General features: G+C 43.3%; 6 protein-coding genes, 2 long non-coding RNA genes and 1 pseudogene across 23 annotated transcripts; 4 read left to right on the top strand and 5 right to left on the bottom strand.

Moving 5' to 3' along the window:
• The first annotated feature begins 23,460 nt into the window (after positions 1-23,460).
• On the top strand, positions 23,461-41,536 carry LOC147341976 (phospholipase A and acyltransferase 3-like). Of its 2 annotated transcripts, none has more exons than XM_086384475.1 (4): positions 23,461-23,586; positions 27,397-27,499; positions 32,632-32,900; positions 40,614-41,536. In XM_086384475.1, the coding sequence occupies exons 1-4, from the start codon at positions 23,578-23,580 to the stop codon at positions 40,710-40,712; spliced, it is 480 nt and encodes a 159-aa protein (XP_086240601.1). In that variant the 5' UTR covers positions 23,461-23,577; the 3' UTR covers positions 40,713-41,536. The 2 variants fall into 2 exon arrangements, with proteins under 2 accessions (XP_086240601.1, XP_086240602.1); XM_086384476.1 differs by lacking the exon at positions 40,614-41,536 and adding an exon at positions 33,386-33,461.
• Positions 41,537-78,666: 37,130 nt separating this feature from the next.
• On the top strand, positions 78,667-92,964 carry LOC147341975 (phospholipase A and acyltransferase 3-like). Of its 4 annotated transcripts, none has more exons than XM_086384470.1 (5): positions 78,669-78,877; positions 82,386-82,488; positions 87,477-87,896; positions 92,227-92,334; positions 92,730-92,964. In XM_086384470.1, the coding sequence occupies exons 2-5, from the start codon at positions 82,465-82,467 to the stop codon at positions 92,901-92,903; spliced, it is 726 nt and encodes a 241-aa protein (XP_086240596.1). In that variant the 5' UTR covers positions 78,669-78,877; positions 82,386-82,464; the 3' UTR covers positions 92,904-92,964. The 4 variants fall into 4 exon arrangements, with proteins under 4 accessions (XP_086240597.1, XP_086240596.1, XP_086240598.1 ...); XM_086384472.1 differs by having other exon boundaries at positions 78,672-78,877; positions 87,628-87,896; XM_086384471.1 differs by lacking the exon at positions 82,386-82,488 and having other exon boundaries at positions 78,667-78,877.
• A 144-nt stretch (positions 92,965-93,108) lies between these two features.
• LOC147341974 (uncharacterized) lies at positions 93,109-93,726 on the bottom strand. Its single transcript, XR_015157827.1, has 2 exons — positions 93,570-93,726; positions 93,109-93,267 (listed from the first exon to the last, which is right to left on the bottom strand). It is a non-coding gene; the product is annotated as an uncharacterized LOC147341974 (long non-coding RNA).
• Positions 93,727-117,630: 23,904 nt separating this feature from the next.
• LOC147341973 (uncharacterized) lies at positions 117,631-120,532 on the bottom strand. Its single transcript, XR_015157826.1, has 2 exons — positions 118,433-120,532; positions 117,631-118,137 (listed from the first exon to the last, which is right to left on the bottom strand). It is a non-coding gene; the product is annotated as an uncharacterized LOC147341973 (long non-coding RNA).
• A 3,628-nt stretch (positions 120,533-124,160) lies between these two features.
• Positions 124,161-153,784, bottom strand: LOC147341972 (phospholipase A and acyltransferase 3). 6 transcript variants are annotated; one of them, XM_086384464.1, is made up of 5 exons: positions 153,648-153,784; positions 153,098-153,175; positions 134,235-134,337; positions 131,414-131,682; positions 124,161-124,433 (listed from the first exon to the last, which is right to left on the bottom strand). In XM_086384464.1, the coding sequence occupies exons 2-5, from the start codon at positions 153,110-153,112 to the stop codon at positions 124,332-124,334; spliced, it is 489 nt and encodes a 162-aa protein (XP_086240590.1). In that variant the 5' UTR covers positions 153,113-153,175; positions 153,648-153,784; the 3' UTR covers positions 124,161-124,331. The 6 variants fall into 6 exon arrangements, with proteins under 6 accessions (XP_086240590.1, XP_086240592.1, XP_086240593.1 ...); XM_086384466.1 differs by having other exon boundaries at positions 153,613-153,709; XM_086384467.1 differs by lacking the exon at positions 153,648-153,784 and adding an exon at positions 153,553-153,589.
• An 8,676-nt stretch (positions 153,785-162,460) lies between these two features.
• ATL3 (atlastin GTPase 3) lies at positions 162,461-204,438 on the bottom strand. 2 transcript variants are annotated; one of them, XM_086384462.1, is made up of 13 exons: positions 203,769-204,438; positions 191,011-191,225; positions 190,728-190,871; positions 181,725-181,829; positions 181,117-181,167; positions 178,299-178,355; positions 177,380-177,472; positions 176,282-176,420; positions 166,083-166,210; positions 165,425-165,481; positions 164,270-164,341; positions 163,456-163,887; positions 162,461-162,697 (listed from the first exon to the last, which is right to left on the bottom strand). In XM_086384462.1, exons 1-13 carry the CDS (start codon positions 203,812-203,814, stop codon positions 162,611-162,613), a joined length of 1,626 nt encoding a protein of 541 aa, XP_086240588.1. In that variant the 5' UTR covers positions 203,815-204,438; the 3' UTR covers positions 162,461-162,610. The 2 variants fall into 2 exon arrangements, with proteins under 2 accessions (XP_086240588.1, XP_086240589.1); XM_086384463.1 differs by having other exon boundaries at positions 204,104-204,438.
• Positions 204,439-210,623: 6,185 nt separating this feature from the next.
• On the top strand, positions 210,624-276,612 carry RTN3 (reticulon 3). Its single transcript, XM_086384461.1, has 7 exons — positions 210,624-210,905; positions 269,007-269,214; positions 271,016-271,154; positions 272,008-272,077; positions 272,533-272,579; positions 273,350-273,408; positions 274,461-276,612. Exons 1-7 carry the CDS (start codon positions 210,761-210,763, stop codon positions 274,504-274,506), a joined length of 714 nt encoding a protein of 237 aa, XP_086240587.1. The 5' UTR covers positions 210,624-210,760; the 3' UTR covers positions 274,507-276,612.
• LOC147341970 (reticulon-3 pseudogene) lies at positions 229,377-240,822 on the top strand (annotated as a pseudogene). Its single transcript, XR_015157822.1, has one exon. The product of XR_015157822.1 is annotated as a reticulon-3 pseudogene (transcript).
• Position 276,613: 1 nt separating the features above from the next.
• Positions 276,614-285,408, bottom strand: ZFTA (zinc finger translocation associated). Of its 5 annotated transcripts, XR_015157824.1 has the most exons (6): positions 285,053-285,337; positions 282,417-282,914; positions 281,494-281,895; positions 280,568-281,122; positions 277,663-280,402; positions 276,614-276,801 (listed from the first exon to the last, which is right to left on the bottom strand). XR_015157824.1 is itself a non-coding variant. In XM_086384457.1 (5 exons), exons 1-5 carry the CDS (start codon positions 285,201-285,203, stop codon positions 279,945-279,947), a joined length of 2,064 nt encoding a protein of 687 aa, XP_086240583.1. In that variant the 5' UTR covers positions 285,204-285,408; the 3' UTR covers positions 276,614-279,944. The 5 variants fall into 5 exon arrangements, 4 of the variants coding, with proteins under 4 accessions (XP_086240583.1, XP_086240585.1, XP_086240584.1 ...); XM_086384457.1 differs by having other exon boundaries at positions 276,614-280,402; positions 285,053-285,408; XM_086384459.1 differs by having other exon boundaries at positions 276,614-280,402; positions 281,028-281,122.
• Positions 285,409-286,703: the final 1,295 nt, after the last annotated feature.

Here is a 286,703-nt window from a genome sequence, read left to right as displayed (position 1 = left end):
GCTGAAGTTGAAACTCCAATATTTTGGCAACCTAATGTGAGGAACCAACTCATTGGAAAAGACCTTGATGCTGAGAAAGATTGAAGGCGGGAGGAGAAGGGCATGACAGAGGATGAGATGGTTGGATGGCATCACTGACTCGTGGACATGAGTTTGAGTAGGGTCCGGGAGTTGGTGATGGACAGGGAAGGCTGGCATGCAACAGTCCATGGGGTCACGTAGAGTCGGACATGACTGACCGACTGAACCGAACTGAATGATAAAATCGACTCAAGATAGACTCATAGAGAAAAAGAAAAACATTTTAATGCATACACAGAGCCTCATGGAAACGGTCCCTCAGAAGTAGCCAAAGCAGGCAGCTTTTAGACATTTTAGACAAAGAAACAATACATTTGTGAGAAATTGACAGGACAAAGAAACTACTGTGTTCTGAGTATTGGGTGGTTTGTGTTGTTGTTATTGTTGCTGTTTGTTTGTTTGGCTGCCCTGTGTCTTTGTTGCAGCACAAGGGCTCCTGGATGTAGTGCACAGATTTCTCTAGCTGAAGGCTTGCTCTGGTTGCAGGCTTCCTTCCGTTGCACTGCACAGGTTTAGTTGCTCTGAGGCATGTGGGATCTTAGTATCCTGACCAGGGATCGAACCCAAATCCCCCACATTGGAAGACGGATTCTTAACCACTGGACCACCAGAGAAGTCCCCAAAACTTAGGTATTATGTGTTCATTAGTGAGGAATCTAAGCAGAGTTTGCGCTTGTGGTGGTAAAACTAAAGAAGTAACGAGGCGTTTATCCAGGCTTCTTCCCCCGGATTCCCCATCCCTGGCAATAAGGATGTCCTTCTACGTCCAGATGCAGTGAGGGCACCTTTCACATGAGGGGTGTATTTCCTGCTTTCAGGGGATCATAAAGGAGAGTCAGAGCATCCCTCTTGCCTTGGCCATTTCTTAACTTTAATTCAAAATAAGCAATGTTCCATTGTAATATATTTGGGAGTAGTCCACCCCAAGTCCCAACAGCACTGGTCAGAAAACGGTTCTAGATAAAGACATGGATACTCAAAAAAACAAAAGGATGCAGTAGCTATGTGAGGATGATCCCTAAAGACCAGTGTACTCAGCCCAGCTCCACTGAGTTCACTGACACAGTAACATGGACAGGGGTGGGCCAGCTGGTAAGATTGGAAGCTGGGCTTCTATACCCAACAGAGACTTGGAGACAGTGGCCCCATCCTTCCTGGGGATGACGTTCAAAGGGATGGCTTCAGGTCCTGGCAGCATTGAGCTTTTTCAGGCAGGCATCTGAGGGGTCATCCTGCAGACATGGCCTCATGTTGCCAGAAGCCCTGCTGGAGTTTGACGGTCCCTTGGTGCAAAAGTCTGGATGCGTTTGTTCTGTGGCTCGAGTTCCACTGTTCTCACAGGCCCACAGTCTTACCTAGAGAGAAAGAGAGAGAGGAGAATCTTTCTAGAGAAACAGTGTGATGAAAAGGAAGGGGTGAGGGAGAGAAAGAAAGGCAAGTTAGTGAGTTACCTTCAGTGGAAAGAGTTCAGAAATAGAGGTGCCAGGGCCAGGGAAAATGAACAGATGAACATACACACCCCCGAGCGCTTCCTGCAATCTTGAGGGCCTCTTCTCTCCCCAGTAGAGAGCGTGCGCTCCTGCAGTGCTGTGAGGTACTTGGACAACAACTGAGTCATTTTTTCTAATAAACATTCACTTACCGTTGCTGTTGTTCAGTATCTAAGTACTGTCCAACTCTTTGTGACCCCATGGATGGCAGCATGCCAGGCTTCCTTGTCCTTCACCACCTCCTGCAGTTTGTCCAGATTCATGTCCATTGAATCAGTGATGCTATCTAAACATCTCATTCTCTGCCACCCTCTTCTCCTTTTGCCCTCAATCTTCCCCAGCATTAGTCTTTTCCAATGAATTGGCTCTTCGCATCAGGTGGCCAAAGTATTGGAGCTTCTGCTTCAGCATCAGCCCTTCCAATGAATATTCATTGGAATGTTCATTGATTTCCTTTAGGATTGACTGGTTTGATCCCCTTTGCAGTCCAAGGGACCTTCAAGTGTCTTCTCCAGCACCACAGTTAGAAAGCATCAATTCTTCGGCACTCAGCCTTCTTTATGGTCTGACTCTCACATCCGTACCTGACTACTGGAAAAACCATAGCCTTGACCATATGGACCTTGATCGGCAAAGTGATGTCTTTGCTTATTAATATATATATTGTCTAGGTTGGTCATAGCTTTCCACCCAAGGAGCAAGTGACTTTTAATTTCATGGATGCAGTCACAGTCTGCAGGGATTTTGGAGCCCAAGAAAATAAAACCTTCTGCTGCTTCCACTTTTTCACCTTCTGTTTGCCATGAGGTGATGAGACTGGATGCCATAATCTTAGTTTATGATTCTGCAATCCTACACCTAGTGCTTACCCAAAAGAAATTAAAATCCATGTTCATGCACACAAACAAACCTATATGGGAATATCTAGAGTGGCTGTAATAATTATTGTCAAATATCAAAAACTACACAAATGTCCTTCAGCTGGTGAATAAAGAAAGGCTGGCCCATGCATGCAGCAGGATACCACTCAGCAGAAACAAGGAACAAAGCATGTCACATGCTACAACAAAAATGAACGTCAGACACATTCTGCTAAGTTAAAGAACCCAGACACAAAAAGCAAGCTTCTATATGATTCCATTTGTACGACATTCTAGAAAAGGCAAAGCTATAGGGAGAGAAAAGAGATCACAGGAGCTGAGGTGTGGAGCTGGGGTGAGGGGCTGGCTGATGACAAATGGGCCTGGGGAGCTTTAGGGGCGAGTGAATCTCCTGTGATCTGTGTTCTCCTGACGGTCACATGGATACATGAGAGTGTGAACAGTCAAAGAACTATATACAAAAATGGTCAATTTACTCTAACATTTATACTTATTTTGAATATAAACATATATATATATATATATAAACACATATGCCTACATGTGTATACGCTCACGTGCTGTCCATCTGTTTTAATGGTTGAATAACACGCCATTAAATGCAGGTGTCTATTTTATTTGGCCAGTTCCTTTAGTGGTTTCCAGGGATTGGACATTCCCTTTAATGCTGCGATGCTATGGAAGGCAGTAAGGAGTTGGTCCAGGACTTGGCCAAGCCTGCCCCAGTGCCTTCCCACGCAGGCTTTCACTCCATCCCTACAGAGCCTAGAGGTAGGGATTATTATCTGCTCTGCAGAGGGTGCAGCTGAACTTAGCAGGGGGGGTGGGGGAAGTCACACGTGCAAGTTGCACAGTCAGGGAGCAGGAGACCGAGGACCCCAACTGCTTCTGACCAGTTGGGAGGCCCATGCTTCTTTCCTTACACTGTGCACCCAGTTGTTAACTATTGAAAGGAAGTAACTGTGTCTTATTTCTGTTCATCACTCCAAAACAACTAATATATAGGAGACTGGACCCAAGATGTGATGCTTTCCAAGAACCAGGGGTTGCCTTGAACTGAACCCCTCTCCAATGGAATAAAGTCAACAGTCTGCCCATGAACTCACTTCTAATGAAGATGAGCCCTTGGTACACTGTGAGGGTGGGAGCATGATGAATTCAGCAAATGGCCCTTGAGTGCCTGTTGTGCCAGGCACTGAAGGGAGAACCAGTGCATGATGGTGCAACTGTTCCCCTTCTCCATCTCAACCCTGGGACTTAAACAGAGAACCCATCCTTGCTTGAGGGAGACAGATGGCTCACACAGCCCCTGTTTACAGAGAAGGCCCAGCGTTCACAGCCAGAGGCAGAAATCTCAGTCAGGTCTCCAAGTCTCAGTTTTGGCTTGGCCTGAGACAGGAAAACCAGAGACAGGCAGAGGGGAGCCCTGGCAGGGAACATTCTAGAACCTGACCCTCAAGGAGCCCCAGTCAAGCCTGCAGGCTCCCTCTGTAAATCAACTGCAGTCAACAGTTGGGAGCCCTTCTTGCACTGGTGAGAAGTCCCTCTCTTTACTGGGATGACTGGGCTGGAAAGGTGCTCTTTAGAGGACAAAGGCGAGATGGAGAGGGGTCCAGAAGGCAGTGTGGGTGGACATGCAGCAGGGGAGTGAGTCCGAGTGATGTACACAGGTTGGGTGTGAGTGCACTGTATGTGCAGAGTGTGTGTGTGTCAGAGAATGAGTCTTGACTCCCAGGAGGTCTGAAATGCCTCCTAAAGGGCCTCCTGCCTCCTACCCAGGCATGGTCAGTTTTCACAAGCATTCCCTTGTGTGTGGTCAGAAAGAATCTGTATTTCACAGTTCACTCTATGTGCTCATTGAATCAGCTTGTCAGTATCTTTTGCGAAGTTTCTGTATCTTAACTGATTTTTGTGTCCCCTTGATTTATCAGATCCTGATAGAGGAATAGGTAGATCTCCCACTATGGTGAACTAGTCATTTTCTCCTTACAACAGACCAAAAATTTTAATATCTCTTTTAGGACTTTTACTAGATGCAAACAATTTTAGAATTATTAATATCATACCTTCCTAGGGAATTGAAAGTTTTTTCGGAATCTTTGTGGAGCGTTTCTTGACACCAGCAGTTAATTCTCTGAGTTTCGAGACAGCAACTGGGTGCTCCATGAATCGGTTCGATTTTGACACTAAACACAGACTTCACAGCCTAAGTGCTCAGTCCCCTAAGACTGTCTTCCTTCACATCAGATGTCTTTCACCACTCACCTGTATTTTTGTCAAAACCCCTCCTACATTTCAGCAGTTTTCCAGAAAGGCTCACAGAACTCAGAAAAGCAGCTTAAATGTTTACCAATTTATTAGGATGAATACAATTCAGTTCAGTTCAGTTCAGTCGCTCAGTTGTGTCCGACTCTTTGCAACCCCATGGACTGCAGCACGCCAGGGCTCCCTGTCCATCTACAACTCCTGGAGTTCACCCAGACTCAAGTTCATCGAGTCAGTGATGCCATCCAGCCATCTCATGCTCGGTCATCCCCTTCTCCTCCTGCCCCCAATCCCTCCTAGAATCAGAGTCTTTTCCAATGAGTCAACTCTTCGCATAAGGGGGCCAAAGTACTGAAGTTTCAGCTTTAGCATCATTCCTTCCAAAGAACACCCAGGGCTGATCTCCTTCAGAATGGACTGGTTGGATCTTCTTGCAGTCTAAGGGACTCTCAAGAGTCTTCTCCAACACCACAGTTCAAAAGCATCAATTCTTCGGCACTCAGGTTCTTCACAGTCCAACTCTCACATCCATACGTGACCACAGGAAAACCATAGCCTTGACTAGATGGACCTTTGTTGGCAACGTAATGACTCTGCTTTTGAATATGCTATCTAGGTTGGTCATAACTTTCCTTCCAAGGAGTAAGCGTCTTTTAATTTCATGGCTGCAGTCACCATCTGCAGTGATTTTGGAGCCCAGAAAAAAAGTCTGACACTGTTTCCACTTTTTCCCCATCTATTTCCCATGAAGTGATGGGACCAGATGCCACGCTCTTCATTTTCTGAATGTTGAGCTTTAAGCCAACTTTTTCACTCTCCACTTTCACTTTCATCAAGCAACCAAATGGAAGAGAGGTGGAGGGCAAGGCGTGGGGGCAGAAGATGCAAGGAGCTTCCCTCTCCTCTTCAGGTAGCCACTCTACGGATACCTTGGTATGTTCACCACCAGGAAGTTCATCAAGTCTCCTCGCTGAACAGTTTTTATAGAGCTTACCTTTAGCACCCACTCCCACATTCCCTTCTTAGAGATCAGTAGCCTGAAATTTCCAACTCTCTGATCACTGGGTCTTTCTGATGACCAGCCCCATCCTAAGGCTATCTTAGGGTCTAAGTCAGCCCATTGGCACAAACTCAGGTTGATCAAAGGGGTTCCTTAGAAATAGCAAAAGATAAAGCCTATCAACAAGGAAATTCTGAGGGTTTTAAGCGCTCTGTCCAAGAACCAAGGACAAAGACCAAATGTATTTCTTATTATGCCACACTTTTCATCCTTTCTGTCTAATAGTCATTTTTGGTTTAAAGCTTATATTTTCTGATATCAATATACCTATGCCAGCTTTCAGTTAATTAATATCAACTAATTAACCAGTTTTTAGCTAGTAATTGCCTAGTATATCTTCTATTAAAAATATTACTATAAAATTTATTGAAATAATTTGGAAAGTTTTCTTGTGTTTAAATTTTCAAGTTTCAACTATTTATAAGTATATAGCATGTAAATGTTTTAATATACAAAGGTAGCAGTAAAATTGCCACCCATACACCTAAGGCATGGGTTAAAATCTGATTTTTGGTCATTTTGCTTTATCTGCATCTATTTTTTATGCCATGTGTTTTACATAAGCCTCATAACTTTATCACACTTAATAAGATACATGATTCCTTAATATTCTTCATTATCCAATTCACATTCAAATTTCCCCAGGAAACCCAAATTGCTTTTAGAGTCCTTTCTCACATTTACTTACTTTGTCTCCAACATGTCTTTCAGTCTAGGACACTTTATACACACCCTCAATATTTTTCCTTGATAACATTAATGTTTTATTTTTGTTTGTTTGTTTTATTTTTTAACTTTACAATATTGTATTGATTTTGCCATATATCGAAAAGAATCCACCACAGGTATACATGTGTTCCCCATCCTGAACCCTCCTCCCTCCTTCCTCCCCATACCATCCCTCTGGGTTGTCCCAGTGCACCAGCCCCAAGCATCCAGTATCGTGCATCAAACTTGGACTGGCGACTCGTTTCATATATGATATTATACATATTTCAATGCCATTCTCCCAAATCATCCCACCCTCTCCCTAGCATTAATGTTTTCAAGATGTCAAATAACTTGTCACGTAACCTTCAGTCTTTATGTCCTTATATTTCAATTGTATCTGCTGTAAACAGTATTCCCTGGATTCATTTTCTAATCCAGTATAATGTTTGTCTTTTACTTGGCAAGTTTAGTTCATTTATATTTATGGTCACTATCAACATATTTGGAATGAGTTCTTCCATCTTATCTGATTATTTCCACAAATCTCACTTTTTATAGGTAATGTTTCATTATTTTTTAATTGAACAGGGGGCTTCTGTTTTGCTTTCTTGTGTTTAGTCTACCTCATTCCTTTTTATTCCATAATTAATTTGGAGATCTATACTCCATGGGTCCATATCATATTCTCCCGAGTGTGAGAGAAGAGCCTTCAAGAGACTCCCCTTTAATTTTGGCCTGTGTCCCTTGAGCTTGGCACACTTGAAAACAGGCATGAGATGTTATATCAATAGAGCTAAGATAAAACGAAAAGAAACTAACTGGGAGAAAACTATGCTTATGTCAACACTGGGGAAAGAATGAGCATAAGTTTTTCCTAGACCAGGTATGGTCCAAGCAGGAGCAAACTAGAAAGGAGCCATTTATAAGTCCTGTCCGGGATTTCACACACAGATGGTCCCCAGACAACCAAGGCTGCCAAGGGAAACATTGGCAACCAGATGGAGGAGATGACTTGCCTTGTGGAGGGAAGGACAATTGGCCCCAGAAGGGTGCTTCCGAGAGCCCACAAAAGCCCCTTGCAGGAATCTGGTCACTTTGAACATCTGCCAAGCCCAACTAGTAACAGAGCCAAACCTCAAGGGACCAATCACGAATGGTCACACCTCCTTCCCTAACCCCTCCCCAGAGGCCTCAGCAGCAGGCAGGTCAGGGATAAGACCATCCACACCCACGCTCCATGAGGTCTGAGGCAGCCTTTGTACCACGTGACCTGCTCCACTGGGCAGAGCTGATTGGTCTAGTGGGCCACCTGACCCAATGGCTGTCAACCAATCAGTAGACAGCTCAGTGTGGTGAGGGAGCCAATCTGACTCTCTCTCAGGAGCTTGTGCTAGGAGGCCTTGGAGGCCACAGGGAGGGATGAAGATGAGCGGATATGGGAAGAGAAGCCACAGGAGTGAGTGTGGGATCAGAGACTTGGGGGCCGTGACAAGCCCCAAGAGGAGAGGATGCAGGATCATTGCGGAGTGGAAGTAATAAGGCAGAGAAAAGCTGTGGAGATCAGGGGAGATTTTAAACAAGATTGGCCAGAGCATATAATTTTCATTATGGCTGTGGTTGGGTTTGGTTTGAGCCCCACTGACATCTACAGACTCCAGCTGCTGACTCCTGGAAGCCGGCCTGGGTCTAGTTCCAGGTCAAGGGTCCTGGTTTCCCTTGATTCGTGTTCTTGCATATCAGCCAGGTTTGTCTATCTCTCTTGCTGCTGACCTGTTCCTACACAACTGGAAACACCCATTACGTGAGATAACCAGAGCTGGAGTTTGTTTCGTGCAGGTAAACTAAAAAGCCTCTTGATGAAAGTGACAGTGGAGAGTGAAAAAGTCGGCTTAAAGCTCAACATTCAGAAAACGAAGATCATGACATCTGGTCCCATCACTTCCTGGGAAATACATGGGGAAACAGTGGAAACAGTGTCAGACTTTATTTTGGGGGGCTCCAAAGTCACTGCAGATGGTGACTGCAGCCATGAAATTAAAAGACGCTTACTCCTTGGAAGGAAAGTTATGACCAACCTAGATAGCATATTCAAAAGCAGAGTCATTACGTTGCCAACAAAGGTCCATCTAGTCAAGGCTATGGTTTTTCCTGTGGTCATGTATGGATGTGAGAGTTGGACTGTGAAGAAGGCTGAGCACTGAAGAATTGATGCTTTTGAACTGTGGTGTTGGAGAAGACTCTTGAGAGTCCCTTAGACTGCAAGGAGATCCAACCAGTCCATTCTGAAGGAGATCAGCCCTGGGTGTTCTTTGGAAGGAATGATGCTAAAGCTGAAACTCCAGTACTTTGGCCACCTTATGCGAAGAGTTGACTCATTAGAAAAGACTTGGACGCTGGGAGGTATTGGGGGCAGGAGGAGAAGGGGACGACCGAGGATGAGATGGCTGGATGGCATCACTGACTCGATGAACTTGAGTCTGGGTGAACTCCAGGAGTTGGTGATAGACAGGGAGGCCTGGAATGCTGCGATTCATGGGGTCGCAAAGAGTCAGACACGACTGAGTGACTGAACTAAACTGAACTGAACTGAAAGAACACAGTCCACAAATAGAAAATGAGAGAGAATCACCAAAGAGCCAGAGCACAGCCTGGCATCAGCAGGAGCAGAGCCTCGCTGCAACCTCAACAGACTCCAGCCAGGCAGTTATTGATGCATGTCCCCCAATAAAATCCTCCCTTACTGGGTTTTGTTTTTATTATTGTAAGAAAAAATGAAATCCACAAACCAAACCAGAAACTGATAGCCTATGGTGTTTGGTGTCGAATTTGTGGTCTCCAAAGGAGAAGATTTAACTCCAGGACCAAAGATGCAGTCTCCATCATTCAGAGTTTTGTGCAGCAAAGATTTTTATTTAAAGTAAAAGGATAGAGAAAGCTTCTGACATAGATATCAGAAGGGGGTATAAAGAGTGCCCACCTCACTAGTTTAAGCAAGGCATTATATACTTTTCAACTGGCTGCTGAGAATAGATAAAAAGAATGCCTCAAGACTGAGAAAGTTTTATCCAGACCCTCTTCCACAGCATACATCTTGAGATCACAGTGGCCCAAGACTAGTCTGGTAAAATGGATTTCAAGCACTCTGTCCCTGGCAGAGATGTGTTATGGCTGTGTAGGCAGTGAGGAAACAGGTTCCCAGGCAACATTTGTTACAGTTATAATGACTAACAGAGACACAGAGTCTGAGAAAAGCATACCCAGCAGTAAGATATATTATGCTTAAAAGGCCAGTTTTCAAAGGAAATAGACTGTTGCAAAGTTAACACAGAGCTTTTCAAATTAGCCCATCCTTGGAAAGATATATCATAGCTTTCAGAGCCTAAGAGACTAAGGCAAAAGGATATGAAAAAGAAAGAAAGTTTACGTCCTCCTAAAAGGGGCCTTGGACTCCCTATCAACCTGCCTGTTAACTCTCTCAAAACTGTATAGCAAAACAAGACTCCCCTCAATGTATAATGTCACTGCTGACAAGACACTCCCTTCAGGTCATTGACTTTGCTTCTGGTTTCTTGAGAACATGACTCCAGTGAATAGGGCTATCAGGCCCACTCCTGAGATGGTAGCTGCTGTGACAGCATCTCTGCCCTGCAAGAGAGAGGAGAGTGAGTCAGACTCTGTGTCAGTAAGCTGAGTACACACTGTACATTCAACAAGGATGTCCATCTCAGGGAGCTTCATGTGCCTCATAGCCTCCTTGACAAACTCAGGAGTCAACAAATATTGACAGGGAAATGCAGAGAGGAGGGCAGCATGAGGAAGGAATTTGTGAATGGGGCAGCTGGCCAATGACATACACAGACCTGAAGAGGGAAATTCCCTTCAGCCTGCGGGTTTTTAAAGCAGACAGATCCCCAGAGGGTAACTGTGGAAAGGACAGGGAGATGAAGCCAGATGGTTGAAATCCTGGCTGATGAACAGTGAGCTCTTGAGATACATATAAAGTTGAAGAGGAATTGCTATTGAACCTCAATGAACTCTGACCTGGGTCCTAGCAGAGCCCTCACTTGTCCTCATCTTGGCTGTATCCCCAGCGCCCAGACCTGCCAGGCGCCAAGTGCTCTCTGCACATTCTTCAATAAATGGTTCAACTATGAAAAAGAGTGGTGATGTTATACTTTAAATTATTAAGATATCTTACTTATATTGCTTGTAGTAGGGAAAAAAACCAGCAAAAGTAAGAGTAAGTTTCAGGGTAAAAACAGAACATGTATCAAATTTCACTCCTTCCTGAACTCCAAATAAAAATAAAGTAAGACATTAGTTTTAGGCATAATTCTACTAGGACTCAGAGAAGACGAAAGGCTAAGGCAGCTGTGGAAAAAGCCGAATATTAATCCTAAATAGAGTAAGTCCCTTACATACTAACCTGGTCAGTTCTGAGAGCACGTTCTTAACACTAATTTGTTCATAGGTTCAACAAAGTTAGCTTAGGTACTCAAGTAACACAATCAACTATACAGTACTGTAGTGTAAAAGATTTATAATACTTTTCACACAAAAAATACATAAAACAAAAACAAAGAATAAAGAACACATTTTTTTTACTTCAACTTAAATTCTTCATTAGCACACTCAAAGATACTTATTGAAAGTGAAAGCATTAGCTGCTCAGTTGTGTCTGATTCTTTGCAACCTCATGGACTGCAGCCTGCCAGGCTCCTCTGTCCATGGAATTCTCCAGGCAAGAATACTGGAGTAGGTTGCCACTCCATTCTCAAAGGAGACTTCCTAACCCAGGGATTGAACCCCAGTGTCATGCATTGAACGCAGATTCTTTACCATCTGAGCCATCCTTTTAATAAGGTTCTCATACATTACAAAAAAAAAAGATTTATTCATTGATTTTTGGCTGCACTGGGTCTTCATTGCTGTGTTCAGACTTTCTTGAGTTGCAGGAAGTGGGGACTCCTCTTTGTCGTGGAGCATAGGCTCTAGAACTTGGGCTCAGTAGTTTCAGGCTCAGTAGAGGTGGCACAAGGGCTTAGTTATCTCACCTTATGTGGGATCCTCTTGACCAGGGATCAAACCTATGTCCCCCGCATTGGCAGGTGAATTCTTTACCGCTGAGACCACCAGGGATGGCCATCTCATATTTTTAATCTTACAGTATCAGATCAGATCAGTTGCTCAGTCGTGTCCGACTCTTTGTGACCCCATGAATAGCAGCAAGCCAGGCCTCCCTGTCCATCACCAACTCCCGGGTTCACTCAAACTCATGTCCATCGAGTCAGTGATGCCATCCAGCCATCTCATCCTCTGTTGTCCCCTTCTCCTCCTGCCCCCAATCTCTCCCAGCATCAGAGTCTTTTCCAATGAGTCAACTCTTCGCATGAGGTGGCCAAAGTACTGGAGTTTCAGCTTTAGCATCATTCCCTCCAAAGAAATCCCAGGGCTGATCTCCTTCAGAATGGACTGGTTGGATCTCCTTGCAGTCCAAGGGACTCTCAAGAGTCTTCTCCAACACCACAGTTCAAAAGCATCAATTCTTCAGTGCTCAGCCTTCTTCACAGTCCAACTCTCACATCCATACATGACCACAGGAAAAACCATACCCTTGACTAGATGGACCTGTGTTGGCAAAGTAATGTCTCTGCTTTTGAATATGCTATCTAGGTTGGTCATAACTTTCCTTCCAAGGAGTAAGTGTCTTTTAATTTCATGGCTGCAGTCCCCATCTGCAGTGATTTTGGAGCCCAGAAAAATAAAGTCTGACACTGTTTCCATTGTTTCCCCATCTATTTCCTGTAAAGTGATGGGACCGGATGCCATGATCTTCGTTTTCTGAATGTTGAGCTTTAAGCCAACTTTTTCACTCTCCACTTTCACCTTCATCAAGAGGATTTTTAGTTCCTCTTCATTTTCTGCCATAAGGGTGGTGTCATCTGCATATCTGAGATTATTGATATTTCTCCCGGAAATCTTGATTCCAGCTTGTGTTTCTTCCAGTCCAGCGTTTCTCATGATGTACTCTGCATATAAGTTAAATAAATAGGGTGACAATATACAGCCTTGATGTACTCCTTTTCCTATTTGGAACCAGTCTGTTGTTCCATGTCCAGTTCTAACTGTTGCTTCCTGACCTGCATACAAATTTCTCAAGAGGCAGATCAGGTGGTCTGGTATTCCCATCTCTTTCTGAATTTTCCACAGTTTATTGTGATCCACACAGTCAAAGGCTTTGGCATAATCAATCAAGCAGAAGTAGATGTTTTTCTGGACCTCTCTTGCTTTTTCCATGATCCAGCAGATGTTGGCAATTTGATCTCTGGTTCCTCTGCCTTTTCTAAAACCAGCTTGAACATCTGGAAGTTCATGGTTCACATATTGCTGAAGCCTGCTTGGAGAATTTAAGCATTACTTTACTACCGTGTGAGATGAGTGCAATTGTGCGGTAGTTTGAGCATTCTTTGGCATTGCCTTTCTTTGGGATTGGAATGAAAACTGAACTTTTCCAGTTCTGTGGCCACTGCTGAGTTTTCCAAATTTGCTGACATATTGGGTGCAGCATTTTCACATCATCATCTTTCAGGATTTGGAATAGCTCAACTGGAATTCCATCACCTCCACTAGCTTTGTTCGTAGTGATGCTTTCTAAGGCCAACTGACTTCACATTCCAGGATGTCTGGCTCTAGGTCAGTGATCACACCGTCATGATTATCTTGGTCTTGAAGATCTTTTTTGTACAGTTCTTCTGTGTATTCTTGCCATCTCTTCTTAATATCTTCTGCTTCTGTTAGGTCCATACCATCTCTGTCCTTTATCGAGCCCATCTTTGCATGAAATGTTCCTTTGGTATCCCTGATTTTCTTGAACAGATCTCTAGTCTTTCCCATTCTGTTGTTTTCCTCTATTTTTTTGCATTGATCACTGAAGAAGGCTTTCTTATCTCTCCTTGCTATTCTTTGGAACTCTGCATTCAAATGCTTATATCTTTCCTTTTCCCCTTTGCTTTTCGCTTCTCTTCTTTTCACAGCTATTTGTAAGGCCTCCCCAGATAGCCATTTTGCTTTTTTGCATTTCTTTTTATTGGGGATGACCTTGATCCCTGTGTCCTGTACAATATCACAAACCTCATTCCATAGCTCATCAGGCACTCTCTCAGATCTAGGCCCTTAAATCTATTTCTCACTTCCACTGTATAATCATAAGGGATTTGATTTAGATCATACCTGAATGGTCTAGTGGTTTTCCCTACTTTCTTCAATTTAAGTCTGAATTTGGCAATAAGGAGTTCATGGTCTGAGCCACAGTCAGCTCCTGGTCTTGTTTTTGCTGACTGTATAGAGCTCCTCCATCTTTGGCTGCAAAGAATATAATCAATCTGATTTCAGTGTTGACCATCTGGTGATATCCATGTATAGAGTCTTCTCTTGTGTTGTTGGAAGAGGGTGCTTGTTATGACCAGTGCATTTTCTTGGCAAAACTCTATTAGTCTTTGCCCTGCTTCATTCCGTATTCCAAGGCCAAATTGGCCTGTTACTTCAGGTATTTCTTGACTTCCTACTTTTGCATTCCAGTTTCCTATAATGAAAAGGACATCTTTTTTGGATGTTAGTTCTAAAAGTCTTGTAGGTCTTCATAGAACCGTTCAACTTCAGATTCTTCAGCGTTTGCCTTGGAAACGAACAGAGTTCATTCTGTCCTTTTTAAGATTGCATCCAAGTACTGCATTTCGGACTCTTTTGTTGACCATGATGGCTACTCCATTTCTTCTGAGGGATTCCTGCCTGCATTAGTAGATATAATGGTCATCTGAGTTAAATTCACCCATTCCAGTCCATTTCAGTTCGCTGATTCCTAGAATGTCAACATTCACTCTTGCCATCTCTTGTTTGACTACTTCCAATTTGCCTTGATTCATGGACCTGACATTCCAGGTTCCTATGCAATATTGCTCTTTACAGCATCAGACCTTGCTTCTATCACCAGTCACATCCACAGCTAGGTATTCTTTTTGCTTTGGCTCCATCCCTTCATTCTTTCTGGGGTTATTTCTCCACTGATCCCCAGTAGCATATTGGGCACCTACTGACCTGGGGAGTTTCTATATAGTACGTTGAAAAGTACAGTAGTGAAGAACAACAGCTGGCATCCAGGGGCTGGTGTCACGTGAACAAGCAAGAAGAGTTACTGACTGGAGGAGGGAGAGGAGGTGGAGATGGAGGAACTGAAGGATCGTCAGCAATAGGAGATGGAGGGCACGCTTCAATGTCACTCAGTCCTGACTTTGCTGGGACACAAGTTGGCATCTTTGAAAGTTCAAAACTTGAATGTTTGTATGTCAGGGGCTAACTGTGTACATCACTTCATGGGAAATACATGGGGAAACAGTGGAAACAGTGTCAGACTTTATTTTGGGGGGCTCCAAAATCACTGCAGATGGTGATTGCAGCCATGAAATTAAAAGACACTTACTCCTTGGAAGGAAAGTTATGACCAACCTAGATACCATATTCAAAAGCAGAGACATTACATTGCCAACAAGGGTCCAGATGTCTAGTCAAGGCTATGATTTTTCCAGTGGTCATGTATGGATGTGAGAGTTGGACTGTGAAGAAAGCTGAGTGCCAAAGAATTGATGCTTTTGAACTGTGGTGTTGGAGAAGACTCTTGAGAGTCCCTTGGACTGCAAGGAGATCCAACCAGTCCATTCTAAAGGAGATCAGCCCTGGTTGTACTTTGATAGGAATGATGCTAAAGCTGAAACTCCAGTACTTTGGCCACCTCATGCGAAGAGCTGACTCATTGGAAAAGACTCTGATGCTGGGAGGGGTTGGGGGAAGGAGGAGAAGGGGACAACTGAGGATGAGATGGCTGGATGGCATCACGGAGTCGATGGACATGAGTTTGAGTGAACCCCGGGAGTTGGTGATTGACAGGGAGGCCTGCGGAGCTGCGATTCATGGGGTTGGCAAGAGTCGGACACGACTGAGTGACTGAAATGAACTGAACTGAATTGTGTACAACAGAATCCCTAAAAAAGATCACATATTGACATCACCAGGTATTTCTGGAAGTGGGTGAAAGAGAGAGAGAGCTGAGGTCCCTCCTTAACCACAATGAAAATCAGAAGATTTGGGGGTCTGAAAACAGAAGCACATGTGAGGGTGTGGGTATCATACCTCTAAAAAGGAATTGTGAGGCCATAAATATGCGAAATGGAGACTCGTGGCCTTCCCATCCCCTCTGCTCCCAGTACTTTACCCTTTAAATAAGAGTCAGGAAAACTCTTCCAGGGAATCGCACTGGCCCAAGTGGAAACATGAAAGGTACCAATATGAGGGTTCCCAGTCTACTCTGAAGTGAACCTCAAAGTCAACAAGCCACTGCCCTCTGAGCTCACTCCTCAACCCCCCTATTCTTAATCATGAGCCCACAGTCCAGATGTACCAGACATATAGCTGCTGCTGCTGCTACTGCTAAGTCACTTAGTCATGTCCGACTCTGTGCAACCCCATAGACGGCAGCCCACCAGGCTTCCCCGTCCCTGGGATTCTCCAGGCAAGAACACTGGAGGGGGTTGCCATTTCCTTCTCCAAGGCATGAAAGTGAAAATGAAACTGAAGTCACTCAGTCATGTCCAACACTTTGTGACCCTATGGACTGCAGCCTAGCCAGCTATTCTATTCATCAGGTTTTGCAGGCAAGAGTACTGGAGTAGGGTGCCGTTGTCTTCTCCAAGACATCTAGAAGGACCTCTGAAATAGAAGACAGAGAGCAAAACAAAAAGGAAACAGCAACCTGGAGAAAGAAAAGAAAACATATTTTTAAAAACTGTCTTTAGAGAATAGAATGTTTACAGTAAAGTAGAGGGATTTCCTGGTGGCTGAGTGGTGAAGAATCCACCTGGCAATTCAGGATCTCCAGGTTGGGAAAATTCCCTGCAGAAGGCACTCCACGATTCTTCTCCCACGGACAGAGGCACTGGTGGGCTATAGCCCATGGGGCAGCAAAAGAATCAAATATGACTTAGAGACTAAACAACAACAACAATAAAGAAGAACACAGTGCTATTAAAAATAACGGAATGTTGAGAGAAAAAAAGCAATTCTCAGAAAGTAAAAATATGATGCAAATTACAAACTCAATAGACATTTTAGAGATAAAGTTGGGAAATCTCTCAGAAGGAACAGCAGAAAAGATGAAGCTATAGAAAACAGCTTCCAAAGGTAAAAATGAAGGAAAATCCAGTCAGTATAACATTTGAATAATAAACTTTGCAGAAAGAGGGACTAGAGGAAACTCAGAGGCGGGGAAGCAAGAGTGAAATAACTCATGAAAATTTACTAGGACCAAAGGATATATGTTTTCAGATTGAAATGGTGCTTTGAGGATAAAAGCAGACCTATGTCAAGGCACATTAGTGTGAGATTTTAAAACACTGGGTAAAGACAAGACATTACATCTTCTAGAGCAGGAGAGAAAAACAGGAAACCGAGAAAAGATCAGGAATCAGAATTACTTTAGCTTTCATCGTAGCAATGCTGGAAGCAAGAAGACAATGGAAGAATGCCTTCAAAATCTTGAAGTAAAACAATTTCTAAACTAGAATTACATACCTATGTGCTTACCTGCTCAGTCGTGTCCGACTCTTTGTGACCCTATGGACGATAGCCCACCAGGCTCCTCTGTCCATGGAGAATCTCCAAGCAAGAATACTAGAGTGGGTTGCCAGGCCCTCCTCCTCCAGGGCATCTTCCCAACCCAGGGATTGAACCCAGGTTTCCCACATTGCAGGCAGACTCTTTCCTGTCTGAGCCACCAGGGAAGCCCAAGAATACTGCAGTAGATAGTCTATCCCTTTTCCAGGGGATCTTCCTGACCCAGGAATCAAACCAAGGTCTCCTGCAATTCAGGAGGATTCTTTACCAGTTGATCTACCAGAGAAGCCCTGGAATTCTATACCTATACACACTATTAAATCAAGTGGGAGGGTAGATTGAAAAATAATTCAGACATGCAGGATATCAAACAAATTCTTCCATGCATCCTTTTTTAGGAAGCTGCTGAAGGAGTTTCCACCACAAGAACTGTGTAAACCAAGACAGGGCTTCCCAGGTGACTCATTGGTAAAGCATCCACCTGCCAAAGCAGGAGACATGGGTTTGGTCCCTGGATTGGGAAGATCCTCTAGAGAAGGAAATGGAACCCCCTCCAGTATTCTTGCCTGGAAAGTCCCATGGGCAGAGGAGTCTGGAGGGCTAAAGTCCAAGGTGTCAGAAAAGAGTCAGACACAATTTAGCTATTGAACACTAACAACAAACCAAGAAAGAGGACATGAGATATGGAAGATGGTGCTCTGGTGCAAGAGACAAGAGAGGGAAATCTTTCTAGAATAACAGCAAGAGGAACTCCCAGAACAATAACTGTACCCAGTGTAAAGAGTAACTGGTAGGCAGAAAAATAGCCCCCACAGATGTCTAGGTCTTAGTTCCATGATATGTCCTCATTCCTAATATTGGTAAATACATTATGCTACATGGAGAGAGAGAATTAAGATTGCAGATAGAATTAAGGTTGCTAATCAGTTTACCTTAGAGTAGGAAGATTATTCTGGATTTCCAGGTAAGCCCAATGTAATCACAAAGTTTCTGATGGAAGGGGGAAGGAGTAGAGTCAGCATAGTGATGCAATTGAGAGAGATTCAACCAGCCATTTCTAACTTTGAAGACGAAAGGGAGCCACAAGCCAAGAAATGCAGGCAGCCTCTTGAAGCTGGAAAAGACTAGAAAACAGGTTGTCTGTGAGAGCCTCTATAAAATAACACAGCCTTGCTGACACCTAGATTCTACCCCGTGAGACCTGTTTCAGACTTCTGACCTCCAGAACTATAAGACCATACATTTGTGTTGTGTTAAGCCACTGAATTTCTGGCCATTTGTTACAGCAGCCACAGGAACTCATACAACAACCAATTCAAGTTCAAGCCTGGCATGTAGAGCTAACTGTTGTCACCATTATCCTCTATATCTTAAGGCAACTTCTGGGGCATGTGGCCTACGTGAGTGAGAGAAGCAGCAGAGAAATAAGAAACTAAGAAACCATGGAGCTAGGGACACACTGAGGACCCACCTGGTGGCTGCAGGAGACCCCGTAGTACAGCTCATTAACAAAATGGTCACAGTTGTTGCTGATCAGACTGTAGCAGAACTCCTGGCCCACCAACTCCTCCGCCCACTGGACGATTTTCCTGGGAGGGAATGGGTTGTACTTGTCACCATGCTTGTTGTTGACCCTGTACAAATCTCTCCCAGCCATGTCACACAGCCGCTCCTTCTTTACTATGGCCCTGTCGGCCACTGAAGACATGATACTGGACCCACCAGCTCCCGAGATTCCGCCTGTGGATTCAGGATGAGGAACACGATTGGTCCTGGGCTGGCCCCCAGCCCAGCACCCACCACATCCAAAAGGGGATGAGCAGATGAGTCAGGGTCAGAGCTGTGTGGCTTTGGATAAGACCCTTGTGGTCTCTGGTCCCTGGTCTCCTTATCTGAAATGAGGAATGAAGTTCCATAATTTGTTGGGATTTTTTTAACCTACAGCAGCTGGCCTTGCACACCCTGTGACACCCCAGTGGCCCTCTTGATTGTGCAAATACAGGCTCTGAGCACACCCACCTCCCTGGGAGAATAGAGTGTGAATTTGTTGTGATCCTGCCAAGACTCCACTTCCCTGACACACACAAAGCTGATTACTGCACAAAACGTGGATGGATTTGGGGAACAGATCCATTCTTGATGTGTAGAGGTATCTCGTGGCTTTAATTCGTATTTCCCTAGCAGCTAAAGATGTTGAGCATCTTTTCATGTGCTAATTTTCCATCTGTGTGTTCTCTCAGAAGTGCTGTCCCCTTCTCTACTTCCTGAAATTTTGTAAAAATTGGGACTGTTTCCTTAAACTGTTCATGAAATTTGCTGGGGAAGCTATCTAGACCTGGATATTTCCTTTGGAAGATTTTTTAATTAAAAAAACACTGATGTATAGAACAGTCTTATGGACTCTATGGGAGAGGGAGAGGGTGGGAAGATTTGGGAGAATGGCATTGAAACATATAAAATATCATGTATGAAACGAGATGCCAGTCCAGGTTCGATGCACGATACTGGATGCTTGGGGCTAGTGCACTGGGATGACCCAGAGGGATGGTATGGGGAGGGAGGAGGGAGGAGGGTTCAGGATGGGGAACACATGTATACCTGTGGCGGATTCATTTTGATATTTGGCAAAACTAATACAATTATGTAAAGTTTAAAAATAAAATAAAATTTAAAAAAAATTCAATTCCTTTAATAGGACATAGAAATAGACTGTGTATCTATTTTATCTTGGGTTGCTTTTGATAGTTTCTGTTTTTCAAGAAATTGGTCCATTTAATGCAGATTCCATATATATATACATGACTATGCAATATTTGTTTTGCTCTTTCTGACTACTTTACTCTGTAAAACAGGTTCTAGGTTCATCCACCTCACTACAACAGATTCAAATTCATTCCTTTTTATGGCTGATTAATATTCCATTGTACTGATGTACACTATCTTCTTTATCCATTCATCTATCGATGAATATCTAGGTTGCTTCCATGTCCTGGCTATTATAAATAGTGCTGCAACGCACACTGGGGTACATGTGTCTTTTTGAATTGTGCTTTTCTCAGAGCATATGCCCAGTAGTGGGGTTGTTGGTCATATGGTAATTTTATTCCTAATTTGTTAAGGAATCTTCATACTGTTCTCCATAGTGGCTGTACCAATTTACATTTAATCTTAGTCATCAAATGTAATACATACACTCAGTGCATAAGATTTTCTTATCTTTTCAATGTCTGTGGGGTCTTTAGTGAAAATCCTTCTTTCATTTCTGATGATGGTAATTTGAATCTTTTCCCCTTTTTTTCTTTGTCAGTCTCACTAGAGTTTTACCAATTTAATGGTATTTTCAGAAAAACAGCTTTGACCCTATTGATTTTCTCTACTGGTTCCTGTTTCCAACTTTATAGATGTCTGCCCTTATCTTTTCTATTTCCTTCTTTTTACTTGCTTTGGTTTATTTTGCTCTCTTTTTCTAATTTCTTCAGTTGAAAGCTCAGAGTACTGATTTTAAACTTTTCTTCTTTTCTACTATAAGCATTTAAGATAATACATTTTTTCTCAGCACTTTATCTATAGCACACAAATTTTGATATTTTGTGTTTGCTTTTTTGTTCATTTTACAATGTTTGCTAACATCCATTGAGACTTCCTGCCTGAGGAGTCTGGCAGGCTATAGGTCATGGGATCATAAAGAGTCGGACATGACTGAGAGTCAGACAGGACTGACATTTAGACAGAAAATCCTTCCTTGCTTTCAGGGACCAGATGGACCACGTTCTTGTCTAATAGCCACTTTGAAAACATCTCAGCCAGATCTCCAGGTAGAGCGTTTGGCCTGCCTGCTCTAGAAAAACCAGATGTACATGAACCTAAGCCATCCATCTCTCAGAGAGTGGCTTCTTTGGGGAGAAGGGGTGATGCTTAGTCTTTATCACGTGATGGGCAACCAGGACGGTGCAAGCACTTGTCTTGGGCACCAGCCCCCACCCCTGCTGAGACATGGGAAAGGAGGGAGGGTCCTGGGACTGTGTTGGCTGAGTCCGTGTTCACTCAGGTGTACCTTCACATGCCCGGGGCTGTGCGGATGTGTTTCTGCACGTGTGTACTCAAGACACAGCATGCACAGCATTTTCCCAACATGTCCCAGCACCAGGCCCACCCAGGGCAATGCTGGGCAGTCAGTCTGTGGACAGACCCCCAAGCCCACCACCCTGTGCTCATGGTGTCCATGGCCTCCTTCAGCCCCATCTTTAGGTCCCCTCCTGCCCTCAGGATGCCCGTCTCTCATACCTGATGTCTTGAGAGATGCAAGTTGGAGAGATCTTAATGTGAGCCAACGTGCAGTTCAGGGACCAGAACCTTGTGGGATCACACAGCAGTCAGCAATGGGGTGGACACCTGCCACGTGGCCCTTCCACCCACACAACCTGACAAGAAGCATCATCCCATTGTGGAGGCACAGGAACCAGGGTTCCCAGAGGGTGATGCCCTGCTTAAGGTCACTTGTGCCAAGAGCCCAAGCCGGGCCTTTGTCCACATCACCCACTAGGCACCCCACAGTCCTGCCTGATTCCCTTTCCTCACCCCATTCCTCATGGTCTGTGTTCCACCCCAGGCCACCCCAGCTGCAAAAACGGATCATTTTTCTGTTCCCGCTACATTCCTGATCTGGGGAATGATGTTCCCTGTTCCAACCCCTCTTCCAGGTTTCCTAGTCCCCAGAGAGGGCCATCCGAAGTCCCCCAGCTCCCTTACACATCCTTTCCTTCTTCCCCACACTCACACCCACCCCTGCCACCTGCATCCAACCACAAAGTCCAGTCAGTGCCCACCCTGGAAGTTTATCCTGAATTCACTGCCTTGCCCATCTTCCATCCACTGACTTGGTCCAGGCCAGCCCCTACCCTGCCTCTGTGACCCCCTCTACCCTCTGACTGCCCCCAAGACCTCCTATCTCCATCATTCAATCCCCAAATGTCCCCAGTTGTCTAAGACCACAGCTGGGATGGTAACAACAGCTAACAACAGCTAACAATAGCAGATACTAACAAAGGCAGTCAGCTGTGTCTCTACTTAGAAAGGAAATGGACAGGATGAAGGTGCAGAGCACCACAGAGCAAAGCCACACAGGCCCGCCCTTCTGAGAAATATGATACCTTTTCCAGGAATTGACTGAGTTTCAGTAACTCAGGGGCTCTCTACATATCCACAAGCCTGCTTTGCATCCTCCTCCCATTCCCAGTGAGTCAATCGCCCCTGATTTTCCATCCAGATGCTGTCTGATTGTTGGAGAACTGGTTCCTGTCTGTTTGTAGCCTTGAAATAAGTTGGTTTTCACCCAGATGAGAAGCAAGTGAGTGCATCCCATATGTTGATTGGATAGTCAGTAGCCATCCCTCCCCGTGATGCACGTATATACCACAGTCATTCACCTTCTCCCAGGCTCACAATCCTGCTGTTCATCAGGCAGCAGGCAACCCTCCAGCTCCAGTTGATGCACCGTGAGTAGTCTGAAGCTGCTCTGGAAGCCCCTTTCTCTTTGCCCACGATTGGTTTGGAAGGGGAAGCATGACTCAGTTCTGGCCAGTGAAGAGGAAGAGCAGGCCAGCCAGGGGGTTATAGGAAAGACTATTCCCTGGAGGAAAAGAAAAAAAAAAAAGACAAGTGATGGGAAAGATCTTCCTTTAGTGCATTTGGACATCGCCAGGAAAAAATGTGCCCCTTGAGGCTGCTGCAGCCATGGTGACCACCAGGGTGTCACTGGGGACACAGCACCAGCATGATGGAAAAGCCTAGGTCCTTAGTGGCCTCGATGAGCTACTGAAATGGATCTGAGTCACCAGCTTCTGTCTTCCTATTACAGAGTCAGTGACTGCCCAGGCTGTCAAAACCTGTTTTAGTTAAGTTCTGCTTCTTGCAGCCAAATGCATCCTACAGGGGCATCGAGGTCCTGGGTCCCACATGCCACGAGGCACCCACCTCCTGAAGGCTTGTCCCGTGGAGTGCAACACCCCATCTGGCCCACCCCATGGCTTCTGCCCCAGTGTTTCCTAGAGTCGTTACAATGGCCTAGAAGGTGTACTAGGGGGTTGGCACCTCTGAGCCTCTAAATGCCTCTCTTCCTGGAGTAGGAACAGTCGTCCAGGATTTTGTTGAAAGAGACCTTGGGTTTCTCAAGCAAGGCCAGATGATAGCACCAGCCTCCTACTCTACTTCCAGGGGGCTTTAAAGTCCCAGTGACTTTATGTTTTGAGCTAGGTAATCATTGACCTTTCCACTTACAGCAAATCATAGTCTCCCTTTAAAAAAAAAAGAAAAAAAGTTTACAGCTTTGTAGTTTTTAAGAAGAGAAGAAAAGCGAAAGCGAAATTCTTAGCTTTAACACAAAAGCTGGTGTGAGAGCAGAAAGATTGCAGTACTGCTCTGGCTTGTGATGGCTTCGGTAAGTCCCCTGAAATTCCCCACCACTGACTCTAAATGAGAGGGCAGCTCCCCTCCTGTAAAGGCCGGATCTTACTCTTCCTAGAGCCTGTCTGGAGATGGCTTTCATAGGAAAATATATTGGTTGTTTAAAACTCCCTTTTCCTGCTGGAACCGCGAGGTCTTGGGGCAGAGTGAGCTTCCTGTCTGCACCCAGTGCAGTGGGGGGTAGGGACTTCCATGGGGAGGAGTGGTGGGTGCTCTGGGGGCCGCAGGGAGGAAGCTGGCGTGGCAGCAGAGGGGGCAACCCTGGGACAAGGGAGATGAATGCGGCCCACCTGCTCTGCCTCCTCCATCACCCAAGGCATCAGTCCTGCTGCAGAGAATGCACTTGCATTTCAGCGTTCTGTTACTGAAAAGCTCTCTCCCAAGCAGCCAGTGTTTCTGAATGAGAGAAGTTTCCGTGGGAGGGCAGGCTCCTTACCTAGGGTGCAGCTGGAAAGGAACAAGCCAGATTCCTGCCATCACTGAAAATCAACCAATTCTGGGAAGAGGTGTCATATTTCTAAAGAAAGGAGGGATCAAGCCTCGCTCTGAGCTACTTCATGCCTGGTTCCTGCCCCATTTCCTTTCCAAGTAGAGACACAGCTGATGTTCTGCCTTTTCCCTGTCTGCTGTTGCCAGTACCCTGGCCATGGTCTTAGACATCTGGGATTACTTAGGGATGGAGTGAACAGTCCATCTATATGTTCTCCAGATGGAGACAGGAAGTGGGGTGGGGGTGGGGGGTTCAGGGGTCAGAGGGAGTCACAGGGGCTGCCCCGGACCAAGTCAGTGGACGGGAGATGAGGAGACAGTGAATTCAGGGACAATTTTTAGGGTCAGCCTTCTCAGTTGGACATGAACTTAAGAAAGAAAGGGGAGGTGAGACGAGTCCAAGTTTCTCTGTAGATAATTTTGCTGCTGGGTGTATACACACACACACACACACACATATATCTATATATTTACAAGCTTGTTTCTCTGTATAGCTCTCCTTTCACTGGCATTTCCTGGGACACAGTGAACTCCTTGAGTCTGTGCACCTACTGGCAGCTTATTACTTGACCCCATAGTACTCATGTCCAAAATGTCTTTTTCTAATCTATAAACTCCTTGAGGGTTGGGTCTCTGCCTTGCCTTTAAGTCCTGGATTATTCATGGAAAAACTCATTTAAATTCCCCTTTGGGGAGCCCTGTGCTCAGTCGCTCAGTCGTGTCTGACTCTTTGCAACCCCATGAAAGGTAGCCTGCCAGACTCCTCTGTCCATAGGATTCTGCAGGCAAAAATACTGGAGTGAGTTGCCATTTCCTTCTCCACTGAGATCCCTGACAACCTCCTAACTCTCACCCAACAATTAATGTACTTTTTTTTTCTTCTATTCTGGAAAACAAATGAGGTTCATAAATTGTGACCATTGTCCAGTGTTCTGAAATTGGTTCTCAGTAAGGTCTGGGTGACTTCTTCTAGGAAGATAAATTATAGTTACTGCAATAAGATAGCATGACTTGTCTGTAAAATTGCAGCAAAAAAAGATATTTTTCCTGCCACATGGGATACTTCTTGGCAGTTTTAGTGCTTCTATAAATAGAAATGAACTGCCCTTGACCCTGCTTCACAGCCACTAGAGACTGGTGATGAGCTATTCCCACTGCCCATCATTGCTATCCTAGGGGAGGCCATACATGGGGGAGTCCACACTCCCTACTCATCTTTGATGGAGTCTCTCAGTCAGGCCAGAGTTTGGAGGTGGGATGTGGGCAGGCCCCTATGGGTCTGTCCCCTAAGAGCAAGGGGTGAGTGGAAAAGGACAGAGGGCTGGAACAACCTCTGAGGAGCTCTGTCTCCAGGTGTCCCAAAGGGATTTATGGTTGGTTTAGATGAGGGAAGTCCAGATCGGAGTGCCCCTACCTGCAGCTCTTAGCACAGTGTCTGGTATTGGGACCTCAGTACATTGAATGACAATGATCTTGAAAATCTCCTGACTGTTCTCAGGCTCTGGGCCACTGCTCCCATCACAGGGCGGGGCTCTGATGAGTGTTTCAGCATCCTTCCCACCTTCCCCTGCAAACGCACGCAAACCCTCACTCCCACACATGCCCACTGTGATGTAATGAGAAATGTATATTTAGTCTTGGTCCTGGGTTCCTGCCACAGAGCTTCTAAAACCCGAGTAATTTCCTGAGCAGTAGGGTACAGAGGCAGAGAAGACAATGGTAACCCACTCCAATACTCTTGCTTGGAAAATCCCATGGATGGAGGAGCCTGGTAGGCTTCAGTCCATGGGGTCGCTGAGTCAGACATGACTGAGCGACTTCACTTTCACTTTTCACCTTCATGCATTGGAGAAGGAAATGGCAACCCACTCCAGTGTTCTTGCCTGGAGAATCCCTGGGATGGCGGAGCCTGGTAGGCTGCCGTCTAAGGGGTCGCACAGAGTCAAACACGACTGACGTGACTTAGCAGCAGCAGCAGGGGAGAGAGGAATCCGTTTCATCATTCAGAAGAAGCCCCTTTCAACTGACCAAGTGATCAAAGAGCTGGAAGTAGCATTAATCACCAATGGGCAATGATCTCATCAATGGAGCCTACATAATAAAGCCTCCATAAAACTGCTAAGCTGGGGTGTTGGTGAGAGCGTGGAGGTGCTGGAGAGCAGAGTTCCTTGGAGTGGGCAAGGATGCTCTGAATCCCCCTCAGCCCCACAGCTTGCCCTCTGCATTCCTGAGTTGCATATTTTCTAGTAAACGGGTCATCTAGCAAGTAAACTGTTTTCCTGAGTTCTATGAGCTGTTCCACCAAACCACTGAGCCCAAGGGAGGGGACTGTGGGAACCATCAATTTACAGCCAGTTATTGAGAGCGCAGGAAACAACTTCAACTTGCACCTGGCATCTGAAGCTCAGTCTCCTGGGACTAAGCCTGTAGGGTCTGCGCTGACTCCGAGCCGTGAGTGTCAGAACTGAGTTAAACAGTGGGACACCCAGTCAGTGTGCACCGAGGATTGAACTGCTTAGTGTGGGAAACCCACACATCCGGTGTCAGAAGTACAGGAGTGAGCACAGTGCAGAGAGAGTTTTCCTTTGCTTGTCACACGCTCATGCACGCACTCTCACCTTTAGGAGGAGCAGCCAGGGGGACATTACTGCCAGAGGCAGACTCCACCTGTCTGCCAGGCTCTGGGTCAGGTAGGGGGAGTGTCTGTGGAATACCATTGCCCCTAGATTTGGCAGCCTCTGCAGGGCCCCCAGGTGGGCAGCTCTAGTCAGATAACCTGTGTGCTTGCCCGACAGTCACTGTGGTGGTCAAGACGATGGCCTGGGAATCAGGCGGCCTAGAGCTGAGTCCTGCTCACATCACTCAGGGGATGGGTGGTTTTACAAAATCTCCTCTCCATCTCTGAGCCTTGATTTCCTCTTTCATCACACGGGGTTCACAACAGTGCCCACCTCATAGGTGGGTTGTGTGAATTTATTGACTATTCCTGTAAAACTGGTCAACAGAGTCTTTGGCTCAGAGTAAGCATTCAGTAAATAATATACTAGAAAGAGAAACAATAATGTAGAAGTCCCAGCGAGGTGTGCACTTTGCAAGTAGTAATGACAGGTGGGCAGGCCCATAGTGCCTGGCAGACATGTGAAGTGGGCCGGGCACCGGCATGGCCGGCGGGCTCAGGAGGAAGTCCTGGAGAGCTGTGAGATGAAGGCCGCTGAGCTGCTCCCTCTGGGCTGAGCCCCACCCTTGGTTCCCAGCTTTCCCATCACCTCTAACGGCCTTCTTCTTGGTTTTGCAGCCTGAACCCCAGCCCGGAGACCTGATTGAAATCTTCCGCCCTTTCTACAGACACTGGGCTGTCTACGTTGGCGGTGGATATGTGGTCCACCTGGCACCCTCAAGTAAGGGCACCCAGGGCCTCCACCGTGCTGAGGCTGGAAGCAGAGGGGATGGAGGAGCTGTGGGTAACAGGGGACCCCAATATTCCTCTTGCTCCCCAACTGGCAGTTGGTTCCTGAGTGCTACAAGAAGATATCTAGGTGTAGGGCCATGGTTTTCAAACTCTGCTCCTTGGAACCCAAGGGGTGTGCAGAGAGATTGAGGTGGGATTTCAAGGGGGCAGTTCTACTATAATGCATTGTATATATTATGACCTTGTATAAAATATATTCAACTTTTAACTTTAATCTTCATTAAATAAATCACTTGGAAAGAGCACAGGTGCTTGGGCAGCAGAGGTGACTGTGGATCCAGTTTCATTCTCCACCCTCAGTTTTCTCATCTGTAAACTGAGGTTGAGAATTCTTAACTTGGGGTTTTGTTCTGAGGATTCCCCCACTCCCTTTTCCTAAATTACTTAAATGTGGACAAACCTAAATGCAGTAAAATGCACAATATAGTCAAGTGTATAGTCAATGAATTTTTAAAAATATATCCATCCATGTGACGATGAACAGATCAAAGCCTAGAACATCTCCACGGCCCTTAAAAGCCCCTCATAGCTCTTCAGGACCCTCTCTCCCTCCTGAGAGGCAGCCACTCCCCTAGATCCTCCTGCTTTTTTTGCCTGTTCTAGAACTTCAGGGCAACTCTTGTGTCCAGCTCTTTCACTGGCCCCATGAAGTCACCCATGCTGTTCTTACTTCTCCATTGCTGTGTATCCTCAGACAATGGGAATCCCTCAATTTGTTAACCACTCTTCTGCTGATTGGCATTGGATGTTTCAGTTGTAGGCTGCTCTGCGTGTGGATGCTGTGGACATTCTTGGGTGTGTCTTCTGCTGACCTAGGATGGTAGCAAAATCAGTGACCTCATGCGGCATTTACAGAGAAATCAAAGTAACCAGGGTAGAATCACTGTCCCACCCTGATCAACCAAACCACCAATCTCGACATCCACAGAATCTGCCTTTGCCCTTATTTATAAAGACAGCCCCTGGGGTGGACTAGCGCCCTGGACTCCTCCTCTTACTTTCATAAGCATTTTGCCCTCAAATTCCCTCCTGCCTTCTGTGTTGTTCCTCTTGCCTTTGAAACTACTGGAGTATCTCCCACTGGTAAACGAAGACCCCCTTGACCACACATTCTAACTAACTTCCCATGGGGTAGATCTCTTGTCTGCCATGGCCATTGCTGGCTCCTCACTTCCCATCCTCTCTTCTGTTCTGAGGGGTATTTACGCCCCTCCTGGAACAGCTCTTATCAAGGCTTCATCAATATCCTGGTTCCACGTCTTCTTGCTTCTCTGCAGCATTTAGTACGAGTGACCTCTTTCTATGCTCCCTGGCACTGCCTTTCTTCCTTTCCCTCTAGGCCCTTCCTTGTGGCCTCCTGTGGGAGGGGCATGGGGTGGGTTCCTCCTCCTCTCCCTTATCTCTCATTTTTACTCCTCCCTCATCTGTGCCCTGGATTCTAATACCTTCTATTTGTTGATGTCTCCCTAACACCACAACCTTAACTTAGGCTTCATCCTGCTCAGCTTCAGACTTGTATAACCTCTTGACTACTTGGCATCTTCACTTAGGTGTCTAACTGGCATGTTGAACTTGACACACCTCAGATGGAGGGCTCCAGACGACAACATCATTCAGTTACTTAGACCAAAAGTCTACACATCATTCTTGATCCTTTTCACCCTGTATCTAATCCATCAAGAAATCCTATTGGCTTTATCTCCAAAGCAGACCCTCAATCTGATCACTTCTCAGCATCTCCACTGATGTGCCTGGGGTAAGATACCATGCTCTCTCACCTGATGCTACTGCAGTTCTGCTTGGTCTCTCTGCTTCTTGTCCACGATTGTCAGTCCTTCCTTCACTGGGCAGCCAGCATGATCATTGTAAAATATAAATCTGATTATGTCACTCCTCTCCCTAAAATTTCAACTGGCATTTCTGTCACGTATAGAAAAAATTTCAAATCTGTGCTGTGGCCTCTGAGCCTAGCATGGTCCGGCCCAGGCTGCTTATCTGATCTTCCTCTTCTTCTTCTCTCCTCTTGGGTCTCCAGACTTCACTGGCTTTCTGGCAGCCTTCCTTCCTGAGGTCCTTGCTTTTGCTCTCCCTTCTGCTTGTGATGCTCTTTCCTGGCTCTCACCAAGGCTGCCTCCCTTTCATCATTCAAGTCTCAACTCACATGGCCATTCCTGGGCATGGCCCTCCCCAGCCTGAGCGAGGGCAGCCTCCCCTGGTCATCCTCTCCTGTGTGACTTCACTTAATCTTCCCCACAGCCTTTTCAAAACCTGAAAGTGTTTTCTTTGTTCTATTTGTTCACTGTCAGTGTCCTTTCACTAGAGTGTATACTAGTTGAGGGCAGGTACGCTGTCAAGTTCATGGAAGGCTTCAGCACCTTGGACAAGACCTGGCACATAGTAGGGCCTCAGTATTGACTGACTGTGCTGAGTGGGTGTAACTGCTGGACAGGAGACAGGAAAGGCATGACAGGGATCTGGGTAGACAGTGTGATACCCGTCACTGGGTGAGAAATGCTCCTTAAAGGGAAAAGATGCTTCTATCTACATCTTCTCATTGGAGCTTCACAGGAATCTTGTGAAATAGGTGAGGCAGCGGGATTGTCCTCATACTGCTGAGCAAATGGTGGAAGTCAGAGCTGGAAGGAAACTTAGAGAACAGCCCAGTACTAATGAGAGCCAACACTTGCTGGGCACTAACCCTATGCCAGGCACTGGTGGAGGCACCTTACCTAATCTGTTTCTTAAATCCTTGCAGCTCCTTGTCCACAGCTGTAGGCACAGGTGGGACTTAATTGGACCTGTTCAACAAGGAACTGGGGACTCAGAGAAGTTAAGCAACTTGTCCACAGTCATATAGCAGAGTGTCGTAGTGGTGGGACTCAAACCCTGACTCTTACTCTGTCTCCTGCCTTTAAACCTGATGCTCTGCTATGAAGTCTGAGGTTCCCTAAATTTCATTCATTGATTATTTGCCATATGCATGTGACCTTTCTCCAATTGTTTAATTGGTATTTTCTTTAATGTTGTTGTTCACTTGCTCAGTCGTGTCCGACTCATTGTGACCCCATGGACTGCAGCATATAAGACTTTCCTGTCCTTCACCATCTCCCAGAGTTTGCTCAAACTCATGTCCATTGAGTCACTGATACCATCCATCTATCTCATCCTCTGTCATCCCCTTCTCCTGCCTTCAGTCTTCCCCAGCATCAGGGTCTTTTCCAATGAGTCAGATCTTTGAGCCAGGGGGCCAAAATGTTGGAGCTTCAGCTTTAACATCAGTCCTTCCAGTGAATATTCAGGATTGATTTCCTTTAGGATTGACTGGTTTCATCTCCTTGCAGCCCAAGGAACTCTCAAGAGTCTTCTCCAACACCAAGTGCAAAAGCATCAATTCTTTAGCACTCAGCCTTTTTTATTGTCCAGCTCTCACATCCATACATGACTACATGGACCTTTGTCAGTGAAGTAATGTCTCTGCTTTTTAAGATGCTGTCTAGGTTTGTCATAGCTTTTCTTCCAAAGAGCAACCGTCCTTTAATTTCATGGCTGCAGTCACCATCCACAGTGATTTTCGAGCCCAAGAAAATAGTCTCTCATGACTAACTTTAAAAAGGAAAATAATTCTTTTAAAAGGAGCCTTAAATTCATAAATTGATGTGTGTTCATTAATCCATCTTAGCTTGTATTTGTGGATTCCCAGCACTGGCTCAGCTAAGTAACGTGATGTGTCTAGACCATGCAGTGATGGAACCAGAATCAGCACCCATTGCTTCTGCCTCTGAGCCTGCGCACAATCTCACCAGGGTGGCACCCAGCATGTGGAGTGTAAGGAAGCCCTCACTGTTGGGTGTTGACTCTGAACTTGCACCTCTGGAGCAGGAATCTCCTGAAATTCTGTGCCCCAGGCACCTTGCTTGCCTCTCCCCAGTCCCAGGATCTTATCTGCCCGCCAAAGGGCTGAAGGTGGATGGGTCTCCAGAGCTCCCCTGACCCAGTTCCCACGCTGACCCTTTCAATAGACTCGGGGCTCAAACACAGCATCTTCTTCTATTTACCTCACTGAATCTATTAAGCACCTCCTGCCCTACTAGGAGAAAATCTGAATTCCTTGATTTTCTAAACCTCAGAGTTGTTCTCAGGGCAGAGGGGTTCAGCCCTCTCTGGAAAGCTGAGCAGAACAGGACCTGGACTCTGATCAGACCCTCTGGCCATTGCTTGTTGCTGTCACATGGCGTCACAGTGCAACATGGGTCCTGCCACATGTAATGGGATGCTTCCCCTCCTGGGAGAGACCAGGGGTTCCCAATCATGGCAGGGCCACAGAGGCTTTCTGAGGAAATGAGTCTCAGCTGTGATGTTCCCTGGGGTACACCTCTTTAATGCAAGCCCAGTTTTCAGTCTTCATACCCTCCCTACATGATATAAGCTGGTGAACTCAACAGGAATCTCTGTGCAGGCACCAGCTTTTGCTCCACACCATCCTGGCCCCTGTATTGACCCCAAATCCCTTTCTTCAAGGCAGCTTTATTTCTGGAAATCTGTTGCACCTTCCAGCCCCTCAGCATTGACCAGGGCTGTGCGAATGTACCCCTCCTTGACCTCCCTGGTGTCACTCCCCTGGGAGCAGCTGCGGGGTTTTGGTCCCTTTATTCCCAGAAGGATGGAATCCCCTTCTGCAAAACCATTCAAGTTTTCTGCAGTAATCAGCTTTGTGTGTGTCAGAAAAGTGGAGCCTTTGCAGGGTCACAAACAATTCACACTCTCTTCCCCCAGGGAAGTGGGTGTGCTCAGGGCCCATACTGCACAATCAAGAGGGCCACTGAAGTGTCACAGGGTGTACAAGGCCAGCTTCTCTATGTTAAAAAAAAAAATCACAGCAAATCATAGGATTTTACTCCTCCTTATTTCAGATAAGAAAACCAGGGACCAGAGACCACAAGGGTTTTATCCAAGGCCACACAGCTCTGACCCTGACTCATCTGCTCATCCCATTGTGGATGTGGTGGATGCTAGGCTCCCACCAGCCCAAGACCAATCGTGTTCCTCATCCTGAATCCACAGGTGAAATCGCGGGAGCTGGTGGGGCCAGTATCATGTCTGCAGTGGCCGACAGGGCCATAGTAAAGAAGGAACGGCTGTGTGACGTGGTTGGGAGAGATCCGTACAGGGTCAACAACAAGCACGATGACAAGTACAACCCATTCCCTCCCAGCAAAATCGTCCAGTGGGCAGAGGAGCTGGTGGGCCGGGAGTTGTACTACAGTCTGACCAGTAAGAACTGCGAGCATTTCGTCAATGAGCTGCGCTACGGGGTCTCCCGCAGCGACCAGGTGGGTCCTCAGTGTGTCCCTAGCTCCATGGTCTCTTAGTTTCTTATTTCTCTGCTGCTTCTCTCACTCAGGTAGGCCACATGCCCCAGAAGTTGCCTTAAGATATAGAGGATAATGGTGACAACAGTTAATTCTACATGCCAGGATCGAACTTGAATTGGTTGCTGTATGAGTTCCTGTGGCTGCTGTAACAAATGGCCAGAAATTCAGTGGCTTAACACAACACAAATGTATTGTCTTATAGTTCTGGAGGTCAGAAGTCTGAAACAGGTCTCACGGGGCTAACATCAAGGTGTAAGCAAGGCTGTGTTATTTTATAGAGGCTCTCACAGACAACCTGTTTTCTAGTCTTTTCCAGCTTCAAGAGGCTGCCTGCATTTCTTGGCTTGTGGCTCCCTTTCGTCTTCAAAGTTAGAAATGGCTGGTTGAGTCTCTCTCAATTGCATTACTATGATACTGACTCTACTCCTTCCCCCTTCCATCAGAAACTTTGTGATTACATCGGGCTTATCTGGAAATCCAGAATAATCTTCCTATTCTAAGGTAAATTGATTAGCAACCTTAATTCTATCTGCAATATTAATTCTCTCTCTCCATGTAGCATAATGTATTTACAAGTATTCGGAATGAGGACATATTATGGAATTAAGACCTAGACATCTTTGGGGGCTATTTTTCTGCCTACCAGTTACTCTTTACACTGGGTACGGTTATTGTCCAGGGAGCTCCTCTTGCTGTTATTCTAGAAAGATTTCCCTCTCTTGTCTCCTGCAGCAGAGCACCATCTTCCATTTCTCATGTCCTTTTTCTTGGTTTGTTGTTATTGTTGAATAGCTAAATTGTGTCTGACTCTTTTCTGACACCATGGACTTTAGCCCTCCAGGCTCTTCTGTCCATGGGACTTTCCAGGCAAGAATACTGGAGGGGGTTCCATTTCCTTCTCCAGAGGATCTTCCCAATCCAGGGACCAAACCCATGTCTCCTGCTTTGGCAGGTGGATGCTTTACCAATGAGTCACCTGGGAAGCCCTGTCTTGCTTTACACATTTCTTGTGGTGGAAACTCCTTCAGCAGCTTCCTAAAAAAGGATGCATGGAAGGAGAATTTTTTTGAGATCCTGTGTGTCTGAATTATTTTTCAATTTACCCTCCCACTTGATTTAATAGTGTGTATAGGTATAGAATTCCAGGGCTTCTCTGGTAGCTCAACTGGTAGAGAATCCTCCTGAAATGCAGGAGACCCTGGTTTGATTCCTGGGTCAGGAAGATCCCCTGGAAAAGGGATAGACTATCTACTGCAGTATTCTTGGGCTTCCCTGGTGGCTCAGACAGGAAAAAATCTGCCTGCAATGTGGGAAACCTGGGTTCAATCCCTGGGTTGGGAAGACCCCCTGGAGGAGGAGGGCCTGGCAACCCACTCTAGTATTCTTGCTTGGAGATTCTCCATGGACAGAGGAGCCTGGTGGGCTATCGTCCATAGGGTCACAAAGAGTTGGACACGACTGAGCAACTAATCACATAGGTATATAATTCTAGGTTAGAAATTGTTTTACTTTAAGATTTTGAAGGCATTCTTCCATTGTCTTCTTGATTCCAGCATTGCTATGATGAAAGCTAAAGTAATTCTGATTCCTGATCATTTCTCAGTTTCCTGTTTTTCTCTCCTGCTCTAGAAGATGTAATGTCTTGTCTTTACCCAGTGTTCTAAAATCTCACACTAAGGTGCCTTGGCATAGGTCCTCTTTTATCCTCAAAGCACCATTTCAATCTGAAAACATATATCCTTTTGGTCCTAGTAAATTTTCATGAGTTATTTCACTCTTGCTTCCCCGCCTCTGAGTTTCCGCTAGTCCCTCTTTTTGGAAAGTTTATTATTCAAAGGTTATACTGACTGGATTATTCCTTCATTTTTACCTTGGAAGCTGTTTTCTATACCTTCATCTTTTCTGCTGTTCCTTCTGAGAGATTTCCCCAAATTTATTTCTAAAATGTCTATTGAGTTTGTAATTTCCATCATATTTTTATTTTCTGAGAATTGCTTTTATTCTCTAAATATTCCATTATTTTTAATAGCACTGTGTTCTTCTTTATTGTTGATGTTGTTTAGTCACTAAGTCATATTTTATTCTTTTGCAGCCCCATGGGCCATAGTCCACCAGGTGCCTCTGTCCATGGGATTTCCCAGGCAAGAATCCTGGAGTGCCTCCTCCAGGGGATCTTCCCAACCTTCGGTTCAGTTCAGTCGCTTAGTCATGTCCGACTCTTTGCGACCCCATGAATCTCAGCACGCCAGACCTCCCTGTCCATCACCAACTCCCGGAGTTCACTCAAATTCATGTCCATCGAGTCGGTGATGCCATCCAGCCATCTCATCCTCTGTTGTCCCTTTCTTCTCTTGCCCCCAATTGCTCCCAGCATCAGGGTCTTTTCCAATGAGTCAGCTCTTCACATCAGATGCCCAAAGTATTGGAGTTTCAGCTTTATCATCAGTCCTTCCAATGAACACCTAGGACTGATCTCCTTTAGGATGGACTTGTTGGATCTCCTTGCAGTCCAAGGCACTCGCAAGAGTCTTCTCCAACACCACAGTTCAAAAGCATCAATTCTTTGGCGCTCAGCTTTCTTCACAGTCCATGTCTCACATGCATATATGATGACTGGAAAAAACCATAGCCTTGACTAGACGGACCTTTGTTGGCAAAGTAATATCTCTGCTTTTTAATAGGTATCTAGGTTGGTCATAACTTTCCTTCCAAGGAGTAAGCGTCTTTTAATTTCATGGCTGCGATCACCATCTGCAGTGATTTTGGAGCCCAAAAAAATAAAGTCTGACGCTGTTTCCACTGTTTCCCCATCTATTTCTAATGAAGTGATGGGACCAGATGCCACAATCTTCATTTTCTGAATGTTGAGTTTTAAGCCAACTTTTTCACTCTCCTCTTTCACTTTCATCAAGAGGCTTTTTAGTTCTCTTCACTTTCTGCCATAAGGGTGGTCTCATCTGCATATCTGAGGTTATTGATATTTCTCCCGGCAATCTTGATTCCAGCTTGTGCTTCTTCCAGCCCAATGTTTGTCATGATGTACTCTGCATATAAGTTAAATAAGCAGGTGACAGTACACAGCTTTGACGTACTCCTTTTCCTATTTGGAACAAGTCTGTTGTTCCATGTCCAGTTCTAACTGCTGCTTCCTGACCTACATATAGGTTTCTCAAGAGGCAGATCAGGTGGTCTGGTATTCCCATCTCTTTCAGAATTTTCCACAGTTTATTGTGATCCACACAGTCAAAGGCTTTGGCATAGTCAATCAAGCAGAAATAGATGTTTTTCTGGAACTCTCTTGCTTTTTCAATGCTCCAGCAGATGTTGGCAGTTTGATCTCTGGTTCCTCTGGCTTTTCTAAAGCCAGCTTGAACATCTGGAAGTTCACAGTTCACATATTGCTGAAGCCTAGCTGGAGAATTTTGAGCATTACTTTACTAGCGTGTGAGATGAGTGCAATTGTGTGGTAGTTTGAGCATTCTTTAGTATTGCCTTTCTTTGGGATTGGAATGAAAACTGACCTTTTGCAGTCCTGTGGCCACTGCTGAGTTTTCCAAATTTGCTGGCACATTGAGTGCAGCACTTTCACAGCCTCATCTTTCAGGATTTGAAATAGCTCAACTGGAATTCCATCACCTCCACTAGCTTTGTTCATAGTGATGGTTTCTAAGGCCCACTTGACTTCACATTCCAGGATGTCTGGATCTAGGTCACTTTCACACCATCATGATTATCTGGGTCGCGAAGATCTTTTTTGTTGCCCTGCTTCATTCTGTACTCCAAGGCCAAATACAGTTCTGTGTATTCCTGCCACCTCTTCTTAATATCTTCTGCTTCTGTTAGGTCCATACCATTTCTGTCCTTTATCGAGCCCATCTTTGCATGAAATGTTCCCTTGGTATCTCTAATTTTCTTGAAGAGATCTCTCGTCTTTCCCATTATGTTGTTTTCCTCTATTTCTTTGCATTGATTGCTGAGAAAGGCTTTCTTATCTCTCTTTGCTATTCTTTGGAACTCTGCATTCAGATGTTTATATCTTTCCTTTTCTCCTTTGCTTTTCACTTGTCTTCTTTTTACAACTATTTGTAAGGCCTCTCAGACAGCCATCTTTCTTTTTTGCATTTCTTTTCCATGGGGATGGTCTTGATCCCTGTCTCCTGTACAATGTCACAAACCTCCATCCATAGTTCATCAGGGACTCTATCTATCAGATCTAGTCCCTTAAATCTATTTCTCGCTTCCACTGTATAATCATAAGGGATTTGGTTTAGGTCATACTTGAATGGTCTAGTGGTTTTCCCCACTGTCTTCTATTTGATTCTAAATTTGGCAAAGAGGAGTCATGATCTGAGCCACAGTCAGCTCCCAGTCTTGTTTTTGCTGACTGTATAGAGCTTCTCCATCTTTGGCTGCAAAGAATATAATCAATCTGATTTCGGTGTTGACCATCTGGTGATGTCCATGTGTAGAGTCTTCTCTTGTGTTGTTGGAAGAGGGTGTTTGCTTTGACCAGTGCGTTCTCTTAGCAAAACTCTATTAACCTTTGCCCTGCTTCATTCCATACTCCGAGGCCAAATTTGCCTGTTACTCCAGCTGTTTCATGACTTCCTACTTTTGCATTCCCGTCATCTATAATGAAAAGGACATCTTTTTTGGGTGTTAGTTCTAAAAGGTCTTGTAGGTTTTCATAGAACCGTTCAACTTCAGCTTCTTCAACGTTACTGGTTGGGGCATAGGCTTGAATTACTGTGATATTGAATGGTTCGCCTTGGAAACAAACAGAGATCATTCTGTCGTTTTTGAGATTGCATCCAAGTACTGCATTTCAGAATCTTTGGTTGACCATGATGGCTACTCCATTTCTCCTAAGGGATTCCTGCCCACAGTAGTAGATATAATGGTCATCTGAGTTAAACTCACCCATTCCAGTCCATTTTAGTTCACTGATTCCTAGAATGTCGACATTCACTCTTGCCATCTCCTGTTTGGCCACTTCCAATTTGCCTTGATTCACGGACCTGACATTCCAGGTTCCTGTGCAATATTGCTCTTTACAGCATCGAATCTTACTTCTATCACCAGTCACATCCACAACTGGGTATTGTTTTTGCTTTGGCTCCATCCCTTCATTCTTTCTGGAGTTATTTCTCCACTGATCTCCAGTAGCATATTGGGCATCTACCGACCCAGGGAGTCCCCCTTTCAGTATCCTATCATTTTGCCTTTCATACTGTTCATATTTCCCAACCTAGGGATCCTGAATTGCCAGGTGGATTCTTTACCACTGAGCCACCAGGAAGTCCCTCTTCTTTACTGTATACATTCCATTGTCTAAAGACAGTTTTTTTTAAGATGTTATCTTTTCTTTCTCCAGATTGCATTTTCCTTCTTGTTTTGCTCTCTGTCTTCTATTTCAGTGGTCCTGCTAGATGTCTGGTACATCTGGATTGTGGGCTCATGATTAAGAGTAGGGGACTTGCGGAGTGAGATCAGAGGGCACAGTGGCTTGTTGACTTTGACTTTCACTTCAGAGTAGACTGGGAACCCTCATATTGGTACCTTTCATTGTTTTCACTTGGGCCAGTCCGATTCCCCAGAAAAGTTTTCCTGACTCTTATGTAGAGGGTAAAGTACTGGGAGCAGAGGGGATGGGAAGTCCAAGAGTCTCCATTTAGCACATTTATGGCCTCTCAATCCCTTTTTGGAGGTATGACACCCACACCCTCACATGTGCTTCTGTTTTCAGACCCCCAAATCTTCTGATTTTCATTGTGGTTAAGGAGGGGCCTCAGTTCTCTCTCTCTTTCATCCACTTCCAGAAGTACCTGGTGATGTCAATATGTGATCTTCTTCAGGGATTCTGTTGTATACAGTTAGCCCCTGACATATAAACATTCAAGTTTTGAACTTTCAAAGATGCTAACTTGTGTTCCAGCAAAGTCAGGAATGAGTGACATTGAAGCTTGCCCTCCATCTCCTATTCCTGACAGTTCAACCATCTCCACCTCCTCTCCCTCCTCCAGTCAGTAACTCTTCTTGTTGTTCACGTGACACCAGCCCCTGGATGCCAGCTGTCGTTCTTCACTACTGTCCTTTTCAACGTACTATACTGTAAGATTAAAAATATATCAGAGGTTTTGCCATATTGTAAAGTTAAAAAATAAAATAAAAAATATATATCAGAGGGACATCCCTGGTGATTCCAGTGGTAAAGAATTCACCTGCAAATGTAGGGGACACAGGTTTGATCCCTGGTCCAGGAGGATCCCCTGTGCCACAACTGCTGAGCCCAAAACTACTGAGCCCAAGTTTAGAGTCTATGCTCCACAACAGAAAGGAGTCCCCACTTCCTGCAACTCAAGAAAGTCTGAACACAGCAATGAAGACCAGTGCAGCCAAAAATAAATGAATAAATATTGTTTTTAAATGTATGAGAACTCTATTTAAAGGATGGCTCAGATGGTAAAGAATCTGCTTTCAATGCAGGACACTGGGGTTCGATTCCTAGGTTAGGAAGTCTCCCTTGAGAAGGGAGTGGCAATCTACTCCAGTATTCTTGCCTGGAGAATTCCATGGACACAGGAGCCTGGCAGGCTGCAGTCCACGAGGTTGCAAAGAAACAGACACAACTGAGCAGCTAAAGCTTGCACTTTCAATAAGTATCTTTGAGTGTGATAATAAAGAATTTAAAGTAAAATTTTTGAAGTAAAAAAAAATGTGTTCTTTATTCTTTGTTTTTGTTTTTTATGTATTTTTTGTGTGAAAAGTATTATAAATCTTTTACAGTACAGTACTGTATAGTTCATTGTGTTACTTGGGTACCTAAGCTAACTTTGTTGAACTTATAAACAAATTGGACTTAAGAATGTGCTCTCAGAACTGACCAGGTTAGTGTGTAGGGGACTTATTGTATTTAGGATTAATATTCAGCTTTTTCCACAGCTGCCTTAGCTTTTAGTGTTCTCTGAGTCCTAGTGGAATTGTGCCTAAAATTAATGTCTTACTTTATTTTTATTTGGAGTTCAGGAAGGAGTGAAATTTGATACATGTTCTGTTTTTACCCTGAAACTTTCTCTTGTTTTTCCTGTTTTTTTTTCTACTACAGGCAATATAAGTAAGGTATCTTAATAATTTAAAGTATAACATCACCATTCTTTTTCATAGTTGAGTCATTTATTGAAGAACGTGCAAAGAGCACTTGGCGTCTGGCAGGTCTGGGCACTGGGGATACACCAAAGATGAAGACAAGGGAGGGCTCTGTTAGGACCCAGGTCAGAGTTCATTGAGGAGGATTCAATAGCAATTCCTCTTCAACTTTATACGTATCTCAAGAGCTCCCTGTTGATCAGCCAGGATTTCAACCATCTGGCTTCATCTCACTGTCCTTTCCACAGTCACCCTCTGGGGATCTGTCTGCTTTAAAAACCCACAGGCTGAAGGGAATTTCCTTCTTCAGGCCTGTGTATGTCATTGGCCAGCTGCCCCATTCACAAATTCCTTCCTCAAGCTGCCCTCCTCTCTGCACTTCCCTGCCAATACTTGTTGACTCCTGAGTTTGTCAAGGAGGCTATGAGGCACATGAAGCTCCCTGAGCTGGACATCCTTGTTGAATGTACAGTCTGTACTCAGCTTACTGACACAGAGTCTGACTCACTCTCCTGTCTCTTGCAGGTCAGAGATGCTGTCACAGCAGCTACCATCTCTGGAGTGGGCCTGATAGCCCTATCCGCTGGAGTCATGTTCTCAAGAAACAAGAAGCAAAGTCAGTGACCTGAAGGGAGTGTCTTGTCAGCAGTGACATTATACATTGAGGGGAGTCTTGTTTCCCTAGACAGTTTTGAGAGAGTTAACAGGCAGGTTCATAGGGAGTTCAAGGCCCCTTTAAGGAGGAAGTAAACTTTCTTTCTTTTTCATATTCTTTTGCCTTAGTCTCGTAGGCTCAGTAAGCTATGATATATCTTTCCAAGGATGGGCTAATTTGAAAAGCTCTGTGTTAATTTTGCAACAGTCTATTTCATTTGAAAACTGGCCTTTTAAGCATAATATATCTTACTGCTGGGTATGCTTTTCTCAGACTCTATGTTAGTCATTATGTCACTATGTTAGTCATTATAACTGTAACAAATGTTGCCTGGGAGCCTGTTTCCTCACTGCTTACACAGCCATAACACATCTCTCTCAGGGACAGAGTACTTGAAACCCGTTATTCCAGACTAGTTTTGGGCCAACGCTATCTCAAGATGTATGCTCTGGAGAGGGTCTGGATAAAACTTTCTCAGTCTTGAGGCATTCTTTTTATCTAGTCTCAGCAACCAGTTGAAAAGTATATAATGCCCTGCTTAAACTACTGAGGTGGGTGCTCTTTCTACCCCCTTTTGATACCTATGTCAGAAGCTTTCTCTGTCCTTTTACATTAAACAAAAATATTTGCTGCACAAAGCTCTGAGTGACTGAGACTGCATCTTTGGTCCCAGAGTTAAATCTCCTTTGGAGACCACAAATTCGACACCAAACACCATAAGCTATCAGATTCTGGTTTGGTTTGTGGATTTCATTTTTTCTTACAATAATAAAAGTTCAGTTCAGTTCAATCACTCAGTCGTGTCCGACTCTTTGTGACCCCATGAATCACAGCACGCCAGGCCTCCCTGTCCATCACCAACTCCTGGAGTTCACTCAGACTCACATCCATCGAGTCAGTGATGCCATCCAGCCATCTCATCCTCTGTCATCCCCTTCTCCTCCTGCCCCCAATCCCTCCCAGCATCAGAGTCTTTTTCAATGAGTCAACTCTTCGCGTGAGGTGGCCAAAGTACTGGAGTTTCAGCTTCAGCATCATTCTTTCCACAGAAATACCAGGGCTGATCTCCTTCAGAATGGACTGGTTGATCTCCTTGCAGTCCAAGGGACTCTCAAGAGTCTTCTCCAACACCACAGGTCCGTGTGAGATGAGTGCAATTGTGCAGTAGTTTGAGCATTCTTTGGCATTGCCTTTCTTTGGGATTGGAATGAAAACTGAACTTTTCCAGTTCTGTGGCCACTGCTGAGTTTTCCAAATTTGCTGGCACATTGAGTGCAGCACTTTCACAGCATCATCTTTCAGGATTTGAAATAGCTCAACTGGAATTCCATCACCTCCACTAGCTTTGTTCGTAGTGATGCTTTCTAAGGCCCACTTGACTTCACATTCCAGGATGTCTGGCTCTAGGTCAGTGATCACACCATCATGATTATCTTGGTCTTGAAGATCTTTTTTGTACAGTTCTTCTGTGTATTCTTGCCACCTCTTCTTAATATCTTCTGCTTCTGTTAGGTCCATACCATTTCTGTCCTTTATCGAGCCCATCTTTGCATGAAATGTTCCCTTGGTATCTCTAATTTTCTTGAAGAGATCTCTAGTCTTTCCCTACCAGGGTCCAGCCCCGGTGGATCCAGGGAATTCGAAGGGGAGACAGCATCGGCGATCAGGATACGACAGAATTAAAGATATAAAGAGTGGTTAAATAAGGATAGCTCAGTGAGAAAATTCAGTGGAGAAAAGAGGCTGAATAACTTGGTTTATGTGGAAAGCTAATAAAATTCCAAAATAAGGAATTTACATCACCTACCTAGGCCGCAGGCATCCTCTTGTTCTCCCGAAGGAGAGGAGATACTAAGGCCTCCCCGGTCAGATCTTAGAAGCCCAGGCAAAATTAGTAGGCTTGACAAGCCTCCATGCCCCAGATGGGAATTCAGCAAGAAGGTGAGAGAAAGAACGACATGGGGAGACCAAGTTTTGGTGAACAAGGCCCACACTTTATTTTCCAAAGTAGTTTTTATACCTTAAGTTGTGCATGGAGGATAATGGGGGAAGGGGTAGAGTTAGCAGTAAGCCAGGCTTTCTTCCTGAAAACTTATCATATGCAAAAGTTTAGGTGAATTACATCATCTTCTGGCCAAGAGGCCTGTTAACATTTTAAGATCCTTTCTTCAGAAAACTTATTTTTCTCTAAAGGTGATTATTCTAAAGTCAGGTGCCACCCTCCAAAAGCATTAGATAGAGTTGCATTCCTATAGGGCAAAGGTGTGGTGGGCTATAACAAGAAAAGAATTAACTCAAGGGTCCAAGGTTACAAACATTAAAGGTACTACTTACATTCCTATACACCAATTATATTCATCAATACACTCACAGAGACACAGTAAGTAATGGATATGGAAACTTAGCAGCAAACATTGACCCAACAAGTGAAAAACCCTTCACCAATACAATTTCTAATCAATCTTTTAACTGCTCAAAGGAATCTGTATTTAGACAGTTTAGAACATCTCATGCGTCTCATGGTTGGGAGGCTGTGAACAATCACATGTGGCCGGAATACCTTCAGAGGAGTTTGTAGGTTGAAACACTCTTGTCATGCCCAGAAACTTTATCAACTAGAGCTGTAAGTTAACTCCTTTTCAGAGAGAGGTGGTGGGGGACAGCCCCCCGTAAAGTCACAGGTGTAGGTGAGAGCACAAAGCAGTAAAGTAGGCAGGCTCTGGTTTTCGGGGTAGATGTTCGAGAATTTCCAGGGGGACTCCTGAGGCTCGATCCCGCCTTTGCATGTGCCCAGCCTCCTTCCTCATGACCTTTGCCACGGGCGGAGTTCCTCATGCTGGCTCCCGGCATTTCCCATTCTGTTGTTTTCCTCTATTTCTTTGCATTGATGGCTAAGGAAGGCTTTCTTATCTCTTTTTTCTATTCTTTGAAATTCTGCAAATAATAAACAAAACCCAATAAGGGAGGATTTTATTGGGGGACATGCATCGAGAACTGCCTGGCATGAAGTCTGTTGAGGTTGCAGTGAGGCTCTGTTCCTGCTGATGCCAGGCTGTGCTCTGGCTCTTTGGTGATTTTCTCTCACTTTCGATTTGTGGGCTGTGTTCTTTACCTGTAGGAAACAAAGTCCAGCTCTGGATATTTCAAGTAATGGGTGTTTCCAGTTGTGTAGGAACAGGTCAGCAGCAAGACAGACAGACAAACCTGACTGATATGCAAGAACAGGAACCAAGGGAAACCAGACTCTTGACCTGGAACTAGACCCAGGCCAGCTTCCAGGAGTCAGCAGCTGGAGTCTGTAGATGTCCAATGGGGCTCAAACCAAACCAAACCACAGCCATAATGAAAATTATACGCTGTGGCCAATCTTGTTTAAAACCTCCCCTGCTCTCCACAGCTTTTCTCTGCCTTATCACTTCAACCCTCTAGTGATCCTGCATCCTCTCTTCTTGGGGCTTTCATGGCCCCCAAGTCTCTGATCCCACACCCACTCCTGTGGCTTCTCTTCCCACATCCGTTTAGCTCCATCCCTACCCTGGCCCGAGAGGAGCTCCTAGCACAAGCTCCTGAGAAAGAATCTGATTGGCTCACTCACCACACTGAGCTGTCTACCAATTGGTTGACTGCCATTGGGTCAGGTGGCCCCACTAGACCGATCAGCTCTGCCCAGTGGAGCCAGGTCACATGGTACAAGGCTGTCTCAGACCTTATGGAGTATGGTTGTGGATGGTCCTATACCTGACCTGCCTGCTGCTGAGGCCTCTGGAGAGGGCTTAGTGAAGGAGGTACGACCATTCCTGGTTGGACCTTTGAGATTTTCTGCTATCACTCACTGGGCTTGGCAAATGCTCAAAGTGACCATTTTCCTGAAAAGAGCTTTCATGCGTTCCTCAGAAGCACCCTGATGGGGCCAATTTGTCCTTCAGTCCACAGAACAAGTCTTCTCCTCCATCTAGTTGCCAGTGTTTCCTTGATCAGCTCTGCTTGTATAGGGACCATCTGTCTGTGGAATCCTGGACAGAACTTATAAATGGCCCCTTGCCAGCTCCCTCCTGCTTGGACCATATCTGGCCTAGGATAAGCTTGTGCCTTTTTATGCCCCAGTGTTGATAAAGAATAATTTTCACCCAGTGTAGTTTTTCTTTTTCTTTTTTAGTTCAGCCCTATTGATGTAACATGTCATGCCAGCTCTCAAGCTCCCCAAACCCAAGAGACACAGGCCAAACATAAAAGAGTGGGTATCTTAGAGCCCCTTCTCTCACATGGGGCAGAATGTGATGTGGACACATAGATATAAACCTCCAAACTAGCTATGTAGGAAAAGAGGAATGAGGAAAACTAAACACAAGAAAGCAAGTCAGAATGGCTGTGATCCAAAAATCTACAAGCAATAAATGCTGGAGAGGGTGTGGAGAAAAGGGAACCCTCTTATACTGTTGGTGGGAATGCAAACTAGTACAGCCACTATGGAGAACAGTGTGGAGATTCCTTAAAAAACTGGAAATAGAACTGCCTTATGATCCAGCAATCCCACTGCTGGGCATACACACTGAGGAAACCAGAATTGAAAGAGACACGTGTACCCCAATGTTCATCGCAGCACTGTTTATTATAGCCAGGACATGGAAGCAACCTAGATGTCCATCAACAGGTGAATGGATAAGAAAGCTGTGGTACATATACACAATGGAGTATTACTCAGCCATTAAAAAGAATACATTTGAATTAGTTCTGATGAGGTGGATTAAACTGGAGCCTATTATACAGAGTAAAGTAAGCCAGAAAGAAAATCACCAATACAGTATACTAACGCATATATATGGAATTTAGAAAGATGGTAACAATAACCCTGTGTACGAGACAGCAAAAGAGACACTGATGTATAGATCAGTCTTATGGACTCTGTTGGAGAGGGAGAGGGTGGGAAGATTTGGGATAATGGCATTTAAACATGTATAATATCATGTATGAAATGAGTTGCCAGTCCAGGTTCGATGCACGATACTGGATGCTTGGGGCTTATGCACTAGGACGACCCAGAGGGATGGTATGGGGAGGGAGGAGGGAGGAGGGTTCAGGATGGGGAGCACATGTAGACCTGTGGAGGATTCATTTTGATGTTTGGCAAAACTAATACAATATTGTAAAGTTTAAAAATAAAATAAAATAAAATAAAAAAAGAAAGCAAATCAAAACACCCAGTTCAATTTAAAAATAAATAAAACACAAAAACTGTGGTGGGTAGAAATAACCAGATAAGATGGAAGAACCAATTCCAAATGTATTAGTCATGACCATAAATAGAAATGGATTAAACTTGACAAACTTGCAAAGTAAAAGCAAACATTACACTGGATTAGAAAACTAATGCAGGGAACACTGTTTACAGCAGATAAAATGAAATATAAGAAGGCAAATTAAAATGATGGACATTTTACATGGCAACTCATCTGACGTCTTTAAAATGTTAATCTTATCAAGAAGAAAAATTGAGGGTGTGTATAAATTGTCCTACACTGAAAAACATGTTGGAGGCAAAACAATTAAATATGAAAAATGATGATAAAACAATCTGGAATAACTGGGGAAATTTAAATATGGAATGAGTATTTTACAGTATTAAAAATTATGAATTTTATTAAATGTGATAGGCATGAAATTTTATGTAAAGCACATGATCCAGTTTAAAAATAGATGCAGATAAAGCAAATTATGACAAAAAATAAATTTTTAATCCATGCACTGGATATATGAATAGTCATTGTACTAGTCTTTCTAGTATTTTGTGTATATTAAAATTTTCACATAAAACATCTTAAAATTTTCGAAATTTGTACTTGAAAATTTATATAAAACTTTCAAAATGGCTTCAATAAATTATATAATTATTTTTAATTACAAGATACGCTAGGCCAGTACTAACTAAAAATTGGTTGATTAGTAATACTAATTAGCTAAAAACTTGTATAGCACTTTCATATCTTATATATCAGCTTTAAAGCAAAAATGATTACTAGACAGAAAGAGGATAAAAAGTGTGGCATAATAAGAAATACACTTGGTCCTTGTCCTTGGTTCTGGGCCAGAGCTCCTAAAACCCTCAGAATTTCCCGAGTGATAGGCTTGTCTTTTGCTATTTCTAAGGAACCCCTTTGATCAACCTGAGTTTGTGCTAATGGGGTGACTTAGACCCTAAGATAGCCTTACGATGGGGTTGGTCATCGGAAAGACCCAGTGATTAGAGGGTTGGAAATTTCAGGCTACAAATCTCTAAGAAGGGAACGTGGGAGGGGGTGCTGAAGATTAAGCTCTATAAAAACTGTTCAGCGAGGAGACTTGAACTTCCTGGTGGTGAACATACCAAGGTATCTGGAGAGTGGCTGCCTGAAGAGGACAGGGAAGCTGCTCGCCTCCTCTGCCCCCACGCCTTTTTCTATGCATCTTTCCACTTAGTGGTTCCTGAGTTGTATCCATTACAATAAATCACTAAACATAATTAAAGTGCTTTCCTGAGTTCTGTGAGCTTCTCTAGTAAATTATTGAACCATCGGAGGGGTTGTGGGAACCTGTGATTTTTAATCCATTGTCAGAAATACATGTGGCCTGGGACTTGCAAGTGGTGAACAGCATCTGAAGGTGAAGGAGGGAAGTTAGGGTGCTGAGTACTGACACTGTGAGGTCTGTGGTTAGTGTCAAAATCGAACTGACTTGTTGAGCAACCAGTTGGTGTCTGGAATTCAGAGAATTAGTGGCTGGTGTTAAAAAATACTCCACAACAATTCTGATAAAAGTTGCAACTCGGTAGGAAAGTACGATAATTCTAAAATTGTTTGCATCTCATAAAAGTCCTCAAATAGGTATTGAAATGTTAGCCTGTTGCAAGGGGAAAATAACATATTCACCATGACAGTGGGAGGTCTACAGACACCTCTTTCAGGAACTGATAAATTAAGGGTACACAAAAATCAGTAAAGATAAAGGAGCTTTGAAGAAGTTACCTACACGCTGGTTTAATGAACACATACAGTACAATTGTGCAATACAGATTCTTTTTGACCACACACAAAGGAATGCTTATGAAACTGACCATGTCCTTGACCTTGAAGCAAGTCTGAACAAATTTCAAGGGACCGGTAAGACAAAGATCATTTTTTCTAACCCTAAGGCAATTAAGTTAGATATCAATAACAAAGAGATAGCTAGAAAAATCCTATACTTTAAGACATTTCAGAACACATTGTTCGATAAATTATGAGTCAGAGAAGGAAACACGATGGAAACTAGACAATATTTAGAACTAGATGATAACAAAAATATTAAGATATCAGTACTTGGGTTATTGCACTAAGGAGATACCTAGAAAGGAATTTATACCATGAATTCTAACATTAAGAAAGAAAAAGGTGCAAATTAATGAGTTAATCAATGCAAAGAAATAGAGGGAAACAATAGAACAGGAAAGACTAGAGATCTCTTCAAGAAAATTAGAGATACCAAGGAAACATTTCATGCAAAGATGAGCTCAATAAAGGACAGAAATGGTATGGACCTAACAGAAGCAGAAGATATTAAGAAAAGGTGGCAAGAATACACAGAAGAACTGTACAAAAAAGATCTTCACAATCCAGATAATCACGATGGTGTGATCATTGACCTAGAGCCAGACATCCTGAAATGTGAAGTCAAGTGGGCCTTAGGAAGCATCACTACAAACAAAGCTAGTAGAGGTGAAAGATTCCAGTTGAGCTATTTCAAATCCTGAAAGATGATGCTGTGAAAGTGCTGCACTCAATATGCCAGCAAATTTGGAAAACTCAGCAGTGGCCACAGGACTGGAAAAGGTCAGTTTTCATTCCAATCCCAAAGAAAGGCAATGCCAAAGAATGCTCAAACTACTGCACAATTGCATTCATCTCACATTCTAGTAAAGTAATGCTCAAACTTCTCCAAGCCAGGCTTCAGCAATATGTGAACCATGAACTTCCAGATGTTCAAGTTGAAAGTTAGAGAAGGCAGAGGAACCAGAGATCAAATTGCCAACATCCGTTGGATCATAGAAAAAACAAGAGAATAACAGAAAAATATCTATTTCTGCTTTACTGACTATGTCAAAGCCTTTGACTGTGTGGATCACAATAAACTGTGGAAAATTCTGAAAGAGATGGGAATACCAGACCACCTGACCTGCCTCTTGAGAAATCTGTATGCAGGTCAGGAAGCAACAGTTAGAACTGGATACAGAACAACAGACTTGTTCCAAATAGGAAAAGGAGTACGTCAAGGCTGTATACTGTCACCCTGCTTATTTAACTTATTTTCAGAGTACATCATGAGAAATGCTGGACTGGAGGAAGTATAAGCTGGAATCAAGATTGCCGGGAGAAACATCAATAACCTCAGATATGCAGATGACACCACCCTTATGGCAGAAAGTGAAGAACTAAAGAGCCTCTTGATGAAAGTGAAAGAAGAGAGTGAAAAAGTTGGCTTAAAGCTCAACATTCAGAAAACTAAGATCATGGCATCCAGTCCCATCACTTCATGGGAAATAGATGGGGAAACAGTGGAAACAGTGGCTGACTGTATCTTTCTGGGCTGCAAAATCACTGCAGATGATGACTGCAGCCATGAAATTAAAAGACACTTACTCCTTGGAAGGAAAGTTATGACCAACCTAGACAGCATATTAAAAAGCAGAGACATTACTTTGTCAACAACGGTCCGTCTAGTCAAGGCTATGGTTTTTCCAGTGGTCATGTATGGATGTGAGAGTTGGATTATAAAGAAAACTGAGCACTGAAGAATTGATGCTTTTGAACTGTGGTGTTGGAGAAGACTCTTGCGAGTCCCTTGGACTGCAAGGAGATCAAACCAGTCAATCCTAAAGGAAATCAGTCCTGGGTGTTCTTTGGAAGAACTGATGCTGAAGCTGCTGAAGCTGAAACTCCAATACTTTGTCCACCTGATGCAAAGAGCTGACTCATTGGAAAAGACTCTGATGCTGGGAGGGATTGGGGGCAGGAGGAGAAGGGGATGACAGGATGAAATGGCTGGATGGCATCACTGACTCGATGGACATGGGTTTGGGTGGACTCTGGGAGTTGGTGATGGACAAGGAGGCCTGGCGTGCTGTGGTTCATGGGGTGGCAAAGAGTCAGACACGACTGAGTGACTGAACTGAATGAATTAATCATCCAATTTAAGAAGATATTAACAGAAAGAATCATATAGATGGCCAATGAAGTAAAGGGAGGTGAAAGTCGTTCAGTCATGTCCAACTCTTTGAGACCCTATGGACTACACAGTCCAAGGAATTCTGCAGGCCAGAATACTGGAGTGGATAGCTTTTCCCTTCTCCAGGGGATCTTCCCAACCCAGGGATCTAACCCAGGTCTCCCTCATTGCAGGCAGATTCTTTACCAGCTGAGCCACAAGGGAAGCCCACATGGCCAATAGGTAAATGAAGAAATGTTTAACAGCAATAATCATCATGGAAATGCAAATCAAATCGACAACGAGATAACAGTTCATGGCTATTAACATAAAGGCAAGAAATAACAAATGTTGGTGAGAATGTGGAGAAAAGACAAACCCTGTCCCCTGTTGGTGGGAATGTATATTGGTGGAACCACTATTGAAAACAGTAAGAAGGTTCTTCAAAAAATTAAAAATATTTTGATATTTGGCAAAACTAATACAATTATGTAAAGTTTAAAAATAAAATAAAATTGAAAAAAAAAAAAAAAAAAAAGAAGTACCTGGCAGGCAAAAAAAAATAAAAGATATTCTCAGAAAAAAAAAAAAAAAAAAATTAAAAATAGAACTACCATATGATCCAGCAATCCCCCTTCCAGATATTTATCCAAAGAAAAGAAAAAATTAATTTGAAAATATATGTGCACTCCCATGTTTGTCACAGCATTATTCACAACATCCAAGACACGGAAACAACCCAAGTATCCATCAATCAATAAATGGATGAAGAAATTGTGGTATACAAAATGTTTTTGGTGGTTAAAAAAATGTTTTTTTAATTTTAAAAAGGTGTTGATTCACTGCAAACTAAAAAATGAAAAAATTTGTGGTATATATATATGGAACAGGACAGTATTCAGTCATAAGAAAGAAGAAATCTTGCCGTTTGTAACAGTATAAATTGACCTTGAGGGCATTATGCTAAGTGAATAAGTCATATAAATGCAAATACTGTATGACCTTACTTATATACTGGATCTTTAAGAAGACTCATGCTTATTGACACAAAGAACAGATGGTGGTTGGCAGAGGTGAGGCTTGGGGGTGGGCAAAATGGATGAAAGAGATCAAAAGGTACAAACTTACAGTTATATATAAATAAGTTATGAGGATGTAATGTTCCACATGGTGACTATAGCTAAAATACTGCATTGCATATTTGAAAGTTTCTAGGAGTAGATCTTAAAAGTGCTCATCAAAAGAAAAAGAAAAGTTTGTAACTATGTATGATGACAGATGTTAACCAGATTTGTTGTAGCAATGATTTGCAATATATCCAAATATCAAGTCATTATGTTGTGCTCCTGAAACTAAGATAAAATAAGACAATGTTGTATGTTATTTATACCTTTAAAAGACTGGAAAAAAAAAAGAAGCTAGAAAGAAGCAGAAAGGAAAAAATAGGAAGAAAGTAAAAAGATATGAACCAAGAGAAATGAATCAAAATAAGCAACAAAAGAGAATGCACAAGTTAATGTTTTAGAAAATGGAGATATAACTACAGATGCTAAGATCAAACAACAAGAAATCAATAAATAACTTGAAGAGAATAAATTAGTAAATTTGGATGTAATTAATATATTCTAAGGAAAACATGTAATCAAAATTGAATCCAGGATGAATCAAAAAACTCTAAGCAGCACTATTACCATTAAAGGAATTAAAAACAAACTCTGTTGGTGGTGATTTCCTTGTTGGTCTGCAGCTCTGGCTCAGAGGGGCACAGGTACAAGCTGAGACCTGAGGGTCCAGGTTGGGTGGGGAGAATTCCTATGGGCAGTCCTGAGAAGGCAGGAATGGTGGGCTCAGGGAGCCCAGCCCCACCTCCTCGGTCACGCTGTCTGTATCAGTGGGACCAGGAGCGTGGTTCACAACGTTGGGCCCGGGTGGGCTGTCAGAAGGCATCCTTGTCCCCACTCATCTGCCATCGCAGCAGCCCCTCTGCTCTCCCTCCATCCCTTTATCCTCCTCCACGTGGTCCTTCTCCCTTCTGGCTCAAAAATATCCACATTCCCTGAGTGCTCACCACAGCCTGCAGTGTGAGAAAGGCTTTTATTTAGCTTTTGAAACAACCCTGTGATGTACGAATGTGTGCGTGCACGCTCAGTTGCTCAGTCGTGATATCTCTTTGCAACCTGAGGGATTGTAGCCCACCAGACTCCTCTGTACATGGGATTCTCCAGGCAAGAATACTGGAATGGGTATACATTTCCTCCTCCAAGGGATCTTCCCAACCCAGGGATTGCACCCACGTCTCTTGTGTCTCCTGCATTGCAGGCAGATTCTTTACCGCCGAGCCATCAGGGAAGCTGAAGAATTGGTGCTTTTGAACTGTGGTGTTGGAGAAGACTCTTGAGAGTCCGTTGAACTGCAAGGAGCTCAAACCAGTCAATCCTAAAGGAAATCAGTCCTGAATATTCAATGGAAGGACTGATGTTGAAGCTGAAACTCCAATACTTTGGCCACCTGATGTAAAAATCTGACTCACTGGAAAAGACCCTGATGCTGGGAAAGATTGAAGGCGAGAGGAGAGGGGGACGACAGAGGATGAGATGGTTGCATGGCATCACCGACACGATGGACGTGAGTTTGAGTAGGCTCCAGGGAAGCCTGGGGTGCTGCAATCCATGGGGTCACAGAGTCAGACACAACTGAGCGACTGAACTGAACTGAAGTGAACTGATGGACGTTACTATACCGGTTTGTTTGCATGCATGAACGTATTTTTTCATTTCTTTTGGGTAAACACAAGTAGGGTTGTGGACTTACCGGTAAGTGAATAGTTAATCTTAAGAAACTGCCTACTCACCCCCCTCAAAAAAAGAAAACAAAATGCTATTGTTCAAGTTCCCCTCAGCAACCTAGGAGAGGGCGCCCTCTACTGGGGAAAGGAAGAAGCCCATCGCGGAGATGCAGAGTCTGGGAGGCAGAAAAAGGAAAATAAACCCAGGAGAGACTCGAGGTTGGGGGATTCTCGGGGGTAGAGATAGAGGAGACAACGTGCTTTTCTCATGGGAAAGAATCAGTTCTTGACGACGTATACCCATGCCTATATTAACCTTGTTACCTCCACCTTCCCCTTCTCGTTGGGATCGGCAACCCTGGCAAGACTTAAGCGCTGCCCCTCCTGGTACTGACTCAGCAGTCTCTTTCTCTACCTCCATCCCTGCTCCTATAGCTGGAGCGAGCTGGGGCAGGGACTTTTTTTAAATGGCTTTTTGAAAGAAAATAAAACAGGTGAGCTAAAGGGGAAACACACACGAGTGAATTTAGAAGTTGGTCATTCGATAACTCGGCTGTTCAGAGACGGACATTCGTCCGCCGCCTTCCTGTGAGCTCCGCTGTGCCCTGAGTGTCCAGCGGCCCCTCCCTGACAGTTCCAGGCGCATCACCAGGCGGTCATTCCAACTTTCCAACAGGCATATGCATATCCTGCCACCGCAGCTGAGCCTTTAATGCCAACAGGATATTCTCAAGAGGACTTTAGAAGTATATGTAAATGTCTGATTTTCATACTTGCTCTTCACATTGTGTGCAGTCAGACAATAGTTACTTAAGAAACATGGGGAATGCAGAAATGCCTGCAGGGCAGCAGGAAGTATGCTGCACTTTTTCTGCAATTTAAGTTGGATATTTCCTTTCATGCCTGAAACAATTTGTAAAGCTTTTTTGTACTAGAAAATGCAGGCATGTTTCACCAAAGTAGACGTACTGTGATTTGAAATCCAATAAATGAAGGCAACGCGTGGCCTTCCAATAAAAATATATTTGAAGACTGAAAAAAACTGGGTGAGGCAAGCAGCCAGCCTTTAGAGGTGAATCAGAGAATTTAAAGTTGGGAGAATGTGGACAACACCAGGTCCAGTGCTTTCCATTGACATGTGATAAAAGCAGGTGAGGGCTTCCCTGGTGCTGATTGGTAAAGAATTTGCCTACCAATGCAGGAGACATGGGTTCAATCCCTAGTCTGGGTAGATCCCACATGCTGTGGAACAAATAAGCCCGGGCACCACAACTACTGAGTCTGTGCTATAAAGCCCAGGAGCTGCAGCTACTCGCCCGCGTCCTGCAACCAAAAAAAGCCACCACGATGAGAACCGTGTGCACCACAACTAGAGAGTAATCCCCACTTTCCGCAACCAAAAAAAGGCCTGTGTAGCAACGAAGACCCAGCACAGCCAAAACTAAATAAATACATTTAAAAAAATAAATAAATAAAAGCAGTGAGAAGAGGAGGACTTATATGGAACCACAGAGCAAATGAGCCAGGAACCTCAACTGACAGTGGCTGGCATGGAGAGAGAGGCATAAACAAGACAAAATAGCAGTCCGTTGCTGCTGCTAAGTCACTTCAGTGGAGTCCAACTCTGTGCGACCCCATACGGCAGCCCATCAGGCTCCCCTGTCCCTGGGATTCTCCAAGCAAGAACACTGGAGTGGGTTGCCATTTCCTTCTCCAATGCATGAAAGTGAAGAGTGAAAGTGAAGTCGCTCAGTTGTGTCCGACTCTTAGTGAACCCATGGACTGCAGCCTACCAGGCTCCTGCGTCCATGGGATTTTCCAGGCAAGAGTACTGGAGTGGGGTGCCATTGCCTTCTCCGATAGCAGTCCGTAACAGAGTTAAATTGTCTTTTTTTTTTTTTTCACTGCATCACGTCTTAGTTGCAGCATACAAAATCTTCTGTTGCAGCCCATGGACTCTCTTGTTGGGCTTCCCTTGTGTGCTCGGCTGGTAAAGAATCTGCCTGCAATGTGGGAGACCTGGGTTCGATCCCTGGGTTGGGAAGATTCCCTGGAGAATGGAAAGGCTACCCACTCCAGTATTATGGCCTGGAGAATTCCTGTACAGTCCTGGGATCACAAAAGTGATCCAGTCCTGTACAGTCTATGGGATCACAAAAGTCGGACACAACTGAGTGACTTTCACTTTCACTATGGACTCTCCAGTTGCAGCATGTGGACTCCAGAGGGCATGGGCTCAGTAGTTGCCCCACTTAGATTTACTTGCCCCGAGGCATGTGGGATCTTAGTTCCCTAACTAGGGACTGAACATGTGCCCCCTGCTTTGGAAGGCAAATTTTTCACCACTGGACCACCAGGGAAGCCCTCAACTGTGTCTTTAATAGAATCATGCTAGTCTGCATTTCCCCAAATAAAATCTTCCTGTGCTTTTATTGAGTTCCATTAAAATAAGCCTAAATGATCACAAAACAGGGAAATCAATAAACTAAACTCCATGCCTGCTAGCTAAGCAAGATTTCCCTATAGTAACTGGCTGCCTTCATGACAACTCCTCAAACTTATTGCTTTTCCCTCTTGCTTCTGCAGGATCGCAGTGAGGCAGGGACCAGGCCCACTTGTACAATGACACCTGCGATCACACCTACACTCATGAGCACATCAGTGACCTGCAGCAAGAAGAGAAGCGGGGTAACACTCAATACCAGGGGTCTGACCACAGATACATAGAACACCAAGAACCTTCAGCTCAGGGAAGACCATCTGATCTGGTCCTCTTCAAAGCAATTCCAGCAGGAATAAATACAGCCATGAAAGGGGACATCCGGAGAAAGCCGGACACCCAGGAAGGAGGGCAGAAACTGGCTGGCCAGAGGGGAAAGAGTAAGTGCGAGGAGGAGATGAGATATGAAATTCAGGGAAGGGAGGGATCAAAGGAGGGAAACTCAATGGCCCTGTGGGTGTAATACCCCCGGAGGGCGTGGGTGCCCAGATGACGTAGGTCAGGGCTGACCAACTGGGAGCCTGGGAGCCAGTGTAAAGGGGAGGAAACCACCCCGTGCCCTCTTGCTGCCCAGAGTTTGTGGGCAGGAAGCTCGCCTGGACCACCCTGTGTCCCAGGTGCCCAGCCACCTCCAGGCCCATAGCAGGCTCGTGACTGACCTGCTGAACAAGTGACTGAACTCGGGGTAGCACTGAGGTTCTGCTTTTATGAGATAATATTGTCTCACTTGTGTGCTGTTGGGGAGAGGAAATTTCCCCTCTCTGCCTCTTGTGTTATTGTGGCTGAACTAAAGATAAAACTAATGATAAAATCAAAAAACAGTGGAAACCATGACAGACTTTATTTGCTTGGGCGCCAAAATCACTGCAGGTAGTGACTGCAGCCATGAAATTAAAAGACGCTTGCTCCATGGAAGAAAAGCTATGACCAACATAGAAAACATATTACAAAGCAGACACATTACTTTGCGGACAAAGCTCTGTCTACTCAAGGCTATGGTTTTACCAGTAGTCATGTATGGATGTGAGTGTTGGACTACAAAGAAAGCTGAGCACTGAAGAATTGATGCTTTTGAACTGTGGTACTGGAGAAGAGTCTTAAGAGTCCCTTGGACTACAAGGAGATCAAATCAGTCAATCCTAAAGGAAATCAGTCCTGAATGTTCCTTGGAAGGACTGATGCTGAAGCTGAAACTCCAATACTTTGGCCACCTGATATGAAGAACCAGCTCATTGGAAAAGACTCTGATGCTGAGAAAGATTGAAGGTGGGAAGAGAAGGGCATGACAGAGGATGAGATGGTTGGATGGCATCACTGACTCGTGGACATGAGTTTGAGTAGGGTCCGGGAGTTGGTGATGGACAGGGAAGGCTGGCATGCTACAGTCCATGAGGTCGCGAAGAGTCGGACATGACTGAGTGACTGAACTGAACTGAATGATAAAATCGACTCAAGATAGACTCATAGAAAAAAAGAAAAACATTTTAATGCATACACAGAGCCTCGTGGAAACGGTCCCTAAGAAGTAGCCAAAGCAGACAGCTTTTAGACATTTTAGACAAAGAAACAATACATTTGTGAGAAACTGACAGGGCAAAGAAACTACTGTGTTCTGAGTATTGGGTGGTTTGTGTTGTCGTTATTGTTGCCGTTTGTTTGTTTGGCTGCCCTTCGTCTTTGTTGCAGCACAAGGGCTCCTGGTTGTAGTGCACAGGTTTCTCTAGCTGAAGGCTTGCTCTGGTTGCAGGCTTCTGTCCATTGCACTGCGCAGGTTTAGTTGCCCTGAGGCATGTGGGATCTTAGTATCCTGACAAGGGATCGAACCCGAATCCCCTGCATTGGAAGATGGATTCTTTTTTTTTTAACTTTACATAATTGTATTAGTTTTGCCAAATATCAAAATGAATCCGTCACAGGTATACATGTGTTCCCCATCCTGAACTGGACCACCAGGGAAGTCCCCAAACTTAGGTATTATGTGTTCAATTAGTGAGGAATCTAAGCAGAGTTTGCGCTTGGGGTGGTAAACTAAAGAAGTAACGAGGCGTTTATCCAGGCTTCTTTCCCCGGATTCCCTGTCCCTGGCAATAAGGATGTCCTTCTACGTCCAGGGGCAGCGGGGGCACCTTTCACGAGGGGTGTATTTCCTGCTTTCAGGGCATCAGAAAGGAGAGTCAGAGCATCCCTCTTGCCTTGGCCATTTCATAACTTTAATTCAAAATAAGCAATGTTCCATTGTAATATATTTGGGAGTAGTCCACCCCAAGTCCCAACAGCACTGGTCAGAAAATGAATCTAGATAAAGACATGGATACTCAGAAAAACAAAAGGATGCAGTAGCTATGTGAGGATGACCCCGGAGACCAGTGTACTCAGCCCAGCTCCGCTGTACTCACGGACAGTGACATGGACGGGTTGGGCCAGCTGGTAAGATTGGAAGCTGGGCTTCTATACCCAACAGAGACTTGGAGACAGTGGCCCCATCCTTCCTGGGGATGACGTTCAAAGAGATGGCTTCAGGTCCTGGCAGTATTGAGCTTTTTCAGGCAGGCATCTGAGGGGTCATCCTGCAGATATGGCCTTATGTTGCCAGAAGCCCTGCTGGAGTTTGACGATCCCTTGGTGCAAAAGTCTGGATGCGTTTCTTCTGTGACTCGAGTTCCACGGCTCTCACAGGCCCACGTTCTCACCTACAGAGAATGAGACAGAGGAGAGTCTTTCTAGAGAAACAGGTGATGAGAAGGAAGAGGTGAGGGAGAGAAAGAAAGGCAAGTTAGTGAGTTACCTTCAGTGGGAAGAGTTCAGAAATAGAGATGCCAGGGCCAGGGAAAATGAACAGATGAAGGGACTACACACACCCTCAAGCGCCTCCTGCATTCTCGAGGGCCTCTTCTTTCCCCAATAGAGGGCGTGTGCTCCTGCAGTGCTGTGAGGTACTTGGACAACAACTGGGTCATTTCTTATAATAAACATTCACTTACCATTGTTGTTGTTCAGTATCTAAGTACTGTCCAACTCTTTGTGACCCCATGGACAGCAGCATGCCAGGCTTCCTTGTCCTTCACCACCTCCTGCAGTTTGGCCAAATTCATGTCCATTGAGTTGGTGATGCTATGTAAACATCTCATTCTCTGCCACCCTCTTCTCCTTTTGCCCTCAATCTTCCCCAACATCAGAGTCTTTTCCAATGAGGTGGCTATTCGCATCAGGTGGCCAAAGTATTGGAGCTTCTGCTTCAGCATCAGCCCTTCCAATGAATATTCATTGGAATGTTCATTGATTTCCTTTAGGATTGACTAGTTTGATCTCCTTTGCAGTCCAAGGGACTCTCAAGTGTCTTCTCCAGCACCACAGTTAGAAAGCATCAATTCTTCAGCACTCAGCCTTCTTTATGCTCTGACTCTCACATCTGCACATGACTACTGGAAAAACCATAGCCTTGACTATATGGACCTTGGTCGGCAAAGTGATGTCTTTGCTTTTTAATATATATATTGTCTAGGTTGGTCATAGCTTTCCGTCCAAGGAGCAAGCGACTTTTAATTTCATGGATGCAGTCACAGTCCGCAGGGATTTTGGAGCCCAAGAAAATAAAATCTGCCACTGCTTCCACTTTTTCACCCTCTGTTTGCCATGAAGTGATGGGACTTCACTAATCTTAGTTTATGATTCTGCAATCCTACACCTAGTGCTTACCCAAAAGAAATTAGAATCCACGTTCATGCACACAAACAAACCTGTATGGGAATATCTAGAGTGGCTGTAATAATTATTGTCAAATATCAAAAACTACACAAATGTCCTTCAGCTGGTGAATAAAGAAAGGCTGGCCCATGCATGCAGCAGGATACCACTCAGCAGTAACAAGGAACAAAGCACGTCACGTGCTACAACAAAAATGAACGTCAGACACATTCTGCTAAGTTAAAGAACCCAGACACAAAAAGCAAGCTTCTATATGATTCCATTTGTATGACATTCTAGAAAAGGCAAAGCTATAGGGAGAGAAAAGAGATCGCAGGAGCTGAGGTGTGGAGCTGGGGTGAGGGGCTGGCTGAAGACAAAGGGGCCTGGGGAGCTTTAGGGGCGAGTGACTCTCCTGTGATCTGCGTTCTCCTGATGGTCACATGGATATGTGAGAGTGTCAACAGGCAAAGAACTATATACAAAAAGGGTCAATTTATAACTACTAAATGTTTTTCAATAAGTCTAAATTTATACTTATTTTGAATATAAACATATATATATAAACACATATGCCTACATGTGTACACACACACAAGTGCTGTCCATCTGTTTTAATGGTTGAATAACACGCCATTAAATGCAGACATCTATTTTATTTGGCCAGTTTCTTGCTATTGAGTGGTTCCCAGGGTTTGGACATTCTCTTTAATGCTGCGATGCTATGGAAGGCAGTAAGGAGTTGGTCCAGGACTTGGCCAAGCCTGCCCCAGTGCCTCCCCACGCAGGCTTTCACTCCATCCCTACACAGCCCGCAGGTAAGGATTATTATCTGCTCTGCACGAAGTGCAGCTGAACTTAGCAGGGGGGTGGGGGAAGTCACATGTGCAAGTTGCACATTCAGGGAGCAGGAGACTGAGGATCCCCAACTGCTTCTGTCCAGTTGGGAGGCCCACGCTCCTTTCCTTACACTGTGCAGCCAGTTGTAAACTATTGAAAGGAAGTAACTGTGTCTTATTTCTGTTCGTCACTCCAAAACAACTAATATAAAGGAGACTGGACCCAAGATGAGATGCTTCCCAAGAACCGGGGTTGGCTTGAACTGAACCCCACTCTCTAATGGAATAAAGTCAACAGTCTGCCCATGAACTCACTTCTAATGACGACGAGCCCTTGGTACACTGTGGGGGTGGGGAGCATGATGAAGTCAGCAAATGGCCCTTGAGTGCCTGTTGTGCCAGGCACTGAAGGGAGAACCAGTGCATGATGGTGCAACTGTTCCCCCTCTCCACCTCAACCCTGGGGCTTAAACAGAGAACCTGTCCTTGCTTGAGGGAGCCAGATGGCTCACACAGACCCTGCTCATACAGAAGGCCCAGTGTTCATAGCCAGAGGCAGAAATCTCAGTCAGGTCTCCAAGTCTCGGTTTTCGCTTGGCCTGAGACAGGAAAACCAGAGACAGGCAGAGGGGAGCCCTGGCAGGGAACATTCTAGAACCTGACCCTCAAGGAGCTCCAGTCCAGCCTGCAGGCTCCCTCTGTTCATTACCTGCAGTCAACAGTTGGGAGCCCTTCTTGCACTGGTGAGAAGTCCCTCCCTTTACTGGGGTGACTGGGCTGGAAAGCTCTTTGGGGGACAAAGAAGAGAAAGTGAGGGCGTCCAGAAGGCAGTGTGGGTGGACATGCAGCAGGGGAGTGAGTCCGAGTGATGTACACAGGTTGGGTGTGAGCGCACTGTATGTGCAGAGTGTGTGTGTGTCAGAGAGTGAGTCCTGACTCCCAGGAGGTCTGAAATGCCTCCTAAAGGGCCGTCTGCCTCCTACCCTGGCATGGTCAGTTTTCATAAGCATTCCCTTGTGTGCAGTCAGAAAGAATCTGTATTTCCTAGTTCACTCTACGTGCTCATTGAATCAGCTTGTCAGTATGTTTTGCGAAGTTTCTGTATCTTAACTGATTTTTGTGTCCCCTTGATTTATCAGATCCTGATAGAGGCATAGGTAGATCTCCCACTCTGGTGAACTGGTCATTTTCTCCTTACAACAGACCAAAATTTTTAATATCTCTTTTAGGATTTTTATTAGATGCAAACAATTTTAGAAGTATTAATATCATACCTTCCTAGGGAATTGAAAGTGTTTTCAGGATCTTTGTGGAACGTTTCTCGACACCAGCAGTTAATTCTGAGTTTCCAGACACCAACTGGGTGCTCACTGAATCGGTTCGATTTTGACACTAAACACAGACTTCATAGCCTAAGTGCTCAGTCCCCTAAGACTGTCTTCCTTCACATCAGATGTCCTTCACCACTCACCTGTACTTTTGTCAAAACCCCTCCTACATTTCAGCAGTTTTCCAGAAAGGCTCACAGAACTCAGAAAAGCAGCTTAAATGTTTACCAATTTATTAGGATGGATACAATTCAGAAGCAACCAAATGGAAGAGAGGTGGAGGGCAAGGCGTGGGGGCAGAAGATGCAAGGAGCTTCCCTCTCCTCTTCAGGCAGCCACTCTCTGGACACCTTGGTGTGTTCACCACCAGGAAGTTCATCAAGTCTCCTCGCTGAACAGTTTTTATAGAGCTTAATCTTCAGCAACCCCTCCCACGTTCCCTTCTTAGAGATCAGCAGCCTGAAATTTCCAACCCTCTAATCACTGGGTCTTTCTGATGACCAGCCCCATCCTAAGGTTATCTTAGGGTCTAAGTCACCCCATTAGCACAAACTCAGGTTGATCAAAGGGGTTCCTCAGAAATAGCAAAAGATAAAGCCTATCAACAAGGAAATTCTGAGGGTTTTAGGAGCTCTGGCCCAGAACCAAGGACAAGGACCAAGTGTATTTCTTATTATGCCACACTTTTCACACTTTCTGTCTACTACTCATTTTTGGTTTAAAGCTTATATTTTCTGATATCAATATAGCTATGCCAGCTTTCAGTTAATTAATATCAATGAATTAACCAGTTTTTAGTTAGTAGTTGCCTAGTATATCTTCTTTTATTAAAAATATTACTATAAAATTTATTAAAATAATTTTGAAAGTTTTATTTTGTTTAAATTTTCAAGTTTCAGCTATTTATAAAGTATTTACTATGTAAATGTTTTAGTATACAAAAGTAGCAGTAAAATGGCCACCCATATACCTAAGGCGTGGGTCAAAAGCTGATTTTTGGTCATTTTGCTTTATCTGCATCTATTTTTTATGCCATGTGTTTTACGTAAACCTCATACCTTTATCACACTTAATAAGATTCATGATTCCTTAATATTCATTATCCAGTTCACATTCAAATTTCCCCAGGAAACCCAAATTGCTTTTAGAGTCCTTTCTCATATTTAGTTACTTTGTCCTCAACATGTCTTTCAGTCTAGGACACTTTATACACACCCTCAATTTTTTTCCTTGATAACATTAATGTTTCAGGATGTCAAATGATGTGTCACATAAACTGTCCATCTTATTAACTTCAGTCTTTATGTCCTTATATTTCAATTGTATCTGCTGTAGACAGTATTCCCTGGATTCATTTTCTAATCCAGTATGTTTGTCTTTTACTTGGCAAGTTTATATTTATGGTCACTATCAATATATTTGGAATGAGTTCTTCCATCTTATCTGATTATTTCCACAAATCTCACTTTTTATAGGTAATGTTTCATTATTTTTTAATTGAACAGGCTGCTTTTGTTTTGCTTTCTTGTGTTTAGTCTACCTCATTCCTTTTTATTCCATAATTAATTTGTAGATCAATACTCCATGGGTCCACATCACATTCTGCCCATGGTGAGAGAAGGGCCTTCAAGAGACTCCCCTTTAATTTTGGCCTGTGTCCCTTGAGCTTGGCACACTTGAAAACAGGCATGAGATGTTATATCAATAGAGCTAAGATAAAACGAAAAGAAACTAACTGGGAGAAAACTATGCTTATGTCAACACTGGGGAAAGAATGAGCATAAGCTTTTCCTAGACCAGGTATGGTCCAAGCAGGAGCAAACTAGAAAGGAGCCATTTATAAGTCCTGTCCAGGATTCCACACACACATGGTCCCCAGACAACCAAGGCTGCCAAGGGAAACACTGGCAACCAGATGGAGGAGATGACTTGCCTTGTGGAGGGAAGAACAATTGGCCCCAGAAGGGTGCTTCCCAGGAGCCCACAAAAGCCCGTTTCAGGAAAATGGTCACTTTGAACATCTGCCAAGCCCAGCTAGTAACAGAGGCAAACCTCAAGGAACCAATCACGAATGGTCATACGTCCTTCCCTAACCCCTCCCCAGAGGCCTCAGCAGCAAGCAGGTCAAGGATAAGACCATCCACACCCACACTCCGTAAGGTCTGAGGCAGCCTTTGTACCACGTGACCTGGCTCCGCTGGGCAGAGCTGATTGGTCTAGTGGGCCACATGACCCAATGGCTGTCAGCCAATCAGTAGACAGCTCAGTGTGGTGAGGGAGCCAATCAGGTTCTCTCTCAGGAGCTTCTGTTAGGAGGCCTCGAAGGCCACAGGGAGGGATGAAGCTGAGCGCATATGGGAAAAGAAGCCACAGGAGTGAGTGTGGGTTCAGAGACTTGGGCATCATAACAAGCCCCAAGAGGAGAGGATGCAGGATCATTGAGGGGTGGAAGTGATCAGGCAGAGAAAACTGTGGAGAGCAAGGAGGTTTTAAACAAGATTGGGCAGAGCATATAATTTTCATTATGGCTGTGGTTTGGTTTGGTTTCAGTCCCACCTGACATACAGACTCCAGCTGCTGACTCCTGGAAGCCAGCCTGGGTCTAGTTCCAGGTCAAGGGTCCTGGTTTCCCTTGATTCCTGTTCTTGCATATCACTCACGTTTGTCTGTCTCTCTTGCTGCTGACCTGTTCCTACACAACTGGAAACACCCATTACTTGAGATAACCAGAGCTGGACTTTGTTTCCTGCAGGCAAAGAACACCGCCCACAAATCGAAAAGTAAGAGAAAATCACCAAAGAGCCAGAGTACAGCCTGCAGCAGGAACAGAGCCTCGCTGCAACCTCAACAGACTCCAGCCAGGCAGTTCTCGATGCATGTCCCCCAATAAAATCCTCCCTTATTGGGTTTTGTTTTTATTATTGTAAGAAAAAATGAAATCCACAAACCAAACCAGAAACTGATAGCTTATGGTGTTTGGTGTCAAATTTGTGGTCTCCAAAGGAGAAGATTTAACTCCAGGACCAAAGATGCAGTCTCACTCACTCAGAGTTTTGTGCAGCAAAGATTTTTATTTAAAGTAAAAGGATAGAGAAAGCTTCTGACATAGATATCAGAAGGGGGTAGAAAGAGTGCCCACCTACCTCACTAGTTTAAGCAAGGCATTATATACTTTTCAACTGGCTGCTGAGAATAGATAAAAGAATGCCTCAAGACTGAGAAAGTTTTATCCAGACCCTCTCCCCCAGCATACATCTTGAGATAACATTGGCCCAAGACTAGTCTGGTAGAATGGGTTTCAAGCACTCTGACCCTGGGAGAGATGTGTTATGGCTGTGTAAGCGGTGAGGAAACAGGCTCCCAGGCAACATTTGTTACAGTTATAATGACTAACATAGAGACCTAGAGTCTGAGAAAAGCATATCCAGGAGTAAGATACATTATGCTTAAAGGGCCAGTTTTCAAATGAAATAGACTGTTGCAAAATTAACACAGAGCTTTTAAAATTAGCCCGTCCTTGGAAAGATATATCATAGCTTACAGAGCCTAAGAGACTAAGGCAAAAGAATATGAAAAAAAAAGGAAGTTTACTTCCTCCTTAAAGGGGCCTTGGACTCCCTATCAACTTGCCTGTTAACTCTCTCAAAACTGTATAGCAAAACAAGACTCCCCTCAATGTATAATGTCACTGCTGACAAGACACTCCCTTCAGGTCATTGATTTTGCTTCTTGTTTATTGAGAACATGATTCCAGCGGATAGGGCTATCAGGCCCACTCCAGAGATGGTAGCTGCTGTGACAGCATCTCTGCCCTGCAAGAGAGAGGAGAGTGAGTCAGACTCTGTGTCAGTAAGCTGAGTACACACTGTACATTCAACAAGGATGTCCAGCTCAGGGAGCTTCATGTGCCTCATAGCCTCCTTGACAAACTCAGGAGTCAACAAATATTGGCAGGGAAATGCAGAGAGGAGGGCAGCATGAGGAAGGAATTGGTGAATGGGGCAGCTGGCCAATGACATACACAGGCCTGAAGAGGGAAATTTCCCTTCAGCCTGCTGGTTTTTAAAGCAGACAGATCCCCAGAGGGTGCCTGTGGAAAGGACAGGGAGATGAAGTCAGATGGTTGAAATCCTGGCTGATCAACAGGGAGCTCTTGAGGTACGTATAAAGTTGAAGAGGAATTGCTATTGAACCTTAGTGAACTCTGACCTGAATCCTAGCAGAGCCCTCCCTTGTCTTCATCTTTGCTGTATCCCCAGCGCCCAGACCTGCCAGGCGCCAAGTGCTCTCTGCACGTTCTTCAATAAATGACTCAACTATGAAAAAGAGTGGTAATGTTATACTTTAAATTATTAAGATATCTTACTTATATTGCTTGTAGTAGAAAAAAAACAAAAGAAGAGTAAGTTTCAGGGTAAAAACAGAACATGTATCAAATTTCACTCCTTCCTGAACTCCAAATAAAAATAAAGTAAGACATTAGTTTTAGGCATAATTCCACTAAGACTCAGAGAACACTAAAGGCTAAGGCAGCTGTGGAAAAAGCTGAATATTAATCCTAAATACAGTAAGTCCCTTACATACTAACCTGATCAGTTCTGAGAGGACGTTCTTAAGTCCAATTTCTTCGTAGGTTCAACAAAGTTAGCTTAGGTACCCAAGTAACACAATCAACTATACAGTACTGTACTGTAAAAGATTTATAGTACTTTTCACACAAAAAAATACATAAAAAACAAAAACAAAACTGTACAAATTAATAAAGGTCAAAGAGTAACACAGTTTTTGCTTTTACCTTATTATCAGACAGGAAAAAACTTGACTTCTCAAGCTAGGGGCCACAAAGCATTTGGATCTAGTGATCTAGCCTTTTGGGTGCAGGAAATTACAGCTCCAAGGCCTTTAAAACATCTCTTAATTCCAGGGAATAAAATGTCAGGGCTGAGTTACGAGCAGTTATTTAGGCTCTTCAACATTTAAGAGACCACACCTTCAATCTTTTGACTGACTCCAGATATATTGTAGGGTTGTTTCCTCATATAGAGACTGCTAATATTCCAGAAAATAAAACTACTATTTTATCCTTGTTATCTGATTTACAGAAAGAGATTAAACACACACACACACAAATATTTTGTGGGACATATTGGAGCCCATTCCGGCTTGCCCGGCCCTTTACATGAAAGAAATGCTTTGGCAGATACATTGACTAAACTAATCACTTTAAACTTACATAAAAAGATTGATAAGGCCAAAAATTCTCACAAAATTCACCATCAAAATGCAGCTGGTTTAAGGTATGAATTTCATATCCCGGCCAGATATGTTGCTAACTTGTGGGAGAGGGTATGCTTGTATTCTTCCTCAGGACACAGATTCTCCGATTTGAATTCCGGACACACTAATTCGTCATGTCACAGCCCCCCAGAGACCAGATCTGCGGTGCGCGCACTCGTTCGCCCCACCCGGCAGCCAGCTCTTGCCTCTGCGCCTCCAGCCGTACCCTGCACCCTCCTTGCCCGGCAACATAGAACAAAGAAGTTTGTGTGGCGAGTGAGGGCCAGAGAGGAAAGCGAGCCCGCGGAGTGCTGTCCAGACCAGCGCGGCCCGCCAGCCAGAGGGGAACGCCCCGAGCCCAGGCATCGGCTAGCCCGAGTCCGCGAACCCTGCCCCTCCGCCCGCCATAGGCATGGCGGCCCACAGCCTGGGGCTCGAGTTCTGCCTCCTGCTGCTGGGGACACTGCTACCCCCCACCGGCAGAGGCCTGCAGCTATTCCCCGGTGCACCCACAACAGACGTTTTGCAATGCAGACATAGTGATCAGGGCTAAAGCAGTCAGTAAAAAAGAGGTGGAACTAATATAGTAACTTGTGAACAATGTATGCTCTCATCTTGTTTAAACCCTCAATATAATGTTTGCTCCTTTGTGGTGTTACAACGTCCACCTTATCTTATGATGTAACCACTTATTGGTATGATAATTATGGACTTGCTGTATTACAACAACTGTAGGATTTAATGCGATCGCTATGGTTTGTGGGTTTACTTATTTTAGGAATATCAGCTTTAATAGCAGCAATTACTTCTGTTACTGTGGCAGCAATATCATTGACTCAACAAGTGCATACTGCCCAATATGTTGATACCATGTCTAAAAATGTTTCTCTAAATCTAGCAACATAGGAAGCTATAGATAGAAAGTTGGAGATGAGGGTAGATGCCTTGGAGGAGGCAATAATGCATATTGGGACTCAGTTACAGGCTTTAAAAGTGAAAATGGCTCTGTCATGCCATGCTGATTATCGGTGGATATGCGTGACATCTTTGAAGGTAAATGAGACAGATTATGAATGGGAGAAAATTAAAAATCATATTTCAGGTGTTTGGAACAGCTCTGACATTGGCCTGGACTTAGGGAAACTTCATAATCAAATACAGACCTTGGAACACTCTCGACTGGATTTTACCGCCGCTGGAGCAGCTAATGATTTTTCTCACACTTTCTCTAACTTCATTTCAGGCAAAAACATTCTGTCTAATATCTTTAGTTATGCTGCTGTTGGTGCTCTAATTTTGCTTCTCATAATCATTCTTCCTTGTATTGTCAGGATTCTTCAGCAGAACATTCAGAAGCTCGCAACTGAGCTGCATCTGGCTATTTTAAGAAATAAGAAAGCGGGAGGTGCCGGGAGCCAGCATCTGTGAGGAACTCTGCCGGTGGCAAAGGTCATGAGGAAAGAGGCTCGGCATACGCAAAGGCGGGATCGAGCCTCAGGAGTCCACCTGGAAATTCTCGAGCATCTACCCCCAAAGCGAGAGTCTGCCTACTTTACTGCTTTGTGCTCTCACCTACACCTCTGACTTTACAGGGGGCTGTCCCCCACCACCTGTCTCTGAAAAAGAGTTAACTTACAGCTCCAGTTAATAAAGTTCCTGGACGTGACAAGAGTGTTTCAACTCACAAAATCCTTTGGAAGTTCTCTAGCCTGCCTGAACAGGTTCTTCCAGCCACATGTGATTGTTCACGGCCTCCCAACCATGAGAGACATGAGATGTTCTAAACTGTCTAAATACAGATTCCTTTGAGCAGTTAAAAGATTGATTAGAAATTGTATTGGTGAAGGGTTTTTCACTTGTTGGGCCAATGTTTGCTGCTAAGTTTCCATATCCCTTATCTACTGTGTCCCTGGGAGTGTATTGATTAATATAATTGGTGAACAGGAATGTAAGTAATAGCTTTAATATTTTTAACCTTGGACCCTTGAGTTAATTCTTTTCTTGTTATAGCCCTCCACACTTTTGCCCTATAGAAATGCAACTTTATCTAATGCTTTTGGTGGGTGGCACCTGACTTTAGAATAATCACCTTTAGAGAAAAATAAGTTTTCTGAAGAAAGGGTCATAAAATGTTAACAGGCCTCCTGGCCAGAAGATGATGTAAATCACCTAAACTTTTGCATATGATAAGTTTGAAAGCCTGGCTTCTATAGGGATCAAGGACTGCTGTCCTTGCATGACTCTACCCCTTCCCCCATTATCCTCTATGCACAACTTAAGGTATAAAAACTACTTTGGAAAATAAACTGTGGGTCTTGTTCACTGAAGCTTGGTCTCCCCATGTCGTTCTTTCTCTCACCTTCTGGCTGAATTCCCATGAAGAACGTGGAGGCTCATCAAGCGTAATTTTGCCTGGGCTTCTAAGATCTGAACAGGGAGGCCTTAGTGTCTCCTCTCCTTCGGGAGAACAGGAGGACGCCTGTGGCCTACGTAGGTGATGCAAACTCCTTGAATTGGAGTTTTATTGGCTTTCCACGTAAAACAAGTTATTCAGCCTCTTTTCTTCAATGAATTTCTTCGCTGAGCTATCCTTATTTAACCACTCTTTATTTTTTTTTAATTTTATTTTATTTTTAAACTTTACAATATTGTATTAGTTTTGCCAAATATCAAAATGAATCTGCCACGGGTATACCTGTGTTCCCCCACTCTTTATATCTTTAATTCTATCGTATCCTGATTGCCAAAGCCGTCTCCCCTTCAAATTCCCTGGATCCACCGGGGCTGGAACCTGGCAAAAGAACACATTTTTTTTACTTCAACTTAAATTCTTTATTATCATACTCAAAGATACTTATTGAAAGTGAAAGCATTAGCTGCTCAGTTGTGTCTGATTCTTTGCAACCTCATGACTGCAGCCTGCCAGGCTTCTCTGTCCATGGAATTCTCCAGGCAAGAATACTGGAGTAGGTTGCCACTCCCTTCTCAAGGGAGACTTCCTAACTCAGGCATTGAACCCCAGTGTCCTGCATTGAACGCAGATTCTTCACAATCTGAGCCATCCTTTTAATAGCTTTCTCATACATTTTTTAAAAAAAGATTTATTCATTGATTTTTGGCTGCAGTGGGTCTTCATGGCTGTGTTCAGACTTTCTGGAGTTGCAGGAAGTGGGGACTCCTCTTTGTTGTGGAGCATAGTCTCTAGAACTTGGGCTCAGTAGTTTTTGGCTCAGTAGTTGTGGCACACGGGTTTACTTACCTCACCTCACATGGGATCCTCCGGACCAGGGATCGAACCTGTGTCCACTGCATTGGCAGGTGAATTCTTTACCACTGGGACTACCAGGGATGTCCCTCTGATATATTTTTAATCTTACAGTATATTACGATGAAAAGTACAGTAGAGAAGAACAACAGCTGGCATTCAAGGGCTGGTGTCACATGAATAAGCAAGAAGAGTTACTGACTGGAGAGGAGGGAGAGGAGGTGGAGATGGTGGAACTGAAGGATCATCAGCAATAGGAGATGGAGGGTACGCTTCAATGTCACTCATTCCTGACTTTGCTGGGACACAAATTCGCATCTTTGAAAGTTCAAAACTTGAATGTTTATACCTCAGGGGCTAACCGTGTACATCACTTCATGGGAAATAGATAGGGAAACAGTGGAAATAGTGTCAGATTTTATTTCTGGGGGCTCCAAAATCACTGCAGATGGTGATTGCAGCCATGAAATTAAAAGACATTTGCTCCTTGGAAGGAAAGTTGTGACCAACCTAGATAGCATATTCAAAAGCAGAGACATCACTTTGCTAACAAAGGTCCGTCTAATCAAGGCTATGGTTTTTCCAGTAGTCATGTATGGATGAGAGAGTTGGACTGTGAAAAAGCTGAGTACTGAAGAATTGATGCTTTTGAACTGTGGTGTTGGAGAAGACTCTTGAGAGCCCCTTGGACTACAAGGAGATCCAACCAGTCCATTCTGAAGGAGATAAGCCCTGGGTGTTCTTTGGAAGGAATGATGCTAAAGCAGAAACTCCAGTACTTTGGCCACCTCATGCGAAGAGTTGACTCATTGGAAAAGACTCTGATGCTGGGAGGGACTGCGGGCAGGAGGAAAAGGGGACGACCGAGGATGAGATGGCTGGATGGCATCATCATGGACGTGAGTTTGAGTAAACCCCGGGAGTTGGTGATGGACAGGGAGGCCTGAGGTGCTGCGATTCATGGGGTCGCCAAGAGTCGGAAACAACTGAGTGACTGAAGTGAACTGAACCAAACTGTGTACAACAGAATCCCTAAAAAAGATCACATGTTGACATCACCAAGTACTTCTGGAAGTGGGTGAAAGAGAGAGAGAGCTGAGGCCCTTCCTTAACCACAATTAAAATCAGAAGATTTGGGGGTCTGAAAACAGAAGCACATGTGAGGGTGTGGGTATCATACCTCCAAAAAGGGATTGAGAGGCCATAAATATGCTAAATGGAGACTCTTGGACTTCCCGTCCCTTCTGCTCCCAGTACCTCACCCTCTACATAAGAATCAGGAAAACTTTTCTGGGGAATCGGACTGGCCCAAGTGAAAACAATGAAAGGTACCAATATGACGGTTCCCAGTCTACTGTGAAGTGAACCTCAAAGTCAACAAGACACTGCCCTCTCTGAGCTCACTCCTCAAGCCCCCTATTCTTAATCATGAGCCCACAATCCAGATGTACCAGACATATAGCTGCTGCTGCTGCTACTGCTAAGTCACTTCAGAAGTGTCCAACTCTGTGCAACCCGATAGACAGCAGCCCACCAGGCTCCCCTGTCCCTGGGATTCTCCTGGCAAGAACACTGGAGGAGGTTGCCATTTCCTTCTCCAAGGCATGAAAGTGAAAATGAAACTGAAGTCGCTCAGTCGAGTCCAACACTTTGTGACTCCATGGACTGCAGCCACCAGGCTGCTCCAACCATGGTATTTTCGAGGCAAGAGTACTGGAGTGGGGTGCGATTGCCTTCTCCAAGACATCTAACAGGACCTCTGAAATAGAAGACAGAGGGCAAAACAAAAAGGAAACAGCAACCTGGAGAAAGAAAAGATAACATATTTTTTAAAACTGTCTTTAGAGAAGAGAATGTATACAGTAAAGAAGAGGGATTTCCTGGTGGCTCAGTGCTGAAGAATCCACCTGGCAATTCAGGATCCCTAGGTTGGGACGATCCCCTGGAGAAGGCACTCCAGGATTCTTCTCCCATGGAGAGAGGCACTGGTGGGCTATGGCCCTTGGAGCTGCAAAAGAATCAAATATGACTTAGAGACTAAACAACATCAACAATAAAGAAGAACACAGTGCTATTAAAAATAACAGAATGTTGAAAGAGAAAAAAGCAATTCTCAGAAAATAAAAATATGATGGAAATTACAAACTCAATAGACATTTTAGAGATAAAGGTGGAGAAATCTCTCAGAAGGAACAGCAGAAAAGATGTAGCTATAGAAAACAGCTTCTAAAGGTAAAAATGAAGGAAAATCTGGTCAGTATAACTTTCGAATAATAAACTTTCCAGAAAGAGGGACTAGAGGAAACACAGAGGAGGGGAAGCAAGAGTGAAAATTTACTAGGACCAAAGGATATATGTTTTCAGATTGAAATGGTGTTTTGAGGATAAAAGCAGACCTATGCCAAGACACATTAGTGTGAGATTTTAGAACACTGGGTAAAGACAAGACATTACATCTTCTAGAGCAGGAGAGAAAAACAGGAAACCGAGAAAAGATCAGGAATCAGAATTACTTTAGATTTCTACATAGCAATGCTGGAAGCAAGAAGACAATGGAAGAATGCCTTCAAAATCTTAAAGTAAAACAATTTCTAACCTAGAATTACATACCTATGTGCTTAGTTGCTCAGTCGTGTCCGAATCTTTGTGACCCTATGGACGATAGCCCACCAGGCTCCTCTGTCCATGGAGAATCTCCAAGCAAGAATACTAGAGTGGGTTGCCATGCCCTCCTCTTCCAGGGGATCTTCCCAACCCGGGGACTGAACCCAGGTTTCCCACATTGCAGGCAGGGAAGCCCAAGAATACTGCAGTAGATAGTCTATCCCTTTTCCAGGGGATCTTCCTGACCCAGAAATCAAACCAGAGTCTCCTGCATTTCAGGATGATTCTTTACCAGTTGAGCTACCAGAGAAGCCCTGGAATTCTATACCTATACACACTATTAAATCAAGTGGGAGGGTAAATTGAAAAATAATTCAGACATACAGGATCTCAAAAAAAATTCTTCCATGCATCCTTTTTTAGGAAGCTGCTGAAGGAGTTTCCACCACAAGAACTGTGTAAAGCAAGACAGGGCTTCCCAGGTGACTCATTGGTAAAGCATCCACCTGCCAAAGCAGGAGACATGGGTTTGGCCCCTGGATTGGGAAGATCCTCTGGAGAAGGAAATGGAACCCCCTCCAGTATTCTTGCCTGGGAAATCCCATGGGCAGAGGAGCCTAGAGGGCTAAAGTCCTTGGTGTCGGAAAAGAGTCAGACACAATTTAGCTATTCAACACTAAAAACAAACCAAGAAAGAGGACATGAGAAATGGAAGATGGTGCTCTGGTGCAGGAGATAATAGACGGAAACCTTTCTATAATAACAGCAAGAGGATCTCCCAGGACAATAACTGTACCCAGTGTAAAGAGTAACTGGTAGGCAGAAAAATAGCCCCCACAGATGTCTAGGTCTTAATTCCATAATATGTCCTCATTCTGAATACTTGTAAATACATTATGCTACATAGAGAGAGAGAGTTAAGATTGCAGATAAAATTAAGGTTGCTAATCAGTTTACCTTAGGGTAGAAAGATTATTCTGGATTTCCAGGTAAGCCCAATGTAATCACAAAGTTTCTGATGGAAATGGGAAGGAGTAGAGTCAGCATCATAGTGATGCAATTGAGAGAGACTCAACCAGCCATTTCTAACTTTGAAGACGAAAGGGAGCCAAAAGCCAAGAAATGCAGGCAGCCCCTTGAAGCTGGAAAAGACTACAAAACAGGTTCTTTGTGAGATCCTCTAGAAAATAACACAGCCTTGCTGACACCTTGATTTTAGCCTCGTGAGACCTATTTCAGATTTCTGACCTCCAGTACTATAAGACATTACATTTGTGTTGTGTTAAGCGACTGAATTTCTGGCCATTTGTTACGGCAGCCACAGGAACTCATACAGCAAGCAATTCAAGTTCGATCCTGGCATGTAGAGTTAACTGTTGTCACCATTATCCTATATATCTTAATGCAACTTCTGGGGGATGCGTCCTACCTGAGTAAGAGAAACAGCAGCGAAATGAAAAAATAAGAGACCATGGAGCTAGGGACACACTGAGGACCCACCTGGTCGCTGCGGGAGACCCCGTAGCGCAGCTCATTGACGAAATGCTCGCAGTTGGTGTGGAGCAGATGGTAGCAAAACTCGCGACCCACCAGCTTCTCCGCCAGCTGAACGACTTTGCTGGGAGGGAATGGGTTGTACTTGTCATCGTGCTTGTTGTTGACCCTATACGGATCTTTGCCAACCACATCACACAGCCGCTCCTTCTTTACTCTGGCCCTGTCGGCCAAGGAAGACATGATACTGGACCAACCAGTTCCAGAGATTTTGCCTGTGGATTCAGGATGAGGAACACGATTGGTCCTGGGCCAGCCCCCAGCCTAGCGTCCACCACATCCACAAGGGGATGAGCAGATGAGTCAGGGTCAGAGCTGTGTGGCTTTGGATAAGACCCTTGTGGTCTCTGGTCCCTGGTCTCCTTATCTGAAAGGAGGAATGAAGTTCCATAATTTGTTGGGATTTTTTTAATCTACAGAAGCTGGCCTTGCACACCCTGTGACACCCCAGTGGCCCTCTTGATTGTGCAAATACAGGCTCTGAGCACACCCACCTCCCTGGGAGAATAGAGTGTGAATTTGTTGTGATCCTGCCAAGACTCCACTTCCCTGACACACACAAAGCTGATTGCTGCAGAAAAGGTGGATGGATTTGGGGAACAGATCCCATTCTTGATGTGTAGAGGTAGCTCGTGGCTTTAATTTGTATTTCCCTAGCAGCTAAAGATGTTGAGCATCTTTTCATGTGCTAATTTTCCATCTGTGTGTTCTCTCAGAAGTACTGTCCCCTTCTCTATTTCCTGGAATTTTGTAAAAATTGGGACTGTTTCTTTAAACTGTTTATGAAATTTACTGGGGAAGCTATCTAGACCTGGATATTTCCATTTGGAAGATTTTTTAATTAAAAATTCAATTCCTTTAATAGGACGTAGAAATAGACTGTGTATCTATTTTATCTTGGGTTGCTTTTGATAGTTTGTGTTTTTCAAGAAATTGGTCCATTTAATCTAGATTCCATATATATGCAGGACTATGCAATATTAGTTTTACTCTTTCTGACTACTTTACTCTGTATAACAGGTTCTAGGTTCATCCACCTCACTAAAACTGACTCAAATTCGTTCCTTTATATGGCTGACTAATATTCCATTGTACGTATGTACCCTATTTTCTTTATCCACTCATCTATCGATGAATATCTAGGTTGCCTCCATGTCCTGGCTATAATAAATAGTGCTGCAATGCACACTGGGGTACATGTGTCTTTTTGAATTGTGGTTTTCTCACAGCATCGACAGAGGAACCTGGTGGGCTGCAGTCCATGGGGTCGCTAAGATTTGGACACGACTGAGCGACTTCATTTTCACTTTTTCACTTTCATGCATTGGACAAGGAAATGGCAACCCACTCCAGTGTTCTTCCCTGGAGAATCCCAGGGGTGGGGGAGCCTGGTGGGCTGCCATCTATGGGGTCGCACAGACTCAGACATGACTGAAGTGACTTAGCAGCAGCAGCAGAACATATGCCCAGTAGTGGGTTTGCTGGGTCATATGGTAATTTTATTCCTAATTTGTTAAGGAATCTTCATACTGTTCTCCATAGTGGCTGTACCAATCTACATTTAATCTTAGTCATCAAATGTAATACATACATAAAGTACATAATATGATTTTCTTATCTTTTCAATGTCTGTGGGGTCTTTAGTGAAAATCCTTCTTTCATTTCTGATGGTGGTAATTTGAATCTTTTCCCCTTCTTTTCTTTGTCAGTCTCACTAGAGTTTTACCAATTTAATTGGTATTTTCAGAAAAACTGCTTTGACCCTATTGATTTTCTCTACTGTTTCCTGTTTCCAACTTCATAGATGTCTGCCCTTATCTTTTCTATTTCCTTCTTTTTACTTGCTTTGGTTTATTTTGCTCTTTTTTTCTAATTTCCTCAGTTGAAAACTCAGAGTACTGATTTTAAACTTTTCTTCCTTGCTAGTATAAGCATTTAAGATAATACATTTTTTCTCAGCACACTATCTATACCACACTAATATTGATATTTTGGGTTTGCTTTTTTGTTCATTTTAAAATGTTTGCTAACATCCATTGAGACTTCCTGCCAGATGAGCCTCGCGAGCTAAAGGCCATGGGATCATAAAGAGTCAGACACGACTTAGAGTCAGACAGGACTGACATTTAGACAGAAAATCCTTCCTTGCTTTCAGGGACCAGATGGACCACGTTGTTGTCTAATAGCCACTTTGAAAACATCTCAGCCAGATCTCCAGGTAGAGCGTTTGGCCTGCCTGCCCTAGAAAAACCAGATGAACATGAACCTAAGCCATCCATCTCCCAGAGAGTGGCTTCTTTGGGGAGAAGGGGTGATGCCTAATCTTCATCACGTGATGGGCAACCAGGACGGTGCAAGCACTTGTCTTGGGCACCAGCCCCCACCCCTGCTGAGACATGGGAAAGGAGGGAGGGTCCTGGGACTGTGTTGGCTGAGTCTGTGTTCACTCAGGTGTACCTTCATACGCCCGAGACTGTGTGGATGTGTTTCTGCACATGTGTACTTATTACACAGCATGCACAGCATCTTCCCAATATGTCCCAGCATGAGGCCCACCCAGGGCAATGCTGGGCAGTCAGTCTGTGGACAGACCCCCAAGCCCATCACCCTATGCTCATGGTGCCCATGGCCTCATTGAACCCCATCTTTAGGCCACCTCCTGCCCTCAGGATGCCCGTTTCTCATACCTGATGTCTTGAGAGATGCAAGTTGGAGAGATCTTAATGTGACCCAATGCGCAGTTCAGTCAGGAACCAGAACCTTGTGGGATCACACAGCTGTCGGCTATGGGGTGGACACATGCCACAGGGCCCTTCCACCCACAAAACAACCTGACAAGGGAGCATCATCCCATTGTGGAGGCACAGGAACCAGGGTCCCTGAGACGATGCCCTGCTCAAGGTCACTTGTGCCAAGAGCCCAAGCCGGGCCTTTGCCCATATCTCCCACTAGGCACCCCACAGACATGCCTGACTCCGTTTCCTCACCCCATTCTTCATGGTCTGTGTTCCACCTCAGGGCACCCCAGCTGCAAAAACGAATCATTTTTCTGTTCTTGCTACATTCATAACTGGGGAATGACGTTCCCTGTTCCAACCCCTCTTCCAGGTTTCCTAGTCCCCAGAGAGGGCTATCCTAAGTCCTCCAGCTCCCTAACACATCCTTTCCTTCTGCCCCACACTCACCCCCACCCCTGCCACCTGCATCCAACCACAAAGTCCAGTCAGTGCCCACCCTGGAAGTTTATCCTGAATTCACTGCCTTGTCCATCTCCCATCCACTGACTTGGTCCAGGCCAGCGCCGTCCCTGCCTCTGTGACCCCCTCTACCCTCTGACTGCCCCTCCACCTCCTATCTCCATCACTCAATCCCCAAATGTCCCCAATTCTCTAAGACCACAGCTGGGATGCTAACAACAGCAGACGGTGGAAAGGCAGTCAGCTATGTCTCTACTTGGAAAGGATATGGGGAAGGATATAGGTGCCTAGCACAGAACAAAGCCACACAGCCCTGCCCTTCCTGAGAAATATGATACCTTTTCCAGGAATTGACTGAGTTTCAGTAATTCTGGGGATCTCTACATATCCACAAGCCTGCTGTGCATCCTCCTCCCATTCCCAGTGAGTCAATCGCCCCTGACTTTCCTGCCAGATGCTGTCTGATTGTTGGAGGACTGGTTCCTGTCTATTTGTAGCCTTGAAATAAGTTGGTTTTCACCCAGATGAGAAGCAGGTGAGTGCATCCCATATGTTGATTGGATAGTCAGTAGCCATCTCTCCCCATTATGCACGCACACACCACAGTCACTCACCTTCTCCCAGGCTCACAATCCTGCTGTTCATCAGGCAGCAGGCGACCCTCCAGCTACAGTTGATGCACCGTGAGTGGTCTGAAGCTGCTCTGGAAGCCCCTTTCTCTTTGCCCACGATTGGTTTGGAAGGGGAAGCATGACTCAGTTCTGGCCAGTGAAGAGGGAGAGCAGGCCAGCCAGGGGGTTATAGGAAAGACTATTCCCTGGAGGAAAAAAAAAAAAAAGACAAGTGATGGGAAAGATCTTCCTTTAATGCATTTGGACATCGCCAGGAAAAAATGTGCCCCTTGAGGCTGCTGCAGCCATGGTGACCACCAGGGTGTCACTGGGGACACAGCACCAGCATGATGGAAAAGCCTAGGTCCTTAGTGGCCTCAACGAGCTACTGAAATGGATCTGAGTCACCAGCCTCTGTCTTCCTGTTAGAGTCGTGACAGCCCAGGCTGTCAAAACGCAGCCCAGGCTGCGTTTGTCTGCTTCTTGCAGCCAAACGCATCCTACAGGGGCATCGAGGTCCTGGGTCCCACATGCCACGGGGCACCCACCTCCTGAATGCTTGTCCCATGGAGTGCAACACCCCATCTGGCCCATCCCATGGCTTCTGACCCAGTATTTCCTAGAGTCGTTACAATGGCCTAGAAGGTGTACTAGGGGGTTGGCACCTCTGAGCCTCTAAATGCCCCTCTTCCTGGAGTAGGAACAGTCGTCCAGGATTTTGTTGAAAGAGACCTTGGGTTTCTCAAGCAAGGCCAGATGATAGCAATGGCCTCCTACTCTACTTCCAGGGGGCTTTAAAGTCCCAGCGACTTTATGTTTTGAGGTAGGTAATCATTCACCTTTCCACTTAAAGCAAATCATGCTGCTGCTGCTGGTGCTAAGTCACTTCAGTCGTGTCCAACTCTGTGTGACCCCTTAGACGGCAGCCCACCAGTCTCCCCGTCCCTGGGATTCTCCAGGCAAGAACAATGGAGTGGGTTGCCATTTCCTTCTCCATTGCATGAAAATGAAAAGTGAAAGTGAAGTCACTCAGTTGTGTTCGACTCTTAGAGACCCCATGGACTGCAGCCAGGCTCCTCCTTCCATGGGATTTTCCAGGCAAGAGTATCGGAGTGGGGTGCCATTGCCCTTCCAGTCTCCCTTTAAAAAACAAAAAGTTTACAGCTTTGTAATTTTTTAGAAGAGAAGAAAAGGGAAAGCAAAATTCTTAGCATTGACACAAAAGCTGGTGTGAGAGCAGAAAGATTGCAGTACTACTCTGGCTTGTGATGGCTTCGGTAAGTCCCCTAAAACTCCCCACCACTGACTCTAAACACGAGGGCAGCTCCCCTCCTGTAAAGGCCGGGTCTTGCTCTTCCCAGAGCCTGTCTGGAGCAGGCTTTCATAGAAAAATATATTGGTTGTTTAAAGCTCCCTTTTCCTGCTGGAACCGCGAGGTCTTGGGGCAGAGTGAGCTTGCTGTCTGTACCCAGCACAGTCTGGGGTAGGGGCTTCCATGGGGAGGAGTGGTGGGTGTTCTGGGGGCTGTGGGGAGGAAGCTGGGGTGTCAGTGGAGAGGGAAACCCTGGGACAAGGGAGATGAGTGTATCCCACCTCCTCTGCCTCCTCCATCACCCAAGGCATCGGCCCTGCTGCAGAGAATGCACTTGTATTTCAGCGTTCTGTTCCTGAAACACTCTCTGCCAAGCAGCCAGTGTTTCTGAATGAGAGAAGTTTCAGTGGGGGGGGCAGGCTCCATTCCTAGTATGCAGCTGGAAAGGAACAAGCCAGATTCCTGCCATTACTGAAAATCAACCAATTCTGGGAAGAGGTGTCATATTTCTCAAGAAAGGCAGCATCAAGCATCGCTCTGAGGTACCCCCTGCCTGGTTCCTGCCCCATTTCCTTTCCAAGTAGAGACACAGCTGATATCCTCCATTTCCCTGTCTGCTGTTGCCAGTACCCTGGCCATGGTCTTAGACATCTGGGATTACTTAGGGATGGAGTGAACAGTCCATCTATATGTTCTCCAGATGGAGACAGGAAGTGGGGTGGGGGTGGGGGGCTCAGGGGTCAGAGGGAGTCACAGAGGCAGGGACAGGGCTGCCCCGGACCAAGTCAGTGGATGGGAGATGAGGAGGCAGTGAATTCAGGGACAACTTTTAGGGTCAGCCTTCTCAGTTGGACATGAACTTAAGAAAGAAAGGGGGGGTGAGATGAGTCCAAGGTTCTCTGTAGATAATTTTGCTGCTGGGTATGTATATATATACAAGCTTGTTTCTCTGTACAGCTCTCCTTTCATTGGTATTTGCCTAGGACACAGTGAATTCCTTCAGTCTGTGTACCTACTGGCTGCTTATTACTTGACCCCATAGTATTCATGTCCAAAATATCTCTTTTTCTAATCCATAAACTCCTTGAGGGCTGGGTCTCTGCCTTGCCTTTACATCCTGGATTATTCATGGAAAAGCCCAGTTAAATTCCCCTTTGGGGATCGCTGTATTCAGTCACGCAGTCGTGTCTGACTCTTTGCAACCCCATGAACAGTAGCCTGTCAAACTCTTCTGTCCATAGGATTCTCCAGGCAAAAATACTGGAGTGAGTTGCTATTTCCTTCTCCACTGGGGATCCCTGATGACCTCTTAACTCTCAACCAACAATTAATGTACATTTTTTTTTACTTCTTTTCTGGAAAACAAATGAGATTCATAAATTGTGACCATTGTCCAGTGTTCTGAAATCGGTTCTCAGTAATGTCTGCGTGACTTCTTCTAGGAAGATAAATGTTATAGTTACTGCAATAAGACAGCATGATCTGTCTGTAAAATTGCAGCAAAAAAGATATTTTTCCTGCCACATGGGATGCTTCTTGGCATTTTTAGTGCTTCTATAAATAGAAATGAACTGCCTTTGACCCTGCCTCACAGCCACTATAGACTGGTGATGACCTATTCCCACTGCGCATCATTACTATCCTAGGGGAAGCCATACATGGGGAGTCCACACTCCCTCCTCGTCTTTGATGGAGTCTCTCAGTCAGGCCAGAGTTTGGAGGTAGGACGTGGGCAGGCGCCTATGTGTCTGTCCCCTAAGAGCAAGGGATGAGTGGGAAAGGACAGAGGGCTGGAACAACCTCTGAGGGGCTGTCTCCAAGTGTCCCAAAGAGATTTACGGTTGGTTTAGACGAGGGAAGTCCAGATCGGAGTGCCCCTACCTGCAGCTCTTAGCATAGTGTCTGGTATTGGGACCTCAGTACATTGAATGACAGTGATCTTGAAGATCTCCTGACTGTTCTCAGGCTCTGGGCCACTGCTCCCATCACAGGGTGGGGCTCTGAGGAGCGTTTCAGCATCCTTCCCACCTTCCCCTGCAAACGCATGCAAACCCTCACTCCCACACATGCCCACTGTGATGTAATGAGAAATGTATATTTAGTTTTGGTCCTGGGTTCCTGCCACAGAGCTTCTAAAACCCGAGTAATTTCCTGAGCAGTTGGGGAGAGAGGAATCCGTCTCATCATTCGGAAGGAGCCACTTTCAACCAACCAGTGATCAAAGAGCTGGAAGTAGAATTAATCACCAATGGCCAATGATCTCATCAACCAAGCCTACATAATAAAGCCTCCATAAAACCGCTAAGCTGGGGTGTTGGTGAGAGCATGGAGGTGCTGGAGAGCAGAGTTCCTTGGAGTGGGCAAGGATGCTCTGAATCCTCCCCTGCCCCACAGCTTGCCCTCTGCATTCCCGAGTTGCATATTTTCTAGTAAACGGGTTGTCTAGCAAGTAAACTGTTTTCCTGAGTTCTATGAGCTGTTCCAGCAAACCACTGAACCCAAGGGAGGGGGCTGTGGGAACCATCAATTTACAGCCAGTTGTTCAGAGCACAGGTAACAACTTCAACCTGCACCTGGCATCTGAAGCGAAGTCTCCCGGGACTAAGCCTGTAGGGTCTGCACTGATTCTGGGCCATCAGTGTCAGAACTGAGTTAAACTGTGGGACACCCAGTCAGTGTGCGCTGAGGATTGAACTGCTTAGTGCGGGAAACCCACACATCCGGTGTCAGAAGTAGAGGAGTGAGCACAGTGCACAGAGAGTTTTCCTTTGCTTATCACACACACATGCACGCACTCTCACCCTCAGGAGGAGCAGCCAGGGGGACGTTACTGCCAGAGGCAGACTCCACCTGTCTGCCAGGCTCTGGGTCAGGTAGGGGAGTGTCTGTGGAATGCCGCCCCCCCCAGATTTGGTAGCCTCTGCAGGGCCCCCAGGTGGGCAGTAGTCAGATAACCCATGTGCTTGCATATTGGTCACTATGGTGGTCAAGACGACGGCCTGGGAATCAGGCGGCATAGCGCTGAGTCCTGCTCACATCACTCAGGGCTGGGTGGTTTTGCAAAATCTCCTCTCCATCTCTGACCCTTGATTTCCTCTTTCATCACACGGGGTTCACAACAGAGCCTACCTCATAGGCGGGTTGTGTAAATTTATTGAACTATTCCTGTAAAACTGGTCAGCAGAGTCCTTGGCTCAGAGTAAGCGTTCAGTAAATAATATACTAGAAAGAGTAACAATAAGGTAGAAGTCCCAGCAAGGTGTACACTTTGCAAGTAGTAATGACAGGTGGGCAGGCCCATAGTCCCTGGCAGACATGTGAAGTGGGCCGGGCACCAGCGTGGCTGGGAGGGCTCGGAAGGACGTCCTGGAGAGCTGTGAGATGAAGGCCGCTCAGCTGCTCCCTCGGGTCTGAGCCCACCCTGGTTCCCAGCTCTCCCATCACCTCTAACAGCCTTCTTCTTGGTTTTGCAGCCCGAACCCCAGCTTGGAGACCTGATTGAGATTGTCCGCGGTCCCTACTCACACTGGGCTGTCTACGTTGGCGGTGGATATGTGGTCCACCTGGCACCCTCAAGTAAGGGCACCCAGGGCCTCCACCGTGCTGAGGCTGGAAGCAAAGGGGATAGGGGAGCTGTGGGTAACCAGGGACCCCAACATTCCTCTTGCTCCCCAACTGGCAGTTGGTTCCTGAATGCTACAAGAAGATATCTAGGTGTAGGGCCATGGTTTTCAAACTCTGCTCCTTGGAACCCAAGGGGTGTGCAGAGAAATTGAGGTGGGATTCCAAGGGTGCATTTCTACTGTAATGCATTTTATATGTTATGACCTTGTATAAAACACATTCAACTTTTAACTTTAATCTTAATTAAATAAATCACTTGGAAAGAGCACAGGTGTTTGGGCAGCAGAGGTGACTGTGGATCCAGTTTCATTCTCCACCCTCTGTTTCCTCATCTGTAAACTGAGGTTGAGAATTCTTAACTTGGGGTATTGTTGTAAGGATTCCCCCACTCCCTTTTCCTAAACTATTTAACTGTGGACAAATCTAAATGCAGTAAAATGAACAATATAGTCAAGTATATAGTCAATGAATTTTTAAAAATATATCCATCCATGTGACGATGAACAGATCAAAGCCTAGAACATCTCCACGGCCTTTAAAAGCCCCTCATACCTCTTCAGGACCCTCTCTCCCTCCTGAGAGGCAGCCACTCCCCTAGATTCTCCTGCTTTTTTTGCCTGTTCTAGAACTTCAGGGCAACTCTTGTGTCCAGCTCTTTCACTGGCCCCATGAAGTCACCCATGCTGTTCTTACTTCTCCATTGCTGTGTATCCTCAGACAATGGGAATCCCTCAATTTGTTAACCACTCTTCTGCTGATTGGCATTGGATGTTTCCAGTTGTAGGCTGCTCCGCATGTGGCTGCTGTGAACATTCTTGGGTGTGTCTTCTGCTGACTTAGGGTGGTAGCAAAATCAGTGACCTCATGCTGTATTTATAGAGAAATCAAAGTAACCACAGTAGAAGTCACCATCCCCACCCTGATCAACCAAACCACCAATCTCAACATCCACAGAATCTGCCTTTGCCCTTATTTGTAAAGCCAGCCCTGGGTTGGACTAGGGCCCTGGACTCCTCCTCTTACTTTCATAGGCATTTGCCCTCAAATTCCCCCCTGCCTTCTGTGTTGTTCCTCTTGCCTTTGAAACCACTGGAATATCTCCCACTGGTAAACAAAGACCCCCTTGACCACACATTCTCTCTACCTAACTTCCCATGGGGTAGATCTCTTGTCTGCCGTGGCCATTGCTGGCTCCTCACTTCCCATCCTCTCTTCTGTTCCACCAGGGGGTATTTATGCCCCTCCTGGAACATCTTTTATCAAGGCTTCATCAATATCCTGGTTCCACGTCTTCTTGCTTCTCTGCAGCATTTAGTACGAGTGACCTCTCTCTATGCTTCCCCTGGCACTGCCTTTCTTCCTTTCCCACTAGGCCCTTCCTTGTGGCCTCCTGTGGGAGGCGGGTAGGGTGGGTTCCTCTTGCTCTCCCATATCTCTCATTTTTACTCCTCCTTCATCTGTGTCCTGAATTCTAATACCTTCTATTTGTTGATATCTCCCTAAGACCACAACCTTAACTTAGGCTTCATCCTGCTCAGCTTCAGACTTGTATAACCTCTTGACTACTTGGCATCTTCACTTAGGTGTCTAACTGGCATGTTGAACTTGACACACCTCAGATGGAGGGCTCCAAACGACAATACCATTCAGTTGCTTAGACCAAAGTCTACACATCATCCTTGATCCTTTTCACCTGTACCTAATCCATCAGGAAATCCCACTGGCTTTATCTCCAAAGCAGACCCACAATCTGATCACTTCTCAGCATCTCCACTGATGTGCCTGGGGTAAGATACCATGCTCTCTCACCTGATGCTACTGCAGTTCTGCTTGGTCTCTCTGCCTCTTGTCCACGATTGTCAGTCCTTCCTTTACTGGGCAGCCAGCATGATCATTGAAAAATATAAATCTGATTATGTCACTCCTCTCCCTAAAATTTCAACTGGCATTTCTGTCACATATAGTAAAAGTTTCAAATCTGTGCTGTGGCCTCTGAGCCTGGCATGGTCTGGCCCAGGCTGCCTATCTGATCTTCCTCTTCTTCTCTCTTCTTGGGTCTCCAGACTTCACTGGCCTCCTGGCAGCCTTCCTTCCTGAGGTCCTTGCTTTTGTTCTCCTTTCTGCTTGTGATGCTCTTTCCTGGCTCTCACCACAGCTGCCTCCCTTTCATCATTCAAGTCTCAACTCACATGGCCATTCCTGGGCATGGCCCTCCCCAGCCTGAGCGAGGGCAGCCTCCCCTGGTCATCCTCTCCTGTGTGACTTCACTTAATCTTCCCCACAGCCTTTTCAAAACCTGAAAGTATTTTCTTTGTTCTATTTGTTCACTGTCAGTGTCCTTTCACTAGAGTGTATACTAGTTGAGGGCAGGTACGCTGTCAAGTTCATGGAAGGCTTCAGCACCTTGGACAAGACCCGGCACATAGTAGGGCCTCAGTATTGACTGACTGTGCTGAGTGGGTGTAACTGCTGGACAGGAGACAGGAAAGGCATGACAGGGATCTGGGTAGACAGTGTGATACCCGTCACTGGGTGAGAAATGCTCCTTAAAGGGAAAAGATGCTTCTATCTGCGTCTTCTCATTGGAGATTCACAGGAATCTTGTGAAATAGGTGAGGCAGCGGGATTGACCTCATACTACTGAGCAAATGGTGGAAGTCAGAGCTGGAAGGAAACTTAGAGAACAGCCCAGTACTAATGAGAGCCAACACTTGCTGGGCACTAACCCTATGCCAGGCACTGGTGGAGGCACCTTACCTAATCTGTTTCTTAAATCCTTGCAGCTCCTCGTCCACAGCTGTAGGCACAGGTGGGACTTATTGGACCTGTTCGACCTGGAACTAGGGACTCAGAGAAGTTAAGCAACTTGTCCACAGTCATATAGCAGAGTGTCGCAGTGGTGGGACTCAAACCCTGGCTCTTACTCTGTCTCCTGCCTTTAAACCTGATGCTCTGCTATGAAGTCTGAGGTTCCCCAAATTTCATTCATTGATTATTTGCCATATTCATGTGACCTTTCTCCAATTGTTTAATTGGTATTTTCTTTAATGTTGTTGTTCACTTGCTCAGTCATGTCCGACTCATTGTGACCCCATGGACTGCAGCATATAAGACTTTCCTGTCCTTCACCATCTCCCAGAGTTTGCTCAAACTCATGTCCATTGAGTCACTGATACCATCCATCTATCTCATCCTCTGTCATCCCCTTCTCCTGCCTTCAGTCTTCCCCAGCATCAGGGTCTTTTCCAATGAGTCAGATCTTTGAGCCAGGGGGCCAAAATGTTGGAGCTTCAGCTTTAACATCAGTCCTTCCAGTGAATATTCAGGATTGATTTCCTTTAGGATTGACTGGTTTCATCTCCTTGCAGTCCAAGGAACTCTCAAGAGTCTTCTCCAACACCAAGTGCAAAAGCATCAATTCTTTAGCACTCAGCCTTTTTTATTGTCCAGCTCTCACATCCATACATGACTACATGGACCTTTGTCAGTAAAGTAATGTCTCTGCTTTTTAAGATGCTGTCTAGGTTTGTCATAGCTTTTCTTCCAAAGAGCAACCGTCCTTTAATTTCATGGCTGCAGTCACCATCCACAGTGATTTTCGAGCCCAAGAAAATAGTCTCTCATGACTAACTTTAAAAAGGAAAATAATTCTTTTAAAAGGAGCCTTAAATTCATAAGTTGATGTGTGTTCATGAATCCATCTTAGCTTGTATTTGTGGATTCCCAGCACTGGCTCAGCTAAGTAACGTGATGTGTCTAGACCATGCAGTGATGGAACCAGAATCAGCACCCATTGCTTCTGCCTCTGAGCCTATGCACACTCTCACCAGGGTGGCACCCAGCGTGTGGAGTGTAAGGAAGCCCTCACTGTTGGGTGTTGACTCTGAACTTGCACCTCTGAAGCTGGAACCTCCTGAAATTCTGTGCCCCAGGCACCTTGCTTGCCTCTCCCCTTGTCCCAGCCTCCTACCTGCTTGCCGAGGGGCTGAAGTTGGATGGGTCTCCAGAGTTCCCCTGATCCAGTCCCCACGCTGACCCTTTCAATAGACTCGGGGCTCAAACACAGCATCATCTTCTATTTACCTCACTGAATCCATTAAGCACCTCCTGCCCTACTAGGAGGAAATCTGAATTCCTCTGATTTTCCAAATCTCATGGTTGTTCTCTGGGCAGAGGGGTTCAGCCCTCTCTGGAAAGCTGAGCAGAACAGGACCTGCACTCTGATCAGACCCTCTGGCTGTTGCTTGTTGCTGTCACGTGGTGTCACAGTGCAACATGTGTCCTGCCCCGTCTCATGGGATTCTTCCCCTCCTGGGAGAGACCAGGGGTTCCCGATCATGGCAGGGCCACAGAGGCTCTCTGAGGGACATGAGTCTCTGCTGCGATGTTCCCTGGGGTCCACCTCTTTAATGCAAGCCCAGTTTTCAGTCATCATACCCTCCCTACATGATATAAGCTGGTGACCTCAACAGGGATCTCTGTGCAGGCACCAGCTTTCGCTCCACACCATTCTGGCCCCTGTTTTGACCCCAGATCCCTTTCTTCAATGCAGCTTTATTTCTGGAAATCTGTTGCACCTTCCAGGCCCTCAGCATTGACCAGGGCTGTGCGAATGTACCCCTCCTTGACCTCCCTGGTGTCACTCCTCTGGGAGCAGCTGTGGGGTTTTGGTCCCTTTATTCCCAGAAGGATGGAATCCCCTTCTGCAAACCCATTCAAGTTTTCTGCAGTAATCAGCTTTGTGTGTGTCAGAAAAGTGGAGCCTTGGCAGGGTCACAAAAAATTCACACTCTCTTCCCCCAGGGAAGTGGGTGTACTCAGGGCCCATACTGCACAATCAAGAGGGCCTCTGAAGTGTCACAGGGTGTACAAGACCAGCTTCTCTATGTTTAAAAAAAAAATCACAACAAATCACAGGATTTTACTCCTCTTTATTTCAGATAAGAAAACCAGGGACCAGAGACCACAATGGTCTTATCCAAAGCCACATAGCTCTGACCCTGACTCATCTGCTCATACCATTGTGGATGTGGTGGATGCTAGGCTCCTGCTGGCCCAAGACCAATCGTGTCCCTCACCCTGAATCCACAGGCAAAATCTCTGTAATTGGTTGGTCCACTATCGGGTCTTCCTTGGCCGACAGGGCCATAGTAAAGAAGGAGCGGCTGTGTGACATGGTTGGCAAAGATCCGTACGAGGTCAACAACAAGCACGATGACAAGTACAACCCATTCCCTCCCAGCAAAATCGTCCAGCTGGCGGAGAAGCTGGTGGGCCGCGAGTTTTGCTACCGTGTGCTCCGCGCCAACTGCGAGCATTTCGTCAATGAGCTGCGCTATGGGGTCTCCCGCAGCAACCAGGTGGGTCCTCAGTGTGTCCCTAGATCCATGGTCTCTTATTTTTTAATTTCTCTTCTGTTTCTCTTACTCAGGTAGGACGCATCCCCCAGAAGTTGCATTAAGATATATAGGATAATGGTGACAACAGTTAACTCTACATGCCAGGATCGAACTTGAATTGCTTGCTGTATGAGTTCCTGTGGCTGCCGTAACAAATGGCCAGAAATTCAGTGGCTTAACACAACACAAATGTATTGTCTTATACTTCTGGAGGTCAGAAATCTGAAACAGGTCTCACGGGGCTAAAATCAAGGTGTCAGCAAGGCTGTGTTATTTTCTAGAGGCTCTCACAGAGAACCTGTTTTCTAGTCTTTTCCAGCTTCAAGAGGCTGCTTGCATTTCTTGCCTTGTGGCTCTCTTTTGTCTTCAAAGTTAGAAATGGCTGGTTGAGTCTCTCTCCCATTGCATCACTATGATACTGACTCTACTCCTTCCCACATCCATCAGAAACTTTGTGATCACATTAGGCTTACTGGAAATCCAGAATAATCTTCCTATTCTAAGGTAAATTGATTAGCAAGTTTAATTCTATCTGCAATCTTAATTCTCTCTCTCCATGTAGCATAATGTATTTACAAGTATTAGGAATGAGGACATATTATGGAATTAAGACCTAGACATCTTTAGGGGATATTTTTCCTGCCTACCAGTTACTCTTTACACTGGGTACAGTTATTGTCCTGGAAGATCCTCTTGCTGTTATTCTAGAAAGATTTCCCTCTCTTGTCTCCTGCACCAGAGCACCATCTTCCAATCTCATGTCCTCTTTCTTGGTTTGTTTTTAGTGTTGAATAGCTCAACTGTGTCTGACTCTTTTCCGACACCAAGGACTTTAGCCCTCTAGGCTCCTCTGTGAATGGGATTTCCCAGGCAAGAATATTGGAGGGGGTTCCATTTCCTTCTCCAGAGGATCTTCCCAATCCAGGGGCCAAACCCATGTCTCCTGCTTTGGCAGGTGGATTCTTTACCAATGAGTCACCTGGGAAGCCCTCTCTTGGTTTACACAGTTCTTGTGGTGGAAACTCCTTCAGCAGCTTCCTAAAAAAGGATGCATGGAAGAATTTTTTTTGAGATCCTGTATGACTGAATTATTTTTCAATTTACCCTCCCACTTGATTTAATAGTCTGTATAGGTATAGAATGCCAAGGCTTCCCTGGTAGCTCAACTGGTAAACAATCCTCCTGAAATGCAGGAGACCCTGGTTTGATTCCTGGGTCAGGAAGATCCCCTAGAAAAGGGATAGACTACCTACTGCAGTATTTTTGGGCTTCCCTGGTGGCTCAGACAGGAAAGAATCTGCCTGCAATGTGGGAAACCTGGGTTCAAACTCTGGGTTGGGAAGATCCCCTGGAGGAGGAGGGCGTGGCAACCCACTCTAGTATTCTTGCTTGGAGATTCTCCATGGACAGAGGAGCCTGGTGGGCTATCGTCCATAGGGTCGCAAAGATTCGGACACGACTGAGCAACTAAGCACATAGGTATGTAATTCTAGGTTAGAAATTGTTTTACTTTAAGATTTTGAAGGCATTCTTCCATTGTCTTCTTGCTTCCAGCATTGCTATGTAGAAATCTAAAGTAATTCTGATTCCTGATCTTTTCTCGGTTTCCTGTTTTTCTCTCCTGCTCTAGAAGATGTAATGTCTTGTCTTTACCCAGTGTTCTAAAATCTCACTTTAATGTGTCTTGGCATAGGTCTGCTTTTATCCTCAAAGCACCATTTCAATCTGAAAACATATATCCTTTGGTCCTAGTAATTTTTCATGAGTTATTTCACTCTTGCTTCCCCTCCTCTGAGTTTCCTCTAGTCCCTCTTTTTGGAAAGTTTGTTATTCAAATGTTATACTGACCGCATTATTTCTTTATTTTTGCTTTTGGAAGCTGTTTTCTATAGCTTCATCTTTTCTGCTGTTCCTTCTGCGAGATTTCCCCAACTTTATCTCTAAAATGGAGTTTGTAATTTCCATCATATTTTTATTTTCTGAGAATTGCCTTTTTTCTCTCAACATTCCCTTATTTTTAAAGCACTGTGTCCTTCTTTATTATTGTTGTTGTTTAGTCTCTAGTCATATTTGATTCTTTTGCAGCCCCATGGGCCATAGCCCACCAGGTGCCTCTGTTTGTGGGATTTCCCAGGCAAGAATCCTGGAGTGCCTTTTCCAGGGGATCTTCCCAACCTAGGGATGCTGAATTGCCAGGTGGATTCTTTATCACTGAGCCACCAGGAAGTCCCTCTTCTTTACTGTATACATTCTGTTCTCTAAAGACAGTTTTTTTTTAAAAAATGTTGTCTTTTCTTTCTCCAGATTGCCTTTTCCTTTTGTTTTGCTGTCTGTCTTCTATTTCAGAGGTCCTGCTAGATGTCTCGGAGAAGGCAATGGCACCCCATTCCAGTACTCTTGCTTGGAAAATCCCATGGACAGAGGAGCCTGGTAGGCTGCACTCCACGGGGTCGCAAAGAGTTGGACATGACTGAGTGACTTCACTTTTCACTTTCATGCCTTGGAGAAGGAAATGGCACCCCATTCCAGTGTTCTTGCCTGGAGAATCCCAGGGACAGGGGAGCCTGGTGGGCTTCCGTCTATGGGGAAGACACGCTGAAGTGACTTAGTAGCAGCAGCTAGATGTCTGCTACATCTAGATTGTGCACTCATGATTAAGAGTAGGGGGCTTGCAGAGTGAGCTCAGAGGGGACAGTGACTTGTTGACTTTGAGGTTCACTTCAGAGTAGACTGGGAACCTTCATATTGGTACCTTTCATTGTTTCCACTTGGGCCAGTGCGATTCCCCAGAACAGTTTTCCTGACTCTTATGTAGAGGGTAAAGTACTGGAAGCAGAGGGGACGGGAAGGCCACGAGTCTCCATTTAGCACATTTATGGCCTTTCAATCCCTTTTTGGAGGTATGATACCCACACCCTCACATGTGCTTCAGACCCCAAATCTTCTGATTTTCATTGAGGTTAGGGAGCGGCCTCAACTCTCTCTTTCTTTCACCCGCTTCCAGAAGTACCTGGTGATGTTAATATGTGATCTTTTTCTGGGATTCTGTTGTACACAGTTAGCCCCCAACATATAAACATTCAAGTTTTGAACTTTCAAAGATGCGAACTTGGGTCCCAGCAAAGTCAGGAATGAGTGGCATTGAAGCGTGCCCTCCGTCTCCTATTGCTGACAATCCTTCAGTTCCACCATCTCCCACCTCCTTCCCTCCTCCAGTCAGTAATTCTTCTTGCTTGTTCACGTGACACCAGCCCCTGGATGCCAGCTGTTGTTCTTCACTACTGTCCTTTTCAACGTACTATACTGTAAGATTAAAAATACATCAGAGGGCCATCCCTGGTGGTCCCAGCAGTAAAGAATTCACCTGCCAATGCAGGGGACACAGGTTCGATCCCTGGTCCAGGAGGATCCCGTGTGCCACAACTGCTGAGCCCAAAACTACCGAGCCCAAGTTTAGAGCCTATGCTCCATGACAAAGAGGAGTCCCCACTTCCTGCAACTGGAGAAAGTCTGAGCATAGCAATGAAGACCCAGTGCAGCCAAAAATAAGTGAATAATTTTTTTTAATGTATGAGAACCCTTTTAAGAGGATGACTCAGATGGTAAAGAATCCGTGTTCAATGCAGGAGACTGGGGTTCGATCCCTGGGTTAGGAAGTCTGCCTTGAGAAGGGAGTGGCAACCTACTCCAGTATTCTTGCCTGGAGAATTCCATTGACAGAGGAGCCTGGCAGGCTGCAGTCCATGAGTTCCCAAAGAACCTACTGAGCAGCTAAAGCTTTCACTTTCAATAACTATCTTTGAGTCTGATAATAAAGAATTTAAGTTGAATTTTTTTTAAAAAAGTATTCTTTATTCTTTGTTTTTGTTTTTTATGCATTTTTTGTGTGAAAAGTATTATAAATCTTTTACAGTACAGCACTGTATAGTTCATTGTGTTACTTGGGTACCTAAGCTAACTTTGTTGAACTTATGAACAAATTGGACGTAAGAACGTGCTCTCAGAACTGACCAGGTTACTATGTAGGGGACTTAATGTATTTAGGATTAATATTCAGCTTTTTTCACAGCTGCCTTAGCCTTTAGTGTTCTCTGAGTCCTAGTGGAATTATGCCTAAAACTAATGTCTTATTTTGTTTTTATTTGGAGTTCAGGAAGGAGTGAAATTTGATACATGTTCTGTATTTACACTGAAACTTACTCTTACTTTTCTGGGGTTTTTTTCTAATACAAGCAATATAAGTAAGATATCTTAATAATTTAAAGTATAACATCACCACTCTTTTTCATAGGTGAGTCATGTATGGAAGAAAGTGCAGACAGCACTTGCAGCCTTAACAGGTCTGGGCGCTGGGGATACAGCAAAGCTGAAGACAAGTGAGGGCTCTGCTAGGACCCAGGTCAGAGTTCACTGAGGTTCAATAGCAATTCCTGTTCAACTTTATGTGTATCTCAAGAGCTCCCTGTTGATCAGCCAGGATTTCAACCGTCTGGCTTCATCTCCCTGTCCTTTCCACAGTCACCCTCTGGGGATCTGTCTGCTTTAAAACCCGCAGGCTGAAGGGAATTTCCCTCTTCAGGCCTGTGTATGACATTGGCCAGCTGCCCCATTCACCAATTCCTTCCTCATGCTGCCCTCCTCTCTGCACTTCCCAGCCAATACTTGTTGACTCCTGAGTTTGTCAAGGAGGCTATGAGGCACATGAAGCTCCCTGAGCTGGACATCCTTGTTGAATGTACAGTGGGTACTCAGCTTACTGACACAGAGTCTGACTCACTCTCCTCTCTCTTGCAGGTCATAGATGCTGTCCCAGCAGCTGTCATCATGAAACTGAACCTGTTATACAAAATCACTCCAAACATCTGGGTCTTGAGGCATTTTTTTAATCTATTCCTAGCAGCCAGTAGAAAAGTATATAATGCCTTGCTTAAACTAGTGAAGTGGGCACTCTTTCTACTTTACTTCTGATATCTATGTCAGAAGCTTTCTCTCTCCTTTTACTTTAAATAAATATCTTTGCTGAGCAAAACTCTGAGTGACTGAAACTGCATCTTTGGTTCTGGAGTTAAATCTTCTCCTTTGGAGACCACAAATTCGACACCAAACACCATAAGCTATCAGTTTCTGGTTTGCTTTGTGGATTTCATTTTTTCTTACAATAATAAAAACAAAACCCAGTAAGGGAGGATTTTATTGGAGGACATGCATCAAGAACTGCCTGGCATGAAGTCTGTTGAGGGTGCAGCAAGGCTGTGCTCCTGCTGATGCCAGGCTCTGCTCTGGCTCTTTGATGATTTTTTCTCACTTTCGATTTGTGGGCTGTGTTCTTTGCCTGTAGAAAACAAGGTCCAGCTCTGGTTATCTCAAGTAATGGGTGTTTCCAGTTGTATAGGAAGAGGTCGGCAGCAAGAGAGATAGGCAAACCTGACTGATATGCAAGAACAGGAACCAAGGGAAACCAGGACCCTTGACCTGGAACTAGACCCAGGCTGGCTTCCAGGAGTCAGCAGCCGGAGTCTGTAGATGTCCAGTGGGGCTCAAACCAAACCAAACCACAGCCATAATGAAAATTATATGCTCTGGCCAATTCTGTTTAAAACCTCCCCTGCTCTCCACAGCTTTTCTCTGCCTTACCACTTGCAGCCCGCAGTGATCCTGTGTCCTCTCCTCTTGGGGCTTGTCAAGGCCCCCAAGTCTCTGATCCCACACCCACTCCTGTGGCTTCTCTTCCCATATCCGCTCAGCGCCATCTCTACCCCTGGCCTGAGAAGAGCTCCTAGCACAATCTCCTAAGACAGAATCAGATTGGCTCCCTCACCACACTGAGCTGTCTACTGATTGGTTGACTGCCATTGGGTCAAGTGGCCCCACTAGACCAATCAGCTCTGCCCAGTGGAGCCAGGTCACATGGTACAAGGCTGCCTCAGACCTTATGGAGTGTGGGTGTGGATGGTCTTATACCTGACCTGCTGGTGCTGAGGCCTCTGGGGAGGGGTTAGGGCAGTAGTTATGACCATTCCCGGTTGGACCCTTGAGATTTGCTATCACTCACTGGGCTTGGCAGATGTTCAAAGTGACCATTTTCCTGAAAAGAGCTTTCATGTGTTCCTCAAAAGCACCCTGATGGGACCAATTTGTCCTTCAGTCCACAGGACAAGTCTTCTCCTCCATCTAGTTGACAGTGTTTCCTTGATCAGCTCCGCTCTATGGGGACCATCTGTCTGTGGAATCCTGGACAGAACTTATAAACGGCCCCTTGCCAGCTTCCTCCTGCTTGGACCATATCTGGCCTAGGATAAGCTTGTGCCCTTTTATGCCCAGTGTTGATATACGAATAATTTTCTCCTGATGTAGCTTTTTTTTTCTTTTTTGGTTCAGCCCTATTGATGTAACATGTCATGCCAGCTCTCAAGCTCCCCAAACCCAAGAGACACAGGCCAAACATAAAAGGGTGGGTATCTTAGAGCCCCTTCTCTCACATGGGGCAGAATGTGATGTGGACACATAGATATAAACCTCCAAACTAGCTATGTAGGAAAAGAGGAATGAGGAAAACTAAACACAAGAAAGCAAGTCAGAATGCCCAGTTCAAGTTAAAAATAAAGAAAACTCAAAAACTGTGGTGGGTAGAAATAACCAGATAAGATGGAAGAACTAATTCCAAATGTATTAGTCACGACCATAAATAGAAATGGATTAAAGTTGCCAAACTTGCCAAGCAAAAGCAAACATTACACTGGATTACAAAACTAACCAGGGAATACTGTGTACAGCAGATAAAATGAAATATAAGAACACAAATTAAAATGATGGACATTTTACATGACAACTCATCTGATGACTTTAAAATGTTAATGTTATCAAAAAGAAAAATTGAGAGTGTGTATAAATTGTCCTAGATGGAAAAATATGTTGGAGGCAAAACAATTAAATGTGAAAAATGATGATAAAACAATCTGGAATAACTGGGGAAATTTAAATATGGAATGAGTATTTTACAATATTAAGAAATTATGAATTTTATTAAATGTGATAGGCATGAAATTTTATGTAAAGCACATGATCCAGTTTAAAAATAGATGCAGATAAAGCAAATTATGACAAAAAACAAATTTTTAATCTATGCAATGGGTATATAAATAGTCATTGTACTAGTCTTTCTAGTACTTTGTGTATATTAAAATTTTCACATAAAACATCTTTAAAATTTCTGAAATTTGAACTTGAAAATTTAATTGTTCAATTGAAAATTGAAATTATTTCAATATATTATATAATTATTTTTAATTAAAAGATATGCTAGGCAAGTACTAACTAAAAGTTGGTTAATTACTAATTAGTAATACTAATTAGCTAAAAGCTTGTATAGCACTTTCATATCTTATATATCAGCTTTAAAGCAAAAAATGATTACTAGACAGAAAGAGGATAAAAAGTGTGGCATAATAAGAACTACACTTGGCCTTTGTCCTTGGTTCTGGCCAGAGTGCTTAAAACCCTCAGACTTTCCCAAGTGATAGGCTTGTCTTTTGCTATTTCTAAGGAACCCCTTTGATCAACCTGAGTTCGTGCTAATGCGGTGACTTAGACCCTAAGATAGCCTTACGATGGGGCTGGTCATCGAAAAGACCCAGTGATTAGAGGGTTGGACATTTCAGGCTACAGATCTCTAAGAAGGGAACATGGGAGGGGGTGCTGAAGATTAAGCTCTATAAAAACTGTTCAGTAAGGAGACTTGAACTTCCTGGTGGTGAACATACCAAGGTATCTGGGGAGTGGCTGCCTGAAGAGGACAGGGAAGCTGCTTGCCTCCTCTGCCCCCACGCCTTGCTCTATGCATCCCTTCCACTTAGTGGTTCCTGAGTTGTATCCATTACAATAAATCACTAAACATAATTAAAGTGCTTTCCTGAGTTCTGTGAGCTTCTCTAGCAAATTATTGAACCATCAGAGGGGTTGTGGGAACCTGTGATTTTTAATCCATTGTCAGAAATACATGTGGCCTGGGACTTGCAAGTGGTGAACAGCATCTGAAGGTGAAGGAGGGCAGTCAGGGTGCTGACCACTGACACTGCAAGGTCTGTGGTTAGTGTCAAAATCTAACTGACTTGTTGAGCAACCAGTTGGTGTCTGGAACTCGGAGAATTAGTGGCTGGTGTTAAAAAATACTCCACAACAATTCTGATAACAGTTGCAACTTGGGAGGAAAGTACGATAATTCTAAAATTGTTTGCATCTCATAAAAGTCCTCAAATAGGTATTGAAATGTTAGCCTGTTGCAAGGAGAAAATAACAAATTCACCATGACAGTGGGAGATCTACAGATGCCTCTCTCAGGAACTGATAAATTAAGGGTACACAAAAATCAGTAGAGATACAGAAGCTTTGAAGAAGTTACCTACACCCTGGTTTAATGAACACATACAGTACAATTGTGGAATACAGATTCCTTTTGACCACACACAAAGGAATGCTTATGAAACTGACCATGTCCTTGACCTTGAAGCAAGTCTGAACAAATTTCAAGGGACCGGTAAGACAAAGATCGTTTTTTCTAACCATAAGACAATTAAGTTAGAAATCAATAACAAAGAGATAGCTAGAAAAACCCTATACTTTAAGACATTTTAGAACACACTGTTCGATAAATTATGAGTCAAAGAAAGAAACACGAGGGAAACTAGACAATATTTAGAACTATGCTATGCTATGCTAAGTCACTTCAGTCGTGTCCGACTCTGTGTGACCCCATAGACGGCAGCCCCCCAGGCTTCCCCATCCCTGGGATTCTCCAGGCAAGAACAATGGAGTGGGTTGCCATTTCCTTCTCCAATGCATGAAAATGAAATGTGAAAGTGATGTCACTCAGTTGTGTCCGACTCTTAGCGACCCCATGGACTGCAGCCTACCAGGCTCCTCCATCCATGGGATTTTCCAGGCAAGAGTGCTGGAGTGGGGTGCCATTGCCTTCTCCACATTTAGAACTAGACGATAACAAAAATATAAAGATATTAGTATTTCGGTTACTCCACTAAAGAGACACCTAGAAAGAAATTTATACCATGAATTCTAACATTAAGAAAGAAAAAGGTGTAAAAAAAGAAAGAAAGAAAAAGGTGTAAATTAATGAGTTAATCAATGCAAAGAAATAGAGGGAAACAAAAGAACAGGAAAGACTGGAGATCTCTTCAAGAAAATTAGAGATACCAAGGAAACATTTCATGCAAAGATGAGCTCAATAAAGAACAGAAATGGTATGGACGTAACAGGAGCAAAAGATATTAAGAAGAGGTGGCAAGAATACACAGAAGAACTGTACAAAAAAGATCTTCACAATCCAGATAATCATGCTGGTGTGATCACTGACCTAGAGCCAGACATCCTAGAATGTGAAGTCGAGTGGGCTTTAGGAAGCATCACTGTGAACAAAGCTGGTGGAGGTGATGGAATTCCAGTTGAGCTATTTCAAATCCTGAAAGATGATGCTGTGAAAGTGCTGCACTCAATATGTCAGCAAATTTGGAAAATTCAGCAGTGGCCACAGGACTGGAAAAGGTCAGTTTTCATTCCAATCCCAAAGAAAGGCAATGCCAAAGAATGCTCAAACTACTGCACAATTGCACTCATTTCACATTCTAGTAAAGTATTGCTCAAAATTCTCCAAGTCGGGCTTCAGCAATATGTGAACCGTGAACTTCCAGATGTTCAAGCTGAAAGTTAGAGAAGGCAGAGGAACCAGAGATCAAATTGCCAATATCTGTTGGATCATAGAAAAAGCAAGAGAATAACAGAAAAATATCTATTTCTGCTTTATTGACTATGTCAAAGCCTTTGACTGTGTGGATCACAATAAACTGTGGAAAATTCTGAAAGAGATGGGAATACCAGACCACCTGACCTGCTTCTTGAAAAAATCTGTATGCAGATCAGGAAGCAACAGTTAGAACTGAACACAGAACAACAGACTTGTTCCAAATAGGAAAAGGAGTACATCAAGGCCGTATATTGTCACCCAGCTTATTTAACTTATATGCAGAGTACATCATGAGAAATGCTGGACTGGAGGAAGCACAAGCTGGAATCAAGATTGCCAGGAGAAATATCAATAACCTCAGATATGCAGATGACACCACCCTTATGGCAGAAAGTGAAGAACAAAAGAGCCTCTTGATGAAAATGAAAGAAGAGAGTGAAAAAGTTGGCTTAAAACTCAACATTCAGAAAACTAAGATCATGGCATCCAGTCCCATCACTTCATGGCAAATAGATGGGGAATCAGTGGAGACAGTGGCTGATTTATCTTTCTGGGCTGCAAAATCACTGCAGATGATGACTGCAGCCATGAAATTAAAAAACACTCCTTGGAAGGAAAGTTATGACCAACCTGCTGCTGCTGCTGCTAAGTCCCGTCAGTCATGTCCGACCCTGTGCGACCCCATAGACGGCAACCCATCAGGCTCCCCCAGTCCTTGGGATTCTCCAGGCAAGAACACTGGAGTGGGTTGCCATTTTCTTCTACAATACATGAAAGTGAAAAGGGAAAGTGAAGTCGCTCAGTCGTGTCCGACTCTTTGCAACCCCATGGACTATAGCCACCAGCCTCCTCCGTCCATGGGATTTTTCAGGCAAGAGTACTGGAGTGGGGTGCCGTTGCCTTCTCCAATGACCAACATTGACAGCATATTAAAAAGCAGAGACATTACTTTGTCAACAAAGGTCCGTCTAGTCAAGGCTGTGGTTTTTCCAGTGGTCAAGTATGGATGTGAGAGTTGGACTATAAAGAAAGCTGAACACCAAAGAATTGATGCTTTTGAACTGTGGTGTTGGAGAAGACCCTTGCGAGTCCCTTGGACTGCAAGGAGATCCAACCAGTCCATCCTAAAGGATTTCAGTTCTGGGTATCTTTGGAAGGATTGATGTTGAAGCTGAAACTCCACTACTTTGGCCACCAGACGTGAAGAGCTGACTCATTGGAAAAGACCCTGATGCTGGGAGGGATTGGGGGCAGGAGGAGGGGGGATGACAGGATGAGATGGCTGGATGGCATCACTGACTCAATGGACATGGGTTTGGGTGGACTCTGGGATTTGGTGATGGACAGGGAGGCCTGGTGTGCTACGGTTCATGGGGTGGCAAAGAGTCGGACACGACTGACCAAATGAACTGAACTGAATGAATTAATCATCCAATTTAAGAAGATATTAACAGAAAGAATCATATAGATGGCCAATGAAGTGAAGGGAAGTGAAAGTCGTTCAGCCATGTCCGACTCTTTGGGACCCTATGGATTATACAGTTCAAGAATTTCTCCAGGCCAGAATACTGGAGTGGATAGCTTTCCCTTCTCCAGGGGATCTTCCCAACCCAGGGATCTAAGCCAGGTCTCCCACATTACAGGCAGATTCTTTACCAGCTGAGCCACAAGGGAAGCCCAGACGGCCAATAGGTGGTAAATGAAAAAATACTTAACAGTAATAATCATCACAGAAATGCAAATCAAATCTACAATAAGATATCAGTTCATGGCTATTATCATAAAGGCAAGAAATAACAGATGTTGGTGAGAACGTGCAGAAAAGACAACCCCTGTCCCCTGTTGGAGGGAATGTAAATTCGTGGAACCACTATGGAAAACAGTAAGAAGGTTCTTCAAAAAATTAAAAATAGAACTACCATATGAGCCAGCAATCCCCCTTCCAGGTATTTATCCAAGGAAAAGAAAAAATTAATTTGAAAAGATATGTGCACGCCCATGTTTGTCACAGCATTATTCACAACATCCAAGATACGGAAACAACCCAAGTGTCCATCAATCGATAAATGGATGAAGAAATTGTGGTATACAAAATGTTTTTGGTGGTTAAAAAAATTTTTTTTTAATTTTAAAAAGGTGCTGATTCACTGCAAAACAAAAAATGAAAAAAATTGTGGTATATATATGTGCATATGTATATATATATATATATATATACACACACACACACATATGGAACAGGACAGTATTCAGTCATAGGAAAGAATGAAATCTTGCCATTTCTAACAGTATAAATTGACCTTGAGGGCATTATGCTAAGTGAAATAAGTCAGGTAAATGCAAATACTGTATGATCTTACTTATATATTGGATCTTTAAAAAGACTCATGCTTATTGACACAAAGAACAGATGGTGGTTGGCAGAGGTGGGGCTTGAGGGGTGGGCAAAATGGGTGAAGGAGGTCAAAGGTACAAACTTACAGTTATAAGATAAATAAGTTATGAGGACGTAACGTACCACATGGCTCAGCTCAGTTCAGTTCAGTCACTCAGTCATGTCCGACTCTTGGTGACCCCATGAATCGCAGCACACCAGGCCTCCCTGTCCATCACCAACTCCCGGAGTTCATTCAAACTCATGTCCATCACCAACTCCCGGAGTTCATTCAAACTCATGTCCATCGAGTCAGTGATGCCATCCAGCCATCTCATCCTCTGTCGTCCCCTTTTCCTCCTGCCCCCAATCCCTCCCAGCACCAGAGTCTTTCCAATGAGTCAATGAGTCTTTGCATGAGGTGGCCAAAGTACTGGAGCTTCAGCTTTAGCATCATTCTTTCCAAAGAACACCCAGGGCTGATCTCCTTTAGAGTGAACTGGTTGGATCTCCTTGCAGTCCAAGGGACTCTCAAGACTCTTCTCCAACACCACAGTGGTGACTATAGCTAAAATACTGCATTGCATATTTGAAAGTTTCTAGGAGAGTAGATCTTAAAAGTGCTCATCACAAGAAAAAGAAAAGTTTGTAACTATGTATAATGACAGATGTTAACCAGATTTATTGTAGTGATCATTTGCAATATATGCAAATATCAAATCATTATGTTGTGCTCCTGAAACTAAGATAAACTAAGACAATGGTGTATGTTAATTACACCTTTAAAAGACTGAAGAAAAAAAAAAGGAGACAGAAAGAGGCAGAAGGGGGAAATAGGAAGAAAGTAAAAAGATAGGAACCAAAAGAAATGAATCAAAATAAGCAACAAAAGAGAATGCACAAGTTAATGTTTTAGGGGAAAATGGAGATACAACTACAGAGGCTAAGGAGATCAAACAAGAAGAAATCAATAAATAACTTGAAGACAATAAATTAGTAAATTTATTTACTAATTAATTAGTAATTAATTAGTATTTATTAATGTAATGTATTTAATTAATTAAATGTAATTAATTGTAATGTAATTAATACAGTCTAAGGAAAAGGAAAGGAAAGTGAAGTAACTCAGTCGTGTCCAACTCTTTGCGACCCCATGGACTGTAGCCTACCAGGTTTCTCCATCCAAGGGATTTTCCAGGCAAGAATACTGGAGTGGGTTGCCATTTCCTTCTCCAGATCTTCCCCACCCAGGGATTGAAACTGGGTCTCCTGCATTGTAGGCAGATGATTTACCATTTGGGCCACCATTCTAAGGAAAACATGTTATCAAAATTGAATTCAGGATGAGTCAAAAAAATCTAAGCAGCTCTATTACCCTTAAAGGAATTAAATCAGTAGTTAAAAATTGTCCTACAAAAAAAGGCAGGCCTGGATTGTTTTACAGATGAGTCTTACCAAACATTCAAGCAATATATGGATGACATCTCTGTGGAAAAAGTATTTAAGGACATCCAAGGAAATCTGTGATTGGAGAGAGATACAGTATTCATGGATAAGAAACCTCAATATCATAAATGTCAGTTTCTTTCCAAGTTTCATCTCTAGATTCAATGCAATTCCAAACCAAATTCCAACAGGGTCTTTGCTGAAATTTGCTGCCAGATTCTCAAGTGGACCTCCAAAAAGTAAAGAGGCAAGATTAGCTTTTTTATTGCCAAGAAGAAATACCAGACAGGAAGACTTGCACTATCAAATATCAAGATTTATTATAAATTATTATTGTGATCAAAACAAGGGGCAGGGATAGATAGATAGATAGATGCAAGAAGAGGCTCATTATAGGAATTGGTTCACGTGGCTAAAGAGACTGAGAAGTCCCATGATCCACCATCTTCAAGCAGAGAACAGAAAGCTAGTGTTATAACTGAATCCAAGCCCAAAGGCCTGAGAACCAAGGGAGCTGATGGTCTAAGTCCCAGTTCCTGGCCTGAGAACTTGCAGCGTGGGGTACTAGGGTAAGCTCTAGAGTCTAAAGGTCAGAGAACCAGGAAAACTGATATCAGATCAGATCAGATTAGTCTCTCAGTCGTGTCTGACTCTTTTCGACCCCATGAACCGCAGCACGCCAGGCCTCCCTGTCCATCACCAATCCCGGAGTTCACCCAGACTCATGTCCATTGAGTCAGTGATGCCATCCAGCCATCTCATCCTCTGTTGTCCCCTTCTCCTCCTGCTCCCAATCCATCCCAGCATCAGAGTCTTTTCCAATGAGTCAATTCTTCGCATGAGGTGGCCAAAGTACTGGAGTTTCAGCTTTAGCATCATTCCCTCCAAAGAAATCCCAGGGCCGATCTCCTTCAGAATGGACTGGTTGGATCTCCTTGCAGTCCAAGGGACCCTCAAGAGTCCTCTCCAACACCACAGTTCAAAAGCATCAATTCTTCATCGCTCACCCTTCTTCACAGTCCAACTCTCACATCCATACATGACCACAGGAAAAACCATAGCCTTGACTAGACGGACCTTTGTTGGCAAAGTAATGTCTCTGCTTTTTAATATGCTATCTAGGTTGGTCATAACTTTCCTTCCAAGGAGTAAGCGTCTTTTAATTTCATGGCTGCAATCACCATCTGCAGTGCTTTTGGAGCCCAGAAAAATAAAGTCTGACACTGTTTCCACTGTTTCCCCATCTATTTCCCATGAAGTGGTGGGACCGGATGCCATGATCTTCATTTTCTGAATGTTGAGCTTTAAGCCAACTTTTTCACTCTCCACTTTCACTTTCATCAAGAGGCTCTTGAGTTCCTCTTCACTTTCTGCCATAAGGGTGGTGTCATCTGCATATCTGAGGTTATTGATATTTCTCCCAGCACTCTTGATTCCAGTTTGTGTTTCCTCCAGTCCAGCATTTCTCATGATGTACTCTGCATGTAAGTTAAATAAGCAGGGTGACAACATACAGCCTTGACGAACTCCTTTTCCCATTTGGAACCAGTCGGTTGTTCCATGTCCAGTTCTAACTGTTGCTTCCTGACCTGCATACAAATTTCTCAAGAGGCAGATCAGGTGGCCTGGTATTCCCATCTCTTGAAGAATTTTCCACAGTTTATTGTGATCCACACAGTCAAAGGCTTCGGCATAGTCAATAAAGCAGAAATAGATGTTTTTCTGGAACTCTCTTGCTTTTTCTATGATTCAGCGGATGTTGGCAATTTGATCTCCGGTTCCTCTGCCTTTTCTAAAACCAGCTTGAACATCAGGAAGTTCACGGTTCACATATTGCTGAAGCCTGGCTTGGAGAATTTTGAGCATCACTTTACTAGCGTGTGAGATGAGTGCAATTGTGCGGTAGTTTGAGCATTCTTTGGCATTGCCTTTCTTTGGGATTGGAATGAAAACTGACCTTTTCCAGTCCTGTGGCCACTGCTGAATTTTCCAAATTTGCTGGCATATTGAGTGCAGCACTTTCACAGCATCATCTTTCAGGATTTGGAATAGCTCAACTGGAATTCCATTACCTCCACTAGCTTTGTTCATAGTGATGCTTCCTAAGGCCCACTTGACTTCACATTCCAGGATGTCTGGCTCTAGGTCAGTGATCACACCATCATGATTATCTGGGTCATGAAGATCTTTTTTGTACAGTTCTTCTGTGTATTCTTGCCATCTCTTCTTAATATCTTCTGCTTCTGTTAGGTCCATACCATTTCTGTCCTTTATCGAGCCCATCTTTGCATGAAATGTTCCTTTGGTATCTCTGATTTTCTTGAAGAGATCCCTGGTCTTTCCCATTCTGTTGTTTTCCTCTATTTCTTTGCATTGATCGCTGAGAAAGCTGGAAAAGATGGACCTCCCAGCTCAAGAAGAGAGTTCTTCCTTCACCTTCTTTATTCTATTTGGGCCATCAGTAGATGGGATGATGCTCATTGTCAACCTAAATAAACCTGAGTGAGTGACTGATAGTCAGTCAGTCATGTCCGACTCTGCGACCCTATGGACTGTAGCCTGCCAGACTCCTCTGTCCATAGAATTTCCAGGGAAAAATACTGGAGTGGGTTGCCATTTCCTTCTCTAGGGGATCTTCCCAGCTCAGGGATCGAACACAGGTCTTCTGCATTGCAGGCAGATTCTTTACCATCTGAGCCACCATGGAAGCCTAGAAGGCGATAATGAGGTAGAAAGCTGTTATTTGGGATCAAAAAACTACAATGCAGAGCACACAGATGTGAGTAGCAACCTAAACTGTGTCCTACTAAGGAGTAATAGTCATGGGCTTCTAAAGACAAAGAAGGGAGGCTTGTACGGCAAAGAATTTTAATTGGTGCCGGATGCAGAAACTAGTCCTGGCTGAACAGGATTACTAAAGCTATGACTAGAGCAAGGTGAAATCCTGTTTTGGGGATTACCCAGGTGGCACAGTGGTAAAGAATAGGCTTGCCAGTACAGGAGACTCAAGAGACATGGGTTCAGTCCCTGGGTAAGGAAGAGCCTCTGGAGAAGGAAATGGCAACCCACTCCAGTATTCTTGCCTGGAGAACTGAGCACACACACACAACAAGTTTTAGGAATTTTTGCAGAGTCCTTGGGATTTGTGGTTTCATGCAGTTCAAAAGTTGAGGTTCCATCCAAGTAGCATGTGGGAAAGGTCCACCTACTTAATGGCCTTCTGGTTCCACTAAAAAAAAACTTGACCTTCGTGATTCCATTTTGTTTCACATTTCTCATTGCCCACACGTGAGAGCAGACCTTTACTTAGTCTACTAATTCAAACACTTCATCTCACCTGGAAACACCCTTACAGATACACCCAGAAATAATGTTTTATCAGCTGTCTGAGCATCCCTTGGCCCAGTCATGTTGACTCAAAATTAACCATCACAGGCAAACGTATAAAATTTTTAGAAGAAAATGCAGAAGAACATCTTTATGACCTTTCTGTAATTCTGTAGCACAAAATAATACAGAAAAAAATAATAAAGCACAAAAAGGTAAATTTGATCCCATCAAATAAGAATAATTAAGTAAATGAAAAGGCAAGCACCATCTGGGAGAAGATATTTGTAACACAAAAACTGACAAAGGATTAGTATTCAGTATGCATAAAGAAATCAATAAGAGAAAGACAACCCAACAGAAAAGTGGACAAATACGTTAATGGGCTTTTCACAGAGCAGTGAATACAAATGTCTCACAAACACATGACAAAATGAAGCACTTCATAAGCAATTATAGAAAGACCCTGGATGCTGCAGCTACCATGCTGGCAAATATTCAAATACTGAGCAGTCACACCTCTGGTATTCTGCCAGTGAAAAGCAGAATTTTCCATTCTTTTTCTAACAAAGCCAAAGGTCATACCCTACAATCCAGCAACTCTGGTTTGTGACCCTTTAGCAAGTGACAACTTTTATTTAGTGGGTCACAGTCAGTATTTTAAAAATCATTCAATAAAGCAGAATGTTCAGTTCAGTTCATTCAGTCGCTCAGTCGTGTCTGACTCTTTGCGACCGCATGGACCGCAACAGGCCTCCCTGTCCATCACCAACTCTTCCCCTCTCCTCTCTGCCCTGAAACTTGGTGAGTGTTGACCATGACCTTGACCAGACCAGCTCCTTCTGAATCTACATCTCAAACTCTGAGGGCTCTTCTTCAGGGCCTGCTTGTCTACCCAGCACATAGCCTGGGTCCGCTTAAACACAGAGCAGTTCTCATGTGAACTCTAACTCACGTTTCTAAAGATTTGTATGCCTGGAGCGTCAGAGGAAAAACCAAACTCTTAAAACAATAAAGGCTGGACGTCCAGGCAACAAAACAGACAGACATCATCTTGACAGAAAGATGGCCTTGGTCAGTCTAAACTGCAGATAAGCTTTTATTTAAAAAAAACAAAAACAAAAACTCTGTTGTGGTGATTTCCTTGTTGGTCTGCAGCTTTGGCTCAGAGGGGCGCAGGTACAAGCTGAGACCTGAGGGTCCAGGTTGGGTGGGGAGCATTCCTACGGGCAGTCCTGAGAAGGCAGGAGTGGTGGGCTCGGGGAGCCCAGCCCCACGTCCTCAGTCACGCTGTCCGTATCAGTGGGACCAGGAGCGTGGTTCACAGCAGTGGGCCTGGGTGGGCTGTCAGAAGGCGTCCTTGTCCCCCCTCATCTTCCATCGCAGCAGCCCCTCTGCTCTCCCTCCATCCCTTTATCCTCCTCCACGTGTTCCTTCTCCCTTCTGGATCAAAAATATCCACACTCCCTGAGTGCTCACCACAGCCTGCAGTGTGAGAAAGGCTTTTATTTAGCTTTTGAAACAACCCTGTGATGTAGGAATGTGTGTGTGCATGCTCAGTTGCTCAGTCGTGACAACTCTTTGCAACCTGAGGGATTGTAGCCCACCAGACTCCTCTGTACATGGGATTCTCCAGGCAAGAATACTGGAATGGGTATACATTTCCTCCTCCAATGGGTCTTCCCGACCCAGGGATCGCACCCACGTCTCTTGATCTCCTGCATAGCAGGCAGATTCTTTACCACAGAGCCACCATGGAAGCTGTGAAGTAGGACTAATTACCCCCAAGTTCACACTCGAGGGCACGAATGCTGTGGTAAAGGAACTTCAAGAGGGAGAGCGGGAATCTGACCCTAGGAGACTCTGACTCCAAAGCCCAAACCTAAAAAACAATTAATTAATTTCTTTAATTTAACAAGTAACATGTAAATACATTTTCTTTGTTAACAATAACAACACCACAACAAAACAAAACCAAAGCCCAATCAAAACTGTCAGCATTAAGGCTGAAATCCCTTTCCACCATCATCTCCTATATGGACAGTTTCTCCTTTAGATAGCTGGGTGTGTGCCCTTCCAGAGAACTTTTCTACTCATTTGCATACATAAGTATGGCTACCTTTGCAGTGTTGTGTTATGACTTTAGATTTTGCTGCAGTTTTTCGTCTGGTTCCCTGAGTATAGCTCATTTAAGAAATGATCGATTGGATCTTTTCCTTTGTTTATCAGTTTTTCAAATGATATGGTGAGTCTTTCATATCCTCCAAAGGTGACAAATACATTTAAAAATATCATTATGAGCACATAGATTTAAATATACTGGATACATTTCAATCTATGTGTAGTTATTCTTTTTAATGTGTAAACTGTCGCATCTTTGGCCAAGTTGAGTCTTGACTCCTATAATCAAAGGCTTTGCTCTCAGCCATGTCTCCCCACTAGTCAGCTGGCATCCTCTGCCCACAGCAGTCACTCAGCCCCCTGGTCAGGGTGTGGCTGGCTCAGCCAGGTCACAGGGAGCTGTGGTGCTGGCTGACCTCAGAGCATTCCTGAAATAAAACTCCTGCGGGAAGGGCGTATCTTGCATTCTGAGTGTGACCAGGGCAACATACCTCCTGTTCCTGCAAACTCCAAAAAGGCACTGACCACCACCAACCCCAACCACACTCTGTGATCCCCAGCCGGCTCAAGGCCTGGAGCCCAGACTTGAGCTGTCCCAGGATGGCCTGGGATGTTCCGGGTTCGTGAAGGGCATAACATTGGAAACATTCAGAACTAGCTTTTGGTCTTGCTCTTCTACTTACAGGTGAGAAAGGCCATCTAACCTCCTTGAGCCTCAGTCTCCCTTCTGTAAAGTGGGATAGTGACAGGTCTTACTGGCAGGAATGATGATAATGCGGCTCCATGCTGAGCACCATGTCTGGCATGTAGGGCTTTGCAGGTTGGAGCTCCATCACTCATATCACTTGCCCAGGGAACAGGGCAGGTGGCCCTTTAGAACGCATATCAGACCTCCTGGGAGTCAGGACTCACTCTCTGACACACACACACTCTGCACATACAGTGCACTCACACCCAACCTGTGTACATCACTCCGACTCACTCCCCTGCTGCATGTCCACCCACACTGCCTTCTGGATCCCTCTCCATCTCGCCTTTGTCCTCTAAAGAGCACCTTTCCAGCGCAGTCATCCCAGTAAAAAGAGGGACTTCTCACCAGTGCAAGAAGGGCTCCCAACTGCAGGTGATGAAAAGAGGGAGCCTGCAGACTGGACTGGAGCTCCTTGAGGGTCAGGTTCTAGAATGTTCCCTGCCAGGGCTCCCCTCTGCCTGTCTCTGGTTTTCCTGTCTCAGGCCAAGCCAAGACCGAGACTTGGAGATCTGACTGAGATTTCTGCCTCTGGCTATGAACACTGGGCCTTCTGTGTGAGCAGGGGCTGTGTGAGCCATCTGGCTCCCTCAAGCAAGGACAGGTTCTCTGTTTAAGCCCCAGAGTTGAGGTGGAGAGGGGGAACTGTTGCACCATCATGCACTGGTTCTCCCTTCAGTGCCTGGCACAACAGGCACTCAAGGGCCATTTGCTGACTTCATCATGCTCCCCACCCCCACAGTGTACCAAGGGCTTGTCTTCATTAGAAGTGAGTTAATGGGCAGACTGTTGACTTTATTCCATTGGAAAATGGGATTCAGTTCCAACCAACCCCCGGTTCTTGGGAAGCATCCCTTCCTGGGTCCAGTCTCCTATATATTAGTTGTTCTGGAGGGAGGAACAAGAGTAAGAAATAGCTATTTCCTCCCGATCGTTAACAACTGGCTGCACAGTGTAAGGCGAGGAGTGTGCGCCTCCCAACTGGACAGAAGCAGTTGGGGATCCTCAGTCTCCTGCTCCCTGACTGTGCAACTTGCACATGTGACTTTGGCCACCCCCCTGCTAAGTTCAGCTGCACTTTCTGCAGAGCAGATAATAATCCCTACCTGCGGGCTGTGTAGGGATGGAGTGAAGGCGTGTGTGGGGAGGCGCTGGGGCAGGCTTGGATAGGTCCTGGACCAAATCCCTGCTTCCTTCCACAGCATCACAGCATCAAAGAGAATGCCCAAACCCTGGAAATAGCAGGGAATTGGCCAAATAAAATAGATACCTGCATGGAATGGCATGTTAAGTGAAAGTGAAAGTTGTTCAGTCATGTACAACTCTTCCAAACCCCATAGATATACAGTCCATGGAATTCTCCAGGCAAGAATACTGGAGTGGGTAGTCATTCATTCCCTTCTCCAAGGTGTCTTCCCAACCCACGGATTGAACCCAAGTCTCCTACATTGCAGTCGGATTCTTCATCAGCTGAGCCAACAGGGAAACCCAAGAATACTGGAGTGGGTAGCCTATCCCTTCTCCAGCAGATCTTTCCTACCCAAGAATAGAACCGGGGTCTCCTGCATTACAGGTGGATTCTTTACCAGCTGAGCTACAAGGGAAGCCCTTGCATGAATGGCATGTTATGCAACCATTAAAACAGCTTTACAGCACATATGCATATACATATGTGTGCATGTATTTGTATATATATATGTTTATATTCAAAATAAATATATAAAGTAGACTTATTGAAGAACATTTACTAATAGTAAATTGACCCCTTTTGTATATAGTTCTTTGACTGTTGACAAACTCGCATATCCATGTGACCATCAGCAGAATGCATCATAGGAGAGTCACTCACCCCTAAAGTTCGCCCACGCCCCACTGTTGTCAGCCAGCCCCTCACCCCCAGCTCCACACCTCCGCTCACATGATCTCTTTTCTCTCCCTATAGCTTTGCCTTTTCTAGAACGTCATAGAAATGGAATCATACAGAATCTTGCTTGTTGTGTCTGGTTTCTTTAACTTAGCAGAATGCTGAGTTAACAAATGTCTGGTGTTCATTTATGTTGTAGCAAATGAACTTTGTTCCTTGTTACTGCTGAGTGGTACATTGTTTTATGCATGTCCCAGCGTTTGTTTGTTCACCAGCAGAAGGACATTTTTGTGACTTTTGATATTTGATTTCCAGGAGAAATATCAATAACCTCATATGCAGGTGACACCACCCTTATGACAGAAAGCGAAGAAGAACTGAAGAGGCTCTTGATGAAAGTGAAAGAGGAGAGTGAAAAAGTTGGCTTAAACTCAACATTCAGATAACTAAGATCATAGCATCTGGTCCCACCACTTCATGGCAAATAGATGGGGAAACAGTGAAAGCAGTGGCAGATTTTATTTTGGGGGGCTCTAAAATGAAGGGATGGAGCCAAAGCAAAAACCATACCCAGTTGTGGATGTGACTGGTGATAGAAGCAAGGTCCAATGCTGTAAAGAGCAATATTGCATAGGAACCTGGAATGTCAGGTCCATGAATCAAGGCAAATGGGAAGTGGTCAAACAAGAGATGGCAAGACTGAACATCGACATTCTAGGAATCAGAAAACTAAAATGGACTGGAATGGGTGAATTTAACTCAGATGACCATTATATCTACTACTGTGGGCAGGAATACCTCAGAAGAAATGGAGTAGCCATCATGGTCAACAAAAGAGTTCAAAATGCAGTACTTGAATACAATCTCAAAAACGACAGAATGATCTCTGTTCGTTTCCAAGGCAAACCATTCCATATCACAGTAATCCAAGTCTGTGCCCCAACCAGTAACACTGAAGAAGCTGAAGTTGAACGGTTCTCTGAAGAGCTACAAGACCTTTTAGAACTAACACCCAAAAAAGATGTCCTTTTCATTATAGGGGACTGGAATGCAAAAGTAGGAAGTCAAGAAACAGCTGGAGTAACAGGTAAATTTGGCCTTGGAATATGGCATGAAGCAGGGCAAAGACTAATAGAGTTTTGCCAAGAGAACGCACTGGTCATAGCAAACACCCTCTTCCAACAACACAAGAGAAGACTCTACACATGGACATCACCAGATGGTCAACACCAAAATCAGATTGATTATATTCTTTGCACCCAAAGATGGAGAAGCTTTATACAGTCAGCAAAAACAAGACCAGGAGCTGACTGTGGCTCAGATCATGAACTCCTAATTGCCAAATTCACACTTAATTTGAAGAAAGTAGGAAAAACCACTAGACCATTCAGGTATGACCTTAATCAAATCTCTTATGATTATATAGTGGAAGGGAGAAATAGATTTAAGGGACTAGACCTGATAGATAGAGTGCCTGATGAACTATGGACGGAGGTTCGTGACATTGTACAGGAGACAGGGATCAAGAACATCCCCATGGAAAAGAAATGCAAAAAAGCAAAATGGCTGTCTGGGGAGGCCTTACAAATAGCTGTGAAAAGAAGACAAGCAAAAAGCAAAGGAGAAAAGGAAAGATATAAGCATGAATGCAGAGTTCCAAAGAATAGCAAGAAGAGATAAGAAAGCCTTCCTCAGTGATCAATGCAAAGAAATAGAGGAAAACAACAGAATGGGAAAGACTAGAGATCTCTTCAAGAAAATTAGAGATACCAAGGGAACATTTCATGCAAAGATGGGCTCGATAAAGGACAGAAATGGAATGGACCTAACAGAAACAGAAGATATTAAGAAGAGGTGGCAAGAATATACAGAAGAACTGTACAAAAAAGATCTTCATGACCCAGATAATCACGATGGTGTGATCACTCACCTAAAGCCAGACATCAAGGAATGTGAAGCCAAGTGGGCCTTAGAAAGCATCACAATGAATAAAGCTAGTGGAGGTGATAGAATTCCAGTTGAGCTCTTTCAAATCCTGAAAGATGATGCTGTGAAAGTGCTGCACTCAATATGCCAGCAAATTTGGAAAAGTCAGCAGTGGCCACAGGACTGGAAAAGATCAATTTTCATTCCAATCCCAAAGAAAGGCAATGCCAAAGAATGCTCAAACTACCACACAATTGCATTCACCTCACACACTAGCAAAGTAATGCTCAAAATTCTCCAAGCCAGGCTTCAACAATACATGAACCGTGAACTTCCAGATGTTCAAGCTTGTTTTAGAAAAGGCAGAGGAACCAGAGACCAAATTGCCAACATCCATTGCATCCATTACATTACATCCATTACATCCATTGCAGAAAGCAAGAGAGTACCAGAAAAACATCTGTTACTGCTTTATTGACTATGCCAAAGCCTTTGACTGTGTGGATCACAATAAACTGTGGAAAATTCTTCAAGAGATGGGAATACCAGACCACCTGACCTGCTTCTTGAGAAATCTGTATGCAGGTCAGGAAGCAACAGTTAGAACTGGACATGGAACAACAGACTGGCTCCAAAAAGGAAAAGGAGTACGTCAAGGCTGTATATTGTCACCCTGCTTATTTAACTTCTATGCAGAGGACATGATGAGAAACGCTGGGCTGAAAGAAGCAGAAGCTGGAATCAAGATTGCCAGGAGAAATATCAATAACCTCAGATACGCAGATGACACCACCCTTATGGCAGAAAGTGAAGAGGAACTAAAACGCCTCTTGATGAAAGTGAAAGAGGAGAGTGAAAAAGTTGGCTTAAAACTCAAGATTCAGAAAACGAAGATCATGGCATCCGGTCCCATCACTTCATGGGAAATAGATGGGGAAACAGTGGAAACAGTGTCAGACTTTATTTTGGGGGGCTCCAAAATCACTGCAGATGGTGACTGCAGCCATGAAATTAAAAGACACTTACTCCTTGGAAGAAAAGTTATGACCAACCTAGATAGCATATTGAAAAGCAGAGACATTACTTTGCCAACAAAGGTCCGTCTAGTCAAGGCTATGGTTTTTCCAGTGGTCATGTGTGGATGTGAGAGTTGGACTGTGAAGAAAGCTGAGCACTGAAGAATTGATGCTTTTGAACTGTGGTGTTGGAGAAGACTCTTGTGAGTCCCTTGGACTGCAAGGAGATCCAACCAGTCCATTCTGAAGGAGATCAGCCCTGGGTGTTCTTTGGAAGGAATGATGCTAAAGCTGAAACTCCAGTACTTTGGCCACCTCATGCGAATAGTTAACTCATTGGAAAAGACTCTGATGCTGGGAGGGATTGGGGGCAGGAGAAGAAGGGGACGACAGAGGATGAGATGGCTGGATGGCATCACTGACTCGATGGATGTGAGTCTGAGTGAACTCCAGGAGTTGGTGATGGACAGGGAGGCCTGGCGTGCTGTGATTCATGGGGTCGCAAAGAGTCGGACACAACTGAGCGACTGAACTGAACTGAACTGAACTGAAAATCACTGCAGATGGGGACTGCAGCCATGAAATTAAAAGATGCCTGCTCCTTGGAAGCAAAGCAATGACCAAGGTAAAGACCATATTAAAAAGCAAAGACATGACTTTGCCAACAAAGGTCTGCCTAGTCAAAGCTGTGGTTTTTCCAGTGGTCATGTATGGATGTGAGAGTTGGACTGTGAAGAAAGCTGAGCACCAAAGAATTGGTGCTTTTGAACTGTGGTGTTGGAGAAGACTCTTGAGAGTCCGTTGAACTACAAGGAGATCAAACCAGTCAATCCTAAAGGAAATCAGGCCTGAATATTCAATGGAAGGACTGATGTTGAAGCTGAAACTCCAATACTTTGGCCACCTGAGGCAAAAAAACTGACTCACTGGAAAAGACCCTGATGCTGGGAAAGATTGAAGGCGAGAGGAGAGGGGGACGACAGAGGATGAGATGGTTGCATGGCATCACCGACACGATGGTCGTGAGTTTGAGAAGACTCCAGGGAAGTCTGGGGTGCTGCAATCCATGCGGTCGCAGAGTCGGACACGACTAAGCGACTGAACTGAACTGAAGTGAACTGATGGACGTTACTATACCGGTTTGTTTGCATGCATGAACGTATGTTTTCATTTCTTTTGGGTAAACACAAGTAAGGTTGTGGAGTTACCGGTAAGTGAATGGTTAATCTTAAGAAACTGCCTACCCACCCCCTCAAAAAAAGGAAACAAAATGCTGTTGTTCAAGTTCCCCTCAGCAACCTAGGAGAGGGCGCCCTCTACTGGGGAAAGGAAGAAGCCCATCGCGGAGATGCGGAGTCTGGGAGGCAGAAAAAGGAAAATGAACCCAGGAGAGACTCGAGGTTGGGAGATTCTCGGGGGTAGAGACAGAGGAGACAATGTGCTTTTCTCATGAAAAAGAATCAGTTCTTGGCGACGTATACCCATGCCTTTATTAACCTTGTTTCCTCCACCTTCCCCTTCTCGTCGGGATCGGCAACCCTGGCAAGACTTAAGCGCTGCCCTTCCTGGTACTGACTCAGCAGTCTCTTTCTCTACCTCCATCCCTGCTCCTATAGCTGGAGCGAGCTGGGGCAGGGACTTTTTTTAAATGGAGTTTTGAAAGAAAATAAAACAGGTGAGCTAAAGGGGAAACACACACGAGTGCATTTAGAAGCTGGTCATTCGATAACTCGGCTGTTCAGAGATGGACATTCGTCAGCAGGCTTCCTGTGAGCCCGGCTGCGTCCTGCAGGTCCAGCGGCCCCTCCCTGACGGTTCCAGGCGCATCACCGGGCGGTCATTCCAGCTTTCCAACAGGCATATGCGTATCCTGCCACCGCAGCTGAGCCTTTAATGCCAAGAGGTATTCTCAAGAGGACTTTAGAAGTATGTGTAAATGTCTCATTTTCATACTTGCTCTTCACATTGTGTGCAATCAAACAATACTTACTTAAGAAACAGGGGGAATGCAGAAATGCCTGCAGGGCAGCAGGAAGTATGCTGCACTTTTTCACAAGCCCGTGCTCCACAACTACTGAGTCTGTGATATAAAGCCCAGGAGCCGCAGCTACTGAGCCCAGGCGCCCTAGAGCCCGTGTTCTGCAACCAAAAACAGCCACCATGATGAGACAATGTGCACCACAACTAGAGAGTAATCCCCACTTTCCTCAACGAGAGACAGGCCTGTGCAGCAATGAAGACCCAGCAGAGCCAAAACTAAATAAATACATTTTAAATAAATAAATAAATAAAAGCAGTGAGAAGAGGAGGACTTATCTGGAACCACACAGCAAATGAGCCAGGAACCTCAACTGACAGTGGCTAGCATGGAGAGAGGGTCATAAACAAGACAAAGTAGCAGTCCGCAACAGAGTTCAATTGTTTTTGTTTTGTTTTTTTACTGCATCGCGTCTTAGTTGCAGCATACAGAAGCTTCTGTTGCAGCCCATGGACTCTCTTGTTGGGCTTCCCTTGTGTGCTCGGCTGGTAAAGAATCTGCCTGCAATGTGGGAGACCTAGGCTCGATCCCTGGGTTGGGAAGATCCCCTGGAGAATGGAAAGGCTACCCACTCCAGTATTCTGGCCTGGAGAATTCCTGTACAGTCCTGGGATCACAAAAGTGATCCAGTCCTGTACAGTCCATGGGATCACAAAAGTCGGACACAACTGAGCAACTTTCACTTTCACTGTGGACTCCCCAGTTGCAGCATGTGGACACCAGAGGGCATGGGCTCAGTAGTTGCCCCGTTCAGATTTACTTGCCCCGAGGTATATGGGATCTTAGTTCCCCAACTACGGACTGAACCTGTGCCTCCTGCTTTGGAAGGCAAATTTTTAACCACTGGACCACCAGGGAAGCCCTCAACTGTGTCTTTAGTAGAATCATGCTAGTCTGCATTTCCCCAAATAAAATCTTCCTGTGCTTTTATTGAGTTCCATTAAAATAAGCCTAAATGATCACAAAACGGAAATCAATAAACTAAACTCCATGCCTGCTAGCTAACAAGATTTCCCAACTGGCTGCCTTCATGACAATTCCTTGAACTTACTGCTTTTCCCTCTTGCTTCTGCAGCATCACAGTGAGGCAGGGGCCAGGCCCACTCCTACGATAACACCTGCCATCACACCTACAGTCATGAGCACATCAGTGACTTGCAGCAAGAAGAGAAGTGGGGTAACGCTCAATACCAGGGGTCTGACCACGGATGCATAGAATACCAAGAACCCTCAGCTCAGGGAAGACCCTTTTGGTCTGGTCCTCTTCAAAGCAACCCCAGCAGGAATAAATACAGCCATGAAAGGGGACATCCAGAGAAAGCCAGCCACCCAGGAAGGAGGGGAGAAAGTGGCCGGCCAGAGGGGAAAGAGTAAGTGGGAGGAGGGGCCGCAGGTATGAAATGCAGGGAAGGGAGGGATCAAAGAAGGGAAACTCAATGGCCCTGTGGGTGTAATACCCCTGGAGGGTGTGGGTGCCCGGATGACGTAGGGCTGACCAACTGGGAGCCTGGGAGCCAGTGTAAAGGGGAGGAAACCACCCCGTGCCCTCTCGCTGCCCAGAGTTTGTGGGCAAGAAGCTCGCCTGGACCACCCTGTGTCCTAGGTGCCCGGCCACCTCCAGGCGCATAGCAGGCTTGTGACTGACCTGCTGAACAAATGACTGAACTCTGGGTAGCACTGAGGTTCTGCTTTTATGAAATAATACTGTCTCACTTGTGTGCTGTTGGGGAGAGGAAATTTCCCCTCTGTGCCTCTTGCGTTATTGTGGCTGAACTAAAGATAAAACAAATGATAAAATGAAAAAACAATGGAAACAGTATTTGCTTGGGCTCCAAAATCACTTCAGATGGTGACTGCAGCCATGAAATTAAAAGACGCTTGCTCCTTGGAAGAAAAGCTATGACCAACCTAGATAGTATATTACAAAACAGATACATTACTTTGTGGACAAAGGTCTGCCTACTCAAGGCTATGGTTTTGCCAGTAGTCATGTATGGATGTGAGAGTTGGACTACAAAGAAAGCTGAGCACTGAAGAATTGATGCTTTTGAACTGTGTGCTGGAGAAATCTCTTGAGAGTCCCTTGGACTGCAAGGAGATCAAATCAGTCAATCCTAAAGGAGATCAGTCCTGAATGTTCATTGGAAGGACTGATGCTGAAGCTGAAATTCCAATACTTTGGCCACCTCATGGGAAGAAACAGCTCATTGGAAAAGACCCTGATACTGAGAAAGATTGAAGGTGGGAGAAGGGCATGACAGAGGATGAGATGGTTGGATGGCATCACTGACTCGTGGACATGAGTTTGAGTAGGGTCCGGGAGTTGGTGATGGACAGGGAAGGCTGGCATGCTGCAGTCCATGGGGTCGCGAAGAGTCAGACATGACTGAGCGACTGAACCGAACTGAATGATAAAATCGACTCAAGATAGACTCATAGAGAAAAAGAAAAACATTTTAATACATACACAGAGCCTCATGGAAAGGGTCCCTAAGAAGCAGCCAAGTAGGCAGCTTTCAGACATTTTAGACAAAGAAACAATACATTTGTGAGAAATTGACAGGACAAAGAAACTACTGTGTTCTGAGTATTGGGTGGTTTGTGTTGTTGTTATTGTTGCTGTTTGTTTGTTTGGCTGCCCTGCGTCTTTGTTGCAGCACAAGGGCTCCTGGTTGAAGTGCACAGGTTTTCTCTGGCTGAAGGCTGGCTCTGGTTGCAGGCTTCCTTCCGTTGCACTGCACAGGTTTAGTTGCCCTGAGGCATGTGGGATCTTAGTATCCTGACCAGGGATCGAACCCGAGTCCCCTGCATTGGAAGACGGATTCTTAACCACTGGACCACCAGGGAAGTCCCCAAACTTAGGTATTGCGTGTTCAATTAGTGAGGAATCTAAGCAGAGTTCGCGCTTGGGGTGGTAAACTAAAGAAGTAACGAGGCGTTTATCCAGGCTTCTTCCCCCGGATTCCCTGTCCCTGGCAATAAGGATGTCCTTCTATGTCCAGATGCAGCGGGGGCACCTTTCACATGAGGGGTGTATTTCCTGCTATCAGGAGATCAGAAAGGAGAGTCAGAGCATCCCTCTTGCCTTGGCCATTTCTTAACTTTAATTCAAAATAAGCAATGTTCCATTGTAATATATTTGGGAGTAGTCCACCCCAAGTCCCAACAGGGCTAGTCATAAAACTAATCTAGATAAAGACATGGATACTCAGAAAACACAAAAGGATACAGTAGATATGGGAGGATGATCCCTGAAGACCAGTGTACTCAGCCCAGCTCCGCTGTACTCACCGACACGGTGACATGGACAGGGGTGGGCCAGCTGGTAAGATTGGAAGCTGGGCTTCTATACCCAACAGAGACTTGGAGACAGTGGCCCCATCCTTCCTGGGGATGACATTCAAAGAGATGGCTTCAGGTCCTGGCAGCACTGAGCTTTTTCAGGCAGGCATCTGAGGGGTCATCCTGCAGACATGGCCTCATGTTGCCAGAAGCCCTGCTGGAGTTTGACGGTCCCTTGGTGCAAAAGTCTGGATGCTTTTGTTCTGTGGCTCAAGTTCCACTGTTCTCACAAGCCCACATTCTTACCTAAAGAGAATGAGACAGAGGAGAGTCTTTCTAGAGAAACAGTGTGATAAGAAGGAAGGGGTGAGGGGGAGATAGAAAGGCAAGTTAGTGAGTTACCTTCAGTGGAAAGAGTTCAGAAATAGAGGTGCAAGGGCCAGGAAAACGAACAGATGAAGGAAGGGACTACACACACCCCCAAGCGCCCCCTGCAATCTCGAGGGCCTCTTCTTTCCCCAGTAGAGGGCGCGCGCTACTGCAGTGCTGTGAGGTACTTGGACAACAACTGGGTCGTTTCTTATAATAAACGTTCACTTACTGTTGTTGTTGTTCAGTATCTAAGTACTGTCCAACTCTTTGTGACCCCATGGACGGCAGCATGCCAGGCTTCCTTGTCCTCCACCACCTCCTGGAGCTTGTCCAGATTCATGTCCATTGAGTCGGTGATGCTATCTAAACATCTCATTCTCTGCCACCCTCTTCTCCTTTTGCCCTCAATCTTCCCCAGCATCAGAGTCTTTTCCAATGTGTTGGCTCTTCGCATCAGGTGGCCAAAGTATTGGAGCTTCTGCTTCAGCATCAGTCCTTCCAGTGTTCATTGATTTCCTTTAGGATTGACTGGTTTGATCTCCTTTGCAGTCCAAGGGACTCTCAAGTGTCTTCTCCAGCACCACAGTTAGAAAGCATCAATTCTTCAGCACTCAGCCTTCTTTATGGTCTGACTCTCACATCTGCACATGACTACTGGAAAAACCATAGCCTTGACTATATGGACCTTGGTCAGCAAAGTGATGTCTTTGCTTTTTAATATATATATTGTCTAGGTTGGTCATAGCTTTCTGTCCAAGGAGCAAGCAACTTTTAATTTCATGGATGCAGTCACAGTCCACAGGGATTTTGGAGCCAAAAAAAAAAAAAAATCTGCCGCTGCTTCCACTTTTTCACCCTCTGTTTGCCATGAAGTGATGGGACTTCACTAATCTTAGTTTATGATTCTGCAATCCTACACCTAGTGTTTACCCAAAAGAAATTAGAATCCATGTTCATGCACACAAACAAACCTGTATGGGAATATCTATAGTGGCTGTAATAATTATTGTCAAATATCAAAAACTACACAAATGTCCTTCAGCTGGTGAATAAAGAAAGGCTGGCCCATGCATGCAGCAGGATACCACTCAGCAGTAACAAGGAACAAAGCACGTCACGTGCTACAACAAAAATGAACATCAGACACATTCTGCTAAGTTAAAGAACCCAGACACAAAAAGCAAGCTTCTATATGATTCCATTTGTATGACATTCTAGAAAAGGCAAAGCTATAGGGAGAGAAAAGAGATCACAGGAGCTGAGGTGTGGAGCTGGGGTGAGGGGCTGGCTGATGACAAAGGGCCTGGGGAGCTTCAGGGGTGAGTGACTTTCCTGTGACCTTTGTTCTCCTGATGGTCACATGGATATGTGAGAGTTTCAGCAGTCAAAGAACTATATACAAAAAGCGTCAGTTTACTATTACTAAATGTTCTTCAGTAAGTCTAACAGTTACACTTATTTTGAATATAAACATATATATAAACACATATGCCTACATGTGTATACACACACGTGCTGTCCATCTGTTTTAATGGTTGAATAACACGCCATTAAATGCAGACGTCTATTTTATTTGGCCAGTTTCTTGCTATTGAGTGGTTCCCAGGGTTTGGACATTCTCTTTAATGCTGCGATGCTATGGAAGGCAGTAAGGAGTTGGTCCAGGACTTGGCCAAGCCTGCCCCAGTGCCTCCCCACGCAGGCTTTCACTCCATCCCTACACAGCCCGCAGGTAAGGATTATTATCTGCTCTGCACGAAGTGCAGCTGAACTTAGCAGGGGGGTGGGGGAAGTCACGTGTGCAAGTTGCACATTCAGGGAGCAGGAGACCGAGGATCCCCAACTGCTTCTGTCCAGTTGGGAGGCCCACGCTCCTTTCCTTACACTGTGCAGCCAGTTGTAAACTATTGAAAGGAAGTAACTGTGTCTTATTTCTGTTCGTCACTCCAAAACAACTAATATATAGGAAACTGGACCCAAGATGAGATGCTTCCCAAGAACCGGGGTTGGCTTGAACTGAACCCCACTCTCTAATGGAATAAAGTCAACAGTCTGCCCATGAACTCAGTTCTAATGACAACGAGCCCTTGGTACACTGTGGGGGTGGGGAGCATGATGAAGTCAGCAAATGGCCCTTGAGTGCCTGTTGTGCCAGGCACTGAAGGGAGAACCAGTGCATGATAGTGCAACTGTTCCCCCTCTCCACCTCAACCCTGGGGCTTAAACAGAGAACCTGTCCTTGCTTGAGGGAGCCAGATGGCTCACACAGACCTGCTCATACAGAAGGCCCAGTGTTCATAGCCAGAGGCAGAAATCTCAGTCAGGTCTCCAAGTCTCGGTTTTCGCTTGGCCTGAGACAGGAAAACCAGAGACAGGCAGAGGGGAGCCCTGGCAGGGAACATTCTAAAAGCTGACCCTCAAGGAGCCCCAGTCCAGCCTGCAGGCTCCCTCTGTTCATCACCTACAGTCAACAGTTGGGAGCCCTTCTTGCACTGGTGAGAAGTCCCTCCCTTAACTGGGGTGACTGGGCTGGAAAGCTCTTTGGGGGACAAAGAAGAGAAGGTGAGGGGGTCCAGAAGGCAGTGTGGGTGGACATGCAGCAGGGGAGTGAGTCCGAGTGATGTACACAGGTTGGGAGTGAGCGCACTGTATGTGCAGAGTGTGTGTGTGTCAGATAGTGAGTCCTGACTCCCAGTAGGTCTGAAATGCCTCCTAAAGGGCCGTCTGCCTCCTACCCTGGCATGGTCAGTTTTTGTAAGCATTCCCTTGTGTGCAGTCAGAAAGAATCTGTATTTCCTAGTTCACTCTACGTGCTCGTTGAATCAGCTTGTATGTTTTGCGAAGTTTCTGTATCTTAACTGATTTTTGTGTCCCCTTGATTTATCAGATCCTGACAGAGGCATAGGTAGATCTCCCACTCTGGTGAACTGGTCATTTTCTCCTTACAACAGACCAAAATTTTTAATATCTCTTTTAGGATTTTTATTAGATGCAAACAATTTTAGAAGTATTAATATCATACCTTCCTAGGGAATTGAAAGTGTTTTCAGGATCTTTGTGGAACGTTTCTCGACACCAGCAGTTAATTCTCTGAGTTTCCAGACACCAAGTGGGTGCTCACTGAATCGGTTTGATTTTGACACTAAACACAGACGTCACAGCCTAAGTGCTCAGTCCCCTAAGACTGTCTTCCTTCACATCAGATGTCCTTCACCACTCACCTGTACTTTTGTCAAAACCCCTCCTACATTTTAGCAGTTTTCCAGAAAGGCTCACAGAACTCAGAAAGGCACCTTAAATATTTACCAATTTATTAGGATGGATACAATTCAGAAGCAACCAAATGGAAGAGAGGTGGAAGGCAAGGCGTGGGGGCAGAAGATGCAAGGAGCTTCCCTCTCCTCTTCAGGCAGCCACTCTACGGACACCTTGGTGTGTTCACCACCAGGAAGTTCATCAAGTCTCCTCGCTGAACAGTTTTTATAGAGCTTAATCTTTAGCAACCCCTCCCATGTTCCCTTCTTAGAGATCAGCAGCCTGAAATTTCCAACCCTCTAATCACTGGGTCTTTCTGATGACCAGCCCCATCCTAAGGTTATCTTAGGGTCTAAGTCACCCCATTAGCACAAACTCAGGTTGATCAAAGGGGTTCCTCAGAAATAGCAAAAGATAAAGCCTATCAACAAGGAAATTCTGAGGGTTTTAGGAGCTCTGGCCCAGAACCAAGGACAAGGACCAAGTGTATTTCTTATTATGCCACACTTTTCACACTTTCTGTCTACTACTCATTTTTGGTTTAAAGCTTATATTTTCTGATATCAATATAGCTATGCCAGCTTTCAGTTAATTAATATCAATGAATTAACCAGTTTTTAGTTAGTAGTTGCCTAGTATATCTTCTTTTATTAAAAATATTACTATAAAATTTATTAAAATAATTTTGAAAGTTTTATTTTGTTTAAATTTTCAAGTTTCAGCTATTTATAAGGTATATACCATGTAAATGTTTTAATATACAAAAGTAGGAGTAAAATGGCCACCCACATACCTAAGGCGTGGGTCAAAAGCTGATTTTAGGTCATTTTATCTGCATCTATTTTTTATGCCATGTGTTTTACGTAAACCTCATACCTTTATCACACTTAATAAGATTCATGATTCCTTAATATTCTTCATTATCCAGTTCACATTCAAATTTCCCCAGTAAACCCAAATTACTTTTAGAGTCCTTTCTCACTTTAGTTACTTTGTCCTCAACATGTCTTTCAGTCTAGAACACTTTATTCACACCCCCAATTTTTTTCCTTGATAACATTAATGTTTTCAGGATGTCAAATGACTTGTCACATAAACTATCCATCTTATTAACTTCAGTCTTTATGTCCTTATATTTCAATTGTATCTGCTGTAAACAGTATTCCCTGGATTCGTTTTCTAATCCAGTATAATGTTTGTCTTTTACTTGGCAAGTTTAGTTCATTTATATTTATGGTCACTATCAATATATTTGGAATGAGTTCTTCCATCTTATCTGATTATTTCCACAAATCTCACTTTTTATAGGTAATGTTTCATTATTTTTTAATTGAACAGGCTGCTTTTGTTTTGCTTTCTTGTGTTTAGTCTACCTCATTCCTTTTTATTCCATAATTAATTTGTAGATCTATACTCCATGGGTCCACATCATAATCTCCCCAGTGTGAGAGAAAGGCCTTCAAGAGACTCCCCTTTAATTTTGGCCTGTGTCCCTTGAGCTTGGCACACTTGAAAACAGGCATGAGATGTTACATCAATAGAGCTAAGATAAAACGAAAAGAAACTAACTGGGAGAAAACTATGCTTATGTCAACACTGGGGAAAGAATGAGCATAAGCTTTTCCTAGACCAGGTATGGTCCAAGCAGTAGTAAACTAGAAACGAGCCATTTATAAGTCCTGTCCGGGATTCCACACACACATGGTCCCCAGACAACCAAGGCTGCCAAGGGAAACATTGGCAACCAGATAGAGGAGATGACTTGCCTTGTGGAGGGAAGGACAATTGGCCCCAGAAGGGTGCTTCCGAGGAGCCCACAAAAGCCCCTTTCAGGAAACTGGTCACTTTGAACATCTGCCAAGCCCAGCTAGTAACAGAGGCAAACGGGACCAATCAAAATGGTCACACCTCCTTCCCTAACCCCTCCCCAGAGGCCTCAGCACCAGGCACATCACATATAAGACCATCCACACCCACACTCCATAAGGTCCGAGGCAGCCTTTGTACCACGTGACCTGGCTCCACTGGGCAGAGCTGATTGGTCTAGTGGGCCACCTGATCCAATGGCTGTCAACCAATCAGTAGACAGCTCAGTGTGGTGAGGGAGCCAATCAGATTCTCTCTCAGGAGCTTGTGTTAGGAGTGTCTCACAGGCCGCAGGGAGGGATGAAGCTGAACGGGTATGGGAAGAGAAGCCACAAGAGTGGGTGTGGGATCAGAGACTTGGGGGCCGTGACAAGCCCCAAGAGGAGAGGATGCAGGATCACTGTGGGGTGGAAGTGATAAGGCAGAGAAAAGCTGTGGAGAGCAGGGGAGGTTTTAAACAAGATTGGGCAGAGCATGTAATTTTCATTATGGCTGTGGTTTGGTTTGGTTTGAGCCCCACTGGACATCTACAGACTCCGGCTGCTGACTCCTGGAAGCCGGGCTGGGTCTAGTTCCAGGTCAAGGGTCCTGGTTTCCCTTGGTTCCTGTTCTTGCATATCAGTCAGGTGTGTCTGTCTCTCTTGGTGCCCACCTGTACCTACACAACTGGAAACACCCATTACTTGAGATAACCAGAGCTGGACTTTGTTTCCTGCAGGTAAAGAACACAGCCCACAATTCGAAAGTGAGAGAAAATCACCAAAGACCCAGAGCACAGCCTGGAATCAGCAGGAACACAGCCTCGCTGCAACCTCAACAGACTTCATGCCAGACAGTTTTTGATGCATGTCCCCCAATAAAATCTTTCCTTACTGGGCTTTATTTTATTCTTGTGAAAATAAACCTTATTGTAAAATAGAATGAAAACTACAAACCAAAGCAGAAACCCTCTAGGCAAACAAGACCCCCTCAATGTATAAAGTCACTGCAGACTGGACTGTATAAAGTCACTGCTTCTGTTTCTTGTTTCTTGAGAACATGACTCCGATGAGGCCCATGGCTGCAAGGCCCACTCCCGCAATGCCAACTGCCATAATGGCATCTCTGACCTGCAAGAGAGAGGACAGTGAGTCAGACTCTGTGTCAGGAAGCTGAGAACAGACTGTACATACAACAAGGACATCCAGCTCAGGGAGCTGGACATGCCCCTTAGCTTCCTTGACAAACTCAGGAGTCAACAAATATTGGCAGGGAAATGGGGAGAGAAGGGCAGGATGGGAAAGGAATTGGTGGATGGGGCCAGCTGCCAACAAAGTACACAGGCATAAAGAGGGAAACTCCTTTGACCCTGTGAGTTTTTAAAGTAGACAGAGCCCCAGAGGGTGGCTATAGAAAAGACAGGGAGACGAAGCCAGATGGTTGAAATCCCGGCGGGCCAACAGGGAGCTCTTGAAGTAAGTGTAAAGTTGAAGAGGAATTGCTATTGAATCCTTAATAAACTCTGACCTCTGTCCTACAAATCCCTCACTTATCTTCACCCTTGCTGAATCCCCAGAGCACAGTCCAGCCAACCATTGACTTTTGCATGTTCTTAAATATATGACTCAACTATGAAAAAGAGTAGTGAGGTTATACTTTAAACTATTAAGATATCTGACTTGTATTGCTTATAATAGGAAAAAAAAAAAACCACTGGGACAAAAGTAAGAGTAAGTTTCATGGTAAAAATTGAACATATGTCAAATTTCACTCTTTCCTGAACTCCAACTAAAAATAAAGTAAGTCATTAGTTTTAGGCATAATTTCACTAGGACTCAGAGAATACTCACTGCAATGAAGGCACAATGCCCCAGTCGGCAAAACTCTACTTCTCCCAACTAAAAGAGTATCATGAACATGGATCAAGAAATCTCCCCTGAAACCAAACCAGGCATTTAATCAGAATCAAGATTCAAAAAGGAAAAGATTTTCTTAATGGTTTGATGCCAAGAAATCCAATGAGACAATATATCAGAAATCTCAATAATATAAAGGGTGAAAATGTGGACCTGAAACCCAAAATCCACATCCTTACATGACCCGCCAACTCTGCCCTTGGTACCCTAAGCACAGAGCTTGTCTAGGTTGTATATTTTGTGGCTGCAAAACTCACACATGCCCAACATAAAGAACAATTTGGAAAGCTTCAGTGGTTAAAAAATATGTATCTTGGCGCTGCCCAGGCTTATCTGAGCCATAAATGTGTCCAGCAAAGCTATATGAAATTCCAGGAAATATACCAGTGTAACTAAGATCACAAGGTACCCAGAACTGGTATCTTCGGCAGCAGAACACGTGAGGACAGAAGTTCGAATGAGGAAACTGACCTAAGTTCCATTGTCGGTCAGTCTTGAGAGCTTCCTGTGACAGGTAATTCGGAGAAGGCGATGGCACCCCACTCCAGTACTTTTGCCTGGAAAATCCCATGGACAGAGAGGCCTGGGAGGCTGCAGTCCACGGGGTCACTACAGTCGGACACGACTGAGCAACTTCACTTTCACTTTTCACTTTCATGCATTGGAGGAGAAAATAGCAACCCACTCCAGTGTTCTTGACTGGAGAATCTCATGGACAGAGAACCCTGGTAGGCTGCAGTCCACGGGGTTGCACAGAGTCTGACACGACTGAAGCGACTTAGCAGCAGCAGCAGCAGTGAAAGGTAATTAGGCTGGCTTTATGGCACCCGTGGCTCTGTTTCGGTCTTGCTAGGGAACCTGCATATAACCACTTGTATCCAGTGTTTTCCTTGCTAAGCTAGGTGTTAGGGTGGGAGAAATGGTTTGCAGATAATGGAGTGGGAACAATAAGCCCCCAGTTCTTTACAGAACCTCATAGTGTGAGAAGAAATGCTGATGGAGCCAGTTCATACAAAAGGTACTTGGTCAAGGAAAACAACAGTAGCCTCATTGTTTGTGCTCATGCTTTGTACAAAGTATGTAATTCAATACAAAAGTAGTATATAGTTAGTTCTGAGGGTGCAAATTTTACAGAAAGAATGATCTTCCTGGGAGAGACAGTGCTCCCTTCAGATGTCATTGATGATTTTCTTGTTGCAAGGCTGCTGGGTCCAGTCCAGCCACTGTGCTGAACTTGCAGGAGTTCTGATCATGAAAATAGGCTACATGGTGTGCATCAGAGGTCTTCAATCAGAATATTACGAAGGAGAAAAATTGTCCTTCGTTATCTTTTTTTTCAAAGTGGGCAAACTGTAATTCTGTCAAGGCATCCCACTCCAGTACTCTTGCCTGGAAAATTCCATGGACAGAGGAGCCTGCAGGCCATGGGGTTGCTAAGAGTCAGACATGAGTGAGCGATTTCACTTTCACTTTTCACTTTCATGCCTTGGAGGAGGAAATGGCAACCCACTCCATTGTTCTTGCCTGGAGAATCCCAGGGACGGCGGGGCCTGGTGGGCTGCCGTCTATGGGGTTGCACAGAGTCAGACACGACTGAAGTGACTTAGCAGCAGCAGCAGCAGCAGCTGCTTATGCTAAAATGTCCACTCTGAGTTAAGCCCTGGAATTGTTTCTAGGAAAAAGACAGCTTGAATGTGCTTTCTTTACTTTCAGCAATGTTGTAAGTGGATATAAGAAGAGGAATATTACTCAGAGAGCAACTGAGCAACTGAGCAATTCAGACTATGAGGGGTTACAAACTAAGAATGTTTATAAAATATTTGACAGCAAGTTGGCTTTAATATTTACAGTAATTTTTAAATAACGCCCTGCAATTTATCCAGGTTTATGAAATATACACATTACCATTGGCCAAATCTTCAATTTCTACTTATCTTAAAATTGTATCTGACACAGAATAGACTTCAGCCTGAGTGTGTAGCTCCTAGCTGCTTTTTTTAAAAAGTACTATTCAATGTGAAGGCTTATTTACAAAAGCTTACTAAGGATACATTTCTTGAAACCTGAGTATTTTTAGGTAGGTAGATGGAAAATAGGAGAATCTGTTTTAGAATACTCAGGCATGGAAAGCACAAACTACATTTTGGTTTTAATCCATTGCTTCCCTTTCTAACTGGAAAGCTACGAGTCACATGTAGTCTGTTGAAGGAAAATCTAGTCTGCTTTAAAGAGCTGAACACAAATAAACATAATGACTAATCAGATTCTTTTAACACAAACACAAATGTCCTCATGAGTTAAATGAAAGAGAGTTGCTGCTTTGACAGCGATTACAAAGAAAACTACTGCTGGACATTGTCCAGCACCCGCTACTTCCACCCTCTCTGGTGAGACGGGACAAGTGCGGAAGCTGCATTTTAATTTGGCCACACCGTGTATTATGATCGTTGCTTGCCTTGGCCAGTGATTCTCAAGGAGGGGAGAGGCTTGGCCTCTGGGAGATATTTGTCAATATCTATAGACATTCTGGTGAAGGCCATGGCAACCCACTCCAGTACTCTCGCGTGGAAAATCCCATGGAAGGAGGAGCCTGGTAGGCTTCAGTCCATGGGGTCCCGAAGAGTCAGACAAGACTGAGCGACTTCACTTTCACTTTTCACTTTCATGCATTGGAGAAGGAAGTGGCAACCCACTCCAGTGGGTTGCCTGGAGAATCCCAGGGAGAGGGGAGCCTGGTGGGCTGCCGTCTATGGGGTCGCACAGAGTTGGACACGACTGAAGTGACTTAGCAGCTTAGCATAGACATTCTGGCTCTTACACCTGGGGGTGGGAAGGCTACTGGCATCTAGAGGGTAGAAGCCACAGACGCTGCTAAATATCCTTCAATGCACAGAGCAAGTCAGGACAACGAAGGCTTAACTTCATTGTCGATGGCCCAAAACGTTAACAGTGCTGAGGCTGAGAAACCCTCATCTAGGCCAAGAAGTGAAGGGGAATCTTGGGGAACAGTTTACACGGCGCCTGCCCTTGCTCCGCAGTCTGCCCTGCTTTCGTGTTCTCTGGAGGGGTCCAGGAGGACTGCTGATGCTGTTTCGCCTTTTTCAGATGTATGAGTGGTGCATCGGGCTAAAGGCTCAGGAAGACAAATGGCAGGTGTCTGGTTAGTGTTGCTTCACTTTTCACAAAGATATTTGTAGAAAGAATGAACAATAAACAAATATTTCTTGGTTCTTTTACTATCTCAAGATTTGGAATTGTATTTAAACGCTCTAAATATTACGTTTGTGTACTGACAAATGTGTTTTACTAGATTATGTAACAACACTGTGTTGAAATAAAATGTTCTACTTATATGAACTTCTGAATTTGTTCTTCAGTCTATTAATAACCACTAAAGGAGAACTAAAAATGACACAATTGAGAGATATTTTATAAATCTTCCTAATACAACACCCTAAATTTATTACTTCCCAAATGTGCACAGTAATCTCTTTTTTTATTTTATTGCTGCATAGGAGGGTGGACATTTACCTGAAGTTGAAGCCAGGTCTAACTGGGACCTCAACTGTTACCTAGTACCACAAATTATGAAATCAGATTTATTTAGCATAAGTTTCTCTTTATTCTGACATCATCACTGCTACTTTTAAAAAACTTCTATTATACTAAATATACCAGTGAATGTTAGTTTTCTCATTTAAAAAGATAAATAATTGGAAAACAGGAGAGAGAAGATAAGGAAATCAGAAGAGGGCTTCCCTGGTGGCTCAGTAACAAAGAATCTGCATGCCAATACAGGAGATCCGGGTCCCATTCCTGACCTGGGAAGATCCCACCTGCCACAGAGCAACTAAGCCCGTGCACCACAACTATTGAGCCTGTGCTGCGAGCCTGGGAGCCGCAACTGCTGAGCCCCCGTGCTGCAGCTACTCAAGTCCATGTGCCTGAGAGCCATGCTCCACGACAAGACAAGCCATCACAATCAGAAGCCCGCACAGCAACAAAGACCCAGCAGAGTCAGAAATGAATAAATAAAAAATTTTTAAAAAGAAAATCAGAGGCGCAGTCTAGGGATACAACCTCCAGAATAAAAAAAAAAGAGAGAGAAAATGGAAAACTTCCCAGAACTGAAGAATTGGGGTTTCCATACTGAAAAGAGTCATCAAGTTCCCAATACAATTCATAAAAACAGATCTGTGCAAGGTTTATCATAGATAAATTTCAGAAAACTGAAGATAAGGAGAAGAGTCTATAAACTTCCAGAAAGATAAAATTGGTCATATACAAAGGCTCGAAAATCAGAATGAATTCAGAGTTCTCAGCAAGAATAGCTTAAATGACATAACAATGGAGCAATACCTTCAAATTTGGGGCAAAATTTTTTTCAGCCTAAAATTCCATCCCCAGTCAAACCATCAATCAAATAGGATAAAATGAAGATATTTTCAGGCACACCCAGTCTTTTTAAAATGCACCTTTTCTCAGAACCTATTCAATGTGGTATTCCACCAAAACTAGAGAGTAATCCAAGAATGGGAAAGATGTGAGCTTCAGAGGGTAAAAGCATTAACACAGGAGAAAACGGAAGGGTGTCTCTAAGGGCTGCTAGTAAAGACAGATACTAGGATGACAGGATGCATCTAATGTGACTCAGGACAAAGCTTTCGAAGGTCATTTTCCCCAACAGGCACGTGTGCTGATGCCCAAATCCCCCAGATTCCTTCTGTTTGCATCACCTTTGTAACCTAATGAGGTTCCTCTCATGGACCTGGCCAATGACTTTCCCAGAAGGAGGCTCTTATAAACTGTCAGAGAAGTTGAAACCAGACTGTGACCCAGAGATTCTGGAACTCTTCACCAAACATTGGCAGTATTACCCTGTCCATAACCTAGGTAGGGGTGTACTTGATATTCCTCAATTTTTATATTAATTGCCTTTCACATTCACATATACATACTTATATATTTATTGCATATATGTACATATATATGGATGAACTAATCAGCATGCAGGTCAGTGTAGTAAACACCGCTGGTTATCAGCAGTATGAGGAAGAAGGCTGAGCATGATCCTTGCTGATGAATGCCTCCCCAGGATGTCACTGTGGCCCAGACAGGCCAGTGGACAAGACACTGGGTGAACCAAGAGAAAGAATGAAAATGAGGACCATTATGACCACTTCAACTCCCACGATTTATTAACAGAATTTTCTTAGTTGCCACTATGCTAAGCATAAGGATGCTCTTATCTAATTCACACAGTAACCTTCCGAGATCAATATCATCACTTGTACTTTACCCAATGGCAACCCACTCCAGTATTCTTGCCTGGAAAACCCCATCGACACAGGAGCCTAGTGGGCTACTTGACCACCACACTGACCAAGGGAGAGACCAAATCGCAAAAAGTTAAAAAGTAATGAAAATCAACAGCCTGATGGATCTTAACCTCACCTTTCATCAAAAGAAAAAGAAAAGGCATATTCCTTTGCATCAACTGGTATCTAAGAACTTTTAAAAATAATGCTGTCACACACACACACACACAAAAGGAGGGGGAGGGCCAGAAAAGGAGGGGAGGAAGTGAGAGAAAATGAGGAGGAAGTTAGTTTCCCAGGAGAAGTGATTCAAAAACGAGAGTGGCCATGGCTAAAGTCAACTAAGTAAATAAACATCCCCTGGGGGCCCCTGGACTGCCCCTTGGGTTACAGCAGGACCGGGAACAATGCTTTTTATAAGCAGGAAAAGCTGTGTCAAAAAGACCTGGGATTCAAATCTCACCTCTGCTACTTATCAGCACAGCTGGAGACAGCTCTCAGGAAAAGAGATAACACAGATTTGTTTGATGACAAGAAAGGCCTGGGGCTCCGTTTCTGCATCTGTTAAGCAGGACAATGAAACCTGCCTCTGGGGCTGTGGGAAGGGTCCGTGTCAGGGCCAGGCAGCCAGGGAGGGCTGGGCAACCGGGCTGACAGTGATGCCTGTGCTCAAGCCTTCAGCCAGCATCCCCTACTCCCAATTGTCTGTGGTGCCCATCACCTCACCCCTGTCCCCACCCTGACTATGATGTTCTTGAGGAGAGTTCTGTCTCTGCTCTCCTGTCTTGTTTGTGTGCCTGTCTCCACCCCAGCCAAGTCCACACTGATGCCCGCGTCAGCTGAGAAGGTGGAGATGGGGGCACACTGAGGACCCACCTGGTCGCTGCGGGGGACCCCGTAGCGCAGCTCATTGACGAAGTGCTCACAGTTCTCGCTGGTCAGCTTGTAGAGAACCTCCTGGCCCACCAGCTCCTCCGCCCGCTGGATGATTTTGCTGGGAGGCAATGGCGAGTATCTGCCATCGTGCTTGTTGTTGACGTGGTACCTGTCTCTCCCAACCACGTCACACAGCCGCTCCTTCTTCACTAAGGCCTTGTCAGTCAGTGCAGACATGAGACTGGCCGCACCAGCTCCTGGGATTTCGCCTGTGGATCCAGGAAGAGGAACACAATTGGTCCTGGGCCGGCCCCCAGCCTAGCATCCACCACACCAACAAGGGGATGAGCAGATGAGTCAGGGTCAGAGCTGTGTGGCTTTGGATAAGACCCTTGTGGTCTCTGGTCCCTGGTCTCCTTATCTGAAACAAGGAGTGAAGTACCATAATTTGTTGTGATTTTTTAACCTACAGAAGCTGGCCTTACACACCCTGTGACACCCCAGTGGCCCTCTTGATTGTGCAAATACAGGCTCTGAGCACACCCACCTCCCTGGGAGAATAGAGTGTTAATTTTTTGTGATCCCGCCAAGACTCCACTTCCCTGACACACACAAAGCTGATCACTGCAGAAAAGGTGGATGGATCTGGGGAACGGATCCCATTCCCCTTGGAGCAAAGGGACCAAAATCCCACGGCTGCTCCTGGAGGTATGACACCAGGGAGATTCAAGGGGTACACAGGCACAACCCTGGCCAATGCTGAGGGGCTGGAAGGTGCAACAGGTTTCCAGAAGTGAAACTGCCTTGAAGAAAGGGATTTGGGGTCAATACAGGGACCAGGATGGTGTGGAGCAAAAGCTGGTGCCCACACAGAGATCCCTCTTGAGGTCACCAGCTAATATCATGTAGGGAGGGTATGATGACTGAAAACTGGGCTTGCCTTTAAAGAGGTGGGCCCCAGGGAACATCACAGAGGAGACTCATGTCCTTCAGAGAGCCTCTGTGGCCCTGCCATGATTGGGAACCCTCGGTCTCTCCCAGGAGGGGAAGCATCCCATTACACGGGGCAGGACCCATCTTGCGCTGTGATGCCACGTGACAGCAACAAGCAACGGCCAGAGGGTCTGATCAGAGTGCAGGTCCTGTTCTGCTCAGCTTTCCAGAGAGGACTGAACCCCTCTGCCCAGAGAACAACTATGAGGTTTGGAAAATCAGAGGAATTCAGATTACCTCCTAGTAGGGCAGGAGGTGCTTAAAGGATTCAGTGAAATAAATAAAAAGGCGCTGTGTTTGAGCCCTGAGTCTGTGGAGAGGGTCAGCGTGGGGACTGGATCAGGGGAGCTCCAGAGGCCCATCCACCTTCAGCCCCTCAGCGGGCAGGTAGGGGCCTGGGACTGGGGAGAGGCAAGCTAGGTGCCTAAGGCACAGAATTTCAGGAGGTTCCAGCTCCAGAGGTGCAAGTTCAGAGTCAACACCCAACAGTGAGGGCTTCCTTACACTCCACACGCTGGGTGCCACCCTGGTGAGAGTGTGCGCAGGCTCAGAGGCAGAAGCAATGGGTGCTGATTCTGGTTCCATCACTGCACGGTCTTGACATGTCACTTAACTTAGCTGAGCCAACACTGGGAATCCACAAAGACAAGCTAAGATGGATTCATGAACACACATCAATTTAGGAATTTAAAAGTTCCTTTTAAAAGAATTGTTTTACTTTTTAAAGTTAGTCTATTAAACAAAATACTAATTAAACAATTGGAGAAAGGGCACCTGGATGAGGCAAACACTCGATGACTGAATTTGGGGGAACCTCAGACTTCACAGCAGAGCATCAGGTTTAAAGGCAGGAAATAGAGAGTTAGCCAGGGTTTGAGTCCCACCTCCAGGACTTTCCTGCTATGTGACCTTGGACAAGTGGCTTAGTTCTCTGCACCCCATTCCCTATAGAAAAGGCCCAATAAATTCCACCTGTGCCTACAGCGGTGGACAGGGAGCTGCAAGGATTTAAGAAACTCACTCAGTAAGGTGCCTCCCCCAGTGCCTGGAACAGGGTTGGTGCCCAGCAAGTGTTGGCTCTCATTAGTACTGGGCTGTTCTCTAAGTTTCCTTCCAGCTCTGACTTCCACCGTTTTCTCAGTAGTATGAGGTCAGTCCCCCTGCCTCGCCTATTTCACAAGATTCCTGTGACGCTCCAATGAGAAGATGCAGATAGAAGCATCTTTTCCCTTTAAGGAGCATTGCTCACCCAGTGATGGGTGTCACATTGTCCACCCAGATCCCTGTCATGCCTTTCCTGTCTCCTGTCCAGCAGTTACACCCACTCAGCACAGTCAGTCAATACTGAGGCCCTACTATGTGCCAGGCCTTGTCCAAGGTGCTGAAGAGGAACATGAACTAGACACCCCACCAGCCCTCAACTAGTTTATGCTCTGGTGAAAGGACACTCACAATGAACAAACAGAAAAAAATAAGATACTTTTAGGTTTTGAAAAGGCTGTGGGGAAGATTAAGTAAAGTCACACAGGAAAGGATGACCAGGGCAAACTGCCCTCGCTCAGGCTGGGGAGGGCCACGCTCAGGAATGGCCATGTGAGTTGAGACTTGAATGATGAAGGGGAAGCAGCTGTGCTGAGAGCCAGTAAAGAGCATCACAAGCAGAAGGGAGAGCAAAAGCAAGGACCTCAGGAAGGAAGGCTGCAAGGAGGCCAGTGTGGCTGAAGTCTTGTTGGGGAGGAAGAAGAATGTTGGGGTCCCCGGTTACCCACAGCTCCCCCCATCCCCTCTGCTCCAGCCTCAGCACAGTGGAGGCCCTGGGTGCCCTTACTTGGTGGGGCCAGGTGGACCACATATCCGTTGCCAATGTAGACAGCCCAGTGTCTGTAGAAAGGGCGGAAAATCTCAATCAGGTCTCCAGGCTGGGGTTCAGGCTGCAAAACCAAGAAGAAGGCCGTTAGAGGTGATGGGAGAGCTGGGAACCAGGGCGGGGCTGAGCCTAGAGGGAGCAGCTGAGCGGCCTTCATCTCACTCTCCAGGACGTCCTCTGGAGCCCGCCCGGCCCACTTCACACACTTGTGTCCCAGAATTGCAGGGACTCCGGGCCTGCCCATCTGTCTTTATGACTTGCAAAGTGCACACCTGAAGGGTTTCTTCATTTGCTGGGGCTTCTACCTTCTTGTTACTCTTAATATTATTGACTGAACTCGAGCTCCGAGTCAAGCACTCTGCTAAGCGTTTCACAGGTGCAGCTCAATAAGTTCACACAACCCGCCTATGAGGTGGGCACTGTTGTGATCCCTGTGTGATGAAAGAGGAAATCAAGGCTCAGAGATGGAAGGGAGATTTTGCAAAACCACCCAGCCCCTGAGTGATGTGAGCAGGACTCAGTGCTAGGCCGCGTGATTCCCAGGCCATCGTCTTGACCACCACAGTGACCGTCAGGCAAGCACACGGGTTATCTGACTACTGCCCACCTGGGGGCCCTGCAGACGCTGTCAAATCTGGGGGGCACGGTATTCCACAGACACTCCCCTACCTGACCCAGAGCCGGGCAGACAGGTGGTGTCAGCCTCTGGCAGTAATGTCCCCCTGGCTGCTCCTCCTGAGAGTGAAAGTGCGTGCATGCGTGTGTGACAAGCAAAGGAAAACTCTCTGTGCACTGTGCTCACTCCTCTACTTCTGACACCGGATGTGTGGGTTTCCCACACTAAGAAATTCAATCCTTGGTGCACACTGAGTGGGTGTCCCACAGTTTAACTCAGTTCTGACACTCACGGCCCAGAGTCAGCACAGACCCCGCAGGCTTAGTCCCAGGAGACTTCGCTTCAGATGCCAGGTGCAAGCTGAAGTTGTCACCTGCGCTCTGAACAACTGGCTGTAAATTGATGGTTCCCACAGCCCCCTCCCTTGGGTTCAGTGGTTTGCCGGAACAGCTCATAGAACTCAGGGAAACAGTTTACTTGCTAGAGGACCCGTTTACTAGAAAATATGCAACTGAAGAATAGCCAGGAATGCAGAGGGCAAGCTGTAGGGGGAGGGATTCAGAGCTTCCTTGCCCCCTCTGGGGACCACTGCTCTCCAGCACCTCCACGCTCTCACCAACACCCCATGTTAGGGGTTTTGTGGAGGCTTCATTATGTAGGCTCAGTTGATGAGATCATTGCCCACTGGTGATTAATGCTACTTCCAGGTCTTTGATCACCTGGTCAGTTGAAAGGGGCTTCTTCTGAATGATGAAATGCATTCCTCTCAACCCCACCGCTCAGGAAGTTACTCGGGTTTTAGAAGCTCTGTGGCAGGAACCCAGGACCAAGACTAAATATATATTTCTCATTACATCACAGTGGGCATGTGTGGGAGTGAGGATTTGTGTGCGTCTGCAGGGGAAGGTGGGGAAGGATGCTAAAACGCTCCTCAGAGCCCCACCCTGTGATGAGGGCAGTGGCCCAGAGCCTGAGAACAGTCAGGAGATCTTCAAGATCACTGTCATTCAATGTACCGAGGTCCCAATACCAGACACTGTGCTAAGAGCTGCAGGTAGGGGCACTCGATCTGGACTTCCCTCGCCTAAACCAACCATAAATCTCTTTGGGACACCTGGAGACAGAGCTCCTCAGAGGTTGTTCCAGCCCTCTGTCCTTCCCCCCTCACCCCTTGCTCTGGGGGGCTGTCCACATCCCACCTCCAAATTCTGGCCTGACTGAGAGATTCCATCAAAGATGAGTAGGGAGTGTGGACTCCCCTGGGATAGCAATGATGAGCAGTGGGAATAGCCCATCACCACTCTACAGTGGCTGTGAAGCAGGGTCAAGGGCAGTTCATTTCTATTTATAGAAGCACTAAAACTGCCAAGAAGCATCCCATGTGGCAGGAAGTATACAGACAAATCATGTTGTCTTATTGCAGCAACTATAATTTATCTTCCCAGAAAAAGGCACCCAGACCTTACTGAGAATCTATTTCAGAACACTGGACAATGGTTACAACTTACAAATCCCATTTGTTTTCCAAAACAAAAGAGGAAAATGTATATTAATTGTTGAGTAAGAGTTCGGAGGTTTTCAAGGATCCCCAGAAGGGAACTTAACTGGCATTTCCAAGAATAAGCCAGGACATAAAGGCAAGGCAGAGACCCAGCCCTCAGGGAGCCTAAAGATTAGAAAAGGAGACATTTTGGACTTGAGTAATATGAGGGCTTCCCTGATGGCTCATACGTTAAAGAGCCTGCCTGCAGTGCAGGAGACACAGGTTTGATCCCTCGGTCAGGAAGATCCCCTGGAGAAGGGAACGGCAGCCCACTCAAGTATTCTTGCCTGAGATTTCCATGGACTGAGGAGCCTGGTGGGCTACAGTCCATGGTGTCGCAAAAAGCCGGACACAACTGAGCAACTAACATTTTCACTTAATATGCTGTCGAGCAATAAGCAGCCAGTAGATACGCAGACCCAAGGAGCTCACTGTATCCCAAGCAAATCACAATGAAAGAAGACCTATGCAGAGAAACATGTTTACTATACACACACACACACACACACACACACACACACACAGAGCAACAAAAATATCTACGAAGAAACTCAGACTCTGTAACACTGAATACTGATGCTAAGTGAAAAAAGCCGTACCAAAAATCCACATACAGTAAAAATTTACATACTGTGTGATTCCACTTATATGTCATTCCATAATAGCCATCACTATGGGACAGGAAAGTAATCCATGATTGCCAGGGCTACAAGGGGTGGACAAGAAAGGGGTATGAGGGAATTTTGGAGCAACGAAAGTTTCTGTACTATTCTGTATTTGATCATGGTGAATGGTTACTCAATTGTATGTGTTTATCAAAACCCATTGAACTGAACACCAAAGGGAGTAAATTCGACCTTAATTTTTTAATTAATAAAATTTTTTAACTTTGAAAAATGGATATCTACAATTTGAAAGCAAAAAGTCTGTGATTTTTTTAATAATCATATTGCCTTTCTCTTATAAAAGGCAAAAGGCACATATTTCCAAATACTCACTAACTTCAAACATGCCACCACTCAAAGAAACTTCTTTTTAAAAATGATCTAAAAGGTGATGGATTCACCCACGGGACCCTGTGCACCAGTGAGAAGCAAGGATTCGATGTTCACTTGACGACACGGACAATCTTAGCTACAGTGCTGAGTGGAAAAACGAAGACTGAGCTCTGCAAAATACCACTTATATAAATTAAAGACAATCACACACAAGCCAATAATACATGTCTTATCAGAACCATACCCAAAAAATTATTTTTAAAAAGCAACAACAAAAGAATCTCAAAAACACACACATCATTTTAAAAATTAAAGAGCACATATTAAACATATTAGGATGCTAGCTAACCATTCGGAAGATGGAGAGAAAAATTATGATACAATGGAACTTAAAAGTCAACAGAAGACAAGGGGTCTTGCAAGGACCAATGAGGACAGGTTGCCATGATCACAAGACATGAATAATTCACACTCTTTCACTAAACTCTAACTGGAGAAACAACTGCTTAATGATACACACAGCCAACTGTGCTGAATCAAAATTTAAAACTCAAGAAATCGTGTTATATATTTGAAATATGAGAACTACAGTCCTTGGGCCCGTTGTGTGCCTCTGCTTATTTTCATCTGCTGGCAAAGAATAATGTTTACATTTTTTAATGGTTGGGGGAAAAGTCAAAAGAAGAATATATTGTGACACAAGAAATTATATGAAATTCAAACTCCAGCGTCTATAAAGTTTTATTGGCACACAGCCATCCCCATCATTTACGTTGTGGCCAATGTTGTTTTCTCTCTATGGCAACAGAGACCAGACATAATAAAATGTTCCCTCTCTGGTCCTTAAGTTTGGATCAAAAGTGATCCATCCCACACTTGGCTTGATCCCCAGCTCTAAAATCTAGTGGTATGCTATGCCAGGTGGTTCTTCCCCCAGGAACAGGTGAGCCAGCAGGAAGCCAGCAATTCTCCCGAGCGCAGTAACCCGGGCTCTCCCACACGACACAGGCAATGACAATGGCAAAGCTGAGACTCTGTGCCCACGGGATTTCAGAACAAAAAGTCTTTATCCTCTCCACAAAAGCACAGCTTATAATGAGCTGTGTAACAGCCATTTTCCTTAGCAAGCAAATGGGGAACAATGTCTGGCCTCTGCAATTCATATTGGAAAAACAACCTAGATGACCATTAACAAGGACCAGCGAAATAAATTATCTTATATGTGTATGTATTTATAGCCAATAGAGAGAACAGGTTGGTTTTACATGAGCAGACATAGAAGCAATCGAAAAGATAAGTTGGAAAACATTATCCCATTTTTGTTTAAAAAACATCATTGTGACATATGATATTGCTTTTATGTGAAATCTAAAACTAGGCTACAAATAAACTTATCTACAAAACAGAAATAGAGTTACAGATGTAGGAAATAAACTTATGGCTCTGGGGGGAGGGGAGTATGGAGAGAGAAACTGGAAGATTGCGACTGACACATACACAGCACTGTATATAAAATAGATAACTAATAAGAACCTACTGTATAGCACAGGGAATTCTACTCAGTACTCTGTAATGGCTTATATGGGAAAAGAATCTAAAAGAGTGGGTATATGTATACATATAACACATTCACTTTGCTGTATACCTGAACTAACAAAACACTGTGAGTCAACTATACACCTATAAAAATTATTTTTTAAAAAAAATTGTACACTTATAAGCAAAACATATTATACACTATGTATGAGCTACAGAAAATACATCAAACTGTTATATACTATATACAGGGGGGATTGGGATTCAGAGACTTTTACATTTTATATTATTTTATTATTTTTAATCAATGTGAATTACTTTTATGATAAAAAATTTTTAATAATTTTAGATGGGAAAAAATCCTTCATACTGATGACCTTGCAGTTTTTTAATTGGAAAAGGTGAATATTCTCTGTCACCAAAACCTCTTAAAACCATCTTGCATTTGAAGCCTGTAAATATTCCCATGTTAATAATGCTTAAAAATCATTAACATTTGAATGTATCAATAACACTTAAAACCACAAAAATAAAACCTAAAATAATACGGTAGATATATCTCAGATCTTAGAATAGAGAAAGACATTCTAAAGATAGAGTCCAAAGAAAAAGGCATAAAGTAAAAGATTGAAAGTTTTTATAGGTTTCCATGGTGGCTCAGTGGTGAAGAATCCACCTACCAATGCAGGAGACACAAGTTTGATCCCTGATCCAGGAAGATCCCACATGCCTTGGAACAATTAAACCTGTGTGCCAACACTATTGAGCCTGTACTCTAGAGCCCAGGCACCACAACTACTGAAGCCCACGCACCCTAGAGCCCAGGCTCGGCAACAAGAGAAGCCTCTGCAACTAGAGCAGACCTCGCTCATCGCAACTAGAGGAAAACCCTCGCAGCAATGAAAACCCAGCACAGTCAAAAATAAATAAATAAATAATAAACATTTGGGGAAAAAGTTTTTATGATTGAAAAAAATGTTAAAGTTCTTATTTAAACTTTCTATCATTGCCTATTATGTTCACACTCCCTCTTAAGAGAAAATGACCACCCACAATCCCGACGGCCCCGGCAGCCATATTTTATACCACGTGACCACTGCAGACCAGCCTCCACCAGCTGGACTAGAAAAAGGCACGGATCCCAAGCAGGTCAGTGCCCTGTGATCCTCCATGGTCCTCTCTCTCTCACTCTCAAAAAGTTGAATCAAGTAATTTTAAAAACTAGCTTTTGACACAAGAGCCAAAATTGAAAAATCATGACATGGAGCAGACAAGAGAGACCCCAGTGAAGCACAGGCCAAACCAAGGGTTGGAGTTCTCACACCCACTCTGACCAAGCAGAAGACCCCTGTGGACAGTGGGAGAGAAAGAAGCAGGCGCATCAAGAACAGCTAGCCGGGTCACGCCATGGGTGGAGCACTGAAAGTAACAGTGAAGTCGTGCCCGACTCTTTGCAACCCCATGGACAGTAGCCTGCACCAGGCTCCTCCGTCCATGGGATTTTCAAGGCAAGAGTACTGGAGTGGGTTGCCATTTCCTTCTCCAGGGAATCTTCCCAACCCAGGGATCAAACCCAGGTCTCTCACACTGTAGACAGACGCTTTACCGTCGGAGCCACCAGGGAAGTAGAGATGCACAAATTTCAGCTGTGGAGGGCCTGGAATCACCGTGATCCTGAACTGCCTCCCAGCCCCTGGGAGGCCCAGCTTTATTATAGCTCCTGTACTTAGGCTTTCCCCTTACCCCTCTCCATGTGTCTTTAGAATAAAGCTTCTTTACTTGAGCTAGCTTAAGTGGGCTGCTTGTAATCAAAACAGCCAGACCAGAAAATTCTGTGCATTAAAAAAACCACAGACAAACTACCAGTGACTAACTGGAAGAAAATGACAGCCTTAATATATAAAGAATTTTCATGAATCAAGAAAAAATTTAAACACTGAAACAAAAAAAAATGGAGACAGGGTATAATAAATAATTTTTAAAAGAGAAATATATATTACCACTAACACAAGAAAACTTATTCTATCTCAACAGTAATCAAATAAAAGTAAATTAAAAATGATTCAGGGGTAATACTAAATATAAGAAAAGATGCAGGTAAACAGGTACCCTCAGTCACTGTTGATAGGAGTATAAATCAGTACAACTTTTCTGAAGGTCAATTTGGCAATTTATATCACTAACCTTAAAAATGGGCTTCCAGGCAGCGCTAGTGGTAAAGAACCTGCTTGCCAGTGCTGGAGACGTAAGAGACATGGGTTGGATCCCTAGGTCTGGAAGATCCCCTGGAGGAGGGCATGGCAACCCACTCCAGTACTTTGGCCCAGAGAATCCCTTGGACAGAGGAGTCTGGCAGCCTACGGTCCATAGGGTCGCAAAGAGTCAGACACAACTGAAGCAACTTAGTATGCACGCTTGCACACAACCTCAAATATATTCATATTCTCTGACTCACATCTTTATAGACCAACTCTTAATAATAATCTGAAATGCCTACAAAAGATGTCACAAACTCACATCTAATGATAAAACGTTAGAAACCTAAATATTCTACATAAAGATACTAGCTAAATTCTGCCATATTTATATAGTATACTGTACAGTTATGTTTTAAAAGAATACTTAAGGACAAGAAATATCCATAATATAATGGTTAATAAAAAAGCTTTACAATCAAGGATAACTTAATTTTTTAAGTTTAAAAATAAAACCTTTATGGAGAAGGAAATGGCAACCCACTCCAGTATTCTTGCCTAGAGAATCCTGTGGACAGAGGAGCCTGGTGGGCTGCTGTCCATAGTGTCGCATAGAATCGGACACAACGGAAGCGACTTAGCATGCATGCCTTGGAGAAGGTAATAGCAACCCATTCCGGTATTCTTGCCTGGAGAATCCCAGGGACAGAGGAGCCTGGTGGGCTGCCGTCTCTGGGGTCGCACAGAGTCAGACACGACTGAAGCAGCTTAGCTGTGGCAACAGCAGTGCCACAAAGTGAAAATATAGGTCACTAACTACAAACCACCAAACGGTTCCATTTCCACTTAAACCAAGGTCGTACACTTTATGTCTGAACTTTTTTTATTTTTTGTCTTCATTCATATCTTGGTAGTTTTCCCTGCTTTCCAATAAAGTTCTTCTATGAGGGCAAAAAAAAAAAAAAAACCTTTACACAAAATGGTATTTTTTAAACTTTGTTTCAAAAGGAAAACCAACACATTAAAAAAAAAAATTGTGGAAATACACCAAAATGTAAACAGTGTTTATTACTAGGTGGTGGAATTTGGGATATTAATTTCCTTTTTAATTCTTTTCTAGTTTTCCAAAAGTGTAAATACATATATATTTGCTTTAGAATCAGAAAACAATGTAAGATTTGATAAACATCAGTGTGCTCAATCTGGGGTAATCCCTACAATTACTATTATGTAACAAAATAAATACACAAAAGACTAGAAAGATATATACCAACATCCTAACAGATTCCCTCCAGGTGCTCGAGCTAAGGGTGGTTGTTGTGATTATTTTGTTTCCTTCTATTTTTCTGCATTTTCCAGCTTTTCTGCAATGAGCATTTTTAAGTTTATAGCATACTTTCCAACTTTATAATTTCTCCACTTTATTATGAAGATTTTTCAAGTGCTCAAAATTGAAAGCAGTTTTTAGTGAACATATACCCACCACCTAGATTCTACCACTGTGTTACTGTATGTACTTTATCACAAATATGTCCACCTATTCATTCCAACTGCATATATCTTTACACTCCTCTTACGTCTGTGAAAGGCAGACATAAAGCACTGGGGCGTCCAGGACAATGGCAACAGTGCCAGCAGCAGTAAAACAAGCATGTGACATGCTCTCACGCTGACGGGCTCCAGAACTCACTGGGTTCCTGACTCCAAGCCTCCAGCCTTTATCCCGAGCTGTGGTCTCAGACCCGAGCCTTGCCCAAATTACAGGAGAGGAGGCTGCCAGCATGCGTGCAGAATCACCCTGCCCTTAACAAACACCCTCTCCCACCTCAGGGAAGTGATGTAACTGGTCAATGATACCCTTTGAGAATTCTTTCCCCTTGGGGATGCTCACCTCTGCCTGGGAGGGTCAAAGGACTCATACATTTGCTCATTCACTTAACACAGGCTCAAAGAGCCGGATACCTGGACTATGCCCATGAACAAAGCCAAGATAGCCATCTTCACAGAGCTCTTGTTCAGTATCAGAGAGAGAGAGAAATTCTTCAAATGCATTTAAAGCCTCAGTGTGGGTGCGCTTAGTTGCTCAGTTGTGTGCGACCCTTTGTGACCCTGTAGACTGTAGCCCGCCAGCCTCCTCTGTCCGTGGGATTCTCCAGGCAAGAATACTGGAGTGGGTGGCTATTCCCTTCTCCAAGGGATCTTCCTGATCCAGGGATCAAACTCGGATCTCCTGCATTGCAGGAGGATTCTTTATCGTTTGAACCACCAAGGAAGCCCCAGTAAATGATGATATCTAATAGAAGAGATATCAAATAAAAACAAAAAGAAAGAAAAGGTAAGACAAGATTAAGTGGTCTGGATTGCAATGTGGTGGGCGGGGGTGGGGGGGGAGGACGCAGGCTGCAACAGTCTAAGGGTGTCAGGGAAGGCAGAGAGTGGGCCCCACAGATGCCAGGAACATCCAGGCCAAGGGGACAGCCTGAGCAAAGGCCCCAGGTAGGCGTGTGTTTGAGGAACTTCCGGGAGGCCAGAGTGGCTGGAGTGCAGCGGGAAGGAGGAGAGGGTAGGATGGAAGATGGAGAGAGAAGCTGATGCCTCAGCCAAGATGGGGACAGCAGGGCATGAGAAATAATGGATTCTAGACTTCTTTGAAGGTAGACTCAACAGGATTTGCAGTTGCGATGAGGGAGGGTTTGAAGGAAAGAGGAGTGAAACGTTACTTCAAGGTTTCCAGGAGGCTGAATGGGCAGGCTGCTGGCGGGGAGGGTACCCTGGGGTGAAATGTCCACCTGGAGCCGGGCAGCTGCAATGTGTGAGTCTGGAGGTCAAAGGAGCGGTCTGGGGTGAAGGTCACTGCCGATCTTTAGAACAGCTCCTATTGGGAGTTGGAGGCAAAAACCTGGCTGAAATGGGTATAAGAGAGACCAGGAGGAGAGGACATCCTCCTGGGAAAGGCAGCACCTGAGATTTTTGTTGAAGTCTTGAAAAATGAAGGGGAGCATGTATTTAAACCCAAATCCTGCACTTTTTTTTTTTTTTGGCACACCATGTGGCAAATGGGATTTCCTGACCAGGGATCAAACCTGTGCCCTCTGCTGTGGAAGTGCTGAGTCTTAACCACTGGACTGCCAGAGAAGTCCCCGAAATCCTTCACTCTTAACCCTCAGACTCTGCTGCAATCAGAGGAGGCAGAAAAGCAGATAGATGGAAAGCAGACAGAAGGAGACAGGTGAACAGGGGTGGGGGCAGACAGGAGCAAAAGCACAGCGGTGTGGGCATCTCAGGGCAACCTTAGGGTTGGGTCAGAAGCAGGATGGACCCCAGGCCTGCCGTTTTTTTTTTTTTTAAGCCTCCAGGTGATTCTACTGTGCAGCCCAGAGGGAGAACCACAGGAGAGGGTGTCCGTAGGGCAGAGAAGGCTAGACAGAGAGGGGCAGTCGTACCTCATTTTGCAGTTGGGGAAACTGAGACTAAGGTCACTTACCCAGGGTCAGCCCTTAAGTAGCCAATCAGGAACCTGAACCGCCACCTCGTCCCCACCACAAGGAGGAGGGACACCGCCCAGCCCTCTAGCAGAATTCGTCATCTGCCCCTGCATGATAACCCACATTCACTCCTGAAACTCAGAGCCAGTGTGAGACCCTCAGGTGCGGGCACTGCACAGGACCAGAGGGGAAAGGAAAGGCACTTCCAGAAGAATTCTCATCCCAAGGGTTGAAACAAAGCAAAAGGAATATTTTTCTTTCATTCAAGACCACTATATGCCTTCCAGTCCACCCACACTCAGCCCCATTTAGCCCCCTTGTCAGAAGTTTGCAGTCTGTTTTTTTTTAATTAATTTATTTTTTATTGAAGGATAATTGCTCTACAGAATTTTGCTCTTTTCTGTCAAACCTCAACATGAATCAGCCATAGGTATACATATATCCCCTCCCTTTCGAACCTCCCTCCCGTCTCCCTCCCCATCCCACCCCTCAAGGTTGACACAGAGCCCCTGTTTGAGTTTCCTGAGCCACACAGCAAATTCCTGTTGGCTATCTATTTTACATATGGTAGTGTAAGTTTCCATGTTACTCTTTTCATACATCTCACCCTCTCCTCCCCTCTCCCCATGTCCATAAGTCTATTCTCTATGTCTGTTTCTTCATTGTCGCCCTGTAAATAAATTCTTCAGTACCACTTTTCTAGATTCCATATATATGTGTTAGAATACAGTATTTATCTTTCTCTTTCTGACTTACTTCACTCTATATAATAGGTTCTAAGTTCATCCACCTCACCAGAACTGACTCAAATGTGTTCTATGGCTGAGTAATATTCCATTGTGTATATGTACCACAATTTCTTTATCCATTCATCTGTCGATGGACATCTAGGTTGCTTCCATGTTCTAGCTATTGTAAATAGTGCTGCAATGAACAATGGGATACATGTGTCTCTTTCAATTTTGGTTTCTTCAGGGTATATGCCTAGGAGTGGGATTGCTGGGTCATATGGTGGTTTTATTCCTAGTTTTTTAAGGAATCTCCATACCATCTTCCATAGTGGCTGTATCAATTTACATTCCCACCAACAGTGCATGAGCGTTCCCTTCTCTCCACATCCTCTCCAGCATTTATTGTTTGTAGACTTTTTGGTGAGGGCCATTCTGACCAGTGTGAGGTGATATCTCATTGTAGTTTTGATTTGCATTTCTCTAATAATGAGTGATGTTGAGCATTTTTCATGTGTTAGCCATCTGTATGTCTTCTTTGGAGAAATGTCTGTTTAAATCTTTTTCCCACTTTTTGATTGGGTTGTTTGTTTTTCTGGTATTGAGTTGTATGAGCTGTTTGTATAATTTGGAAGTTAATCCTTTGTCAGTTGTTTCATTTGCTATTATTTTCTCCCATTCTGAGGGTTGTCTTTTCACCTTGCTTATAGTTTCCTTTGCTGTGCAAAAGCTTTTAAGTTTAATTAGGTCCCACCTGTTTACTTTTGTTTTTATTTTCATTACTCTAGGAGGTGAGTCATAGAGGATCTTGCTTTGATTTATGTCATCGAGTGTTCTGCCTATGTTTTCCTCCAAGAGTTTTATAGTTTCTGATCTTACATTTAGGTCTTTAATCCATTTTGAGTTTATCTTTGTGTATGGTGTTAGGAAGTGTTCTAATTTCATTCTTTTACATGTAGCTATCCAATCTTCCCAGCACCATTTATTGAAGAGGCTGTCAATGTTGGTTTTTTTTTAATGAAATATTTCAGGAGTACAAAAAAATACAGAAAGTAGGCTAGTGAGCATGACTTCTGTGTTTAAATCAGGATGCATTTGGTTTTTAGAAACTGCATACTGATTACAGCCTTGGGGCTCTGAAGCCATACAGCCAGGGTTCAAGTTCCAGTTGTACTACTTATTAACTGAGTAGCCTTGGGCACCGTTACCTAACTCCCAGCCTCAGTTCCCTCAGCTCTAAGAGAAGGGTAATTAGGGCACATGATTCAGGAGACTGTCCTGAGGATCACATGAGTTAGTATCTGTAAAGCAAACACTACCTGGTACACAGGCATGTGCTCAGTCGCTGCAGTAGAGTCTGACTCTTTGCAACCCCATGGACTGTACCCCACCAGGCTCCTCTGTCCATGGGATTCTCCAGGCAAGAATACTGGAGTTGGAATTGAAAGAGACACGTGTACCTCAATGTTCATCACAGCACTGTTTACAATAGCTAGGACATGGAAGCAACCTAGATGTCCATCAGCAGATGAATGGATAAGAAAGCTGTGGCACATATACACAATGGAGTATTACTCAGCTAATAAAAAGAATGCATTTGAGTCAGTTCTAATGAGGTGGATGAAACTGAAGCCTATTATACAGAGTGAAGTAAGTCAGAAAGAAAAACAGCAATACAGTATATTAACGCATATATATGAAATTTAGAAAGATGGTAACAACGATCCTATATGCAAGACAGCAAAAGAGACACAGATATAAAGGACAAACTTTTCAACTCTGTGGGAGAAGGCGAGGGTGGGATGATTTGAGAGAATAGCATTGAAACATGTATATTATCATATGTGAAATAGATGACTAGTCCAAGTTTGATGCATGAAACAGGGCACTCAAAACCAGTACACTGGGACAACCCTGAGGGATGGGATGGGGAAGGAGGTGGCGGGGGGGGGGGTTCCAGATGTACACCCATGACTGATTCATGTCAATGTATGGCAAAAAACACCACAATATTGTAAAGGAGCTAGCCTCCAATTAAAATTTAAAAATTAATTAAAAAAAAAAAATACTGGAGTGGGTTGCAATGCCCTCCTCCAGGGGACCTCCTGACTCGGGGATAGAACATGTGTCTCCTACATTGGCAGGTGGGTTCTTTACCACTAGCGCCACCTGGGAAGCCCTGGGAAATAGGTAGCGTTCTGTAAATGGCAGTTTTTGCTGCCACTGTTCTTGGGGGTGTTTTTATTATTCTTGATTTGGAAGGTTCATAGACAGCTCCAGGATCAACTGGAGACATTCTGGAGGCTGTGAAACCCAGCCAGAGAGGAAGTTCTCTTTGTTCCCAAATCACATGCTGTGGTGAGTGTGGAAATCCCTCATCTCACCCACTCCATTTCTGATACTCTGGGGAAACCCTCGAGAGGCACATAATTTAAAACAAAAGTAAAATCCTGAAGTCTGGAGAGGGTGCTGAGAACGGATTTTGCTGGCAGAGAGTTGGGAGTTTTAATGCAAAGACTTTAGGAAGAAAAGAAACCCCGGAGGAGCCCACCCTCAACACTGTCTGTCTGAGACTGCATTTTCAGAAGCAGAACCCAGTCCACCTGAGACTGAGGCCCCTTTGCTCTATTGCGGTGTGACCTTCAGGAATCACTTAACCTCTCTGAGCTTCTACAGCAGATTTTGTGTCAGGAATAATGAGATAATGGGGGTGAGAACTCTAAAAACCACTTAATACCTGTTAGAGAGTCCCAAACTCATGCCCCAGGCTGGGTGGGTGCAAGGAACTGGGTGAAGGGGGAGGCCAGACTCCCCAGCTTCAGGCCCAGCAAGAAGATAGAGGAGGGGCTGGGTTGACTCATAACCTGTTCCCTCCCAGCCTCTGGGAGAGGGACAGTGGCAGCTTCAGTCAGGCACCAGTCCAGCCCCAGCAGCCCAAAGGTCATGGGTATTCTGAAAAGGAGGCAAAACTCATTTGCCTTCCCAGGCTCTTGAGCCCCACAAGCCCCAGACCTGTTCCACATGTTGAACTTCAGCCCACGGGAAACGACTTCCCCTGAACTCATCTGGGAACCACCACGGCTGCCACCAGGCACCCCTCAGGGTTTTCACAAGTTACTTGGAATCCTTACAGCAGCCCCATTTTAACCACCAGAAAACAGCTCAGAAATAGAAAGTAACTTGCCCAAGAGAACTCCTGAGAAGTGGTGCCAGGGGGCTTCACTGCTGGCTCAATGGTAAAGAATCCACCTGCCAATGCAGGAGTCATGGGTTCAATCCCTGATCCGGAAAGATCCTACATGCCATAGAGCAACTAAGCCCATGCCCCACAGCTACGGAGTCTGTGCTCTAGAGCCCAGGGGGCCTCAACTACTGAAGCCCACCTGCCCTAGAGTCTGTGCTCCGCAACAAGAGAAGCCGCAGCAACAAGGAGCCCACAAACTGCAACTGGAGACCAGGCCCCACTCGCCACAACTAGAGAAAAGCCCACGCGGCAACGAAGACCCAGCACAGCCAAAAATAAATTCATTAACTAAATTATTTTTAAAAAGAAGTGATGCCAGGATTACACTACAGGTCTTCCTGAACCCAAAGGCCAAGTTCTTTTCGCTGCACCCAGTAATTCACATGAAGCTTCTGACATCTGCTCACCACCCCCACGGTGAGTTTTGCCCACTGCTTCACTGTGTTCTAGGCCTACAAGGCCCTTGACTGTTTGCTAGCAAATTCCTATTCATCCCTCATGTCTCCGCCTCCTCAGCGCCTCCCCCTGACTTCCCTGCGGAGAGTGTTTATCAGCCACAGCCCGGTTTGTCTATAATGATGACTATAATTGTCTGGCTGAGCCCCAGGGAAAGGAGAAATCAGTTTCCCTGCCCAGCCCACCAGCTGCACTGGGCAGCCAGCCAGGCACATACAACGTTCTCAGCAGAAGTTTGTGGGCTAGAGGAACACTCTGCTTCCTGCTCAAGCCCCTCCACAGTGCAGATGAACCCCTGCCCTGCCTGAAGCATCTGCTTCTCCCTCCTCCCCTTTGCACCTTAACTAGCTCCACAGAGATCTGTTAGGATGTCAGGCAAACCTCGAGGGTGGTGAAGAGGTCCATAAGAGAGTCTCAAGTCAGAGCCCAGAGCAAGCCCATCAATTTCTGCATATCTGCAGGCAGGAATAGAGATGCAGATGTGGAAAACAGACTTGTGGGCACAGGAGGGGCAGGAGAGGGTGGGACGAATTGAGAGAGTAGCACTGACATGCATATACTGCCATGTGTAAAATAGAAAGCTAGCGGGAAGCAGTTTGTAGCGTGTGAAACTCAGCTCAGGGCTCTGTGATGACCTAGAAGGTGGGATGGGAGTAGGGGTGGGAGAGAGGTTCCAGAGGGAGGGGATGTGTGTATACTTATAGCTGATTCATGTTGTTGTACAGCAGAAACCAACACAACACTGTAAAGCAATTATCCTCCAGCTTGAAATAAATTTTTTTTTAAATTTCTGCATGTCTGGAGCCTCAGATGCCCTCTGGATCTTCACTTACCCAGCAGCAGCTGCTCAACAAGCCACGGGTTTAAGGACAAGGTGCATGGAGAAGGGAAGGCAAAGCTCTTGGACCACGCCTCCTAAGCAAATGTATTAATAGAACACAGTGGCACTGACCTGGAGGCCTCAGGACTGGACTGAAGGGCTTGGAGAAACGTGGGCCATATGGTAGACATGCAGCCTCTCCAACCCAGGGAGATCCAGGGATCTTCTATTGGAATAACTAACAATTGTCAAATCCTAAGAGCCAGGCTTCCCAGGTGGCTCAGTGGCAAAGAATCTGCCTGCCATACAGGAGATGTGGGTTTGATCCCTGGGTTGGGAAGATCCCCTGGAGAAGAGAATAGCAACCCACTCCAGTATTCTTGCCTGGGAAATCCCATGGACAGAGGAGCCTGGCAGTCTATAATCCATGGAGTTGCAAAGAGTCGGACACGACAAAGCACACACACACACACATACACACACACACACATACACACACACACACACAAGAGCCAGGCAGTGGCACACATAGAGTAGGAAAGTGCACCCATCCTCTGGGTGCAGACAAATAGGTGAGAGTTGTCCATAGAGAATTTTAAAACAACAAGACATACCAAGAATCAGTCTGCTGTTTATTATCGCCATATGGCGACACTTTTAAACAGTATCAGTGATAATGGTCTAAGTTCTAATTCATCCAATTCCTGCGGAGGAGCCTGGTAGGTTTCAGTCCATGGGGTCGCTAAGAGTCGGACACAACTGAGTGACTTCATTTTCACTTTTCACTTTCCTGCATTGGAGAAGGTAATGGCAAACCCACTCCAGTGTTCTTGCCTGGAGAATCCCAAGGACGGCAGAGCCTGGTGGGCTGCTGTCTATGGGGTCACACAGAGTCGGACACGACTGAAGCAACTTAGCAGCAGCAGCAGCATGCGAGCTTTAAGTAAGCACACATTCCTATTCTTTGAAAAGTTTAGTTTTCTATGTGGAAGTCTAATCAGAGAACACCTAGCTATACAGTGAACCTCCAACACACACAGACTCAGCTCCATGTGTCTGCTCCTACAGTAAATTCTGAATGGCTCAGAATGGTTCAAGTTCGCTTTCAGGACAATTTGGGCTACCAATCCCTCCCTACATTTTCCTGTGTTTAAACAGAAGACAAGCATCTGTGCTCCCAGCACCAGAAGAAAAGAGACTAAAAGAGAAGTATCTGAAAGTCTAAATCAATTTCTCTGGGAACTAAACTCTCATTCTAAAGCAATGGATTAAATAAGTGTCAAAGTTCACCATCATTCAGCCATTCTCTCTGATTTTTGCCAAAGAAGAAAATCTTGGGAGAATTTTACCAAATAAAATAAAAACTTATGATGGGTTTTCTGGTGAAGATGTTTTAGTCAAAATGTTTTAAATGTGGATATATTTAAAAGCCACTAGAACGGATAAACAATGAAGTCCTACTGTATAGCACAGGGAACTATGGTTAATATCCTGTGATAAGTTATAATGGAAAAGAACATTAAAAAGAATATATGTGAGTGTATATATATATATATAACTGAATCACTGTGTTGTACAGCAGAAATGAACACATTATAAATCAACTATACCCCAATAAAATAAATTTTAAAAATAAAAATAAAAAATCAGAAATTCCCTAGTAGTCCAGTGCTTAGGACTCTCTGATCTTATCTCACTGCCTAGAGCCTGAGTTGTACCCCTGGTCAGGGAACTAAATCCCACAAGCTGAACGGCACAGACAAAAAACAAAACAAACAAAAAACCTAGAGATCAACAAACATAAATAAAATTTAAAATAAAAGCCACTAGAATTAATTTTTTAAGACATAGGCAGCATTGCAGTTTCTGGAATTTATTACAAAATGGGATTTTTATGAATCTCTGACAAACCGATTCTAATGTTTAAGGCTATTCCTATTTGTATATCTGTTGTTTCATATGAGAGAAACTTTTGAAAGTAATAAACAGTGTTCTTCGATCAACTGTGAGCCAAGATAGATTGACAAGTCTGCCTCTACTGAGAGTTGCATATGCAAAGAAGATCAGTTTTGTCAAAGTCAAGGACAACTTTTCAGAAAAAGTTCCAAAACAGAAACTATAATGTTGTCATTATTCATGACTATAACCAACCTAACTATAAGAACAAGTTTTCTTCTAAATTACATTAATGCAACTAAAAACTATTAACCCATTACTTCTATTTTTCTCTATAACATCTACCCTACTTTTCAATTTTTATTTTTTCACTGGCATGATTTCAAATGCAAAGCTCAACAGAAGCAACTTTACTGTGTTTCTTTTCCAGCCATTACTAATATTTATTTCATGATTATTACTGAAAATAATATTGTTAGATAAGGAAGAGGGATGTTTTTAAATGACCACTCCCGGCATCAAATATGCCAGGTACACCCTAATACCATGGGCTGCCTTAAGCTCTTTACACGGATTAAACCATAATCATAATCAGAACAACGAATTACAGGTGAGCACTTAATATGTGTGCAAAGCACTGTTGTGAGCACTTCAGAAGTATTAAGTCACATAATCGTCACTCTGGGATGGGAAATGTGATCAAAGTGCCACAGCTAGGGAACAGGATGGTGAACATGACCCTAGGGGTGTCTTCCTCAAAAGGCGGGCTCAGAACCTCTCTGCAGTGGGTCCTGATAGGTTGAAAGGAAGCATGTACTAAGCCCCTTTATGATTTCTGAACCACATCACAGATTAGAAATAGGGAGAGTGAAAGTTGGGAAACTCCCGGCAGGGCGCCATGAAGTGTCTCAGCTGAGGCCAGGAAAACGCCCCTGTGGTCAAACCCAGGCGGTGGGGGCGGGGTGGGCTGCAGCAGGTGCAGCCCAGACATCGTGCTCCAGGAGCCCTTCCAGGTGCTCTGGTCTGACTCAGGAAGGCAGACAGGACCTTGGCGGAGCAAGTCCCTCCTTGCTGCCTCCCAGCTCCGCTTGGCCCTGCCTTCCACGGCTCCTGTTTCAGGCAAACAGGACCTGCCTACACAAGTACTCACTAAGACAACTCTAACCACTGACCGTCTCACGCCTGATGCCCACCCCACCGGCCAATGGAGGTGTGGCCCGCACATCCTCAAGGGCCCGTTCTCTGATGACTCAGACCGACCCAAACACGGCCCCCACCGCCAGCCCAGGCACGCCTGCCTTACTTACAAAGGGTGCGCGCATCTTCTTGGGTGATGGCGGCCCTCGATTTCAGGCTGGAGTTGACTTTATCAGCTGTGTAAATGCCTGAAGCAGGAAGGAGCGGGGAGTCACCGTCAGTAACAAGAAACCGCGTCCCCAAGACCCCAGGGGCCAGTGGCTTCTGGCGGAGGAGACCGTGCCCAGTTGATCTCCAAATTCTCCGGCCACGACCGGCTCACTCCATTCTAGTTCCTTGCCGGTCCCCTCCCAGCCCCTGCACCTGGCCATGAACCCTGGCAGGGCGGGCAGGAAGGTTCACCTGATACCGGAGAGGCTGGCGGTGCAGCGGCGGGGAGCGCGATCGGTGTCACCTGCCCCGGCGGCCGCGCCCCAGAAAGTCCGCGGCGCTGCGCGCGCGCGGCCCTTCCTCCCCAGCCGCTGCGCTCAGCTAAACCGAACTAATTTGTTTACTCCAGTCTCACCCAAGTTCTCCATCCCCCACACAGCCTGGGACACCGGGAGAGCCACCCCAAGCGTCTCACCCTCCTTAAGAGCTGGCAAGTACCGCTCCACCCACCTCGCGAACTTGGAAGGCAGTAGCGGCCTCCACCAGGAAAGGAACCGGTTAAATGGCCGCACAGTTCAGGCCAGCGTGAGGTCACTCGGCCCCTCCCCGTGTAACTAATTAGAGCCTCGCAGAGCTCACGCCCCAGGGCGACAGGGACAGCCTGCCCCGGCCTCTGGGGCAGACAGGCCAGGATGCTTTCCGCTCACCGCGAACCCTCTCTGCACACACTGCCCTGAGAAGAGGAGACCCCGGAACTCAGCTCGGGGCCACCCCCGCTCAATATTTTAAGATCTCATATACCTATCTATAGAGAAGGCGATGGCACCCCACTCCAGTACTCTTGCCTGGAGAATCCCATGGACGGAGGAGCCTGGTAGGCTGCAGTCCGTGGGGTCGCTAAGGGTCGGACACGACTGAGCGACTTCACTTTCACTTTTCACTTTCATGCATTGGAGAAGGAAATGGCAACCCACTCCAGTGTTCTTGCCTGGAGAATCCCAGGGACGGGGGAGCCTAGTGGGCTGCCGTCTATGGAGTCGCACAGAGTCGGACAGGACTGAAGCGACTTAGCAGCAGCAGCAGCAGCAGACCTATCTATACATATGGCCCTGCAGAGTAATCAGTTTGCTCATCCCCTCAAGTGGGCTTATCCTGTAGTTTAAAACTACCGTAGACCTCCGATATCCACGAGTTCTCTATCTGCCCTCTGCTGGGTAAAAAAATAAGGAGAGACAGAACTATGGATAAGCTGAGATTATTTTAGGGTTCTGGACTTCCTGTTTGGGGCATTCCCTGGGAATCTTGGAACACATCCTCTTAGGATAAGGGGGAACTGTATATTAAATTTTAAGGCCATTTAAAGGCAAGGGCCTAGCAGAGAGAAAGTATTTTTAACTATTGGTTCCCAAGCCATCAGATGTCCCCCAAATCTGGCACCAACCTGGCACATGGTAGGCCTTTCATGAGAAGGAAAGACCAAACACAGGCCCTTCTTATGCACTGGGCTGTGACCCTGCAGGGGTAAAAGTAGTTCTGGTCTATCACTATTTCCTGACCCTTCACCGCTGGCACTGAGCTTGGAATCAGGACTGTTGGCCAAATCCTGAACCTGGCTACCTACAGGGTCAAGAGCACCCTTCCCTCTCTGAGCCTCAGTTTGTTCATCTGCAAACTGGAGTGGTGATGATATTGTACAATATGTAAGATAATGTATAAAAATATACACAGCTTTGCTGTCAGATAGGCTTCTCAGGTGGCTCAAGTAGTAAAGAATCCACCTGCCGATGCAGGAGATATGGGTTTCATACCTGGGTCGCCTGGAGTAGGGAATGGCTACCAACTCCAATATTCTTACCCAGAAAATTCCATGGACAGAGGAGCCTGGTGAGCTACAGTCCACGGGGTTGCAGAGAGTCTGACAGGACTGAGCATGTACACAATGTAACAATAAAAATAGGTTCCCCAAAGGGAGAGCAACAGATGAAGCCAGGAATATAAAGTGGGAGCCTGATGTCTGGCCTGGGGCAAGTCCTCACTGGGGACCTGTTGGCTGTTGTTAACAGGAGTAAAGGTTATCCACAAACCAGCTTCCCAGCACGGAGGTCAGAGGCACTGAAATAAACACCAAAGTTTTAGTGCATACTACTCACCCAACAAATCGCATTATGTGTATTGAGCAAGAGATTATCTGTAAGACCGTCCAAACCCAGAATGGAAAGTTTTGGTTTTGAGGAAACCACACCTATTCCTGCCTCTCCTTAATCTATGCTTTCAATCAGCCCAGACATCACTTTTTTCAGTTTTTTCTCCTCCACCCCCCCACCCGCCGCCACCCCGACTGTGCCAGGAAAAACAACATCCCTACTGAGGAGCAGGGAGGTCAGGAAGTGTAGTTTCACCTTTCACACAGCTCTCAAACGTGGAGCTCTCTAGCAAAGGCCCCAAGAGAGGTTACCACGTGTTGCCACCACCATCAGCAGCAAAGCAGTCCATCCTTAAGCCCCATTCCAAGTCCATCACCATGATGTGGGTGGACGGCCAAGTTCAAAACAGCCAGGACCAAACTGCTATCTGCCTATGAAGCCTCTTCCAGTTTTTTCTGCAGCCACAGCTATGGAGGCCCATCGTTCTTGTGACAGGTAGAAAATATTAATTTTTCATTATTTGCCATCTCTCCATTCTCTGCCTTCTGAGGGTTCTCCTCCAGGAGAATCCATTGTTGTGCTGTCTCTGAAGAAGGAGTAACTGAGAAAATGGCACAAGGTTACATGCCAAGAGGGCTTCCCTGGTGACTCAGCGATCAAAAATCCACCTGCAAAGAGTCCCTGGGTGGGGAAGATCCCCTGGAGGAGGAAATGGCAACCCACTCCAGTATTCTTGCCTGGGAAATCCCAAGGACAGAGGAGCCTAGTGGGGTACAGTCCATAGGGTCACAGAGTCGGACACAATTTGGCAACTACAGAACAACACGCAGAGCAGACCTAAGACTCTGCAGGGCTTCTGAGCAGGTGGGGCAGGTATGAGAAGCAAGGCCAGGGCAAGAGGAGAGCAGGAGGGGAGGAAGTGTGGGCAGACAAACCGCATTTAAGGGAGCAGAATCCACAGAGCATTACGTGACTTGAAAGCTCTGATGCGGAACAGCAACTCCAAACCAGATCACTCCTCAGGGAAAGGTACCCCACCAGCCAAGTGAATAGGTTTTTGATCTGTATCCAGGGCACTCGGGGCAGGTGATGTAAGTACACTGACTCTTGACAGTTCGCTTTGACCAGAAAAATCAGGCTTTTAGGAAAGAAGGTGAAGTGTAACTTCCTCATGAATTGCCTAGGTCTGCAACCCCTCAGGCCCTACTTTAGAGGTGAAAACAAAGCCCTATTGAGAGGCCCTGAAGAGCTTCCACTAGTCAGTGTGCAGCATAACCACCTCTATTTCCCCTTAAAAGCACATTCCCGAGAAGTCCAGGCTCTCATTCCACTAAATGGCCAGTCTGGGGAACTGACAACTGCAGAGAACGTTTGCTTTTGTCCAACATTCTCTCATTTGGTGACTCTGCTTGGTTCTGGTGGAGCCACAAGTCACAGTACCCCCCATCACCCTGAGTAGGGACACACGTGACCTACATCTGGCTCATTATCATGCCCCAGCCCTCAAGGCAGCCAGGGACCCTGGAAGGAGCATATGACCCAAGGCAGACCAGTCAGAATCTTCCTCTAGGATGGAGGTTTGTATGTATATAAAATACACACAAACCTTGTAATAGGTAATGGGTCAAAGAGCCTCTTTCCTCTGGGGACAGTAAAGTGGAATGATGTAAGCCTGGAACCATATGTTCCTGCCCTCCCCAGCAGCATGGAAGAAATCTACAAGAGCAAATGATGCAGCCACTGCAAACAGGAAATAATAGTCCTGTTGACATTTGAATTCATGCCAGTTTAACTTCTAGACATCCAACTACAAGCAAATGCTTCCTCATTTAAAAAATTCTTCTAATTATTAAGTTAATTAGCATTGGACTTATCTTTGGCAAACTGTTATAGTAATCAAAGGCAAAAGTGTCCATCAATGCACCAAAGAGAAGTCATAGTTTGCTTGACTTCTCCTTACCCACATGGCCACTTTCCCCACCCTGCTCCTTTCTTCCCCCAGCTCACACTGACGGAGGGCCAACACTCCCAATACTCTCCATATTACATTAACTTGTGAGTTTGCCCCTTTCCTACTAAACTGTGAACTCAGTGCAACACCCAGCCTGGTATGATCAGGGATGGCTGGCTACTGACCCCACCCAGTGTGTTTCAAACTAGGAAAGAAATCTTTTTATTGTAGGGCTGAATGGGGTTTGTAAAGTGATCAGTCAATATTTGAGTTCCAACAACTTCTTCACTGCCTCCAAGGTCGCCAGTAAAAGGGCAAGCTTTCAGTAGAGCTTTATTTACCTCACCCCACTCCCAGAGACGAACCATTTAACCAGTTGGCTCCAGATCAGGCAACTAAATGAAAGTACTCCAAATTCCAAGGTCCTCACAAGTCCATGTAACTATAAAATCTGTGCTCCATTTTATGCAATACTGTCAACAGCACAGCTTTCTCTGGCATTATGCTAGAGATTACGATACTAGTGCGGTATTATTTTTCAGGACAGAGAAAGCCGACTCATTCAAACCACATTACCACTGCCACCTTTGACACCAAGTTTTCATTCCCTTAGAGATCCTATTCACTTTACCAAGCCTAAATCTACTTAACACATCTTCCCATATTAAAGAGAAAGGAAAAACACAAGGAACACGGTGCTGTGATCTTTATTCCATTAAATGACCTTAAAACTAAGAAACAGAAACATGCTTTTATACTAATAGCATAATCTAATCCATTGCACTTTTTAAAAAGTATATTAAATTTTAAAGCCATTCAAAAAGTCTAGAAGGAAGAAAGTGCTTTTAACAAATCATTTTTTTGAAAGAGAAGAGAAATCAGAGAAGAAAATTTGTATACGCTCAAAATTAGTATTCACTCCTTTAAGGCTTAAGTCCATGACAGCATTTACGTATCTAAACTGGAGCACTTTGGGAATCAGATGCATCTTCCCCTGGTCATAAGAACACTACATTTATAATTTGAGTTCTGGCATGTGAGACTCCTTTCTCAAGAAGAAACATTTCTTCTAAAATCTTTCTGCCCTTAATCTTGAAGGCCCCTGGTAAGGGGTACTCTGTCACTAATTTTCAAAATTATGATCCTCTCTGTCCTTTTTGTTCATTTTTACTTATGGCTTACGGTTTTCTGTGCATGAAAAGATTCAGAGGTTCAAGTCACAGTGCTAAATTTTTGCTTTTTCAAAGAAAAACAACTTTCAAACTAGTTTTTTAATCCTAAGTACACCTGTTGGTAAACAGGATACCTGTACATTCATTTTTCAGAGAAGGCACGAGGACTTTCTAATTTAGAGAAACATTTTCATAGAGCTTGGGTAATCCTCTGGACTAAATGCATCCTTGTTACTCCTAACTCTCAGTGATTGTATCTGGCAGGAGACCACCCATTCTGAATCTCAGGCAAAAGGTGTCCACTTGCCTCCAGGCAACACTGAATTGCACTTTCCCATCCCTCAGAGCAGCCTCTCCCACTGTGCTCTCTGAACCACCTGTGATGCTGTTTTTAAAAGTGGTGATTCCAGGGCCACAACCCAGACCCAGATCCACTGAGACAATCCCTCGGTATAAAGCTAGCAATTTGAATTTTTTTAAACATCCCTCCCAGGGCTGTTTTATGCAGGTCAAGATAGAAGAGAGCCACCATTCAAAACACAGCAACAATATGACTTCACAGAAGGAAAACTACTCAACTGCAAATGGTCTCTTCACAAATGGGCTTCGGAATATCATTTTAAAACACCACCTTCACAAATAGTTGGTATGTTAGTAACTGAAGCTTTTCTTCACTATGCCCCTATTCCTTGATTAAAATTGTGATGGATCTAAACATTAAGCCAAATGATGCAACCTGTGTTGGCTACCTTAGATGGCAGCCATCCTAAATAATCCTAAATTACATTTCAATAGTTCCATGGGGAAAAAAATAGCTCTATTAAGATATCCATATAAGTTACATTATTTTGTTTAAAAAACCAGGGAAAAATAAAACTATTTGTTTTTTAATCACTTTTGCCTGGACTTAAATCAACCACGTAATTTTTCTGTAACTCATACATACTTATCAAGACACCATTTTCATAAGCCAGGTGGAACGCTGGGTATGATCTGTTAAATGCACTGCCAGTACGAGGCAGTTTGTCTGTTTGTTCACCTAAAGCATTTTACTTCACAAAAGAGAAAAAAAGGAAAGACCAGGTAAAACAAAAACAATACTCATAAGCAACTCTACCAAGCGTGAAACTACAGAGACCTCCACACGACAGCTTTCTTGATATACTGCTAAAATAAGGTATGACTCTGAGGCTGTTTCATCATCTTACATGATAGTTTTCCCTCTTTCTGTCTATACATCAATCTAGAAAGAGTTCTCAGTGAAAGAATTGAAATTTTGATTCTATTATTTTTACTTAGAAGCTGGAAGTATTAAAAAAAAAAATTTAACCTCTTCTAAGTGGTCATGTATGGATGTGAAATTTGGACTGTGAAGAAAGCTGAGTGCTGAAGAATTGATGCTTTTGAACTGTGGTGTTGGAGAAGATTCTTGAGAGTCCCTTGGACTGCAAGGAGATCCAACCAGTCCATTCTAAAGGAGATCAGTCCTGGGTGTTCTTTGGAAGGAATGATGCTAAAGGTGAAACTCCAGTACTTTGGCCACCTCATGCGAAGAGCTGACTCATTGGAAAAGACTAATGCTGGGAGGGATTGGGGGCAGGAGGAGAAGGGGACGACAGAGGATGAGATGGCTGGGTGGCATCACCGACTCGATCAACTTGAGTTTGAGTTAACTCCGGGAGTTGGTGATGGACAGGGAGGCCTGGCGTGCTGCAATTGATGGGGTTGCAAAGAGTCAGACACAACTGAGCAACTGAACTGAACTGAAAATGAATTCTTTTCATAGAAAATCCTGAAAACCTTTTATATGTTAGTAGGAATGTGCCAACTAAAAATGCTTGCATGGAAAGGCAAGAGTGGCAGAGAAACAAACACCAGGAAAACCTTACAGTCCTAAGTAAAGTCCCTGACCCACAAACCAACAGCTGAGGGGAGGTAAGAGGAAAAAGGCATTCTTTGCAACCCGGTCATAAACCTCCCCAGGACTACTTACAGCCAGCAATGAGAATGCACCTTTTACTGGAAAAGTTGATACAAAGTCATCAATTCTCTTTAAAAAAAAAAAAGGAAACTCATAAAAATCCTCACTGAGAAAACTATAAACAATCTCCAGAGGCAGAATAAGACCAAAAACAAACAAAAAAAGGCTTCCCCAGGGTAATTAAACGTTATTCCTTTATGATCAAAACAGAAATTTGGTGAATTTAAACAGTAACTAAATTCTAAGGTTTCATTAAATCATACATGATTGCATGTTTTTTATTTTTTAAAAATCTAGTATTTTAGTATTCAAGTTTTAAACATAGCATCCTTTTCTCATCATTAAAAGTAGGATAATTCTAGACAACTCTTCTGAAATCTATAAACATGCTTATACAGTGCATTAAAAGCTAAGTATGTCAACATCTGTAAGGCCTTTAGCAAATAAGTATCAATCTTCAGGAATATGATAGGCCACCTGAAAATGCACCAAAATTTCAAAACTAAAGTTTTAATTTAATAAAGCTAAGTATTACTGATACGCAAGTAAACAGTTTTTAGAACAAGTTGGAATTTTTCTAAAATTTAACCATGACTGAATAAAATAGCAAGAACTTCAGGGCAAGATGGTATGTAAATGTGAAAAATACATTAAGCATTTAGAATTAATTCAAAACTTACAAAAATACTTGAGTGGTAAAGTGTTAAAATAGTCAAGAAAAATACTCTTTGATAAAGAGATGACAGACTAGAAAAGACTTTTTTCCACCATCCATTCATACTTCACGTATACAGAACTTACACTTGGAATTTGCCTATAACTCCCTACCTCCCTCCCACAACAAAAGAAATTATCTTAAGAATTAAGGCTCATATACCTGAATGCTTATATAAATACTTGCAGGCAAGTTGTATGAAGTTTTAGAATCCACAACAATTCACCATGATAAACAAAGGAAAAGGCAACTGGTAGACAAAAATTTTTATCACACAATCAAGGTAAATAAAGAATTTAGATACTTTCTAGATATTATATATCCATACTTGGGTGGGACTCGGACCTTACTAAGCCAAAGATATTTTAGAGCTACCAGACTAGTCACGTATAAAGTTAAATAAAGGATGGTTCACTAAATAAAACTGACAGTTCTAGCTTCATTATTAAAAACATCAGACCGTGAACAGGAGACTGCAAATAAACGCTGTGGATGAAGACCTGATGCGCTGCCAAGCCGCATGAGACGGGACATCGATTAAAGGCAGCGTGTTTGGTAAAAATCCTTCCTCTAGTCCTTGATAAAGTTCTGTTCTCATGAATGACGACTGTATGAGTTATGTACAATACACATACGTGTTATAAACCTACAATCAGCGAGTCTGACCAAGGCACAAGTTCAGATGACTTATCAGAGGTCACATGGTTCATTTAAACTCAAGTTTTTTCCTTAAAGTATTACACTCATTCCTTTTATTATGAGCAGCTCTGGTTTTTCAAGGCATGTCTGCCTCTTTTCTAGAAAGAAGCTATAGGAATGAATGAAGGCAAAAAAAAAAAACACAAAAACAAACCAGAATATGTTCTAACAAAACTGCCAGCCTGCCAGGAAACAGACCTTAAATTTCAGTGTATGGTTGATTTAAATACAATTTTTCCATATTATGTGGCAAACACAATTCTCTAATATCGTAAGATTTAAAAACCGTAATAGCATCATTTTTAGTCAGTCTTTAGTTTTGAAGCTTTTGCCAAGTTTTGTAAACTTTTAAAAAAAGGAATCCTTCTCAAAAGAGTACGGTACAAACTGACAGTTCATCCCAAAACAGCATCTTTCATGTGAATGTCCTCAATTTCCTCCCGATCAAGTCCTCGAAAGCATGGGTTCAATCTTAAAAGGCACTAAGCGGCACATGAAGGACTTAAAACCGCATTTCCATTGTTCTTTTAGCTTTCTCCCCCATAAAGTGCACAAAGCAGAGAGTAATGAGAAAACAGACACAAGCTTGGATCTACACCAGCAAGGAAAAGAAACGCTTCCAAGGGAAACGGAAGTGTGTTTAAGAATTTGAAACCACAGGAAAGGTCTGTTCATTTATTAGTGCCGTGTTTCGGCTCTTCCCAGATGGTCCCGGGTCTGCGTTCCTGGAGACCTGGGCCTGTGGCCATAGCAGACGCCCAGAAATCAGAGGGAGCTAGAAGGGTTCTTGTCTGATCCTCTCATTAGGATGCTACTGAGCTTTTTTATCCGAGGGCGGTCTCCCAGCAACTGCATCCCTTACAGCAGCCTGAGTGGAATTACCGATGTGAGAAGTGGCCTGCAAAAGTCCATTTATTCAACATGTCAGTTAATAAAATTACAGCACAGTGTCAAAACAGCAAGCCATTACAGACAAACTTTCAAAAATCTCTGTCTACACTGAGACAGAAAATTAGGGAATGAAAATGCAGGGGTCAGGGAGTCTGTGGCGGCTGCTAATGCCCCAGAAAGTAGGTCAGCTGAATCTTTAGTGGATAGGCAGCTCGCCAGCCTTCACTGCAAGCTTCTAACTGATCTGTTCCTGCTACTCAGAAAAACAAAGCAGAGTCTCAAATCTGTATACCTGGAGATCATGTCAATGTCAAGAGCCACTGGCTTGATGAAGCGATTTAAGTGAAAGAGATGCCATCTACTGGCAGATCTCAAAATAGAACATTTCGCTAAATTCATATTTTTCAAAGCTCATGACTTTCAGCGAAGCAAACTAACCTTGGATGTAGGAGATAATCACACAGGAATTATGTCTGATGAACACGTATTTAAAAGTTTCCCGTGAAGAACACAACGTATGTTAACTTGTAAAGTTTTTTGCATTAACGAGCAGGTTTTAAGCATGGAAACAAAATATTAGGTAGGAATAAACATTAACATCTTAAAGAACAATAATAAAACATAAGACCTATCAAAAAAAAAAAAAAGGCATATTTCTCATGCCTTCTATCACTATTGAACTCTTCCAAATGGAGATATTTTACAATAGAAGCACGGATATCTATCTGTTATCGACCGTCAGCCTCCTGGGCTGGCACCACTTACCTGCTCTAATACATACGCTGCACCAGAATCAATAGCACCGCCCAGCTCACGATACTGACCAGAGTACCTGATGTACCCCCAGGTGAGAAGCGCTATTAACAGCAGCCCAACCATACAGTTGAACAGCTGGGCCACCACCTCAAGACCAATAAAGCCAGTGAGGCCGGAGGCGATGTACAGAGCCACGATGCCCGTGAAGAGCACTGCGGGGGTTCGGAAGGTGCTGAAGACGTTCTTGCTACTGTTGTGCTTGCAGAAGTTCTCGTAGAGTTCCTTGATCTCCTCCTCCAGCTCCTGCTGGTAACGAAGGCTAAAATCCTTCCCACCCATCTTTTTCGTCTTCTTAAAATGGTCCAGAGCAAGCTGTTTGAATTCGCAGTGCTTCTCCTCTAGAATGTCTGGAGACAGATAAGGTTTGTCTCCCCCACAAACCTGACGAGAATAAAGACAGAACACAGTAAAGAATCCTTCAGAAACAAGTGCCAAATAAAACAAGTGAAAACGCTGAAAAGCTTAGAAAATTTTAAGATACTAGAAACGAACTTTAAAATGATGACTAAGATCAATAAAGTCTGGGTTCAATTCTTCTGAAAAGCACACTTACTAACCAGGGTGATACTGATCAGTGAGAGCAGTGCCGCTGTAAGAAAGTCTTGCTTAGAAAGGGTCGTAATTAAAAGGCCCCAATAACCAGGATAACCTGAATGTTGCCTCATCATCATAAGCTATACTAAGCAGGATCAAGCTTGGACTTCTGAAGTTAAAAATATTGCCCAGGTTAGATATTTCAGAATAAGACTTACGTCCAACATACCTCTTCCATGTTGTTGTAATAAACATCCTTGGCAGAGGCTGCAGCTGCTAAATTGTTGGCTTCAGCAGTGGCCTTTGAAGAAAGGAAACCACAAATTATAAATTCTTTCTCTTTTAGTATTCTTCCACAAATAACCAAACAGAAGTTCTGTTTCACTCTATTCCCCATTCTTCTTCCTTTATGATTCTTCTGTTATTTTTCAGGTTTCCACAAAGTCCAACTGATTAAATAAAATACACCTTTTCTGCTAGATTTTCTGCCAAAAAATATTCTCATACATAAGAATCTGTCATAAAACTAAACCTCTGAAAATATGTCCTTTGCTTCAATTTTGTATGTTAAGGAATAGATGTAACTCAGAAGAGAAAAAATTTATCTTTACAATACCAATCTCACACGCTAACTCCCTTTGTGAAAATGTTTATCTACTAAAGAAATAAACATTTGGCAATAAACAACCTTATCTTCAGTATGTGTAAGTCAGAAATCATATGTATTCACAAAATGACATCTTGAAAACATCAAAATGTTGATAATAAAACTGGCTGAAAATGAAAAACCTGATTAGTAAATAGATAAGTCAGGACATGTTTTACGAAAATAGACAACAGGAAATAGGAGAACAATTTGTCTAACGGAATGGGGTATGTTTAACCTGCGTACAATACTTTTGGGGGGACTCTGTTCTGTTCTAACTCCACCACCATGAATACAGACAAAAAAGTCTCAAGGTAGTCACACTGCTGAAAACATGCTAAACATGAACAGACCTCAGCATAATGAAAAAGGGGGCCCTTCCCTGGTGGCTCAGTGGTAAAGAATCTGTCTGCCAATGCAGGGGACACGGATTTGATCCCTGGTCCAGGACGATTCTACACACCAGGAGGCAACTAAGCCTGTGTGCTACAACTACTGAGCCCATGCTCTAGACCCTGTGAGCCAAAACTACTGAACTAACTCGCACGCCCCAGAGCCCAGGCTCTGCAACAAGGGAAGCCACCGTAGTAAGAAGCCCAGTGCACTGCAACGGAGAGTAGCCCCCACTCCAGAAAGCCCTCGCGCAGCAACAAAGACCCAGCACAGCCAAAAATAAATTAAAGCTTTTTTAAAAAAAGAAAAGGGGAAAACTACCAGGACTGTCAAAGAACTGCTTACCTGAAGCATGGATTTGGGGTGAGGCAGATCTTCTCCTTGGTAAATTTTAATATATGCCTTAGAATATAAACAGAAAACAATTATGAAAAACGCCACTCGTCATATTTAACTGCAGCTTACCTTTCAGAAACAGTGACCGTACAATTGCATTTTCCTAGAGACCTAGATCCACACCCAGGAATTAGCAAAAACACAGCACGCCTCCGAGTGCATGTTAGCATTTTTTTAGTTAACTAGAAATGTTCTCAAAGCAGCACACGCCTACCAAGGCTATGGCTCCCGCCAGACTCCCCATGCACGCTGGCCTCACCACTGCCTGTGGGCAGAGTGACCATCCGCCGTGAGGTAGTCGTGTCACATCTAGGTGCCGTCTCCTACTCACAGCAACTTCCTAACCACCTCCTCTCCACACCATCTTCCTTGAGGAACAGTCTTCCTTTAGCCACAGTAATCACTCCTCTAAGAGAGTGCAGAGAACAGCCATTTGGTGCCTAGACCAATACTGCCACCCAGTGGCCCACTCCTGGAAGGACGATGGAATCTGAAAAGGCTTTTCCTTCCAACTTCCCCCAAGCTTTAAAATACCTGAACTGAGTTAATAACCTATATCAGTTTCACCAAAAGTCAAATATTTTAATAATGAAAACCCCGTATTTACCTTAAAATACTCCAGCAGTCCCCGACAGGTGACTTTTGAGCCATTGATCTCCTTTTCCATTAAGTTGGCTGGGTTTAACACATGCAGTATCAGTGTCTGTAACTGCTCTTTGAATTCACTGGCAATGTCTGTCCGCAGGACCAGAACAAGGAAACAATAAGCCAAAGAGATTTATTCAGCCAAGGGGAGCATAAAGCACAATCTTCGGTCCATCTGGTTGTTCTAACATCTCTAGCTGAAAGGGAGCGGCAGGAGTCCCAGACTGTGAGCCGGGCCCTCTCTGGCAATGACCAGGCTGCTGACGGTCTCTATTCTCACGTGACTGTGCGGTCTCCTTCCCTTCTGCAGGATTAAGTCCTCTCTAGTCCAGAACAGAATACGCAGGATATCGCTACCCTGGTTTTCACTCTGCGAGATTCACGTCTACTCCCTACACGTCCAGGAAATTTTACTTTTTATTTTACGGGACTTCCCTGGCAGTTCAGTGGTAAGGACTTCACCTTCCAATCAGGAGGTGGGGGTTCAATCCCTGGTCGGGGAACTAAGATTCTACATGCCTTGTGGCCAAAAAGCCAAAACATAAAACAGAAGTAGTGTTGTAACAAATTCAATAAAGACTTCAAAAATGGTCCACATCAAAAAAAAAAAAATTAAAAAAAAATAATAATTTCATTAACATATCTTCAGGAAAATCCTTATCAACCCTTCAGGTTCTCCCAGACCAGGCCTTTGCCACACCCTCACTCTTCCCCTTAAAAGCATTATAAATTGCTATTTATCCATTTGCTTTACTTTTGTTCATTTTTTTAACATTAAAGGAAGTAGAAGCACCTGAATCTCATGATATTTATTTTCTATCCTCTCCTCAGAGAGGTTCTCTGGGCCACCCCAAAGGGAAAAGACTACTATTTCAGGAGACATGACAGCTGCTTTCCAGCTTCTGTAGAGTTCCCACAGAAGGAAGGGTCAGGAAGCTATTAAACAGAGCTCTTTCCTCAAAGTGAGAACTAGCTGGCCCAAGTATGAAAATGCAAGGAATCTGATTTATATGATCCAGCATCTTCATAATTCAAGTTATTGAATTCAACTAATTCAAACTATCAGCTAAAAATAAAGTAGACAGGAACCCACATAAAGGTAGGAACTCCTTAACACTGCATAGCCCAAATTTACAAAATGGAGACAGTCTTATGTATTCATTTAACAGATTTTGACCACCTTTTTGTGGCAGGCATTGTTGTACGAGTTGGGGATACAGCAGTGAATAAAACAAAAGTGGTTTACTAAATTTTTTCCAGCTACAAGGATCACCATAAAAATCTCCACAGGAAAAAACTTCAGGTCATTTTATCTCTGAAGATTATAAGGTCTTCTAAGCGGAATTACTAGGTATGTGAGGAAATATAAATTTCTGGAAAATATTCAAAACTATTTAAAAAATAACCATCCATAAAACCCACCATCAGACAATCAAAATTCACATTTAAAATACTCTCCCCTTCCTTTTTAAGGCTCTTATATATTGCTAAACTGCTTTTGTAGAAGATTGTACCAACTTATATTCCTATCACCAACATGTGAGAAGGCTTGTTCATTACTATGAACTCACGAGATTTTTACTGTTTTTAAAACCTTTATGACTTGACTGGCGAAAAATCGTATCTTGCGGTTTCTGCTTCTGACAGTACTAAACATCAGAGAATCGGAAGGGATCTTCTTCCTAACAAGATCCTGCAAAAGATACATTCTATTCCATTGTAGACTTGGAAGTCTACAAAGAGAGTCTACAAAGTCTACAAAGAGAGCTGCAAGGAACTGAGTAGGTAGGGGGTGAGCTGAAACCAGAGCACTGAGCTAAGTACATGTGAAGCTGTGGCTCGTTTGAGGCCATTCACTATAATGGGGTAACAAACTTTGTGCAAAAATAATTGCTGAATTAAGTTGGATCCTGAAACGGCACTGCAATGGTCCTGGGCTGGTAAGCCCCTGGCTCCCCGAAGAAGCAAACACAGATCAAATCTCCTCTGGAGAAAAAAAAAGATCTGAATAATATAACAAAGAACAGCACAGAGAGATCAGATGATGCAAAATAAGGAAGAAAACTAAGATACGGAAGACAGAATACAAGGTTCACAACTTAAAACAGACATATAGAATCTTGACACTGCAGAGAAAGAACACCCAATCGAAAACTAGACAAGAAGAATTTCAGAGGAAAGGAAACATGAATGGAAATAAATACATGAAAAGATATTCAACCCCATTAGTAATCAGAGAAATGCAATCTAAGATCACAATGAGATACTATTTTATAATCACTAATTTAACAAAACTAAGATGGCTGTTAATATCAAATGTTGCCAAGGATATGGATCAACGGGAATTTTTATAACACTGATGCTGCTGCTGCTACTGCTAAGTCACTTCAGTCGTGTCCGACTCTGTGTGACCCCACAGACGGAAGCCCACCAGGCTCCCCCGTCCCTGGGATTCTCCAGGCAAGAACACTGGAGTGGGTTGCCATTTCTTTCTCCAATGCATGAAAGTGAAAAGTGAAAGCTAAGTCGCTCAGTCGTGTCCGACCCTCAGCGACCCCATGGACTGCAGCCTTCCAGGCTCCTCCATCCATGGGATTTTCCAGGCAGGAGTACTGGAGTGGAGTGCCATGGGAGTGTAAATTGGAATAAGAACTTTGGAAAACAATTTGGCATTACCTAAGGTGAAAATATATGTATTTCAATTATCCATCAATCCCGCTTTTAAGCACATAACCTGGGAAACTCCCATATATCCACATCCACAAAAATGTTCATAGCAGTGCTATTCATAATGGCAAAAAAACTGGAGAAGCCCAAGCTTCCACTGAGAATAAACTGTTATATTCACAGAAGGCTCTGTTATCCTACAATGAAGCTGAATGAATTACAATCCCATGCAATAATACAGATAGCCTTAAAAATAAAGCACACACACACACAAAAATAAATAAAGCACACAAAGACAGTAACGACAACCCTATATGTGAGACAGCAAAAGAGACACAGACGTGAAGAACAGACTTTTGGACTCTGCGGGAGATGAGGGTGGGATGATTTGAGAGAACAGCATTGAAACATGTATATTACTATATGTAAAACAGATGACCAGTGCCAAGTTCGATGCATGAAGCAGAGCACCCAAAGTTGGTGCTCTGGGATGACCCAGAGGGATGGGGAGGTGGGAAGGGGGTTCAGGATGGGGGGACACATGTACACACGTGATTGATTCATGTTGATGTATGGCAAAAACCACCACAATATTGTAATTAGCCTCCAATTAAAATATATAAATTAAAAGAAAACAAAAATAAAAAATAAAGATCACCGTGAAAATGCAAATTGGCCACATACTATATTTTTATAAAGTTCAAAAAAAAAAATTGAAGAAACTTAGCAAAAGACTGTTAAGTGAATCAAACACAAGGGCTTCCCTGGTGGCTCAGCTGGTAAAGAATCTGCCTGCAATGCGGGAGACCTGGGTTTGATCCCTGGGTGGGAAAGATCCCCTGGAAAAGGGAGCAGCTATCCACTCCAATATTCTGGCCTGGAGAATTCCATGGATAGAGGGCCAGGTGGACTATAGTCCATGGGGTCCCAAAGAGTTGGACACGACTGAGCGACTTTCACTTCACTTCACTTCACATACAAGTAATAACTTTTTTAATTCAAAGACAAGACAGCATAAGCAAAATTTAGAACAGTAGTTATTTCTGTGGAGAGGCAGGGAGAAGGAAAGAAGCGTACAAATATAGAAAACAGCACTGATAATGTTCTTGGTAAGAGACTAGAAAACTACAGCCCTTGGGCCAAATATGACAGCTAACTATATTTATAAATAAAGTTTTATTGAAATATAACCATGTACAGTCATTAATACAATTGTCTATGGCTGCTTTCTTGCTACAAAGTAGATCTAAGTAATTGTATGGCCCACAAAGTCTAAAACATTTAGTTTAGTCCATTACAGAAAGTGTGCCAATTCTAGCTCCAGATATTAATAGTAAGTTGGGCAGTGGGTTGATGATACTCATTACACTTCATACCTTACATATATACATTATATATATTCTTTCTTATATGTAATACTGATGCATTCTTTTGGATATCAAATAGCATATTTAAAAATTTAATGGTAGATCATTCTTTTAATTTGCTTTTATTTATTTTATTACTTGTTAGGCCAAACTCTCTCCCATATTTGTTCATTAGCTGATTACCTTTTCAGTGAACTTTTAGGGCCTTTATCTTAGTCACTCTTCAGCAAGTAAATAAATATATTGTTCTTTATGTATACTATAACTGAAATTTTTCTCCATTTTATTTGCCTTTTTATAAACATGCATAAGATTATTACGTATTCAAAACTATAGCACTTTTTCTTGATAATTTCTTTTATTCCTTCTAATTTTAAAGAGTCCTTCCCCAATTCCAGAGGTCAAATAAAATTAATTTTTCCCCATGCTTTCAATTTTATAATTAGAGTTCACTTATGGCTCATAAATTGAAATCTGCATGAGATTTTTTTTCTAAATAGTAACATATACTTCTAATCACTCATTTCTACACCATCTTAAATAATCAATCATAAGATCTCTTGACATCAAAAAATATGTTTTTTAATGAGATACCTAAATAAACAGATACCGATCTCCATCTAAATACCCTTAATTTCATAGTCCTCTCAGGATGGAACCAAAATATGGCCCTATACCAACTTTAAAAAGGTGTTGATCCCTACATTTAACATTTGATAAAGGTGACATTTCAACCAGTGAGGACAAGTCGGACTCTTCGACAGTGTTGAGACGCATAGGCAGTCATTCGGAAAATAAGCTGGATCCAAACTGGATCATTGGGAAAGACCCTGACCCTGGGAAAGACTGACGGGAGGAGAAGGGGATGACAGAGGAGGACATGGTTGGATGGCATAACCGACTCAATGGACATGAGTTTGAGCAAGCTCTGGAGGTTGGTGACGGACAGAGAAGCCTGGTGTGCTGCAGTCCATGGGGTCACAAAGAGTCGGACATGACTGAGTGACTGAACTGAATTGAACTGTAACTGGATCATAAATTATAATGTGAAAAAATGGGACCCCAAAATTTCAAGAAAGAAAAAGTGGGACAAATTCTTTAAAACCCCAAAGTGAAACACAAATAAGTGTACATATTAATAACATGCTATTCTATGTATATTTATATTTGCTTTGCATATACTAAAGAAACTCTGGAAGCCTACAAAAAAGAGACTTTTCACTGAATACATTTTAATCCTTTTTGGGATTTAAAACATGTGACTGCATTATCCACTCGGAAAAATTTTAAAGGTTTCAATGGTCATCACACTGAAAGACTGAGAGCCTCAGAAATATTTCACACAAGAAACAGCAGGATCTATAGACACCACAAATGGTATTGTCTATGGTTTTACCCAGATTTAACAGACCCTCAGCAATTAATGTTTCTATGAAGGCTGTACCAAAATATGAGTTTTAGACTTAAGAGCAGATAAGAACTACTGTCACATGACTTAGACAATTTCAACATCTCATGGCATCCAAGAAGATTGCTCCCTACAATGTCTTCTGTTTAATTTCTAGCTAAATATCTCAGTAGTTACTGTATTAGGTCTCTCTGCTCTAGTAAAAAAGGAAGCCAGTTTTCTTTATGGTGATGACAGTCATCCTGTGTCTGTTGAAAAGGAGTCTCAAAAATGAGCTAATCTCCTAGCTAACTACTATAGGAAGCAGCAGCTTAGCACTGATTATACCATAAATAAGATTGTGTCTGGCAGGTGTTCACCTCTGAATAAATGGTTATTCTTTTAAAAAATAAAGTAAGACCAGTAAAACAATCCCTGAAGTAATTAGGGGAACATTTGCAGAAACAGCTTCAGAATGCAGTTCTTAATAACTTTAAATGTTCTACAAAAACTACATGAAGGTCTTTTTCTGGATTACCGCTAAACATTCTCAGGCTAATGTCTTATCCAAGTTATACAGAGCAGAGCTGCAGGATCTCAACCAAGTCAATGTACAAGTATATGCTTGAGAAAATACAATGTCTAGGTAATTTTTTTAACTCCGAGAAATGTTATCAACTCTACTTAAAGGTCCCCCACAACGAAGTTTATGTGGTTCTCAGCCAAGCACTTGCCAAATATTCACAAGTCTCACACTATTTGCAATGTAACATCCTCAATTTGCTCTTCACTCAAAACCCTTCAATATCTTGTTTTAAAGGCTCCCTAAAATTATAAATACCCACAAACCTTTGCAGAGCTAACAAGAATTCTTCATCAACAACCCTCCTAATGACTATAGTTTCCTTAACAGACACACAGGGGCAAACTATTAACATATTTTTAAAGTGAAACAATAAAGGAAATTTTTATTTCTCAAATTCTTCCTTTTTTAAAAACAACCTCATAAATATTCAGTTTTAAATAACTAGGATCATACAATATATGCTACTACTCTGCACTTTCCACATTTAACAACATATCATGAACATCTTTCTATGTAAATACAGATGGAGCCATCTATCTATTTTTTCCTTTTAAATGATTTATTTTCATTCCTTTGTGAGATATACCGTAATTGAACCAACTCCTCAGAAATATATATTTGGGTTGCTTCCAATAATTCACTGTTACAATAATGCATTAGGGGCACTATTCTTGTCCACATATTTTTATCTACTTATATATGCATAATTCCTTAGGAAAATTTCCTAAAAGTGAAATAGTGGATCAAAAGTTGTGAACATTTACAATGCTGCACTGTGGTACAGACTATACAAATTGGTACCAACACATTTGCACTTTCTTGATTATTGCTAGGCAACACATATTTTCATTAATTATGCCTTGACCATCTGTATTTCTTCCTTTGGGACTTGCCTTTCCATGTAGTAAAAAAGAATTTTAACCCTAAAAATGTGTTTTATAGTTTTATCACTCATAGTGAATAAATTATAAGACCAAAGGTTGCTTATATAGAATTTGTTCCCTATTTTATAATATGAAGCTTAGCACCCTGAATGTTTAGTGACAAACCCTTCATACCTGTAAATCTGTGTACTCTGGAGTGTCCCCCACTAAAATGCATGTCCATCTGGAATCTCAGAATGTGATCTCATTTAAAAATAGAGGCTTTACAGATGTGATAAGCTGAGATCATACTGGATGAAAGTGGGACCTAAATTCAAAGACCAGTGTCCTTGTAAGAAGAGAGAACACAGAGAAGGTGGCCAGTGACCACAGAGGCAGAGAGTAGAGTGATGAAACTAAAAGCCAAGTTATTCCAAGGACTGCCAGCAACCAAGAGGACAGGACAGCTTCCCCTCAAGAGCCTCCAGGAAGAGCCTCACCTGACAACATCCTGATTTCGGAATTCTGGTCTCCTGAACTGTTAGCGGATGAATTTCTTAAGAAATCTAGTTTATGGCGTTTTTTTACAGCAGTTCCTAGGAAACTAACATAAAATATATACCCAAGGGTGATAGAAAATTTCAAAAGTCAAGGTTACAGAACTTTAAAAAGCTCTTCCTGTTTCCTAGAATAACATGATGAGAATTAATTTTAAAACAGAATATTCTGAAATATTTAGATGTTGAATAATATGGAGGAATGTCATGTTTATATATTATGTATGTTACTCGCAAGGAGATCCAATATGTCCATCCTAAAGGAGACCAGTCCTGGGTGTTCACTGGAAGGACTGATGCTGAGGCTGAAACTCCAATACTTTGGCCACCTCGTGCGAAGAGCTGACTCACTGGAAAAGACCCTGATGTTGGAAGGGATTGGGGGCAGGAGGAGAAGGGGATGACAGAGGATGAGATGGCTGGATGGCATCACCAACTCGATGGACATGAGTTTGGGTGAACTCCGGGAGTCGGTGATGGACAGGGAGGCCTGGCATGCTGCAATTCATGGGGTTGCAAAGTTGGACACGACTGAGCAACTGAACTGAACTGAACTGATGCCCAATAACCTGAAACCACCCTAAAGCAAGACCAAACGTATGAGGAGTCACTTCCACCCATCCTCTCTTAAACATCGTCAGTTAAGATTTCACTGGATAGCTTCCCTACCAGTGATGAATATACCAGAGCTCAGATTTGGTAAAGGCATGTCTAATAATGGAGCGTTAAAATCCTAAAGAACACCTTACCTACAAACTCAACTTTCTCACCTACTCAACTCAGAGAATTCACTCACAACTGCTTTTGTTTCAGCACCAGTGTTGCCTAAGCAGATTTCTCTCCAAAGACAGGCCCCAACCTTGGGTTTCCAAACTGCCAACCTACAGGCTGTGAAAGTTTCCCCTTCAGGAAAGCTGCCAACCACATGAAATGTCACACAGGTGGCAAACAGAAGGTAAAGGTAAGCCTTTCAGACTCAAATTTTTTTTACAATAATAAGACCAGCTGGAATGTAAATCTTAAGCTGAATGAGCATATTAACTTTCTTGAATCCACTGAGTTACATAAATTGAAAATTATGCATTTTATGTTTAATACGAAGTAATAAAAAACTGCCACTTCACAAGACAAGTTCTAGTAACTAAGCAGTGTAAATGCTCTAGGTGACTTGCCCAGTACGGCAGAACTTCCGTTCTAGCACACTACAGCTTTGAGCAAGGATCTGGATGTGGATCTCTGCCCCACCACCTACTAGCTGAGTACTCTGAGCAAGTTATGTAACTTTTCTAAGCCGGTTTCTTCACTTGTAAGATAAAGGAAAAAATATCAGTTCCATGGAATTACTGGGAACATTAAGTATAAAAGTAACTAGCACAGGGGTGGTGCTCAGTCGCTCTAGTTGTGTCTGACTCTTTGCGACCCCGTGGACTGCAGCCTGCTAGTCCTTGGGATTCTCCAGGCAAGAATACTGGAGTGGACTGCCATTTCCTACTCCACATAGTGCTGCTGCTATGGTCTGAATGTCCGTGTCCTTCCAAAACCCACATGTTGAAATTCTAACCCCAAAGGTGACAGTATCAGTAGGCGGGGCCTTTGGGAAGTGATCAGGTCGTGGGAGTGAAGCCAGGTGGGATCAGTGCTCCTATGAAAGAGATCCTACCATGCTCTCCAGCCCATTCCCCCCAAAAGGATACAACCAGAAGTTTTAAGGCCAGAAAGACAACCTCACCGGATCATGCTGGCACTCAGATCTGGGAAATCCAGCCTCCAGAACTATGAGAAATTAATTTCTATTTTTTATAAACTACCCAGTCTATGGTATTTTGTCACAGCAGCCTGGAGAGACTGACAAATGGCCTCTAAAAATGGCAGCTATTATTATTTCAATTTTACTAAGAACCTAAGAAGCTCAAATGGGCTTCCCTGGTGGCTCAGTGATAAAGAATCCACCTGCCAATGCAGGAGACGTGGGTTCAATCTCAGGGGGTCAGAAATATCCCCTAGAGAAGGAAATGACAACCCTCTCCAGTATTCTTGCTGGGAAATCCCCTGAACAGAAGAGTCTGGTGGGCTACAGTCCATGGGGTTGCAAAAATAGTCAGACTGGACTTAGTGACTGAATAACAAAAAAAGAAGCTCAGATTAATTTATAAACAAAAGTGCTTGGTTAAACCCATGTGTAAACTGAAGACTAGCCATTAAATGACCCAAGGTTTTAGTGAGGAAGGATCAAAAATAAGACAATGGAACCCAAGAGTCCCACCTCTGATTCCTCTAAGCTACTGTCAGGTTAGCACTCCCTGATAGTAACTCATGACCCAGCATCAAGTTTGCTATAATCACAAATAAGATGAAAACAGTAGCCACGCCATGCATCATACCACCTGTGCTTGGGACTTTAGTTTTACTTCATAAAAATGAGCTGACTAATGTTAAGTCTTCCTTTATCTAGCATTTTTATCTCTTGTAAACTAGGAATCACAACATCATTCTTAGAAAGATCATTAATGGGTACTACCACAACCATTTCAGATGGAGAAACTAAGATAATGTAATTCTGATGGTCACACTAAGGCAGGAAGAAAAAACTGAACTAGACTCTAAACACTATCCTTTCTAAAAGAACACAGTATTTCTGTCAAGGGCTTACTATTCACAACCGATATTTTCTGGTCACTCTTTTTAATTCCAAAGATAAAAATCACATGTATAAATAACATCATTTGCAACACACCTTTCAATTTGCCATCAAAGTCAGGGCTTGTGGCCACCTGGAGTCCCGGATGTGGTAGCAGAAAACAGGAGACGCTGGAGAAACATGAATGGATGTGATTCCGGACATTCTGAATTTCTTCATGCTGGTGTTCTTTTACCTGCCAATAGAGGCCAACAATTTACAAACGACCACATGTTTCTCCTAACCAGCACTCACTCGTATAGGACAAAGGGAAGAAGACTTTCTGACTCTAAAAGATCACAGTGGCCCAGGTGCTGTCCAATAAGAAAACTCAGAACCCTGAGAAGCAATAAATGCATAAATTTGATTAACTATGGCTTGGCTCTTAGAGCTATCAAAGAACAGGTACTAAAGAGTTTTCTTAAAAGAGTATTGCACAAGACTTAGGAAGAATAAGGAAAGATTTGTGGGCATGAAGGACAAGGAAAGGCTTGTGGGCATGAACCAGTGAGCAGTAATTGACAAAGGACCCCTGTGTTTTAATTTTAGAAAACAGGCTAAGCCTGTTTGTATCCACACCAGAAACCAAAAGCACATATAGACTCACATGTGAATTGTGAAATGGAAATTGCAATCAAAGCTTGGGTTTTTGCCTGGGGTTTTTCTCTCCAATCCCTGTGAGTTATATACACGGGTTCTTTAACCTTACCATGAATAATATCAGTTTGTGCTAATTAATATTCCTAAGTATTTAACACACAATGTAATTTTCCATAATCTGCTTTAAATACAGTGGTGGAGAGTGGTTTAGTCGCTAGGTCGTGTCTGACTCCTGTGACCCCACGGATTGTAGCCAGCCAGACTCCTCTGTCCATGGGATTTCCCAGGCAAGAATACTGGAATAGGTTGACATTTCTTTGTCCAGAGGATCTTCCTGATCCAGGAATTGAACCCAGGTCTCCTGCATTGCAGGCAGATTCTTTACCAACTGAGCTAAGAGGAAATCCCTTTAAATACTTTGCTAAAGTATTAAAATATTTTAATATTTTAATACCTTAAATATTTAAAGTAAAGTATTTAAATATTTGCTAAAGGCAAATGAGAAAGTTATCACTACTTTTAGGTAATTCCTCAGAAGACTGTATTTCTATTTACCTGTAGACGCTTTTCCAAAAATGACATTCCTCCCTGTAATCCATAGTTGTATTCATAAGGGAAACTCCAGTCTCGAACCAGGAACATCAGTGTCTATTTAGAAAAAGAGCAGAACACATTATAAAACTGCATAAATGCATTTTCAAAATAACCACTGAAACACTTCTTCGCAAAATGCCACCTTCTTCAAAAGGGGCAAGAGAATGTGCTAAAGGAATTATCTACCCAATCCTACCCTGTAATGTCTTAGAAACTCTATAAAGACTAGAAGGACATGTATAAGCCATTTGTGAGGTCAGTATATCCTATCTGATATTTTTGTCCTCATGGGTTAAGAGGAAGAGATTGATGAAAATAGACTGATGAGAAAATGCTACATTCAGGGGTCTGCTCAAAAGGCAAGTATGAAGAATATGGTGAAGGACAAGAAAAAAAAGAGCACTAGCTAATCATAAAATGAGATCTGTTAATGTCAGACAGGAAAAAAAAACTAAAATAAAAAATAATGCTTAGAGATCCTTTAATCTTACTGAGGTTACTGTGCATTCTCATCCTCATAAAGCAATTAGCTAAAGCTGGGGTCAACAAAGGTTTTCTGTAAAGGGCCAGAGAGTAAATATTTCAGACTGTTGTAGCAAAAAGCATCCATGGACAATACAAATAAGTGTAGCTAAGTTCCAGTAAAGCCTTCACTATGGCCAACTGACATTTAAATTTCAGATTATTTCCACATACCATGAAATATTATTCCTCTTTTGATTTTTTTTCAACCATTTACAAATGTAAAAAAAAAAAAACCATTCCTAACTCCCAGGTCATATAAAAACAGGCAGCTGGCTGTATTTGGCCTATGGATTATAGTTTGCTCATCTATGAACTAAAACAAAGATGTGACTTATATTTACAGTTAACAGCCTACCTGGAAGGGTTTTTGGAAAATTTCATCCATCGCCAGACGACCATATTCTGTGAAGAGCTTTAAAAAAGAAGAGTTATGGTTTGTAAGGCAATATTACATAAAATATTTTAATGGCTATTCTTTAGCAAATAATTCTTTTAACAGACTGAATACTACTTATATGAGACCAAAATTCTACACTCCCACAGGAGTCACAAATCTTAAAATAATCTAGACTATTTCTCTCTCAGAAATTCCTCATTCCAATTCATTAGCAAACCCAAAATCCAACCATGTGCAACTTCCACATGGCTTAGAATATTGCGATAGCTTCTCACTGTGTCAGCCCCACAGACTCTGCTCAATACAGTGGCCACGGTGGCTCTGTTATACAGAAGGTTAGTCAGACCACATGATGCCTCTGCTCAAAACCCTTCAACCTCACTGTGCATAAAAGCCAGACCCTACAGTGTGATCTGGCCACATTGGCCCTCCTTGATGTTCCTCAAACTTGCTGCATGCACTGCCATCCTAGGGCCTTTGTTCTGATGCCTCCTTCTGCCTGCAATGTCCTTCCCCCCAAACACCTGAACAGCTACAACCCTCCTTCAGGCATTTACTCCAATGACTCCTTCCTAATGAAGGCTCCCATGGCCATCTACCTAAAAACATTACACCTCTCCACCCAGTATTTCCTGTCCCATGTCCTTTCAAATTTTTCTCCTCACTTGTCTATCTAACACACTATACCTTTACTTATCTTGATTAGTATCTGTCTTCACTACTAGCATTTAAAGTCCATGAGGGCAGGGACGCTCTGTGCACTATGGGACCTCCAGCACCGAGGACAGCATGTACCAGACCTAGGATGCACGCTGTTCGGATGACCCAATGAAGGAATTCTTTAAAGTTAGGGTTTACACATTTACCTCTATTTCTTCATGAAGCTGCACCAAAAAGTATAGCAAAATGAAGTGCAAAAGTTATAAACTCACAGGACAGAGAGGAAGAGAAAGGGTATGAAAAAGAAGAGTTGTCACAAACACTCTGGAAGGAGAACAAACAAGAACTGTCTTGGGTTTTGGCTTTCTCCACCCCTCTAAGAATAAGAGATCTATGAGGCAGGGGCCAAAAAGTTACAAGCAGAGTCTCTCAGCAGAATCCCTGAAAGGCTCAGAAATTAAAGCACCAGTTACCCTGAAACAGGAGGTGAGGGAGGATGACTGATGACTGTCGACATTTCCTGATGACTAAGGAAATGGGTAGAAGTCTTTATATCTATTACATACACATATCACTTCCAGCTTCCCCAACTGTGAGATGATACATTTCTACGTTTTAAGCCACCCAGGTTGTGGCACTCTGTGAGGTGTGTGCAGTAGTCCTGACACATCACTCATGCCCAGTCATTTCTGCACCCTCCCACCGACTGGACTACAAAATCCATCAAGAATCAAGTCTACCTCACACACTAGTGCATCTACAGCACTTGGTCCACTGCCTCACACTAATTGCTGTTGCTGTTGTTTAGTTGCTCAGTCAAGTCCGACTCTCTGCGACCCCATAGACTGTGGCCTGCCAGGCTCCTCTGTCTGTGGGATTTCCCAGGCAAGAATATTGGACTGGGTTGCCATTTCCTTCTCCAGGGGATCTTCCTGACCCAGGGATCGAACTCACGTCTCCTACACTGGCAGGTGGATTCTTTCCCACCGATCTACCAGGGAAGCCCTCACACAAATTAGGTATTCCAAAAAATGTGTGAAAGAAAGGAGCTTAGAAAGGGGTCAGTTTCAGGTAAAAAGGTATCAAAGTCAAGTTTTGATGGATACGTATCACGGAGCAACAGCTCTCAACCACTGAATGATGGCACTGGTGTAGAACCACCAATTATGAAGTACAAGTAACTGGTAATAGTAACATTAAGAGCCAAAATTTTGGAATTTTTTTTTTAAGGAATATAAATTAAAACTAATTCAAGGTAATCTCTATAATAAATGACACCCCCAAGACTCTCACATTCTGATATATTTCTTGGATGTCAGTGGGAAGAGTAGAATTTGAGAAGCATGCCAGACTGCATCCAACTCTGGGATACCCAATGAAGAGGATTTTACAGGAAACATGTGTAAGAACTGCTGCTATGGAGAGAGGACAATGACTAATAACAGTAACAGGTTTAATAGGTAACAGATAGCACATATTAAGCACATACTGTTTTCCAGGCAATGACGCTATGCCTTTTATGAATACTAGTTTATTTAGCCTCACTTGAATTACTGCAGTAGGTTCATAAGCAGTCTCACTGAATGCATCGTTGCACCTCTAAAAATATACTCTAAACACAACAGTCACCATGATCCTTTTATCACATGTCAAGCAATATCCTCTGATCAAAACCTAGCTCCCATCTCATGCAGAGGAAAAGCCCAAGTCCTTACAAAGCAGGGCATCACTGGAAGCTGAGCGCCCGCCTCTCTGACATCATCACTCACCCTTCTCCTACTCATCCTCCAGCCTCACCCACTGGCCTCCATGCTGTGCCTGGACCCCACCAAGGACACTCCACATCAAGGTCTGTTTTCCCGCTGTTTGCTTCCCTGCATCACTTTCCCCCCAAAATATCTGCAGGATTTACCCTCTCACTTTTTTCGGTCCCCTGCTTAACTCAGTAAGAGCATCCCTGACCACTCCAATCATAGATGCACAGAGTGAAGGACTACCATGAGCCCACACCTTCCTCCACATTTCAATCTTTTGCTGAAACTACTCAGTTGTAAAATGCACCTTGGCCTTAAAACTTTTAAATTACATTATTAACATTTTTATGAGGAATACATACCTGCAGCTGTTGAAGATCATCTTCTTGAATGTTCTGGGACAAATTATAAATCTAGAAAACAAAAATTCAGATTGATACTACTCTACTCTACTTCATAAATCTGGCAGGTGGATTTCTACGTTTTAAGCCACCCAGGTGGCTTAAATACCAAGTAAGTCTAAAGCAGTGACCAGAAGCTTGTACAGTTAAAGGTCTGCATATAAAAATACGAGGTCTGTTTAAACAGTAATATTATCTGTCTTTTTGGAGAACTATGCATATAAGGTTGAAATAGCATAATTCTTCCTTTATAGTTTAAAATACAGTTTTATTACTTTTTTATACCAAAAAAGTAAGAAATTTTCCCATATAATGCAATTGATTTAACTTCAATTTCCATTTTTCAGACTTTTCCTGGAATATACTATATTATGACCAAAGTGGGAAAATATTAGTAATTTAGGCTGCTTCTTGAGCTTGTAAGAGCTTCACTGATACCCGTAGTATAAAAAAAAATTACTTATACTTATCACCATAGGAATTCTGATAAAAGAACAATAGCTGAAACTTGATGTGTCCTCTTTATCCTATTTCTTCTACAAAATGTTTTCCTAGTCAAGTGGTTTTACCTGCACAGAGCTAGTCATGGTGCTCAGAGCGAAGATGGTTGCACAGTCTTTCACTGTGGACTGGCTGTCAAATGCCCCCTGGGTGTCCATCAGAACAACTGCAACCTATAAAACACACACACACACACACACACACACACACACAGAATAGGTTCAAGTGAGAAGGGGGAAGCACATGCTTGCAGGTTCTATCAGAAAAGCACAATTACAACTAACCCTTGAACAACATGGGTGTGAACCACATGGGTCCACTTACATGCAGATTTTTTTAAATAAAGGTAAGTATTTAGATGCCTTGGTTTTTTCTGATCAAAGAACTTTGCCGGAAAAGATTATCTGCTCTGACAGACAGTACAGAACAGAGGTGTTTACAGAGCAATATGAAAAGAGAGGAAAATCACCCTAATAATTAAGACAGCCAAATGTTGAAGCCAATTAGCTCACTTTTCAAGCCAGTCCTGTGGATGTTTTTGTTGTTGAAAAACAAATTTAAAATATTGACTTAGTTTAAACTCAGGCATTATTCAATAAAAATAAAATATATGGCCTTGTTGGCATTCCCCTGCAAAGCTGAATACTTCTCTTTAAGTTACAGGATTTTCTGGTCATTTGACAAAAGAAAAACCAACATTTATTTCAATCTTTACGAAAGAGACCACACCACAAATGCCAAATGAAAGCAACAGAATCAAAGCCATCGTTCACTCTGTGTAACTAGGTCTCATGAAGCCTCATTCTTTCCAAAAAGAACTTAATGACCCAGTCCCACCTTAAAAGTGAGATTTATGTAAAAATGTTAAAAAAAAAAAAAAAAAGATGCAGTACCTACCATCCTTGCATAACTTCCGATAATTGAAAAGATATCTGCACTCCCACATTCACTGCAGCATTATTCACAATAACCAAGGTACAGAAACAGGCTAAATGTTGTTTGACTGACGAATGGATAAACAAAAAGGAGTACATATCCATACACTGGATTATTTTACCATGGAAATGAGTCAAGTCTCAATACATATGTTACATCATGGTAGGGCCTTGAGGGCACTGGGCTGGCTGGAAGAGGTCATACAAAATACCCATATTTTATATGATTCCATTTGTATGAAACAGCAAACATGGAAAAGGAAAGGAGATCGGGTGTGGCCAGGGGCTGGAAGAAGAGGGAAATGGGACGTGACTGAGTTTCTTTTGGGGGGGTGATAAAAATGTTCTAGCATTACATGGTAATACTTGCACAGTCTTATAAGTGTACTAAAAATACCTGAATTACACACTTTGAAAGGATGAATTTTATTGTAGGCAAATTATCTCTCAATGAAAAAGAAAATCATAACATCTGCTAATAAGAAAAATGAGGCTAACTAGAGGGAAAAAGAAGAAATACTAAAGAGAAGCTCTTTGAGGAGTGGGAGTCCTATGTACACTTAAAGTACTGGATATTTGGAGGGAAATGGTATTCATATATCATGTAGTGGAACAGTAAAATGCTCTAACGACCTTCAAGAACAGTTTGGCAACAGTGAGAAATAGAGGAAATGGGTATTCTCAGACCCAGTAATTTTACTTTTAAGAGACTTTCCAATGTTTTTCACTAGAACCCACAGTAAGAAATATATTTTATATTACAATATGCACATGCATTAAGCTGAAATTTAATTTTTATCTGCACTATATATACTCTAATACTTCCTAGTTCTTATTTTTAAAAAACTGGTCATAACAGTCAAAGTTCGATGCATTAGACAGGGCACTCAAAGCTGGTGCACTGGGACAACCCAGAGGGATGGGATGGGGAAGAGAGAGGTGGGAGGGGGGCCCGGGATGGGGGACACATGTACACCCGTGTACATGAACACCCGTGTTCAAAATTCTCCAAGCCAGGTTTCAACAGTATGTGAACTGTGACTTCCAGATGTTCAAGCTGGTTTTAGAAAAGGCAGAGGAACCAGGGATGAAATTGCCAACATCCGCTGGATCATGGAAAAAGTAAGAGAGTTCCAGAAAAACATCTATTTCTGCTTTATTGACTATGCCAAAGCCTTTGACTGTGTGGATCACAACAAACTGTGGAAAATTCTTAGCGATGTGAATACCAGACCATCTGACCTGCCTCTTGAGAAATCTGTATGCAGGTCAGGAAGCAACAGTTAGAACTGGACATGGAACAACAGACTGGTTCCAAATAGGAAAAGGAATACGTCAAGGCTGCATATTGTCACCCTGCTTATTTAACTTATATGCAGAGTACATCATGAGAAACGCTGGACTGGAAGAAACACAAGCTGGAATCAAGATTGCTGGGAGAAATATCAATAACCTCAGATACGCAGATGACACCACCCTTATGGCAGAAAGCGAAGAAGAACTAAAGAGTCTCTTGATAAAAGTGAAAGAGGAGAGTGAAAAAGTTGGCTTAAAGCTCAACATTCAGAAAACGAAGATCATGGCATCTGGTCTCATCACTTCATGGGAAATAGATGGGGAAACAGTGACAGACTTTATTTTGGGGGGCTCCAAAATCACTGCAGATGGTGACTGCAACCATGAAATTAAAAGACACTCTTTGGAAGAAAAGTTATGACCAACGTAGACAGCATGTTAAAAAGCAGAGACATTACTTTGCCAACAAAGGTCTGTCTCATCAAGGCTACGGTTTTTCCAGTAGTCATGTATAGATGTGAGAGTTGGACTATAAAGAAAGCTGAGTGCCAAAGAATTGATGCTTTTGAACTGTGGTGTTGGAGAAGACTCTTGAGAGTCCCTTGGACTGCAAGAAGATCTAACCAGTCCATCCTAAAGGAGATCAGCCCTGAATATTCATTGGAAGGACTGATGTTAAAGCTGAAACTCTAAAACTTTGGCCACCTGATGCAAAGAACTGACTCACCTGAAAAGATCCTGATGCTGGGAAAGACTGAAGGCAGGAGAAGGGGACGACAGAGGGTAAGATGGCTGGATGGCATCACCAACTCAATGGACATGAGTTTGAGTAAATTCCGGGAGTTGGTGATGGACAGGGAGGCCTGGCGTGCTGCTGTCCATGGGGTTGTAAAGAGTTGGACACGACTGACCGACTGAACTGAACTGTACACCCATGGCTGATTTATATCAATGTATGGCAAAACCACCACAATATTGTAAAGCAATTAGCCTCCAATTAAAATTAATTAATTTAAAAAAATAAAATGAATAATTAATCTGAAAAAACGAAACTGGTCGTAAGCAATAATTGATTTCTCTACACTTTATTGGGTCATGGACACAGTTCAAAAAACTGTGGCCTGGAGACATGCTTGCACACTACTCGCAAAAACATTTTTCGGGTTGTTCACTATAGCAGGGATTACAAAATGAAAAAAAAAGAAACAATCTAAATGCCCACCAATAGGGAAATAGGTAAATAAAATACGACATATTCATCTGATGACTACTGTCCCTGGTGGCTCAGACAATAAAGAATCTGCCTGAGGAGAAGGCAATAACAACCCACTCCAGTGTTCTTGCCTGGAGAATCCGAGGGACGGGGGAGCCTGGTGGGCTGCCATCTATGGGGTCACACAGAGTCGGAAATGACTGAAGTGACTTAGCAGCAGCAGCAGCAGGAGTGGGATTGGTGGACAACTCTCTTTTTAGTTTTTTGAGAACTATTTATAATGTTCTGTATAGGGGCTGTACCAGTTTATATTCCCACAACAGTGTGGGTGTCTTCCCTTTTCTCTCCACCCTCTCCAGCATTCGTTATTTCCAGAATTTTTAATGATGGCCATTCTGACCAGTGTGAGGTGGTACCAAGTGTAGTTCTGATTTACATTTCTCAGAGCCATCTATTTTTAACCAGTTTCGTTTGTACTCTCTTGGTGGTTATTTTCCTATTTAAAATATACTTGTATTGCTGTTTCTTGATTTATCAAATTTAGAAATTATTTCTTCATGCTCTAAATTCAAGAAAGCATTGTTGACACCTGTCTTTTCCTCCCTTTATAATTTTTTGAATAATTATAAAACCCTTTTACTTCCTCTGTTGCTTAACTCTGTTACTTTAATATAAACAACTATTTCCTACTCATCAGGTTCTCTTTTTGTGTGTGTATCAATATTCCTTTTCATACCTTTTTTCTTCCAGTTTTCTTGAGGTATAATTGACAGATAGCACTACATAAGTTTAAGGTTTATACCATAATGATTTGACTTACATCATGAAATATTTATTACAATAAGTTTAGGGAATATCAATCAACTTCACATAGATACTAAATTAAAGAAATTTTTTTCCTTGTGGTGAGAACTCTTAGGATTTACTCTCTTAACAGCTTTCATATATAACATACAGTATGTTAATTATATTATGTTGTACATTAATTACATCCCTTGTGCTTATTTATCTTATAAACAGACGTTTGTACCTTTTGACTGAATACATCTAATTCTCCCCATCTTTCATCACTAGCCTCTGGTAGCCACAAAACTTTTTCTATGAGTTTGTTTATTGGTTAGTTTGTTTTTAAAGTATAACTGACCTATGCCATTGTCTTAGTTTGTGGTACATAGTGATTCGATTTTTTCTCTATGTTCAAAAAAATCGCCATGCTAAGTCCAGTTTTCATCTGTCACCATACAAAGATTATATTGACTATCTTCTCTATAATGTATATGTCATGCCCATTACTCATTTATTTTGTATCTGGAAGTTTGTACCTCTTAATCTCCCTCACCTATTTTTTTCCTCCTCCAACTTCAATCCCCTCTAGCAACCATCTGCTTGCTCTCCAGATCTAGAACTCATTTTCATTTTGTTACATTTGTTCACTTGTTTCAATTTTTAGATTCCACATATAAGCAAAATTGTGCAGAATTTGAAAAAAAAAAAAAAGAATCTGTCTGAATTCAGGAGACTCGGGGTTCAATCTCTGGGTTGGAAAGATCCCCTGGAGAAGGAAATGGCAACCTACTCTGGTACTGTGGTCTGGAGAATCACATGGACAGAGGAGCCTGGTGGGCTACAGTCCAGGGGGTCACAATGAGTCAGACATGACTGAGCAACTAACACTTTATGAAACAGAGGCAAAACACTGGGCATCAGGTAACAAAGGATAATGACCCTTGAGAGAAAGGAAACAGATGAGGTCAGCCCTGCAGGTGACACAGCTAACTGGCTAAGGAGGGGGAACCCAGGCAGAGCCAACAGAGTCCCAGAGTTGAGAAAATACAGCTGAGAGTCAGGGAGACCAAGGCAACGCGACTCTTAGGCAGAGCGCCTGAGAGGAGAGGGCTACAGAGGCAAAGAACACCATGGATCGCAGAGTCCCCATCAAGTGTTCAGCTGAGTCTCGACAAGCTCATGTGAATAAGGAAATTACCTGATGCTGGAGAAAGAGCCATTCAAAAGGCTTAGAGGGAAGATTACCCACTGCTCACAGGGGGGCAAGAATAGCACCTCTTCCCTCCAGTCAGACTACAAAAGCCCTGTAATTCTAAAGTCTTGCCTCAGTAGTAAAGAACAAATAGCTCTAGATTAAATACAGCTGTCTCATTTAACAAACCCTAAAATTCAAAAGCAAGACCAAAAAGAATCCATCAGCTTCCAAATTTCTTAAATGCATCCTACATAACAAGCTAAGTATTTTATGGGAATTCAAAACTATCCAGCATTCAACTAGTTAATATTCACACTAGTTAAAATTCTGGCATCCAACCAAAAGTTTGCAGGCATGCAAAGATATGACTCAAATGAGCACGCAAAGATACCACCCAAATGAGAAAAAATCACTGTCACAGACATAAAACTAACAGAAAATGACTCTAAAACAGTATTCTGTATACCTGTACTTCACACATTCAAAAAGTTAAGTGCCATAAAAAACATTTTTAAAAAAAGACCTAAAATAAACTGAAGATGAAAATCTCAATGTCTGAAATGAAAAATACACTAGATGAGGGACATCTCTGATGGTCCAGTGGGTAAGACTCCATACTCCCAATGCAGGGGGCCTGGGTTCAATCCGTGGTCAGAGAACTAGACACCACATGTATGCCGCAACTAAGAAGCCCCCTTGCCATGACAAAGATCCTGTGAGCCACAATTAAGACTCAGTACAGGTTCCATATAGGAAAAGGAGTACGTCAAGGCTGTATGTTGTCACCCTGCTTTATTTAACTTATATGCAGAGTACATCATGAGAAATGCTGGGCTGGAAGAAACACAAGCTGGAATCAAGATTGCCGGGAGAAATATCAATAACCTCAGATATGCAGATGATACCACCCTTATGGCAGAAAGTGAAGAGGAACTAAAAAAGCCTCTGGATGAAGGTCAAAGAGGACAGTGAAAAAGTTGGCTTAAAACTCAACATTCAGAAAACTAAGATCATGGCATCTGGTCCCATCACTTCATGGGAAACAGATGGGGAAACTGTGGAAACAGGGTCAGACTTTATTTTTGGGGGCTCCAAAATCACTGCAGATGGTGACTGCAGCCATGAAATTAAAAGATGCTTATTCCTTGGAAGAAAAGTTATGACCAACCTAGATAGCATATTGAAAAGCAGAGACATTACTTTGCCAACAAAGGTCAGTCTAGTCAAGGCTATGGTTTTTCCAGTGGTCATGTATGGATGTGAGAGCTGGACTGTGAAGAAGGCTGAGCGCCAAAGAATTGATGCTTTTGAACTGGGTGTTGGAGAAGACTCTTGAGAAACCCTTGGACTGCAAGGAGATCCAACCAGTCCATTCTGAAGGAGATCAGCCCTGGGATTTCTTTGGAAGGAATGATGCTAAAGGTGAAACTCCAGTACTTTGGCCACCTCATGCGAAGAGCTGACTCATTGGAAAAGACTCTGATGCTGGAGGGGATTGGGGGCAGGAGGAGAAGGGGACGACAGAGGATGAGATGGCTGGATGGCATTACTGACTCGATGGACGTGAGTCTGAGTGAACTCTGGGAGTTGGTGATGGACAGGGAGGCCTGGCATGTTGCGATTCATGGGGTCGCAAAGAGTCAGACACGACTGAGCAACTGAACTGAACTGAACTGACAGTGAAAATAAATAATAAAGAAAAAATGTTTAAAGAAAAAAATACACTAGATGGGATTAACAACAGATTTAAAAGACTCGTAAACTAGAAGACTTAGCAACAGAAACTATCTGAAAGGAAACAGAGAAATAAAATTTTTTAAGTGAATGGAGCACCAGTGAGCTATGGGACAGCTTCAAGCAGCCTGGCATGCATGTAATAGGGACAAAACAATATTTGGAGAAGCAATGGCCCCCCAAATGTTTGAATTTTATAAAAATTATAAGCCTGCAGATTCAAAAAGCTCAAAAAAATTCAAACACAAGAAACATAAATACACAAAGACATGTCATAATCAAATTCCAAAAAAAAAAAAAAAAAATGATGAAGAAAAAAAATTTTAAAGCAACCAGACAAAAAAAGACACATTAAACACAAAGACAAACAAAAATAAGAATAACAATAGATTTCTCAGCAGAAACAATGTCAGCAAAAAGGCAGGGGAGTGACATCTCTGAAGCACTGAAAGATAAAACTCCCATCGTAGAATTCTATACCCAGCATAACTATTTTCAAAACAAAGGTGAAATACTTTTCAGACACAGAACAAAAGCTCAAAGAATTCCGCAACAGAAGAGTAGCACTACAAGAACTATTTAAGGAAGTCCTTCAAGCGGGAGGAAAAAATGAACACAAAAAATAGATAGAAATCTGGACACAGAAATCTGGACTTCAAAGTGAAGTACAGTTAATGGTAACTGCATGTGTAAGTACATGGCTTTTTTCTTATTATTTAAATATCTTTAAAAGATAACTGAATATTTAAACATAAATAAAAATAAAAACAATGTTGTTATAGTAAAATATATGACAAAAGCACAAAACTTGGGAGGGGAGAAATGGAATATCAATTGTATCTTAATAAAGCTGTTTAAAAAATTAAAGAATGGATAAAATAATATCTAAAGATCCTTCCAAGCTAAAGTTTCTAACCTTATATTTCAAAAAATCCTCATTCTCCTCCAGTCTCTTCCTACCCACCTCCTCGCCCCCACAGCTTACGGGATCTTAGTACTCTGATCAGGAATCAAACATGTACACTTGGCAGTGATCAGAGCCCCAGTCACTGGACTGCCAGGGAATTCTCTACATTCTCTTCCTTGAAAAAAAAAAGTGCAAAAATATCCCTATTTTGCTACACATTTTTTTGTATGCATATCTAAGCATTTAAAAAAAAAGTAGAGGGTTTTCTAATATACCTTTCTTCTGAAACTTTACTAAAACAGAAACAAAATATTTAAAGAAATAATAAGGAAATTCATAAAACAGAAGCTGTGGAAACAGTGATCAAGAGTCATGCATCAATTCTGCATCTCTCAAAATATTTAATAACTTAACATCAAGGAAAAGGCTGAAACTGAACAACGTGAAGGGGAGATAGGAAATCTCAAGCCTTGGAAAGACAAAAAATGAGAGGCACAAACAACCATGGAAAGATGCTTTAGGGTGAGACTAAAAACAGAAGGAAGGGTTAAAGTCTATTTAAGAAACAGTCGTAACCCCAGATTCTCTCTTTCCACTGGAGCAGACATATACCTTGCCCCAGCTGACCCTTACAAAGAAATCTGGGAGCTGCTCTACAACTGAAGATTATGAGGCTCATGAGAGGAGCCGCTGACAGCCGGAGGGGTGGGTGGAGTGAACGCTGACAGAAGTAGGAGTGTAAAGGAACTTCTGAACAGTTGAGAGCATTAGCCTCTGGGAGTGAAAATGAGCAGACGGAGGGCTAGGTCATCTCAGAAGCCTTCTGCTACCACTGACCTTTTAAACTGCATTCGTGCATTATTTTTAAATCTTAAACTCATATCATTTTGATAAAAATCATTTTAACTGGATTATCTGAAAATTACATTTTCAGATTAACTGAAAACTACATTAAAGTTTTCATTTCACTGTATTTGGTAGCTTGTAAGTCTTTTTCTTCCTTACCTTCTTTCCACCTGGCTTCTCCACAGTGAAAACCTCACTCCAGATCTGAATTCCGGTGGTTTCTGGGTCAGAGCCCCCTCGCCATGAAAACCCTGTCAACGGTTCTTCTGGGTCACCTAACCAGTTTGAATGGCCACCTTCCTTCTATAGGAGAAATAAGAAATTTCCATTAAAACTTATTCAAGTAACTTTGCACATCAAGGATTAACTCATGAGGTGAGTTTGCTCTTTTGGACACAAAAGTCTCCACTTTCTAATTTGAAATAAAATAACTCTACCTCACCTGGAAATATAAGTAGCGTAGCATGAAGTCCAGAAAGAAGGACTTGCCCTTTCGGAAGGCACCAGCCACCGACACCACCACCACATCGAGCTCTCGGATGTGGTCCTGTAAGAGGATGCTGGCCAAGGCTTTCTCTTCTAGCTCAAAGGAATGTTGGTCTTTCTGAACCAAAACAACCTGCACTGGACCAGGCTTTCCACTCTCCATAGCATCACCTATGTTGTTATAGAGATTAAAAAAAAGTTTCAAATATATGTATCTTTAGCATGGAAGAGTAAAAACTTTTTAAACAGAGCACAAAAGCACCCAACCATAAAAGAAAAGAAAAAAGACAAATTAATTAGACTTCATTAACATTAAGAATTTTGTTCATTAAAAGACATCATTAAGGGAGTAAAAATGCAAGTTACAGGCTAAAAGAAAATATTGTAACACATAACTCCAAAGGACTCATATCCAGAATCATTATAGAAATCCCAAAGAAAAAGACAACTATTCCATCTTTAACAAGAGTAATAAGCAAAAGATTATGAACAGACATTTCATTTAAAAAGGATATCCAAATGGTCAATAATCGTATGAAAAGTTTCTATACCATTACTTAACAAAGAAATGTAAATCCAAACCGCACGGAGATACCACTGCTTGCCCGTCAGAATGGTGCAAGTGTAATTCTCAGACACTCTGATAGGGATGGAACCACTCTGAAAAACTGCTGGGCAGGATCTACTAAAACTAAACGTAACTATGACCCAGCCAACTCCACTCCTAGGTATATACCTACGAGAAATAAATGTGTAGATCCATCAAAAAACATATACGCAAGAATGTTCACATGAGCTTCATTCAAAATGGTCCCAAACTGAAAATAAACCAAAAGTCCACCAAGAGTAGAAAGGGTACCTGCCACGGCCAAGCCTTTCACATACATCATTTTACTTAATCCTTAGAACTCTACGAAGTAAATAATACGGCTCCATTTTAAAAATAAAGAAACTAAGGCCTACAAAAGTTAAGTAACAGGTCCCAAGTCCTGGAGAAAACTTGAAAAGATCTGTAGGTCACTATGCTTTGCAGATCACTCTTAAAAACCTAGTCAAGGTTTTAGAGGCAAGCAATTCTTTAGCTCAAAATTAACACTAACTCGTAGTTTCTCTTCTAGAGTTAAAAGCACAAAGATATTCTTTGAAATTCAGAGCCACTTAGCTATGTGGATTTACGGAAAGTTTACCAAAAAAAAAAAAAAAAAAAAGCAGCAGTGGAATCTATGAAACGAAGCAAAGCACCACTTCCTGTACTAAAGGAGAGGTTCTCAAGCAGTTAAAAGGACACCTGTTGCTGTTGTTTAGTTGCTAAGTCACATCCCATTCTCTGTGACCCCATGGATTAGATGGAATTCTCCTGGAGTGGATTGCCATTTCCTTGTCTAGGAGACCTTCCCAACCCAGGGATCAAACCCATGTTTCCTGCATTAGCAAGCAGATTCTAATAATTGGGTATTTAATGAATATTAGGAAATTATGAATGAGTAAGGCAATGCCAAAGAATGCTCAAACTACCGCACAATTGCACTCATCTCACACGCAAGTAAAGTAATGCTCAAAATTCTCCAAGCCAGGCTTCAGCAATACATGAACCGTGAACTTCCAGATGTTCAAGCTGGTTTTAGAAAAGGCAGAGGAACCAGAGATCAAATTGCCAACATCTGCTGGATCATCGAAAAACCAAGAGAGTTCCAGAAACACATCTATTTCTGCTTTATTAACTATGCCAAAGCCTTTGACTGTGTGGATCACAACAAACTGTGGAAAATTCTGAAAGAGATGGGAATACCAACCACCTGACCTGCTTCTTGAGAAACCTGTATGCAGGTCAGGAAGCAACAGTTAGAACTGGACATGGAACAACAGACTGGTTCCAAATAGGAAAAAGAGTACGTCAAGGCTGTATATTGTCACCCTGCTTATCTAACTTATATGCAGAGTACATCATGAGAAACGCTGGACTGGAAGAAACACAAGCTGGAATCAAGATTGCTGGGAGAAATATCAATAACCTCAGATATGCAGATGACACCACCCTTATGGCAGAAAGTGAAGAGGAACTAAAAAGCCTCTGGATGAAAGTAAAGAGGAGAGTGAAAAAGTTGGTCTAAAGCTCAACATTCAGAAAACGAAGATCATGGCATCTGGTCCCATCACTTCATGGCAAATAGATGGGGAAACAGTGGAAACAGTGTCAGACTTTATTTTGGGGGGCTCCAAAATCACTGCAGATGGTGACTGCAGCCATGAAATTAAAAGACGCTTATTCCTTGGAAGGAAAGTTATGACCAACCTAGATAGCATATTCCAAAGCAGAGACATTACTTTGCCAACAAAGGTCCGTCTGGTCAAGGCTATGGTTTTTCCAGTGGTCATGTGTGGATGTGAGAGTTGGACTGTGAAGAAAGCTGAGTGCCGAAGAACTAATGCTTTTGAACTGTGGTGTTGGAGAAGACTCTTGAGAGTCCCTTGGACTGCAAGGATATCCAACCAGTCCATTCTAAAGGAGATCAGTCCTGGGTGTTCATTGGAAGGACCGATGCTAAAGCAAATTCCAATACTTTGGCCACCTCATGCAAAGAATTGACTCATTGGGAAAGACCCTGATGTTGGGAGGGGTTGGGGGCAGGAGGAGAAGGGGATGACAGAGGATGAGATGGCTGGATGGCATCACTGACTCGATGGACATGAGTTTGAGTGAACTCCGGGAGTTGGTGATGGACAGGGAGGCCTGGCATGCTGTGATTCATGGGGTCACAGAGTCGGACACGACTAAGCGACTGAGCTGAACTGAATTAGGAAACAAAACCATGTTTTAGTGGATTATTGCTTAGAAGGAGGCTAAGTTAAAAAAAAAAAAAAACTAATGAATTTAAAGCAAATTGAAGAACAAATATTAAGTTGAGCATAGTAGAGGTAGGTAGATATGGCCAAAATCATACATATGGTCCCAGAAACCCTTTCGTCTGGGAAGCACTGAAGGCTGAATGATGATAGCAGGCAAAGCAGACACAACAGCCTGACTGCCAGACTCTACCCTTTAAGTATGCACTGCTGCTCATTTTTTAAACTTACAGTATCAGATAGCAACAAAAGGCTTGCCATTTTTTACTTTTTTTGCAAACTACTGGAAAACAACCTATAACTATAGATTAAATGTCATGCTGGCACTATAATACACAGATACTAACACTTTTCTTTCCCATTATTTCCCATTACAAAAAGGAAACATTTTTGTGAATAATCTTTTGGAGTTCTTACTGACATAACAGCAGGTGAATCCGGGGCGTGAAGACCTTCAATCTTTCATATAAAAGAACAAATGAGAACAATTTATTCACACCTTATGGATAAGGCATGGGGTTAAGTGCTGTGCAATACTCAAAGCAGTACCAAAGTCCCTGAGATGGCTGGTTGCTCCCCCAACATCCATTTTTCTCCTGCTGCTATGGTAATATTTTTAGCTAGGCATATAAATACTCAGAAGAAACACATTTCCAAACCAACCCTGTATGCAGGGTATCACTAGTGCCTAAGTTCTGACTGGAAATGACACAGCAACTTTCAGATCATGCATCTTCCCCCTTCTTGCTGGTTAGATGCAAAAGAAGGAGCAAGTCACCCTGGACCAGGCGTGTGAGGGTAACACCTCAGGAATATTAGAGCAACGAGACAGGTAGGGCTGAGGACTTAAGTGTCGCAAAACTGCCACTGCTGGCTCAGTTTCACAGAAAAGGAAAATGTCTACCTTGTTTAAATCACTTACTTGGAGGGTCTGTGCTGCTGCTGCTAAGTCGCTTCAGTCGTGTCCGACTCTGTGCGACCCCAGAGATGGCAGCCCACCCAGCTCTGCCGTCCCTGGGATTCTCCAGACAAGAACACTGGAGTGGGTTGCCATTTCCTTCTCCAGAGGGTCTATGAGAGACAGCCAAACCAAGTAACCAATACAGTAGTCCTCCGGACTCCACAATTAACTTCCTGGCACTGGTTCTTTCCACTTCATCTATTAGTTCACTGAGCAATTTCCAACAGAAAGCAGGCACACAACAAACAACTGTTAATAAGAATGAATATGTATGTAATATAGTCGAAAGCCACCACCCTAAGGATGCAGGTGGTACTGTCAGGGCAACAGGCATGGAAGATAACTTGGACTACAAACAAGATAGAAAAATTCCGTGACACAAATACACACAGTTGTACGCAATGACTTGCACTTCAAGAAAAGATGAAGACCACTAAGGACAGTTTAAAAAAAAAAAAGATAAAAACTTTCCTCATCTCTTCCTCTTTCTGCCTATAGTAAAGTGAAAAGGAAGAGAACCGGGCTATAGTTAGTTGAGGGAGCTGGGGAGATCCTGCATTTCTAACAGTATAGTAGGCACAAAGGACTTTAAAAGATCTCGGTTTGGGTCCACATAAAGGAAAAATCATTTTGAACTACACACATCAATAATTCAAACAGAGGTGCTCACTTTTCACCATACTATCTTTATCTCTCACTTCCTAAGACAATAAAACTATATTATTGATCATACAAGCAAAAATCTTATTTTTAGGTATCATGTAAATGTCCTTTGCGCATTTATCTTTGCATCTCAGATCCCCCCAACCCCTTAAAGCCCTTAATCAAAACCTCAGGGCCCTCTCCTTTAGCCAGGCCAGCTTCCAATATTTCCTGCCTATCAGGTTGATCATTCAAGTCAACATCTCCAGAGCGTTGCTTTCAATTGTCACCTCATTCCCTAGGGCTGAACACCTTCATTATAGTACATAAACATACCATGACAGCAACTACGTATCAAAACTATCAAAAACATTTTATGGATTGATGGCTCAAAGCTAAAATCTTAATTCTGTTAAGTCAAAGCCTTTCACCATTCACCCTGTTGCCTTGCTGCTGCTGCGTCGCTTCAGTCGTGTCCAACTCTGTGCGACCCCATAGACGGCAGCCCACCAGGTTCCCCCATCCCTGGGATTCTCCAGGAAGAACACTAGAGTGGGTTGCCATTTCCTTCTCCAATGCATGAAAGTGAAAAGTCAAAGTGAAGTCGCTCAGTCGTGTCCAACTCTTAGCGACCCCATGGACTACAGCCTACCAGGTTCCTCCATCCATGGGATTTTCCAGGCAAGAGTACTGGAGTGGGGTGCCATTGTCTTCTCCACCCTGTTGCCTTAGTTTCTCTAATTCTTTATTCTCCTCATCTTCCCAGGTAAATTTATACTGCTCCTAGGAGAAAGTTAGGATCCAAGTGCTATTCTAATTTCAAAATTTCAAACATACAGCCTATTCATCTATTTGTTTCCACGGCCTGAAATGTGCCTTCCGCTTGACTCCAGCAAACACTTGCTCATCCTTTATCACTCACCTGCACCCTCCCTCAGGCCTGACCCACCCAGTCCTCAGTCCACAGGGCTTGAATCCTTACTCTCTCACCTCCAGAATGTAAGATCTATGAGGACAGAGAATTTTGTCTCTTTTGTTCAATGCTCTGTCCCCCAAGAACCAGAACAGTGCCCACAGAGACGAGACATCCAGGAAACATTTGCATAATAAACAAGTAAACCCCACCTCTTAGTCACAATGTGACTGTGGGTAAACATCCAACCATTTGTACTTCCATTTATTTATAAAACTAATACCATCTCAAAGCAACAGTGTCTGACACAAACTCCGAGCGTGCTCAGTCACATTCGACTCTTTGCAACCCCACGAACAGTAGCCTGCCAGGCTCCTCTCTCTGTCCATGGGATTTCCCAGGTAAGAATACTGGAGTGGGTTGCCATTTCCTTCTCCAGGGGATCTTCCCAACCCAGGGATCAAAACCAGGTCTCCTGTGGCTCCTGCATTAGCAGGTCAATTCTTTAACACTGAGCCACCTGTGAAGCCCATGACACATATTATGGACTCAATCAAATGAACCTGTTTTCCTATTTCCCCTACCAGTAAATACTATTGGGAGGTGGTGGGGTAGGTTGAAGAGGGAGGGCACATATGTATACCTATGGCTGATTCCTGCTGATGTATGGCAGAAACCAACACACTATTGCAAACCTATTATCCTTCAATTTAAAATAAATTAATTAAAAAAAAGAATACTAGCACATACTATTATTCTACTTGGGGCTTCCCTTGTAGCTCAGCTGGTAAAGAATCTACCTGCAATGCAGGAGACCCGGGTTCGATCCCTGGGTCAGGAAGATCCCCCTGGAGAAGGGAAAGGCTGCCCATTCCAGTATTCTGGCCTGGAGAATTCCATGGACTATATATAGCCCATGGGGTGGCAAAGAGTCGGACACCACTGAGCGACCTTCACTGATTATTCCACTCATTACAACTGTATATTGTAATGAGCTCCTGGGGAGTAAGGAAACTGTCACGTTCAGGCCCCGTAAATACCATAGAATAATAGCTTCTAGTATCATGAACACTGAACCTAACAGTACACGTAAAGAACTGCGGTAAAGTCAGTTTCTTCCCTTCCTCCTCCCAGTCTCCTTTCTGTCACTGTCAGCCTCCTTCAAGTCTGTCTTCATGCACTCATCTACCCATTCCCTTCTCATCACCTTGCCATCTGACTTTCCTCTCAGTCTGTTGAAACCATTATCTAGTTCATCAGTGACCTCACCTGCCAAATGCAATAGGCCTTTCTTGATTCTCATTCAACCCTACACCTGTGATAAAACACAATGGCCCACGATTTCTAACACTTCTTAAAACCTTTGGACTCTACAACAATGCCCACTCCTCCTTCCCTTCCAGCCTCTTTATCAACCTCTTTTCAGCCTGTGATGCCCACCAGTGCCCTGCTTTAGCCTTGTACAGATCTCATCCTCTCCCTGATTGAGCTCTCTGCTCATTAATTTCACTGAAACTCGCTCAGTCGTGTCTGACTCTTTGCGACCCCATGGACTACACAGTCCATGGAATTCTCCAGGCCAGAATACTGGAGTGGTTAGTCTTTCCCTTCTTCAGGGGATCTTCCCAACCCAGGGATCGAACCCAGGTCTCCTGCATTGCAGGTGGATTCTTTACCAGGTGAGCCACAAGGGAAGCCCATTAATTAATTAATTTCACTGCACCCTCTATTTTGGTGATGCAACTTCATTAACTTCTAACCTGCACTTGGGTCCAAGGGTGCAACTGCCTACGGCATACATTCACCTGGATATTCCACCATCAGCCTACTCTTGCAGTCTCGGTGGAGTATTACACAGAAATAAATGGGTATAAGAGTCAGAGGACAAGTTCCTGTTCCAGTTCTCCCACTAACAACCTGTGTGATTCTGGGCATGTCCAGCCTTCAATCTCAACAGTAAAATGAGGCAAGATTAAACCTCTGCATATAGTATCATTAGTCATTTAGTATCATCAAAGTGAATCCTGCCAGCTACTCCACTCTCAAATCTCTGCCTTTCAGCCTCCACATCTTTCCTGCCTCATATGCAATGTACCACCAAACCCTATCATTTCTTCCTTCTGTAACTTCAGCTCCTGGTTTGGCAAAGATTGTTATGCAAGTGAAAGAGTATGTAGAGGAGAGAGGCCTTCCCTAACAATCAGGGAAGCCCAGACTTCAGGGCCCAGTTTCGTACTAACTGTTAACAGCATGAGTAAATCATTTTACTTACCTATGTCTCAGTTTCTTCTACAAAATTAGGCAGTTAGATAAAGCCATTTTCCAGCTCTAAAATTCAATGCCAGTTGCACAACCAAAAATTTCCTGAATATCTAAATTGGCCAAACTTGTTACGGAACCTATTCATGCTTTGGTTTAACTTAAACTGTATAGGCCTGGCTAAAGAACAGACCAAAATTCATGATAAAAAAAGCAACTTGCACAGCAAGGACTCCACAAAAGACTTGAGGTTTTTTTTAAGGGAAAGAGACACCCTATTTGCAGTGAAATTACTTCCATTTCTCAGGAATCATACTGGAGATCTAACCTCCAGGGATGGTGCTAGAAAAACCTTTAAGTGGTAACCTTATATGCCTTCTCCCTTAGAAAAGTAATTATTTTCTAAGTTGACATTTTCTGAGTAACACTCACTTATATGAACAATTAATATTTGTTTAGTATATGAAGAGTTCATGAACAACAGATGTGACATTTTATACACATACAAAAGATATGGCCTGACCAGTCATATCTATCCTCAGTATACACTTTTTTTGGGGGGGACACACCACAGAGCTTGTGAGATCCCAGTTCCCAGACCATCCGTTTACATTTAAGTAAACTTATAAACCTACGTTTAGGAAAAACTGAAGTTTAGTGAACTTAAAACCTACCTTAAAAAAAAAGGTGAGTGGTAAAACTATTATACTGCCAATTATTAGTGCTGTAAATAGCTCAAAGTAATACTGTATCAGTCATCATTTCAAAGTATGTAGAAATATTGAAAATATTTGGTAATTATAAAGGATTCCAATAATTGACATGGAAGTTTTTTCTAAGTACTTTTAAAACACTGACTTAGCCTCTCCTTTTTAATACACATCTTAATCCAGATTAATCACTAGGTTTAAATATGCTTATTTAATCGATGTATAACTGGACTCAGTGGACGTGAGTTTGAGAAAACTCCAGGAAATGGTGAAGGACAGGGAAGCCTGGCATGCCGCAGTCCGTGGGGTTGCAAAGAGTCGAACACAACTTAGCAACTGAACAACTTCACCAAAACAACTTCACATACAGAATGGCCGAAAGACTAACAAGGGAAATTAATTATTATTAGGAAAGATTTGTAGAGACTATGCAAATTACAACACTAATTCTTTTCAGATTTCTGGATTTTTAAAGGGCAGAAAAAAACAACGTAGCAGCACAGGCTAAATAAATGCAGATGAGACAACTGAATTGTAAGTGGCCTTTCTGACCCTACGGAAAACATACATCTTAAGAAACAAGTTCTATCAGAAAAAGCATTATGGGGGAAAGAAGTTTAAATGCTCCTCAAATATTTGAAAACATTGATAAACTCAACGAAACCAGTTATTTGGAAGCAATCACAATTGCTATTTCAGGGAATTCAGACAGAAGTTAGTAGATCAATTGAACGGTTTAGACCAGGGTTTCTCAGCCTCAGCACCACTGGTATTGTGGGTGAATAGCTCTGTTATGGGGAACTATCCCACTTTAGGATATTCAGCAGCATCTTCACCTCTTCTCACCAGGTATCAATCGCGCTCCCTCTTGACTGGGAGACCCATACATGTCTCCAGGCATTGCCAAGTGTCCCAACCAGGCAAAACCACCCTGGGTTGAAAACCATTGGGGCAGAGCAAGCCTCAGTTCTCATCCTTACTGTCCAGAGAGTTCTGAAAAGCAAATCCTAACTATACTTAAAGAAAGAGTTCACTGAGCAGTGTGCATGACTCAGGGTAAAGTTATGACCTGAGTTTTCCATTCTCCTTTTGAAATACCACATTTTCTAAAGAGCAAAAGCAACACACCCAAAAACAGAAGCATACCATTTTCATGCCTTGTTTTTGCTGGCAGTCTTTTAAAGTTCCCAGTTCACAGAGAACGCCAAAGAAAACACATCATCATATACAAAGGTACATGGAAACTCTCAGCCAACTCTAGAACTGCTGGGTGTGGCTCCTTTTTGCTGATGGTGGGAGTGCCTTTTGTCTCAAGGTAGTATATTGGTAGAGACACATATATTTCTAAGGTTGTTTCCATGAAAATACTATTTAAACACAACTCAATAGAATACTAGGGGAAATTTACATTCTAATTAATTAAAAGGTTTACGAGGAAGATTATTTTCATCTGTCGTAGAAAATTTTTGTATTTTAGCACAGGTAGTGGTTTGGTCACTAAGTCATGTCCAACTCTTGCAAGTCCATGGACTGTAGCCTGCCGGGCTCCTCTGTCCATGGAATTCTCTTGGCAAGAATACTGGAGTGGGTTGCCATTTCCCTCTCCAGGGGATCTTCCCAATCCAGGAATGGAACCCAGGTCTCCTGCATTGCAGGCAGATTCTTTACCTACTGAGCTATAAGGGAAGCCTCCACAGAATGCTTAGCGCACACAATGCTGAACAAAAGCACTTTTTCTTAGTCAATTAAGAATTTTGCAGTGCTTCATGGACTTATGAAAATAAATTATGTCAGAAATGCAGAGACTGAATCTAAAAACGAGAAAAAAATCTTTTTAACAGAAAGAATTCAGTATTCACCTTATTTGACTTTACCCTAAAAATAAGAACACCACCAAAATCAACCTGGTTAGCTGAAGGTTTTAATTATCTGTATTCCATTTGAATAAGACTTTCTTAACTGGCAATATTTGATTTGGATTCCTCATCATTTCAAAACATAAAGAATTAATCTACTTCTCTCCTTTTTCACCTACTCTGTCTGTAAAATCTACTTTCTAATTTGTAATATACTTTAGCCTCCCTATGGACTGTAGGCTCTTCTTTTCATGGGATTTTTCAGGCAAGAATACTGGAGTAGGTTGCCATTTCCTCCTCCAGAGAATCTTCCCAGCTCAGGGATGGAACCCGTCTCCTGTCTCCTGCATTGCAGGTGGATTCTTTACCCGCCAAGCCATTGGGGAAGCCCAGAAGAGTACCAACTCAATACAAAAATACTGACATTACAAATCATACTTCCTATAATGCAATAAATCAATTCAAATTAAGCAACCACCTATAGGGAAATTTGATTATTAATATAAAAATTGCTTGGGTTTTAGGAGCTTTTTCACTAGTGCCTGGCCCCTCAATGAGTTAAATCGGAATCTGTGAGTTAGCTCCAAGCATTGGCAGGTTTTAAAAACCCCATTATTCTAAAGTCCCTGCAGAGCTGGGAACCACAGCTCTACAGCAACTAAAAGACTTATTTTTTCCTTTTAACTAAAAGCTTTCCCATCATGTTTCCCCCTTGATATTTTTTAGAGAATATGCTCTTAGAATCTCAAAGTCAGGAAAATGTTTTAAAATTCAGACTAACTTTAAACTATAGTTGTGTTGTTTAAACAATTTCTCAATATGAAACACAAGGCCACAGAAATTTTAAAGGCATGCCTAGTCATGAGAGGTAAATTTTAAACCAATTCTCAAACAAGTTCACACGCCCTAGGGTGCCCTAATATTTCAAAGAAATATTAGACTATATGACCAAATTGAGTAATGGCTACCACTGAGGAACTGGGGAGGCAGAGAAGACATTACATTTCTTCTTACAAGTCTCCATTATTTCATTTTAAATAATTAGTGAGTATATCTTTTATGACTTAGGAATCATGAAAATGAAAAAATGCATGTGCTACATCTTAGAAAACCAATTCTACAAAAGCCTATTCTAAACGGGGAAGCCTGGTGTGCTGCAATCTATGGGGTCTCAAAGGATGGGACACAACTGAGCGACTGAACAAGCCCTGTTTAGTGAAAACTAAAACAATTATGCTAGCTCACATCATCAAATTTCTTCTCTACTACTACTTTTCTTAACTTTATGACTCCAGTAAGACAGTAAACAATAGCTAATAAAACAACCTGCGCTGCGAACCTAATGCCTCATTTGGTAGAGATCTTCAGTTAAGCGTTTCCTTGACAGGTGTTAAAGCAGCAAGAGAGATTTCTACACTATGAGCTACTTTCTGTGGGGACTGAAAAAAAAGCACTCATTTGAAACTCAACACTGCAATGCTGACTACGTATCTTGGCTTAAAACTTAAAACTACGTAGGTTTTGATTCCCCAAAAGCCAGCCAGAATGTGAAACCACGTTTTTGGTCCGTTAGTTCTTTTCTCTCCTTCCCAAAACATTCTACCCAACTTCGTGTTCAAATTTCAGGGCTGGGATTTATTGAAGAGTCTTCAATGTTCTGTTGTTGCCTTTAGATTTCGCAAAAAAACGTTTGGCCTTTTCAACAGAACACGCAGCAAACAAAAAAAAAACCTCAGGTAAAATGACAGATGAAATCAAAACCCACGAATTTATGGTGACCATTTGTTTTTAATACTTTCACTCACTATTCTTTATGTCTTCAAGAAAGCAAAAGAACGTATTGTACCACACGTACTAAAAGAACTTCTTAAAAATCAGTTTAGGCCACATTCTATTATCTCCTTTAGGGAGATAAGTGGGGGTTGAAAATCAGTCTTCCTAATACTTCTTGTAACTCAAGGTCGTTAGGATAAAAATAAAGTTTCCAACTCAAAGACACTTCGCAGCCCTCCACAGCTTTTTGAAAGGTTGAATACGGCATCTGTAATATTTTCTCAGCTCCCTGGGCCCGTTGACAAGGCCAGAGCCAATCGGCCCGCGAGTGTGCGAAGCGCCCAGGCAGGAAGGGGACCGCAGCCAAGAGCGCACAGCTCTGCCAGGGCGGGGCCGGCGGGGCGAAGCCTCGGAACGACGCCCCGGGACCACCGACCCTCGGGGCCGCCCCAGGCGGGGAGGGGAGGCGCCAGGCGGGCGGCAGCAGCCCCAAGGGGCACTAACAGTCTCCCCCGAGCGCAGGGCCCGACCTCCGAAGGTGGCCGAGGAAGGCGCCGCCCGTGCCCTACCGTCCCGACCCCGCGAGCAGCCCCTGGACCAGAATAAGCCGGCCAAGGAACACCAAGGAGGGGCACGCGGTCCCAACCCCGGGACGAGGAAGGGCGGCGGCGCGGGCGTGCGGTCTCCTCGGAGCTACAGCAGCGAGGGCGGTGGAGGTGGCCACGGAGCGGGCTCGGGGGAAATCGGGCGCCTCACCTGCTCCTCCCGATGCAGCCGCTACCGCTCGCTGAGGGGACAACATGGAGCCTCCGCCTCCAGCAGAAGCAGCAGGGGCGCAAAAAGGGCAGGGCTGGGGCGGGAACGAACCAGGCCCTGGAGGCGGGAAACGGGCGTGGCCTGGGCTCTAACAGAAACTAGCGAGGAGGGGCGCGCGAAGCCGCGAGAGAGCGAGAACACAGAGGGTTGGCATAGGTCGACCGAGGCGCAGCGAGCGCCTAGCCGACTGGGGCGGGAAAGCGCACGCGGCAAAATCCCGCCACCGCCCGACGCGTGTGCGCGTGCGCTGGAGTCAGACACTCGGTCTTGAATACCTGGGGCTGCGCACTGGGAGCAACGGTCCCTTGGGAATTGTAGCCCCTCGTTCTCCGTTTACCCGCCAGCGGTTCTCTTTTGGCGAACTCATCCGGGGCGGGGAGGAAGCGGAAGAGAGGGACCAGGATTGTCGCGGCTCTTCGACCACTGAACTACAACTCCCAGCAGGCCATGCGGGGAGAACCGAGCCGGCCAGTGGTCCCCGCCCAGCTTAGTCTTGAGGCCAGGCCCAGGTCCGAGGCCTTTGGTGGAACCGGCCTCGGACCCCTACCGGCGGCGTTTGGGAGGGTTTCGATGTTTAACGCTAGCCGGAGCCATAGGTAGGCGGCACTCTACCGTAAGGACCGAAGGGAGGCCTCAACCACGGATGACGTGAGCATCACTGGTTTTTTAAATGATTTTGACTTCACAAGGAGAGGAGGGCGTGACTTCATTATCACCATTACAGCTACTCCCGATATTCCTGTCTCTGCCCAAGCCTGATGGCCCACCATCGCTACTCTTAACAGCTAACATAAGAACTTCCAGGGAAAGTCCTTCCACTGGCTTTGTTCTTTCTAAGCTATGGCTGTATTTTGTAAACAAACCTCTGGCTTCCTGGAGCTTGTCTTGAAGTTGCTTTGGCAATGACACTCTTACTTAAACTGTATGGTAGATCAGTACAAAACACGGTTCTCCAAAAATGCTTTTATTCACACTCACATGTGATTGCAAAACTGGCAGTCGTCACAATTGAAGAATATTGTTATTTTGGATTTGTTGGGGTAGGGACAGTTGTCTTGGGGGTAAGTAGCTGATGAGAGGCTAAAGTGTCTGTCGCCACCACCGCTACCACCTCTTGCATCACCCTTGCTTCATTCATTTGACACATTATTCCACTTTCTTCTGTCTTACCTTTTATAACCTACCCAGAACCTCCTTCCAGCCATCTCTAGTCTGTGCGATGCCCTTGATCTGGGTTTCATTCCCAGAGTGATTAGGCCAGCAGTAAAGAAGTAAAGATGATTCAACCTAAACTTATACTAAAGAGGTCCTGTTTTGCTTTCTTTTCCCCTGCCCCTTCTGATTCTCTGCAAACTCTCAAGGTTATTTGAATACCTCCTCCAGGCATTATATGTGAATCTAGATTCAAGCTAAACTAACTGACCAACAAGAAACTAGATGTGACTATCAGGACAAGTGGTTATTGGGGTTTCACATTGTCTGCGCAGAAAGCAAGATGTTACACAAATCCAAGGCATGTGCGGCACGCTCAGAGAAAGGGGCCAGAGACTAATGACTTGTCACGATTGCCAGAAACAATTGAAAAAGTTAAATTGAACATGGTGGTGATGAGCATATAGTGTTAGTCATTCAGTCATATCCAACTCTTTGCAACCCCATGGACTCCTCCATCCAGGAGGCTCCTCCGTCCATGGGATTTTCTTCTCCAGGGGAATCTTCCCGACCCAGGGATCGAACCTGAGTCTCCTGCATTGCAGGCAGACTCTTTACCATCTGAGCTATCAGGGAAACCCCTATATTCCCCTTCCCCATCCTTCTCTATAAGACTGCTCAACATCCAACTTCTGTTTTACTTTTCGTTTGTGTCTTCCCATTAGAACATAAGTTACAAACAGACAGGAATTTTTGTTTGTGTTCACTGCTTGTATCTCCAGTGCCCCCAAACAGTGCCAGGCAGAAAGTAGGAACTCAAGTACTTAAAGGATGAATAAAGAAAGTACACATTACACGTAACACTACCCACTCTCTTTTTTTGTTCCTTTAATACTAAATATCTAATTTTTGCTTTTAAACAACATACCCTGTTCTAATTTGTGTTAGTCACTCAGTCATGTCCAACTCTTTATGACTCCATGGGCTATAGCCTGCCAGGCTCCTCTGTCCATGGGATTCGCCAGGCAAGAATACTGGAGTGGTTTGCCATTTCCTTCTCCACTATTCTATTTTAAGGCTTCCCAATAGAGATACATTGAAATGCACCCTGTCAGGAAGTGACAGCAAATAGTGACATTACATCTTTCTCAGTATAACATCATCAAGGTCAATGTCAGCACCTCAGCCTTCTGCATATATTGTAGAAGTTTTTGGCACTCGGAACAACACAATACAAATGATAAGTAGACTTTAGGATTAGTCCCAACTCAGAAAAAAACTCCTGTAAACAAGAAGCCTATTTTGTTATTACTGTTTCCTTCTCAAGTATTCATGGTTATCAAAACCCTGGAGATAAACAATATAGTATGACCAGAGGCTGAGCTTTCCTTGTGGTTTTCAAGAAGTAGATGACATATAGATATGTTTGAATGGTCAAGGCCACTGGCTTTGTGGTCAGACTGACCTGGTTCTGAATTCTAGCTCACTAACTGTACAGTTGGGTTAGTTTACCTCTTTGAACTCATTTCATCATCATCTGCCAAATGATTTGAATACTCAAGCCACAGAGTCATCATAGTTAGTTAAATGAGATGTGTTTGGTAATTATGACTGGTGCATGATTAGTGCTCAAAAATTGGTAATTATATTCATTCTGGAAAAGCAAAACAAAGTCATAAATATTCAACATACTAAAGTATGTTACAAAGGACAAAAATAGAAAAATTGTTTTCTGCAATAATATCCACTGTGAATCAGGTTCCAAAGCTTTCCAAAAACAGAGTGTTTGTTATGTACCAGGCACAGTGCTAGGCAGTAAGGCTGCCACAATACATAAGGCACATTCTTGTCCTCCAGAGACTCACAGCCTTGTGGGGTAAACAGGCAAATAAATAACCTTCACTCACTGTGCTGGGACACACTTCAGACTCCTCTCCTACCACCTACTCGCAGGATCCACATTTAAGCAACAGTCTAGGCACTCATAGGGACAGACTGGACAACTGGCATTCCCGGGTGTCATTTAAATACCTTACTTTGCTTGTGTATAAAATGAGGGAATAACCTGGTGTCCTAGTTTGTCAAAAGAAAAGTCAATCCTAACTCTTAGGCTGTTATAAGTTGAATATCAGGCCCTCAATATAGTAACAGAATAAAATGTCTAAATCTATCAGCTGCTTCGTTATTGTTAACTGCAATCAACAGCACAACTGTCTTAATGCCTCAAAAAGACACTAGAAAAGATCACTAGAATTTGCTGTTAAGGAAAGGAAGCACTATCATTTGTGTTAAAAAGGGTGTGTGTGTGTGTGCGCGTGCTCAGTCGTGTACTGACTCTGTGACTCCATGGACTGTACCCCGCAAAGGCTCCTCTGTCCATGGGATTTTCCAGGCAAGAATACTGGAATGGGTTGCCATTTCCTTCTCTAGGGGATCTTTCCAACTCAGGCATTGAACCTGCATCTCTTGCAGCTCCTGCATTGGCAGGCAGATTCTTTACCAATACACTACCTGGGAAGCATTAAAAAGGCAGATAAGAATATAGATTTGGTATATTCACCTTTGCATTTGCCACAAAAAAGCTCCTAAAAGCAGTTACCACTGTGAGTGTAGAGGGGGAGACCAGTGGGTACAGAGAGGTTAGTGATAGATTAAAACTTTATAGTATATACACCTTTGAGTATAAACATATATGGTGTGTGAGTATATTAAATTTTTAATTAATTTTTTCCCCTAAAAGTCAGGAAAAAAAAACTGATAATAAAATGACCTAGAAGACGAGATGGGAAATTAACTTTGTAAATACTGTCCTATAAAAACAGGACCAAGAAAGATTTCCCAGCTCAGTGCCTCGGCCGTAAAAATTGCTCAGCAGAACTCCTGAAAAATGGCTGTACTCCAGTGAGCACTCTAACAATTCCAACTGAGCCCTTCCCTGCCTGAAAAATTATACTGAATCCTCATAAGCCTTCATTCTTTAGGGCTCTGCTTCTATTTCTCCATACCCTGGCCCTGAAACATCTCCATTTTCTCTCCCTTTTGCCCCAATTCAAGCCCTTGGCTCTAGCCAACCTGGGCTAACTACACCCAAAACATCTCACACTTCTAAGCCTCCAGTCACCTCAGAAGGCTGTGTGGTCTTGTGTTGCATTAATGCAGCCTGTGGAAGGGAAGGCCAAGAAGGGATCAAATCTAGGCCAGGTGCTGCCAGACAAGCCAGCACTGAAGTGCATCATGGACTGGGCTGGGAGAAAAGCGTGCTTTTTTGTGTGATTGGTCTGCCCGGAAGGAGGTCGTATTGTATACCTGCAAAAAAGCACCCCATGGATTTACTTTGCACCATTCTCTCTTGCCTTTAAGGACCTCCTTACCACTCCAAGCTCCTATGTGACTTAATTTCTTCATAAAACCTCCCCAAATCACTATAACTCCATAGTGATTCCATCTACTCCTAAATTCATACAATCACTTGTCATCTAATCACAGTGTTATAGTTTTGTGTTGTTTGGGAGTTGTTTTGGCTGCTATTTAATTTGTATTTTGTTTTAACTTTATGTGATTATGTTCTAAGTCTCACCTAGCTTGTAAACTCAGGACAAACATATTTTTTGGATCCCTCCAGATTTCCCAGAATAGTGTCAAACACACAGCAAATGACCAGTAAACATCTGTACAACGGATCAGGTACACAAATAACATCCCAACCAAGAGTCAGTCTCAGGAAAACATACCGGTACAGCAGATGGAGCAGGAAGGAAAGGCAGCTTCAGGAACTGGACCAAGCACAAAGGCCTTTTTTAAAAACATATTTATTTGGCTTCACTGGGTCTTAGTTGAGGTACATGAAATCTTTAGTTGCAGCATGTGGGATCTAGTTTCCTGACCAAGGATCAAACCCAGGCCACCTGTACTGGGAACACAGACTCTTAGCCACTGGACACCAGGGAAGTCCCCGCACAAAGGCCTCGTGTGAAAAACCTGAAGGGTCTAAAGAGACCACCAAGACATCAGTGTCTCGATTTTTATCTTCTTTTCTCTCTTTCTAGATATGGAAATAGGGTTCCTTTCCAGGCAGGATCTGCAGATCCTACAACTGCTGTCAGAGTTAAGGACTAGCATCATTCATTTCCTTATCCAGCACCTAATAATATAAATGCTTAAAATTTATATATTTATCAGAATGGTGGCTAACTGGTTTGATTATCATATTGGCTTGCATTTCTCTCTGTCATCCAAAGGACAAGCTGCTGCAGTATCAACTGATGCTTTAAATGCTAGAGTAAGATATTTGCCACAAAGTTATTTTGGGAAATATTCTTCTGTGCCTTTTTTTAAGAGTGTTTCAATGGCCAGAAGTTTTTTTTGTTTTTTTTTTTTTTCTCCTGTCTCGGCTTTACCTGACCTTAAAATCATCAAGGGCAGATGTAGTTCACCGCCTGTTCTAGAAGATTTCCACTGGTCAGATTGCTTTCCCTGTCGCTGCTTGGCTGACTACCTCCCTCTTCATGAGGTTGCATCTTTACAGGATCTGCTGATCCTGCAATTGCCCTTGGGGTCACTGATTGCTGCTTTAGCAATAACAAGGCCTATAGCCTTGATTTTTATTACTCCTAGTCTACATTTCCCTTTTTAAAAGAATCATGCACATTGCAAATCATTTGGCCAGTTGTAGGTAGAAGGCTTTGAATTTTGCAAGCCAACCAGAGAAGCCAAGAGTAAAATCCAGTATAAATTAGATAGTATCTGGTTTCAAATACAGTTTCCACTAAGGACCCCTTTCAGGCGACGAATAAATTCAATTATATGTCTTTTGTGCCATATTCTCAATTTTTAACCCCTAATTTTACCATCCCATAACCACAGTCAGGCTGTTATCTTCTGGCTCATCTTTCTCATTAGTTTTGCTTTTTTTTTTTTTCGTTCATGTCTTCTCTGTTAGTTATTCGACAGGGAACTGGCAACCTTGGGACCCAAGGTAGACCCCTTCTGGGGAAGAGTAACGATAAGAACGTGAAGCAGGTTCTGCGGCTGCATTGCAATGTTATTGGAATAGTTTTTCATTCTGTATAGCATCTTTCTCCACCTACCAAATGGGAGATAGTACCATCTGTCCCTCATGGTGATGGGGTATTAGGATATATCCAGAAAAATCCATAAATCACCTTGCACAGTGGGCCTACACTGTGGTTGTCACCATCGGAGTCACGAGTAGGAACGCCTCAGACAAAAAACATCGGCTCTGGAATCTGTAGGAAAGATATGCTTCACTAATGGAAGCAAAAAGAAATTTCTATCGTTAAAACACATAATCAGCCTAAGCTAAAACAATCACAGAAAAATCCGTGGAGAAACACTAAGCCGCAGGGCCCACCTCAACTTCGGCCGCAGTGGTGGGAGGAGCTTGGTGTTTGACCACGCCCCCTGCGCCAGGTCCCCGAGGGGCGCCGCCCACCTCTCCAAGGGCCTTGGCGCTGCGCGAAGCAGGTTTTGGCCCTCCTTCCCTGGAGGAGCGCCGAGGGACAGTTCTTGCGCCTGCGCCCTGCGTCAGTGGGCGCAAGGCGACCGTCTCGCCCCCGCCCGAGGGCCCTTGTGCGCCTGCGCGGTCGCTCTCCCGCCCTCTCGCGGCGCTCGGCTGAGTCAGTCAGTCCGTCGGAGTCTGTCCTCGGAGTAGGAGAGGCGAGGCGAATTTGGAGAGCCAGCTGCAGAATTATTTTCTCTCCCCTCCCTGTCTCCCGTCCCACATCTCTCTTCACCCCTCTCCCGCCTTTGCTCGTGCAGCCATGGCGGAGCCGTCGGCAGCCACTCAGTCCCCGTCCGTCTCTTCGTCGTCCTCCGGGGCCGAGTCATCTGCGCCCGGTGGTGGCAGCGGGAGCCCGGGAGCCTGCCCCGCCCTGGGGACGAAGAGCTGCGGCTCCTCCTGTGCGGGTGAGGCGCGCCGGGGGACCCCGACCTCGGGAGGGGGGCCCTAGGGGGTCAGGGACGGCACACCATCCTCGCGTCCTGGAGGCTTCAGCCCCCGGGAAGGAGCGTCTGGAAAATGGGCTAAGGGGGAGGGGGGTGACAGGTCTTGCAGGCGGTGAGGAAATAACGGGGTGTGGGGAAGACTGGGGGAGGGGAGATATTCCCGGGGGCGTTAACGCCGAGACTGGGCAGGTGGGCGCAAGATACCAGTGTAGCGGCGGGGGGGCGAATCCGTCCTCTAAACCGGGGTGATTTAGTGGAGGATTAGAGAGACTGAGAGGATCGGGGCAGGTTGGTGGTAGGAGAAATGCCCTGTTAGGATTTTGAGGGGATGGCGGTGAAAGGGTTGGGCTGCACTGCAGGTTTGCAGACAGGTGTTGACAGAACCAACCGTTCATGGTTGTCTTCCAGAAAATATGGTTGTTGTTTTTTTTTTTCGGTTGCCCGTGGGGAGAATGAGGAAGTTTAATGGAAACACTGAAGCCGTTTTCTGTACTGTTTTCATCCGCCTTTAATAATTTTTTTTGTGGCCACACTCGGAATGCCCGATTTTTCAGAGGCTCGGAGGTAGAAGGAGGCGTGATGAGAATAGCTCAGGGAAGATTTGGGAGGGAGCTGCTGACGGTCCAAGATGGATCCGTGGCTGCATCTGCAACACAGCCTGCTCTTCACTGGCGCGGCGTGGGGGTGGGGACACGAGGTTAGCAGCTTATATTCTAGAAGAGAATAGATAGAGTCATGCCAAGCAGTCGACATGTTTTAATTCCATGCTTTTTGTCGGCTGTTATTGATCGACGTATAACAAAAGGGGGTGTTTCCCGCAGAAAGGGGGGAGGGGGAGAAAATTCAGACAAAGCAGGGGCTGATGGAACCCCCTTCTCCTCGCATCTCTATGAAAGACTAGGAGGGAAGCTGCAGGCCGCTTTTAGTTTCCATTGTATACGCTTCTGCCTGCTGGTGGGAGCTGGCTGGCAAGCTCCCCTCGAGCAGAGATCTGCAGTGCAGATGCCGTCTTGAGGGGGAAAAAAAAAGCACCATGAGCAGGTGGTGGTGGTTCTTAAAGGAACTCAGTCTTTGAAGAAGAAGAAAAGCTTTTTGTCGAAGGACCATAAGCTCGGGGGAGTACAGATAATTTTGCTCTTTATTTAGCTACCTTAAAGAATTTTGAGACGTTTTAAAATGCTTCATTGTCTCCTTTGCGAGAATCTTGCATTGATTCTCTAAAGAACAAAATTTATCTTAGCTTTCAATATAGTCTCTAGGTGTTTTTCAAACAGTGGATTTCCACGTAAATGCTTTGGTACCCGTTCGGATTTTCCAGTGTGGTTATGGACATTTCAGTAGAAACAGTTATCAGAGGAAGCTTCTGCAAGGCCAAGATGAGCTGTCCAGATAAAGGAATGAGGCAGCAAATTTAGAACCCCTGTCCCCTTTAAACCACTACCATTTCTCCTCCAAATTTTTGTGTTCTGGGCAAAGGTCCAGATGAACAGCAGCTTCGTTATATACTTAGCAACTTGATGTTTTGGCTTTAATCACTTGTTATTGGTTACTCTTACGTTGTTGGCCCTTTTGTGCATACCTTTGATTTTCTTGATTTTAAATTTTTGATACACTTGAAAAATAGATACTTTCGCCACCTTGAACTCTGATCCACTGCAAATATGTATTAATATTGTATAAAAATCATTAATACAGTTTTAGTGAGTTCAGTGCAAGATCCTCATTTGTCAGGTCACTACTTGAAAAGTTTAGCTTAAGACACTGTAGTGCATAGTCAGAATTTCATTGCCAAAGCTCTTCCTCCTTGCTACATGTTTTCTCCATCTCTCAGAGGAAATGTCTTAGGCTTTTGCACCATGAAAATAAGATGAAGTTTGTTATTACAAAATTTGACTCATAAAATGGATTCTTTAAAAATTTACCTTGATTGTTTTAAAATCTGTAAGTGTTAATGTCAACCTTTAGCTTCGTTTTCATTCACCAAGCTTCTCTTGGTTTTAGAAACTTTCAAAAAATAAGAGTTTAAAAAAAAAAGAAGAGTAGGTGGTCACTTGATGCCTGCAGGAAACAAATTGTGTCTTGACCTACCTGTTTAGTAACAAATTTTAAGATTTAGTTTCTAATTAAAAGTGATCAGTGATAGCGCTCCCCCCATCCAGCGCATTCAGTGTTAGCGCAGCTGGCAGTGACGTATAGAGAAGGTCAGGAGCCAGGAATGCCTTCCCAGATTTCTGCCTTTGAAGAACAACAAAGATTTCAAAGGCAGAAATTTGAGGTTGAGGTGAAAGATACATAAATAATTAGTATTCTTTTTAGGATGAGGGTTGCCTTATTAGATATCAAGTATAGATACCTGTCTATTGCCTGAACTTAAAAAGTGGTTTAATAGTTTACTGTCTATAGCCTTTGAAATTCTTTAACTTGCTAGAGACTGTTCTTTATTATTGCTCTGAAAATCATGGTGCCAAAATAAAGCTACATTTCTTGTATCTCTTCATGAAAGTTAGCTCAAAGCAAAAAACAGCTTGGATAACTAAAAACACACACACACACAAGTTTTTGTTTTAATTACTTCTTTCCTCACTCGTGAAACTGAGTTGTTCCATGTACTTTTTATGGCTTCATTTTTACACTTTGTTCTAACATATCAGTCAATCACATGATTATGTAATATGTATTTTCAGTCTTAACTCTTAAGTAAAAAAAAAACTCTGACTACCTACCTGTTCAGCACTGCAGTCTGTATTGTACACATCAGATTAGCAGTGAGTGTGTAATATGGTGATAAACACACAGACTTGAGTCCCAGAGATACCTATGTTTCAGTCCTGTCTGTGCTTATTGACCATATGACCTTGTGCACATGCTAAGTCTCAGGAATGTGACCTAGACAAATTTGCTGCCCTTAACTCCTAACTTTTATTGAATAACAATACCTAGTATTTGATACATCTATTTGTAGGTTTAAAATATATAGATACAAAGAACAATTGAATAAGAAGTGAGAAATCATGAATCTTCCTCACAGTAAAGGATGCTCTTATACTTTGTTCTTCTTTATAAAAGTGAATTGGTTTTTTCAGCTTTTGACCCCTTGTATTTATAAGAGCTGCCACTCCTTTCACTCAGCTGACCTGTTAAATAAGTTGGGGGTGCAGCCAGGATGTTTCATAGGTCGCTTGGCATCAGTATGCTAAGATATTTTCTGCAGCATGCTGACCATAAGTATAGTTATGATACATTATAAAACTTCTGTCAATGGAAGCAAGAGGACAGGAAAGGGCAAGAACGGTCATGTAGTATGGTTCACAAATGCTTGTTGATTTGAATGGTTTTTATTCCCTGGTAATAGAAGATATATTTTAATGCTATTTTCTTTTAGAGTCAGATTCACAAATAATTTAACCACTCTGATCAAACAAACCAGTCCACATATATTTAACACTTACACCTTCCTTAAATTGAAATCTCTAAGGAGTTGTTCATGTAGTAGCTGGTAAGAGCATCGGTGCTTTTATTTTTATTATTTTAGAGATGGTCTGTAAACAAAATGAAACTAGTATTATCGCTTTTATTGTATTCTGTGATGGTGGTGTTGTCCAGTCCCTCATTCGTGTCCCACTGTTTTCTGTGATGAGGAAATTATGTATCCTTACTGATACAGTAGTCACCTGTTTAATCCTGTGCAGTTTATAAGCATCTGTAAATGAAGCTTGGTAGTGAAGGAATTGGTGACGTGTCATTGAAGGGCAGAAGGAACATTAAGGTTTCCAGTTTTGTGTGAGCCAAGACATTGTTCTGTAGAAGGGCACTTCTCTTTAGACTAGCCATAAACCTAGAACTACCGTTTTTGTAATTCTGAGCAGAATTATAAAAGCTCCAAATAAATGATTAACTATGTGTATTTATTGTATGTACATACCTTATAGTCTGTGTCCAACTTTATTGTTAATGATGAATTTATAGCTGCCTCCTTAATTGTACAGACTTATGAAATAAATATGAATTTTGTAATATAACTTTTTAGATGAAAATTACCAAGTTGATACTATGTTCATATGATTTAAGTCATTCAGGAGTTGCACAGGAGACCAACTGAAGTTTTATCCCATTTATTTGTAACAGCTCTTCTAGAATTATTTTGGATCGTTGGGTATGTTATAGGTGTTTTTGAAAAAGAGTGTATACTAATGGGCTTCACAGGTGGCGCTGTGCTGTGTGTGCTTAGTCACTCAATAGCGTCGGTTCAGTTCGGACTCTTTGCAACCCCATGGACCGTAGCCTGCCAGGCTCCTCCATCCATGGGATCCTCAGCAAGAATGCCGGAGTGGGTTGCCATGCCCTCCTCCAGGGGATCTTCCCAACCCAGAGATTGAACCTAGGTCTCCCACGTTGCACACAATGGATTCTTTACTGTCTAAGCCACAGGGAAGTCCCCAGGTGGCACTAGTGGTAAAGAACCTGCCTGCCAATGCAGGGCACTTAAGAGGTGCTGGTTCTATCCCTGGGTTGGGAAGATCCGCTGGAGAAGAGAACGGCAACCTACTCCAGTATTCTTGCCTGGAGAATCCCATGGACAGAGGAGCCTGGCAGGCTACGGTCTGCGGGGTTGCAAAGAGTCAAACAACTGAAGCGACTTAGCATGCTCGCATGTATATTAAGTAAATTTAGCTGTAATCAGTATTGCTTGTGATTGCATCATTGCAGTGTTTTACTACATATCTGTGACTAGTAACATCTGTTACTAGAGTAGGACATGTTACTGTGTAATACTGCAATTTCAGAGAAAATCCCCTTATTTCTTACTTTTCTTTTTTTGGTTGCTCTCCACCACTTGAGGGAATCTTAGTTCCTCAACCCAGGGACTGAATCCATGCCATGGCAGTGAAAGCACTGAATCTTAACCAGTGGACCACTGGGGAACTCCTGCAGAAAATCCCTTTAAATACTTCAGTTGTGTTTCTGTTTTACATTTTGTGATAGGGTGGGTAATTGTTAGCAGTTAGCTTCCTCTTGTGATGGTCTCTTTAAATTTCAAAGAAATATTCTAATCTGTTTTTTCCAGTCTGTTGGTTCAGTTTTCCTCATAAGCACATCATCATAACCTGGGGGTGGGGGCATGGTTTTGGAGGCAGGAGCTCTCTGACTTCTTCCTCACTGGCAGTTTGCCCTTGAGGATATATTGAAAGGTATTCTGAAAAACACTTTTAGCAAAACTAATATGGAGCCACCTGAAAGCATTTCAACAGTGGGCATTGTCTTCATTTTACATAAAAGGCAGAAATACTTGATTTATGTCTTACACTTGTGTATTGCTTTATGGTTTAATTTGTGCCAGTACATTAACTTAATTCAACAAATATTTAAGCATACATCAAACATTGTGGCTATGAAGTTAAAGGTAGGATGAAACAGGGATTAAGGATCCAACTCAGTTCTTTCAAATACATACACTGCCTCTCCTTCAAATTTGAAACAACATGTGGTAAAAAATAGTTCTGTCACCCTCTTAAATTCAGTTATTGGTTAACCAAGTTCAGTTAACTTAGAAACCTTCACTTCTGGTCCCGTGGTTTCTAAGCCAGGTGGCTTTTTGCTCCACTTTTCTACAGAAACTTCTCTCATCAAATACACCAGTTATTTTCCATGTTACTAAATCCAGTGGTTACTTCTCTTTCTCATTTTATTTATTTATTTTTTAACCTCACTGTGAGGAGTGTGGAATCTTGGCTCCCTGACCAGGAATTGAACCCATGCTCCCTGCATTGGAAGCATGGAGTCTTAAGGACTGGACTGCCAGAGAAGTCTCTCTTCCTCATTTTAAATGCCCTTGATTCCTCTCTTTCCTTTACGCAGCAATCAGCAAATCTTATTGATTCTACAGTGACTGACTACCAGTTTTCCCAAGCTCCATCGCTGCTACCCTGGTCCAGGCTATTGTCATAGCTCTCCTGAATTACTGCAATTGCCTCCTAACTGATCTCCAGACTTTCTCTCTTGGCTCTCTTCAGTCTATTCTCCACACAGCAGCTGGTATGAGTCTGAAAAATGTAAGTCAGATCATTTCACTCATTGGCATATGCTCTAGTCACTTCTGATCACACTCAGATTAAATGCTGAAGTCCTTAGAAAGCTTATGAAGCCCTGTAGTATCTGGCCCCAGCCTACCCCTTGCTCACCTAGCTTTAGCCACACTGATCTTGTTATTTTTCATACCAGGAATACCTCTCTCAGTGTCTTGTTTGCTGCTCACTGTGCCTAGAATGCTCTTCCCTCATACATTCCTACAGCTCTTCACTTTCTCACCTCCCTTAGATCTTTGCCTGGCTACCTTATCAAAATTGCATAAGAGAAAAACACCCTGTAGGCTTTTCCTGCTTTATTTTTCTTATCACTTGTCATAATCTGTCTTACAGTATTTGACTTATTTATTTTGTATATTGTCTGCCACAAAATAGAAGTTTCATCAGAGTGGAGATTTTTGCTGTTTTATTTACTGCTCTATCTCTAATGCCTGTCAGAACCTGGCACAAAGCAGGCCTTCGTATTTTTTTAATGAGAGCAAAGACTTTATGGAATGGATGAGTAAATGGAGAACCTGTACTCCCAGGAAAATAATGCATATAAATGAAGTATTGCATCAACTTTCACAGATTCATGAACTACTATAAAATCTACTCATAAACCTCAGGTTAAGAAAATATTGTTTTTGAAAATCAGATTGTAAACTTTGCAGAACCTTCTGCATATGGAAATTGATATATTCATTTTGGTGCTGAGGAGAGACTTTTCATATAAGTGCATAATACTATATCCAAATATACTGTATGTTTAAGATTATGTTCTTTTACTACTTCTGGACTCTAGTTAATTTTCCACTAATGGCTTTAAATCCAGAAAATTATAACCACTTGAATGCCACATTTTGGTGTATGAGAGATTCACTTCTATTAAGTACTCAATAGTAACCTAGTATGATGTGGCAGAATTTTAAAATGTGTTAAAATAAGTCTGATTTCCATCTTCTAACAGAATCTGAGATTTTGATTTAATATGTTTTAAACATTATTTGCAGAAGAGTAAAATATTCCTAACAGTAAATATAGCACTACTTAGAAGTTGGGTTATTAAAACATTTGTAACTGATTTACTATTTTTATGCTTTGTTTTGTTTGTCAGACTTTCTAATTTTGTTTCTTTTGCAAGAAGAGTTCTGCTTACTTTTCCTCTTAGATTGCATATGCATTTACTCTACATATGTACACAGAAAGCTTTCCAGCTCTTTAGTCTTGTAACAGAGTGAGCATCTTGACTTCTAGAGTGAAATGCATAACTACTACATTAGTAGGGCTAAATGTCCAGACTCAAAGTCTGTTTCTGAAATAACAATTTAAACTCTTGCTAAGGCTCTATAATGTTCAAGCCTCCATATCCTGTGTCTTCTACTGTATGCTGACCATCATATTCTGTGCCTTATGAAAGATGTAAGATGGACATGTAAGATGATCCTTAGCCATAAGGTGCTTCCAGTCCGATTGGAATTTGTTTCCAATAGCAAATAAGTTGAATGGATATTAGGTCTTATTTGGTTTATTGATTCCAGAGGGCCAAAACATTGTTAATTGGTCTGTTTTTACAGTAGTTATGTTAGCTCTAGTAAATTAAAATTATTAAAAATTAGCCTGCCAGTTTATGTAGATTCTCCCCCATGCCTTAAGTGGGGGAAATGCTTAGTAACTTGCTTCTAAAGGGTACAGTATAGAAGGGTGGGGAAAAGTACTACCATGGGGAAACTTGGCAAACTCTACCTCAGCCAGGGGATCAAGGTTAACATCATCACTGATAAGTCATATTAATAGTACGTACCTTGATATGGTATGACGAGGCAGCCCTTCACCTCAGTGAAGGGTTACCCCTCAGTGGTAATCCTCCCTGAAATGCATAACTACAGCCTAACAATGAGAAGAACATCAGATGAGCCCAAATTGTGGGACATTCTGTGAAATATACTTGAGCAGTCCTCAAAATTGTCAAGATCATCGAAGTAAAGAAAGCCTGAGAAATTGCCATAGTCCAAAGGCAGCTAAAGAGACATGACGACAAAATGTGATGTGGTTTCCTAGATGGGATCTTGAAACAGGGAGGGGGCATTAGGGAAAAGTTATTGAAATCTCAGGGAAGTATGGGCTTTAGTTATCAATGTATCAGTGTATCAATGTATCAATATTAGTTCATTAATTGTGACGTTTATCAATACCACCATACTAATATAACATGTTAACAGCAGCAGAAACAGTGCTGAATAAAAGCAACAGTCTTTTCTGTAAATATGAAATTTTCTAAAATGATTTTTTAATAAGAGAAAGCTTTAATCATGAAATAGAAATTGTTTTGGGAGAGGCAAGTAGGTACGAGTAATGCATTGGAGGTCTAGTGAGCACAAAAAGGTTTTGAAAAAGGAAAAAATGGCATAAAGTTTGGGGAGAAAATCAGTCTGCCTCCTAGACCTCTGATGGGGGAGAGGACAGTAACTGGCTCAGTTTAGCAGTTTTTACTGAGATCCTGGGTTGCCATCAAGAACTGTGGTCATGAAAAAACAGACAAAGATGACACACAAAAATAAAACTACAGGCCAATATCACTGATGAATATAGATGCAAAATCCTCAACAAAATTCTAGCAGACAGAATTCAACAACACATTAAAAAGCTCATACACCATGATCAAGTTGGGTTTATTCCAGGGATGCAGGGATTCTTCAATATATGCAAATCAGTCAGTGTGATACACCATATTAACAAATTGAAAGATAAAAACCATATGATACTCTCAATAGATGCAGAAAAAGCCTTTGACAAAATTTAGCACACATTTATGATTAAAACTCTTCCAAAAAATGGGCACAGGAGGAACCTTACTCAACGTAGTAAAGGCCATATATGGTAAGCCCACAGCAAACGTTATTCTCAGTGGTGAAAGCTGAAAGGATTCCCCCTAAGATCAGGAACAAGACAAGGGTGTCCACTCACCACTGTTATTCAACATAGTTTTGGAAGTCCTAGCTACAGCAGTCAGAGAAGAAAAAAAGGAATCCAGATTGGAAAAGAAGAAATAAAGCTCTCACTATTTGCACTGTACATAGAAAACCCTTAAGATACTATCAGAAAATTACTAGAGCTAATCAGTGAATTTAGCAAAGTTGCAGGATGCAAAATGAATACACAGAAATCACTTACATTCCTATATACTGATAGTGAAAAATCAGAGAAATTAAGGAATCAATCCCATTCACCATTGCAACAAAAAGGATAAAATAGGAATAAACCTACCTAAGGAGACAAAGGACCTGTATACAGAAAATTATAAGACACTGATGAAAAACATCAAAGATGACATAAACAGATGGAGAGATATTCCATGTTCCTGGCTAGGAGGAATCAATATTGTGAAAATGACTGTACTGCCAGATGCAGTCTACAGATTCACTGTTATCCCTATCAAATCACCAAAGGCATTTTCCCCAAAACTAGAACAAAAAATTTCACAATTCATATGGAAACACAAAAGACCCCAAATAGCCAAAAAAGTCTTGAGAAAGAAGAATGGAGCTGGAGGAATCAACCTTCCTGACTTCAGATTGTACTACAAAGCTACAGTCATCAAGACAGTATGGTACTGGCACAAAAACAAATACAGACCAATGGAACAAAAGATAGAAAGCCCAAACATAAACCCATGCACCTGTAGGTACCTTATTTTTGACAAAGGAGGCAAGAATATACAATGGGGCAAAGATAGCCTCTTCAATTAGTGGTACTGGGAAAACTGAACAGCTACATCAACAGTTTCTAACACTATACACAAAGGTAAGCTCAAAATGGATTAAAAACCTAAATGTAAGATCAGAAACTATAAAACTCTTAGAGGAAAACATAGGCAGAACACTCAATGACATAAATCAAAGCAAGATCCTCCAGGACCCACCTCCTAGAGTAATGGAAATAAAAACAAAAGTGAACAGGTGGGACCTAATTAAACTTAAAAGCTTTTACATAGCAAAGGAAACTGTAAACAAGGTGAAAAGACAAACCTTAGAATGGGAGAAAATAATAGCAAATGAAACAACTGACAAAGGACTAATTCCCAAAATACACAAGCAGTTCATACAGCCCAATACCAGAAAAAGAAACAACCCAATCAAAAAGTGGAGAAAAGACCTAAACAGACATTTCTCCAAAGATGTACAGACGGCTAACAAACACATGAAAAGATGCTCAACACCACTCATTATTAGAGAAATGCAAATCAAAACTACAATGTATGGAGAGAGTAACATGGAAACTTACATTACCATATGTAAAATAGATAGTCAATGGGAATTTGCTATATGTCTCGGAACTCAGGGGCTCTGTGTCAACCTGGAGGGGTGGGATGGGGATGGAGATGGAAGGGGGGTTCAAGAGGGAGGGGACATATGTACAACCATGGTTGATTGATACTGATGTTTGACAGAAAACAACAAAATTCTGTAAAGCAATTATCCTTCAATGAAAAATTTTAAAAAAAGAAAAGAACTGTGGTCATGAGAAAGAGTGGAAGGAATGCCTTTTGTGTGGGGGGGGGGGTGGGTCTCAGCTATAAAGCAAAAAGGGTAGCTAAATGATAAAACTTATTTATTTTTGGCTGTGCCGGGTCTTCATTTCTGCACCAGGGCTTTCTCTGGTTGAGGTAGGCGAGGGCTGCTCTTCGTTGTGGTGTATCAGTTTCTCATTGTTGTGGCTCCTCTTGTTGATGAGCACAGGCGCCATCTCTGTAGTTGTAGCATAGGGACAGTTGTTCCGCAGTATGTGGAATCTTCCCGAACCAGGTATTGAACCTATGTCCCCTGCATTGGCAGGTGGATTCTTACCACTTCACGACCAGAGAAGTCAAAAAATAATTTGTTTTAAAATTAGAATAAGAAAAGATGTTTGAAAGAACTGATTAATTTCTCATTTTCATTATACTAATTTTAGATAAATTTCAAACACTTCATTTTTCTTTATGTATTAGAAGAAGTTTTAATAATCTGTAGAAACTATCATAAAGGAAAAAGCTTTGGTGTTATAGAAGTCATTCTACAAAGTTGTTCCCAGAATAACTTATTTCTCTAACAGTGTAGTCTATATTCTGCTGGTGTTGAAGGAATGGATACCACCAAAATAAGTAATTCATGGAAACCGTTTTTTACTGCAGTTTAGAAAATTCAAACAGTCAGGTTTATTAGTGTATTTTCCCCCAATCTAAATCAAAAGTGGACTCTCACATCCAATCCAAAGCTTCTTCTGTCTTTCTCTCCCCCCCAGTAATCCATCTAACACAGGCTTGATAAGAATTTGGAAACCTCCACTAGTGTGCCTTTTTCCTATTTTTCCTCCCCATTTTTCCACTGCTTACCTACTCAGTGTGCTGCTGGAGGAAAAGGTTAAGAGGTATGGGGACAGGATCTTACCGGCTTCGTTCAATGGAGTTTTAAAACATAAACTTGAGAGAGGAGGGGAGTATAAATGCAGGGTTGTTAAGATTTGTTTGAAATTGAGACATCAGCAACCTAGAATAATCACATATATAGAAACCTCGTGGTAACCACAAACCAAAAATCTGTAATAGATACACACCCAAAAGAGAAAGAGAATTCCCTGGCAGTCCAACAGTTAGGACTCTGGGCTTTCACTGCTGAGGGCCTGGGTTCAGACTCTAGTTGGAGAACTAAGATCCTGCAAGCCGTGAGGTGCAGCCCAAAAAAAGGAAAGAGAGCAAAAGGAATCCAAACATAACACTAGAGAGAGTCATCAAATCACAAGGGAAGAGAACAAAAGAAGAAATAGACAAAGACAAATACTGTATGTTATCACTTGTATGTGGAATCTAACAAAAATGAATATAACAAAACAGACTCAGAACAAGCTAGTGGTTACCAGTCAGGAAAGGGAAAGGGGTGGGGCAAAATACAGGAGTAGATGAAGAGGCACAAACTACTGTAAATAAAATAAATAAGCTACAAGGATATGTCATACAGCACAAGGAACATAACCAAGTTTTTAAATAACCTTATCATTATTGTTACTTTATTTTGGCCACATCTCATGGTGTGTGGGAGCCCAGTTCCCTAACCAGTGATCTTAACCCCCTTCAGTGGAAGCACAGAGTCTTAACCACTGGACTGCCAGGAAAGTCCCTAAAGTAACTTTAAATGAAGTACAATCTATAAAAATTTTGAACCAGTGACACTAAATCCTTACTTTATATAACTAACCCATGAGAAATAAGATTCAATAAATAATAATCTTAGGGCTTGAAAATACATATATAGATGAGAGGATCGGAGCTCTGGAAAAGTCTATTGCTCAACTTTTCTCATTACTTAAAATTATTTACTCAAAATCATTTATTCAAAAAGTACCCTATCATGATAAAGATGCACATGAATGCAGAAAATATACGGGAAAAGTTAAATTAATTCATAAAATGTTAATGGAAACAAAGCAGTATTTCTAAATGTTAAGTGTATTACTTTGTATAATTTGATTCTGAGTTCATATGTAATTAAATTAATAAACTGAATGTCATAAGTATAACCACCACAAAAATATGTATACATAAACTTGATTAGTAAATTTTCAGATAAGTAGCACATACATTACAGACCAGCAAAAGAGACAAGTGATCTGGCTGGTAGACAGAGAGAGAAGAAGCATTGGCTTTCAAAAAACGTTCAGGTTTAAAACTTGATTCTGACATTTATAAGCTTCAGTTTTTGTAAGGATTTGATTTAATATGTATATAAATACTTAATTCAGTGTCTGTCATAGACACTTGGGACTCTCTAAGTGGAATGAAGCTCTGTTTTCAAAGAGAAGTTTTTGTTTGTTTGTTGTAGTTTTGACAGTTTGTTGCAGCTTAAATTATTATGAAGATTGAAAATCCAGTGGTGTAAAGACTAGTAGGATTGTTCACTAAACGGTTTCATTGAGAGACCTGTGAGAGATCCTGTTTTAGGTGTCCTTTTTCTCCCTCTAAGGTAACTAATCCATTTCATGTAGGTGGGAAGCACAGGTATGTGTCAGGAATTATAAGAAAAATGTATGTTCATAATAGAAAATTTAGTACACAAAAATATAAGGAAAATTAAAAACCAATGGGTAGCATAGCCTTTCATTTTGTAACAATCTCTAGAAATAATACATGTTCCTCATATTCAAAAACTCAAAGAAGCAAGAAAAAAAAACTCATAATCCCTCTACTCAGAGAGTAAATATCATTATCCATTTTTCTTCTTAAATGAATTTGTATTTTTTACTGAAATGGGGTCACATTATTTAAATTACTTTTGTAATATTCTTTTTTATTCATTGTATTATCAGCATCGTTTAGTATGAATAAATTCTCATCAACAGTACAATTTTTAATGAATAATATCCCATTGTATGGATATACTAAAACCTATTTAAGCAGTCCCTAGTAACTTTTATTAAATTTCCTTAATGTTTGTGATGAACAGTCTTATAACTACATATAGGCACAGATTTATTCTTTTACTTATAAATCTGATTATATATTGGAATTAGGTTTCATCAGGTTCACTTGTGGTCTTTTATCCCTTCTAGCAACTTCCTGGACTTTTTTCCTACAAATATTGCTTCTTTTTCATATTCAGTCTTTTCCCTTCTACTTGCCCCTTTCTCTATATAAATACACTTGTCATTTCTATTCCTAAAAAATCTCTCTTTCAACTCTACCTCTGTCTCACTGGTGCCCAGTTTTTAGTCCTTCTCTTTATCATCCATACTCTGCACACTTGCTTTTAGTGCTTTTTAAACTTCGTTCACTCCTCAGTTTTCAGTGGCTGGCCCCCTCCTCCCTCTAACCAGAGTCATCAGTGCTGAATTACCTGATTACTTAAGTTCAGTGACGTGTTTCAAAGTCTTCACCACTCCTTGGCTTTTAACTCTGTTAATCATTCTCTAAAGCTTTCTTCAGGTGACAAAACATTTTCCCCCACATTGACTCTTTTCTGTCTCCTTTACTAGTGATTCTTTTTTGAGTCTCTGTAAATATTGGTCATGTATCTCAAGATTCCATTGTTAACACCTCTTTGATTCTCCCTGGACAAATTCATTCACTCTGGTGGTGTCAGTTCTCACCCAGGTGTTGGCTCCTAGATATTTACCTATAACCCTTACCTGTCTCCTGAGCCTGTTCATATTGGTAAACAGTTTCCACTTAGATATTCCTTATTGTTGTTCAGTTGCTAAGTCATGTGTGACTCTTTGCAACCCCATGGACTATGTAGCTTGCCAGGCTCCTGTCCTCCACTACCTCCCAGAGTTTGCTCAAAGTCATGTCCTTTGAATTGTGATGCTATCTAAGCATCTTATCCTCTGCTGTCCCCTTTTCCTTTTGTCTTCAATCTTTCAATCTTGTCTTCAATCTTCAAAGCATCAAGGTCTTTTCCAGTGAGTCAGTTCTGTGCATCTAGTGGCCAGAGTATTGGAGTTTCAGCATCAGTCTTTACAATGCATATTCAGGTTCAATCCTTTAGGATTGACTGGTTTGATCTACTTGCAGTTCAGGGGACTCTAAAGAGTCATCTCCAGCACCACAATTCAGAAGCATCAATTCTTCGGCACTTAGCCTTCTTTATGGACCAACTCTTACATCGGTACATGACTACTAGAAAAACCATAGCTTTGACTATATAAAATATGCCTTTGTTGTTGGTGTTCAATTGCTCAGTCATGTCTGACTGCAACCCCATGGACTGCAGCACACCAGGCTTCCCATCCTTCACCATCTCCCAGAGCTTGCTCAAACTCACGTCCACTGAATTGATGATACCATCCAACCTTCTCATCTTTTGTCATCCCCTTCGCCTCCTGCCTTCAGTCTTCCCAGCATCAGGTCTTTTATAATGAGTCAGCTCTTCACATCAGGTGGCCAAAGTATTGGAGCTTCGGCTTCAGCATCAGTCCTTCATGAATATTCAGGATGGATTTCCTTTAGGATTGACTGGTTTGATCTCCTTGCAGTCCAAGGGACTCTCAAGAGTCTTCTCCAACACCACAGTTCAAAAACATCAGTTCTTTAGTGCTCAACATTCTTTATGGTCCAGCTCTCACATCCATACATGACTACTGGAAAAACCGTAATTTTGACTATACAGATCTTTGTTGGCAAAGTAATGTCTCTGCTTTTTAATATGCTGTCTAGGTTTGTCATAGCTTTTCAAGGATAAAACTTTGTTGTAGATATGCCTTCAGTTCAGTTCAGTTCAGTCGCTCAGTCATGTCTGACTCTTTGCAACCCCATGAATTGCAGCACGCCAGGCCTCCCTGTCCATCACCAATTCCCGGAGTTCATCCAAACCCACGTCCATCGAGTCGGTGATGCCATCCAGCCATCTCATCCTCTGTCGTCCCCTTCTCCTCCTGCCCCCAATCCCTCCTAGCATCAGGGTCTTTTCAAATGAGTCAGCTCTTCACACCATGTGGCCAAAGTACTGGAGTTTCAGCTTCAACATCTGTTCTTCTAATGAATATTCAGGACTGATTTCCTTTAGGATAGACTGGTTGGATCTGCTTGCAGTCCAAGGGACTCTCAAGGGTCTTCTCCAACACCACAGTTCAAAAGCATCAATTCTTCAGCGCTCAGCTTTCTTCACAGTCCAACTCTCACATCCATACATGACCACTGGAAAAACCATAGCCTTGACTAGACGGACCTTTGTTGGCAAAGTAATGTCTCTACTTTTGAATATGCTGTCCAGGTTGGTCATAACTTTCCTTCCAAGGAGTAAGCGTCTTTTAATTTCATGGCTGCAATCACCATCTGCAGTGATTTTAGAGCCCCAAAAAATAAAGTCTGACACTATTTCCACTGTTTCCCCATCTATTTCCCATGAAGTGATGGGACCAGATGCCATGATCTTCGTTTTCTGAATGTTGAGCTTTAAGCCAACTTTTTCACTCTCCTCTTTACTTTCATCCAGAGGCTTTTTAGTTCCTCTTCACTTTCTGCCATAAGGGTGGTGTCATCTGCATATCTGAGGTTATTGGTATTTCTCCTGGCAATCTTGATTCCAGCTTGTGCTTCATCCAGCCCAGCGTTTCTCATGATGTACTCTGCATAGAAGTTAAATAAGCAGGGTGATAATATATCTACTACTGTGGGCAGGAATCCCTTAAAGAAATGGAGTGGCCATCATGGTCAACAAAATAGTCCAAAATGCAGTACTTGGATGCAATCTCAAAAACTACAGAATTCGTTTCCATGGCAAACCATTCAGTATCACAGTAATCCAAGTCTGTGCCCCAACCAGTAACGCTGAAGAAGCTGAAGTTGAACGGTTCTGTGAAGACCTACAAGAGCTTTTAGAACTAACACCCAAAAAGGATGTCCTTTTCATTATAGGGAACTGGAATGCAAAAGTAGGAAGTCAAGAAACACCGGGAGTAACAGGCAAATTTGGCCTTGGAATACGGAATGAAGCAGGGCAAAGGCTAATAGAGTTTTGCCAAGAAAATGCACTGGTCATAGCAAACACCATCTTCCAACAATACAAGAGAAGACTACACATGGACATCACCAGATGGTCAACACCAAAATCAGATTGATTATATTCTTTGCAGCCAAAGATGGAGAAGCTCTATACAGTCAGCCAAAACAAGACCAGGAGCTGACTGTGGCTCAGATCATGAACTCCTTATTGCCAAATTCAGACTTAAATTGAAGAAAGTAGGGAAAACCACTAGACCAGGTATTGAAGATATGCCTTAGACAGCTTATTTCTTAGTGGAAATTAATACAAAGAATTCCTCCTCATCCCCTAGCCAGCCACATTTCATGTAGTTCTTCAGTCCTTTGACTTTTGCTTCTCCAGTCTCCAACATTCAGTGATTCAAAATCCTGTCCATTCTTTCCTGTCATATCCATCCCCTCATTCCCATCCTCACTGCCTTAGTTTAAGCCCTCATGTCTTGCCAATGTTATGTGGGAGCTTTTCAGTTAAGTCCATACTTTACCCCTGATAGCTCAGTTGGTAAAGAATCCGCCTGCAATGTAGGAGACCCCGGTTCAGTTCCTGAGTTGAGAAGATCCCCTGGAGAAGGGATAGGCTACCCACTCCAGTATTCTGGCCTGGAGAATTCCATGGACTGTATGGTCCATGGGATCGCAAAGACTCTGACACGACTGAGCAACTTTCATTTTCACTTTACCCTGCTGCCAGAGTTCTTTAAAACACACGAGATATTGTCAATCCCTTACCTTCAGTGATTCCTCATTACACATCATATGATATAATTCAAATTTCATTGTATGATATTTAAAGCTATTTGGAATCGGGCCAGATGTTCCTTCTCTCCAGACTGCCTTCCCTTGTCTTGTTCACCTGATGACCATCATCTCTTCTGCCCCTGCTGTATGCATTCTTCCCGTAATGCAAACAGTTTTACTGGTTTTTCTTTTTCAGTTGCTTGTGGGCACAACCATCATCTCTGCACTGTTACAGTGCCTAAACTTAGTTACTTGTAGATAATATTTGATTTAATTATTAGTATTTGTGAATTAAGGTCACCTTTTTTGGGTGCAGTTGCCTGCACCAATATGGCATATGAATACAATATGATTTTGTAAGTTAGAAGAGCTCTTGCAATATTGTTGCAAACTACTTCTGGTTATCTGTGCCCTGTATCAGAGTAGATGCTGTTGCATAAAAATTTGTGTGTTGAAATTTTCCATTAGGAGGGTGTCAGGTGGAAATGAAAAGGTAGGTTCATGGGATCTTTTTAGCATCAGGCTTACTTAGCATTTGGATTTTCAGGTTTATTCAGTTGGCAGAGATTTAATGTTGAAGATAAATATTAACCCATTTGGAAACATTAAATAGAAATGCTTGTTTTAAGAAAGAAAAGAGTACTGTTCTTTCAATGGTAGGAGTAAATGTGATGCTTCATTTTAAGATAATTAAAAAATAGTGAATTTTAAAATTCTGGTCTTGAGTTACCAAATTACTGCCTCTTGTCCACTAAGTTCTGCCTTGGTGTTAACGTGCTCCGTTTCTGTCAACTAAATAGTTTTCTTTTTTTAATTGAAGTATAGTTCATGTTCAATATATGTAAATTACAGATGTTCAATACAAAGATTCACAGTTTTTAAAGGTTAAACTTCACTTGTGGTTCCTATAAAATATAGGCTATATTCCCTGTGTTGTGTTTAGATTAGTACTTACAGATATAGCAATGGCCCAGTCCTTTAAAGCAATCTCCTCATTTTAAGTATATTTCTGATATTTGTGAAAACATTTTTATAATTACAAGGAAAAAAGGAGTTAAGTAAAGATCAGTACATTTAGGGGTACTTTTTCAGGGTTTTGTTTTTCACATGTTGTTTTATTTCTTTTTCCATTTTTACTGAAGGCAATTTATATTCTTTGTTTAATTTTTTTTAAGGCCAAAGGTTGTAATGAAAAGCAAGTCTCCCTCCTGCCCTAGACCTCAAAGTTCCTTTCGTTTCCAGTTAACAAATGGAAGCACACTGTGTGAACTTCAGTACTTTGCTTTTCAATTTAATATATCAACGTACATAGTTGTACCTCATTGTTTTTTGTAGCGGCAAGTATTCCATTATCTGGAGGTAACTATTTAACTAGGCTTTTATCGATGGTCGTTTAGATTATTTCTGGTGTTTATAACCAGCGCTCTTATGAATATCCTCACTGGTGTACATGTCTTTGTATATGTATGCAGATATATTTACCAACTTAAAGAATATGCTCAGGGGTTGGTAGGGGAAGTCTATGCATTTAAAATTTTGATATATGTTGCCAAATGTAGAGAAATATAAGTCCCAGTTTTAGAGAGAGGAGATTTCTTACATATGTCCTGTTTTTCCCAGTGGATTAATTGTGATTTAAATTTTTTTCTTTTTTTTTTTTTTCAGTATTCAGGGTCAGTTTTACATATTTGCCAACTATATATATTTAAATGCTTATATTCATGGCTGACTCCTCAAAATGAAGTTAAAAATGGTTTTAAGCAAAACCAGTTAGTACTCAGATACCTGTTTTTTCTTTCCTGCATGAAGTTGCAGGGTAGCATTATCTTTCTTGAGCTTATTTTAAAATTCTAGGGTTTCTTCTTTTCTTCCTTAGAAAAAATTGAATTGATTAACTTTTAGAAATGCATTTTGAAAATGAAGTAAGGTTTTTCTGGCAGGTGAGTGAAAATAGTAATTGGAAATATAGATTTGGGGTTTCCCCTGTTCCTTAAACCCAATGAAATTACGATGCTTTGCCAAATTAAAAAAAAAAAAAGTTAAAGTTCAGATTCCTGTGTGAGGTTGTCAAATTCTCACGCTGTATATTTTCTTTCAGATTCCTTTGTTTCTTCCTCTTCCTCTCAGCCTGTATCTCTATTTTCGACCTCACAAGGCAAGTCTGTCATTTTTTGTGTGCATTAATAAAAGAAAAATGTTAAGAGAAAGAGGCTGTAACTGGGGAAATGAGGCAGGAGTTTTCTGTTGCCCCCAAATTCCCTAAAATAAAAACTAAATACAAGTTAGCAACTCCTAATGACTTTCTCGTAAAGCTCAATAAAATAGAATGAGGCTGGGTGGACCCTTTAACATAGCATAAGCTTTAGGTGTAACTTTGAGTATTTTAAAAATTAGAAACTTGCCAAAAGAACTTGGAGTAGAAAGAACTGCAGCTCAGAAAACACACTTTCTCCAGAATGCATTCAACCTGTTGATTTGCAGTTATCTAATTTGTTTGGAGAGGTAGTGGATTTGGGAAAACTATAAAACTGTGCTTCCACTGAACTAATACACCGTCCTAGCTAGAATACTTTAGTGTGGACTTATCTGAGATTCATCCCAAGAGCTAGGCCAGTTCCACATTGCCTAGGAACACTGAACAAGTCAGTTGAATTTTTGGCAAGCGAGGCTTGTTTTCCTGGAGATTAAATTATGATGTTTTGGGGGGTTTGTTCTTACTCTATCAATGAGGAAGGGAATCAGAGTTGATAGCTACATGGAAGAGAATGTGCTTTGTGCTGCTTCGATTTGCATTTTTAAAAAGTGCTGTTTCATTTGTGCTCTTGTACTCCACCTCAGGGATAGGTCAACGGAAAATCATTATTTTAAAAAAGATAATTAAACTCACTAGATAGGTCCAAGAAGCCTTGTTCAAAGAGTGTATTGTCCTAGCCGGAATGAAAGTGAGCATGCTGGTTCATTAGGAAGACTTTCGCCTTGTAAGAATAAAGAACCTAATGGGATAAAATAAACATAGTAAGTTTTTTTCAGAGTCTGATCTGCTTCTTGGGAAACATGATAGATAGTTTATTGCATTCATTTCAGACTGATAGGATTAGAGTCCCCAACTCTTTTATAATGTGCCTCACTGTGTGAATTTGGATATCTTCTGGGTCAAATTATGATCTTTGAAATTAACTTGTTTATAGTAAAATATAGATATTTTGTGAATGTTAGGAAATGAACATACAAATTGATCCTCAACATCTAGAACCCAACTAGATTTATATTTTTAAGGGTATTTTTTCCCTCATGAGAAATTTAATAATTTAGACAAATAGATATTACATTTATTCTATTCTGGAGGATGTCAGTTAAAAATATAGTGTAAATAGAACAAATAATTATATTTTCTCAAAGTATTTCAGATCTTTTAGGATACTTTCTTCATAGTCACTTTTTTCATATAGAAAGGAAATAATTGATAGCCTAAATAGTGTGACAATGCAACCTAATCACAACATGCCTAATATATAGAATGTTGAGAAGATATGTCATAGTTTTAAAAATTACTTTAATCCATATTAGGAGAAACTACATACACACTCAAATCAGAGGTAAATAAAAGGGATTTTTCTAATTAAAACAAAAGTTGAAGTAGGTTTCAGTTTCACAGTGACTATGAAAGTTTGTTTAAAAAAAATAGATTTGTAATTCTTCCTTTTATAGTTATTTTGACCAGTGCAGATTCAGGGTATGTTATTATTAAAAGGGTATTGTAAAAAAGCAGTTAAAAATGTCATATCCCTGAAGATGTTCCAATCTAGCCTCTATTACTAGTATTTTCTCCTGCAAAAAAAAGACATAATGGAAAAGCAGCCCACTTGGTGCTGTACGTCGTTGGCAGGTCTAGAGATCAGCTGATTCAGTTTTTTGAGGGCACTCTTTGGCAAGTGATTAGGTGTGTTCTAGGGTGGCCAAGACTGGTAGCTTCTAGTCTGCCTTAATAAAAGCAAGGGAAAGGAAGTTGCTGTAGTACTTAGTTAGCTGGATTAAACCCCCTGGAGAGGATAGCTAGGACCAGTTCCGCCCAGCTGCAGCCTTTCAGAGGGACTGTCGCCAGCAGGTACCTTTGAGTCCATAACTGGCACTAACCCAGCTAATCTGTCTCTGGCTTTCATATCCCTGAGCTGTTTAGCCTTGGAGAATTGTGCCTTGCTATATACGTCCAAGCCATATTAGGGCTTCCCTGGTGGCTCAGCTGGTAAAGAATCCGCTTGCAATGCGGGAGACCTGGGTTCAATCCTGGGTTGGGAAGATCCCCTGGAGAAGGGAATGACCTCCCACTCCAGTATTCTTGCCTGGAGAATTCCATGGACAGAGGAGCCTTAGCAGGCTACAGTCCATGGGGTCACAAAGAGTTGAACACAACTGAGCGGCTTTCACTTTCACTCTTTCTTTTCAAGCCATATTAAGCAATATGTAACAGTAATTAAAAATGACTTTTTCATACTTAAGAATGACATTTTTAATATTGAAATATATATTTATCATTATTGGACTTCGAGGGGCATGTACTAAAACTTGTCTTTTTCTGTTTTTTGATCATGCTGCTAAGCTCACGGGATCTTGATTCCCAGACCAGGGGTTGAACCTGGGCCCATAGTAGTGAAAGTGCTGAGTTCTAACCATTGGACCACCAGGGAATTCCCAAAGTTGTCATTAATTTGGACTGAGAAGAAAGGGCAGTTAAATCTTTCAAAAGGAAATTATGTAGTCTTTATTAAGTTGTACTACTTTGAAGTATACAGCTACTTAAGCTAACAAGTTAAGCTTTTTGAAAACTAAGAGATTTATGTTGAGAATGTCAAAAATAATCAGTTCTTCTTAAGTAAGTTGTATTCCTGAGTAGGTCCTTTCCAATCATTTGCTTATTGATTCCTTTTTTATAGTTCATCAAGCAGAGTTAAATTTCAACTTAATCCTGGAGCATTTCAAATAGGGGAGTAAATTTTAACATTTTCCTGTACTATTAAATAAGGATATTAACAGAGGTATAGATGTAGTTTATGTGGTCATTTGGGGTGGGTTGTTTTTTGTTTGTTTTGAGCTTTTACTGTGGTTAGTACTTTTTTATCTCATTTAATCCTCACAGCCAATTTTATGGAGGAAAGGTATTGCTTCTTTTACTAATTGAGGACATTGGGGTTTTAAATGGTGAAATCTCTTGTTCAAGGTCACACAGTGAGTAAATGACTCACCTAGGACTCTGAAGTCCATGTATGTAACTATTACCTCCAGTAAAGGTGATGTGTTAGTGATATTTTAAGGTTTACAGGTTTTTTAGGATGTCGTGTTAACATCATGAGAACACAAGAGGCAGAAATGACCATTTTAACCATAATATTGCTGTTAGTGATATAATTTAGTATCATCTGGGGGATGTACTCCCTCCATCAGACACAAAATCAAATTTGGTTTCTCCTTTTGAAATCTTTGATAAAAAGTGGAAGCTGGAAAATACTACAAATTTCTGTAGAAAACATTGGAAGAAAAGTGGGTGAAAATAAGATTATAAGGAGGATCCATCCGCGACCCAGAATTGGAAGCACATTTGCAGTAGTGAATATTTGCAAATAATTTGAGTAATGCAGTAGGTATATGGAATAGGAAGTTAAACACTGAACTTTGGGGCAAGCATTGAGGGAAAAAAATTGCCAGTTACAGCCTTTTTTTTTTTTTTTTTTTTTAACAAAAGCAAAACATTTTTCTTTGTACAAAATAGACTTTCTGTTTAGGATCTAGCTTGGCTGCAAAGTGTCTGCTGGCTAACTTCCTATTTTGATGCTTGGCTGAAAATTGCTGATACTGTTTTGCACGATAATTTGTCTTTCCCTCTTGTTTTGTGAATATGAGAAAATTCAAGTGTAGGAAAGCCTATACCTGAATATTTCAAGCCTCCCTTGTATGAATAAGCATAATATGTATGTGAAAATGTAACTTGGTGGCTTACTACAGGCTGGCACCCTTTCTTCACTGGTGTGTGCTTTTTCCATGTTACCAACTAAAAGTAATGAATTTCCAGGCTGGGTAGTAACCAAATGGTAACTGTAGCATAATCCCAAGTTACTCACTCTTTTAAGGAAGAAGTATAATATACAATATTCATTATGGCTTACCTGTTTCTAGATCACATTGTGTTTTCATTATTAAGTTACAAAACACTTGAATAAAAAAATACTAAACCCTTTTCTAAAAGTTTGGAGAATAAGAGAAGATATTTTGAAAGATAGAGTAAACAGTCTATGAAGAGGCTTTTTCAATTCAAAATATTCACTTGACGCATACGCAGTATTCAGTTAAAAGTTGTTTCTTTATCCTGTGATTGGGCTTCCCTGATGGCTCAGTGGTAAAGAATACAACTGCAATGCAGGAGACTCTGGTTTGATCCCTGGGTCTGGAAGATCCCCTGGAGGAGAAAATGGCAATCCGTTCCAGCATTCTTGCCTGGAGAATCCCACGGACAGAAGAGCCTGGCGGGCTAGAGTCCATGGGATTGCAAGAGTCAGACATGACTTAGTGCCTTAACCACATCTTGTTCTATGAGATAAAATACTCTGGATATAGAAGAGGGGAAACTTTTTCAATTTCCATGCAAGATTCTCTAGTCAAGTGGAGCTTTTGCCTTATTCCAATCAAAATTTTGAGTTAATATATTAACTCAATTTAATCCTCAGAGCAATTCTTAAGTTAGGTGCTTTAGTATCCCAATTTTTCAGATGGTATTAAGCAACTTGACAAGGCCACACACCATTAGTAAGTGTAATGAAAGGATTTTGCAACTCTTAATAGGGATTTTGGGTTTGGGTTTGGGAGTGGTCTGGAAATTTAGAGTATGACCGCCAACTTAATTTCCTAGTCTTATTTAAGATACTATATGTAAATGGAAACTTCTGAGTAATGACTATTAAGTGTCATGCTGACTAATTGGAAGAGTCTTTGCCAATGGAGCTTAGTTTCTAAAGACCTGTTAGATTCTAGTCTTTGTTTTATTTAATGTTTTCTTACCATTGTAAGCACTTTACTTCCAGACTGCTTTTTTCCATGTCTTGATACAAATTAGCTCTGTTCAAGTTTGTTAGAATTTCAACTAGCCAAATGAACTTCTTTCCATTTGCTGAAATTCTAAGCAAGATAATTATTAAAATTAAAGCAAAAATGCTAACTTACTTTGCTACATGTGGGGAAGCTTGATTGACTGTCATGAGAGCTAACATCCAGAGCTAATAGCTAATAGATGCTATTGGCTGAGGAATTACTCTCCTAATTACTGAGGAAAGATTGCAGCACCACACTCTGTTTAGCCCCTAAACCTCTCCCCCCAGAAAACACTGTCTGCTCCAAGCATTGCCACATTATCATTAGGGAACATGATAAAGCTATTTTTGTGTATATAATAGTTATGTCATATTAAAGAATCTTCAGTAAAATGAAGTCTGTCAAGAAGTTACGGCATTCAGTACAGAACTTGGTATTCTGAGAATAAGATTTCTAACCTAATCTAGTTTTTACCTCAGATTATTATATACCTAATTCTAAACTTCTGGAGTACTAAGAGTTCAAAGAAATTAGAAAAGAAACAAGGCTTAGAAAACTGAGAATTTTGTGTCCTGACAAAGCATAGAACATTTCTACCATCCTCTTTGTGTGTGTGTGTGGCCGCACCGCATAGCTTATGGGATCTTAGTTTGTCAGCCAGGTCTTGCTGGCAGAGAAAGCATCAAGTCCGAACCACTGGACCACCAGGAAGCTCACTGCCATACGTTTTTTTTGTTTCTAATACTGTGTGCATTCTTTCATTAGCATCTTGTATCAGTTGCTTTCTTTCTCATTTCATCAAATCCATCATCATCATCATTATCATTTACCTGTTGACTTTGCTTCTTTTCGGTCTCCCACTCTGTACTGTAAGCTCCACAAAAGCAAGGATTTTTTCTGTGTTCACTGGTTTTTAATCTAGATTCTAAAACAGTGTCGGGCACATGATAGTGGCACTCAGTAATTAACAATGAATTATTACTAATTCATTCTGTCCACTTGTGTCTGTAAAATGACAAGTCTAACTCATCTGAAATCTCAATCTCTATAAAACATATAAGCTGAGCATTCCCTGTGAGAGGTGGAGTCAGTGTTGTTCAAGATTCCATTCGTTTGAAGGGAGGAGGTCCCAGTTTTACCTTATTCCAGATTTAGTTCGTTTAATGTCTCCTAGTAGAAACATTCTGGAGAAGGCAATGGCATCCCACTCCAGTACTCTTGCCTGGAAAATCCCATGGACGGAGGAGCCTGGTAGGCTGCAGTCCATGGGGTCGCTAAGAGTCAGACACGACTGAGTGACTTCACTTTCACTTTTCCCTTTCACACATTGGAGAAGGAAATGGCAGCCCACTCCAGTGTTCTTGCCTGGAGAATCCCAGGGACGGGGGAGCCTGGTGGGCTTCCATCTATGGGGTCGCACAGAGTCGGACACGACTGAAGCGACTTAGCAGCAGTAGAAACATTCACCAGTAAATTCAATAATAATACATAGCTCAGACTGTGGAATATTCTGATATTAATGTAGTCCATAGTTCTTTAAATTTCAGGTCTTTAAACCTTTTAACCTGCAGTGGTGAGCTTCATTTATCCTTAATCTTGCTGTGTATCCATACTGTACAATGATAGATGCAAAGCCATGTTTACTGCATTAGAACTAAATATGAATTATAGCTTACTTCTGTGTCATGGGTACAATTTGTACCACCAAACTGCAACTATTTTTTTCTCAATTTACAAAGACTTTTCCCCCAGATTATAGTTACACTGTGCTAAAGGTCAGAGATCCTGTTACATCAGATTTCAGTAATGTTTTAAAATATAGGAACTTTATCTGGCATTTGGAAACACATTTTTGTAATAGTAGAATTTTGTCTCTTGCAGTAAGATATTTAAGTATTTCTTTTCATCTTTATAAAATGATTTTGAATAGAATAAAGTCATACTTTTGCTTTCATCTAATTATTATTCAGCTTCTCAAATTAAAAAACATCAGTTGAATAAAAGTAATCGCAAAAGTTTTTCTCTCTCACATCTTCCCAATTGCTCATTCACACTCAAGGAAGGCATTTCTGTCCTGAGGGCTCACCTGAGCAAGCTGAATCTTTGATTCATTCTTTTGGAACTCGTTGTTTACTTTGTTCCAGCTCCAGAGATACAACAGTGTGTGAGAACGATGGTGCTTGGAACATCGTTGCTGCCCTTGGGACAGTTGTTCTGATCTTTTCTCCAGTAAAAAACTTCCTAGGTTGGAGAGTTGGAAAACAGGGTGGTAGATCAGTGGCTACTGTGATTAAAAACTGATAAGACCTAATGAATGTATTGCTTTTAGGGGAGTATTTTCTGTTTTAAAAGATTTTCTGGAGTTCACTCTTCTTAATAAAGGAAACCAGGGTACACAGTTCAGTTTTCAGGTGACAAGTTGGTACAAGAGATTTTGGAACAGACCAACGTTTTCAGTGCCCTTTAAAACATTAAGGCCCTCTTTACCTGGGGCCCACCTTCCCTGTGGATAGAATGGAGTGTACTTCTAGCCTGATTTTTAGGCTGGGCGGGGTCTGCTGTATCTCTTGGGGGAAAAAAAACTCTCATCACTTGTTTCCCTTTTCAGATAGTCAGGCTCTTAACAGTGGTTTTATAAAAGGGGTGTGTTCTGAAGTGTTCCACCTACAGATGAGAGTATATCAGTACTTCATAATATGTTTGTTTTATATGGATTACATTGTTTCTGCTGAATAGCTCTACTAAATACCAAAGGAAAAGGAATAAACACTTCCCCAGATTATCCAATCTTTATTATAACCTTCTTCATGCTTTACCATTAAAGGGAAAATGTAGATTGATAAGTATTTTGTCATGAAAATTTTTTTTCATTTGCAGTTTGTAGCATGATCAGCCTCTTCTGTGTCACTGCTGGTGGTTTTATGCATGTCTTATAGGATAACTATTGATCATTGTTTTGTTACATATTTATGTGTGTATATGTATATATATATCCTGTGTGTGTGTGTATATATATATATATATATATATGTGAATTTAAAAATAAAAAGCATGCTGCTTGGCCTGACTAGCTAATGTGTAATTGTACCTGGTAAACAATTGTTTTTCTTTCAAATTCTGGCCATAGAGGGATTGAGCTCTCTTTGCTCTGATGAGCCGCCTTCAGAAATTATGACTTCCTCCTCTTGTTCATCTTCTGAAATACGTAACACTGACCTTACAATACTACATGGAGTAAAAAGCAAAATGTTAGGCAGCCAGATTCTTTTAGCCCAAGAAGAAAAAGACTGCTTGGCTCTTCTAGATGAGAAAAAGATGGAAAAGCCTCCGGGGGCCAGTAAAGACATGGAAGACTCCCCAGTTTCTGCTGCAGAAGGAGTTCACTGTGACCGTCCTTCCATTCCACTCAGCTTCCTGGGTCATCCTGCTTTTCTCTCAAAGGAAGTTGGTCAAATGGAACAGCAGATAAATAAAGATCAAGAGTCCAGGAACCCAAATGAGGAACCAAATAGGGATAATATAACTGCCTTGGATGCAGATGACAAGTTCACTGTGCTGACAGCCCAGAAGCCAGCCACCCAGCAGCCTAAAGCAGAAGGCATTTGTCCATATTCCTTGTCTCCTTCTGAAGCTTCAAGAGGTGGTGTTATGGAAAAGGAGTCCCCTGAATCACCATTTGAAGTAATTATTGACAAAGCAGCATTTGACAAAGAATTTAAAGACTTATATAAGGAAAGCATAAATGATTTTGGTAGCTGGGCAGTGCATACTAGTAGAGAATCACCTGCAGACATTTCAGAGTCTAATGACAAAGTATTTCCACTGAGAAAGAAAGAAGCAGGGCATTACCCAGCCTCTGCATTGCTCACCAGGCAGTTTTCACACACAACTGCAGCATTGGAGGAGGTATCTAGATGTGTGAATGATATGCATAACTTTACTAATGAAGTACTGACTTGGGATTTGGTTCCCCAAGTGAAACAGCAGAGTGATAAAGCTGAGTACAACACAAAAACTACAGGACTTGGCACAAGTGACTATAATTCAGAAATTCCTGTTGTAAATCTCAAAACGAACACTCAGAAAATTCCTGTATGTTCTATTAATGGAAGCACTACTAACACTAAATCACCAGGTGACTGGGCGGAAACATCTCTCCCACAGGAAAATGCTGTGCCAGATCATTTTGATTCCACACAGGAAGTCACTATCAAAGGTGTGCAAGACAGTGTGCAGAAAAGAGACGACACACTTTCAGAGTTACCTGGATCTCCACTGGAGAAATGTGTCTCTCTTGGCTCTGGAGTGGCCACAGATAAAGTAGTTTTACCCGACGGCCACCTGAAAGGTGGAATGAGCTGGCAGACCTCTGTGTTGGGAGAAGTGACAGAAGCTGATAGTTCTGGTGAATCTGATGACACAGTAATAGAGGACCTCACAGCAGATAATTCATTTGAGAGAAACAAAATTCAGGCTGAAAAACCTGTTTCTATCCCAAGTCCTGGTGTAAAAACAGACGGAGAAGTCAAAGAGATCCTCAGTTGTAACAAGAAAGACAGAACATCTGAAAATGTTGAAGGGTCGGTCAGTGACTCTGAGCCACGACAAGTTCAGCCTGATCCTCTTGAAAGGAGCCCAGGTGAAGCAGTATGTTCACTAGTATCTAATAAGAATGGCACGTCAGAAGTGAAGCAGTCAGGTAGTAAGCATGAAGCTGTTCCTGAAAAGCCTGTTGCAGCTGAGAACCCAAAACTCCCTTCAGAAGCAGCTCCTACAGAACTGGCACAAAGTGTGACAAGCTCTGCCTATCTGGAGCCATTGCATGAAAAAAATGTGAAAGATCTAGATGATTCTTCCCCAGAGGACCTGATGGCGGCCTTTACAGAAGCCAGAGAGAAAGGAATAGTAGGTAAAGGTGAAGGCAATACCTTCAAAGCAACATCAGAGGAGACTAAGGACTTTAAAACAACTCTTCCTCTAGATGCTTTGCATGAGAGTAAGTCAGGTGGTTCTGAAATTAAAAACATAAAAAGCAAATACAGTGAACAAAGCAAAGAAACAAATGGGAGTGAGCTTCTGGAAGTTTTCCCTACCCAAGGTACTCCAATAGCATCTCTCGACTTAGAACAAGAACAGCTCACAATCAAAGCACTTAAAGAACTGAGTGAAAGGAAGGTTGAGAAGTCAGCTTCTGTACAGGATAAAGGAGAATCTCCTGAAGAAATATTCAAACAGACTTTAACAAATGTTAAAGAATCTTCTTGGCCACAGAGATCATATGATGTCCTAGAACACAAAGATGTCAAGACTGGATCTGATCTTGAGATTTCCAGGAAGCCCACTATTATCAAAGAAACCAGTAGGGTAGAGGTTATTTCCAGCCTTAGCAAGACTGAGCCAGTAAACGAGCCTGTCCTAACAAGACTTCTGACAGATGCATCAGGTAACCGCTTACATTAGAAATACTGCATGTGGGAAAAAAAAGAAATACTGCATGTGGTTAATTCTGCTATGATTGATTATTTAGAGGGCCATTTTTCTTAGTCTCTGATTTATATCACTAAATTATAGCTAGAATAAAATATACTGTATAATGGGGAAAGGTAAATTTTTTTTTAATGGTTATTTGATTTGGTTCTCTTATACAAATGTTTCCCAAAGCAGGAGACTACTTGTTAAAATTAATTCTCCTAAAGAAAAAAAGTGTCATGGTCCAGTTTTAGATTGCTGCTTTTAAGACTATCACTAGGCTCTTATTTACACAGATTATGATAAAATCTCCATAATAGTAGCACTGCTTAGCCCTTGGGTTTTTTGCTTAGCCCTTGTAAAATCTATTTAGCAATCAAAGAGAAAGGAATTCCTGCTGGGAAGATAATAAATGAAACTTTTAATTAATCTGCTCTTATACCACAGAGATTTTATGCTCTGAAAGTAGGTAACCTGTACTCCAGTGCAGTTGTGCCAGTGATGCTTTAGGAGAACTCATGTATAGTTCTGCTTTGGACCTTGTTGACATTCTTCAGGTCAGAATTCTTTGTATGATACTAGAAGCCCTTCTGCTTGTCTTCTGTTTGTTTGAGTGATTACTTTCCTAGCTGTTGACCTTCATTTAAATTACTTCAGAAGCTCTCTGTTCTGGTGTCTTAGTGTGAAAAAAAGATCTATAAAGCCTTCAGAATCAGCCCCCAACCTCTGATCTGATATGAGGTTCTGCACTTGGTGTATGATCAGTGTGGTCAGAATTAGGTGCTATGCAGGGCTCTGTGGTTTTCCAAACTTTTTAAACAATAGATTCCTCTTTAAAATGAAATCAGGCACAGAGTTATAATATTTAAAACAAAATGAGATTTTTGTTAAGAGAAACTTTTTAAGTGAGGTTGTACCATTTTTTTTTCCCCTGTAAAGGTTTTATTATGCACAGAATAAGGAGAGGGCTCAGTCCTTTACAGCCACTTCCCTCTGGTCACTTCTTCCAGCAAGGGTACCACTAACTTGCTTTGCTTGGTTAGGTTCCCTGCTGGCATCTATGGGTCACCTTGAAGTCCACAGCCGTAGGCCGCTGCAGAACCATGACTGCTGCCCATCATAGCCTGCAGCAGAAAGGCACCATTTACTTCTTATTTTATAAAGGTATTTCCTTACCGAAGACCATGGACAGGTTATTTAACCTTACTAAATCTTAATCCTTAAAATAGAGATAATAATGGTACTTACTTTATAATAGCGTGAAGATTAAAAGTGTAAATGCAGGTTATAAAGGGCCTCAGTTCAGTCACTCAGTGTCCAACTCTTTGCAACCCCATGGACTGCAGCACGCCAGGCTTCCCTGTTCATCACCAGCTCCTTGATTCATCAAACTCATGTCTATCAAGTCGGTAATGCCATCCAACCATCTCATCCTCTGTCATCCCCTTCTCCGCCTGCCTTCATTCTTTCCCAGCATCAGGGCCTTATCTAATGAGTCAGTTCTTCGCATCAGGTGGCCAAAGTATTGGAGCTTCAGCTTCAGCATCAGTCCTTCATGAATATTCAGGATGGATTTCCTTTAGGATTGACTGGTTTGATCTCCTTGCAGTCCAAGGGACTTTCTAGAGTCTTCTTCAACACCACAGTTGAAAAGCATCAAATTCTTCAGCGCTCAGCTTTCTTCAGAGGGCCTGCTGCTGCTGCTGAGTCGCTTCAGTCGTGTCCGACTGTGTGACCCCATAAATGGCAGCCCACCAGGCTCCCAGGCTCTCCAGGCAAGAACACTGGAGTGGGTTGCCATTTCCTTCTCCAATGCATGAAAGTGAAAAGTGAAAGTGAAGTCACACAGTTGTGTCTGACCCTTAGTCAGACCCCATGGACTGCAGCCTACCAGGCTCCTCCATCCATGGGATTTTCCAGGCAAGAGTACTGGAGTGGGATGCCATTGCCTTCGGCCTAGTATATAGTAAATATTCATTTAGCAGCAAGTGCAGGACCTGGCATATAGTAGGTCGTAGATCATTATTTGTTACTGAATGCATTGTTAATAATTATCTGTGAAAACACTGAGGCTTTTTTATAAACTCAAAAATGTGAAATGGCAGATAAGGATAGCTGTTATACTCTAGAAGTTGAAGATAGTTGAACTTGGATTAGAGACCTGAATCCGTATTGTTGCTAGAAATGTGACTTTAAACAATTAAGTTACATCACCTTTTGGGGCTTTAGTTTCCTTATCTATAAAGTGAGGATGTTGATGTAGGTGATCATCAATACCATTTCTCTGACCCTGGTAAATACTAGTTTTCTTTATGAGTTGTTGTCAAAATTCTTAAACATAGACTTTTGAAGTGATGAGGTGTATAGAAATTAGGTAACAATCCAGTGTCTAATTCTGGCAAATTCCTGCTTTAGTGTGTGCCCTTTGACAATTAGCCAAATTGGTTTGGCATCTTGCTTTGTTAGTATTGTGGTATTTTGCCCTGCTTCATAGTGAAGGAGAAGGCAATGGCACCCCACTCCAGTACTCTTGGCTGGAAACTCCCATGGACGGAGGAGCCTGGTAGGCTACAGTCCATGGAGTCGCTAAGGGTCGGACACGACTGAGTGACTTCACTTTCACTTTTCACTTTCACTCATTGGAGAAGGATATGGCAACCCACTCCCGTGTTCTTGCCTGGAGAATCCCAGGGACCGGGGAGCCTGGTGGGCTGCCGTCTATGGAGTCGCACAGAGTCAGACACGACTGAAGCGACTTAGCAGCAGGAGCAGCATAGTGTTACTCTTTGCGACCCCATGGACTGTAGCCTAACCAGGTTCCTCCGTCCATGGGATTTTCCAGGCAAGAATACTGGAGTGGGTTGCCATTCCCTTCTCCAGGAGATCTTCCCGACCCAGGGATTGAACCCAGGTCTCCCGCATTGTAGGCAGATGCTTTTTTACCGTCTGAGCCACCAGGGAAGATCCTATAGTAAATAAAGTACTGTGTAAATACTAATTATTAGTAAATCTCAACTGAGTTATTTAGTGTAAGAGGTGAAAAGGACTATGGAAGTTTAAGTTGTTTTGTCACTGACCAAATTCTATGATTAATAGACATTTTTAGATGATAATTAAAGAAAACTAGTATAATTAGACCAAGAAGCTAAAAGTTCTTCCTTTGAAGGTTTCAGAATTGAAAACCTTTTAAAATTGTCTTACATCGTGAATAAATCTTTTAAGATGTAAATTATACTAATATATACCACCATCTAGCTCTAAGCAGTGTATCTGAGCAGTCTTCATTTCTAAAGTAAAACCAATTCTGTAATTACATTCTGCCTAAAGTTGTTGGGGAAAATAGGCAAAGGAAGCTATGAAAAAATTAATGGTATTTTATTTTTCTTTTGCTATTTTGTGGTATATATGGCAGTATATAACAGACCTGGAAATGACCTAGCAATTTTGTTTCTAGGTATGTATTCTAAGGGGAAAAGAAATTTATGTGCAAAAACAACTATAGAGATATTCTTTGTAGGGCTGTTTACAATAGTGGCAGGTATCTTAGTGCCTTAACAATTAAAGATTGTTGGAGTGTGTAACATACCTGTGCAGTTGAATGTTATATAGCCTTTGGAGTTGTTATAGGTTGATGTGAAGTACAAAAAGAAATACACTTGTATTTCTGTATATTAGAATTCATTTCTATTGTTAATTAATATTTGCTTTCAAACTAAAGGACCCTTTGATTACCATCTGACCCAATTCCCCCGTTTCCCCAGACGGAAATTATCTTATAGTGTTGTGTTAGTTTCTGCTCCACTACATTTTAAATGTATGCATATATGGTATTGTTTTCTGCTTTTAAAACTTTATTAATTCTATCTTTGTTGGGATTTCCTTGTGGTCCAGTGGTTAAAAATCTATGCTTCCATTGCTAGGAGAATGGGTTTAGTTCCCTGGTGGGGGAACTAAGATCCTTCATACCATGCAGAGCTCACCCTCAAAATAAATTAATATTGTCTTTGTTATGCAACTTGCTTCATTCAACATTCGATTTTTTAACTCTTTTCATATGGAGGTATATATTTTAATAGCTGTGTAGTAACCCATTTTATTACTATACCATTTTTCTTTTAACTAATATTTGGGTTATTTTCTGTGTTTTACTATTGTAGACATTGCTGAAGTTAACAACCTGTACTCATCTGTTTTTATACATATGTACATACTTCTCTTGGGTCCTTATGCCACTGCTTATCAATTTCACTTCTGTGTATGTGCATTATTTTTCTAGTTACTATCAATTTGCTGTCAAAGTTGTTTCTTCTGTTATGCGAAAATGTTCATAGTTTATTAATAAAAAATATTATTTAACACTAGAGTTTTTATTATATGATGAATACTTAAAGTAGAAAAAACAAGTTAGAAAACAAGGTTTTCAGAATAATACGTATTTTCATGTCATTGTAAGTGAATCTGTATACCTACACACAGTGTGATTCTGACGTAAATTTTTAAAAACAAGATCACAATGATATTTCTTGCAATGTGGCCAAGTAGGCTTTTACTGGACCTTTGTTGGGACTTCTCACGTGGTCCAGTAAGTCCAGTAAGAGTCTGCCTTGCTGTGCAGGGAACACTGGTTTGATGTCTAGTCCAGGGAGATCCACATGCAGCAGAGCAACTAAGCCCATGTGCCACCAGTACCTGAGCCCACGCTCTAGAGCCTGGAAGCCACAGCTCTCATGCCCATGTGCCGCAGCTACTGAAGCCCACGTGCTTCGGAGAAACCACCACAGTGAGAAGCCTGTGCACCCACAACAAGGAGTCGTCCCCGCTCACCACAAATGGAGAAAGCCTGCACACAGCAACAAAGACCAAAGGATATAAATAACTGTTTTTTTTAAAAAGCATCTGCACTTCCATCGCAGGGGACACAGGTTCATTTCCCTGATCAGAGAACTAAGATCCCACATGCCACAGGGCACAGGCAACTTTCTTCATGTAACTGTATACTCTGAACAGTATTGTGGGGACAAAGGAAGACCTGAAAGCACTGGGAAATGAGCAAAAGTGGGCAAACTAAAAAAGGACTGACACTTCGACAACACGAAATTAATTTTCTATTGTTACTGTTTCTTGCCAGAGGAAGACTGAAGTTGGCATCTGACAGGGTGGTTAAAATTTTAATAGAAGACTTATTATTTGGGCTTTCCTGGTGGTCCAGTGGTTAAGAATCGCCTACAATGCAGGGGACACCAGTTTTTTCGATCTCTGGTCCAGGAAGACCCCACATGCTGCTGGGCAACTAAACCCGTGCGTCGCAGTTGCTGAAACCTGTGCTCCACCACAGGAGATGCTGCCACGGTGAGCAGCCCGCGCACCACAACTGGAGAGTAGGCCCCGCTCGCTGCAACTAGAGAAAAGTTGGCTCACACAGCAACGAAGAGCCAGCACAGCCAAAAATACAAATAAGTAAAATTATTTTTTAAAAAAGAGCAAAGTGGAAGTCTGTAATACAGTAGCTAAACTTAAAATTCACCAAGTGGCCTTAATAGTAAAACAGAGATGATAGAAGAATCAGTGAACTTAATGATAGATGAACAGAAAACTATCTAATCTGAAGAACAGAAAGAAAAAATTTATTACCAAGCTTCAGGGAACTTTGGGACAATATTATAAGACCTAACTTGTATAGTTAGGTCAAGCTAGTCAAGGCTATGGTTTTTCCTGTGGTCATGTATGGATGTGAGAGTTGGATTGTGAAGAAGGCTGAGCGCCGAAGAATTGATGCTTTTGAACTGTGGTGTTGGAGAAGACTCTTGAGAGTCCCTTGGACTGCACGGAGATCCAACCAGTCCATTCTGAAGGAGATCAGCCCTGGGATTTCTTTGGAAGGAATGGTGCTAAAGCTGAAACTCCAGTACTTTGGCCACCTCATGCAAAGAGTTGACTCATTGGAAAAGACTGATGCTGGGAGGGATTGGGGGCAGGAGGAGAAGGGGATGACAGAGGATGAGATGGCTGGATGGCATCACTGACTGGATGGACGTGAGTCTGAGTGAACTCCGGGAGTTGGTGATGGACAGGGAGGCCTGGCGTGCTGCGATTCATGGGGTCGCAAAGAGTCGGACATGACTGAGCGACTGAACTGAACTGAACTGAATGAACTTGTATAGTTGGAGTCCCAGAAGAGAGGAAAGTGAGAAGTTGGGGAAGAACATATTTGAAGATAATATGACAAAAAAATCAAAATTCTTGAAAAACACATTTACTGATTAAAGAAGCTTGGCAAACACCTGTTAGGATAAGGATGAAGAAAACCATGCATGCCTTGGTACATGTGTCAGAGGTTCCAAGACAACTGTCAGTTTCAGTGGTTTGCTGGAAGGACTTGATAGGATTCAGAAGCTGTTACACTCACCATACACAGCAAAAGGACACAGATTAGAATTGGCAAGGGGGAAAGGCACATGGGATAAAGTCCAAGAGGAACCAGGTACAAGCTTCCTGGTATCCAGCAGACTCACACAGAGCTGTCCTTAATCTTCCCATCAGTGATCCATGACAGCATGTGCAAAGTGTTGCCAACTAGGGAAGCTCACCGAGTCCTGGGTATTCAGGACAGTGTGCTGACCCCCGTGACTCACCTCAGCTACTCAGACCCCAGCCATCCAGAGCAGGAACAAGTGTTTGCCATAAATCATATTGTTCAGATAGACTTAAGTGGTCACACTGGTGCAGCGTGGCACAAGGCCCCAGGCACACAGAAACACTTATCAGCCAGCATATGCCACTGGCTCAGATTTCATCTCCCAGTCCTTTCTTTGGCATGTGCAGGGTTTGAGCATTCCAGAACTGCTGAGTTAATCCTTTCCTGCCCAGTATATCTTAGTCAAATTGCTTGAAATGAAAGATAAGGAGAAAAGACAAAAAGAAATGACAGTTGTAATTAGAGCTTACTTAACCGAAAACCATAGGCTTCCCAGGTGGCACTAGTAGTAAAACAGCCGCCTGCCAGCGCAGCCCCGGGCCAGGAAGGCCCCAGGGGCAGGGCGTGGCAACCCACTCCAGTATTCCTGCCTGGAGACTCCCCTGGACAGAGAGCCTGCCAGCGCAGGAGACATGAGAGACGCAGGCTCCATCCCCTGGGCAGGAAGGCCCCAGGAGCAGGGCGCAGCAACCCACTGCAGTATTCCTGCCTGGAGACTCCCCTGGACAGAGGAGCCTGATGAACTATGTCCATAGGGTCACAAGGAGTCACATGACTGAAGCAGCTTAGCATGCACACACATCTAAACCACGGATGCCAAGAGAGTGAAATAACACCTTTTAAAGTGCCAAACGGGGGGAAAAGTCAATCCAGATTTGTCTTTTCAACAAAAATACCCTGCAAAAATGAAAGCAAAATAAAAACATGTTCAGATAAAAGAAAACTAAGAAAATTGTCACTAGAAGACCTGCACTACAAGAAACACTAAAAGAAGGTCTTCAGACTGATGGGAATTGACACCAGGTAGAAACTGAGACCTTCAGAAGGAATGAAGAGCGTTGGAAACGGTAAATATCTGAGTAAATACCAAAGACTTACTCTTTTCCCTCTTCTATAAAATACTTAAGACTGTTTAAAGGAGAAATTATACTGTGTGCAGGGATGGTAATGTTTATTTGATAGAACAATTTATAACGAGTATGTGAGCCTAAACTGTAGGATGAGATTCTACATTTTTTATAAAGTGTATGATATTTTAAGTTGGTTGAAAAGTCAAGAGTATATGTTGTGCTTCCTAAAATAATAATGCAGAGACATATAGTTTAAATTAAAACTTTCAAATAATCAAAAAGAAGGCAAAAAGGAAGAATGAGGGAACAAAAGAGGAAAACATGGTAACGACGTGGGAGACCTGACGCAGTCATCATCAGTATGTTAGTGGCTACAGACTACAACCAGCAGAGTGACAGACTGCATAAAAATGCAAGAACTACTTACATACTAACTGTAAAAAGATACGCACTAAATGTAAAGACACATTAGTTGAAAGTAAATGGATGGGCAAAGGTATACCAAAAATGTATATTAATGTATGCCATGCAAAAGTAAGCATAGGAAGACAAATGGTTTTACCAGAAATGAAAAGTGACATGTTACCATGGTAAAAGATATCAAGATGTCTTGACAGTTTTAAATGTGTATGTACCTCATAACAGCTTCAAAAGAAATGAAGCAAAAATTGGCAGAGTTAAAGGGAGAAATAGCCCATTCTTTAATCATAATTACTGGCTTTAATACCTCTTGTTCAGCAGTTGACAAACCAACTATACATACACACAAAGATCTGAACAGCACAACCAGCCACTTTGACCTGCATGATACTTACAGAACGCTGTGCCCTACAGCGGCATAAAATACATTCTTTTCCAGATGAACAAGGTATACATTCACCAGTATAGACAATATGCTAGGCATCAAACAAAGCAGTAAATTTAAAAGATTAAGATCATATACAATATGGTCTCAGACCATAATGAAACAAAAATGTTAAACAGTGAAAATAAGATACCTAGGAAAATTCCCAAATATCTGAAAATTAAGCTAGTCACTTTTGTATAATCTATAGCTCAAAGAAGAAATCATGAGAAAAAAATTGAAATGTTTTTAAACTGAATAACAGTGAAAATACAGTAATCAAACTTGTGGAATATAGTGCTGAGAGGGAAATTTATAGCTCTAAGTGCACATATTAGAAAAGAAAAATAAATTCAGTAATCTAAGATTTCGACTTTCTTTCAAGGAGTAAGCGTCTTTTAATGCCATCTGCAGTGATTTTTGAGCCCCAAAAAATAAAGTCTGTCACTGTTTCCACTGTTTCCCCATCTATTTGCCATGAAGTGATGGAACCAGATGCCATGATCTTAGTGTTCTGAATGTTGAGCTTTAAGCCAGCTTTTTCACTCTCCTCTTTCACTTTCATCAAGAGGCTCTTTAGTTCTTCATCTCTTTCTGCCATAAGGGTGGTGTCATCTACATATCTGAGGTTATTGATATTTCTCCCAGCGATCTTGATTCCAGTGTTTCTCATGGTGTACTCTGCATATAAGTTAAATAAGCAGGGTGACAATATACAGCCTTGACGTACTCCTTTCCTGATTTGGAACCAGTCTGTTGTTCCATGTCCAGTTCTAACTGTTGTTTCCTGACCTGCATACAAATTTCTCAAGAGGCAGGTCAGGTGGTCTGGTATTCTTATCTCTTTAAGAATTTTCCACAGTTTGTGGTGATCCACACAGTCAAAGTATTGGAGTTTCAGCTTCAACATGACTCATTCCAATGAACATTCAGGACTGAAACTCCAATACTTTGGCCACGTGTTGTAAAGAGCTGACTCATTTAAAAAGACTCTGATGCTGGGAAAGATTGAAGGCAGGAGGAAAGGGGATGACAGAGGATGAGATGCTTGGATGGCATCACTGACTCAGTGGACATGAGTTTGAGTAAACTCTGCAAGTTGGTGATGGACAGGGAGGCCTGGCGTGCTGCAGTCCATGGGGTCGCAGAGTCGGACATGACTGATCAACTGAACTGAACTGAAGGTTTCAAGTTAAGCTAGAAAAAGAGCAAAGTAAATCCAAAAGAAGTAGAAGGAAGGAAATCATAAAGATAAGAGCAAAAATTAATGCAATAAAATGACCAAAGCCAAAATTTGGTTCCTGAAAAATTTAACAAAATTGATTTCTTAACTGATTCAGGTAAAAAGAACACAGGTTACCAATATTAAACATGAAAAGGTAGTTGTCATTTCAGATCCAATGGGTATTAAAAGGTCAGTAGAATATTATGGGGAAAAGGCAGGGGCACCCCACTCCAGTTCTCTTGCCTGGAAAATCCATGGACGAGGAGCCTGATAGGCTGCAGTCCATGGGGTCACTAAGAGTCGGACATGACTGAGTGACTTCATTTTCACTTTTCACTTTCATGCACTGGAGAAGGAAATGGCAACCCACTCCAGTGTTCTTGCCTGGAGAATCCCAGGGACGGCGAAGCCTGGTGGGCTGCCGTCTATGGGGTCGCACAGAGTTGGACACGACTGAAGTGACTTAGCAGCAGCAGAATATTATGAACTTTATGCCAGCTTAAATTAAACAAGTTCTTTGAAAAATACAGTTTACCAAAACTAACACAGTTACATATTAAAGTCCAGACCCAGCAGTTTCACTGGGTGGGAGTGAGGCAGGGTGGAATGTGTTTCAAGCATTTAAGGAAAAAGGAGGCCAACTTTCCAACTCAGACTCGTATAGTGATACACAAAGTAGAGAAAGACACCACAAAGAAAATTATAAACTAATATCACTCAGAAACATAATAAAAAGAAAAGTCCTTCACAAAATATTAACAGCAAAAAAAAAAACAGTAACAGCAAATCAAATCAGGCACTATATCAAAATGTTAATTGTATCATGGCTAAGTGGGGTTTGTTCTTGGAATAGGTTTTAAGATCAGAAGCCAATCAACATAATTTGCCACATTAACATGTAGAAAATCTAGGTGAGTATGTGAGTCGATACAGAAAAGATTTGAAAAATCTCAACATCCTTTTCTGATAAAAGCTTTCAGCAAACCAGGAATAGAAGGTAATCTCAGTCTAATGTATCTGTTAAAAACTACAACTGACATAGTTAATGCCAAAATATTGAACACTTCCCCTGACATTGGGTACAAGGTAAAGATGTCACCCTCACCATTTGTATTTACCATCATACTGGAGATCCTCCCCTTTGGATTAAGACAAGAAATAGAAATAAAAGGAATGACTATTGGAAAAAAAGTAAAGCTGTCTTAATTTGAAGATTATATAATTGGGTACATAGAAAAATCCTAAGGGATCTTCAAAGCAACTGCTAAGACTAACAAATGAATTATTCAGCAGTTACAGGATATTAGGTTAATACACAAAATTCAGTTTTATTTGTTATATGCTAGCAACAAATAATGAGAAAACAAAACATGTTTTTAAAGTTCCATTTACAATAACATGAAAGCACAAAATAGGAATAAACATAACTAAAAAAAATATGCAGGACCTCTATACTGAAAATTACAAAACTGCAGAAAGAAGCCAGGGAACTGTCTGAGAACCATGCTGTATTCATGGATTGGAAACCTTGATATTGTAAAGAAGTCAGTCCTACCCAAATTAACCTATGGATTCAGTACAATTCAAAATGCTAGAAGAATTTTTCAATAGAAATTGACAAGCTTTTTCTAAAATTTCTTTAGAAAAATACAGACCTAACACCCAAAGCAATCTTGAAAAAGGGCAAAACTGAGGACTTGGAATACTTACTCCAAGACATTATAAAACTCCACTAATAAAGACTGTGGAACTTGCAGAAGAGTCAACAAATAAATGAAAGAAACAAAGAACCCAGAAATAACACATTACCAAAAACTTGGTAACTTAACACAAGTTTATCATCTCAAGGGCTTCCCTGGTCACTTAGACGGTAAAGAATCTGCCACAATGCAGGAAGCCTGGGTTCGATCCATGGGTCAGGAAGATCCCCCAGAAAAGGGATAGGCGACCCACTCCAGTATTCTTGCCTGAAAAATTCCATGGACAGAGGGGCCTGGTGGGCTACGGTCCATGGGGTTGCAAAGAATCAGACACATCTGAGTGACTAACACTGTACTTACAGAGTTTTCAAGGGTCAGGAGTTCAGGCACAGGTTAGGCCGGATCCTCTATTCAGGATTTCATTTTCTAGTTTACTGGCTGTGGGCAGCAGTCTCGGCTCTGCTCCAAGAGGCTGTGCTCAGATCCCCGGTCTTCGGACTCTCTCACAACATGCTAGCTTATTTTTTCAAAGCTGTCAGGAGGATTTCTCTCCAGGCTGCTACAGGGTCTTACATAACTGAAACTTTAGACATGAGAGCGACTATCCCATCATATTCACAGGTTCTGCTCACATTTGGGGGCAGGAGGAAATATAGAAGACATGTACACCAAGAAGTAAGAGTTTTGGGGGCCATCTTAGCATTCTGCCTGCCACAACCCCTATTTCATATGATGTGCAAAAATGAAGTGAAAATGGATCAGAGGCATGAACATAAAAACTAAAATCATGAAACTTTTAGAAGAAAGCATAGAATATCTTCATGACTTGAAGGTAGCCAAAGGTTTGTTAAGTCAATGCACTCATAAAGAATCAATGAGTTATTTAGACTTCATCAGAAGTAAATCTTGCTCATTAAAAGACACCACTAACAAGCCAGCTATTGACGAGGATAAAGTGTTTACAAAATATGTATCTGATGATGGAATAGTATCCAGGAAATACTTAAAATACATTTCAACAATAAAAGGGCAAATAACACAAGAAAATAAAGTGGGCAGAAAAGATTCTGACGCTTCACAAAAGGTAAATAACCCTATAATCAGTGAAAATGTTCACCCTCACAAGTCTTCATATAATTAAGATCATTACACATCCACCTGAATGATTAAAGACTGACAACTAGCCAACTATTGGCAAGAATGCAAAATAGTACAGATATTTCGGAGAAATGTTGCCCAGTTTCTTAAAGAGCTAAACATGCACCTGCCCCGTGACCTAGCAACTCTGCTGTAGAGAAATGAAAGCATTCGCACGAACACTGTGTGTGTTCATAGCAGTTTTCTTCATCACAGCCATTCATCAGTAAAGGAGTAGATAACCTGTGGTGTAGCTACTTAGCTTTTGATACTTGCAACACTTACGGATGAATCTCAGAAACTATGAAGAGTAAAAGAAGCAGTACAGCAATGATTCATACTGCACAATTCCATTTATATGAAATTGTAGAACAAGCAGACTGTTATGTGTACAGAAAAGAATCAGATCAGTGCTGTGACTACCTCTCGGAGTGTTGGCTGGGAAGGTACATGAGTAAACTTCTTGGGGTGATGATAATGTTCTGTAGTTTGATAGAGTTACGTGGGTGAGTGCATGTTGATTTCCTGATATTTGCCATTTACTTTGGAACACATTAAATTAAAATGGACTAGTGGACAGATAAGAGGAACAAATATGTAAGTAAGTGTAGCAAACCATTAATGATCACGGTGATGGTTACACAACAATGGCTGTACTTAATGTCACCGAACTGCATACTTAAAAATGGTTAGGATGGTAAGTTTTCTTACATATACTTACCATGTTAAAAAAAAGTTAAAATAAGACATTGCTAGTAAAAATCTAGTTAGTGATTATATGGGTGTTTACTCTAAACTGTTTTCAGCTTTGCCGTATGTTGGGAGGAAATTAAATGCCGGCGGGGTCAGCGGGTTGCGAAATAAAGCAGAGTGGAGGGAAGCCGTCGCAGCCCATTTTCCCATGAGGGAAACATTCAGTAGAGCTAAGGAAAATGGAGAGAGTATCTCAAAGGTCAAGGGTATGTGTATTATTAATATAATACCTAATACTTTTATGTTTAAAATTTCTTTTGCTTATTACTGGTAAAGGTTTTAGGGAGTGTCAGCTTTTTTAAAAGAAGAAAATAGTTGTATTACTTATTATGATAGTCTGAAATTCTGCCACTTATCTGCATTACTTAACGGACTGTCAGAGAAGCATACAAATCCAAGTGTATTGTAACCATAGGAGAAATGTCACGTTACCATAACATGACTAGCATGGAAGATTGAATTACAGATAAATACACACGAAGGGCATAAACTCACTTTTCAAGTTTGATTGGGCTTTCACGTTAACTAGTATTTTGTTTTAATTTTAGATTTGATCTGATAACTTCTGCAGACTTAAGTCTAAACTTTCTTAGTTGGAGAATTAAGTGGTTGTCAAGCATGTGGAAATAACCAACTGGACCTAGAAGGAAAGAAAAAAGCTAAGAAACTAAAGCCAGGGTTTTGTGTCTTTATCCTTTCCATCATGATTTAGCACTACCTTTATTATCTTTAATTTTATTCTTTAGATAACTTAGTTCAAAAGTTCACATGTTCAGATCCATCGATTTTGTTGGGGAAGGGTAGTCAGTACCATTTTGTCTTCTGTGCTTCTAAAATCTAAAATTGAAGGCTTGGGGGAAGGGGATGTTAGATTATTTAAATAAATGAAAAACTCTTTCCAGACAGTCTTTGAGAGGAACACTGGCTTGAAAGGGGTTCCTACAAATTTCCTTGGCCTGCTGCCAAGTGTATGCATGACCAAAAGCACGTATGTTTGTCCTTGACAGAGTTTGTGTTCTGTCAGTGACCCTTCTGTGCCGTCTTGAGGGAGTGTCTTTGTTAACGATCAGTCTGTAGCAGAGCAGACTATTAACCCATTTCAGCAGCCATAGAATTTGGCTCTAAGTTTATAAATGCATTATCCAATGTCTTATAACTCAAAAAACGGCTTCACTTATAATGAATTATTAATAACAAAAGTAACCAAAGAAAATAATCAGTGTGGAAATGTCTGTATACTTTTCTTTACAGAAATAATTATTCATATAAAAAACTTAACTGTTCAATTTCCCCGTTTGTTAAAGAAGTTTTTGTATTGTGGTCATGAATTTTTTTTCTTGTAGTTACTGCAGTCACTTTTAAACCTTAAAGATTTGTATTAACAAATTTTGGAAGATTAGTGCTTAGAAGGTAGAACATGTTGTATGGATCCTTAGTTAGAGAGTTATTTTTGAAAATGAAGTTAAAGCTTATGGGCTACCAAACCTTAAAATTTCTTGGCACATTTATTCCTTTTCAGAATAAGCGTTTGAGCAGCCTTTCTTTTCTTCCTTTGAGGAGTACACTTGGGAGAGTAAAGTTTGAGAATGGCTTTGGGAATGGTTGACATTGGCATCAAACCAAGATGTTTCCCTGGTTTAGTAATAAAAGTCAATAGGCAAGGAGTCAACAAGGTTTGAGGCTGTTCTCATTGGAATTGGCAAGAACCGATTTCTTTCCATCAGTCTTGAAGTTACCATTGGATATTTTAGTGCCCTCTTTTGGTGTAAGAAGGTTACTGCATCCTTAAATAATACAGGCAAAAGGTGATTTATAGTTGCGCCGTCATGCCTGACTCTGCAACCCCATGGACTGTAGCCTGCCAGGCTCCTCTGTCCATGGAATTCTCCAGGCAGGATTACTGGAGTGGGTTGCCATTTCCTTCTCCAAGGCAAAAGGTAAACATCCTTTAAAGTTTTTAAAGTAAAAAATATGCTGAAGATTTGGAAAATTAAAGAAAGCAATGAATCACTCATAATTCTACCAGCAACATAAACACTCTTGGTTAATATAGACGTTCACTGTCATATGCTTAATCTGCCAGTAGCAAAATAAGATAACAGAAATTTTTGACTTAGTTTACATAAACTTATACAAAGAAGCTGGAAATGGATTCTAAGAAATACTTAGTATAACATGAGACTTTAAACAGATTGAAACATAACTAGAAAAAAGTAAGGGTCTTTCAAATAAAAACTAAATTTTAAGTTATGTGATAATAAAATAAATTTACAACTGAAAAGTTAGGAAAACACTAACTTTGTAGTCTGGGAACTTTTTTTCATTTTTTTCCCAGCACCCACTGTACTAGCTCAGGACTTTGGAAGAGGCTCACTTGAGTTCAGCTCAGTTGTGTCCAACTCCGACCCCATGGACTGTAGCACGCCAGGCTTCCCTGTCCATCACCACCTCCCGGAGCTTACTCAAACTCATGTCCACTGAGTCAGTGATGCCATGCAACCATCTCATCCTCTGTCGTCCCCTTCTCCTCCTGCCTTCAGTCTTCCCCTGCATCAGGGTCTTTTCCAAGGAGTCAGCTCTTTGCATCAGGTGGCCAAAGTATTGGAGCTTCAGCTTCAGCATCCGTCCTTCCAATGAATATTCAGGACTGATTTCCTTTAGGATGGACTGGTTTGATCTCCTTGCAGTCCAAGGGACTCTCAAAAGTCTTCTGCAACACCACAGTTCAAAAGCATCAATTCTTGGGCGCTCAGCTTACTTTATAGTCCAACTCTCACATCCATACCTGACTACTGGAAAAACCTTAGCTTTGACTAGATGGACCTTTGTCAGCAAAGTATTATGTCTCTGCTTTTTAATACGCTGTCTAGGTTGTTCATAGCTTTTCTTTCAAGGAGCAAGCGTCTTTTAATTTCACGGCGGCAGTCACAATCTGCAGTGATTTTGGAGCCCAAAAAAATAAGTCTCTGACTGTTTCCACTGTTTCCCCATCTATTTGCCATGAAGTGACAGGACCAGATGCCATGATCTTAGTTTTCTGAATGGTGAGTTTTAAGCCAGCTTTTTCACTCTCCTTTTTCACTTGTATCAAGAGGCTCTTTAGTTCTTCGCTTTCTGCTATAAGGGTGGTGTCATCTGCATATCTGAGGCTATTGATATTTCTCCCGGCAATCTTGATTCCAGCTTGTGCTTCGTCCAGCCTGGCATTTTGTGTGATGTACTCTGCATATAAGTTAAATAAGCAGGGTGACAATATACAGCCTATACTCCTTTTCCTATTTGGAACCAGTCTGTTGTTCCATGTCCAGTTATAACTGTTGCTTCTTGACCTGCATACAGGTTTCTCAGGAGGCGGATAGGGGGTCTGGTATTCCCATCTCTTTAAGAATTTTCCACAGATTGTGGATCTACACAGTCAAAGGCTTTGGTGTAGTCAATAAAGCAGAAGTAGATGTTTTTCTGGAACTCTCTTACTTTTTCGATGATCCAGCAGAACATTGGCAATTTGATCTCTGGTTCCTCTGCCTTTTCTAAAACCAGCTTGAACATCTGGAATTTCATGGTTTACGTACTGTTGAAGCCTGGCTTGGAGAATTTTGAGCGTTACTTTGCTAGGGTGTGAGATGAGTGCAATTGTGCAGTAGTTTGAGCATTCTTTGGCATTGCCTTTCTTTGGGATTGGAATGAAAACTGATCTTTTCCAGTCCTGTGGCCACTGCTGAGTTTTCCAAATTTGCTGGCATATTCAGTGCAGCACTTTCACAGCGTCATCTTTTAGGATTTGAAATAGCTCAACTGAAATTCCATCACCTCCACTAGCTTTGTTTGTAGTGATGCTTCGAACATTGGAAGAGGCTAAGTAAGTGTAAGTGTTAGCTGCCCAGCTGTGTCCAACTCTTCGTGACCCCATGGACTGTAGCCCGCCAGGCTCCTCTGTCCATGAAATTCTCCAGGCAAGAATACTGGAGTAGGGTTGCCATTTCCTTCTCCAGGGCTCCTGTTGGGGCAATTAGAATTGGATGCCTTACATCTAAGGGAGCCTCCCAGCTGTGTTCATTATCATTGGAAAAAACTAGCCAAGGCTTAATTCTGTCTCAGTAAGATAGTGTACTAGAGTAGCAGTTTGTTAGCCATTGACTCTCAATTAGGATCCTATTTTCCTGTGAATAGATTCCAGGAGGTAGGCTTTGTCAGCCCACGGTGTTTGAGTGTAGGGGATGAGGGAGAAGGAGAGATGAGCCCTATTTCTGTAACTGTTTTTGATTACTGCTTGGAGGGTAGAATAAGTGGGTCTTGAGGTGTTCTAAGATGCCTCTAGGTGACGTCTTCTCTTCTCATGGCTTTGGGTTTCCACCTCTATGTCGGCACCTCTCATCTGTGTCGGCACCTCTCATCTGTGCCGGCACCTCTCATCTGTGCCGGCACCTCTCATCTGTGCCAGTTCAGTCTACCCTGTAGGCCCCCTTGTCATATTGTGTTTACCTCCTGCCCTCTGCTTTCCTCTAACTTTTTACACACCATCCTCTTTATTTAATCAGTGCTGACAGTGCAACTCCTTTTTCATAGGAAATATAGCAACAAAGAGAAGAAAAATCTTTATTTCTTTGTAGCGGATTTTAACTTTAGTTCTTAATTTTTCATTTTAATGGTAGTAGGGATTGGCAGTCAAATGAATAATAATAATAGCAAACATTGTATTACTGCCTAATCAGTAGTGTTCTGAGCACTTCTACTCGTTAACCCATTTACTGCAGGCCACATCACTATAAACCAGGAACTGTACTGTTCCATTTTGCAGATGAGAAACCCAAGGCACAGAGAGATGGTGTCTTGCTCAGCATCACACAGCTAATAAATGTAAGAGGATGAAAACCCAGGCAGTCTGGAGCAGGGTTTGTTCTTGGCTGTGCTGAAGCTAGAGCTGAGGATAAAGTGTGTCACCAGGTAGGGATCTGGAGCCAAGTGGAAGCCAGGAGGCATGAAGGGGCTCCAGAGAGAAAGCAGAATAATACCTAAAATAAGCACTGCTTAATTCACTGTCGTACCTAAAGCTGGATCTAACTGATGCCTTTCATAATCATCTCTAATGTTGCCTTTAGCATCCAAGACCATAGGTTGCTTCTCTCTGAATGACACAGTAACCAGATTGCTAGAGTAAAGTTTCCTTTGTTTTTAATTTTTAAATTTAATCTTCATAAGAATGTATACATTTGTTGTTTATAAATCGTACTTTTCTGAGTAGTTTAAGAGGTTGGGAAACTGTTCTGTTATTTATCAGACATTTTTACTTATAGCCAATACAGAGGTAAGCTTGGAATATTATGAAGTCTGAATTCATAGTAAAAGACTTCAAATTAAAAAGGCTTTTCTGTTCATTATTCTTCCTTTTCCTCTGACTCTGTCTCATGAATCATTGCTAAGTTTTTGTTAGAATAACCACTTGAAGACCAAAAATAATACATATTACCTCATGGTCATTTAACTTAAAAAAAAAGTGTTATTGCGGCTTAATTGCTGTGCAATAATTTGCCCATATTTAAAATACGTAACTTGGTAAGTTTTGATATATGTCTACACCCATGAAGCTATTACTTCGAACATCTCCAGCACACAAAAATCTCATTGCTCCCTTTTTTTAATCTCTCCCTCCTGCCAGGCAACCATTGATCTGCCTGCTGTCATTAGACTGGTTTGCATTTTCTAGAATTTTGTATATATATGGAATCACAAAGTATGTGCTGTTTTTTTTGGTTTGGCTTCTTTCACTCAACCTAATTTTTTTGAGATTCATCCATGTTGATGAGTAATATTCTATTGTATGGATATACCATTTATTGACAGACACTTGGGTTGTTTTCAGTTTTTGCTGAAGTTTTGAATTTTCAGTTTTGCTAATTTATTTTACAAATAAAGCTGCTATGAACATCCATGTTTCATCTTTATATGGACACAATGTATTCTTTCCTCTTGGGTGAATACTTACAAGTGAAATGGCTGGGTCATAGGATAATTGATTTAACTTTGTAAGAAACTGTCAAGATTTTTTTCCAAAGTGGTTTCCATTATTTTATATTTCAGCCAGCTGTATATGAGACTTGTGGTTCCTCCATATCCTCGCCAACATTTGTTGTAGTCAGTCTTTTAAGAGTAGACATCGTGACAGGTACAGAGTAGGCTCTTGCTGTGGTTTTAATATGCATTTCCCTAATGACTAATGGTGTTATGGTGTTAACCATCTTTTAATGTGTTTACTTGCTATCCATATAGCTTCTTTGATGAAAAGTCTGTTCACATTTTGACTAGTTTTTATTGTGTTTTGTTTTTGAGAAAGAATGTGTGTGTGTGTGTGTGTGTGTGTGTGTTACACACACATTCTGGATACAAGTTGTTTATCGGGTATATTCTTTGAAGATTACTTTCTCCAGTCTCTGGCTTATCTTTTTATTCTTTTAACAATGTCCTTCAAAAAGAGCAGAAGTTTTTAATTTTGATGAAGTATAGTTTTTAAAGTTTTTCCTGTTATGTATCAAATTGATATATATAAGAAATTTTTCACAGTTCAAGGTCAGAGATTTTTGTTTGATTTCTTCTAGTAGTTATATAGTACTAAGTTTTACATTTAAGTCTGTGATCCTTCTGTGTTAATTTTTACATATCATGCAAGGTATTGATAAAAGTTTGGAGATTCTTGCATATGTATATTCTATTGTTCTGACGCCATTTTTTAAAGACTTGGTTCTACCATGAACGGTCTTCTGCTTAGTCGCTTAGTTATGTCTGACTCTGCGACCCCATAGACGGTAGCCCACCAGGCTCTTCTGTCGAGGGATTCTCTAGGCAGGAATACTGGAGTACATTGCCATGCCCTCCTCCAAGGGGTCTTCCCAACCCAGGGGTTGAACCCAGGTCTTCTGCATTGCAGGCGGATTCCTTACAGTCTGCGCCACCAGGGAAACCTGTCTTACCTAAGACAGGGAACTGTCTTAGCAGCTTTGTCAAAAATTAGTTTGTCCATTTGACCTGTTTCTGAACTTTGTAGACAGCCTATTGCTCTGCTGTGTCTTTAAGCCAGTACGATAGTGTCTTGATAGTGGTAACTTTGTACAACCCTTGAAATCAGATAGGGCTAGTCCTCTAACTTTATTCTTCTTCAAAGTTGTTTTGGCTCTTTTAGGTCCTTCACATTTCCATAGGAATTTTAAAATCAGTTTGTCTATTTCTATTTTTCAAAAAACCTACTGAAATTCAGACTAGAATTACTTAGAATTATAGATAAATTAACAATTTAGCAATTTTGAGTCTTCTAAGCCATGAATGATGCTAAAGCTGAAACTCCAGTACTTTGGCCACCTCATGCGAAGAGTTGACTCATTGGAAAAGACCCTGATGCTGGGAGGGATTGGGGGCAGGAGGAGAAGGGGACGACAGAGGATGAGATGGCTGGATGGCATCACTGACTCGATGGACGTGAGTCTGAGTGAACTCCGGGAGTTGGTGATGGACAGGGAGGCCTGGCGTGCTGCAATCCACGGGGTTGCAAAGAGCCATGAAAACAACGTTGTTGTTCAGTTGCTAAGTCATGTCTGACTCTTTGTGACCCCATGAACTGCAGCACTCCAGGCTTCTCTGTCCATCACTGTCTCTCTGAGTTTACTCAAACTCATGTCCATTGAGTCAGTGATGCCATCCAACCATCTCATCCTCTGTTGCGCCCTTCTCTTGCCCTCAATTTTTCCCAGCATCAGGGTCTTTTCCAGTGAATCGGCTCTGCATCAGGTGGCCAGAGTAAAGGAGCTTCAGCATCAGTCCTTTCAATGAATATTCAGGGTTGATCTCCTTAAGGACTGACTGGTTTGATCTCCTTGCTGTCCAAGGGACTCTTGAGAGTCTTCTCCAACACCACAGTTCAAAAGTGTCAATTCTTAAGCGATCAGCCTTCTTTATGGACCAACTCTCATATCCATACATGACTACTGGAAAAACCATAGCTTTGACTATATGGACCTTTGTCTCAAAGTGATGTCCCTGCTTTTTAATACACAGTCTAGGTTGGTCATAGCTTTTCCTCTAAGGAGCAAGCATCTTTTAATTTCATGGCTGTAGTCACCGTCTGCGTTGATTTTGGAGCCCAAGAAGATGAAATGTGACATTTTCCCCATCTATTTGAAAACAATGTAGCTTTCCATTAATGTAGGTCGTCATTAGTTTCTCTCAGCAGCATTTTATAGATTTCAGAGTACAGGTCTTATACATCTCTTGTCAGATTTATTCCTAAGTAGTTCATGTTTTCATGCTATTTTAAATGGTGTTTTTAGGTCAGTTTCTTATTGGTTAATACTAATACTTGGAAATATAATTAATTTTGTAAGTTGCAATGTTGCTAAAATTTATTAGCTTTTTTGTAGATTCCATCAGATTTTCTACATAGGCAATATGCCATCTTTAAATAATGACAGTTTTACTTCATCCTTTCTAGTTTGATGCTTTTTAGTTTATTTTTCTTGATTTACCGTGCTGGCTAAAGCCAGTAGAAGTAGTAAAAGAGAATATCCTTGCCTTCTTTCATTAAATACGATGTTAGCTCTAGGTTTCTTGCAGATTACTTTTATTAACTAAAGGAAATTCCCTTCTATAACCTCATTTGTTGAGAAGTTTTATCAGAAGACATTGGATTTTGTTTTTCCATATCTCTTAAGATGATCGTATGGTTCTTTAGTTTGTTGATGTAGTAAATTATATTGACTGATTTATGAATACTAAGTCTCACATTTTTGCAAAAAAAAAAAAAAAACTTGGTCATGATATACTCTTTTTTAAATGTTATTTAAATTTGGCTGTGCTGGGTCTTTGTTGCTGCGTGGGCTTTCCTCTGGCTGCGGTCAGCAGGGGCTGCCCTCTAGGCACAGTGTGAGGGCGCCTCGTCACGGTGGTTTTGCTCGTTGGGTAGCACGGCTCTAGGACACGCGGGCCATGGTGGCTGAGCGCATGGGCTCAGTAGTTGAGGCTCACGGGCTCTAGCACAGGCTCAGTAGTTGTGGCGCACAGCCTTAGTTGCTCTGTGGCGTGTGGGATCTTCCCAAATCAGGAATCGAACCCATGTCTCCTGCATTGGCTGGAGGATTCTTTACCACTGAGCCACCAGGGAAGCCCTGTCTATTTCTTGAGTGAGCTTTGATGGTCTGGTCATTGGAGAATTTGTCCACTTCATCTAAATTGTCTAGTTTATTGGCATAACATTGATCCTAATATCCCCTTATCTTTTTAATGTCTTTAGAATCTGTAGCAATGTCACCTCTCTGATTCCTGATATTGGCAATTTGTGTATTCTTTCACTTTTTCTTGATCAGTCTAGCTAGAGTTTTATCTATTTTATTGATATTCTCAAAGAACCAACTTTGGTTTCATTGATGTTTCTGTTGTTTTTCTGTTATCTGTTCATTGACATTTGCTCTGGTTTTCTTTCCTTTCTTCTGTTTAGTTGGAATTCAATCAGTTCTTCCTCTAGCTTTTTAAGGTTGAAAATGAAATCACTGATAAGAAATTCTTATCTTTCTTCTCTTATAATATAGGCACTTAGCTGTACACCACAGATTTTTATTTTCATTCAGTTCAAAATACTTTGTAATTTCCCTGTTGATTTTTTCCTTTGGTCTATTAGCTGTTTAGAAGCATATCGTTTAGTTTATACAAAGTTTATCATTGGTTTTCTCAGTATCTTTCTGTTATTGTTTCTGATGTAATTACCTTATAATCAGAAATCATGAGAAGTGTCTTGAATCCAGAATTAAGTTTATCTTGGTAAATGTTCTACACGTACTTGGAAAGAATGTATGTTCTGCTGTTAAAAGTGTAGAGTGTTCTTTTGAATGTCAAATTGATTGATAGTGTTTAAGTCTTATATCCCTATTGATTTTTTGTCTACTTATTCTGCCATTATTCAGAGAGGAATGTTGAAATCCCTGACTATAATTGCAAGTTTGTCTCATTTCTTTTTTTTTTTTAATACCTTTTTTGAGATATAACTCATATACTATACAATTCATCCATTAAGGTTTACAACTAAATGATTTTTCCATCACCACTATCCAATTTTATAATATTTTCGTTCCCCCACAGAAAAGAAACCCCATACCCATTAGCAGTCATTTCCCATTTCTAACCAGCACCAGTTCAGTTCAGTCACTCAGTCGTGTCCAACTCTTTGCGACCCCATAGACTGCAGCACACCAGGCTTCCCTGTCCATTACCAACTCCCGGAGTTCACTCAAACTCATGTCCATTGAGTCAGTGATGCCATCTAACCATCTCATCCTCTGTCGTCCCCTTCTCCTCCCACCTTCATCTTTCCTAGCATCAGGGTCTTTTCAAATGAGTCAGCTCTTCACATCATGTGGCCAAAGAACTAGAGTTTCAGCTTCAGCATCTGTCCTTCTAATGAATATTCAGGACTGATTTCCTTTAGGATGGACTGGTTGGATTTCCTTGCAGTCCAAGGGACTCTCAAGAGTCTTCTCCAACACCACAGTTCAAAAGCATCAGTTCCTTGGCACTCAGCTTTCTTTATAGTCCAACTCTCACATCCATACATGACTACTGGAAAAACTATAGTTTTGACTAGATGGACCTTTGTTGGCAAGGTAATGTCTCTGTTCTTTAATATGCTGTCTAGGTTGGTCATAACTTCATCACCACAGCCCTAAACCACCACTCATTTACTTTCTCTCTCTACAGAGTTGCAGATGTTTTATATAAACATAATCATACAATATGTGGGATTTTGTAATTCATGTGTTAAAGTTGGCATAATGTTTTTACATTTTATCTATGTTACAATATGTAGTATTGGAACTTCATTCCTTTTTATGGCCAAATAATAATCGCATTGTATGGACATGTTCATTTTATTTGTCCATTCATCAGTTGATGGATTTTTAGATTGTTTCTACATTTTCCATGTTATGAATAATGCTTCTGTGAACACTGGTGTACATAAATTTTTGTGTTGTATGTTTTTATTTCTCTTGCACATTTGCTTAAGAGTGGAATTCCTGGGTCGTATAATAATTCTGTTGCACTTTCTGAGGAACTGCCAAATTGTTTTCCAAAGCAGTTGCAACATTTTTCATTCCTACTGGGAATGCATGAGGTTTCTCTGCATCCTTGCCAATATTTGTTGTTATATTTTTTATTATAGCCAATTTAGTGGGCTCATCGTGGTTTTGATTTACATTTCACTAATGACTAATGATGTTAAGCCTCTTTTTATATACTTATTGGCCATTTGCATATCTTTGGAGAAGTGTCTGTTTGGCTCCTTTCTCATTTTTTTACTTTTTTTCATTTAAGCTATTCTTTTTATTATTGAGTTATAACTCAATTAACCCTATTAGATAAATAATTTGAAAATATGTCCTCTTATTCTATGAGTTTTCTTGTCATTTTCTTGGTATGTTTATAACACAAAGGTTTTTAATTTTGATATAGTCCAATTTATCTTTTTGTTCTTTTTTTTCTTTTGGTGTACTGGAGTGGGTTGCCATTCCCTTCTCCAGGGGATTTTCCCCACCCAGGGATCAAACTCGGGTCTCCCGCATTGCAGAAATATTCATTACCATCTGAGCCACCAGGGAAGCCCAGTTTATTGTGTGTGTGTGTGTGTGTGTGTGTGTGTGTGTGTGTGTGTGTGTGTGATTTGTGCCTTGGGTATTGTATCTGAAAAAACATTGCCTAATCCAGGATCACAAAGATTTACTCCTGTTTTTTCTTTTAACAGTTTTAAGACACTTGATTTTCTTTTCTTTTTTCTGCCATGCTGCATGGCATGTGGGATCTTAGTTCCCCAACCAGGGGTCAAACCTGTGCCCCCTATGCAAGCAGTTGGAGTGCAGGGTCTTCAACACTGGACCTCCAGGGAATTTCCACTTGGAGTTTTCTGAAACAACCATTTCATATCTTTTCCTCACTCGATAAGCCATTGTCACCCCCCTGCCCCCAATTCCGGCTGATGACCTCATCTCCCTTTTGTTGAGGAAACAGAAACATCCAGAAGGGAATCTCTCCTCTTCCATTCTTCAGATCTGTGAATGGGCCTGTGTCTCTCTTCATCCTCTTCAAGGTTACCCACCTCCGCCTGGGCTCTTCTCCATCCCTTCTTTCTCCAGGACTTCACTGCTTCTGCTCCCTATCTTCAGTCTCTCCTTGTTTGTAACTAAAGCAAGCTTTATTAGCATTCTTATAAAACATATAAGCATGCCTTAGTGTTTCCCATCTTTGAAAACCCTTGGCTCCAGATGTTCTACTCCCCTTCATACCCACACTTCTTAAGCGTTTTCTCTCACACTGCCTCCATGTCTCACCAGTAATTCCTCTTCAACCCCCTCCAGCTATTCACTGAACCGCTCTGATCAGACACCAACGATCTCCATATTGCTAAGTCCCTTTTTCAGCCTCAGCACAATTAGCCAGTTTCCACACCCTTCTCCACAAAGCACTCCTGGGTCAGCTTCTGTGACTCCATACTCCTAGTTATCCCCATTTCCTTGGTTATTTCCTCTGTATCTTTTCTCCAGCTCCTCTACTTTTACTCAGCGACTAATATTGGAGCACCTCAGAATTAAGCCTAGGCCTTCTTCCCTATAAACTAGATAACCTTATCCATTTTCATGACTTTTAATATTATTTGTGTGCTGGTGGTTTCCATATGTGCCATCTCCAGCTCAGACTTGTCGTGTGTGCTCCATACTGCTAGATCTGACCACCTTCTCTGTGTATATCTCTAGACATCCATCCAGAACTAACATGCTCTCTACTCTGCTTTTTCTCATCTCAGTAAATGACACCACATTGGTCCATTTGCTCAGGCCCCAAAACTAGATCTCATCCATATTTATTTCCCTCTGTCACCTCCCACATCAGTTCATCATCAAGTTCTGACTGTCCTGCCTCCAAAATACAGTCTGTGTTTCCACTCCGCTCCATCCTGACCTAATCTAAACGCCCATCATCTCTGACTTGAACCCCTTGTGTTAGCCTCCTAGGGAGTCTCTCTGCCTGTACTCTTGCCCCATCCCAGTCCATTTTCATCAGAGAAATCATTGTAGGTTTGACAGTGGTTATCATTGTAGGCTTGACTATTTCTTGTCACAGTTTTCATGAGAAAGGGAGGCTTTTTCTAATTTGCACCAAGGTAGATTTGCATTTAGGCTAGCATTTTTATGCCTTTCCCTTCTCTGATGCATCAAGGTCTTTTTCTGTCTAGGCCCCAGCTTTTCTTTCAAATATTTCAGACTTAAAGAAGTCAAACAAAAAACTACCATATAACCTTTGCGCCTAGGGAGTCTCTCTGCCTGTGCTCTTGCCCCATCCTAGTCCATTTTCTTCTTGCTTCAGCTTCAGTCTTTCCAATGAATATTTAGGATTGATTTCCTTTAGGACTGACTGGTTTGAACTCCTTGCAGTCCAAGGGACTCTCAAGAGTCTTCTCCAACACCACAGTTCCAAAGCATTAATTCTTCGGCATTCAGCCTTCTTTATGGTCCAGCTCTCACATCCATACATGACTACTGGAAAAACCATAGCTTTGACTAGATGGACCTTTGTCAGCAAAATAATGTCTCTGCTTTTTAATACACTGCCTAAGTTTGTCATAGCTTTTCTTCCAAGGAGCAAGTGTCTTTTAATTTCATGGCTGCAGTCAACATCTGCAGTGATTTTTAAGCCCAAGAAAATAGTCTGTCACTGTTTCCATCGTTTCCCCATCTATTTGCCATGTAGTGATGGGACCAGATCCCATGATCTTAGATTTTTTAACGTTGAGTTTTAAGCCCACTTTTTCACTTTCCTCTTTCACCTTCATCAAGAGGCTCTTGAGTTCCTCTTCGCTTTCTGCCATAAGGGTGGTGTTATCTGCATATCTGAGGTTATTGACATTTCTCATGGCAATCTTGATTCCAGCTTGTGCTTCATCCAGCCGGCGTTTTGCATGAGGTACTCTGCATATAAGTTAAATAAGCAAAGTGACAATATACAGCCTTGATGTACTCCTTTCTCAATTTGAAACCAGTTCATTGTTCCATGTCTGTTTCTGACTGTTGCTTCTTGACCTGCATACAGGTTTCTCAGAAGGCAGGTAGGGGGTCTGGTATTCCCATCTCTTTAAGAATTTTCCAGTTTGTGGTGATCCACACAGTTAAAGGCTTTAGCACAGTCAGTGAAGCAGAAATAGGTGTTTTTCTGGAATTCTCTTGATGTTTCTATGATCTGACGGATGTTGGCAATTTGATCTCTGGTTCCTCTGCCTTTTCTAAATCCAGCTTGAACATCTGGAAGTTCTTGGTTCACATACTGTTGAAGCCTGGCTTGGGGAATTTTGAGTATTACTTTGCTAGCATGTGAGATGAGTGCACTTGTGCAGTAGTTTGAACATTCTTTGGTATTGGAATGAAAACTGACCTTTTCCAGCCCTGTGTCCATTGCTGAGTTTTCCAAATCTGCTGGCATACTGAGTGCAGCATTTCAACAGCATCCATCTTTGAAAGGATTGGAAATAGCTCAGCTGGAATTCCATCACCTCCACTAGCTTTGTTCATAGTGAGGCTTCCTAAGGCCCACATGTCAAGTTACCTTTGGTTTTAGTCTGTTGACCCAGCTGTTGATAATTTATAAGCCTGGTTTGCTTAATTTAGTCAACAGTTTTCAAGCTTTTCCCACAGTTGCTCTACTGAAACATTTAAAGTAAATGACACTTTATTCCATTGTACTGAGTAGCCATGACTAAAAACTAAGTTTCTATAAACCTATCCAGAAACCAGAAAAACCTTTGGCAGTGTGAATCATCGCTGATGTAGTTTGATTCTCCTTGGCTTTTATTTACTGTCTTGAGGAGGGGTGCACCTGTAACTGCACGCTAGTGTAAGGCGTGTCAGGCGTGCAGAACACGGAGTGGACAGTCCCGGCCCTGTGAGAGGTTGTCTAACTTAACCTCCCTTTTCTGTTGGCAGTGCACGACTTGATTTTCTGGCGAGATGTGAAGAAAACTGGCTTTGTCTTTGGCACCACACTGATCATGCTGCTGTCCCTGGCAGCTTTCAGTGTCATCAGTGTGGTTTCTTACCTCATCCTGGCTCTTCTGTCTGTCACCATCAGCTTCAGGGTCTACAAGTCTGTCATCCAAGCTGTACAGAAATCAGAAGAAGGCCATCCATTCAAGTGAGTTCAAGTATCATAAGTAATGCTCTACAACTTAGGAAAGGGTTTGCAGAGGCTGGTCAGATTCAAATCAGACCTGATTAGAAATCAGGAATTATAGGGCCTAATGCAGCTAATCAGTGGCATGAAACGTCAGCTTGAGACTCCTTTATGAAGTGACCAAGTTAGGCACCGGGAACTTCTTTGACAAACTAGAGGTTCACCTAAAAGGACTGTCTGAATTCCTGGGCAGGGTCGTCCTGTAGAGCAAGCAGGGCATCTGGACAGTGCTCAGTGAAAGGGGGTCCCAGGTACATGTTTAAGCCCCACATAGTTAATACTTAAAACAGCCTTGGAATGTTGTCGTTGAGGATGCATTCTTGGCAATATCAGAACTCAGTGTGTATATTCTTGGTTTTATCTCTCCTTTAGTTACCTTAATACCAGGGGCAAGTCATGATGAAGTCAGTAGGTCATGCATTTGTAGAATCCAGTTGCTAGCTTTTCCAACTGTGCTATGATTTAACAAATGTTTTCTCACCCCTTTCCTCTTGAAAGTCTTGGCCTGTAAAAAGTTTTAACATCAACAAATGGCAGTATTATTTTCAAATAGCAGGTTTTTAAAACCCCTTCTCGTGGAAAAAGAAGTATTTCTGTGGTCTCTCAGAACTATAACAGAATAGTGTCTGACTGCAGCTTTGGTCCTTGTCTTTTCTCCTGGTGAAAATAGAAGGAATGATTTAAGCTCTATGTGGCATGTTAAAAATTACTTGCAAATTGGTTTTAACAAATCAGTAGTTGTTGATTGATTGAGTGGATAAATTTTACTGTTTTGCCACAAGCTGCAATGTAGAAGTTTGTGTTTTTTTTTTTTCTCCTTTCGCATGACGCTGTTATAGATTTATAAAATGTGTTTTGCTGGGTTGTATTAATTACAGCATCTAATTTTTATAACTTTTGTGTTTGATAGTAAATATTTCCTTAATAAACAGAAAAGAAAAACATGCCTATTACTCTTCTGATTTTTCCCGCAAGACTGTAGGCTGTTTGAGGCAGAAGCAGTTTTATTTTTCTGATATCCCTACACCTAGTGGAGGGTCTGATACTCATGGGCACGCAGTAAGTGCTGAGTGAATGGACAGATTGTGAGCAGGTGGTTACATCTCGGTTCTAGAATGCATCCTGGGAACAGAACGCAGGTCTTTGTGTTTCTTTAACAAATATTTTATAATGCCTCCTTTATCATTTTGAAATGAAATTCGTAGATAATATTACTGGTAAACTATTACAACAAGCATTTCAGTCAGTATTTTAATTTCTTAGAAATAACTACACCAAAAAAGAAACTAAAGATACTTTAGATCAGATACTTGCATGTACATTTATAATCTCCCTTACAGATGTGATTTTCCAAAATGGCAAAAAAAAAAATCTTAAGGTTTCAGTATAAACAAAATACAGTTTTAGACAATTAGGGATATGTTAACATTGTGGGGAAAATACTTTGTTTTTGTATGTTCTGGGCTCCTGATAATTATAAATAGGTTCACCTTCATGAATATCCTATGAGATAGTAAAAGTTATGCAGGACATTGGGCAGTTCTTTATTGTACATGACTATCCCTCACTGCAGACATAGGGCAGCTTTGCCTCTACCTACCAAATGACAGCCATGTCCCCCCACCCCATGTTAGCAAAATCTGCCTCTGCAGATGTCACACACCCTTGGGGGGATTTCACCCTCTGAAGAACTTCTGTGCTAACAGAAACAGGTCGTCTCCTGCCATGTCAAATGTGTGACTGTTGTTTCTTCTTCTGGAAGAGCCTACCTGGATGTCGACATCACTCTGTCCTCAGAAGCTTTCCATAATTATGTGAACGCTGCCATGGTGCACATCAACAGGGCCCTGAAACTCATCATTCGTCTCTTTCTGGTGGAGGATCTAGTTGACTCCTTAAAGGTTAGTTGCCTCTACAGCTTTTGGTGGTGAGGCTGAGGAAAACCAGGGACTGAGTTATAATTCAGAGGAAAGGCAGTAAATAAGGTTTTATCAGACAAAAGCAAAATGTATGCTTGTCTCAATCAATCTGTAAAAATGGAAGTAGGGGTTAGTAAAGAAGGTACTTTATGCGCCAAGAGAACTAACATCAGAATAAGGATAATGTATGTAATTGATAGAAATGCAGTTACAGTCTGTTTGGGGGCCTGAGAGAACCACTGAGTTCTTTTATGCACCCTCAAATGTATAACAGAAATGAGGTAACCATCTTGAAATTATTAATGGCATATATCACTAAATTTATGAGGACTTAGCTAGAAAAGAATAACATCAAATAACCTGAATTTTTTAAGATCCCCTGGTGGAAGGCATGGCAACCCACTCCAGTATTCTTGCCTGGAGAGAGGAGCCTGGTGGGCTACAGTCCATGGGGTCGCAAAGAGTCAGACACAACTGAGTGACTACTACTGCTAAGTCACTTCAGTCGTGTCCGACTCTGTGCAACCCCATAGACGGCAACCCATCAGGCTCCCCCATCTTTGGGATTCTCCAGGCAAGAACACTGGAGTGGGTTGCCATTTCCTTCTCCAATGCGTGAAAGTGAAAAGTGAAAGGGAAGTCGCTCAGTTGTGTCTGACTCTTCGCGACCCCATGGACTGCAGCCTACCAGGCTCCTCTGTCCATGGGATTTTCCAGGCAAGAGTACTGGAGTGGGGTGCCATTGCCTTCTCCAAACTGAGTGACTTCACACAGCCAAACCTGAATTTTGCATTATGATTATTCCTGCTTAACCCTCTGATGTTGGCCTTCACAGCTTGCTGTCTTCATGTGGCTGATGACCTATGTTGGTGCCGTTTTCAATGGGATCACCCTTCTGATTCTTGGTAAGGTGGCAAGGAAAATGTCTTCAGGCTCTATGAAGTAATTGGTAAGAGTAAGAACAAAGAGAGCTCAGCGTGGCTCCAGTCCTTTCACACTGGCCCAGCCTTTAACATCCATAAAGGCCTTGACTAGTTATTGGAGGAACCTGTGTTTGTGGGCACAGGTTTATTAAATGGTCCCACCTATAAAGAAACATCCAGATAACTAGAAATAAAGGAGAGTTGTCGAGATTTGGTTTAAATATGAGGATCTTCATAATTTGGAAATTATTAGTGGTACAAGAGGGAAGACTATATACCTGTATCTAACTCTCCTTAGTTGAGAGCTCTGGCCAGGATTTCTCATATTGATGAACTTCTGTGTTTCCCTGTATTTCATGAGGAAAAATATCCCTGTTACTCAGACTTTGTGACTGTCTCCATTGACACTTGCCGTGTCTCATGATTCTTTCTTACAGCTGAACTACTCGTTTTCAGCATTCCAATTGTCTATGAGAAGTACAAGGTAAGCATTTGTCTGTTTTTGAGTCAGATATGCCAGTTAATGTATGACTAATTTTAGTTCTTTTTTTATTTCTTTATTTATTTGGCTACATCAGATCTTTAGTTGCAGTATATGGGATCTAGTTCCCTGAACAGGAATTGAACCCGGGCCCCCTCCATTGGGAGCACAGAGTCTTAGCCACTTGACCACCAGGGAAGTCCTTAGTTCATTTTTTAGGCATTGAAAGTGCACAGCAATCTTTTCCTAGCCATTTTTACAGTCTAATTTTACAAGTCAAGTGCCTACAAGAAACTGGTAACTGGTTTCCTCTAAGAAGCGAAACTGAATGTCTAGAAGAGATAAGGGTAGAAAGGGAATTTACTGTGTTACCATGCTATGTGTCAGATGGATCTATTCCCCCAAAAAAGTTGAAAAAAATGCTTAAATAAGAGCTGGTATCTGTGAAGAAACAAACTATTAAAGGAGTTGTGGGAATCCGTGAGTGTGAGCAGACGTCTGCATTGTAGAGTGGCTTATACCGAGTGTACTGGCTGCTGTGAAGTTGTTCTTGATAGACTGTTGTCCATCATCTGACTTGATTCATGGCTTTTTGGTATTAAATGAATTAGTCTCACCAGGAGTCAGAACATATTTGTGTTTACTGAATGTAGATTAGACACACAGTTTCTGGTATTGAGAAAATGATGGTTAAACTAGGCTAAAGAATCTTACCTTCAGGAAAATTGTTAATCTGTGTGTTGCCACAACTGAATGACTTTTCTTCCTTGAAGACCCAGATTGATCACTATGTTGGCATCGCCCGCGATCAGACCAAGTCAATTGTTGAAAAGTGAGTATGCTTAGGTTCCACATTTCATCATGACATGAGCTTTTTTCCCCCCAGTTGTTTTTAGTCTCCTATGTAAAATGCTAATACCAAAGAAAGTAATTTTTATCCTGGGGAAAAGGAAAAGCTTGGTTAATGGTTTCATTTTACTAGAAATTATTTCATCTGCTCCTTTGTAAAGCATTCTTTGTATCTTAAACTGAAAAGGATCAACAGAGTTAGGACCACTCTGCCTTTTTGAACTGGTTTTTAAATGTTTGTGGTTGTCTACTCACCATTTAGTTTCACAAATATCAATATTAAGCCAAACTCTTCTTTCCCTTTTTAGAAATAAAACTTGTAGTAAATAAATATATTAAAGCTCAAAACTACCTCTTTTCTAAGACTACATATCCTTCTGTTTTAATCAGTTTCATATTTAAATCAAATAATAAAATATTGGTAGAATTTTTATGACTCCCTATATCAAGGAACTGTAAGTTAATATTTTTCCATATTTTCTTCAGATACTCTTTAAGAAACAAAGCATCACAGCAGTTAAATTCTCTTTGTGCCCACCCCCCACCTTTCACACCCCAGGTTTCAGTGCTTTTTCTAGCTTTGATATGAGGAAACCTTGTCTATATCCAGACAGCCCAGACTTAATGCAGGATCTTTACCTACTTTTTTGCTTTCTTAGGTAGACACTGGAGCTAAAGCCCAGCAAGGGCAGTTCACACAGATTTGTATATGGTTGTTGCTTATTCCTACAGAGCACAGCCAGCAGGCAGTGTGCTTACGTGTGCCTCATTCTCTGTTATCCCCAGAGAAGGGAGCCAGGAGGTTTGGGCAGCGAGAGAGGACAGGCAGCAGGCTCAGTGGCAGGGAGCGGGTGGATCTTGGGGGCTCTCTTCGGCTCATCCCAGGCCAGACTCAGCCCCTGCCCAGTGAAAATGGGAGTGTTGTTCTCAGGACACTAGTGAGTCCCAGAGCTGTCTTCTAGGATCAGTGTTAAAACAAAAATCTACAACTAATGTCTGTATTTTCACTCTTTTTTTCTTTCCTTTTCCCAACAGGATCCAAGCAAAACTCCCTGGAATCGCAAAAAAAAAGGCAGAATAAGTACATGGAAACCAGAAACACAACAGTTACTAAAACACCATTTAATAGTTATAACGTTGTTACTTGTACTATGAAGGAACATGCTCGGTGTCAGCTTGAGCCTGCATTCCAAGCTTTTTTTTATTTGGTGTTTTCTCCCCTCCTTTCCCTCTACCCTCAGTATCAAGCACAAGAATTGTTGGACTTAAACAAGAACTGATACCTTAGAAAACCCAAAAGAATAAAGAAAGAGTCAAATTAATAGGATAAATCAGTACCTTAATGATGGTGGAGCTTTTACCTGTAAGTTGAAAGGAAGGGGAAAATTGGAGGTAAAGGAGAAAATGAAAAATAAAAACACATCTCTTGGGTTCTTGTATCCAAATTTCAAGGACTAGTCCGTCTTCTAGAGCTTCCCATCATAGTTTTGCCCTTATTTTTAAGTTAAGAAATAATGATTAACTTATGAAGAAATTATCTGGGGACAAGAATGGGATCCTTCCCTTGTTTTTGTTGTTGTTTTGCAGTCCTGATCCCATCTTTCTGCCCCACGACGTGAGCAGCTACTCCTAATCTTCTTCTTTTTCATTAAATGATATAACTTTCAACTCTGTGAATAACTTATAGTTGATAGTGATGATTCCTGATTCCCAGAATACCATCTGATAACCAGGAATGGAGTTGGAAGGTCGGACGGAGGAGCGCACAGGAGCGCTGCTGTGACTCCCGCGCGTCCTCAGGAAGGAAAGGCTCCGCGTGGGGGACGGTGGTGTCTGTGTCGTTTGTTCTGGACACCAGTTCTGAGCTGTAGTTGGAGAGCTTATTCCTGAATGTGCTTTCCTCCCTCTTTCCTCCCCTCAAGTTCAATAAATATGGTTGTACTTTTCTTATTATAAAATAAATGTCTGTAACTGCTGTACACTGCTGTAAACTTGTTAGAGAAAAAAAAAATTAATCTGCATGTGGGCTCCTCCGTTATTGAGTTATTGTAATCCTGTCTCAGTCCGTGGCGGGGAAACATTCTCAAGAGGTGAGCTACAGAAACACAAAGGCCTTTTTCTCTTTTCCCTGCACACTCCATCTTTACCTGTGCTCATCGTTTTACCCTGAGGACCAAAGCTGCGCTGGCGTGCGCGGAGACCGTATCTGTGGTTGAGACCCCACAGATGAGTGTAGGGAGGTGCACTTTGTGGTTCAGGTGGGGTTTTAACTTAGAGGCTGGCTTACTGGGCGTGTGTTATTTGAGGATTCCTTCCATCTTCAGGCACTTAAGCTGTCTCAGCACCTGTACCGTGGTGCAGGTTCCTCCTTTTGAGAGTGTTTTCCAAGAAGCTGTAGGTAAGGGTGACCAGGCAGGGCAGATTGTGTTGGCGGGCTCCATGCGCAATTAAAAGACAACAAACAGTTCACGTTGATAACAGATGGAGGGCATTTGGGAATCTTTGATTCCCACTTGAGACTTAACGTCTTCCTCCCCTTCCAACATTAAAATTCAGTAAACTTGAAAGAAAATCATCTGCGAATTCTTTCAGGTTGTAACTGACAGTCGTGATAATCCAGACAGAATATGCACTTGTGACTTTAAAGTAAGGGCTATAATCTTTGACGGTCCCAAAGCAGTGCAGCTCTGTAGAAGGTAGTGGAAGGATCTTTTCTTTCTACTTTGTTGAGAAAATTACTTAGGAATTTAGATGGGTAAAGGTACCTTGCCTTACTCCACTCTTATTTTCTTAGCCCCCTTTCCTTCTGAAATGTTTTAACTCATTTCACGTCATGGTAGGAAATGCACTCTCCACCTTCATTCCTTTGCCCTCCCAAGAAGTCAGTGCACTGATTGTCTTTTTGGGCTTCCCCTCCTAAGGGCCTTTCCCTGCACAGGAAGCCTCCACACCTAGCTTTTGCTTTGTCACTGCTGTGTTCAGATTGATTGGACAGATCTTTGTGCCACACAGGAATTTTTTTTTTTTTTTTTTTAAGAAAAATCTATAGGTGAAAAATTACTAATGAAACTGTGTGCGTATATGTGCGTGCAACATAAAAGTACAGTAGCACCAAGGAGCTTGAATCTTGGTTCCTGTAAAATGCAAATTGATGTGGTATTAATAAAAAAGAAAAAAAGAACAGTGACTGTGCTGTCATTCTGCTAACTTTATTCTTTATACACAGTTTGGGTAAAGTAAGAACCAAACAAGGCTTCCACTGGCCCCCATCCCCACTCCACTTTCGAGGCTTTAAAAAGTGATTAATAGTTGATACTAGTAGTGATTTCCAAGATTGCAGAATTTCCATAGTAGAACAAAGCTGTGCATTTGGTTTCTGAAAGAAAATAAGAGATCCTCTTAAGAGGGGACCGCAGGAGAAAGATGGTGAGTGGAAAGGGCCAGGGGGGTCTGTTGTCCCAGTTCACACCAACCTAGGAGGGTTCCCCCACCTGCAACATGAGTGAAGCAGCCTGTAACTCCCACAGTCACAATGTACTTCAAATGAGACTCAGTCACCATGGAAAATGGAAACTTTTCCATCAGGTCTTTGCTCTTTCCCAAAACTAAGGCTGCCATGACCCTTAAGCTGCTTTTTTTAATTCAACATACCTCTTCGAAAACTTAGGCTGAAATTTTTAAAAAGTAACTGATGCGAACAACTTCACAAATACGCATACAAATGTTCAAATAATGTCACTAACATGGTATATAAATATGTATTCAGAGTAACATTTACATATTGGCCATAATAGCAAGCATACCATTAACAAAAAAAATTCATGAAGAAACTTCACCTGTTCATATCAGACTCCCAAGGCAAGGAGGAGGCACCTAGAGATGAGAACCACCTAATCTCCTGACTGTTAGTTCAAGAGGCTATAATAGCTGCAAAGTAGTAACAACCACAGTGCCACTGCGCAGTTCACTGGTGCTCAGAACTTCAGCATGCCTTGTGATCACTGGAGGGCTTATCAAAACAGATTGCTAGGCTCCACGCCAGTTTCTGATCCATAAGTTGCCACCCAAGAATTTGCATTTCTACTAACTTCCTAATTTCTGTTGGCTACACTTTTGAGAACCAGTGGAGTGCTTGGGGCTGCTTCTCAATGAAGACATCCACTGCTGCCCTCCTAAGGCCTCTCCCTGCCTATTGAGAGCAAAAACCATTCTCATCCTGCTCTCTGCCCTGGCTTACCTGAACTTCGGCAGAGGGTGTGGATGACTATGATAGTTGCCCCAGTCTGCCTGTTTTTGAATAGGCAGAGTAGCGAAAGTGGCAGAGCACTCCTGGATCTGAAAACAACATGCATGAAGGAAAATAAAAGAATGGCAGTACCCAACCTGGGGCCATCCATAATCCCTGCTTTCTTTTTAATACTGTCTCAAAAAACCTGGAGGTTCAAACGCTAGGAATTCACTTTTTAGGCGAGTGACAGCCCGTGCAGTATTTCCTGAACCCCTGGTGGCATCAACAAAACAATGCCAGAGCCTTTGCCCAGCAGGGAGGCCTTGGGCCGGGTGGCAGTCAGCCCTATTTGTGCAGTTCTGGTCAGGAAAGCTGCTGCTGGCACCCTCCAGCTGAAGCCAATGGTGGCAGGACTGCCCTGTTGAATACTTGTTCTAGGAGTGTGCTGCTCTTTGCCACTCCCAGGAGCCCACAACTGCACTGGGAGGGCCTGCGGAGCCCAGCTGCACACGCCATCCTTCGGCAGGCCTAACCGTAAAAGAAATTTTAACTTACCAGAGATGGGGAGGCCATGTGGTGTAGTGCAAAGAACACTGAACTGGGAGTTGAGGTTTTTATTCTAGTCCTAGTACTGCTCCTACCTGGTGTGTGGTAATTTCAGTTCCTGGACTCCATCTTACCTATCTGTGAAAGGGGTTGGGGCAGGTACTGGTTGATCTCCAAGGTCTTTCCAGCTCAGACAATCGAGTTATATAAAAAATGCTACAAAATCCGTGGTATAAAATTCAATTCCCAATCAGAAGTCAAGGGGACTGGGCCTGAGGCACTTGAACCGTGGGCTCTGGCCTGGGAGCACTGAGATAAGGAAGGCTTTCCTCTCTGCTCTCTGCTTTCCCATCCACAGAGGCGGCTGCCAGGGCCGCTACCCCTCCAGACCCAGCCCTGAAGTCCCCACCCGCTGATCTCCCCACTCAGCCTTTAAGACCAAAGGAACCGGCCTGGCTATGTGAAGAGCGCCAGTGGGTTACTAGAGACTCCTCGGAGGAACCTGGTGAGGCACACATTAGTCTATGATGTTTGGGGTCCTCCCGTCCGCGCCTCCTCTCTCCTACCTTTAGGTCCTTCCTCCACCACCTCACAGCTTATCTCTGATACACGCATAATAAATAAGACATTTGCACATAAGGGTGACGGACAGCTCTCTTCCCGCCCCTCCCCCTCTCATATAAAAGCATTAAATACAGTTTCAAAATAAAATACAAAGAGCAAAAAGGGCCTGATCCCGGGGCCACCTGTTCTCCACAGGAGAATGAATGTACACATCCCTCTCGGACCTGCCTGGGAGATCGCGGGGCCCGTTCCCGGCCCCTTGCGGCCTGGCTCTGCCGCGAAGAGGAGAGAAAGGAAGGCCGAGGCCGGGCCCCAGGCCCAGAGGGCTGCGAATGGGTGGCACGTCCACGGCGTACAAAAGTCGGGGGGGGGGGGGGGGGCGGAGGGGGACGGGAACAGAACGCCAACTGCCGGGACCTCCAGTGTCCCGGACTCGGACTGAGGGCGCTTGAAGCAGGCGCGCCTGACTGAGCTTAGGGGTACAGGGAGACCTTCGGAGCAGGCGAGCAAAGGAAGAAAGTGCTAACCCCTTTACAAGATCGCGGCGCCGGCGGGCGTGGCAGGGGCCGGGAAGGAGGGCGGGGGCGGTCCCCGCAGGGCCCGCCCCGTGGGCGGGGATAGGGATTGGCCCCGCCCTCCCGCCCGCGGGCCGGCGGGCTCCCAGGCCCCACTGCCCCTCCTCCCGAGGAAGGCCCTCGTCCGCAGTCCAGGCCACCGAGCGGCCGCGACGGCCAGTAACGAACGGCTGGGGGTCAGCCGGCCCCGATCCCCGAGAGCCGTGCCTGCCGGCGTGCCTCTGTGAAACCTGGGCGCCCACCCAAGCCAAGGAAAAGGGACCGGCGCGTCCCTTCTACACCCTCTCCGCTCCACCTACTTGGGACCCTAATACTGACGGCGCCCCGCCCGCCCAAGCCTGGCCTGGCGGGGTGCGACCGGGGGCCGAAAACTCTCCGTGCACAGACTGAGGCTTCCCAGGAACTAGCCGCCTTGAGCGGCGAGGGCCCGGGCTCCGGGTCCGAGGTGGAGAGCGCGCTTCCCGCGGCGCCCGCACTAGCTTGAACCCGCCACCCCACCCCAGTCCCGAGTCTCCGCCCTGCCCGGCCAGCCGGGGTGGGCAGCGGCCAGGGCCGCGGGGAACCGGGGGAGCCGGCTCGGCACCGCCGCCCTCCCCCTCGAGTGATCTACGCCCGACACACGGCGCCCGCCTTGAGGTCCGCGCCGCCGTCGCGCGGCGCCGCCGGGGCGGGCGGCCCGAAGCCCTCGTGACCGTAGCAGCGCAGCGCCGCCTCCTCGTAGGCCTCCAGGATGGTCTGGCGCTCCTCGGGCGTGAAGTCCATGGAGAAGGGGTGCACCTGCAGGATGTGCCGCTTGATGGTGCTGACCTTGAGCGTGGCCAGCGCGCCCCCGCACACCATGCACACCAGGCCGCGCCGGCTGCCGTCGTAGTCCATCAGGTACTCGCCCCGCCAGCGCGGCTGGTAGTTCCGCCGCTGCTCTCGGCTGCGGGGCGGGGGAGGTGGGGGCGGCGGCGGCGGCGGCGGAGGGAAGGCGAGCGCCCCGGGATCCGGGCCGTCCTCGTCGTCCTCCTCTTCTTCCGCCTGCCGCTCCGACGGTTCCCCGGGGGAGAGCGGGACGTCGCCTAGGACGGAACAAAGGACCGCGCTGGAGCGTCCCGGCCTCGTGACCCCCCTACCCGTGCCCTCCGGTGCTGCCAGCCTCCCGTCTCCCCTTCGACCTTCTACTGTCCCCACCCGCCTTCTACCCCTAGCCCCTCTCCCTCTCCACCTGCTCTGACCCAGCTCACCCCACCACTCCTCCTCCTCCTCTGGCTGCTCCTTCTCTGCCCCTCCCCCCTCCTCGGAGGCTGCGGCTGTGCTGGGTGCGGCGGGGTCCCCGGGCGATTCGGGGCAGGGCAGCCCCATGGCCAGCAGGTGGGCGGCCTTCTCGCTCCACTCCTGGGCGATGAGGGCCCCGACTGGCCCGCCGAGGCGCGCCGAGCCCGGGTGGCGCCGGCGGATGTGCCGCTTGATGGTGCTCATCTTGAGCGAGGCCAGCGCGCCCCCGCATGCCAGGCACACCAGGCCGCGCCGGCCGCCGTCCAACTCCAAGAGGTACTCCAGCCGCCAGCGCTCCGGGCAGTAGCGGCGGGGGTCGCGGCCCCGCGCAGACCGGCCAGGGACCCCCACCCTCTCGCCCTCCTCCGGCTCCTCCTCCCCTGCCGGCCCGGGCACCCTCTCAGGGACCCAGCCAGCCTCTTCCTTTACGTCTGGGAGGCTGAGATCCTGAGAGGACTGGGCTCCAGCAGCGGGGGCCGGGTCCCGGCTCTTGCTGGTCAGGTCCTGGGGGACGAGGTCATCGTCTGTTGGGGAAGGGGTGAGGGAGAGGGGCTCAGCTTGCTGGCTGGGTTGCCCTTACCCACGAAGAGGGGGTCCCTTGCTTCTCATCCCAGCGCTAAGCTAGAAGCCCCACCAGAATCTGTATGCGTGTCTACGGGGGCACCGTGGTGTGGGAGGGGTATGTGTCTGTGTTGAGGGGGGCGAGATGAGTCCCCCGCCACAACCAGGACCTCTGTGTGTGTGTCTGGGAGGTGTGGGTGTCTATGTGGGGGGAGGGGCGTGTGTGTGTATCTATGTGGAGGCAGGGAGAGATGAGTCACTCCCAGTTTTGGCCACAGACCTCACTTTGCAGCCCTTATATGAAGGGGTCCTGGCCATGAGAGGGGCCTCGCACCTGGTGAGGACTGGGTGAGCTCAGACAGCGCCTCCGGCTGGCCACCCGAGGCCTGCAGCAGGGCACTACGCTGGGGGGCCCTGCGCTGGGGGCCACGGAGCCCCAGGCAGCTGGGGTGCACCTCCAGCACGTGGGCACGGATGTCATCCAGCTGCAAGCTGGGCAGTGCCCGGCCACAGGCCATGCACACCAGCCGGTTCCCCCGCGGGTCATAGTCCATGAGACACTCTGCCCGGAACCAGTTCTGCAGGGACTCCTTCAGCCTCCGCTCCAGCCGCCGGGCACCCAGCCCCCTGCTGCCCCCAGCCCTCCGGGAGGCAGAGAGGCACCCACGCCGAGCCCGGGGTGCCCCTGGGCCCCCTCGCCTCTGGCGCCGGCTGCCCCCACCAGCTGGGGCTTTGCCTGAAAGGGTTGGAGGGAGGGAAGGGACTGAGATACTGGCCCTCTGGGAGAGCCCCCCGACCACAGCCAGGACCTCCAGCCACAGGCCTCTCCCTCACTCTGACTCTGAGTCCTTTGCCTAAACTTTGCCCTTCCCTTCCTCTCCCCTCAAGTCTTAACTCCTTCATCTCCTAATCCGCCTGCACACAAACCCTCAGCCCGACCCGACTCCCCCCCAGGTCCAGATTCTAGACCCTTCCCTAGACTTCACTGTCATACCTTTCCAGTACCCTCTGCTCCCAGGCCTCTCTCCAGCCTCCACTCCCTGGATCCTTCTAAAACTACAGAATGTCAAAACTGTCTGCAATACTGGAGATCTTGTCCTATGGTCCCTCACCCACTACTGTCCAATAAGCAGAGCTCACCCCAAAAGCAAGCAGTAGCTTGCTCCAGGAAACCAGCTAGTTGGCCAGGAAGCCCGGGCTGGCCCCACCTGGCCCCATCCACCACCCAGGCCCCAGCTTCCCCAAGTCGGACATTACCTGGGCCCTTGGGCAGGCTAGCCTGGAGGCCAGCCCCTTCCTCCTCCTCCTCCTCGTCGTCGTCCTCCTCCTCCTCAGGCCCCTGGGCCCCCAGCCCCTCAGCCTCTCCGCAGGCCCCCAGCCCCAAGTGGGCATCCCAGCTGTTGCTGATGACTTCCTTCTCCCGGGGACTCCAGTGCAGAGAGTAAGGGTGCTTTTGACGGATGTGTCGCTTGATGGTGCTGAGCTTGAGAGTGGCCAGGGAGCTGCCGCACACCATGCACACCATGCCGTGCCGGGCAGGGTTGAAGTCCATCAGGTACTCCAGCCGCCAGTGGTCATGGTAGTAGCGACGATGGTCACGGCCAGGAATGCGGCTTTTTCCAGGCCTCGAGGCCCGGGCCTCACAGTGGTCTGAGTATTTCCTGCCTGAAGATGCTGGTCCCCTGGCCCTGGAGGAGGGCAGGGGGGCATTCCCCCAGGACCCTAAGGCACCCCCTTCCAGCTGAAGATCTTGCCCTGAAGGGGGGGGAGGGGGAAAGGGAGACAGTTTCTCAGTCTCTAAGATTTCTAGGGAAAGAGCCTAGGGCTTCCATTTTGCAAGAGAACGGAGGTGGGAGAGAGGTCTGTTCAGGGGCAGGAAAGGGACTGCAAGAGCAATCAAAGGGAGGTGGCAGAGCAGGGAGTCAAAACATTGGTCCTTTACAAAGAGTGAGACCCCTTTAAGAGAGGATCAGGAACAAAAGAATGCAGGGCACAGCTCTAATTTTTTTCAAAAAACAAAGGTGAAGGCCAAGGAGGCAGCAGGTTCTGCAAGGCACCCCTTCTGGATGAGCACTGTCTGGGTAAAGCCAGGGGAGCAGCCTGCTGCGGCGGTTATAGCCGGAGCAGAGTGGGCAGCGGGGCCAGAGAACAAAGGGGGCATCTGTCTGCACACAGGACGCACTGCCCGAGGCCCCAGCCCGGAGGGCCCCACCCAAAGATGATCTTTTTCCCTTTCTGCAATAATGTCTCAAATACACCCTCCTAAGAGGCCCATTTTAAGGGCCTCTTAGGGCAATACTAAGCATTGTCAGGTCCCCAAATTAAGGGACCCCATGACAAAGCTGTCAGCACCTCCAGAGAAAGGGATTTTTAGGACTAGAGTCTGGGAGAGCTGATGACTGGAAGGGACCAGCCGGAGGGCCACCTGAGCGGCTACTGAAGATACTGCAGCAGGGAGTGGCCACCACCCACCGGAATCCATCAAGTCTTTCTGGGGATTTATTTTTTGCTCTGGCCCGGAGCTGGCCACTGCCCAGCAATCAGTGGGCAGGCAGTGGAGAGGCCACCAACCCAGTGGTGTCCCCTTTTGCCAAACCGAGACCCTGAGCAGTACCCCCCACTTTCCCTACAATTTGGACCGTATTTCATTTAGAAAAGGGTCTCCTGGCCAAATAGGCGGAATAGACAGGTGTGGTCATCCTCCCAGTAGAGAATCTCACCATATGGAAAACAAAAGCCAGGATCAGAGGGGGCTCCTGTCACCCTGTTTTTGTTTGGCTTTGTTTTAAGTACATAGAAGAAAAAGAAAGCGCTAGTTTCAGTCAGAAACCTGGGTTTGACTCCGGGCTTCACTGGTAACTTGCTCTGTGACCTTTGGTAGGTGATGTCCGCTCTCTGGGCCTGAGTGTCTTTGTCTGCAAAGGCACTGGAAAGCTAGCTGGTCTCTCAGCATCCTTCCAGCGCCGGATCTGTTAGTCTAAGGTGGACTGGCCCTTTAAGAGCCGAAAAAAGGGGAGGAGCTGGGAGTCTTTAAAAACAAAAGGGGATGGGGAATTTCTGGGAGGGGAGCTCTGGGATTAGGGGTGAAGCTCCAGAGCCTGGACGCAAGCTTCAGGGCTCTTAAGCCTTTGACCCCGCATAGAGAAACAGCCTCCTTTGAGAGCAAACGGAGAGGACTGGCTGGTCCCGCTATAGCTGACAAATTGTGGCAAAATTTCTGAAAAGATGGGAGGGGTAACGCGCGGATAGAAGGGGAGTGAATGACATTGTGGGCGAGCCCATCTCTTTAAAAACTGCCCGCCCGTGGGGAAGGTACTGATAGGTCCCCAAGAGGCGCAAGCTATGCTCTCTTCCAGGGAGAACATAGGGGGAAAAGAAAAAGGGTGCCCTTCTCTAGAGAGGCCCCAGAGAAGACAGCCCAACTTAAAGCAGCGGAGTCCCCAGCTCAGTTCCTCTGGAGGGAAGCCCCGGAAAGGGACCCACGGTCTGGGCAGACTTTTTAAGAGACAGCTGGTTAAGGGAGACCACCTGGGAGTCTGAAAGAGAAAGGGACGGGGGACGCAAGTCCCAACAGCCTAGAGCGCGCACCCCGCGGCGCCAGGCCAGGTCCTTCGGGGCCCCTCCAGCTCGGCCTCCGAGGCGGGGGCCGCGGGGCCCTTTAAGGGGGAGGGGATCCGCCCGAGCCCCGCGGGCCAACCCCGGGAGCTGGGCGGGGGGCTCCGCCGCTGGCGCTGCAGCCACAATCCGCGCCCGCCAGGTGGCGCCCCCGCCCGCCCTGCCCGCGTCCCCCGCTTTGTTCGGCGGCGAAGAGGGGCCCGGAGCCCGGAGCCGCAGCCCTCCCCTCCCCCACGCCGGGGCCCCCGCCCGAGCCGCCGGCCCCAGCCAGCTCTTACCGCCGTCGTCCTCCTCGGGTTCCGCGCTGCCGCTCGATCCGGCGGGCGGCAGCCGTCGGCCCCGTGCCGAGGCCGCTGCTGGCCCGGGGCCGCCCCTGCTGCCGCCGCCGCCGCCGCCGCTCCGGCTCCGGTGGTCCCCGCCAGGCTCCATGCGCTGCGCTGCGGCGCGGGGCCCCGGGGCGGCAGGGCGCGGGGCCGCGGGGCCGGCGGCGGCCGGCGCGCGGCGCTCGGTGCGCGGGGCCCCGGGGCGCGGGGCGCATGCACAGGGCGGCCGGCAGCACGGACGGCTGGCTGCTCGCTCGGCAGCGCGGGCTGGACCGGGGTGGGGATTCCTGTCTGGGGCCCCTGGGGCTCCTTTAAGGGCTCCTGGGTAAATTTAAAGGGGCCGCACGCTATTTCCTCCTGCCAGCTCGCGGGGGGCTGGGGGGAGCGTCGGGAGGCTAAGAGCCCGACCGAGGCTCCGTATCCGGGGCCCGCCGCGGACGTTAGGAGCATGGACCTCGCGGTCCTCCGGGCCCGCGCTGCCGCCTCCGGGGCTCGGGTCCCGGCTCCTGGAGGGTCACCGAGGTGGCCAGGGGCGCAGCGTCCGTTGCGACGCGCTTCCACCCAGGCTCAGCTCGCAGCCACTGCCCCCTCGGGGCATCTCAGCGCCCGGCTTCCCGCACCCGCGCCGGCAAAGGGGGTCTCCCGGTGGGGAGGCCCGGGCCCCTGCCAGGGGCTGCCTCCTCCCGCGCGAGCTCGGCGCGGGCCCCAGAGCGGACACGGATGGCAGGGGCCCCAGATGGCCGCGGCCCCGCGGAGAGGGTGGAGCCGCGGGGGCGGCCGCGCCCCCTCCCGCGGGAGCCGCCGAGGAGCGCTGAGAGCTCAGGCTTCAGCCCTGGAGGGCGGACGAGCCCAGCGCCCTCGGAGCTGGCCGGGGCGGGGACCGCGGCCTCGGAGATCCGGGCCGAAGAGAGAGGGCGCGCAGGAGACCGCGGAGAGCCGGCCGCGCCGAGGCCCGACGCCGCTGGGCGTTGGGGGCCCCAGTATGCAAGCCGGGAAGAGAGGGGGTGCGCCGCGGTTGTCTCTGGCTCCTACCCTCGCAGGCCTGGGGGTGGCAGACGCGGCCCTGGGCCCTCTGGCCGGCACGAGGAGGCAAAGAACGCTGACCCCGAGCGAGGTGTCGGCACCTGAGGACGCGCCCCACCACGGCTGGGAAGCACTGGGGCTGACCCTGCCTGCGAGCCCCGGGATGCCTCGGAGCCCCCAGGTCCCGGGAAGCAAAGGAAAGGGGCCCGGAGAAGCAGCCAGGGGCTCGGCAGCCCGGGGTCCTTCCTCGAGGACCGGCTGGAGGAGCAGGTGCTTTCTTTGCCTGTGGTTGGTCGCCCACAACAAAGGCGATTCCTAGAGATCCAAATTACAGGGTGCGGGAGGCCGTGCAGGGTCTTATTATCTCTAGATGGGTTTTATTCTCTTCTTTGGGGACGTGCCCAGCAATCCGTTAAAGTCACGCTTGACACACATTCCTTTGCTCACTCCACACCTACTGTGTGCCAGCATGCCCCTAGGCGATGAGCAGACAGCAGGGAGCAAGACCCACAAGTCTGATACTGACGAAACACCCACGGCTTATGAAAAGGAAACAGTCCCCTTGGGGAGCCATGGGAAATTC

The sequence above is a fragment of the Bos grunniens genome, chromosome 29, assembly GCF_055505025.1.
Source record: "Bos grunniens cultivar Pamir isolate PY7600 chromosome 29, Bosgru_T2T1.0, whole genome shotgun sequence".
In the NCBI taxonomy this organism is placed as follows: domain Eukaryota; kingdom Metazoa; phylum Chordata; class Mammalia; order Artiodactyla; family Bovidae; genus Bos; species Bos grunniens.
This window is presented reverse-complemented; position numbering and strand designations above follow the sequence as displayed.

What these genes read in the sequence shown, in the direction of transcription:
- LOC147341976 (XM_086384475.1), top strand. An exon ending in GGTCCACCTGGCACCCTCAA is followed by an intron (nt 27,500 to 32,631) that starts GTAAGGGCACCC and finishes CTGAATCCACAG; the next exon opens with GTGAAATCGCGGGAGCTGGT. An exon ending in GGGTCTCCCGCAGCGACCAG is followed by an intron (nt 32,901 to 40,613) that starts GTGGGTCCTCAG and finishes TGTCTCTTGCAG; the next exon opens with GTCAGAGATGCTGTCACAGC.
- LOC147341975 (XM_086384470.1), top strand. Translation starts at nt 82,465, where the DNA reads ATGTGGTCCACCTGGCACCCTCAA. An exon ending in GGGTCTCCCGCAGCAACCAG is followed by an intron (nt 87,897 to 92,226) that starts GTGGGTCCTCAG and finishes TCTTTTTCATAG; the next exon opens with GTGAGTCATGTATGGAAGAA. An exon ending in AGGGCTCTGCTAGGACCCAG is followed by an intron (nt 92,335 to 92,729) that starts GTCAGAGTTCAC and finishes TCTCTCTTGCAG; the next exon opens with GTCATAGATGCTGTCCCAGC.
- LOC147341972 (XM_086384464.1), bottom strand. An exon ending in GGTCCACCTGGCCCCACCAA is followed by an intron (nt 131,683 to 134,234) that starts GTAAGGGCACCC and finishes CTGGATCCACAG; the next exon opens with GCGAAATCCCAGGAGCTGGT. An exon ending in GGGTCCCCCGCAGCGACCAG is followed by an intron (nt 124,434 to 131,413) that starts GTGGGTCCTCAG and finishes TCTCTCTTGCAG; the next exon opens with GTCAGAGATGCCATTATGGC.
- ATL3 (XM_086384462.1), bottom strand. Translation starts at nt 203,814, where the DNA reads ATGTTGTCCCCTCAGCGAGCGGTAGCGGCTGCATCGGGAGGAGCAG. An exon ending in GGCTGCATCGGGAGGAGCAG is followed by an intron (nt 191,226 to 203,768) that starts GTGAGGCGCCCG and finishes ATAACAACATAG; the next exon opens with GTGATGCTATGGAGAGTGGA. An exon ending in TTTTCCAAAAACCCTTCCAG is followed by an intron (nt 177,473 to 178,298) that starts GTAGGCTGTTAA and finishes TTTTCTAAATAG; the next exon opens with ACACTGATGTTCCTGGTTCG.
- RTN3 (XM_086384461.1), top strand. Translation starts at nt 210,761, where the DNA reads ATGGCGGAGCCGTCGGCAGCCACTCAGTCCCCGTCCGTCTCTTCGTCG. An exon ending in ATCTAGTTGACTCCTTAAAG is followed by an intron (nt 271,155 to 272,007) that starts GTTAGTTGCCTC and finishes TGGCCTTCACAG; the next exon opens with CTTGCTGTCTTCATGTGGCT. An exon ending in TTGTCTATGAGAAGTACAAG is followed by an intron (nt 272,580 to 273,349) that starts GTAAGCATTTGT and finishes TCTTCCTTGAAG; the next exon opens with ACCCAGATTGATCACTATGT.
- ZFTA (XM_086384457.1), bottom strand. Translation starts at nt 285,203, where the DNA reads ATGGAGCCTGGCGGGGACCACCGGAGCCGGAGCGGCGGCGGCGGCGGC. An exon ending in TAGCCTGCCCAAGGGCCCAG is followed by an intron (nt 281,896 to 282,416) that starts GTAATGTCCGAC and finishes CAACCCTTTCAG; the next exon opens with GCAAAGCCCCAGCTGGTGGG. An exon ending in GCTCACCCAGTCCTCACCAG is followed by an intron (nt 281,123 to 281,493) that starts GTGCGAGGCCCC and finishes CTTCCCCAACAG; the next exon opens with ACGATGACCTCGTCCCCCAG.